Here is a 288358-nt window from a genome sequence, read left to right as displayed (position 1 = left end):
TTTGTGTAGTGGAATGTTAACTAATCACTGGTAAATCAGAGCCTTTCTTTAAAAATGTAAAGGAATATGCTGCTTTAGGATGAAAATGTAACCGCATTTTGTGATATCTCTAAATGTACATACCAAAGCACAATACAATAACTCATACCAAAATGAAAGCCTTACAGAAATATAACATGGTACACAAAAACAAACTAAACAAAACAAAACACAAAAAACAAAACTGTGCACATACCTACATAACCACCACAACAAAATGCATTACTGTCACTCAGGTCAAAAACACACCACAACAACAATTGAGCAATAGAACCTGAACACACAACACAACAATGCACATAAGAACACCACATTTGCACAACACAAAACATGTTAAGGCATTTAAACAGAATACTGACAGCACAGCACATCAATACAATAAATACACCAACAAAATATTACATATAACACAATGGCGTACATTCGCAAAAGTAGAGCAATGTGCCCCAAAGCAACACAACAAATCACAAACAAAGCACAAATACAACCCTTCACAATAACACCACAACTACAGAATGCAAAATGCAACACTACCTATCACAATCAATTCAATTCAATAGACTTTATTCAGGAGCATTACTGCAACCATTAAAGCATCATACACAGCAGTCAGCATAAAATATACAGTACAATGAACAGGTATAAGAATATCCAATGTTCAAATAGCAGCTAGTAATGTTAGTCTGAACCTCACGTAATGTGAAACAAACGCAAAGTGCAAGTCGTGCTTAGATAGTTATGTATAAAATACAATAAAAGATGGTCATTATAATGGGGATCTCCTAACACAACACAGTTGCAAATGTGTGGTGTGGTATTTTGTGTTTGTGTTTTATTGTGTTGTGCTGGTATAGTGTTTTATAGTGGTGTGCACTGCTATTGAGTTGTTATTATGTTGGTTTTTGTGTTTTTTCATGCATTTTGTTGGTGTGAATTACTGTGCTTTATATCTGTGGTTCTGTTATTGTTGCACTGTTGTATTGTCTTGCTGTGCCTTTTACTGTTATTGGGGTGTGTTAATTTAAATGATGTTAGTTCGTTGTCGTGTAGCTGTACATCAACCTCAGTCTCTGAAACATAATACAGTGGTAAGATATGTTTACACCAAACACTGCCTTTCCACCAAAGTTGTGGATGAGCACCAGCCGAAATCTTCTGTGATCTAGTCCCAGAAATGCAATATGGCTGGTTTACCAGGGTAGAATCTATGGCACGCATTCTGTGACTCAAAGCCACAGCTGCTCTCTCATGGTTGATAAAGCCAATGTGGTGCAGAAGAATTTCGTAACATGGACAGAATACTTTCACAGAGTTTGCTAATGAATGCATATCTTTTGCTGCTCTTTTGCAATACTGTGTACACATTGTGTAACAGAAATCCAGCTAATTATCTGTGTAGAAAGGCAAACTTAATCACAATTCGTTATTGCTATTACTGGCAGTATCGTGAGATACCTAAAGAGGAAAGGGAGGCTCAGAGTCTGATTTGCATTGCATGGAAATGTTCACCATTTATTGTCATCATACTGGCTCTCCCTTGCCATATGCTGTGGAGCTGAATAGTCAAGTGTTGAAAAAATGTCAGTAGCAATTTAAGGCAGATGTGGTGGTTGTTCTGCTCCTGCTTAACCCTAAACTACATGAAGAACGGGCAGAAGACAATGACCTTCCTGCCAGCCGATATGCCCAAGTCGTTTCTCTGGTCTGCCTCACTTTGCAAAAGCTTCTGCTACATTCTTCACGCAAGAAGCAAATCCTATTCAGTGGGACCTCCTGGGAAAGGTATCCGGTCTCATGGAGCCCTTTTAGGCTACAGCCTTCATCTTCATCCTATTAGAGATTTTCGACTTCCAAAAAGTTGGCTAAGTCCAAAATGAAAAATCTTGACCGGGCTCGACCAGCTTCCCATCGACAGTGACAACCGTCTTGACCTGGAATGCCAGATTTCCATGCACATAGCTATTTCCCACCATTATTGACAGCTTCATCAAGACTTTTTCCAGCGGCTTCCTGGGGTCGACAACTCCTCCTCGGACAAAGCCCGCTGCCTTGCCCCACTGAACTCTACCTTCTCCAAGACTTTTCTTCAGTAATGTTTCTAAGTCAGAAGATATGCAGAGACCAGGCCATATCCACTTTTCGTATCTGACCTTCTGCCCATCGCTGTCAGTCTTAACTTTGAACTTTGACCAGGTATCACACAACTAGATACCCTTGATGAATGTCTGACATAATATCGACAGACAAAATATCTACATACAAAAATATTGACACAAAAATATCGAAATCAAAAATATCGGAGTTGTATCTTTATAAAGGTAAGTACAAAAATATCGGAAAAATAATATCGTAGTACTAAAATATCGAAATTAAAAATATTGTTTTTTTAAATGTATTAATAATAATGTAAAAATAATTTTAAAAGACATATAATTTAACAAATATTATATAAAAACATTAAAACATATTTAAACAATAATAAGTTATACATATACATTTAAAATACATTAAAAAGTCTACATATAAATTAATATACATACTTACTCCACATATTGCAACAGTAGGGAAAGCGTTGGATAGCGTAGGGGTTTAAATTACTATTCCCACTCCAGAGGGTGCAACAGTAGGGAAAGCGTTGGATAGCGTAGGGGTTAAAATTACTATTCCCACTCCAGAAGGTGCAACAGTAGGGAAAGCGTTGGATAGCGTAGGGGTTTAAATTACTATTCCCACTCCAAAGGGTGCAACAGTAGGGCAAGCGTTGGACAGCGTAGGGGTTTAAATTACTATTCCTACTCCAGAGGGTGCAACAGTAGGGAAAGCGTTGGATAGCGTAGGGGTAAAAATTACTATTCCCACTCCAGAGGGTGCAACAGTAGGGAAAGCATTGGATAGCGTAGGGGTTTAAATTACTATTCCCACTCCAGAGGGTGCAACAGTAGGGAAAGCGTTGGATAGCGTAGGGGTTAAAATTACTATTCCCACTCCAGAAGGTGCAACAGTAGGGAAAGCGTTGGATAGCGTAGGGGTTTAAATTACTATTCCCACTCCAAAGGGTGCAACAGTAGGGCAAGCGTTGGACAGCGTAGGGGTTTAAATTACTATTCCTACTCCAGAGGGTGCAACAGTAGGGAAAGCGTTGGATAGCGTAGGGGTAAAAATTACTATTCCCACTCCAGAGGGTGCAACAGTAGGGAAAACGTTTAATAGTGTAGGGGTTTAAATTACTATTCCCACTCCAGAGGGTGCAACAGTAGGGAAAGCGTTGGATAGCGTAGGGGTTAAAATTAGTATTCCCACTCCAGAGGGTGCAACAGTAGGGAAAGCGTTGGATAGCGTAGGGGTATAAATTACTATTCCCACTCCAGAGGGTGCAACAGTAGGGAAAATGTTGGATAGCGTAGGGGGTTAAAATTACTATTCCCACTCCAGAGGGTGCAAGAGTAGGGAAAGCGTTGGATAGCGTAGGGGTTAAAATTACTATTCCCACTCCAGAGGGTGCAACAGTAGGGAAAGCGTTGGATAGGGTAGGGGTTTAAATTACTATTCCCACTCCAGAGGGTGCAACTGTAGGGAAAGCGTTGGATAGCATAGGGGTTAAAATTATTATTCCCACTCCAGAGGGTGCAACAGTAGGGAAAGTGTTGGATAGCGTAGGGGTTTAAATTACTATTCCCACTCCAGAGGGTGCAACAGTAGGGAAAGCGTTGGATAGCAGGGGTTAAAATTACTATACCCCCTCCAAAGGGTGCAACAGTAGGGAAAGCGTTGGATAGCGTAGGGGTTTAAATTACTTTTCCCACTCCCGAGGGTGCAACAGTAGGGAAAGCGTTGGATAGCGTAGGGGTTAAAATTACTATTCCCACTCCAGGGGGTGCAACAGTAGGGAAAGCGTTGGATAGCGTAGGAGTTTAAATTACTATTCCCACTCCAAAGGGTGCAACAGTAGGGAAAGCGTTGGATAGCGTAGGGGTTTAAATTACTATTCCCACTCCAGAGGGTGCAACAGTAGGGAAAGCATTGAATAGCATGGGGGTAAAAACTACTTCACACACTACTCTCCCTTTAACACACAACACAGTACACATACAAAAAAACACAATTAATATAAATATCAATTAATCAATTAATAACAATTATTATTATTACATTGATGTAATTTTATTTGAACTAATTAACACATATTAATTACCAATTAATTAACAATAAATACCAATAAGGAAATACAATCCCTTTAATTAATTACATTTAATTATATGACACCCTATTACCCTATAAACACACAACCAACTACACATAAAAAATTCATATAATTTAATCACTTAATTATTAATTGCCAATTAATTATTACTTAACAATAACAAAAAAATAAATATATTAGCACATCAACTCCAATTAATTTAATTAAATAATTAATAATATTTTATTACTAATTAATTATTAATTAACAATAACAAAAAAATACTTATATTAGCACATTAACTCTAATTATTGTAATTAACTAATAATATTAATTAATTACCAATTAATTATTATTTACCAATAACAAAAAAATCAATATATTTGCACAATAACTCTAATTAATGTAATTAACTAATTAATATTAAATAATTACCAATTAATTATTAATTAACAATAACAAAAAATTACATATATTAGCACATTAACTCTAATTAATTTAATTAACTAATTAATAATAATTATTACCAATTAATTATTATTTAAAAATATTTAAATAAATATATAAATTAATTAATTATTATTAAATTACTTCCCACCCTATTCCCCTATAAACCCACAACCTGCTCTGATACTAAAACGCAAAATGTAAACTAAATTACTAATTTTCAAACATACATTTAATAACATATTTAACAAACATATAAACAACATAATAAAATACATAACACTAAACATAATTTCGATATTAGTAAATTTCGATATTTGTAACATACATACCAAAAAAACGATATTCTGTCTGTCGATATTTTGGACATCGATATTCTATACCATCGAAATTAAAACATCGATATTATTGTATATCGATATTTAAATTTCAATATTTTGTCTCCCTACCACCCTGGATAGGCGCTTTGATCTTTTAGGTGCTAGATTTCACTAAAAGCCTTAAGAAATCATAATTCCAGTTCTACTGAGTGTGTTTAATTTATATTGAAGAACTTTTAAATAACAGTTTCTCTTCTTTTTTTAAATTGATTTGGATTTTTGTTTTGTTGTTTTTTTAATTTATTTTTGATTGTGTGCTGCATAAATAATTTACACATTGCCTCTAGGTTCAGCCTGACTGCTTTTGTGCCAAGCTACCACAGGGTTAAGGACAGGTTTTTTTTTTTGGTTGTTTTTTTTTTTCAAATTCAAAATAACTTTATTCGATTGTATGCATTACAATCATGAAAGTACATCTCATCAACAAACAGTTAAAAACAGTCCGGATAATTCATTTGACAGGTAAGGGATCCAATACACAGTATAAGGTAGAAAAGAGAGAGCAGCGGGCACCATGAGCATAAGCATTATTAAATGTACATTAAAAACATAAATTATTTCATTATAAAAATTAAAAAGTGCCTAAAACATTTGCAGCATAATTATCCATCCATACTTTTCCTGAAGGTGATGGCTGATTTTAAAAAGTTGCAGACAAATAAAGTGCAATCACAATTCAGTAATTGGAGATAGTAAAGTGCAGGTTTGATTTGTACGAAGTTCAGTTTTTTAAGGCACGGTTTAAGATATAGTTTCCGGGGTAAAGTATAATAAGGGCAAGTGAATAAAAAGTGTTCCAGATCTTGAGGAGACTTCCCGTCGCAGCCACAAGCTGGCAACACTTCACCCCGATGAGCCCCACTTGGAACCGCCAGTAGGAGATGGAATAGGTCAAAGCGGAACCTTGTTAGCAAAAAACGTTCATAGCCAGTCATGTGCCATGACAAATAAGGTTCCATTTGTGGACAGGTTTTGAGAAGTAGGTGTTTCCTAACACTGTCCTTCTGTAGCTCAACCTCTTCTCTGTCTGTGCATCTTAGTATTAACATAGCATTTTTTACAAAGATAACATCAGGTTTTGTGATCAAGTTGGGACAAAAAACAAATCAGGCCGGCCAATTGCCGTCAGACAGTCCTTTATATACTTCAACCACGGAACATTAAACCTCCCGTCAAGTGTTAAGGCTTCTTTTAATAAAGCTTGAGTGAGAGGAATATCAGTATTAAGCCAACAATTCAACCAGCACAGTACCGGGTTCACTGCTATTCTGTCACGTAAATAGGGGACACCCAACTCCTCGTGTACCGAAAATTTCCCAGTACCCCTTGGCAGCCTCAATATCTTTTTCAGAACATTATTTTCTGTGACCTCTAGGACCTTTATCTTGCAGTAGCCCCAAAGCTCGCTTCCATAGCAGGCGACAGCAACACTTTTTGCCTGGTATAGTTTGAGCAAAGCGGCCGTTGGGCAATTTCCAATTTTTTTCGCAAAGCCAAGAATGGCCGCATTAACACGTGCTGCCTCACCCTTCTTTTTGGTGACTGCGGGTCCCCAAGATAATTTGTGATCTAAGAGGACTCCAAGGTATGAAAAGGTATTGGTAGTGGGGATTTTCTCCCCGTTTATGCAGAAAGAGTTAGTTTTCCGTGTACCCTGACCTATTTTCATGACGTAGGACTTAGAATTGTTAATGCTTAGGCCACGGGACTCCATGAACTTAAAGAAGGAATTTAGTAGTTTCTGAAGGCCATTTGCTGTTCTAGAAATAAGTACAGCATCATCTGCATAAAGCAGCACAGGAACCCCTTTGTGCTCTACAAAGGGGTAGTCTGCTTCAGTCTTTAGAAGAGATTCCTCCAATTCATTGATGTACAGATTGAAGAGGAATGGAGCCAGGATGCATCCCTGTCGTACACCCCGATTTATTCTAAATTCACCCGTTACTTTAAGGTCTTGGGTGTAACGAACATTGGCTCTTGTGTCCGAATGCAGATCGGCCAAGAAGTTGACAAGATTCCTCTCTACGCCCATTTTTATCAGAGTAGCCCATAGTATGCCTCTGTCCACACAGTCGAAAGCGGACGACAAGTCCATAAATGCCATATAAACAGTTCCTTGTTTGGCCAGGGTATATTTACTTAAAATCAGGTACAGGTTCAGACACTGTGTAATTGTCGAGTGACCAGGTCTGAATCCATATTGTATAGGTGATAAAATATTGTTTTCTTTGGCCCATGTAGATAGCCTGTTTAAAATTATGCCACCTACCACTTTAACTACTGAATTTATTAAAGATATCGGCCTGTAACATAATGGGCTACTACAGTCGTCGTTTTTAAAAACAGGGACTATAGTCGATAACCCCCACGCATTTGGGCACCCCGAGATCACTGCTGCATTCACTACCGCCGTGAGGACGGGAGCCCAAAAGGAAATACTAGACTTAAAAAGGTCCGGTGGTAAACCATCCGGGCCCGGGGCCTTATTGCTAGTTAGTCCCTGGATACCCCTTACAACCTCATTAACTGAAAAGCATAAAGAGTTTACGGATGGGGTTACTCGTTACTTGCTCGTTACTCTTAAAGATTATACTAAAGTGGGTCACCCACTCCTCCTCTGAGATGTTAGTACCAAGGGCTATATCATTAGGATTATTAAACAAAGGTTTGTTGATAATTTGCCAGAACTTACTACTGTTCCCCAACACTGAAGGGTCAAGGAGGGATTCTATGGTATTGGCCTTGATTTCCTTTTTCCTAACGGTTAATGCCTTCTTGTAAATCGAGCGGAGATTTCTTATTTGATCAGAATCTCTGGGTTTGATTTTTAAAGCATTCTTCAAATCTCTACTTGCCTTTGAGCAGTTATGGTCAAACCATTTAGAGTTATTTTCGCTTTGTCCTTTAGTTGGTGCTGTTAGCATAGGGCCGATTTTTGAAACTATCGCCTCAAACCCAGACAGGATGTTCTCAGGGGGTGAGTCGGAAGATGTACATGCTGACAGTTCCTCCTCACATGCATTATTTATTTTAGTGTATAAAGTATCTTGATTTACCATTGTCCATTTTATGCGGCGTCTGCCATTTATACAGCTCAACGTTCCCCGGTCATTGCGGGACATTCGTTGTTTAAATAAAGTCCCACCCATTCTGATAGCTAGGGGATTGTGATCACTGTGAACACTCAAAAGAATGGTGAAATTCGAGACCCAAATTGCAAGATCTATGGAAACTAAAATATGATCTATAAAGGATCCCTGCCCATGTCCTTTAAAGGTTGAAACATCATAGACTTTTGTGTCGGGAACCATAGACATGGCTACAATTAAATTATTTTCATTCACTAGATCATTTAAGTTCTTGCCTCCCCTAGTGTGGGCGAAATGGAAACCTTCTACATTGTTACATCCCAAAGAGCCCATTGGGGTAGAGCCTGGATTGCCACATGGGTGTACATTAAAATCACCTACAATCAACAACTTCCGTAACACGGTGCATGCAGTTTTTCTCAACATCTCTGTTAAGGACACAATATTACAATCACCATTACCGTTGTTAGCATTGTAAAAATTAATCAGGGTCAAAACACTTTTGCCACTCTTTAGTTCAAGCATCTGAATGTTCCGATTGTCATTATAACAGACGCTTATTTTACAACACAAACCTAAATTAATGAAGATGGCCAAGGCCCCCTTTGCTCTGCCCCTAGTTGATGCAGCAGCTGGTATGACAAAGCTTTGAAAACCCTCAATATGGGCATTTTTATCCTCCATCCATGTCTCCTGAAGACATATAATTGTATATTTTTTGATAAATATTAACCAGGCGAAAATCACATAATTTATCAGCCAAGCCGGCTATGTTCCAGGAGATTAAGCTCATACAATCACCAGGTACTGTTTCTACAAGAGTTTCTCTGATAGTTGGAGCAATCATTGGGTTAGGTATCTCTGTATGTGTAGCCCCCAGGTTCACACTGCTGGCCACGTCTGGTACTAAGTTGGCCAAGATGGGATTATGGGCCTCAGGCAAGAAAGGAGGTTTGTTGTTGGATGGGAGGTCCATGGTTGTCAATGACTTACTGGAGTTATCTACATTATATCTTACTATACATGAGTCGTTTTCAATTCTTCTTACATCATCTCTACTTTCTAGCCTTATAGCAGGTATAAGCAATGGACAGGTTAATTTAGTGACATTTGTAGTTCACCCTGGTTGGGGTTGTTGCCTAAGTGGGACTTCCACCCCCTCAACCAATACCCAATTGCTTACCATTGGTTTCCAGATATCCTGAAAGTTGACCAGTTTTTTCAGAATTTTGGAAGTTGCAGGAAGGAGGGACGTTGGCCTGCAGTTGTCCAGCATAGAATGTTTAACGGAGGTTTTTTAAAGAATGGGAATGACCTGTGCTTGTTGCCACATGATGGGACAATAACTGTAGTGAGAGAGGAGTTAAATATATGACAAGGGGATGGTGTGATAGCGTCAAGGGCCAACCTTTGGATGTGGAGAGGGCAGGGGTCTGTAGGAGACCCTAGCTTACAAGGCTTCCTGTATTGCCTTAATAGAGATGGAGGAAAAGCTAGGAAGGAAAGAGCCCAAGGGTGAACATCGACCTAACATGAAGACGGGGCAGGGCCCCAATAGATCACTTTTCCCAAGAAATTGGAATACATTTTAATGATTTGGAGAAATAGTGCAAATGTTCACAGAGAGACTGTGAAGGTTAAATCATTTGCAGGCAAGCAGGGGAGAGAGTAATGATTTAACAGTGGTAAATATTTCTCTGGGCATGTTATTGCCTTGTTGGCAAAAATGCACTTGGTTGATCAAATCAGGTATTGACAGTTGTTGATACCTGCCCTAATATTTGTTAGGAATCAGAATCACCTGATTCTCAATTTCCTTTCCAGTTCTCTGCAGTGGCGCTTAGCCATTTGTAAGGTATCAGTGAACCAAGATGCAGGCGTTTCCTACGGAAGAATCTGCTGGTTTTTAGTTATTGAATTATTCTGGGACTGATCTGTGTCTGTAGCACAGATCAGTCTGTCTCTATGGTACCGCGGAGATACTCCTGCAGGGATGATTCCAGCGCTTCGCAAATCCCTTACATACATACATACATACATACATACATACATACAGTGGAGTATTTTGGTCAAGGGATTACAAAAGCCAAGAGGTAGCCTTAGGGACATCAGAGGAGATCTGCCCGCTCAATGATAAAGAGGAAGAATTGAGTGCAGCCTCAAAACGGGCTTGAGATGTTTTATGCCAGGCATATGAGGTTTTTCAGTCAGGTGCAGTTGGTAGGTGTGATTTAGCAACAAGAAGTTAGAATGGTATTGCAAAATGGTCAGACCAGTTGAGAAAGCTGGGACAAGAAAGGCAATGTTAGAGAAAATCAAATCCAGTATATTGCCTACCAACTGAGTACAGGGGGATATCACTTGGGGAAGGGTGACTGCTGGAAGAGATTGTAGAAACAACATCATCTGTTGGTCACTTAAGCTGTTCACATGAATATTAAAATCACCAAGTATGGAACACTGGCATATTTTTTCATATGTGTGTTTTGATTAGGGAGGAGCTAAAAGTAGGAGAATAACCAGGTGGAATATAGTCGAGAGTGCCTGAGAAGGATGAGGACAGCCCTGATGGATGATGGCGTAACCATCAGGAATCTCCAGTGTCATTTCAGACAGAGAGGCTTTTCTAAGCCATGTTTCCATCAGAAAGACAGCATTGGCATTATTAGTAGATATAAATTTGAAAATATCAAGACAATACATGGGAAGAGATTCTATGTTAATTAGAAAGAAGTTTAGATAAAATGTATTATGTAAGCTGAGGACTTTCTGGTATGTATTGTAGAATTGTAGAGTGCACTATCAACCAGTAGGGTACACTGACGCTGAGCAGGTGTGAGTCTAGCAAGACGTCGGACCTAGTTGGACTACTTGAAAAGCCAGGTCTTGAGGAACTGAGAAAGTGAGGAGTAGGCTCATATGTGTAGCCACAGTTCATTCCATGTTTTAGGAGTGATGTTGGAGAAGGCTTGATCGTCGGATATGGTTTTCCATATGCGTGGGATGTATGTGAATAGGAGCGTGGTTTAGTGAGATGTCTAAAAGGTTTGTGAATACAGATGCAATTGTTGAGGTATACTGGCCAGTGTTATGTAGTACCTTGTGTGGGTGAGGAGTTTAAATTGTGTTTGCTTGTGTATGGTGAGCCAGTGGAGTTCCTTCAGGTGTGGTGTGATGTGAGTGCAGTGTTGGAGGTTGTGAGTGATTTTGGCCACCAAGTTCTAAATTGTCTGCAGCCTTTGGGCACGTTTTTCGTTTATCCCGGAATAGAGAGTGTTCCTATTGTCCAGCTAACATATGATGAGGGTGTGTGATGTTTTTCCGCATGCCAATTCGGAGTCACTTGAAAATTTTCATCTTCAGGCAATAGAATCATGAGACTGTGACAGCATTGGGTGTGATGTTGATGATGATCCCTAGGTTCATAGCGTGGGTGGTGGGTGTCGGCCTGGATCTATTGTACACCAGGTGTTGTCCAATAGCTAAGTGTTTTTACCAAAGATTATGATTTTGGTCTGGTCAGTCTGTCACTGTTCAGACAGCTGGTCTTCATCCAGTGGGCGATCTCAGTAATGCAAGCATTGAACTTGATCTGGGTCATTGATGTAGGAGTGGACGTTGAAATCGTGAGTGCCCATGATGCTGGCTAGAGGGATCATGTATGCATTGAAGAGGGTTCAACTCAAGGAGGATCCTTGCAGATCTCCCCATATTAAGTTGTGGGCATCCGAGGTGTGCAGTGTCAGGCTGACAGACTGGGTCCTGCAGTCAGGAAGGAGCAAATCCATGTGAGTGCTTCTCCTTGGATTCCAATGACGTGCAGGCAATGGATGAGGATGGGGTAGGAGAAAGGTGGGCATATGGGAGGGGTGTATAGGAGAGAAACTCATGCCCTTTGGGGAAATCGAGTGAGAGCAATGAAGGCAGCTTGCGGGACCCCAGAGAGACTGAGGTGCAATGAAAAAGTGATCTTACTTTCAGTGATGCAAGATAAATTAGAAAAGGCCAATCATTTAGGATAGAAGAACCAAGGGTTGTGGTGCCGACAGGTGTATATGAGCTTGCCTTTGACACAGCTTTGGCAAGCTCGCTGAGCAGAGGTGCAGCAGTGATGGACTTGTATGCCATGATAATTAGAGGGATGTGGACAACAGGAAGACCAGGCCGCATCGCACTCGAGGCAGAGGGGGTGCCTTTAAACAGGGGGGGCAAAACAAAGCTAGAGCCCATCAACTACTCTTTCTGAAGACAACCTCCCTTACCTTGGACATGTTGTGGGGAAGTAAAAATTGTTAAAACAGAAATGAAAAAGAAATAATAAAACTAAATGTAAGACGTAAATGCCAGGCAATGACTATAAATATCTTAAAAGGAAAGTAAAATGATATCCCGGAGAAGTCCCCTGTCAACCAAAATGGGCCTAAACTATAATATTATCATGTAAATTCTATAAGGTTTGTAATGGACCTGCCCCATTAAAAAAATACAGCTCTTTACAACAGAGGTCGATAATCACAGTCATTTATGACTACCATGCATGTGACTATTCATGGCTACGGGAGAGCAAGGTAAGGGTGGCAGGAGAGAGGGCTTCTCGATAACAACATGCACACAGGATGATGGTTAGCTGCCTCATGCTGATAAATTGCCAGTGAAGAGCATGTTCTGGCACCTCTGCAGAAGGCTTGGACGTTTCACCAAAGTGTGTTTGTCTAAGGCAACGCACCTAGGTCCTGGATCAAGAGCACCAAGAGCAAGGGCTGCAAGGAACATCTCCAGTGGTCTTCTTTGAATGTACATCTATGCTTGCCACCTGTGTGTGGATCTGTAGTGAAATGTGTGTCTGGAAAATGGACCGAAATATGAGGGTAACCTGCAGGAATCCATAAAAACTGTGTCGCATAGTCTGTTCCCTAGCACTCGGGTACCTCATAATAAATGGTAATTCCATACCCAAGAATTACCAGTTTCCACAGTTTTGGTAATTCAGTGCTTTCCTCCACACCACCCTAGTGCTCTTGGGCTTTAAAGTGGGAGGAAGAGTTTTCCCTCCTATATTTACAGGTCTGCAGCGTGGACGCGCTAGCTGAGGCATAGACCAGGACAGCTGAGGAGGGCCCGGTTAGTGTCTCTCAATCGTTTTATAGGCTCTTAAAAAACTGATTGCATTTAAAAAATGTAATGAATCTGTGATGAATTTGAGTATGTCACGTTGTTGAATTTTAATTACGAAGCACTTCGTTTTACCTTTTACAAAGGCTTTTATTGTATCTTTCTTTGCACTAAAGCACCTCTTTGCTGCTTTGTAATATTTTATTCTGTGTGGGGAAGAAAATTTAGGCAGGACAAACTTACCATGGACTGAAGGTGGGGAGATTTGAGTCACAGAGCTGCGCCATTTCTGAAGGATGTGCTCTAGTGCTCTTGGGCTTTAAAGAGAGGAGGAGGAGTTTTCAGTCCTACATCTACATGCCTACAGGGCAGGTGCACATTTGATGGGCTGCTGGCACGCCTAAGGCAAGTCCGTTTGGGCATTTCCACGAGCCGACTGCTGCCAGCACCCGCCATTATGCCTGTGTAGCCTTCGATGACCACTCCAGAGTCATGTACTCCGCTTCTGAATTGAGAGCTATGAAGGGGGAAATTCTGAAACATGCTCCCCTTTCCCCCCAGACTATGCAGGCCCATTTTCCTGTGCTCGCTGCAAATATAGGTTTCACCCTCCCAACAGGATGGGTAAAAGGTTGTCAGGCCTAGCATCTAACATGATTCAGAAAAGGGGGTGGTGATGAACAGAGTGTCTGAATTAAGCAGACCACTCTTACCCAGTCCAAAGATCAGGGCTTGATCCATCACCGTTATTTATCTCACTGCACCATCCCAGCTCAGAACCTGGCTATATGCAAATCAGTCTGTCCCTGGCCCAGTGCATCATGGGAACAGGGCAGACTAAACTACCAAGCCAATTCTTCACCAGAAAGGAGACAAGCTACCGGGGACCGGTTTCTGGCATTTCAGCCTTCTTCGGCCCGGCTTGCTTGAATCCTGATGGTGCAGTGAGAAAGGGACTCATGTCTGAGTATACCCTGCCACACCTATAGTGGCCAAAAACGATTCAGAAAAGGGGGTGGTGATGAACAGAGTGTCTGAATTAAGCAGACCACTCTTACCCAGTCCAAAGATCAGGGCTTGATCCATCACCGTTATTTATCTCACTGCACCATCCCAGCTCAGAACCTGGCTATATGCAAATCAGTCTGTCCCTGGCCCAGTGCATCATGGGAACAGGGCAGACTAAACTACCAAGCCAATTCTTCACCAGAAAGGAGACAAGCTACCGGGGACCGGTTTCTGGCATTTCAGCCTTCTTCGGCCCGGCTTGCTTGAATCCTGATGGTGCAGTGAGAAAGGGACTCATGTCTGAGTATACCCTGCCACACCTATAGTGGCCAAAAACGATTCAGAAAAGGGGGTGGTGATGAACAGAGTGTCTGAATTAAGCAGACCACTCTTACCCAGTCCAAAGATCAGGGCTTGATCCATCACCGTTATTTATCTCACTGCACCATCCCAGCTCAGAACCTGGCTATATGCAAATCAAGCGTGGAAGGGTATTCTCACATGTGAGACCCTTGCTCATTGCACCATCAAGATTCAAGCAAACCGGGCCGAAGACGGCTGTAATGCCAGAAACCGGTCCCCGGGAGCTTGTTTCCTTCCCAGTGTAAGAATTGGCTTTTGTAGTTTGGTTTGCCCTGTTCCCATCATGCACTGGGACAGAAACAGACTAATTTGCATACAGCCAGGTTCTGAAACTGGGATGGTGCAGTGAGCTAAAAAACGGTGTTGGATCTAGCCCTGATCTCTTGACTGGGTGAGAGCTTTCTGCTTAATTCAGAGACTCTGTCCCTCACCACCCCTTGTTGTAAATATTTTTGTCCACCCTAAGCGTGGAAGGGTATTCTCAGATGTGAGACCCTTGCTCATTGCACCATCAGGATTCAAGCAAACCGGGCCGAAGACGGCTGTAATGCCAGAAACCGGTCCCCGGGAGCTTGTTTCCTTCCCAGTGTAAGAATTGGCTTTTGTAGTTTGGTTTGCCCTGTTCCCATCATGCACTGGGACAGGAACAGACTAATTTGCATACAGCCAGGTTCTGAAACTGGGATGGTGCAGTGAGCTAAAAAACGGTGTTGGATCTAGCCCTGATCTCTTGACTGGGTGAGAGCTTTCTGCTTAATTCAGAGACTCTGTCCCTCACCACCCCTTGTTGTAAATATTTTTGTCCACCCTAAGCGTGGAAGGGTATTCTCAGATGTGAGACCCTTGCTCATTGCACCATCAGGATTCAAGCAAACCGGGCCGAAGACGGCTGTAATGCCAAAAACCGGTCCCCGGGAGCTTGTTTCCTTCCCAGTGTAAGAATTGGCTTTTGTAGTTTGGTTTGCCCTGTTCCCATCATGCACTGGGACAGGAACAGACTAATTTGCATACAGCCAGGTTCTGAAACTGGGATGGTGCAGTGAGCTAAAAAACGGTGTTGGATCTAGCCCTGATCTCTTGACTGGGTGAGAGCTTTCTGCTTAATTCAGAGACTCTGTCCCTCACCACCCCTTGTTGTAAATAGCATCTAACATGGGCAGCTTTAAGGCAGCCCTGATCAATGCCCTTTCAAACACAAACATGCTTTATACATCTACAGTAAAGTAAGATGGTAGCACAGACCATCGCGGCTGATGTATATATCTCTTCTCTTCCTTCTCCCCTCTTGCAGATATCCCTCTCCTCCCACATTCAGAAGACTTTCAGTGTAATTAACCCAAAATCTTAAAGAACCATAGGAAATGAAGCAGAAACTACAAAAACATACCAATTCCAATGGCACCTGTAGAGAAATGTTTAACCGCCAATTAACTACAACCATAAATTCAACCAAGAATTGCTCATCTATCTCTAATACTTCTTCATCCATCAGACCACTTGACCCAAAACAAGATAAGAGCACATTTCTGGTCAACATGCAAAACACCAAAATGCTTCCTATATAGGTTAGGAACAACAAGTACAACATTAATTCAACCATGCACTCCTCCACAGTGCAGCATGCTACCCCTCTGATAATTTGCTTTTCAACCACCCAGTTGGCTATGACGTGCTATATACATGCAACAAAGCAATACAATATATCGATAACTGGGAAGGGAAAAACCAGCAGGGAGCAAACACAACCAGTGTATCCTGAGCTATCTTTCGAGTGTCAAATAATCACTATGGTTCTAAACTGAACTTCTCACCTCATACAAGTAACCATTCCACTCTGTCTATAATCAATTACTGTAAATGATACTCAATACGTATTTTTGCTAATAGACTGTGCTGAATACCCTGATGTATGTCTGAGCATTATTACTTGCTCTTAGCAGTGACCAAATATTGCAGTATGAATTCTGCCTTCTCTGTCTGGTCTTCCATTAGTTTTATCTTTTTGATGGTTTTAGAACTCTGCTAACCAGGTGTAAAGTGCCCGTATTCACCCTTCAAACATGGTTCATTTGGCTTATTCCTGATTGGCTCATTTAGCTTGCATGTAAGTCCCTAGTATATGGTGTAAAAAGTGCACACAGGGCCTGGAAGTTAAAGTGACTGGTGGACTGCAGCACATATTATACTATCCACTACAATAGCGGTTTAAACATGACTATATGCATACCCTGTGTAGCCTGATGGCCTCTGTTTAAAACCTGCAGTGTGACCAGTCAAAATAGCTCTTTTTGACAAGTAAAGAAATCCCTTTAAACTATTATTAAGTCATCTCTAAGTAGGCCTTGTAGCCCCCAAGGTAGGTTGCATAGTACCTAAATGTGGGACAAGTAGAAACTTAATATTACCATGTCCCTACGGTGACAAGGCCCTCAAAGCTATTTTCAATGTGAGAGGCCTATGTAGAAAATCAGTACAGAATAAAATACTAAAACTGTATCTCGGAAAATGAACTAGCTAAAAAAAATAATTAAAATGTTATTTTTAATAGTTATTAAAAATCGAATTCAATGGAATCCAAGTATATGGTGTAAAAAGTGCACCCAGGCCCTGGACGTTAAATGCAACTGGTGGACTGCAGCACCTATAGTACTATCCATTTCGATGGCAGTGCAATAAAGACTACAGGCCTACCCTTTGTAGCCTGACAGCTACTGTATCTCTGAAATTGGGCCAGCTAGTAAAATAATTTAACAATTATGTTTAATAGTATTTATAGTTCAAGTCTGAATTTTAATAAATATTGTAGAAAAGTAACTTGTAAAAGTTTTTTTTTAATGCTTCAAGTTGTTGGAGACTAATTTGTATCAACTGGGGAGAGGTGTGACATTTCTCCATGGAACACACATTCAATAGGCTGGCCAAAATGAACAGAGAGGACTCCTCTGAGCTCAATAAAATATACAGGGTAAGGTCTGAGGGCAGTCTGATGACACCACAGTGTCAAATCCTGCATGACAGTTCCATAGGTCACATGTAACACTTTGGCGCACTTGAAAGGGAGAGAACAGGATTGCTGTGAATCCCCTGTCTGGTTACTGAAGGACCCTGCTTTTGTCCTATCAGATATCTGTCTAAGCGTTTGCTGTTGATACAGTGCCTGCTTCAAACTGTACTTTAGTATTAGAGGTGGGAGGACACTAGTGATAAGAATAGTTTACTCCCCTACACTCCAAACACAGTCAGAGTTTAGTGTGGCCCAAGATTTTCACCAACTTGAACATGCCCTGACACATGGCATTTTAGGCATGTTTGCAGTAAGGCAAACAAGAACTACTTAAAAAGTGGCTAGGGTTGTCCCCAAAACATTTACTCCATTGGTAAGGTAGTGCGCAGGAGTCATCTTAACCCACTAGATAGTTACAGAAATTAGTGGGGCACTCCAAGGCACCATGGGAGAACACTTTCTGGACCAGCAGAAGAACTGAAGAGGGTTGTACCTGTTGTCTGTGATCTATGATGGTTCGAAAGGACTGGATCTGCTCCCACTTGTACCCAGTGAAAAGAAGTGGACACCAAGGTACAGTTAGCTGAGTTCTTGTGTGGCTGGAGGGGTACAAAACATGGCAGGACTGGATTTTGCTGGTGGCACCTGCCTGGCACCTTCAGTGTCTTTGTGTGACCCCCTGACGGCCCATGGAGGCTTAGAAGTGTACTCCTTTGTTTATTTGGGCAGCAGGAAAAAGTTTAGAAACTTTTGTTCCAGAGCCAGAGAGACCTATAGGGAAAAGCACTCACCCAGTGGTTTCACAGCATTGCAGTGAATTTTAGTTCATCAACCTGAAAGGCTCAAGCATCTGTGGAAAAACTACACATAGTCCCTTTATGTTTTAGGACGTAGAAACGCTTTCAAGCACAAATCACAAAAGGTCCAGGGCCTTAGCGGTACCAACTTGTAGCAGGTATCCGATCAGCAGCTCAACTTTCACATTTGTTTGGCGGAAAGACCATTTTTTCTTCAAAATAAATGAAAAAGTACTTTTGTGGGATAGGAAATTGAAATTTGTGACTTACAGACTTTCACCAATCCAATTGATGTATCTGACCAGGGCTCCATTGTTATTGGCCTCGAATCACACCCAGTCACCAGTCTACTGTGACCACTGACTACCATTGGCACTTTGCGCTTTTAGGTGTTATTTTAACGTATTTCTTTAGAAATGAATATCTCTGTTTCAAATTATTTGATTTTTGTCATTCATTCATTAGATTTTTGCCTATTTTTCTAATTTGGTTTGGTACTACATAAATATTTTACATATTGCCCAAGATTATACCTGTTTGCCTTATGCTGCTGGGGGTTGACCTCAGGGTAATTTAGTGGCTTTGAGGATTCACCCTGACAGGAGCTTTGATGATGCCTTTCTGTAGATGGGCAGTGGCCCACCACAAAGAGTAGTGGGATTTCTTATATTGCATTTCCGTCAGGATGCCACAATTCTGTATGAAACGCTACATGAAGGCTATGCAAAACAATGCATTGATAACTGTGAAGCACTGTACATGACACTGCACAGAAACCACATCATTGGGTGTGATGTAGAGTGTAACATGACCCAGATGATGTTAAAAAGTAAATAGATTCTCCTTCAAAGAAATATTACTACATTGTTTGACTGTATGCATTACTAAAAGAATAAAAATACAGTCAAGAAAAGACAAATCAGCACTTGTACTTCCTTTCAAAATAAATGTTTGCTACTAGGCAGTGCCAGAACACTCCAGCATGTGTCTGAACATTTGTACATGCTCTTATCAGAGAACAAATAGAATGGAGCTTCCATGTCACCTTTCTGAATCTGGTTGCAGTTCAGTAGAGGCCAATAGGTGTGTGCTCACTGATCTACGTGTGATTATACTGGTGATCTCAGCATAGATGTTGATGCATGTATAGGCATGCAAAAGTCAAAACAAATCAATCTTAATTTACTGCAAAGGCCCAGATCTTTCTCATTTGCACACAAAACACAATTGTAATGTGGTACTACCCAAAATCGTACATTAGCCGATGCACAATTTGCCCACAATTGTTGTGGCCAAAATTGTGTGTGTGTATATATATATATATATATATATATATATATATATATATATATATATATATATATATATATATATATACATATTACCTACTGGCGGTAGCCAGTAGGTATATATAGTTAGGATTTTTTTTAATAGGGATTTCTGAAAATTCTATGTTGAATAACTTTTAGCGTTGATGGACGGAATTGGCTGAAATTTTCAGGAAAATGGCACATTTTGTTTCTGAGCGTCCCCTGAAAGTTTGGGGGGATTTCGTTAAGCGGGGGCCGAGAAAAAAGGGGGGTCCCAAAATGTGTTTTTAACATTGAGTTTTCCATAGGGCGGTTGGACTCACTTTTAGCCCGAACTGCCGAATGGATTTCCATCACACTTGGCAACATTGTAGGGACTGGTACCCCGATGTGCCTTTGCTATGTCTCAAGATATATGCTCCAGTGGTTTTTCCAAAAATTTACTTTGAAAAATATATATTGGGCTACATTGGGCTATATATATATGTTAGAGCCCAAATGTAGCCCAATGTAGCCCAATGTAGCCCAAAGATGGCCACCAGAGACAAAAAAAACAAATGTAGCCCAAATATCAGCCAGATGTAGCCCAACTGTAGCCCAATGACAGAATGTCCCAGAGTGTCCTAAAGAACAACTAGAGCGCTAACAGTCTTACTTATGACAAAAGTATGGCACACCTAAAGTCATCTTGATTGGAATAAAGTGTTAACACTTAAAACATTTAATTTGCAAAGGAACAAAATGAGGGGGTTCATTTTGCCATAGAAATTATGATTATTGCTGAAGAAAGAAAAATTAGGGCACATTTTGAGTGACTTCTCAAATCCTCTTATATTTCATTAAAAAAATTCTGATATGCAGTCTCCCAAGATGGCCACCAGAGACAAAAGAGCCCAAATGTAACCCAAATATCAGCCAGATGTAGCCCAACTATAGCCCAATGACAGAATGTCCCAGAGTGTTCTAAAGAACAACTAGAACGCTAACAGTCTTACTTATGGCAAAAGTATGGCACACCTGAAGTCATCTTGATTGGAATAAAGTGGTAACACTTAATACATTTAATTTGAAAAGGAACAAAATGAGGGGTTTCATTTTGCCATAGAAATTATATATATATATATATATATATATATATATATATATATATATATATATATATATATATATATATATATATATATATATATATATATATATACATATATATACATATACATATATATACATATATATACATATATATATATATATATATATATATATATATATATATATATATATATATATTAACTACTGGCGGTCGCCAGTAGGTATATATAGTTAGGATTTTTTTTATTAGGGATTTCTGAAAATTCTATGTTGAATAACTTTGGCGTTGATGGACGGAATTGGCTGAAATTTTCAGGAAAATGGCACATTATGTTTCTGAGCGTCCCCTGGAAGTTTGGGGGGATTTCGTTAAGTGGGGGCCGAGAAAAAAGGGGGGTCCCAAAACGTGTTTTTAACATTGAGTTTTCCATAGGGCGGTTGGACTCACTTTTAGCCCGAACGGCTGAATGGATTTCCACCAAACTTGGCAAAATTGTAGGGACTGGTACCCCGATGTGCCTTTGCTATGTCTCAAGATATATGCTCCAGTGGTTTTTCCAAAAATTAACTTTGAAAAATATATATTGGGCTACATTGGGCTATATATATATGTTAGAGCCCAAATGTAGCCCAATGTAGCCCAATGTAGCCCCATGTAGCCCAAAGATGGCCACCAGAGACAAAAAAAAACAAATGTAGCCCAAATATCAGCCAGATGTAGCCCAACTATAGCCCAATGACAGAATGTCCCAGAGTGTCCTAAACAACAACTAGAGCGCTAACAGTCTTACTTATGACAAAAGTATGGCACACCTGAAGTCATCTTGATTGGAATAAAGTGTTAACACTTAAAACATTTAATTTGCAAAGGAACAAAATGAGGGGGTTCATTTTGCCATAGAAATTATGATTATTGCTGAAGAAAGAAAAATTAGGGCACATTTTGAGTGACTTCTCAAATCCTCTTATATTTCATTAAAAAAATTCTGAGATGCAGTCTCCCAAGATGGCCACCAGAGACAAAAGAGCCCAAATGTAGCCCAAATATCAGCCAGATGTAGCCCAACTATAGCCCAATGACAGAATGTCCCAGAGTGTTCTAAAGAACAACTAGAACGCTAACAGTCTTACTTATGACAAAAGTATGGCACACCTGAAGTCATCTTGATTGGAATAAAGTGGTAACACTTAATACATTTAATTTGAAAAGGAACAAAACGAGGGGTTTCATTATGCCATCAGTGATGTCATCAGTGATGTCACTGACCATGTCATAAATGATGTAATATGTGACATCAGCAGCAGTGGATTGCGGGTGCGCGATATATAGTTAGTGCAACTAACTATATATGCGAATTTCAATGGTTTTGTGTGAGTAAAATAAGGTTTTGTAAATGCTAGTTCCTAACTATATATGGTCTATAACCTATGGTTTTTTCAGTGAATATATATATATATATATATATATATATATATATATATATATATATATATATATATATATATATGAAAGCTCCAACTTGCCAAAAGCAGTGAGTGGCACTCCAGCATCGTTTTTCAATGATTTATTCAGGTCAGAATGGCGTGTAGTTACAGATTACTTAAGCAGCTGCAAACCTCGGGATACTGCCTGACGCGTTTCGAAGGACACAGCCTTCTTCCTCAGAGGCTCCCTCTTGCAGTCCGTGCCGCTTTCCGTTACTGTTCCACAGTTACTGCCAATTACCACGCCCTTTATGGGCTGCTCCATCGAGACTGCGGGGCATTATGGAACAGAGAGTCCGGACCGCGTTACTGCACAATGTCACTGCCGGTGTTTTAAAGCCCTGAATGGGCCTCCATACACATGACGCCATCCAAAATCCTTAACGATGCTTCCCACTGCAGGGCGAAGAAATGTTCAACCCGGGCCTCCTTGTTAAGGGGTGGTGCCTGCTCGGCATGCGTGGCGCGCCGCCAGTAAATGAAAGCTCCAACTTGCCAAAAGCAGTGAGTGGCACTCCAGCATCGTTTTTCAATGATTTATTCAGGTCAGAATGGCGTGTAGTTACAGATTCCTTAAGCAGCTGCAAACCTCGGGATACTGCCTGACGCGTTTCGAAGGACACAGCCTTCTTCCTCAGAGGCTCCCTCTTGCAGTCCGTGCCGCTTTCCGTTACTGTTCCACAGTTACTGCCAATTACCACGCCCTTTATGGGCTGCTCCATCGAGGCTGCGGGGCATTATGGAACAGAGAGTCCGGACCGCGTTACTGCACAATGTCACTGCCGGTGTTTTAAAGCCCTGAATGGGCCTCCATACACATGACGCCATCCAAAATCCTTAACGATGCTTCCCACTGCAGGGCGAAGAAATGTTCAACCCCGGGCCTCCTTGTTAAGGGGTGGTGCCTGCTCGGCAGCGTGGGGCGCCGCCAGTAAATGAAAGCTCCAACTTGCCAAAAGCAGTGAGTGGCACTCCAGCATCGTTTTTCAATGATTTATTCAGGTCAGAATGGCGTGTAGTTACAGATTCCTTAAGCAGCTGCAAACCTCGGGATACTGCCTGGCGCGTTTCGAAGGACACAGCCTTCTTCCTCAGAGGCTCCCTCTTGCAGTCCGTGCCGCTTTCCGTTACTGTTCCACAGTTACTGCCAATTACCACGCCCTTTATGGGCTGCTCCATCGAGACTGCGGGCATTATGGAACAGAGAGTCCGGACCGCGTTACTGCACAATGTCACTGCCGGTGTTTTAAAGCCCTGAATGGGCCTCCATACACATGACGCCATCCAAAATCCTTAACGATGCTTCCCACTGCAGGGCGAAGAAATGTTCAACCCCGGGCCTCCTTGTTAAGGGGTGGTGCCTGCTCGGCAGCGTGGCGCGCCGCCAGTAAATGAAAGCTCCAACTTGCCAAAAGCAGTGAGTGGCACTCCAGCATCGTTTTTCAAGTTGGAGCTTTCATTTACTGGCGGCGCGCCACGCTGCCGAGCAGGCACCACCCCTTAACAAGGAGGCCCGGGGTTGAACATTTCTTCGCCCTGCAGTGGGAAGCATCGTTAAGGATTTTGGATGGCGTCATGTGTATGGAGGCCCATTCAGGGCTTTAAAACACCGGCAGTGACATTGTGCAGTAACGCGGTCCGGACTCTCTGTTCCATAATGCCCCGCAGTCTCGATGGAGCAGCCCATAAAGGGCGTGGTAATTGGCAGTAACTGTGGAACAGTAACGGAAAGCGGCACGGACTGCAAGAGGGAGCCTCTGAGGAAGAAGGCTGTGTCCTTCGAAACGCATCAGGCAGTATCCCGAGGTTTGCAGCTGCTTAAGGAATCTGTAACTACACGCCATTCTGACCTGAATAAATCATTGAAAAACGATGCTGGAGTGCCACTCACTGCTTTTGGCAAGTTGGAGCTTTCATATATATATCTCATTTGTATCAGACTGCAATAACAACACCCTTAACCTGAAATTCACTGCTAACCTTAGCAGTACTGAAGCTGAATTTTTGGATGTACAACTGTTCATCAGTGATAATACCCTCATGTCCAAACTACATCGTAAGAGCACGGCGGGAAATTCCATCCTGCACGCACATAGCTCCCATCCTGCTCATACCATCCGCAGTATTCCATTCGGCGAATTCATTCGCATTCGCAGAATCTGCAGTGACCCTGATTCTTCTGCAACATGCCTCGAAGAATCCAAACAACGTTTCCTGCAAAGAGGTTACTCAAGAGCCATACTAGATCAAGCTTTGGCCAAAGCTTCATCACTAGATAGGGCCACACTGCTTAAGCGCAGGGAGCACCGCACAAATGGCACAAATGATAACCAGGATGATTCCCAACGCACTGTCAGGCTCATAACTACTTTTAGCTCACAAGAGCGCAAAATCAGGCGCATCATAGGCACTGAATGGCCAATTATTTTGACTGACCCAGTCTTAGGCCCAATACTTAGTGAAACACCGACCATCACTTTCCGACGTGCACCATCCATGCGTGATGCGCTCGATAGAACTGCACCTGAAAATCCTCCAAAACCTAATAAAACCACCAAAATGGGCTTTTTTAAATGTACCTCCTGCCGTGCTTGCAATTTTGCCACTAATGCCACTCACTACGTTACTTCTTTCAGTAACACTCCCATTCCCATCAAGGAGCACCTCACGTGCAGATCAGAGTTCGTGGTCTATAAACTCAAGTGCACATGCAACTTAGAATACATTGGCAGTACCAAACTGCCGGTCCATCAAAGAATACTGCAGCACATAAGGGCCATTGTCAACAGTGACAGCAGTTACCCGGTTGCCCGACACTTTGGAGCGGTCCATAACAAGAAACTTAAGGACCTCCAATACACGGTTCTCTGTTCAGTGCCCCCACCTAGCCGAGGAGGTGACCGTGAAAAAATGCTCAGGCAGCGTGAAACCCAACTCATTCTGTCCCTCGACACCAAAGCCCCTAACGGCCTTAACTTGACTGAAGATTTGAAAAGCTTCCTGTAATGCTTCTTCTTCCCAACAATTTGGTGGTCTGGTCTTTGTAGATCTGTTCTAGTTTTTAGCTTTTCTCCCTCTCGCTTAGTCTAGGCGTCATTGTTTGTCTGTTGGCCCATCTGTCCAAATGTTTAGCATGGCGCCCCCTTAGAATCAAGATTCTTGTTCTATTTCAATTTGACTAGGTTTGGTTGCCATGTTTTCTATTTTTACATGACGCCGCCAATTTTGGCTTATTTGTTCTGTTGTCTTTCCCTCTCCTCTCACTTATTATTTCTCACATCTGTGGTTGGGCTCTTATACCTCTTTTTACTTTTTTCACTTATTTTTTAACGTATTGTATTCTCCTCTTTTGCCCTTATTTTGGCTCACATGTCTTTTGCAGTATGTTATCTTGTGCCACTTTTATCCTTATTCATGTAATAATTCATTGTTTTGTGATGATTTCCCTCTATGTTCCAATGATTAACTTGTGCAGATAACTCTTTTTGGCACTATGCCGTAATTGTCTTCAGCGCCTCTCCTATTTTGTGGTTGATTAATGTTGTTCCCATGAAACATCAATATTGGCACCATGCCGTGACCTTTATGTTACATAACATGTTTCTCCACTCAACCGCAACTAGCTTTTATTCGGTAGCGCTGTTTCTGGTTTTGTTTGACATTCTACTTCATATATTTTATTTCTTATTTCTATCACATTGCACTGATCTGCCTTCAGCATGTAATTTCATGTGATACATGTTGCTTCTCATGTGAACTGAACATGTAGGATAATGTAGACACTGTTGCTTTATTTTTTCTGTTTCTTTACTCTTTTTGGGCGTTTCTTTTTCCCAATCAAGCCCCTCCCACACCCTGTATATATATCCTCACTTTTATGAGTGCTTTTGTGTGATCAAGCTCCCTAGTGGAGTGAAACGCGTTACCTCATAATAAACGTTTTGAACCTGCTACTCACTTGAGTCTGGATTATTGGAGAGCTTTACTTTCGACTGTCTGCTATATATATATATATATATATATATATATATATATATATATATATATATATATATATATACACTTCAAAAGTATTTGTCTAATGGGGTGAGAAACCAAGTTTACATCTGTAAGACAACTGGTGGTCATGACAGCAGTTACGACACCCAAACAGAGTTCGTCAGTGGTGTGTTCTCTGGGAAATGAGGAGCATGCTGTTACGATGCATCTAATTTTGCGAGGCACTCCAGTAGCACATCACATACAAAACAACAAAAAGTATTTCAACCATTGGGAGATAGTTGTGCCATAACAAAATAGGCCTGGAAAGCAAAACAACACAGACAGCAGATAGAGTTAATGATGTTATAATATAGGTGCCCAAAAGCTGGTGTGATTCTAAATTAATGCTGTTGTGCTGAGGCATCCTCTAAATAATAATAACAGGCTTCCTATGCCAATGGTTATGAGGTTATGACAATTGTTTTAGAGAATACGATACCACCTTTCACTTTATCACAGAAACATCTTCGAATGCACACCATCATAGTCATAGTCCTGGGTAGCTAATCACAACTTGAAATTTTGAATTAGTTCGACTCTATCCTGCATAATGGGATTTGGCTTGGGGGTTTTGAACCACCCTGGCAAAGCTATAGATAAATGAGCGGTACAAAAGGGGGTGGTGATGGACGGATAGATAAATGAGCAGCGGCTGGCGCCTTAGTAGGTAGACATGTGAAGCTGCTGCAAGAGTATGTATATATTTTGGGTCTAACTCAGCCATGCACCCCAGCAATTGTTTTTTTCAGTGGGAGTGAATGAATTGGTGCAGAAGGTGTATTCTTCCCTGACCAGTTATTTTTTATATGAATGCCTAGGGCATGGTGTTCTAGTGTTTCGAGCAATACCCATTTCTTGCATACGCCTTAGCTGTGTATATATTGAAGTGGGAAGACGTGAGTGTTCACATTGCATTTGCACAGTATTTTCTCTGTGGTTTGGGGGTTGCCACCTAGCCATTCGCCTATTGGACTGTAACAATACAATACAAACATGTAGTTACATTTGACTGACAATAATGCGATTCTTATGAGGATGTAAGTATTGGGGCGGTGGCCAGACAGGAGGAAAAGCAACGTTGTTTAGGTGAGAGGTCGAGCTAGTTCTTTTGTGTGGAAGGGAGCCAGAATGCCTGAATTGGGGAACACATGTTGAGGGCCGCCATCACCTACACATTTTATTTATTTATTTATTTATTTATTCGTGGTTTTTGTAGAGAGCGACACTCATCCCGGGGGATATCACGGCGCTTATACCAAGTAGAGACTACTGATGACTAATACTGAAGGGAGTTTAGAGGTTGGGGAAGAGTTGGGTTTTCAGTTTTTTTCGGAACAAGAGATAATTTGAGGTGTGTCTTAAGTCGACGGGAAGCTCATTCCACCTCTTTGCTGCCAGATAAGAAAAGGAACGGCCACCTGTTCTAACTTTATAAATCCGTTAAGTCCTAACCAATGCTGATTGGAGTGATCGTAGGTTCCTGGTAGGGACATAAAATTCGATCTTCCCTTGAAGAATAGTGGGACCAGTCTTATGCAGAGCCCTATGGGCATGGCAAAGCAATTTAAAGGCAGCCCTCTGGGGCATCGGGAGCCAATTAAGTTTTTTCAAACAATCCGATGCCGAGTCTAACTTACCGTTGCTGCTAATAAGTTTGGCCGCCGAATTCTGCAGTACCTGTAGGCGAGAGAACAGATGTTCACTCATTCCTACAAACAGCGCATTGCCATAGTCTAAACGCCTAACCAATAGGGCTTGTGTGACGGAACGTCTACAGTCCAGGGGTATCCAAGGAAATAGTCTGGCAAGAAGTTTTAGGATGGCAAAGCCCTTGCCACAGAGGGATCGCACATGGTCCTTCATGGACAAGGCGTCATCCATGATGATCCCCAAGTTCCTGGCATGTTGTTTTGGAGTGGGGGCCAAACCCAATGAGGGTGGCCACCACGATGCATCCCACACACGTTTGGCACCACCAAACAGAAGAATCTCGGATTTTCCTGCATTTAACTTTAGACAGTGTGAATGCATCCACTGGGCCATTTCAGAGAGGCAGTCGTGTAATTTGTTTTTCGTGATATCAGGTTTCTCATCCAAGGCCACCATCAGTTGCGTGTCATCCGCATAAGAGCAGATGCCAATGCCCCACTTTCTTCCAATGTCGGCGAGAGAAGACATATAGACATTGAAAAGAGTGGGGCTCAGCGAGGCACCCTGAGGGACCCCGCAGCCGATGGAGTTAGGCCTGGAATGGAACTGACCCATATGAACTGCCTGAGTGCGGCTGCTCAGGAAAGAGTGCAGCCAGCTCAGTGCTGGTTGTGGCTGTTCCACTCCAAGGCTGACCTGGTCTGTATGTTTCGCATGAAATCTGATGCCATTTGTTGTCTGGAGGTGCATGTTGCAGCATCTTTATGTGATTGTCACCATATTTGTGCCTGTTATCACATTGCACTTGAGATAGCTATCACTAGGATTTGGTTCTTTATTAATGCTTTCAAGATATGTATTTCAAACTGTTTTTGAGGCTTGAGGCTGTTTTGATAGCATTGAATATGAGAGCTCTCTGCACCCTGCCTTTGGGAAATAGATTACCAGCGTCAGAAATTAAGGTAGGAGAAGATAGATGCTGAAGGACTTGAGTATAAGAAATCATGCCCACAGGCCTCATCCTACTTATTCTGTAAAGTACAGAGGAGGCATTGCTGCCCCTTCATGTCAGCCTATTGTTAGTCTTCTGACAGTTCAGGCAGTTAAAGGGTAACGTTTGAAAAGGAACTTTTTGTTATTATGTTTTAAAAATCCAACTTCACCGCGGAATTAGATTTTTAACAATTATTTAACGTATCGGTTTATTTATTTTTCTAGCTGGTCCCATTCCAGAGATACAGTATTAAGAGTTTAATCTGTACTTTCCACATAGGACAGCTACGCCCGCCACAGTGAAAATAGCTTTCAGGGCCTTGTTACTGTGGGGAAATTGTAATATTAATCTTCTACATGTCCCACTTTCAAATATCATGCACCCCACCTTGAGGGTTAACAAGGCTTACAAAGGAGATTACGAGGCTTACACAGGAGCGACTTACTAATACATAAAGGGGAGTTTTTACCTGTCAAAAAAGTTATTTTTACTGGTCACACTGCAGCGGTCATGGTACAATAGGGAGGCCTGAAGCCATGTTTTCTTTGCCAATGCATTGGACCTGCAGTCTACTAGTGGTACTTGACGTCCATGGCCACGGTTCACTTTGTACATCATATACCAGGAACATTTAGGGAAGTTGAATACATCAATTAAAAATAATCCAATTCAACATGCTTAAAGGGGGAGTGTGGGAGCTTTACTACTGGTTAGCATAAATAATGCGCTCAGTCCTAAAGCCAGCAAAAATATAGGGTCCAGCAAAATCCAAAAATTCTGTGGTGAGCACGTAGAAAAGGCGGATTTCCTACATTGACCTTAGAAACGAGCATGGGACTGACTAGATGTTTTTGCCGGTCTTGCCTCAAAACAGAATCAACTGTCAGCCAGAAGTAATGACCATTTCCAGGTTAAGGCACAGCCTGCGAATCTACTAGCCATCGCCTTTGCAAGGATGACGTTAATTTGCTTAATGCATGTTTTGCCAATGTTGTCCGAAAAGGGCTCAGCATATGCCATTTCAGCGGGCGCCTCCTTAATAATTAGGAGTTACTGTTAAGATTTTCCATTCTTTTTTAATTTAAGTACATTTAGTTAATCTGGGGGCCCAGGTTGGTGCTCCTTATTTAAAATAGATGGACATGGTGCTGGAGAAAAAAAAATCTATTCCGATGATAGTCGTTCATGTTTTTGATTAAAAACTAAACTCAGACCGTGTTTTTCACTCTTATTGGCTCTTGTTAGAAGAGTTTTGCTGGTCCCTGGATGTCAATCACATCTGTTTTGCAGAGATTTTCAAGGACACAATATTTACATTTAAGCGTTATCCCTGTAGAAATAGAATAATTCAATAAAATGCAAAAAAAGACATTGAATAGAAACTTACCATTTGCATCTTGCGTTGTACACAAAATTGACTTTTCCTTACATAAACTGCCAGACAGAGGTCAGCTAAATCATGTTTCCTGGTCCACAGAGTATTCGATTTTTAATTGTAGATTTAATACAAATTGTAAATTGGATACAAACACAAAGTAAAATTCAGCACAAAAGTTAAAATTATAACACACAAGGACACAAGAATTAGTAAAATCAACAGGTCTGGCTCAGGTCAACCGGCGTGGGGTTTTGTCAATTCTTGCTTTGTTTTTTCATGGTCTAAATATAATTTTTGGGGACGCTGCCTGGCCTTCATCAATCTAAAACAAATATTGGCTAAAAGCTAAAATATTTATTGGTGTCAAAAATTAACCTTGACAAACCAAGCACTTAAGGCATCTACTTGGAGCATGAATGTGCTCCTTTATAAAGGGCATAATAATGCCGCATTTCCATTGAAACCAGCCGTTGGCTCAAATGCACTGTCCTATGCTTAGTTCTGTGGTGGGCCGGAGAAAAATTTAAATGAAACAATAAGAGATCAAAGAATGAAGAGGGTTCCCTGAAAGTAAATATAATATACATCGAACTTTAGTAAAATCAAAAGGTCTAGGCTAAACCTAAAGAAAGGGCAGGAAAATACTATAATTATAAATGTTTAAAAAAAGTTGTACTCTATTAAGAAAGCAATGGAATTGCATTTAAGAACATACAGAAGTTGTGAAAATGGCCATTGCCTAATAGAAACACTATTGCAAAAATTTACTTGTACCTAAATACCAAACAACCAGAACACAAAGTTATTGCGAAGTACACATAAAGGTCTCAAAAATACAATAAGGTCCTAGTGTTCACTTCTCATTTAATGGGCACCATAGCTCCCCTCAGAATAAATTACAAATAAGAAAGCCCATCCACACCACACAGTATCTAGGCATTGTGTCAACATCAAGAATACTCATGGAGAGAACAGAATTACATCAAACAGCAAACTGCAAATCACAAACACAATTTGCAGATGCTGTGACAGAAACAATGTCCTTATACTAATGATAGCGCAGAGATATAATCTTATTTGTAGGGGTGCATCATAATCACACTGAGAGCGCATCCGCATGTAATATTTGTTGTATTAATGTAAAGTGTTAGATTTGGGAAATGTGCTGAAAAGAAAATGTGATGTCTTTTAGGTCATTGAAAGTAACAAATTTAACAAGGAAAGCAAATGCAAATAGCAGAAAACATTAACGTGAAGAATTCATGATGTGCAACTGACCATCATTCGTGTACTAAATCTGTTTATTAATCATGACATTTTACATGTAGGTAAATGCATTAATTGAAAGTGCATTATTTTCATGCACATTTGTAAGGCTTACCTGATGCTTTCTTATGTTAGCTGAATTTTGTATGCCTGAAATGCAAATTCCTGGAAACTCGTGCATTATAATTAACAGTTTGAATTTCATGCTTGCAGTGAAATTTGTTCTATCTCAAATCTTGTGTTGCAGGTGAAAGAAGTGCTCCTGTTAGGTAGAATAATGTCTTTGATATTTAGAAGTCAGGCAAAGGAGAAGAAGTTACAATGGAGTGACTTGTGTTGATAAGGAAATGCTGTTGTGATTCACACAGGAGAAGGTCTGGGATCCAGGGACAAAATGTAGCAAGGAAAGAACACTGTTGTCTCTTGGAAAAGCGCTTTCAGGTTTGTACTCAGAGCAGATGGCGTGACCCGCAATGGATTCTTGGAATTTTACCTATCAATAATGTGTTGTTGGGAGTAGGGAAGGCTCTCACTTCTCTTTTGTTTTAGCAGAGTAACCATCTCAGAGCAAGCTCTGTCTCAGTAGCTTTCTGCTACCTGATCAATTGATCGTGGAGAGACTTCTTAGGAAGACTCCATGTGCTGACACCTTTTATCTTTCTTCAGGAAGATGCTTAAGTACCGATGTTTCTTTAGTGTTAGACTAGGGATAGATTTAATGCTTTTCACTCACCAACCCTTGATGCATGGACTCATGCTTACTGATTTTCTGCATTCTGCTTCTTGAACTAATTGTATTATGTGTAGCATCATCTAAACTGGATACACAGATTTGGCTACATGTTAATTCCGTTGTATTGCTACACCGTCGTATTGAGGTGTCAGTATTTTCAGTTATTCTTGGCTTTGTAATAAACCAACTAACCTCTTGTAGTTGTATGTAGTTATTGTGAGTCCAAGAGGATTAATAATTTGTTGATTGGTCACCTAAAGACTTTGCTCCCCTTTACACTTTCATGCTGCAAAAAAGAACCTTTGAATTGTGAATCAAGAACAGCTTATGGGTCCAACCTTTCACTAATCATACTCAAAAGATACTCATTCAGCACCATTACTTTAGAACAAACTAAAATCTCATTTACTACCTTGTGTTTGCATGACCACGTGCACATACCTCAAAAAAGCTACTGAATTAGGAGTTGCATCCCACAAAAACAGCTCTTGAAATTGACCAGCATTGCAAATAGTTTCTTCCGTTGGGTATCCTTAACCCAAAGTGCACCATGGGGTTGTTTGTAGTATTTTACCTTACTAAATATAAAACAATAAAACAATGGCATGCCAGTAGGCAAAGCCAATAATAACTTCCCAACACACCCAAACATAGTAATACCATCCAGAGCAATCCAGTGTGAACACAGATCAGAGGGTAATCACCTTGCACCAATAATTATTCTAGCAACAATATTAATTCCTATAGCGTGCATCAGTCAAACAGATCTTGTACTTTTCCAGTCACATAATCTCAATAAACAGCGATACCCATTTTGCACCAATCCCTACCAGCTGTGGAGCCCACAGTGACACCCTCAGTGACACCAACTATACATACATGGACCACAAGGTCACTGTACTCACAAAGGCTTTAGAAAGGTGTCAGCTGGAAAATTGCCCAACTTCATTTAAAGGTAACTGATTTACCATTTTTGTAAAAGGCAAATAGCCCTCCAGAAATCTATATAGGCACCACATGCAGACAATTATGAACCCAAATGCATTGCAGTCATATCGTTGCTCAGTTATTAATCAAAGATGCACCTACTACAAATGCAAAATCACATGATGGCTATTGGAACTGCACCATAAACCCTTGACAGTATAAGCAAGCAACATAAGGACACATATCCTAGATTTCTGAGGGAGTCACTGGCAGAGATGGCCAACAAGGTGATATCAGTCACACATTACAAAATAAAGTGGTATGCCATTCCTATTGTGTGGTGCAGGTAGATGTGTGTATAGAGAGCTCTGATGTGCTCACTTCGGGCAGGAAAAAGATATCCTCCTTTCGGAAAAAGACCCTCACACACCTAGTCAGCTAGGTGTCTTGCTTCATCATTGGGTCTGCACCTCATCAGGTTGGCGCTGCAATACCCGATCGGCACCCATGATGGGGCCTTTTGGCGGAGATCTTTTGTCCTGGCTGTTGGGTGCAGTGCGTGTGAGGGCCCTAGTGAGTGTAGATGTGAGGATTTTGAGGCTAAAACAGGAGTTAGAGGTCCACTCAGAGCAATTTTAATGAATGTGCCCACTTTCCTGATCAAAAACAACAATGCGCACACTCCTTCTCTAAGGTTGCAGGGTTGTATGTTTTGAAATCAGGCCAACATGTTTCTTGCCCTCGGTCAAGTAAACGGCAATTCTTCAGGGCCGGTGTATGATCTATCTACACTTTTTGGCGGTGGCCTAAAATAGTAACAAAAAGTGACCACTTATATACTTACCATTTACACATTGGGTCACAGTGCCCTAGACGAAACGAGTTATTATACCAATTGACACTGGATACCATTTGAAACAACTTTACTTGGCCCATTGAATGAGCTGCTCTAATACTCGTACCAATCGATACTAGATACCATTTGTAACAACTTTACTTAGCCCATTGAATGAGCTGCTCTAATACTCGTAATAATCCTGACTTCCCACATAATTCGAATATTGGTTGTGACTTAACAATCATTAATTAAAAAATCCACATTTAATGTTGAACACTCCACCCTAACACCAACTTTAAGATATTGGGTGTTTGAGACAGAGAGCGCGGATTTCCAATATGGTGCTGAAATGCCAGAAACCGGTCCTTGGAAGCTTGTTTCCGGTCCAGGGAAGGCATGGCTTGGCAGTTCGGGCTGGCCTTTTCCCATGAGGCACAGGGTCAGACTGATTTGCATATGGTCATGTCTGAACTGGGGTGGCAGAGTGGGCTAAAGAACGGAGATGGATTAAACCCTGATCTGTTGACTGGGTGTGAGTGTTTGATTGGTTCAGATGCTCCGTCCATCACCACCCCCTTTTGTACCACTTTGTTCACCATAAGTTGGCAGGGTATGCTCAGACCTGAGTCCATTGCTCACTTTGCCACTAGATTCAAGCAAGCCGGGCTGAAGACGGCTGAAATGCCATAAACCAGTCCTTGGAAGCTTGTTTCCGGTCCAGGGAAGGCATGGCTTGGCAGTTCGGGCTGGACTGTTCCCATGATGCTCAGGGTCAGACTGATTTGCATATGGCCATGTCTGAACTGGGGTGGCAGAGAGGGCTAACGAACGGTGATGGATTAAACCCTGATCTGTTGATTGGGTGTGAGTGTTTGATTGGTCCAGATGCTCCGTCCATCACCACCCTCTTTTGTACCACTTTGTTCGCCATAAGTTGGCAGGGTATGCTCAGACGTGAGTACCTTGCTCACTTTGCCACTGGATTCAAGCAAGCCGGGCTGAAGACAGCTGAAATGCCAAAAACCGGTCCTTGGAAGCTTGTTTCCGGTCCAGGGAAGGCATGGCTTGGCAGTTTGGGCTGGACTGTTCCCATGAGGCACAGGGTCAGACTGATTTGCATATGGCCATGTCTGAACTGAGGGTGGCAGAGTGGGCTAAAGAATAGTGATGGATAAAACCCTTATCTGTGGACTGGGTGTGAGTGTTTGATTGGTTCAGATGCTCCGCCCATCACCACCCCATTTTGTACCGCTTTGTTCGCCATAAGTTGGCAGGGTATGCTCAGACATGAGTCCCTTGCTCACTTTGCCACTGGATTCAAGCAAGCTGGGCTGAAGACGGCTGAAATGCCAGAAACCGGTCCTTGGAAGCTTGTTTCTGGTCCAGGGAAGGCATGGTTTGGCAGTTCCGGCTGGAATGTTCCCATGAGGCACAGTGTCAGACTGATTCGCATACGGCCATGTCTGAACTGGGGTGGCAGAGTGGGCTAAAGAACGGGGATGGATTAAACCCTGATCTGTTGACTATGTGTGAGTGTTTGATTGGTTCAGATGCTCCGTCCATCACCACCCTCTTTTGTACCACTTTGGTCGCCATACGTTGGCAGGGTATGCTCAGACGTGAGTCCCTTGCTCACTTTGCCACTAGATTCAAGCAAGCCAGGCTGAAGACGGCTGAAATGCCAGAAACCGGTCATTGGAAGCTTGTTTCCGGTCCAGGGAAGGCATGGCTTGGCAGTTCGGGCTGGACTGTTCCCATGAGGCACAGGGTCAGACTGATTTGCATATGGCCATGTCTGAACTGGTGTGGCAGAGTGAGCTAAAGAACGGTGATGGATTAAACCCTGATCTGTTGGCTGGGTGTGCCTGTTTGATTGGGTCATATCCTCCGCCCATCACCTCCCCCTTTTGTACCACTTTGTTCGTCTTAAGTTGGCAGGGTATGCTCAGACGTGAGTTCCTTGCTCACTTTGCCACTGGATTCAAGCAAGCCGGGCTGAAGACGGCTGAATTGCCAGAAACCGGTCCTTGGTAGCTTGTTTCCGGTCCAGGGAAGGCATGGCTTGGCAGTTCGGGCTGGACTGTTCCCATGAGGCACAGGGTCAGACTGATTTGCACATGGCCATGTCTGAACTGAGGTGGCCGAGTAGGTTAACGAACGGTGACGGATTAAACCCCGATCTGTTGATTGGGTGTAGGTCTTTGATTGGTTCAGATGCTCCGTCCATCACCACCCTCTTTTGTACCACTTTGTTCACCATAAGTTGGCAGGGTATGCTCAGACATGAGTCCCTTGCTCACTTTGCCACTGGATTCAAGAAAGCCGGGCTGAAGACGGCTGAAATGCCAGAAACCGGTTCTTGGAAGCATGTTTCAGGTCCAGGGAAGGCATGGCTTAGCAGTTCGGGCTGGACTGTTCCCATGAGGCACAGGGTCAGACTGATTTGCATATGGCCATGTCTGAACTGGGGTGGCCGAGTAGGTTAACGAACGGTGATGGATTAAACCCTGATCTGTTGAACGGGTGTAGGTCTTTGATTGGTTCAGATGCTCCGTCCATCACCACCCTCTTTTGTACCACTTTGGTCGCCATAAGTTGGCAGGGTATGCTCAGACGTGAGTCCCTTGCTCACTTTGCCACTAGATTCAAGCAAGCCGGGCTGAAGACGGCTGAAATGCCAGAAACCGGTCCTCGGAAGCTTGTTTCTGGTCCAGGGAAGGCATGGCTTGGCAGTTCGGGCTGGACTGTTCCCATGAGGCACAGGGTCAGACTGATTTGCATATGGCCATGTCTGAACTGGGGTGGCAGAGTGAGCTAAAGAACGGTGATGGATTAAACCTTGATCTGTTGGCTGGGTGTGCGTGTTTGATTGGGTCATATCCTCCACCCATCACCACCCCCTTTTGTACCACTTTGTTCGCCTTAAGTTGGCAGGGTATGCTCAGATGTGAGTCCCTTGCTCACTTTGCCACTGGATTCAAGCAAGCCGAGATGAAGACGGCTGTATTGCCAGAAACCGGTCCTTGGTAGCTTGTTTCCGGTCCAGGGAAGGCATGGCTTGGCAGTTCGGGCTGGACTGTTCCCATGAGGCACAGGGTCAGACTGATTTGCATATGGCCATGTCTGAACTGGGGTGGCCGAGTAGGTTAACGAACGGTGATGGATTAAACCCTGATCTGTTGACTGGGTGTAGGTCTTTGATTGGTTCATATGCTCCGTCCATCACCACCCTCTTTTGTACCACTTTGTTCACCATAAGTTGGCAGGGTATGCTCAGACATGAGTCCCTTGCACACTTTGCCACTGGATTCAAGAAAGCCGGGCTGAAGACGGCTGAAATGCCAGAAACCGGTCCTTGGAAGCATGTTTCCGGTCCAGGGAAGGCATGGCTTGGCAGTTCGGGCTGGACTGGTCCCATGAGGCACAGGGTCAGACTGATTTGCATATGGCCATGTCTGAACTGGGGTGGCAGAGTGGGCTAAAGAACGGTGATGGATTAAACCCTGATCAGTTGACTGGGTATGAGTGTTTGATTGGTTCAGATGCTCCGTCCATCACGACCCCCGGTTTTACCAATGATACAGGCGCACAAAATTGAATTCCCAGTTATGAGTTAAATATGATTCATAATTAAATATATATCCTTTGTGCCATCCCAATCCCTTCACGCTTCGTAGTTGTCTGGTACACCACAATCATTGAACTGTCGTCCTCGAAGCAACATCCATACCTGTGAGCACTACCTAGAGTAGAGACCCAGGAACAGTGGCCTCCTGCACTGCACTGCAATCTAATTTCATTTGACATGGTCACCGACACTGCTGCTCGATGTTCCAGCCCCCACTGTTCACGCAAGCTGGATTTGAAGATCATTCTGAGTTAGCCTCCGTAGCCCAATCTGCGTGCGTTGCCGCCATATCCCTCTATGCCCCTGACGTGTGGCTCTCTGTACCATGCTAAAACAAGAAATAATAGCCGCTGTGGTTATGTGTCTCACCATTACCATTCATTAGAGCCACATGCATTGCCTTCTTGCTTAACAAATATACCCAGTGAAATCTAGTTCAATGTGCCTCTCCGGCAAACGTTCTGACTAAGTGGCAGGTATTAACTCGCTGCTATGTGTGAACCAATCTAGGGATGGATGCTTCCCGGTAAAGTAGTCCCACTGATCCATCGCTCACTCTAATGCCAAGTTTTGTACAGGCAGCCCCCGACCCCCTCTGCTGACCGGAAGCTGCATTGCTCCAAAAGCTTTTAAGTAACATTAAATAACTGATGTCAGCATGTAACCATGCTGTCCTATGAAGCACACCACTATGAGCTATGCAGTACTGCTAATCACGAACCATTACAAGGGCTGCTTCGTGCATAACACAGTATCTGTGAGTGGGAGCCACTGATGCTGTGCAGCACTTGTGTGATCCTGCTCTAAAAGAAAAACATTTGTAACTAACAAGGGACTGTCAGTGATGGCCATGTAACGCAGATCAGTGTGCCTGACAAATTGGGTGAACCTCCAAAAAGACACTTTGTTTCCAAACATGAGCAACAGGGTATTGTGTGAAATTAAAACCAACAACTATTTATCACTGTTGTATAGTTCCTACTAATCCATAGGAATTACGAGTTTGTTGGTCAACATAAACTAGTGACTTGGTGCTAGACTGATTCGAGACACCCCCGAAGGATGTTAGTCTATAGACCAGCTAGCACAATGTGGCACCGTAAGCCCCCTAACTTTATCAGGTAGTGAATGGTTTCTGGCAACCACTGAACATGACAACCCTGACCCCTCAGGAATCGTGGAAACAGATCAGAACCTTTTGCTTAGTCACTCATGCTTACTTGTTCTCAGACAAATATACACAATACACAGTGGGAGGTTTTCAATATATTTATTGTACCAACATTATTCTTGTATAGAATACATGTGCTGTGATGATCAGTAAACAGAAGCAGATGAAAGTGATTACAAGCACCAAAACCGAAAATAGTACTTATAGTTCTACCATGGTGCTAAAACAGATTATGCAGGCATATATAACAAGCCAGTAATCTGGCGTACTCCTACTATGCAGAACCCTACTCTGAGTGTATAGTTGTGAAGCCAAAAATCCCCCATCGAGTGAGCCAACCCTATTACCTGGTGAGAAAGAATGTAGGAGCCCCTCTTAGCCACAAACTGGACACCCCCCTCACGGAGATGTCAGACTGCTGCATGGTGAAGTCCCACCATCCAGGGACCCTCGGAGTCAGCTGAAGTGCCTCCTCTACTATCTATCAGGATGCTCATTATTTATAATAAAAAGCAGCCTTGTGATGTACATGTAGATTATATGGATATGTATATTGCTCTGTCGCCCCGTGGATGAAGATAGAATGACATTTATATATAGTGCGAAAAGAGGCCTAGTACATGATGTTTGAGGCATCATGATAATGTTGTGCGAAGCTGGATGTGTAAACAAGTAGTTTTAGAGAACCTAATCCAACATTGTCATTCATGCAAATATGTGCAAAAGTTCACGGCTGAAAAGTTATTGTGAGGACAGTGTAAGAAATGAGCTGCTTTGCTACATGGGCATAACCCGCGTATATAACACCCACTCCTAATACTACGGGTCGTTATATGTAAGTATCTAAATAGCCAACAGAAATAACATTTCTGAAAGGCTAAAAACCTACTCTTGAAAGCATCTAAAAGCTAAGTTCCCTTTAAAATATTCATATAAAAGCCTTTACACCATTTGAAATCCCAAGCACTCAGAAAACCATGGTGCCTGGAAAAAGAAAGCAACAAGCTGGTTTAGTTTATTTCGTTTAAAAAACAGGCTAATTTGTTCCCACACAGAAAAAGGCAATTGTTATGTGTTCTGAGTGGTAGACGCAGCATTGTTGTTGCTCATAACTATGGACGACGTTCACAGAGGCCCACCTCATAGCATATTTATCCAGCAAAAATGAATCCATCTAGTTCCCACAGCAGCCACTGAGGGAGGGACTGCATCTTGTAAGCGTATCGTACAGCCGGTGTCCAGTTTACTAGGTGTCAAAGCATCCCATGGTGGCTCGAAGAACACATCAGCAATGGAATACGCTGGGGACAACAATACCCATGGGCCTTTAAGGAGTCCATCAGTACCTCGATATCCAGTGGCGCAACCGATTCTGAGCCTAAGCGTAGGTCAAATACGCATTTGTAGCTGCAAGGTATACATCAAAATACAGGTCATATGCAGTGAAGCCAAACTGGCCTGAAGTACAAGAACCAGTTCTCGAAGCGGAGGTGTGCCGAGGCAGTGTACTATGCACTCACAGCATTGCAGAACAAGAAGTGCAGTCTACATTACGGGTTGAACTGGGACACCCATTGTGGAGCAGAAAAATCAGAACCAGGAATCCTGCCACAAGTAGCAAGACCAACGGGAGCCCTTCAAAAACACATCCCAACACTGTATGAAACATGGCATAACTCCAAAAATCGTCTGAATGGTGCTAACCAGTCCAGAGCAGATACATTTAAAATAGTGCACTTTTTTCTTTGTATCAGACATATTAAAGATACGGTGAACAGCTCCCCAAAATGCAGCAGGACATTAGTGTGGAGTGTATCTGTATCTCCGATGAGGACTTTGCAACCTAGAGATCAAACATCTCTTTAGCTGAGTTAAGGTCACATTCTTTTGAAGAACAAAAGGTCCGGACAAGTATGCGTTATCGTTTATATTCAGGAAAAAATTCCAGTATTCTGGTTCCGTGGTGTGAAATCTTTATATGAGGGTGATTTAAAATTCTGAGTAGAATTGGCATACGTGACAAACAGCCAACACGTGTTTCGCCCCCTTACACGGCCATCCAGCCTGGGGCTTCTTCAGGGCATCGTACATATTAAGGCGCTTTAGTCTTCTTAAGGCAATGCGCCTGGTGATCCTAAGTCGATCAACTGAATCTCGGGCAAAATTCCCACGGATGCATCTTCAGCATAAATCAAGCATGGCTTTCAATTCGCTCAAAAAATCTAACAGTATGTCAGAAACATTTATTCTAAGGCCAAAGCGTTGCCTTCCTAACTGTACGGGCAGATGGAAACAGTACTTGTGTGCAATAAGTCACTATGGAATTAACCATCACTTATCTAGTGATGGTTAATTCCATAGTGACTTATTGCACACAAGTACTGTTTCCATCTACCCGTACAGTTAGGGAGGCAACACTATGGGTTTCGAATAAATGTTTCTGACATACTGTTAGTACTAATCAGCAGCAACCTTGATCATTCAGCGTCAAATAGCTCTCATTCGAGAGCAGCTAGAAAACCGGATGAATAATGGCAGCTGGAGAACCCTTCAGATAACAAGATAACAAGACAAATTCATTACCGAAGTATTGCATACCCCGTGAAGAGAAATGTCTTTGCAAATAAATGACCCCCTTATATATCCCCTTATATCCTCACAGTCAGAACCACTGAGGAAAACTTCAGTGTCCCCATTCCTGGATCTAAACTTGAACGGTAATTCCAAGTACTCATGCACATAACCTTCCCTTAGCGCTTCATATCTGCCTACATGTTGGTATTGGAGACAATTTTGGAAATGGAAAGTCATGACCTGTAGGGTGATGTAACCATGGATTATCCAGTCTGTGGATGGTGTATCAGCCACGGTGAAAGGTAATTGGTAATTGGTCTAATTTTTCAATGTGCAACATGGAATATTTTGCCCCTCTGTGTGCCATTAATATCTGTTTATCTGTTAGAGCATATTCAGAAAACAGACCAGCACTGTTGATCTAACAACACGGCAAGTGGCCAGAACGTAATGTATGTAACGTCCAGCCCAGTATTACACTGGACGGTAATTGTGACTGTCCGTGTTGTAAAATAGACATGTCTTGATAAATTATGTCAATTGCAGAAGACACTATGTTACCCAGTGAATAACTTTTGGATGATATGATGTGGTCATACCTTTGTCAACCACAGCCAAAGGTTTTTAGCCAATCTAGAAACCTTCCCAACACTATTTGACATCACCACCAGGGTGTTTTGTGTGTACATATCTCTGATCAGGCCCATTGATCCTAAATCCTTGGTGTTACCCAGGAATCTAGGTTGACACCTATTTGTGCCTGTCGATCAAACCAATCATCCCTTCCAATTGGGATCTGAAGAATTGAAACCATTACGCATCATGGTATCCGGTGTATCCTCACGGAAATGTGTTAAGCGTTGCCAATTTTCGAAGCATGAGAATGCAGGAATACGCAGTGTGTTCAATTCCTTAATTGTGGCTATACCAAGACAAGACGTTTGCTTCATCGTTTTATTCATGAAAATCATTTAATGTGGTATGAGGCAAACTCTAAATAAGGCCTCAGTTCCCTGAACCTGCCAATCCTTCGTCCCCCAGACAGATTTTGTGTCTTTGGTGTCTTTCCAAAAGTTGAAACCCTGTATAGACAGTTGGGAAATAAAGAAAGCAGAGTATATCAGCTTGTTGTTTGCTTGCATATTTTTCTTTTCAGGTTTACATACAAGCCTATAATAATACAAGGCTGGGTCTGATGTATCAAAGCCTGAAAAATAAGCAAACTTTTGTACAAATGTCTTTGAACTACCTTTCTGCTGTGTTGGGCAGTGTTATTATAAACAGCATGTGGGATACTAAGTTTGTGTAAAAAAATGGTGACCATAATGTTGATAACAGAGCATGTCTCTATAATTAGATGTACCATCATACAATTCATCACGAGAAAATGCAGGCGATTGCTCTAGATCTGCAAGCAAATTGTGCACAGTTTCAATGCCCCAATCATCAGAGAATGTACTAGAGGTGATAATATAATTTAAAGAAATGTTAAACAAAAAAGCAATTTGCTAAAGTTCAGTAGCACCATACACATCATATGATACCCTGTCACCACACTATTCCTTCAGGAACTGAAGCTGCTGTAATGTTCACCAGGGGCAGGTCCCTTTCTTCACCTCATGATGATGCATATGGTTTAAAAACCAAGTTCACAAGATGTACTGCGGAGCATTCTGTGAGATAGTGTCCATTCAGAAGTAGGAAAAAGACAGCTACCAAACCAATCTAGAGGAACAGGAAAAGTAATCCAATTGTAATCCAGAGATGTGTATATGGAACAACAATTTTCAGCTAAAGATAGAGAGTAGAAACTCACAGCTTGAAAGAGAGAGGTGGGGGTGGCAGCTCAGGTTCACTGGAATCCGATAAGAAGTCGTCATAATGTACAAAGTAGCCAGATATCATCCGGTCTATTTTTGGCAGCTCAACAGGTTTTGCAGAACCAAGAGATGACTTGATCTGTGGCATTTTCAAATAGACTTCGTAAATTTTTCAAATTGAGATTTCTGTACTTGTTAATTGTACAGTTGTAGTTGTTTCAACAGGGAGAAGTATCGTTTTCTTGTTGTTTACCCCTTCTCCTTGGAAAGTGGAATCTTCTGTTATTAAAGGTTCCATCTGAACTTCCTGTTTGGTAGCAAGAGGAGTGCAGTAGCTACCCAGGATCCTACTGTTGAGAATCGGCCACAGAGAGTGGTTTGATCGGATCAATAAAGACAAACCTTTTGTCTCTGTGACCAGCAAGGGGTAGAGGAAGTACGGTTGTAGTGCCTTCGGCAGCCAGGACAGGCACAGGCATTCTATTTGATGGTCCAGATACTTTCTTGTCCACTATTTTTCATCTGCTCATGTCCCCAATCTTCAGGACCTAGGCAGGTTGTGCCAGGACTACCTTCACTTCCCCAGTGGAGGTGCGCTTTACTTGCTTTGTAAAGCCAGGAATTCATTGAGTTACTGTAAAACTGCCAAACGTTCATTGATGTTAAATGGTGTTTCTGCTGCCACTGCGCCACCACTATCAAGGTCTGGTACCCACATTCTCACCCCTAACAGGACTTCATATGGAGTAAACCCTCAGGGATTTTCTTAGCATGTTATCAGGTGTTCTCTGGACTCTGTATAGATGATTGACTCAACTGCCACCCGAGCCTAATAACCTTGCTGTTAAGGACTGTTTGAAGTCACAGTTTTTCCTCTCAACTACAGAAATTCCCTCAGGATGGTAGGAGGAGCAGTACCACAAGGCCACATCCAAACTTCCCACGGCTTCTTTGTAAGACAGAGAGCTAAATGACGATCTCTGGTCAGAATGTAGTGTGGCAATTGCGTATGTCCTGATTAACCCTGGGTGTAGTGGGCATAGTGGGGTTACGTGGAGGTCCACGGAGTTGCGAAGAAACTCCATGGAACTCCGCTACAATACGCCACCTGGCTCCACCCCCTGATATTAACAAGGCAATCTACATTACTTACTAGTAAATTAAAACCACTTACCTGGCATGCAGTGTCCCCGGGCTGCCCTCCTCCTCTTCCTCGCCATCTGGGTAATCCTTGCAGAAGCAGTTGAAAGTGATTACAAGCACCAAAAGCGTAAATAGTAGCTATATACCATGGTGCTAAAATAATGTATATAAGCAGGCATTTAACAAAGCAGTGATCTAGTGTACTTCTGATATGCAGGATCCTACTCTGAGTGTACCTAGAGTGTGTGTAGGTGTGAAGCCAAGAATCTCCCTTAGGGACGAGCCAACCCCATTGCCTGGTTAGAGAGAATGTAGGAGCCAGTCTTGGTCATGAACTGGCTAGCCCCTCACGGAGATGTCAGACCGCTGCGTGGAGAAATCTCAACATGCAGGGACCCTCAGTGCCAGCTAAAGTACTTCCTCTACTAATCTATCAGGATGCTCATTGTTTAAAATAGAAAGCAGCATTGAGATGTACATGTAGATTACTGATGGTATGGGTATGTAGATAGCTCTGTCCCCCGTGGATTAAGATAGGTCTACATTTGTACATAGTGCGTAAAGAGGACTAGTACATAAGCGGCATGCTGTAGATCATTCAACCTGTTGCTCAAAGGCTGCTCCCTCAGGTCAGCTTCTACAGGGACTAAGGGTGCGCCTTGGTCCTGGACACAAGAATCACCCAAAGGAACTATTCTACCTCTGTATACTTTCACTCCCTGAACTGATTCTGGCAAGCTGATCTCAGCAGCAGGCGCACAGCCCACTGAGCTATCTTAGCTCTCTACTAGACAGACTTCCAATAGACTTTCCATAAACATATGTACGATCCTGCGTGGCCTGCTGGGGGGAGGTCCCGCTCCCGCTAGGGGACTGGCCATGAAATTGCTTTGAAATAGGAGTGCTGACTCAGGCCGGTGAATCGATGCTGCTTTCCACCCAAAGGATAATGCTGGATTGTGTTCTGAAACTGACCCACAACAACTAAAGGGGTCCACACTCGATCAAAGAGTGAAAGCGCTATACCTGAATAAAGAGTTAGAGAACTTGACATAAATCACCATACATAGCCATGGGAGCACTGTAAGCAAAGACATGTCAGGTCACGCACACAACAGCAAAGAACTCTTCAACATCGTCAAAGAGCTCTCCAACCCCAACGCCGGAAACAACGACATCACCCCTTCGCAAGACCTCTGCAACTCCCTCGCCTCCTACTTCCACAACAAGATCACGGACATACACAACAGTTCAGCACTCAACCGACGAGCACCACGACCGAACCACCGCCCCCCACCACCACCCTCCGCTCCTGGGCTCCGGTCAGCATCGAAGACACCGTCCGCACGATGAACTCCATCCACTCCGGATCCCCAACCGACTCCTGCCCTCACCACGTCTTCAACAAGGCCGACGCTATCATCGCACCCCACCTGCGGGACATCATCAACACCTCCTTCGACACCGCTACCTTCCCGGAGAGCTGGAAACACGCCGAACTCAGCGCTCTACTCAAGAAGCCATCGGCTGACCCCACCGACCTCAAGAACTACCGCCCCATCTCGCTGCTCCCGTTTCCTGCAAAAGTCATCGAGAAGACCGTCAACAAGCAGCTGGCCACCTTCCTCGAGACGAACGGCTCCCTCGACCCCTCGCAGTCTGGATTCCGGGCCAACCACAGCACCGAGACCGCCCTGATCGCAGTCACCGATGACATCCGAGCACTGCTCGACAACGGAGAAACAGCGGCCCTCATCCTCCTCGACCTCTCCGCGGCCATCGACACTGTCTGCCACCGCACCCTAGTACAAAGCCTCAGCAACGTCGGAGTCCAGGAGAAGGCACTGGAGTGGATCATCTCCTTCCTCGCTGGAAGGACACAGAGAGTCCGCCTCCCCCCGTTCAGATCCGAAGCCACCGAAGTCATCTGCGGCGTCCCTCAAGGCTCCTCGCTCAGTCCAACCCTCTTCAACATCTACATGAGCCCCCTCGCAGACATCGCACGCCAGCACAACCTCAACATCATCTCCTACGCCGACGACACCCAGCTGATCCTCTCCCTTACCAACGACCCCGCCACCGCCAGAGCCAACCTTCACGAAGGGATGAAAGAGGTAGCCGAATGGATGAAGAACAGCCACCTGAAACTGAACTCGGACAAAACGGAAGTCCTCATCCTGGGATCCTCACCCTCCGCCTGGGACGACTCCTGGTGGCCCCCCGCCCTAGGCAGCGCACCCAAACCAACAGACCACGCACGCAACCTGGGCTTCATCCTGGACTCCTCCCTCTCCATGACCAGACAAGTCAACGCCGTCTCCCCGTCGTGCTTCAATATCCTGCGCATGCTACGTAAGATCTTCCGGTGGATCCCCACCGAGACCAGGAAGACGGTCACCCAGGCCCTCGTCACCAGCCGTCTGGACTACGGCAACACCCTCTACGCCGGAACCACCGCCAAACTCCAGAAGAGACTCCAGCGGATCCAGAACGCCTCAGCATGACTCATCCTGGACATCCCCCGTCGCAGCCACATCTCCGGACACCTGAGAGATCTGCATTGGCTCCCGGTCAACAAGAGAATCACCTTCCGTCTCCTCACCCACGCACACAAAGCCCTACACAGCCAAGGCCCAGGATACCTCAATGGCGCCTCAACTTCTACGCTCCCAAACGCCAGCTCTGTTCGACCAGCCACGCCCTCGCCGCCATCCCCCGCATCCACAGAGCCACCACAGGGGGACGGTCCTTCTCCTACCTCGCCGCCAAGACATGGAACTCCCTCCCCACCCACATCCGCCTGACCCAGGACCACCTCGCCTTCAGGAGGCAACTCAAGACCTGGCTGTTCGAGCAGTAGCGGATCCCCGCCCCACCCCCCCAGCGCCTTGAGACCCTCTGGGTAAGTAGCGCGCTATATAAATACGATGATTGATTGATTGATTGAGGTTCTGCCTCATGGCTCTATGGTCTAATTATAACAGCACTGCCTCTTCCTGCTATAGCCCCCTGCACGGAGGCCACAGCCCACAGAGATATTTAGTTACTGATGAGATGAATTGCCCAGAATCGAAGGCAGGCTGAGTATTCCAGGACCGACATGGGATGCAACAGCTCTTGCCTCTGCTGTTGCCGACGGGGCTGCAGGCAGCCAGTATATTTACAACACATTTCCCCACGCTTCTGGCCCTGAGATACTGGACATAGAAGTAGAAACTTTGGGGGCGGCTCTGCACAGCTAGAAGACTTTCCCACTATAGACGCAGCTACTCTATCCCAACTTTTCACTAAAATGAAATCAGGATCCCCCCCTTGATGCAGCACCTGTACAAGTATTGCGCAAGGGTGAGTATGTCATACTACCTGTGCTATTGGAACTGCTAAACTCTTCCATAATCTCAAGCCAAGTGCCTGGGTCATGGTAAGAGCACTATAAAAAAAACACAATCTTAACCCTGAACTGTGGAGCAACTATCGGCAGGTCTCGCTCCTCCCCATGACCAACAAAATCTTAGAGAAACATTTAAACAGAATCCTCTCTGAGTACCTTGAATTACACTCGATTTTAAATACTTCCCAGACAGGCTTCTACCTAACCACAGCACAGAAACTGCCTAGTTGGCAGTAGTGGGGGAATCACGGAAAATCCTTGATCAGGGAGGCACAGTGGTGGTTATCTTGCTTGACCTGAACTCCGCATTCGATACAGTCAACGACACCATCCTTTTTGACTGACTCAAAAGGTGGAAGTGTCAGGCAAAGCCCTCACCTGGATCAAATCCTTTTTAAAAGATAGATCGTATCAGGTCTTTGAAGGCAACAACACCTCAAGAAGGGTACCATTTACATGTGGAGTCCCACAAGGCTCCTCATTGAGCCCCACCCTTTTTAATGTTTATTTAAGGCCCCTTGCTGATATAGTCCTGCCATATGAGATCCAGATTGTGATCTATGCAGACGTCACACATAGATACTGGTAGCTTTAAGCCACACAAAGAAGTCACCAGCCAATTTGGAATCTTGCTTGGGAACGGTGGCCACTTGGATGGACCAGTCGTGTCTCAAACTCAATGGTGACAAGACGGAGTTAATGATCCTTGGTAATTATTCCATCACTACTCCCACGCTGAGTTGGACCAAATGTCTTGGCCCTTCTCCAAAACCCAAAGAAAGGATCAAAAGCTTGGAAGTATACCTGGATAGGTCACTTAAATGTGACCACAAAGCAGTACAATTAGCAGCTTCCTGTTACGGCATCATCAGACAAATGCGGAAAATTCTCCAGCTGCAACAGAGGATCATGGTACAGGCATTGGTATTGTCCCGGCTAGACTATGGAAACTCTCTCTACCTGGGCACCCCGGAGGCCACCACAAGAAACTGCAGGAACAGTAAATGTTGCAAGGACCCAACGCTGGATGGCAGCTACGGCTCTTCCTGCTAGCGGGTAGGTGTGGTGATGCTCCTCCCCTTCATTCAGATGGCGTCTCGAGGATCAGGTGTGTGGAAACGCCGAGGTCCGGCGTAGCAGGTAGGCATGGGCGGAAAATCCGTTCCGCTCGCGGATTTTGCGGATTTTCGGGAAATCCGCAATCCGCGAGATTCGCGAATCTCCCGCAAAATCCGCAAATCCGCGAGCAGCGGATTTTGCTCGCACTGCTCGCACTGTTCGCGTGAGTTCGCGTGAGTTCGCGCCCCGCGAATAAGTGCAAAATTGCAGAAATACGATCTTAGCAAAACTGAAAGTAACTACTTACCAGGTTCAAAAGTTCAGGCTCATCATTAGTAGCCATTTCCTGTAGTGCTTCCTGAGGGGCCCCTCCAGAGTTCAGTTGCCAGTTGAAACTATTATGTGACCCTGCTCTGAACCTCAGAATAGTTACACATATGCCACAAAGGTCCTGAATTACAGCTAAGGGAGACAAGCAGGAGCCAGGCTGGAAGTTAAAATCCATTAATCAGCCCCTAATTCATTATTGTCAGTTGGGGCAGGGCAGGTGTTGTAACTAATTTTGCAACAATGAAAGCACTTAGCAAGTGCAAAAGATCACTAATCAGGGCGCACTAAGGAAGCAGGTGCCAGCTAAAAAAATATTCTGTGACACATTAATCAGCCCCAAATTAATTCAGGTCACTTGAGGCAGGGAAGGTGTGCTTTGCTTTGCCGAAAATAATGTACACTGGACAACCAGAGGGTGTGGTGATGAAACAGAGGGTGGCATGGGTGGGCCAGAGGGTGGCATGAATAGTCAGAGAGTGGCAGTGGTGACAGAGAGTGGCAGTGATGAAGAAGAGTGTCCCAAACAGGCTGGACACGTAGAAACAACAAGTTCGCGAAACTTGCGACCCAACAGGTAAGTTCGCAATTTGCGAAAGTGTACAAAACCCTCGCGAACTGGCAGAAACACGGGCGAACACAAAAAAAAAAAATCCGCAAATTCGCGGGAATTCGCGGATTTTGCGGATTGCGAATCCGCAAATCCGCAAAATTCGCGAACGCGAGATCTGCAAAATTCGCTCATGCTTAGTAGCAGGCAGCTCCTGTCTCGTTCCTGGTTTCTTGTCTTCGCCGTTTCTGCTGTGTAGCCAGCTACCAGTTTCAACTAAAGGGGAGAATTAAGAGCTCGAGTTCCTTGGTGGCATTGGCGGTTCCGCTGGTGCCAGCAATTTCGTTGTGGCTCCTGCTTTCACTCTGGTTTGGTTTCTGCTGGCCCCGGTGATTTGAGTGGCGGCCCCGGTGATTTGAGTGGCGGCTTGGGTCTGCGGGAGGATTTCATCTCTGCTCTGTTGGCTTATGGGCTCTGAGTCTGCTACCTCAGCGTGGACTCGACTGGACCAGGCTGTTTAACGGAACGTTAAAGAAGCACTATTATAAGAACATGGACATGTGAGTATGACGGGGGAGTCTGCTGGCAATTGGTGGTGATTCAAAATGTATTCAGGAGGGAGAACTGGGCGAGTGTTATAATTTTGATAGAGTGCCTTTCTGGGACTTGGGACTGCTGGTTAAGGACCCATCAAGGAAAAGTACAAAAACTTCTTGAACTATATAGGAGAATTTGGGAGGCAAAAAAAAAAAGAGAGAGAAAAAAAGGTGCTATTATTAAAAACAACCTTTAAGACAATAAAAAATTGTTACAGAAGTAATAGGAGGAGGCACAATGTGGAAACAGCTTAAGTTGGTGGCTGCAACAGCGAAAGCAAACGCCGTTATTGCTGCAAAAAATAAAGCGCGCTCTGCGAAAGCCAAACTGAATCATTTCAAAGGGAGTAATAAATTACAGCATGCTGAGTCCTCCTTCAGCTCGCAAAGTTCAGGAATTGAGGATTCCCCTTTAAAAGCGATAAGAGTGGTGGCACCTATAGAAGTTGTTCCTAGGGATCAAAATCTTCAGTCAGGGATCTCTGATGTTCGCCTGAATCAAGAGTTGAAAAATGCCAGAGACTTCCCTCTTTTTGTGAAAAAGATGGCACCCCCATTACTTCTACTGGTAATTCGAGAAACACTGTTCTCGTGCAGGACACTGTGCAGGCTATTGTGGGGGGTACAGGGGATGCAACAGCAGGAGCCTCTGTGACGGAATCAGTATCCTCTTTGGAGGCTATCTCCTCTTCTTCAGGTCCGTCTTCTTCAGGGGCATCCACCATTGATACAGGTACAGGACCCAGCCCCAGGCCTCTCGATTCCGATCCTACTTAATGTGGCGACTATGGCAATGGCTATTGCGACCCCGTTCGCTCAGTCTCCGCCCTCTCTTCTCCAAACCAGCTCAAATGGTCTTCAAACGCAATCAAATGGCATCAAGGTGGCCCAGGCTCAGGGTCAGTCAGGTAAGCAAGGCCAGCAGCCCTCGGCAGAACAATCAATGCTCTCAGGTCGTCCAGGTCCCCAAATCCTACTGGAAAGTAGCTCTACTACAGTAAACGCTGGGGCCGATTTAGATAAAAGCGGACATCAACAAGGAACCAGGGAGCCTGTCTTTATATTTCAGGACAAGAAGGAAGTCTCATGCCAGATGGTTATCAAAGCCAGGTTAAATATTATTCTTGAGGAAATCAGAGATATGAAGAAAACACAGCAGTTAGAAATTCAATCGATTCAGCAACGCTTGGGGAAGCAGTTGCGAGTCTTCCGGGTCGTCTCCATGAGACTGAGTCAAAGATTTCCATCCTAGCGGACCAAATGATTGGTGTTCTTCAACAAGTAGACTCAGTAGTACGTGAAAAATCAGTCATGGAGACCAAAACTTGAGGAACTTGAGAATTTTTCCCGCCGCTCTAATCTTCGGATAGTTGGTGTTCCGGAACCGCTTGAAGTGGGTGACACCCTCAAGTGGCTGGAAACATTCATAAAAAAGGCTGTGTTACCTGACTTCGCGGGAGACTTAACACTAACTAGGGCTCATCGGGTCCCAGCTCATCTTCCTCCAAATGATAAGTTCCCCCGCACGATACTTGTCAATTTCGCGGATTATTGTGTAAAGGAAAAAGTCAATTCAGTTGAGACAGTTTGAAACTGATAATGGAGTAAGGTGCAGAATTTTTTTGATATGTCGGCAGCAGCGGCTAGAAGACGGAAAGAGTTGGTTAAGTTACTATATTTGTTTAAAGTTCAAGGGGCCCATGCTTCGATTGCACAACAATCAAAACTTAAAGTTATTGTCCATGGAAAGTTTCATTTATTTACTCATCTAGAAGAAGCACATGAGCTGCTCAAGACAATCTCTGCTGGAAGATAATGGACTGGTTGCTTTCTTCATTGTTTTATTTCTGCTTTCTTAAAAAAAAATTCCTTATTTTCGAAGAAATAAATAGTTCCCAGACTTACTCTCAGAAGGTCTATGAAGAAAGTCAAATGGTGGGTAAGATGCTCGCCTGGTCAACTCGAGCTCGACAAGAATCCGCCTGCATTGTAGAAAAAATAGATCCCCAATCTAATGCAGTAGGCACTGATAGAAATATTCAAGGAATATCAGCTCTAAATCACTTTCAACAAATTTATATCAGTAATCATTCGGTTAATTTCGAGTTGATGAGTATTTTGCCTCACTTCAAGTTCCTAAAATATCGCAGAATGTACTGACGATGCTGCAGATGAAAATTATAGAAGCCGAGATAGTGGCAGCTATTAAATCTTCTATTGCTGTTTGATGTGGAGGGAGGCAAGCAGCACTACTTCCTGGTTGCTCCATTGGAGGCGGCCATACTTGGTGGGTTGACGCGCTAGTCTCCCACTCCGCCTAACCTACTTAGTCCCTCGCTCAATCGCGCAGCGGTGACGCGCAGCGGTAGCGCCGCAGACGCGCCGGAGAGGCGCCAGAGAGAAGCCAGTCTGCGCCAGTCCGCGTCCAGACGCTTCCTGCTACCTGCGGTAAGATCTGCCTATCATGGCTGGGGCTGCGCCTACGATGGTGTATGACTGTTCCACACTCCATGCCCTACGTCATGCTACTAGTCCGGCTTGTGATCACCTGGTTCTGCCGACTCTCTCTGATTTTTTCTGTAAAAACTGTAATTGGAGTCCCTCAATTCGCGTCAACCGACGCCCATTTTCTGTTCAGGAGTGGAGAATGTTCCTACTAAACTGTAGGTCTTTTAATAAACACCACACCGAATTACGTTTATTGATTGAGGAGCTCAATCCCCACGCCCTTTTCCTAACAGAAACCTGGCTTCAGGCAGACAACGACCCGGCCATTGTTGGATCCATCCCACCAGGAGTCACTCTTAAGAGATTGGATCGCCAAATTGGGAGAGGCGGTGGATTGGCTATTGTTTATCGGAACAATTATAAGTGCCGAATCACCCCATTTACTTCATCGACTTGCGAAAGTCTTCAATTTTTGCTAGAACTCTCCCCTACTACCACCTTCTCTGGCATTCTGATCTACCGTCCTCCCGGCGCCCTTAGTGATTTTATTACTAAGATCACTGAGTTGGCCGCCAGTGTCGTCTTATCCTCACCTAATCTTACCCTGTTGGGGGACCTCAACCTGCACTTTGATGATCCTCTCGACACCGCCGCTAATTCGCTCCGTGCTAATCTTCAAGCATTGGACCTCTATCAAAAGGGATTCCATGTAACGCACAATAGAGGTCATCTTCTCGACACTGTCTTTAGTAACATCAACGACATCACAGTGGAGCCCCCCATCCCTTTACCTTGGACGGATCATTTTGTGATACCTTTCATCTGGCGCACTAATACCCTCCCCTCTGCCTACTGTCTCGCCAAACACCAAGCTAGGAAATGGTCTTCTCTCTCCCTCCCTGCATGGGAAGCTGCTTTGGCTAGAGACCCCCCCGGGAAGGTGATGCATGCCAACATAGCAGCTAACAATTTTGACGGCTGGATCACCTCTACACTTGATATGGTTCTTCCTGCTCAAAACAACAATCTTACCAAAAAACCAAAAGCTGCTCCATGGTATACTCCCGCACTTAGGAGTATGAAATTAGCCTGCCGTAAGCAGGAGAGAGCCTGGAGACAGGACTATTCCCAAACTAAGAAGGATGAATATAGAGCCAATATTAGGCTCTACAAACAGGAGCTAAAACTAGCGCAAACCTCCTTCTACGACAGCAGAATTCAAGCAGCCGCCAATGCCCCTAGGGAAATTTTTAAAATTGTGAAATCCCTCGTTTCCCCCCCAGTTGAATGCCCCGATACTGAGGGCGCTCAAAACCGCTGCAACGATCTGGCTAACTTTTTCTCTCAAAAAATTCTCACAATCTACTCCTCATTTGAGGACTCAAATAACGAGCTGGAACCCTCCACTCTCCCAACCTCCGATGCCTTGGCTTCTTGTAGGCTAGACACTATTCCTCCCTTGGACGCCCCAGCACTAGATAAACTGACTGCTAAAGTCACCTCTGGATCTCCCAATGATCCAGCACCCCCACACATTCTCAAACTGGCGATGGATACGATCCGCCCCATTATATTGGATGTTCTTAACACCTCCATCTCCTCCAAATCCGTTCCCCCGCCATGGAAGTGCGCAATGGTAAGAGCGCTGCTGAAAAAGCCCAATCTTGACCAAAGTAACTTGGCAAACTACCGTCCCATCTCCCTGCTCCCTTGGTTGAGCAAACTGCTTGAGAGGCACGTAAACAACACCCTAACGAACTATCTGGAGTCAAACAGTCTCCTGCGTGCCTCTCAGACAGGGTTCCGTCCGCGACATGGGACAGAAACTGCGCTTCTAGCGGTCACGGAAGAAGCAAGAGCTGTGTTGGATCAGGGTGGGAAAGTCGCCATTATTTTATTGGACCTGAGTGCCGCGTTCGACACGGTGAACCATGTCACGTTGTTGCAACGACTGACGGACATGGGCGTGTCGGGCGTGGCCCTGGAATGGCTGACATCCTTCTTGACCGACCGGTTTTTCCAGGTCTTTGAGGGAGAGGCAGTATCACCTAAACATTCTCTCAGGTGTGGGGTTCCTCAGGGCTCCTCCCTGAGCCCCACCCTGTTTAATGTTTATATGGAGCCTCTAGACAGGATAGTCCAACCCTTCGGTGTGCGTATTGTCACCTACGCGGACGATACCCAACTGGTGGTCTCTTTAGACCACGCGGAGGGTTCGTCCCACACCTTAGGTCCCTGTCTGGAGGCGGTCGCCAGATGGATGCATTCCTCCTGTTTAAAACTCAATGGGGAGAAAACGGATGTCATTCTGTTGGGGAATTCTTCCCCCTCCGCTTTTACATCCATCTGGCCACCATGTCTGGGTGAGCCCCCGACTCCCAAGCCCCAGATAAAGAGCCTAGGGATCTGGCTTGACCCAGCCTTGAATTTCTCAGTACAAGCCACTAAGATTGCAGCCACCTGTTTTGGGTTGATGAGGATGCTGCGGAAGGTGCTCCCCCTGCTTCCTTTTCAGGCCAGGAGGATACTGGTCCAGGCCCTGATACTATCGCGCCTGGACTACGGGAATGCTCTTTTTTTTGGGAGCCCCTTCCTTTGTCATCCAAAAGCTCCAAGTCACCCAAAACAGTGCGGCCCGCCTCCTCTACAATCTTCCTCGCCGACAGTCAGCCAGGGATGCCTTAAGAGAACTCCATTGGCTCCCTATTGCGGCGAGAGTGCAATTCAAATCTATGTGCATTTTACACAAGGCCTTCCATCACACTGGTCCCGCAATTCTGCAGACCTTGGTCACCCCCTACGTTCCTGTGCGTTCCCTCCGTTCTGGCTCCCTTCAGCTGGCCACCTCCGTCAGAGTCAAGAAGGCTCGATGGGGTGGTCGCTCCTTTTCACATACCGCGGCCAGGCTCTGGAACGCCCTCCCCCTATGTCTTCGGGAAACCACTAACCATCTTGCTTTCAGGAAAACCCTTAAAACACACTTGTATGCAAAAGCACACTGATCTGCCCTGCGCCCGCGCTAATAAAGTGTCAGTCATGAGCGCTACGAGGCCTCCGGGTAGATAGCGCTATACAAGTGTAATTTAATAATAATAATAATAATCTTTTGCGGGAACAAAAGCTTGTGGCGAGGACGGTTCTCGAGTGAACTCTATAAATGTTTTATGAAGGAGTTGATCCCTTTTTTGGCAAAGTTATTTGATTATATCAAAATTGGTTGGGCGGTGTCTTCAGAATTTAAAAAAGCAACAGCAGTTAGCTTTGTAAAAAAGGGCAAACCCTCCAATAATTTGAATTCTTACCGTCCAATCAGTTTATTGAATACTGATTATAACACTTTCATGAAGATTTGGGCACAGAGTTTTACTTCTGCAGCTAAGGAAGTGATTCATGGCGATCAAACCGGGTTTATTGTGGGCCGAATGATATCGATCAATACCCGCTTTTTGATTCCAGCTCTTGATTTTTTTAATATCAATAAGACTCCTACTTGTATCATGATGGTAGACGCAGAAAAGGCTTTGGATTTCGTTAATTGGGATTATGCACTTTGTAGGTTTGGTTTTCCATCATCTGTAATAACTATGATTAAAAATATTTACCAGGTGGCACAGGCCCAGATTATATTCAATGGGGATCAAGCGGGTTAATAAAGATAAACCGTGGGACTAGGCTGGGCTGTCCCTTATCACCTCTTTTGTTTACTTTTTATATTGAACCTTTTGCTATTATGTTACGAGTCAATAGGAACATTAGAGTCCCAATCGAAGGAATGGCAAAACTGAAACTTTTTGCTGACGACGCTATTCTATATCAAGATCCAGAAAAGTTAAATTTACAGTCAACATTGGCGGAATTCAGGAAATTCGAACAAATAGTGGACTATAAAATTAATCCTTCCAAAACTGAAATTTTAATGCTTATTTCTGGGCAGGCATTCCTTCCAGAAGAATTAAAACAACAAGTAAGAAAAACTGATCCTATTAGGTATTTGGAAATATACGTCACAGGTCATTATGGGGAATTGGCTAAGAATACTTATGAAGCCACCAGTATCAAGATTCAGAATTTATTGAATAAATGGTCTAATATTCCTTTGACTGTGATAGGACGAGTGGCATTATTAAGATGTCTATTTTACCTCTTTTGATTTTTTGTTCACAAATATTCCAGTGAAGGTCAACGTTTGCTTTTTTAAAGGGATCGATGCTATGAGTAGATCATTTGTGTGGAATAAAAAGACTGCTAGAGTTAAGCTACCAATTCTGCAATTAGATACTGTGTTGGGCGGGTTGGCACTCCCAAATATTTGTTTATATCATGATGCATCACTTTTTGATTATGTAGCATGTTTGTTCTCTAAACCTTATCAGGTTGATAATTTTTTCATCAGCAAGATGATCCAAGAGGCCGGAACTCAACTCCTTACTTTTTAAAAAACTTTGAAAGTCCCAAAGAGAACTCTATATAAAACATTATTAGATCTTTAAAATCGACTGCGCATGGTTTTTAAACAAAAGGATCTCTCGGGGTTCTTTTCTTTAAAATTATCGAGTGTCGAGATTTAGGTTTATATATTCATTCTACTCAATTGAAAAAAATTGAACGATTCTGGTTTAGGGGTTTTGAATCAATTGGGCGTTCAGGGCAGGCTGATTACCTGGTTAGAAGTTCAACTAGAAGTTTGGGTCCCAATAAACCCTCTTTTTTTTTATTCATTCAAATTATTAATTTCTTGAAAAAGTATAATTTTATTTTTAACATCCCCCCCTGGTAAAATTGCTTCTGCACTATATGTCTCGAGATAATCTGGAGTGGGCAATTGGTACCATTTATTGAATTATCAAGATGAATCTCCCTTGGTATTACAGATGTTGGAGAAAGTCGACGCTCATACACAATGCGTTTTTTCTTATCATGAATGGCAAAAGATCTCATCTTTAGGTAATAAGGCTTTGAGAGCTGCTAATTATAAAAGGATGACATTTTTTGCCAACTGGATGGTATATTACACTCCAGAAGCACTAAATAAAATATATCCAGAGGTGATAAATAGCTGCTTTCGCTGTGGTACTTTAGCAGAAGGGGTATGGCGACATGTTTTTTTTTCCTGCCCTAAGTTAAAAGTTTTTGTTTGAGAAATGGTTGAGTAAATTGAAACGTACAAAATATTCTGAAGAAGCTTATGCTAAGCGGGCGGAGGCAACTAAGAAATTTTCGCGGGTCTGGGATTATTTTTCTGATTGTTAATTTGATAATGGTGTCTTTTTGTTTGTATTATGTGCTGAATCAAGATGCGATTTGTTTACAGTGCAAAATGTTTGTGATGTTTAAATAATGGCTGTTTCTTTTTGGCTCTGCTCAATAAAAAAAATTGAAAAAATAGAAGAAAACTGCAGGTTGTGCAGCACTGTACAGCCAGGCTGCTGTGCAACATCCCCGGATCAGTCTGCTAAGCCGGCTCTGAAATCATTGCACTGGCTACCAATAAAGGAACGCATGATGTTCAAATTGTTATGCATAGCACACAAAACCTTATGGGGGATTGGCCCTATAATTAATCTCGCCCTGATGGCCTTTCACTATCCTCAAGATGCTTACGATCAGCTAATTTGTTCCTGGCAACAGTACCTAAAATCAAAAGAGCACGAGCAGGAGGCCCTATGTTTGCCTACAATGTGACAAGACTATGGAACATGCTTCCGACCTCTCTCCGTTCATTGACCCATCATCTCTCATTTCGGAAGCATCTAAAACCATGGCTCTCTCAGAAGCTGCCTTGAGATTGTTCTCCTTCACTTGCGGCCGTTAGCGCTGGGATGCCTAAGGGTAGCCATGCGCTCTGTCAAATGTGAATTAATATTAATAATAATATGAGATTGTTCTCCTTCCCTTGCGGCCGCTAGCGCTAGGATGCCTAAGGGTAGCCATGCGCTCCATCAAATGTGAATTAATAGTAATAATAATCAGCATGTGCACACTTCCATCGCTCGGACCCTGACCCCTGGCTGCAAGATTCTGGCCTTGGTAAAGTGTAATCAGCCCCTGCTCTGAGGAAGCTCCTCTTATCATGCTTGCAATTTTTTATCTTAGCCCCAACTCAAGTTACGGGGGCACTACAACCCAGTGAAATGTACCGACTTCCGGATGTCATGGAGTGGCGTGCAACCCATGCGAACCCAATGCACACAACACCAAATAACAATAATAAACATGCAAAGGACAAGTGACTCTTAATAAAAAACGAAAATATGCTGCACCCGGCGAGACTCACGACCTCCTGGTTGTGCACAAGACAAACTTAACTCACAAGAAATGATGGAAAAAGCATGCACACAATTCCATATTAATCTACAACTAAGAATGGCTATGCAATGGCGGTCCCCTCTTCTGCTTCCCGCATTCATCCTCCGCTGAACTCACTCTTCAAAAATTTGATGACGACCATAAAGCCAGTGATGACCAATTCAGGTGACGCCAGGATGCGGTGCAGGGGAAAGAGGTCTCTTCTCTTCCCCCCCTAAATGTGCATGCCGCCCCTAAATGTGCCTTGATCCGCTGCACCCTTCAAAGACATTACACCCCCAGTACCAAAACCAATGATGGGTTCCCAGAGCAGAATGGAAGCCTAGATGATACTGGACTTCAGATCTTGGAAGGTGTACTCAGCTGAATCCGACCACTCAAAGTATACCCCTTTCTTCAACAAGTGGGTGAGGGGCTGAACGATTTTAGAGAAATCCTTAACGAATCTCCTGTAGAAGTTGGCAGAGCCAATGGAACTTTGCAGGGCCTTTAGGCTGGTAGGAGACTTCCACTGAGTGATTGCAGCCACCTTCCTCCTATTCATCCTGATGCCGCTGGTTCTGATAATATAGCCCAAGAATTTCACTTCAGAGGCATGAAACATACATTTCTCAAGTTTGGCATATGGAGAAATAATTTGTAGCCTGTCCAAAACAATATTGTTCTCACATGTGTATATGATTGGTTACATTAGAAGAGTATATCAGTATGTCATTGATGTGGACCATACACATCACATCCGGAAGACCCCTTAAAACTTCCTCCATGAAGTATTGGAACGTCGCAGGAGCACTACACAGGCAGAAAGGCATGCCATGGTACTCGAAGAGTCTGAATTTTGTTCAGAAGACCATCTTCCACTCGTCTTCCTGCTTCATTCTCACAAGATGATAGGCACCACGGAGCTCCAGCTTCGTAAAGATGGTAGACCTCTTCAGCTGATCCAAAAACATGGGAATAAGTGGCAAGGGGTACCGGTTACGTACTGTGACTCTATTGATCGCTCTATAGTCAATGCAGGTCCTTAAATCACCTTCCTTCTTAAGAATGAAGAAATGGGGAGATGGTGCAGGAGAGGAAGGGAGTCTATGAATCCGTTGACTAAAGTCTCATCCAAGTATTCTCTGAGATGTTTTGTCTCTGGTTCAGAACGGGCATAGACTCCACTACACAGAATCGTTGCTCCTGGAACCAGGTCAATTCTGCAATCATACTCCCTGTGAAGAGGGAGTTGATTCACCTTTTGTTTATCAAATACTGAGCTATACATATGATACTCAGGAGGGACCGTAGTCATACAAGCAGCTATCTGATCCGCACATCCTATGGAAAGGTGCTGAGCTTGGGAACAAAAGGTGTTTGGCTGTAGTGCTTGATCCTTGGTAAAATGCTCCTTGAAGAACGGGGTAGTCATTGTTACCGAACGCGTTGCCCATTGCACCGTGGGGTCGTGCAGCGTCAACCAGGGTATTCGCAAAATCAGCCGGAACTGCGGAGCATCTATCAAATCGAGTTGTATGCTGTCGAAATGGTCCTTTCCAAACTGCATGATGATAGGTTTGGTGTGATACCTGACATGTCCAGATGTCAATGCTGTTCTGTCTAACGCTTTCACTGGTTCGGGCACTGACTTCCATTGGCAGGGTACTCTGATGTCCTGGGCGTAAGTTCTATAAATGAAATTTCCAGTCACCCCGGAATCCAATAATGCAAGTACCTGCAACAAGTTTTCATTCTTCCACCATAAAGACACACACACATTTAGATGGGGAACCGAATGCTGAACTGTATTCGCGATAATGTTAGAAACCTCTTGTTCCTTTTGCCCTGTGCTAGGGGTCTAATGCTGGCTTGGGTTTGCTAGTTTTCTGACGTCTCACCTCTGTCCCATGGCCCTTGTACCACAGCTTGTGCCTTGAACAAAGACACCTTACCCCCAGGCATATTCATGGCCCTGCACTCCTTTAGGAAATGGCCACTCCTGCCACAATAGAGACAGTGTTACTGCAAACAAATGATGGACGGAATGCTGACAATGCAAACATTCTCCTCCAGTCAGAAGATCTGAGTTAAATCCATTGTTCTTTTGCCCACTACGCCACCCCAGTTTGGGCCCAGCCATATGCAAATCAGTATTGACCCTGTGCCCCAAGGGAACAGCCCAGACCGAACTACCAGGCCAGGTCCTCCATGGACCGGAAACAAGCATCTTGGGACCGGTTTCAGGGTATGTCATCCTTCTTCAGCCAGGCTAACTTGAATCCAGTGGCACAGTGAGCAAGGGATCCGCTTTGGGGAATACCCGTCCCAGCAAAAAAAAGATGGATTTAGGCCCTGATCTCTATACTGGGGTGAATGTATGCCATTGTTCTGCATTCTGTCCATCAACTGTTGTTTTTGCATTTGTCACCCCGAGTGGGATGGGTATGCCCAGACGTTGGTCCCATGCTCTCCATTCCACTGGAATCAAGCTATCCTGGCTGAAGAGGGGTGAAACCCCGAAACCGGTCCTCGGGTGCTTGTTTCCAGTCCAAGGAGGACCTGGCTTAGCAGTTCAGGCTGGACTGTTCCCATGAGGCACAGGGTCAAGACTGATTTGCATATGGCTGGGTTCAAGATGGAATGGCATGGTGAGCAAAAAACTATGGATTTAGGCCCAGATCTCTGTACTGGTGTGAATGTATGACATTGTTCTGCATTCTGTTCATCAACTGTTGTTTTTACAATAGAGACAGGACTGTTGCTTCTGTCTCCTTTCTCGTTCCTCTGATGTGATAGGTCCACGGATCCCATTAATCTGCATAGGCTCGATTCCATCATGGGGTTTTGGGGTTTCTCCAGATGTCTGCTTCAAATGAGGAACAAAGTACTTCAGATCACCTTGGTTCTTGTCCGTCTTCCTTCCTGAATCCGGTAATTCAACTGGACAGTAAGATCGAGTAATTCTTCACATGTCTGTGGCAAATGGACCACTTGTGCCACTACATCCTTCGCCTCTCCTAGTAGGCCTTGATAGAAAAGAGAAGTACGTTTTTCTTGTGGCCAATCTGTTTAATATTGAATCTATTATGGGCGTACGACAAATATTGAAGTTTAAGTATTCTGAAATTTTAAATGAATTTCTTCACTTTTATAAAGCATTATATACACCAGAAAAATCTCCCTCAAAGCCTCACATTTCTCAGTACCTCTCTTATATTCATCACTCTTCTCATACTCAAATTGATTTTGCCTCCTTAGAATCATATCTTAGCACAGAAAAAACTCCTTACTGCCTTGCACTCACTTAAGAAAGCCCGGATGGCATCACCGTTGAATTTTTCACGCATTTCGCACAGCTACTTCTTCATAAATTATACTATATTTTACTTTTTTTTTTACAACCAGGTGATTCTTCTGGTTACTTTTCGGATGCCCTGATATGTCTTATTCCTAAAGAAGGAAAATATTTAAAATATTGCAAAAATTATAGACCTATGTCATTAGTCAATATTGATTATAGGATTTTTTCTAAAGACCTGGCTCTTCGCTTAGAATCATACCATCCCCAATTACTAGGCAAAGAGCAGTCCAGATTTGTTAAAGGCCGTCTTATTTCTGACAATATTCGCTTCTATTTTGACATCTTGGCAAACTCCTCCCACTTGCCTCACTCTCTAGCAGCAGTGGCCTTAGACGCAGAAAAAGTCATTTGATCAAGTTGATTGGCCTTATGTTATTCAAAAGCTTAAATGGTTTGGTTATGGCCCCAAAATTGTTTCTTTTATCTATATTTTTTACTCAAATCCACGTGCAGCTGTTTCTGTTAACAGCCTCACTTCTCTCTATTTTAATTTGGACATGGGTTTGATTTGAAAAATAAGCAAAGTAAACTAGCAGCATATGCAGATGATGTATTAATATTTATTTCACAACGTCATTCATCTCTCCCTGCATTTTTACAAGACGTTGATTCCTTTGCTTCAGTTTCCGGTTATAAATTAAACAATGATAAATGCAAAATCTTGCCTCTGACTAAGTATACTTTTAAAGATGATTTTACCTTCTCAAACTTTACTTGGAACTTTACACCACATAAAATATTTAGGTTTATATTTCAATCCTTCACTTTCGGCAACACGTTCCTTGTGTATGGATAAATGTATACAAAAATTCTCCACACTAACTAATAAATGTCATCCCTTATATCTATCATGGTGGGGTCGTCTGGACACAATTAAGATGATGTTAACTTCCATAATACTCTATACAGTTTCTAATATTCCAATACTTATTCCCTTCAATTTTTTAACAAAGATTAACTTTATATTATCTTCATTTTTGTAGAATAATAAAAAATCTTGCATGTCATTGTCAAAGTTAATACGTCCAAAATCAGAAGGTGGGGTTAATTTTCCTGATTTTTCTACGTATCAAAAATGAAGATGGCTCTCCAAGTCTTTTTTTGGATTGCCTGTTGTGGGTTGAGATTGAATGCCCCTACCTCTCTCATTTTCCATTTCAAGAATATTTATCTTTTACCCGCAAGCCACAAACCATATCTACTCCTATCCTTAAACATACATATCAAATTTTAGTGTCTGAAATATCACTATTCCCCAAGGATCTAAACTCCTTACTTAAATTTACTTTATGGCCTAATAAGTTTATATTGATGCGCGGAAAACCCTTCTATTGGAAATCTTGGAGACATAGAGGCCTAATCTGGCTTCATGAACTTTATGAACAAGATGAGGTTATTCCTTTCCTACTAGCCAGACGTCTCTTTGACCTCCCCCCATCTTTTCAGTCCAAATATACTCTCTTGAAGAATGCCCTTCAACTCAGTTCCTTTCTCCTAATCTTCCTACTTCGTCTCCAACCAACAGGATCCACAGTCTTCTTCGCACTTATTCCAGAGTATACACTATTTATTCTCATCTTCATATATAACTTATTCCTAGAGTTGTCTTGGGAATGCGACTTAGGGGTAGATTGGTAGACTTTCTTATGCAATAAAATGTGGACCAAAATTAGGAAATCCTCTAGAGCTGCAAATACTACACAAACACTTTTTTCCATTTATAATAGGCTCATTCTATGCCCTGTAGCTTTACATACTAGACACACTGCGCTCCTGGACAATTGTTGAACTTGTTCCAACGCTTTCACGGACTTAAAACACTTACTTTTCACCTGTCCTCATGCACACAACTTTTGGAAAAGTGTTTGGTCTCAAATTAACGTCGTTTTTGCTTCCACAATTCCCTCCTCCATCACGAACATATTTTTAGGAAGTATAGCTCCTGCTTGGAGTACTTGTAATTCCAATACAAAGATCTTAGACCTATTATTAGCAATTGCTTTTCAGCAAATTACTAAGTATTGGAAAGATTTCACCAAATCATCTTTTCAAGCTTGGTGGTACGCAATTTGTCATATTCATAGATTAGATACAGCCTTTGTACATCCTATTCAAATTGCTACAAAACGTTTGAGTTTATGGTTACCTGTCACTAAGATCCTGGATGCTAATGCTAAGGTCTTCTTTTCTTTAATCCCTATTCAACAAGAAGTTTTTAAACCTCCATGACTTTCCTTACTGTAGTATTATATTAACTTGCTTGTGTTTATTATTATTATTTGTATTTATTAGTAATGTAACACTTCTTTGGCCATATACATGTACTCTCTTTTCTTTTATTCCCATGCCATGTTAACTATTCCTGTGAATGTTTTTTATCATGTTATGTGACAATTTACTGCTCTATCATATTATGTAATTTGATTATAATTCCATTTAATATAATAAACTTATTTCTGATTAAAAAAAACCTTGGTGTGATCTTTGATCCAAATCTCCCATTGAAAGATCAGATACATCATCTGAACTCATCTTGTTTGTTCTTGTTGAAAACTTTAAGAAAATGTTTACCTTTCATCCTGAACGAGCTGCAAACTATAGTGGTAGTCTCCCTGGTATTATCACATTTGGAGCATTGCAATGCCACTTACTTAGCGGCTGACCAAGGTCGTTTAAATAAGCTCCAGAAGCTGCAATTTGCTGCTGTTTGGCTCTTGAAAAAACTAAAAAACACACACATTTGAAAAATATGGGCTCAAAGAGCTTCATTGGCTGCCAGTCAAGAGCAGAATTGCCTTTACCTCTCTTTGTGTGTCACATAATGCCCTTCACGGAACTGGCACTGAGGACATCTAAAAAAAAATGAGATGGTATTCTCCCTATAGATGTCTACGCTCATCTTCATTTAAGACCATGGGAATGCCCATGATTTATAAATCTTCTTGTGGTGGCAGAATCTTTGTACATGCCACAGCCAAGCTCTGTAACCAAATGCCACATTACCTCACATTTTAAGGCAAACTTGCTCACATTTAGGAAACAGTTAAAAAACTGGGGCCATATTTACAAGCCCCTTGCGTCACTTTTAAGCTGCTGTTGCATCACTGTTTGTGACGCAGAGGCGGCATAAACAATGTGCCACGTTGCAGCCCACTTACAACGTGACATATCTAGGGAGATGCGTCACTTGTAAAGCCCTGCGCCACATTATACCTGTGTCAGGTATAATGTATGCAGTGTGGGCGTGCCCACTCAGGAAAGCCTTGTAAAAGTAATGCAGTGAAATCTACAAGATTTCACTGCGCCCCTTCTAGGACGCCATTGCGTCAAAACCTTGCGCCTGCTTGGAGCAGGTGTAAGGAGTGACGCAGCACAACAAGTATAGACCTCCCCATGCATTGCTGAAGTTGCGTCGTGCTTGCAACACAACTCCAGCAATGCATGACCTTTGCATTGATCCTTCACCTACGGTGCACCGTATTGTAAATACGACGCATCCATGGTGGCACAAGGGCTTCGAAAGCAGGTGCAGGGAAACTGACACATCTCTGCTCTAACACAGAGATGCATCAGTTTCTTGTAAACCTGCCTCCTGGACTTTTTCTCATCCTTACTAGCTGTTGTTTCTTGCTCGTCCCTGTGTTTTCTATTTTCAACCTCTGCAGTTCTTGCCGCCAGCGCCAAGACGCCCTTCTGGGCAATCGTTTGAGCCTCACAAATGTTATCTTATCTTCCCTTATCGCCTTACTCCTCACTGAGCTATTTCTATGAGCACTTACCTATTTGTAACTGCACGTGTAATTGCTAACAGACCAACCAGGGGGCTTATTTATGAGCCCTTGCATCACTTTTGCCCCGCTGGTGCGTCACTTTTTGTGACGCACCAGCAAGGTAAAAAAATGTGCCATGGTGCGTCATATTTACAAAGTGACGCATCTAGGTAGAATCGTCACTTTGTAAACCCCTGCGCCACATTATACCTGAGCTAGGTATAATGTATGCAGGGTGGGCGTTTTGACGCAAGTTATGTTATGTTATGTTATCATCCATACTAATAATATAAAGAGACAGCCTAAACCTTTGAGGCTGGTAAACTCAAAAAGTACAGCACCAATCACAACACCCAATACAGCGTTGGAAAGGGCTGTTGCAGCAGAAGGACATAGGTTATGCAGATGCCCACCATATACATTGAAAAGGTAAAACAACCGTGCCAGCAAAGTAGTCCCTTGTGGGCGTGTCTGCGTTGTGCTGTGGGCGTGTGCTGGGGGCGTGACAAATGCTGGGGGCGTGTGGTACGTTCCGCCCTTCATGCCATGTCTTTTATCGTGTGCTAATCCCACCCTGCTCCCTTTAAATACCCCTGCACCCCATAATCATAGCCCACCCTTACTCCTTAAAATACCCCAACACCCTTAAACACTAACCCATCTTAACCCTATAAATATACCCTGTAACCCAAAACCCAAACCTATCCCTAAACCCTAAAAATACCCTGTACCCCAAAACCAAAACCTAGCTCTGAACCCTATAAATACCCCTGTACCTCAAAATCCAAACCTACCCCTGAACCCTAAAAATACCCCTGTACCCCAAAACCCAAACCTAGCCCTGAACCCTAAAAATACCCCTGTACCTCATAACCCAAATCTACCCCTGGACCCTAAATACCCATGTACCCCAAAACCCAAACCTAGCCCTGAACCCTCAAAATACCCCTGTACCGCAAAACCCAAACCTACCTCTGAACCCTAAAATTACCCCTGTACCCCAAACCTAGCCCTGAACCCTTAAAATACCCCTGTACCCCAAAACCCAAACCTACCACTGAACCCTAAAAATACCCCTGTACCCCAAAACCCAAACCTAGCCCAGAACCATAAAAATAACCCTTTACCCCAAAACCCAAACCTACCCCTGAACCCTAAAATACCCCGGTACCCTAAAACCCAAACCTAGCCCTGAACCCTAAAAATACCCCTGTACCCCAAAACCCAAACCTAGCCCTGAACCCTTAAAATACCCCTGTACCCCAAAGCCCAAACCTAGCCCTGAACCCTAAAAATACCCCTGTACCTAAAACCCATACCTATCCCTAAACCCTAAAACTACCCCTGTACCCCATAACCCAAAACTATATCTGAACCCTTAAAATACCCAAACACCCCAAAATATATACCTCAGTACCCCAAAACATATACCCCTGTACCCATACTTACCTTAGCCAAACATTAAAGAAAAAAACATGCTTTTACCATTCATGCATTTACAGCGCATTTCGTTGTAAATGTATGCGTGGCAAAAGCATATAAAATGTAATGCCATGCGTTATAATGGCATTGCGGAGTCATGGTACTTTCGTAATGAAAGTATGTGGAGTGATGGTATGCGGAAAGAAAGTTGCGGAATAATGGGTGTTTACCCTCCCCCGGTAAGTACATTGGTTGCACGGCGGCCCACATCTCCAGCAACATGCTCGTATTTTTTCACCACCGATTTGAAAAATGCACAGGTCATTCTCATTGATGGCCAGCACCGACATACACTTTTAGACACACCTCCCACCACAAGTTCTAGAATTGCGAACTTTAGAGCTGGGGAGCTACGTTCGAATCTCGGCATCAGCTCAACATCCTGGATTCCAGGCAAATCGCTTTGTCTCCCCGTGCCTCCACAAATGAATGTGTTCTTCTGTAATGTAAATTGTGCTCATGCCATGTTGTCGAGTTCGCGCTGTATAATATTGCAAGGAAAAATAAAGTAGGGAAACTCGAGTTCACACACTACTGAACGCGCACTCTTAAGTGCATCAGCAGTGCACTGTGAATCGAAGCGTTTCACAGGCCTGTCACAGATTAAATGCTATCAAAACGAAATCCTACAAAACCATATACTACTGGCCGGCAGCAATTCATACCCGGACAACGTCGGGACGGGCTGCTAGTAAGCTTATAAAGCGCCTTATCACTCAGGGGTATCTAAGCGCTATCAGCGGACACACAACACCAGTGAAGCACACAGCTACCCAATCAGAGAGGCCCCCAAGCCTCCAGGAAAAGCACAGTTTTCAGATTCTTCCTGAAAGGGAGAAGATTGGTTTCTTTCCTGAGGCTAGCTGGAAGGTGATTCCATGCCTGAGGAACAGTATTAGAGAAGGCTCTACCACCCTTGGACGTGAGGTTAAACCGGGGGCAAACCAGATTACATGCCTCAGCGGATCGCAAGGTCCTACTTGGCACGTAGGTAGTAAGTCGTTCCTTGATATAGCTTGGAGCTGAGCCATACATGGCCTTATGTACAATACAGAGGCTCTTAAATTTCGCTCTTTGGGCAATTGGCAACCAATGAAGCTCCTGTAGTAGGGGCGTGGCCCGAGTTCGACTGGGTTTGTTGAAAATAAGTCTGGCTGCATCGTTCATTACAACTTGTATCCTATGTAAGAGATGTTTTGGTAGGCCATAGTATAGAGAGTTCCCGTAGTCCAGGCGTGCCAGTATCAGGGCAGAGACCGCCAGCATAAGGGTAGAGAATAATAACAAAAAGGATAGTTTCCGAAGCTGGCGCAATAGGCTGACGCATGTGCCCACCACCGCCGACACCTGCTGAGTCATGGACAGTAGGGCATCAATTCTGATGCCCAAACTTTTTACTGCCACTGCTGGTTCTGGGAAAGGTCCCAGTTCCGCCGGCCAGAACAGATCACTCCATGGGCTTGCAGCTGTCGTGACTGCCAAGATTCGGTTTTCTCCGGATTGATTTTCAAAAAATTATCTGACATTCGAGGCAAGTAAGCCTCATAGAAATGACGCAGTGAAATCTATGAGATTCCACTGCGTCACTTTCAGGATGCAAATGCGTCATTATCTTACGCCTGCCTCACAGCAGGCGTAAGACTGACGCAGGCACATTGAAATGGGACTTGCCCATGTTAAATGGCCCATGGCTGAAGTTGCGTCACTTTTGTGACACACTCCAGCAATGCGTCATTTTTGCGCCCACAGATACGTCAGAAATACTGACGTATCTGTAACTCCTTGTGACATGATGCGTCATATTGTAAATATGACGCATCCACCATGTCGCAAGGATGGCGGAATGAAAAGTGACGCATTGCTGTTTTCATGCAGCGATGCCTCACATTGCATAAATGAGGCTCCAGAAGTCTTCGGGGCAGATTTATGATGCCCTTGCGCCTCTTTGCGCCGCAATTGCATCACTTTATTTGACGCAACGGCGGCGCAAACAATGCACCCTATTTACAACGTGACGCATCTAGGAGATGCGTCACGTTGTAAAGCACTGCGCCATAAGGAGGCGTTCCTGCGCAGGGGGGGGGCGTTCCTGCGCAGGAACGCCTCCTGAAAGTGGCTGAGTGAAATCTATGAGATTTCACTCTGTCACTTTCAGGCCAATACTGCGTCAAAACCCTGCGCCTGCTTGAAGCAGGCGTAGGTCTTGACGCAGCATAGTGAAGATGGGGCACCCCCGAGCCTTGCTGGAGCTGCGTCGCGCTTGTGACGCAACTCCAGCAATGCGCCACCTTTCCGGCACAGATGCGTCACGCATCTGTGCCGTTTTTGCACCATGGTGCGCCGCATTATAAATGTTAACATAAATCTGCCCCTTCATATTTAGAGAGCTTACCGTGTGGAGGAAGCGGCTGAAACAAATGGTGCTTTTCACTTAAGCCGTCGTCCTTCCAGGCGCTCAACGGCCCTTCTGCTTTAGCCAATGTGGACTGCACAAAGAGACAGGCACCTCACCGAGCGGTTTCTCAAGAGGGGCGAGAGCAGGAGGTTCTAGACACGATATGACCCCTTCTACCTTTTTCTGTACTTCTGACACACTCGATGCGCTACAAAAATGAATTTAAGTGGACGCCTACGACCCATTCAGCTCTATATTACGACAGTGGCCACATTCAACTTTACACAATAATCATGGATTGCTTGGTCGCGATCAATAGCAACATTGACTCCAATATTGATTGATGAGTCTCATCACACTTGTGATGCTCTTCGTTCTTCCAGGTGCGTCTTCCAAGAATCAGTGAGCCATCTGGCTGTCACGAGGAATTGGTTTGAGCCATTAAATAGTGATCGATTGGTTCGAGCCCTGTAAACGTGCTCATCTATTGCATACGGTGCATTTTTCTGCACAGGATCTTGGTTTGCTATTAGGCATTGCATTCCTTGCCTCTTAATTTATCCTCCTAAAATACCAGCTAAAACTTTTTTATGTGAGAAAATATTCGCCTTGTTTGCATAACTGGCAATTTATGGTGCATTATTTTATACGAACAGCGTTGTTGTCGAAACCGATGTGTCCCAACCCATTCAAACCACACAATGCGCTCAGCAAAATGGCTCATTGATCAGTTATTAATGGAGGGGCGTTGCACGAGCCCCTGAGACCTCTGCACTCCATCAAGACTGATACACGCAATCGATTCTTTCCAATCTGCGGGTATTAACACGGAACAGATTAGGACGGCCGAGTGGTGCAGGGGGAGTGTCCAAATCGGCATTCAATATGCACTTTGCCAGGCACCAGCACTTAGGACCACCTGTTTCATATTGTTAATCTTGTCTGTCATCAGCTGTGCATAATCCTCACGGAGTGGATCGATACGGGACAAAGGTGTTACATTAGAACGGTAATCCCTCTGCTAAGTGTCTCTACTGAAGCTTTCTTGGAAAGCGTAGCGTTAAGTGGATGTGATGACGCGTGTTGTTATGCGAACCGACAGCGCTTCCCACAGAGAATGAGGTATATACATTCTGAGACCGCTGCGCACCGCTGGAGAGGGGCTGTCAGACAGAGCCTGTCGCTTAGCCTCGCGCGGCAGTGATCTGCACATGTACATTTTGTAGATTTCATAGTAAAGTGGCGGAGTAAAATAGATGTTTTTAACAAGCTTGCATTCAGGCAACATATTTGTTGTGAATAGGTACCCAAAGGTTCCCACCCCAGAGAGATTGTTTCAAAGTGCGCACAGTAAAAAAAAAAACACGTGTTGAGGTTCAATGTTTGTTTTCGGGAGTTTTATATGGCGCAAACTTGTCCTGAAGGTATTGCGTTACAGATGGATACATTCATTTTGTTAGACACGGAGACATTAAGTGATTTGCCCTGAATCTCAGGATGTTGAGCGTCATTATCCAGACTTGAACCCACATCTGGAATTGACCGCCGGAGCCCTTAGGTCACATCCTGTCGCCAGTAAACGCTCTAAAAATACTAAAACCAAATTCACTGGGGCAGCTTTACAAACCCCTTGCGCCACTTATGCGTCACTTTTCCCATGTTAAAAGTGTCGCAAAAGTGGCGCAAGGGGCTTGTAAATCTTCCCCACTGTTTTTTAAACAATTAATGAAGATGAAATGCAAAAGGTGTTTTACGTCACCAGTTTTCTATTGATTTCTCTCTTTACTCAAGCTACAGTACAATAAATCAACTACATAAAAGTGAATACTATTTATGTGCACATACCACAAGCAGAATTGCCACAAATAAGTGATTACCCAAATCCGTGCACAGATATAAAAGGTGAGCGTCTCATTCGGGGGACCGAGGTAATGCTGAACCACGGTGAAAACATGTCATGGTGGGATACTGCAGGCTTTTGCTGACAATGAGATTTTAACCAGAAACGTCCTTCAACAGTTCTTCAAAGTCAGTCACTGGACTTCACCTCAAAAGTCTGGTGGCAAGGAAGGGGGAACTTGTTTGACACTTTCAGCAAGAACCATTTTACTGCAAGTTATTTCCCATATAATTTACCAGGTGTCTAAATCAAGTGATAATACCGAACGGTTAATTAATTACCATTGCTGGACATTACCTTCAGACTTATCAACCCCTTAATTCGGCCCAACCTGGATGCAATGAATGTGTATGCTGGTGTAGGGCACAATTGTATTCCTTTTCTAATATTGATAGATTTTATAGAGCGCTCAGCTACTCAAGAGTGTCTCGGCGCTATATGGTCTATGTGAAAATCACAAGAAAATGACAATTACTGTGAGAAGAGCCAGGTCTAAAGCTTTTTCCTAAATACAGCTTCAGTCTTTGTTTGACGCAGGTCTAAAGGGAGCTTGTTCCGGCCAACACGGGCCCAAAAAAGAAAAAGAGCACCCACCTGCTTCAGCCAGAAAAATTCTAGCTATTTTGGCCAGAAGATTATTGGATGAACGTAACACCCTCTCTGGGCTGTAGTAGGCAATCCTGGCAGAGAGAGGACCAGGTACAGACTGATGGCGATCTCTGTGCATTAAAAGACCAGATTTAAAAAGATTGTTTTTCAATTGGGAGCCAGTGAAGAATCCGCAAATGCTTAGAGATATGTTCTCGTCTTGGGAGACCAAGAACCAGCCAAGCTGTGGTGTTCTGAACAGTCTGGTGTTGCGTGTGCGTGCTTATCTAGGATCCTGATCGATACTGTGACCTTATGCCCCTATTCGGCTATAAATCCATTTATTCCCTATATTGGCATAACCGTTCAAGTGCGATATTCAGAAAGTCATCTCTGGCCTCACACGAACAGAGCCACATTCCAGAATAGTTTTCTCTGCCACTTCCTTTGCAACCAATTAGTGCAATGACAGAGCAGAAGTCACTATCTGAAGATTCCTAGATTAACACTCCGAGTTCTTCAACAAGATAAAAACTCAGCAAACCTGGAAATTCCCGCTTGCTGTGTTTTGATTAGTAATAGAACTCTAATGAGCAACCGATAGCGATCACTTCCTAGTGACATCTTTATTGACGTCTTATGTCCAGCAAACTTACGTCAAACATGGCACCTTTCAGGTATAAATATTACCAACGTTGCCTTAAGCAATTGCCTGTTGCCTGTTGTTAGCTGTGGTTCGCTGAAGCTGATACTGCCAGCTATCTCGCTGCTGCTGAAGAAGCTGTCATGCTGATGACACCATAGCTGCTATCGCTACTACTATCGCTGCCAACTAGCGAACGATGGTGTGGTGAAACTAGGAGCTGAACAGCCGTCCCTCTGCGAAGAGCCCAGCAGATGCCAGCTGCCCGCGGACGCTGTCCCCCCTCCTTCTCCTCCTCGACGCGCTGAAGAAGAGACGTTGTCTTTCTCCTGCAGAGAAATCCAGCTCCAGCGTTTCTGGTCTACCCTTGCGGGTGACTGGGATACCGAGTTTCCCTGAAGGAGATACCAGACCTCCATCATTCTAATCAGAGGTATGGTGTTGACTAAACCCTTAGTGAGAATTCTTGAAGCAAACCTTGGCAAAACCAACTTAACTTAAAGCTACTTACTTACTCCCCTCCCAAGTATTAGGCTTAGGTCAGGTACACTGGGGTAGGCGTAGTTAGAAGCACCAGTTGAGTATTTTAGCCTAATGTATATATGAATGTATATATGTTTTATTACTTTTAAACCATTGTATGGCTAAGAAACCATATCAATGCTTTTACAGTATTATTTCGCAATACTTATCTTACTGTACGTACTTTTTATCATAACAAGTCTTGCAATTGTGGCAATACATTTCTCTTTTACGAGAAGAAAGACTGTTCAATAAATGTTAACCCTTTATTGACAAACGCCCGTCTCTCTATTCTCTACATATTGTGAAAGTAAACTGCACCAACCTGACTGAGTAAAATAACTGTCTATTGTTTCACACGACCCTAGAGATTGACTCTTGATCTGAGGAGCAAAGTTGTCATGTTGCACGGTTGTTGGAAAACTGAATCCCTTCTTGTCTGTGCCAGGGAAGCTGATCACTTCCTATTCAGTCAAGAAAGTTTCCAGTGACCTCTGAGCTAGTTAGTAACAAACCCAATTAAGTTTAGCATAGTCAGTGGAGGCCTGGAAGATCCGCACTTCTACGTCGATACTACTGTTTATGTTATTCCAATGCGCAGGGCCTAGTGGGAAACTAGGAACTACACTACATGGCGCCCAAACGTTTGGTAAGGCGATAAACTAACGCAAGACGCTAGAGTAACTCAGTCGTGCATATTTCACACACACCCCTTTCTCCCGTAAATACTCCAATAGATGTCTGGAGTGGGTGAAAGGTTAAAATCCGCCCGAACTCAGTAGGAAGAGATTCCTATGTAAAGCTCTGGTTTATTCAACGTTGAAGGATACAGTGTTCCAAAATATTGTGCACCTAATCTTTGTCTCCTTGGAGACCTACTCTGAAAAACCTGCATTAAAAAAATGTCAGACTTAGAAAACGGAACCACTGGGGGCGCAGCAGATGCGACTCAGCAGGGTCCTGAAGACACTGACCCGGATGCAATTATCATCCCGGTCCACTTAAAATCTATAACTTTAAAACTTATAGAGAACGGACTGACACCACAAGGTGGTACAGTAATTTTCGTGATAGAGGCTCACGAATATCGGCAGACAGAGGTATTCTATTCATGGATAAATTTTCCAGCGGCAAACGCTACAACAAAAGAGTTTCACTATTACAAAATAGAGGAACCTCCGGAAGAGTACGCTCCTTTCGAGGAGACTGAAATCCCACTAAAATTCCAAGAGCACCTGCTCTGGTTTAATGGCGCCCTAAAACATAATGATCATATTACCAGGCTCGGTCCACTAGGTAGACCAGGAGCAACGTGGCCGGTTCTAGCCAGCTACACACCACATCCGGACATTGAAAAAATGTCAAAGGAAGAGCTGTTAGTACAGCTAAAAACACTTATAAAAATACATAGACAATTAGTCCAATATGTAATGCGGACTGCAACAGTCCAACCAGCTGGTAATGTACCACAGCTGACCCCTCATCAGGGGAACACTAATAAAATTACACCACAGAACATACAGTCGTGTCTTGGTAAAACACCCGTAAAACGGGAACAAATTCCTTTCTGGTTAACACAGAAAATCACTCAAATAGAGGCAGTATTTCCTGATACTACCCCTATAGAGAAACACAGAATCTTGACAATCTGCCTTCCTATGGGAATCGCACCACACGTGGAGGACTGCGACACTTGGGGTACAGTCTTTGCTTCCATTTACACAAAAACACACGGTGTTCCGTCTATGGCGGTAATACCAGAAGTGCTAAAACAGATTCAGAATGAATACGGTCCAGAGCCCGCTTTAAATCTAGGTATGAAATTACTGAAGGACTTCAAGCAGGTCTCGGCTATATTATTAGCCAACATAAAAGGAGAAGCAGCATCTGTGGCGATCCGCCAGAAGTTGAAGGAAACAGATATAAAAGATCAGCCAGTTGAGCTTGCCAAAATCATAGAAAAATGCTATGAAGAATTAGGTAGAGACAGCTTGGGTGGGAAACCAGTAAAGCCCCAACTGCTCGAAAATCCTGAAAAATTATTTATTAAAAATAATTCAAACACTCCTAAAAAGAGCTGGGATGGAAATAAACAATCCACTCCCAAGGAAAAAGTTTGCCAGTCCAGAGGAAGGTCTCCTCGACGGAGGGAAAGAACTCCGACTCGAGAACACCAGTCTCCCCAGAGGGAGCCCTCTGAGAAAAGATATAACCTTAGAAACAGGGATAATCTGAAAAAAACCTGATAGATATCAAAGTATTGATACACGTCCCTCTCGATCTTTTTCGCAGAAATCGAAAAGAAGAGGACGGTCAGACCCAGGAGAGCACACCAAGTCCAAAGACAAGGAACCTGCTCAGAGTAAAAAATCTCAATTTTCAAAAAAGAAGGTAGCCAGTATTAGAGTAATCAACCATGCCAAGAATACTGAGGACACAGTTGAAAAACGGGGAGTGGGCATTGACAATGTTGGACAGTGCAGCGGAAATCAGTATAGCGCGCAAGATCTTGATGAGTCATCTGGAGACAGTGGACACGAATGAATACATTCAGGTTGAAACTGCCGACACCAGACTTAGCGAGCCCCATAAAATATACGAAATAACATTGCGTATAGAGTGTGATAAGACTAGGAAAATAAGAGGTCTATTTTGGGATAAACTCTCAAAAGGCTATGATATTCTGTTAGCTGAAAAAGATTGGCCCCCAGAGTTTGTCAGGGAGTGCCCTCGTGGCGAAGAAATGATTATGCCTGCCTTCTCGAATCACATTCCGATTCACAAAAAATATACATATGCAAGGAAATGGGCAGTAGCCCAGGCACCGGCATTATATAAAAATCATGTAGGATGGGATGAGGACTCACCTCCCCACAAAATACAGTTAAAAAGTGAACCAACTGCCCAACGGCAGTATCCCATTAAGCAAGAAGCTAAAAAACAAGTCAGGGAGATTTTAGATCAACTTGAATACCAGGGGGTGATTGAAACATGCACCTCTCAAATGAACAATCCTTTGTTTCCTGTCTCCAAGCCAGACAATTCATATCATCTAGTTTTGGACTACAGACACCTTAATACATGTTGCAAAACTTTTGCAGTACAAAACTCGCATAGTGCAGCCCTAATGAATAACATAGTTAGGAAAAAATATAAAACGACATTAGACATATCTAATGGTTTCTTTTGTCAAAACATTGCACCAGAAAGCAGATATTTGACCTCTTTCTCATTATTTGGGTCGCAGAAAAAATTCTGTCGACTCCCACAGGGGTTTAAGAACAGCCCAGGACTATTCTCAGCTAGAGTAACAGAGTTACTACAAATATATGATGATGAGGCATTATCTTACGTAGATGATATCTATCTCACAGACGACGACTTGGATACTCACTTGAAAAGAGTGAACACCATTATACTTGGGTTCGCAGCAGAGGGTTACAAATTCAACTTTAAAAAGTCTCGAATTGCCCATCTGACAGTACTATTCTTAGGGTACGAATTATCAAGTGAAGGAAAAAGCCTAGCAGACAACTTCTTAGAGAAGTGCGCTGTACTCCAAGCTCCAAAAACGCTGAAGAATTTACAATCCATACTAGGTTTTCTGAATTTCGGAAGAACCTACATTCTAAATTACGCAGAGAGGGTTAAACCTCTCTACGAACTAATTAAACCTGATTTTAAACAAATCAATTGGACTCAAAAACACACAGAAATTTTGAGATCACTGCAAACAGACATGTTAGCTAAAACAAAATTAGATACACGTGACAACACACGAGATCTTGTAATCCGAGTCATCCCAGGAAGATGCGGATTCACGTACCTAACCTCTAATGAGGGAGAAAAGGCACCAATTTCAATTAAATCTCACTTGTACACACAAGCAGAAAAAACATTCAGTCACACAGAAAGAACTGTGAAAGCAGTGCAAATTGCATTAGCAAATGAACGAGAACTAGCACACGGCAAAAGGATTAATATCCTCACAGCGGAATCCGCCTTCGAGGCGCTATTCAGCCCAGTAAACCTGCCAACAGTGTCACTGGATCCGAAATGGATACAGTATGTAGATTCTCTAGGAGCGGAAGATGTGAAATACTATTTCGAACCGCAATTCGAAGAACTGAATGATTTAGAATATGAAGAAGAATATCCTCTGCCATTCGAACTTCTGCCTCTCCCACAATACGCCTGTATAATCTATACAGATAGATTTGTACAGCATTTCAACGTAGAGAGCAAATCCTACGATGCAGCGTGTGCGATTGTTAAAGGTCGTTGGCTGTGCGGTAAATTCAGACCGAAAGTAACAAAAACTGAATCAGTAAGAAACTGTTCGGCTCAGAGAGCTGAAATCAGATCTTTAAAGATGGCGCTCAAAAATGCAGAACGTGAATTCCCGACACTTATCGTGTGCGATTCTCATTTTTGCGTCAACTCTTACAATAATAAACTGCAGAGTTGGATTGAAAACGATTACAAAGATGACACAGGTGCCACAATGAAGCATAAATTGCTCTGGAAACAGGTAGCTCTTTTACACAAAGAACTACAAAAGACTCACGTGGTACACGCACAGAGTCTTCAACGTGATGGCGTTCACGTTGCAGGGAATTCATTGGCTGATGAAGCCGCGAAGGCAGCTGTGCAAACGGCTTCCGTAGCTGCGATAACTCAGTCACAAACAAAAATAGACAGCGATATTCTACAAGTTGTCAGTACGTCAGTAAAAAATGATAAGAAAACACTCCCAAAAGGCTTTCCAGAAAAGTACTTATATTCAACAGATACGAATAATGTTCCTTTTGCTCGAATTCCTGGAGTGGGGGATAGGGTAATTCCAAACTGGGAACACAGGTTAGGACTAATCAAAGCGGCACACGAAGGGATTGCCTCTGCACACGCTGGCGTTTCAGCAACAATATCGCTATTAAAACAGAGATATTGGTGGCCTCGCTTGAGAATACAAACTAAAAAGTATGTATTGGAATGCGATATATGCCAAAGGATAAAAGTATCAACAGTAAAACGACCAGCGCAGACATCCCTTCTCATCTCGGATAAACCATTTGCATGTGTTTACCTGGACCACTGTGGTCCCCTACAAAGGGATGGCAACTATAGATATATCATGGTAGCAGTGGATTCCTGTACGAGGTTCATATGGATGTGGCCCCAGCGCTCGGCTGACGCCAGAACGGTTATAAAAGATTTGCGAGTCTTTATCGGCACATACGCAATTACCACGTTCCATTCTGACCAGGGTCCTGCTTTTAGCTCTCGAGCTTATAAGGAGGCCATGGCCAGCATGGGAATTGGGTTGCGGTATTCTTGTCCGTCGCACCCCGAAGGGAATAGTGTGGTAGAAAGAAAAAACCGGGACATAAAGCGATATATAACAGCGAAGGTATTAGGTTCAGGCGCTGGGTGGGTCAAACATCTAATAAGTGTCCAGACCAGTCTTAATAACTTGCCAAGAAATTCTCTAAAAGGTTTCAGCCCATACAAACTATTGTTCGGAATTAGAATGAACATTCAGGACCTCGATAGTCAGATATCAGTGGTACAAGAAAAAACAACAGACATTGACATCAAAGATCGTTTGGCTGTTTTACAGGAACTGAATGAAACAAGAAAATCCTTAAGCAACATAAAGTTAAAGCAACAGCCATCTACCACATTGACGAGGCACCACAAGCAACAGCCCCAGCAAGGCCTGTCTGGATTCCAAAGATTGGGGATCTAGTCAGAGAAAAAATCGCGGTGAAGAAGGAATTTGGGCCTTCTAACAGAAAAGCAGTACCTGTCTTGGCAGTCACTGGAACAAGATCAGTTGTACTACCGCCCCTTGCTGGTAAAAAGGAGAACAGAGTCGTGTCTATCAACCTGGTAAAACCACAAGCATGTGGCCTATAATCAACAGTAGGCCCAGTGGACTCCCAAGAAACAACAGAATACCCAAACTTGCAACAATCCAAGAGGTTCAAACTGAAAGACTAATCACATTCGATCAGCCTGCAGTGCACAGAGAAGGACTATGCAATAATGCCATGGAACTCGTGCCTCTTGAGACACAGATTGAAACAGTTCGTCAAGAAACACCAGTCTACAATAATGTGGCATCAGAAAATGCTATCGAAAGACAGATTGAAAGAACAATCCCAACAATTGACAGAACTGCCGCTGGTTATTTCATCAACTTCGACAACTTCTCTGAAGATCAAAATGACTCCGAAGTGATGCCAGAGACAAAAAAGTATTCTAAAGAAAATACAACAGGACTCCTTCAACAAATCAAAGAATTATATCTGGATTCACCGTTGATTGAGCATTGGATTATTTCAGGGGTATTCATACTCCTACTATGCCTAATTTTAGTTTTAATTTTAGGAAAGTTTATTACAATTGAATGGACACAGCAAGTCAGAACATCAACCTAGTCCTCAAACCACACAGATCATCCCACGTGAAGAAAAGAGAACTGTCAACAGTAAATGTCACAGCAATTCCAATACCTGGTGGGGTAGTATGGGAGAAAACAGACTATGAGATCTATGGTCCGGTCGAGATCCTGAAGTATCCTCATCAACTGAAGGTTTCCTTAAGTGACTTTGTAAAACCTAGTACATTCTCTGATGATTGGGACTTTAACAGTATTAATGACATGATGTCTGATTTAGTAATGTCAGCTAGATTCACAAAACATGATTATTTACAAGGTTCATCTAGTTATGAGCAATTATTCTGCTACACACATTATGGTGATCATTACTTGCATAAATCTGCACAGCCTAGAAATGTTTTTATGTATAATCAATGGGAACATTGTGCTACACCACCTAAAAGCAGTTCTAAAGCATTTTTTGAGAAATTCAAATACTTTTCAGGGTTTAACACCAGTAATGCAGAAACGTTTTATTACAAACTGTTAGATAAAACAGGAATGAAAACAATGCTGACAAATTCTAAATTGATATATTCAGAAGCATTTTATGAAAAAATTATGACATTTGGTTTTGATTATTGGAAAAATAACATTGAAACGAAAACCATTTGGGGTACAAAAGACTGGCAGGTACAAGGCCTTGAAGCACTATTCAGAACCTGCATGATACCTGAACAAATTATGTTTTTAAATGACACAATACACCAAACATCCTGTCTTGGCCTAGCTAAGATCAAAGACCTTAAAACACCGTCTATTCCAAAGCCAATACCTGAGAATACAACTACAGATATTGAGTTAGACGTCTCAAAAATTTTATATTTTAACAGAACACATCCTGATTGGAAAAAGTGGTTAATCTGGCCTACTGACACAAACAACTGTCAAGATAGATTCCTGAATAAAACACAGGGGTTAAAAATGACAAGACAAGACCCTAGATACTCCCAGAGACAACATCCAGGGATAGTAACAACATACAGTGTAGGGAAACTCTGCCTCGAATGGCTAACATCATCCACATTGGCTGAAATTAAGCAACACTTGTCTTTACTAAAAGATGGTGCTGATTTGCGCGATTTCATTCTTGGACCACGCAAACAGCGTCAAAAGCCTTTCATGCCACCAGCTTGTCACACCTGCAACTCAGATAGAGCCCTTCTTTATGCAACTTGCAAACGGGAGTTACATTCTTAGAACGGATCACAGATGTTGTGGCCTAGTGCCAGGGAAAAGTTATCTAGTAAGAGTAACATCCATGGTCAAATGCTGTATGCAGGCATTGTTCCCGAGTGGGCCTGCAGACACAGTGACTCCCATCTGGCCTCGTCTGAATCTCTATTCTATACGAATTGATACTTTAAGCAAAATGAAGTCTGTGCTTTTGCAGACAATAGTGCCCATAACGTCATCAAAAGAGACGTATGATCTTCTAGTTGCAAGGACAGCTACTGAAGTTCATGAACTTTTATCAACAAATTGCCCCGTGCATTTCGTAGAAATGCTTAGCCAACTCCTTAACATGTCTAGTGCCACAGGCATCCCAGGCATATTTAAGACGATTTTTACGGGACTGCTAACACATTTTCAAGCAATTTTGGGAATCGTTCCTAATTTTGTCCACTCTGTTTTTGGCGGCATACCCTTATTTTTGGGACTTGTAGCAGGGATTTTATTTTTAACCCTTCTGCTTCATTATGGCAAGCCAAAGCTCAGACATAGCTCCCATGGGAATGGAAGAGACAATCCTAGCAATGCGCTACCGGGACAGGATAACTAACGTCCTTGGATTGGCCAGGCTGAGAGATCTAAACATGACCTGGTTCCTTTCATTCAGACCTATATGGCAGAACTGTATCTTACCGGTACTTCGATGTATGCTATGCGGAGATGAGTGCGTGTTGGACATCTGTCTTTCACTTCCATCAGCAGTACCAATGGACGTCGATACTTTGCTCAGTCCGATAACGGCTCACGCATTGTGTTGTCCCCAGCGGCTACCAATCCTGATGACGGCATTCGTTGAGACTCCTGTGCTACGACTAGGTGGTAACAGTGGAGCGAGTGACAAAAGCAACATCACCCAGGTACGACCTTCTGTGAGGATTGCTGATCCCGACTATGATGACAGCAATCATTCTCACACCTGTCAAGTTACAGCACTATCGAATTTGGTTGAACTGTCACCTGATTTTGTAGACCAATTCTTTGAGAGCCTGTCTGATATGATGTTCTCACCCGAACAGAAATAATAACTTTGGAGAAGCTTTCCGACACACAGCTTTCCCATGAACTCTGAATTCGGCCTTCAGTTTTGAACAACAAAAACTGCTAAAAGCGTTGGAACTCTATTTCCCCGTTCAAGCAATAATTCTTTTGAATTGAACACTTTTTTAATATTCACCCTTTTTTAGCACGAAAAATTCTTTTCTTAAAGTAAAACTATTCTTAGAGAACAGAAGCTTCACACTTCTATTTCTAAACACATCTAGAGACATAACAACCTTACATCAGCCTCTAGCACATTTATTGCAATGCATTTATATGTGATGATTTATCTCGCCCTTCTTCTGTTTCAGAGATATTTCATGTGTAATTCTTTTTGCATAATCGTTCATTGATTCCATATGCAATAATTTTTGAATGATTTCTATGCTTCGAAAATGTACAGTACCTATAATTTTCACGTATTACAATATACGCCTATTTCAAATGCATATATGTATTTTGGGGTGGGCAATGTTACACATGCATCTTATTGCTCTAGTTTTAGTAATTTGATGGACATGAACCCGTGGAGTGGGTGTTGCGTGCTTATCTAGGATCCTGATCGATACTGTGACCTTATGCCCCTATTCGGCTATAAATCCATTTATTCCCTATATTGGCATAACCGTTCAAGTGCGATATTCAGAAAGTCATCTCTGGCCTCGCACGAACAGAGCCACATTTCAGAATAGTTTTCTCTGCCACTTCCTTTGCAACCAATTAGTGCAATGACAGAGCAGAAGTCACTATCTGAAGATTCCTAGATTAACACTCCGAGTTCTTCAACAAGATAAAAACTCAGCAAACCTGGAAATCCCCGCTTGCTGTGTTTTGATTAGTAATAGAACTCTAATGAGCAACCGATAGCGATCACTTCCTAGTGACATCTTTATTGACGTCTTATGTCCAGCAAACTTACGTCAAACATGGCACCTTTCAGGTATAAATATTACCAACGTTGCCTTAAGCAATTGCCTGTTGCCTGTTGTTAGCTGTGGTTCGCTGAAGCTGATACTGCCAGCTATCTCGCTGCTGCTGAAGAAGCTGTCATGCTGATGACATCATAGCTGCTATCGCTACTACTATCGCTGCCAACTAGCGAACGATGGTGTTGTGAAACTAGGAGCTGAACAGCCGTCCCTCTGCGAAGAGCCCAGCAGATGCCAGCTGCCCGCGGACGCTGTCCCCCCTCCTTCTCCTCCTCGACGCGCTGAAGAAGAGACGCTGTCTTTCTCCTGCAGAGAAATCCAGCTCCAGCGTTTCTGGTCTACCCTTGCGGGTGACTGGGATACCGAGTTTCCCTGAAGGAGATACCAGACCTCCATCATTCTATTCAGAGGTATGGTGTTGACTAAACCCTTAGTGAGAATTCTTGAAGCAAACCTTGGCAAAACCAACTTAACTTAAAGCTACTTACTTACTCCCCTCCCAAGTATTAGGCTTAGGTCAGGTACACTGGGGTAGGCATAGTTAGAAGCACCAGTTGAGTATTTTAGCCTAATGTATATATGAATGTATATATGTTTTATTACTTTTAAACCATTGTATGGCTAAGAAACCATATCAATGCTTTTACAGTATTATTTCGCAATACTTATCTTACTGTACGTACTTTTTATCATAACAAGTCTTGCAATTGTGGCAATACATTTCTCTTGTACGAGAAGAAAGACTGTTCAATAAATGTTAACCCTTTATTGACAAACGCCCGTCTCTCTATTCTCTACATATTGTGAAAGTAAACTGCACCAACCTGACTGAGTAAAATAACTGTCTATTGTTTCACACGACCCTAGAGATTGACTCTTGATCTGAGGAGCAAAGTTGTCATGTTGCACGGTTGTTGGAAAACTGAATCCCTTCTTGTCTGTGCCAGGGAAGCTGATCACTTCCTATTCAGTCAAGAAAGTTTCCAGTGACCTCTGAGCTAGTTGGTAACAAACCCAATTAAGTTTAGCATAGTCAGTGGAGGCCTGGAAGATCCGCACTTCTACGTCGATACTACTGTTTATGTTATTCCAATGCGCAGGGCCTAGTGGGAAACTAGGAACTACACTACACTGGAGTCTATTTCTAAGATACTTTGGGAGGCCTGCATACAATGCATGGCTGTAGCCAATCTGACCATAACCAGGGCCAATACCACTGTAATCTTAGTAGGAACTGAGAGGAAGTGAAGAATTGTTTTGCCATGCGTAAGATGCCGGGCACACACCAAACGCCGAGATCATTTTATTGTAGAATGACATTTTATTATCATGTGTAATCCCTAATTTTTTTACAGAATCTACTTGGGTAACTGGGGGTGGCACCCCTACAGGCCAGTGGACATCTAAATATAGAGCAACGTTATGTCCAAAGATGAGCACCTCAGTCTTCTCGGTGTTAAACTTCAAATGCAGAATGTATTCAAGTTAGTGTATGAGCTACAGACAGTGCAGCTCGGGAACAGGAAACATTGGTTGCTTCTGACTGTTAATGTCCATGCTTTAGACAAATTAATGTCTTTATTCCAGTGCAGTAGTTTTTTTATATGCCTCAGGATTCCAAACTGTTCCCTGTGGGTGGCTGAGGTGCATGCCTTTTCGTTTAACTCAGATTACCACTGAGTTTTGTTTTTTTGTAGTTACCAGATTATCAGTTTACATCTGTCCCATCTGAGGATCTATATCTCTTTTTACAATTTTGTCTCTCTTTTATGTCACAGTTCTAATAATTGGAGTATGATTCCAGGAGAATGCAATCAAGCCTAAAAAATATTTTAGGCACTCTCCTTGCTTTGAGAACATTAATATCCAAACTCTCTTCTGAAAGTCCTGCTTGGCTTTCTCTAACCTTGTTTTATTTTGTGAATTTCCGTTTTTTTTAATATCATACATTTTATCCAGGTTGTTACAATATACGGATAAGAAATGAAATACCTGAACTCCATTGTGGAAATATCACCCAAAACTTCGGGCAAATGTTCTGGGCAAATGTTCTGAACTGTGTAGGTCCTACTCCAGAAGAAACACAATATCCTAAGTAATGATGCAAAATCCCACAAAATAATGTTACAAGATTATTCCTAAAACGTAGAGACTCCAATGGAATTCTCCAAAGTACCAACATGAATGTGCATTATTTATACTTTATTGGGTGAATTTTATAAAAGCGATTTGGCGCTCTATAGACCAGTGTGATATTATTGGAGTTCTCTAAGAGTGCTGTGGTGCTTTAGAGGTTGGGAGATCATCACGCTCCTCCCTAATGGGTGACCTAAGTCAACAATTGAAATATGTCTGCCCTCCAGCACAGTCTAGTAGCCAGATATAATTGTTTAACAGTAATGTCACAAGATTGCCCAACTTGCTCACCTGTTCTTTATTTTGTTGTTATGTTCTTAGCCTTTGCCAGCACATGTTTCGTCGCTGCGGGGAATCAATCCTGTGACTTCATCAGGGCTGTAGAAGTGTATCTTGGTAATGTTTATTTTCTCGCCGATTATAATTCTGTCCCGGCCTCTGTTTATTAGTGTATTTCCTTAAGAAACAAAAATCTTGTGCTCCCATAGTAGAAATCCCGAACTGTATCAAATTCTTTTACTCGTGTTCACTGCATATCCACAGTCTATGCCAATGTTATCCTCCCGCCTTCCGTGTTCGCTCTTTTGTAGCCCTGATGAAGTCGTGGGATTGATTCCCCAAAGCGACAAAACATGTGTTGACTAAGGCTAAGAACAAAACAAGAAAATAATGAACAAAAGAATTTGGCCAATCTTGTGAAATTACTGTTAAACAATGATATGTCAACATAATTGTGCATTACACAACTTGGTACCAAGCTCTTCAGAAGGCCGACAAATGGCCCTGTCATTCCTATCCTCACCACACCTTTGAAGAAGAAGTCTTCAGAAAGGCATCAAAAAGAGCGAGAGTTCAGCCAACTGCAACAAATGAATGGGGCGCAGCAAAATTCTCCTTCCGGATGTTTAAATATTCAGTCGCTGCTACACCACCAACAACAACCAGTCTGCACATCCAGAAGGTCCTTCAAAATGGTTCACATCCACCTGCCTCAAGCATGCTATACAGACACCACAAATCCACTGGAATACTCGTAATGATATTTTTATTACTCAAATTCCATCTAAACCCTGCACATATTCTGCAATTTCATCCCTAACTGCAGTCTCAGATCGGGAATCACATGAATATCATTCAGTTAAGGAATTCAATTTACACTTCGTAATTTTGCAGACATACTGTCGCACAACACATGCAATATATTTGTAAATTGTGTACGTGACACAAGCCCCTTCTCAATGTCTTGTCCGATGGCCTAGTCTCAAGGCAAATCTTTTATAAATCATTTTTTAACTATTGAGGAGCATGAATCTGTACAAGCTGCAATTCTCTTGATTGTTCCTCTTGACTTGAACCCACTCATCCTCCAAATACTTTTTATTTACCTCGAACCTTACTTATCTCATACTCAGGTTAGATATTTGCAATTTCCAGTGGTGAAGCTGGATTCCATTTTGCCCTTTGATTAGAGGTTTCAGAAATAAACATGACAATCAGGATGGGCTCTTAATGTAGGAAGATGCAACAATTTCATGGTTACTGGCCAAATGTGCCTCTCGGTAATGCAGCAATTATTCATTTTCATGCAAAAGGAGTTGCTTTGGAGAAATCCAAAAGTTTTGATCCTGCTACAAATTGTAAAGCCGTTATTCTTTTCATAGATTCATATTTTCATAGAAACCTTCAGCTCTGTCGATTTTTGATCTAATGATTTTGCACTCCTGTTGGGAATTTTCAATGTTTTCAGAAACAGATGGATTATTGATTGATTGAATAGCTTTATTTCGATATAAAAACATATCATAAAAGCATTCATTGCATTACATCAATTTGATAAAAAACAGTTTGACAATACACAATATGAAAAGCCTACGGAATCAACAGTGGCATTAAGAGAGTGAATTATTAGCCAGATCATAAGGGCAGGAACAGGCAAAAGCACATTTACTGGATCAACAGTTTCTTTGCAGATCTTATCCGCCAAGCCCAGCCCAGAAATGTTGCCATACAGCAGGCAAAGAAGGGACGGGCATCTGAACGTAATATGCGTAAGGCTTCCAGGTGTGATCTAGTGCCCAAGCTCCTACATAATGGCTTCAGCCATCTCGACCTGGGCACCGCATATGCATAACACTCAAACAACAGATGGGCAATGGACTCAACCCTCGAGTCACAGAAGGGGCAATATGGTATGGTTTGTAATGGTGGTTTCCAAGTAGAAGTTAACAACCCTAAGGGAAGTACTCCTACCCTAAATTTGAAGTACAATGATCTGTCGCCCGGGTTATGAATTAAATCCAGATAAGGTTCTCTATAGGGGAGCTCCTTAATTAAAAGAAACTGGACAACAGATTTACAATGCTTAGAATTGCACATTCTCTCGTTAGCCACCCATAACCAGTAAGCCTTCTTCAGCATTTGTTTAGAAGGTGCTGTTCTGTTGCCCCAAGCATCTCCTAAACCCAATTCATGGAGAAGCCGCTTAACCTCCCTGAGCCAGCTTGCCTTATGCCAGCCCGGTAAGGATAGAAGTTCTCTTAGGGCATCGGCATAGCTGCACAGTTCTGGGACATTCCATATCCTGGCCCATAATAAAAGGGGGCGTAGCCTGGCTTGCTCACATATTGGGCGTGTACCTGCATCCAGTAAGAGGGGGAGTGTAGGGGTGCTGTGGGGTAACTTCATGAGATCTTTATGGAAGTTGTTTTCGAGGTGGGTTAAGGTGTCGACTCTCTGTACGCCCCATAGTTCCGCGCCATACAATGCTGCACTCACCACCCTTGCCCTGTAGATGTCTAATAGTGCCCCAATGGGTTTAAGAGATGAGACACGCTGTTCTTTGAGCAGGGCCCCTGCAACCCTCTTATGGGTCAGAAACACCTTTTGGTGGTGTGCCTTCCAACTCATAGTGTCACAGAGTCGAATGCCCAGGTAGTCAAACTCTTTGACTCTTTCAAGTGGGACAGAGTCTAGAGCAGGAGGGACAACAGATTTCCTAGGGGGGTTAAGGACAAGGAACTTGGTTTTGCTTATATTTATAGACAGGCCCTTGATGTCACAGAAGGCCTTAAAACTAGAAAGCAACTTTTGAATGCCTGCTGGCGATTTTGAGATTAGAAGGGTGTCATCCGCAAATAGGAGCGTCGGTACTTTTCTACCAGCCAGGGAAGGTGCATCTGATGGTTGTTGAAGAAGATGCTCCACCACTCCGTTAACGTAAAGTGAGAACAGAGTGGGGGCAAGCACACAACCCTGGCGGACGCCCCTATCTACAGGGATGCGAGATGTTTTTTCCCCCTGGACACCCCATCTAATCTGGGCAAAGTTGCTTTCATGGAACTTAATAAGCAAAGCCAACAAGTAAGGGGGGATACCCAACCCGTCTAGGACATTCCACAATTGGGCACGTGGGACCAGGTCGAAGGCAGTTCGCAAGTCTATAAAGACTAAATACAAACTGCCCCTACCCAGTACAACCACTTTCCAATATAGCATTAGAAGGCGAAATGTCTGCTCGATGGTGCCTGTCCCTGTTCTAAAACCTGCCTGGAAATCTGACAAAACGTGGTTTTCTTCGGCCCACTGCAAGATCCTACCTAGTACCACTTTGCCCGCAACCTTTTGAGTCGAGTCAAGCAGACTAATTGGGCGATAATTAGCTGGGTCGTCCCGACAGCCTTTCTTAAAAATAGGGACGACCTCAGCACCCCTCCAGGAATCAGGAAGAGAACCTCCCAGTACAGCCTCGTTCAGAAGTGAAGCAATTAGTCTACTCCACAAAGATGGATTTTTCTTCAACAGGTCACCCGGAATTCCATCTGGGCCTGCAGCCTTATTGGAAACAATACACCTGATTGCCCTTTCCACTTCCTTACTACTGAAGGGGCAGTCATTAATTGTAGTGACAACTGGGGATCTGGCCAGAAAACCCATGCTTGGTTGAGGTACACCTAGTGGGACAGAATAAAGCTTGGAAAAGTGGGCAAACCAGACGTCACCAGGAATGTTACAGGTAAATTGTAAATCAAGGGGCTTATCCCTGGCTCTAAGCAAATCCCAAAACCCCTTAGAATCTTTCCTAGTGCTTGCCTCCATTAACTCCCTCCAGAAACTGTGATCATGAACCTCCTTAGCCATGGCTACAGTTTTTTTGTAAAGTTTCCTCGCAAGTCTGATATTGCCTGGGTCCTTGGTCTTTACTGCGGAAATGAGTTCCCCTTTAACAACCCGGCATTTGGAGGAATACCACTTGTCTCTTGCCTTAGAAGCACCTTTCACTACAACCCTCGCACTAGATTGGGGAATGATAAACAGTTCACTTAATGCCGCAATAGTTTCTGTGAATGTTGTTAAAACAGCTTGACTGGTAATACCTAAGGCATCAAGACGCGGCCCCACCACTGTCATTATAGTCCCTGCTTGTGCCATCCTTTCCTCATCCGCTGCTGCTTTAGCCCACTTTGGACGCCTGCCACAGTTTGAGGGTACAAGTTCATGGGATGTTTTCCACATGTGGGCAGACTTGGCTGGGGGGAATGAGGGTTAAGGATAGAGGATTGTGGTCACTATCACAAGACACTATGACTTCCATGTCTTGATGAAATGACCAAAGATTGTAATTCAACATGATATAGTCTATTCTGGAGGTGCGTCCCGTCCTGTTGTAGGTATGCGCACCCATAAGGTCCGATTTGGATCGTCCATTAGTTGGTCTCAGGTCGTGTTCCATGCAGAGTGCGTTGATGTCTATTGCACTCTGCGACCATTTTTGAATCGGATCTAGGGTCAGGGTGGGGATACCTCTCCTTGTGTCCTCATCCCAAGTGTCCAGAATGTCCTCCCTAGCCAGTGGCTCAAAGCAGCAGTTGAAGTCGCCTGCGAGGAGAACATAGGAGTCGATACTGCAAGCGACTAGTTCGCTATTTAGTCCTGTAGAGGATAGCGATGATGTCCCTCCCCTGGCCCCCCTTAGATAGAGGTTAAACACTTCTAGCTTCCTTCCCCCTTGGCAGCGTATAGTTATCCAATGGAGGTCAGGAGATTGAGTAGTCCTTTGGCTTACACTTAAACCTAGTGCAATGCTAACCCATATAAGAAGGCCGCCAGACGGGCGACCTTTGCATCCATGTTGTTGGGAAGCTGGAACGAAGTAGGTTGTGAAGCCTACTCTGTGCCTGGGTTCTAGGCACCAGTTTTCTTGCAAGAGGCAGATGTTAAAAGGGTCCAAAAAAGCATTCCATTCTGGAATGTCGAAATTGCGGGCGAGCCCTGCCACATTCCAGCTTAGAATCTTTAACAGAGGTTCGCCTAGGGTAGTCCGCCTTGATGGATTGACAGGAACAGCCGAATTAGACTCAAGATCTGCCACCACTGCAGCTGCTCTGTTTGACCTTTGCGGTGGCTCATTCTGCTGTAGGTTAAGAGTCCTTGCTACACCGGTCAGCTTCCCATCTATTGGAACATTCTGAATAGATGACAAGGGAATCATAAGAGGTGAGACCAGCATTTGCACTACCTCTTGAAATTCTAAAATGCTTAAGGTGTTCAATCCCTCCTCTATTGGCAGAGCATATAACATTTCTTTTGGAACTTGGGGGCTGGCGACAGTAGGTTCTGTCGACAAGGAAAAAGCTTCTATAATCCCTTGGGCCAGGGGTGAAGGGGCTTTTTTTGCTGCTTGAAGAGCAGGTTGCCTTGGAAGTCAGTCTACCTCCTCAAGACCACCAAACATATTCGAGGTTGGAAGGCCATTCCAATATATAGGGCGATCTTGGTGATTGTTAGGGTGGCTCCTCCATGTGTGGTGGCGTACCAGTGACCAGTCATCTTCCCGGGTATGTCTGGGGCGTGGTGGATAAAAGAAGGACAGTGGCCTAGGTGTGACAAGAGAACCTTCACCGGTGGGCCAAGAGCAAATGTGGTATGCCGTATGTGGGTCCTCAAAGGTCACCATTATACAGTCCCCGGGACTGGTTTTCCTTGTGGGGCCCACCCAGGGAACTCGACGTACCATCAGAACTCTGCTTCTCCGACCATTCGGAATTGGTCTGTTCACATTTAGCCAGTGCATTATCTTGTTCTTCAGAGACCAGTGGTTCTCGTATTGACCATTTCCGATATGGGGGACGCCCGTCAATACAACCACGTAATCATTGGCCTCTGGAGGAAGATCAATATAACCCCCTCTAAAATTATTCTTAACAGGAGGGCCCTGGGTCAATTGATAAGCAGCTTCACTGGGAGGAGGTCTAAGGGAAACACCTGTATTAGGATTTACTGATGGTTGAGAAATGGGGCGCTTGGGAGCCTTAGGTTTGGGAGCGGTGGTAATGTGATCCACACCCACGGTCCGCGGTTTGGGAACTGGCCGTGCAAAAGCAGGTGCTGGAGGGGGAAGTTGTGGGGCTTGTGATGTTGGGTCTTGTGATATTGGGTCATCTACAGGAAGGCCCTGGTTTTCTAGACTTCTCAGACCAAGAGTGGCCAAGGCAATAATGCTCTTTTCCATCTCTAGTAAGTTATTTTCAATACGTGAGAGTCTGAGATCGAGGGGAGAAAGAAGTTTCTTAAGAGTTTCCCAAACTAAACCTATGAATTCCCCATCCTTCCCTTCCAGACCCTCTACATGTAAGCCCTCATCCTCTGCAGTTGTGGTGGTAAAGGCAGAGGCTATCCCATCTTTGGCTCCCTCTCGTTGTGGCTGCTCCCTAGGGATGCACCCTCCTAATACATTGGGTACCGGAACACTTGCCAATTTCAGCTGTTGTGCTACCGCAATTTTAGCCTTCTTACGAGAGTAAGCAGACCGGGAATTGCGTTTCCTTTTGGGTAGTTTACCATTAGTATTATTGCTCTTAGGTGTGTTTGGAATTACCGGGGTAGGGGAATTAGGACTAACATACTGCTTGGGAGTAACCACGGGTAGGTTCAGTTCGCCTGATTGAGTTGAAGGGCCTAGGACTGGGCAAAGGGAGGTTAGAATCGGGGTCTGATGAACATCTACCTGCGTAACTACACAATGGGGAATGGCTGGGCGCTCCGGGCTAACCACAGTAGCTATGTGGCCCAGGGAGGATTTTTTTGAGAGGGCAATGACCTGGGACAATCTTCTGGCGGCTGCCAATTCCAGGGAGACACGAGTCTGAAGTTTGGAAATTTCTTGGTCTATGGCTAGGTTGGTCCGAGTAATGAAGTCATCCATGGGGCCATTAATTGGTGGGCCACCCTTAACGGCCTTACTCCGAGTTAACTTGGTGCACATAACTTAACAACAACAAGGGCAATCCACCTAGCCTGACACCACAATAAGGAAAGTAGAATGGATTGCCTATTTAGACCCAATAGATCAATTGTCGGGAAAAGGGCGAAAGAGAGTGGGCCAGTCCAGTCCTCGCAGACCTCGAACGGCCTCAAACGGCCCGCTCTTTGCCCCGAGCTGCGTCCCGCACTGCGGGAGTTCGAGGTTGTAAAATAGGGGGCGGGGTAGGCGGGGGGGGCGGGCCAGCAGGGAGAGCGGATGCTGATACACGGTCTGGCAGGGACTCCTGGTTCTTGGAGTCCCCTGCTCGCTCGCAGCCCCGCCGAGCCTCTCACCAACTCCGCCTTACAAGACCTCCCCTTCAGGTGCTCCACACACCCGGACGATGCGGCACCCGCGGAGCGGGTGCGGCGAGGTTTGGGGTTGATCCGCTGGTGTCCTGCAGTTAGAACGCTGCCAAATCCGAATGCCTCCGTGTGAGATAACCGTATCCCGCAGAGGCAAGGTAGAGAGTGCCTTAAGTGTCCAAAGAGGGGCGGGTGGCGGGCCGGCAGGGAGAGCGGACCGGATGCTGATACACGGTCTGGCAGGGACTCCTGGTTCTTGGAGTCCCCTGCTCGCTCGCAGCCCCGCCAAGCCTCTCACCAACTCCGCCTTACAAGACCTCCCCTTCAGGTGCTCCACACACCCGGACGATGCGGCACCCGCGGAGCGGGTGCGGCGAGGTATGGGGTTGATCCGCTGGTGTCCTGCAGTTAGAACGCTGCCAAATCCGAATGCCTCCGTGTGAGATAACTGTGTCCCGCAGAGGCAAGGTAGAGAGTGCCTTAAGTGTCCAAAGAGGGGCGGGGGGCGGGCCGGCAGGGAGAGCGGACCGGATGCTGATACACGGTCTGGAAGGGACTCCTGGTTCTTGGAGTCCCCTGCTCGCTCGCAGCCCCGCCGAGCCTCTCACCAACTCCGCCTTACAAGACCTCCCCTTCAGGTGCTCCACACACACGGACGATGCGGCACCCGCGGAGCGGGTGCGGCGAGGTATGGGGTTGATCCGCTGGTGTCCTGCAGTTAGAACGCTGCCAAATCCGAATGCCTCCGTGTGAGATAACTGTGTCCCCAGAAGGATTATTAGAAACAATATGTTTCTGCAGATTTGGATGGTAACTTCCTAGACTAACAATAGGTCTATTACTTGACACAAACAGGGACCAAACAGTGGCCATACACAGACCATATTGATAGTACTTCATATGGTAATAGTTTTCATCTATTCCTGCCATGGGTGATAGGCCTAGTCACACAAGTGAGGTTCCATTTCTACCAAGAAAAGTGAGAGAATGCAGAGTGGTAGGATTTTGTGTGTCGCCTCAAAATCTGAAACTTTCCTTCAGAAAAATGTGAGGAAAATATTTGCAGGGCATTCTAGGTAAGAGAATATTGTGGGTTCCAAGCAAGTCACACTTCTAGACTCCTATAGGTGCCTAGGTTACGCAAATATCTGGGATTGGTAGGTTTCCATGTGGGGTGCCAAACCCTGGCCCAAATACTGCAGCTACCCGCATCACCAAAATGGGCCAATTTTCAAGGTGATACCTTTTTTATTGATGAAGAGTGGGAACACCTAATAGTAGAACATTTACTATTGTACATTTAATTTCTCTCCATATTTGGCTTCCAAATGTAATCTAGTGTGAAAGAAAGAACACATTTTGCACAATGTCTTCTAAACCATTTGGTATTTGGAGTTGTTCATATAGACACTATTGCTAAACTCACTATCTAGGGCCGATTTAAAACATGGCTAGATTTCTGAGTTTGGGACAAAATGAAATATCATTATAAGCTACAGCTCATTTGTTGGCTCTGGGTATGTCTGTTTTTGGACCATCAAAAGCACAATAAGGGTTATTTGAAAAGGTATCTTAATCTTATGTGTAATTTACACATGTAATTTACTCCTACTTTTTTGAGTAACTTTACTACTTTGGGCTTTTCACAAAACCTGAGTGTAAAGATACTCAAAAGTGCAGATTTACATGACTTTGCCTCAAGAAAGAGGGTTGAGCCAAATTTGCAAGTGTATTTTACTGCTGCCAAAAAAAAAATATGGTTCAGGAGCAGCCTGTTATTGAGGCAAGTCCAAGGGAAGAAGGCAGAGTCTATGGTGTGGGTTGTAGTTAGTTGATTGCAGCATACCTCTACGTCAGTTTTGCAAGACTTGGGTCAGGTGTATGGTTTTCCCCCATCCTCCTGTTCTGTCAGATAATATGGGATCTCCAGAGTAGAATCAACTCAGCTAACTTTTAGCTATGGACAGGCTTCACTTTTTCTCTGGAAAATTCAGAGATTTTTCCATACAAGCATCCATGCTTTTTACATTATTCCGGTGCTCAAGAGGGCATCAATGTAAGGCTCTCTTGTTGTGAGAGAGGAGGGCACTTTTCAGGATTCTGACAATCATTTGAACGAATGGATTTGCACTATATTCATTTATATCCCACATAAAGGGGATTATTATAGCCTCTCAGGGCTCTCATTATAACGATAATTGTGGAACCCATACCATGTGTGAGAGTAAAAGTAAGGGCAGAATCAAATTTAAAACCCAGTTTTCTCTCTCATCTGATTTCAACAGACAACTACCCCTTCAGGTGACAAAATTAATAACCATCAACTATGGTTGGCATTCGCCACCAAGAACATTGTGTTATCATTTTGAGCCAATAGTCTCATACCTCAAATAGGCAGGGTTAAGATTCTATTGTAATGGCGCCCACATCACCACCCAAACTGAGCAGTATCTGGTTGCATGTGTGCATATATTTAAATAAAAGCTATAACCAGAAATTGAAGCCAAAAACTGAACAATAATGTTTAACAAGATGTGCTACAAAACAGTCCTATTCGCGAAAGTCTGAAGAGGGGGATTACCTAGAAATGACGCGCAATGTAGGGTTGAATGGAAGCCTGCCAACTTCCATTATGCAGATCTTAAAATCTAAACCAATGTTAGTATTTTCAAAAGCTTCTCTGACCCACTTCCTTCCTTAAACAATTACAAAATGACCTCTTTTTTTTTCTGTCCTCATCTCCACCATGGTTGTAATCTGTCGAATCTCTGGACTAGGAAGAAAGAAAGACAGGCAGTGAATGTGACACGCAAACTCAGTATGACCCGGTAGGGGTACGACCGATTTGTGGAGTTGCCAAAACCCAGATCCTGTGTCAATCACTCTGCACATTCTACCCCCAGCAATTTATTGGACGGATGCTCAACCATCAGCCAGTTTCCTTATTGCTTAAATCAACCTTTATACCCAACAAAGAAGGCGAGGTTGCACAGCAGAGTAAGTATATCATGGCTTCGTAATCATCAGACGTGGGGAAAAAAAAAAAAAACAAAAAAAAAAAACCCACACCTTTAGCGGGATTAATCGAGTAAGTGCCAAAAAGCTCTTTTTTCTGGTTTCCCAGCTCTGGCGAGATCTAATTTAGATATTTGTAGCATTGAAGTGCGCCAGTCGTGTATGAACGGGGGAGATACCTCTTTCCATCGCTTGCACATTTCACTGCGGGCAACCAGGATGGAAAAAAATAAAAGATTTTTGGTTGCACTTCGCTTTTGATCTACTACTCCGAAGATTACTAACGGAAGATCGATGGACACCGTGGAACCGATGGACGATGTAAGTTTGTTGCTGATTTGATCCCAAAAAGACCTAAGTTGAGGGCAATCAAAAAACATATGTGCATTAGAGGCTGCCCCTAGACCGCACCGCGCACATGCGACTGAACCCCCTGAGGAATATTTGGAAAGCCTCTGAGGCGAATAGTAGGCCCTGTGGATAGTGAAAAGATGGTTTCTGCTGAGCCAAGCTGGTTTGACCAGGTCCCACAGAACGTTACATGATGTTGACCATAAGTCGTTCAAATTCGAGGATGGCATCAGGGACCCCCATAATTTTACGGGGAGATGAAAATCCCTGTCAATCTCCTCCAAGATTAAATTATACCATAGGGAGACTTCCTTTGCTGCTGTTGGTTTGTCTAGCATGAGGGATTCCAGATGATTGCCTTCACCTAGAGGTCTATTGTGAAGCCGAGCGGGTCTGCCTGGCTGTGGTTGGGCTTGGGCCCAACTTGAGATTTGCAGATACTTCAGTCTAGACAGGCCTGGACCTGTCTTTCTTGCTAGATGTTCCCATGGCAGCAAGACTCCATCCACGAATAGGTCACCCCAAGTTAGAATTCCAGCATCTTTTAGTGGGATTACCAATGCATCAGTTGTCCAGCCAGGAGGTACGGGAAGATCCCATATTGGAGATCTATTTGAATAGTATCCTAATTTAGTTACAAATCTTATATTGTACCAAGTTCTTGAAAGACCCTGCAGCACCTTTAGTTTGATCTTCTTAAAAAATTTGGGGTCGCCGAACTTGAATAGGAAGCCTAACTGCCTGACTTCTTCCCCCTGCAACAATGCCTTAAACATCAACCCTATACCTTGGTCTGGTGGAGTTTTTAACAGCATTCGTGCATGTGTCATCTGAAAGGCCCAGGCGTATATCTGAAGGTCGGGACCGGCTAAGCCACCTTTCTCCCTACGTCGCCTTAATTTCTTCCACGCGATTCTTACAGTTTTATTTCTCCATATAAATGAAGAAATACTGCTCTGCATCTTCGCCACTAATTATGTGTCAAATAATAATGGTATAGTGTGAAAAATAAAAGTTAAATTAGGTAAAATGGACATTTTCACCAAGTTTGCACGTCCCAGAACCGTCAAAGGTAGGTGCATCCAAGACTCCATTAGTTTCCGGCATTCTTTCGAAACTATTGTAAAATTTGTAGATGCAATCAGGTTAATGTCTTTAATGATTCTTAATCCGAGATAATTGTGATTACTACTAAGTTGGCAATTGAAACCTGTTAGATCACTGTTCCAAGCCATTGTTTCCGTCTTAGATGCGTTAACCTCGTACCCTGAGATTTCCCCGAACTCGAGGGCCAAGTTTATAGCTGCTGGAAATGCGGTGCTGATATCCGACGTCATGATCATAACATCATCGGCATACAGTGACACTTTTTTTTCCCAATCTCTATACTTAAAAGTCGTGATGTTATTAGCCTGGCGGATTTTCTGCGCAAAGGGCTCAATATAGAGATCGAAAAGTAGAGGAGATAAGGGGCACCCCTGTCGTGTGCCCCTTGCGATGGTAAATGACTCGGATAGTCCACCGTTAACCAAAACGGAGGCAGTTGGATTATGGTATAAAAGATCCACTGCTCTACGAAAAGAGCATCCCATGCCGAACTTTTCCAAGACCCCCGACAGGTATAACCAATTGACCCTGTCGAAGGCCTTGGTGGCGTCCAGAGTGAGAATTGCCAATGGCGCAGAAGAAGTTGTCGCCATATCGATTGCTCCTATAAGGTCATACGTCAGCTCAAAGAGCTGGCGACCCTTCACGAAGACCTTCTGATTGGAATGTAGGACTTCTGGAGCAACCTAGCTCAATCTCTTGGCTAAAAGGGATGTAAAGATTTTATAGTCCGCATTAAGTAGAAATGGGACGGTATGAACCACAGTCGGAAGCGACCTTGCCTGGTTTCAGGATGAGTGTAATGAAAGCATTGTTCCAGGAGGTAGGGGGTAAGATTTCTTCTTGCAAAATTTGGTTAAATATATGTACGAGAAGAGGAGAAATTTCAGTTATTAGGTGTTTATATATTTCAGATGGCAAGCCGTCGGGCCCCGCCGCTTTACCTCCCTTGCTGTTTTTTATTACATTTATCACCTCTTCTTCCGTGATCCTCTTATCCAAAGATAAGCTTTGTTCTACGGTTAGAGATGGTAAAGAAATGCCTTCCAGCCACTCCTTTATTCTATCAGATGAGGTATTCATGTCCTCCTTATATATATTCTGAAAAAAATCCTTGAAGGCAGATCTTATTTCAGTGTCTGATGATACGGTCCCAGCCCTGGTTTTAATAAAATCTACGTTGTTCCAACTCCGATCAGTTCTGGACTTCCAGGCTAGTAATTTACCAGCCCCTTCTCCGAATTCAAAATTGGCTAACTTGCTGGCTTCCCATATCTGGAGGATACGCTGATTAAGGATAAAAGCCAACTGCCCCTTAAGCTCTAGTAGTTTTACCTGCTTATCCGATGTAATTGGGTCGGAGACAATATTACAGGCCTCTAGCTCAGATTGGATCCGTGACAAGTTGGCTTCTATAGATTCAACTTCTTGGGTGTATTGCTTTCTCCGGAATGTAGTTTTGCTCTTAATAACACCCCGCAGGAAGCACTTAAAAGCGTCCCAGACAATACTGGGATTAGCAGAACCAATATTGAGACAAAAGAATTCCTGTATCTCTGCCTTAATACATGCGAGATCGTCTGGAGATGAAAAAAGGGAGCGATCGCACGTCCATGTCCTGTTCGGAGATCTGATCAAGCCAACAAGTTCTAGAGAGACAGCACTGTGATCTGACAAATGTGACGGTAGATAAGCAATATTTTTTACCGAGTCAAGCAAAGTTTTGCTTATTAGGATAAAATCGATCCTAGATTGATGGTGATATTTAAAATTATGAAATGAGTAGACTGGTTTTTGATCTGCTCTTACTCTCCAGATATCTAGAAATCCATATTGATTCATTGATTTAAGTAAAACGGCTCTGGATTTAGAGAATGTTTGTTGCCGGCTGGACGTCTTGTCGATCAGAGGATTAAGCACGATATTAAAATCCCCTGCCATTATGACAGGTTCTGGGAAGTGCAATAATTCAGAGAATAATGTCTCTAGGACTGATGGGTCGTCCCGGTTAGGTCCATAGTACCCTACGATGGTGAAATGTGATCCATTTATGACTACTGCAGCGACGACCCATCTGCCTGCGGATTCAACCTTCTGCTTTACGATTTTTGTGGTGATTGATTTTTTAAAGAAAATTGAGACCCCTCTAGTAGTACTTGTTTGCGAAGTTGAAACAGACAGATCTATCCACTTGTTCTTTTTTATTACTTCTAACAAGTCGACTTCAACCAGGTGTGTCTCCTGGAGTATTATGACGTGCGCATCCGAGTCCCGTAAATATTGAATGATCCTGTTAGACCTAGGTTTGGTGCGCAGGCCATTAATATTCCAGGAGAGAATCCTAAGCATACTCATGACAAGTAAGATTAATTTGACCCATCATGCGGTCATTAGCTGACACCTGAAATACTACGCCTAAGAATATTAAACCTGCCCATACTGAAAAGCAAGAAAAGAGACAGTCCACAACTAAATTGGAAATGAGGAATTTTTTATTTTTTACTCCCACCCCCCCCAACACCCAAGTGAAACCCCCCAACCTCCCTTGAGGAACCCTTGTTCTATCTAACCCGAACGTGTCTGGTTTTTCGGTACCCCTAAAATGATCTCTTGTCAAACGTAGAAGTAAGGTCCTATCCAGGCTGTGAAATGTATCAGAAGCACCCCAAAGCTGGTGGGGTTTTAGGGTAGGGGGCTCATCAACAGAAAAATATTTCCTCCTATGGATAAACGCCTTTGCACAAATGTGGTAACATTCCCCATGTACAAGTGTGCCTACAGACATGCCTCCTCATAATTGCACTTTCAAATTCACAAACATTTTCATTGAATATGTTTATAAACTGTGTTTGTCATAAGTTTCTGTGTGCATCTTGGGAATCCGTTGTAAATGTAAAAAACGAGGAAGACCACTCTTGTGATGTTGCATAGGGATTATCCTCTTATCTCTCAGCGGATTTGAGCTGTGCTTAAGCATGGAGGGAACCAAACAGAAGTAAGAGGTACTGATGGAAATGCTGATATCTACCTCTTCTTTTGGTGTTTGGCATGTTCTAAGTGGATGCAGTCAGGGTGCAAAACTCGTTTGGTGGTCTTTAAGGTTAGCGAGCCACTGACATTTTTTCTCGTCTGAATTACAGTGACAACAGATATTTTTTATCTTTTCTACAATGAGTTAGTAAATTTAGCTTTGTAAAGTGAATGATGTGCCACTACCACATTTGGGTGAAGGTGGAAAGGAGAGTATGCATGCCTTGAGCACAGTATACTATTTTGTGTATGAGAGAGCGCAAAACTGTGTTAGAAGTTGTAGGGGTGCATCATATTCACAAGTAATCCACACCCGCATATATAGTGGTCTATAATCATGTTTGAATATGACACCGAGCTATGAAACCATGTATCAGAATTTTCATAGGCCGTATGTAAAGTGTTTTTAATACTAATGTCATGTTAACTTAGAAGTAGTGTAATACTAATTCAGTTAAAGGATGCTCAAATAGGCATTGATGTATGCATGTTTAGAAATTCACTATTGAAGTCATGTAACGACATAGAAGTGTTTAGTTAGAAAATGTATTCTTTCTTTTGCTATAATGATGTAGGCCTAATGAACGAAACTGTTTGCCAATGTTAGGGGGTGACATCTCGAAAACGTGCAGAGGCCCAGGTGTGGAGAGAGGATTGTGTAGGCCGAGCTAGGAATGTTTCTCTTAACATTAAATCATGAAACTGCCTTTTCCTAGAAGGTTGCCTTAGAGAATTAATTGCAAGTAGCATGTTAATGTGAATTGATTTATGTTCGTTCCTTTGCAGGTGCAAGGTTAACCAAAGATAGTAGAGAAGGGCCCATTGTGTATGAGAGTTAGGATGGTAGTTCCAGACCTGGAGGAGTGGCTGTGGAATTTTAGGGAAGCAACTTCAAGAGGAGACGACTGTGGGACCCAAGGTCGTTTTTCAACGAACAAGGATGAAGACATCGTAATGAAGCCATTTTGAAAACGAATACTTTGAGAGGGGCGTCCCTTAGGGCGTGTCATCTGAATTGTGGGTTTCGTATTAGGGACAGCACCCCGGGAAGAGAGCAGAGCAGAAGCGCACGAGGGCGAAGAAAGATGCTGGGTAGGCAGAGAGCTTTACTATGCGAGATGAGTTCGATAGGCTAAGTCCGAATTAAGTGAGTGAACTTCTTCGGAAGTCACCTCGGCTGACACCTTTGTTAGGAGAAAACCTGGTTATAGGGATGTCATTTAGTATAGTGTAGGGACAGATTTATCTGGATCTATTTCTTCTTTTCTTCCATGCCTACCAAGACCCAAATCATAGCAATTCTTGCAAGCCTGGTGGTCTTGGAAATCATACTGGTGTTGTTTCTTAGTCGACTGAGACTTTTCCGTAGGATTATGTTTGTATTAGTACCCGTATATTTACTGAATCTCTTACTGAGGTGTTTATATACACAATTGCTTTTGGCTTTATAATAAATAGTTCTCTCCTGACCTGTGGGAGTACAGCAGAGGTTTTCTCCTTCCTGTTTTCGGCCGCTGCGCCACACCACGCCTCGCGGCCCCCGCTTCGCGGGGGCCGCTCGTAGGCGCAAGACTCTGCAGCAACTGACCACCGGGTCTCTGGGAAGTGCATAGGAGCACCAACGCGGCATCCCTGAAAGCGGACACTGTCACTGAGGCTTGAGGCGGGACTGCGAGGACCAGCGTGCAGAGCGGCGATCATCGGCCGCAGCTGGTCCTCTTCCCGCCCCTCCACCCGATAAAATCCTGCTGGAGCAAAGCTACGTGGGTTCTCTCCTGACCTGTGGGAGTACAGCAGAGGTTTTCTCCTTCCTGTTTTCGGCCGCTGCGCCACACCACGCCTCGCGGCCCCCGCTTCGTGGGTGCCGCTCGTAGGCGCAAGACTCTGCAGCAACTGACTACCGGGTCTCTGGGAAGTGCATAGGAGCACCAACGCGGCATCCCTGAAAGCGGACACTGTCACTGAGGCTTGAGGCGGGACTGCGAGGACCAGCGTGCAGAGCGGCGATCATCGGCCGCAGCTGGTCCTCTTCCCGCCCCCTCCACCAGCCCTTCCCCTAGATAAACAGTGCCTGGAACGCGAACGCGGGACGCGCGCGGGGCAAAGGCCGGGGCTAAGACCGGGCAAAAAGCGGGCCGTTTTAGGCCGTTAGAGGCAGTTAGAGACAGGGCTGGGCCACCCCAATTGATTTTTAAGTACACATCCTATCTTATTTTTTAATCCAGTATGGCAACCCGTGAGTTTAGAGATAGAGTAGCCAAATCCAAACTTAAAAATGGCACCCTGGACGATTTCATCACCAGGACCCACACTGCCATTGACAACGAAATATCCAAGATGCAAAATAGGGTTTCTTTAGAACTCGAAGCTGCCAGAAGACTGTCAGTCGAGTTAACTGCCGCCAAAAAATCCTCCCTTGGTCCCATTGCCTGGGCAAAAACACCAGAACGGTCGATAGGCTCTACACCCTCTCTGATTGCTATAAAGGCAGAAATCCACGCCAAACTAGAAGATAGTACACCCCCCTTACAGGAGAAACTTTCACAAAACCCCATTCTCCCTCCAAATTCCTACTTGGGGGTGAATGTAGAACAAAAGAAGGGAACAGAGGAGGGCTTATCCTCCACTAAAATTGAACCCACCCCTGTTCCACAAGAAAAAGGGGGTAGTTTACCTAAAGCACAAAAGCCTACACACAATAAAAGGAAACGCAACCCTACCACGGCATACTCAAGAAAAAAAAGGCCAAAGTGGCGAAGGCGCAGCTACCAATAAAAGTATCTCCCCTTCCTAAATTGCCAACACCAATATCTCCTACCCTGGCAACATGCCCAGAAATCACCCCCCATCACACAGTAGTCATTCAAGAGAATAACGATCTTACCATAGAAAGTGACACTGCAGGAACCCCCCTATGTACTATTAAAGGGAAGGATGTTGAATTTCTCACTATCGTCTGGGAAACATTAAAAAAACTACTTTCCCCACTAGAAAAGAGATTCACGCATATTGAAACGCAGCTATTAGAAATAGAAAAAAGTATACTAAATCTGGCAACCATTATTATGCAGAACCCTAAAACTACATGCACAAATGGACCCTTACTGCCAGCAGCAATTTCTGATTCTACTGCTAAAGCTGCCGCGAATCCGCGGCCCCTTCCCAAGGTCAAATTATCAGGAACTGTTAACACACTCCCACCAGCTGCAATCTCCTCCCTTACTACCCCAATTGTACAACCTAAGGTAAAACCAACACCTAAACCCCGAACCAAGGTAGAAACACATATTCCTATTAGCAGGGTAATGTCAAATTCCATGCAACCGGGGGCTGCATCCACTCTTCCACCCCCCTTAGCTGTACCTGGTCAAAGAGCACCTGCCCCGACCGACCCTCCCAACCCGAGGAAAAATGGCCAGAACTCAAATCCCCCAACATCGCAGAGAGCCAGCACCAGTTTTATACGATCAAGGGGATTTGTAGATCTTCCCCCTGAGGTTAGCCCCTATGTTGTGGTGCTGACTGGAGTAACCAAACTGATGTACAACCAGCAGGAAAACTTTGCTTCTCTAAAGAACAAGGTGATCCACTGGTTAGACGTCAACAAACCAATACCCAACCACCTAAGGAGCAAAATCCTTATGGTACGGAGAGTACCTTGGGTAGGGACTACACAAAAATCTATTTGCGGTGACTGTGTGATTATCTCGTTTGAGGATTCCAACACTGCACATGCCATTTACTCATGGATTAACCATACTTCAACTGCATCAATAACAGCAAGACCCCTCACTTTCTTCTATCCACCTTGTGCCCCTCTAACCCAGGGAGGGAATAGGAGTATGTTGCAGGTAAGGAACCACACATGGGGTGTACAAAGTAACTGGTGGGCAGACACATTTGGAGGATGGAATGGGGTCCCAACTTCCAATAGATATGGATGTCTGGAGGAAGTGGACTGACTTCCACACTCAATAACCACTGCATCCCCCTCACCCTCCCCAGTCTGTGCCTGTACTCAGCCCACGGACATTGCACCAATAACCAGTATTCAAAAAATACATATGGTTGGTCAATCTCTCTTACCAACATCAGCCCACAGAGTGCTAAATGAACCTAGAGTAGGGGCAGGTAGGCAAACCACATGCTCACCCAAGGGCGAAACTATCGATTCTAACCAGAGGCTGAAACATAATTCCCTTACATCACACAGCCTCAAATTACATAGTGCCTCACTGGATGCTTCACAATCCAACCAGTGTGGGAAATCTGTAGCTCTTGAGCGCCTCGCAACACTAGACACTAGAAGCATACCAGAGGCCCACGGCATAATTTCTATTTTGTCCTGGAATGTGGCAGGGCTAGCTAACAAAATAGACACCCCGGACTGGACAGATCTAGTGGAGGGCTATGACATATGTCTCTTACAAGAGACATGGGCAAGAGAACAACTTAGCCGCCAGGGATTCGCTATCTTTAGCACTGAAGCAAAATGGGGAGGAAAGGGCCGCCCTTCTGGAGGACTTTCGACCTGGATTGGGTCCCATCTGGCCTGCAGGGCCACACACCTGGAAACTAATTCCTGTGACTTCCAGTGTGTCACCCTGGAATGGCCATGTGGAGGGAAGCTGGTACTGATTAACTTCTATTCAAGGCCAGTCGGGGTAGCTGCAACATCAGGCCCAGTGGAAGAGTTAGCACAGTTCCTAGATATACACAATTTTTCCTCCCCCTTAATCATAGGTGGTGACTTTAATCAACAATATAAACCACTCCCTGTCTACATGGAAGGTATATCCGCCGAGGAGGATGACCTATGGGACATTCCTACCTTGATAGATCCAGTGACCAAGGCATGTTCCCCTCTCGCCATCCAGATAATGTCCCTCACTCTTAGTCACTCCTTGAGGGCGTGCAACGGACGGATGGAGGGTGATATCCCGCCTAAAAATACTTTTAACAGGCCGGGTCACGAGTCAAGGATCGATTATATAATGGTATCAACCAGGGACTGGAGGAGGGTGAAAGATTTTAAAGTTATCAATAGATACGATAGTGACCACAACCTGCTTTCATTAAAATTTGAGATCCCCTATCGACAATTAGATAAGGTAGATCTTAATGCACCATCACAGCCCGACTTAGTGCTAACCAGCAATAGGCGTAGAATAAAATGGACCAAATTGCTGGAAAATCACACTAATATTGAAAGAATCTATGCACTAGTTACCCCTGTCCTGGAAAAAGTAGAGTGCTGCATGAACCACCCAACTAGCGAATCAGAGATTAAAATTACGGGTAGTTCGGGCCCTCAGGCACAACTGGCTGTTCTTGTTAATATCCACTCGGAGCTATGTACTAATCTTGCAGAGGTATTGAACCCAGTTACTAAGCCACGTAAGCCAAAAAAGAGAAGAGTAACCTGGTTCAACGCCTCTTGCAGGGATGCAAAAACCCTACTGTTAGAATCACTGAAAGCACGAGATACTCCGAACACAATTAGGGAGAGACGAGTAGCCTACAAATCTGTCCTCCACAATGCAAAAATAGAACGGGACGAGGAGAACTGGACAAAAATATTAGCTGCCCTCGCTTGCCAAGATTCACGGACTTTTTGGCAAATCGTCAGGCATGGCTCGGCCGAACCACTTGCAGCAGTCGAGGCCTGTATAGCGCCATCCGTCTGGGAGGAACACTTCAAAAACTTATACCTTCCACATAGCAGTGATAGCGGAAGAAGTGAAGATGTCGGAGAGTCCCCCAAAATCAAAAATACCCTAATCGATATGGATGTTTTTAGTATAGAAGAAGTCACCCTGGCAATTTCCTCCCTGTCTGCTGGGAAGGCGCCGGGCCTAGACAGACTCCCAGGCGACCTTTACAAGCATGAACCTAAGGTTTGGGCTCCGTACTTTGGGGTATTATTTAATTCCATTTTGAAAGGTCTGCCAATCCCTTCCACCTGGCTAGGGGCAGAAATAGTGCCAATTTTCAAAAAGGGGTCTCCCCTCCTCCCTGTAAACTAAAGGCCTATAAGCCTAATCGATGTTTCCCAGAAACTCTTCTCCAAGCTTTTGTTGAACCGTCTTCATGAGTGGATCAGGGACTTTAACATCCTTAGCCCCTTTCAAGCAGGCTTCAGGGAGAAGGTCTCCACAGTGGACCAGGTCTTTCGCCTCGCCATGATATATTGGAAAACAGTACAGCTGGAGGGTGGCAGCCTCTATACTGTATTTGTGGACCTGAGGGCAGCGTTCGACCTGGTCCCGAGGAATAAGCTGTGGGAGGTCCTTGATAAACTGGGGGTCCCTGAAGGTCTCTTGAATATGATAATACGTCTCCACACCAGTAATTATGCCCAAGTTAGATGCGGCAGGATGGGAGAATTGTCTGAGAAGTTCCCCGTTGGCAGGGGGGTAAGGCAGGGTTGTGTGCTTGCACCAACCCTGTTTTGCCTCTATGTCAACGGGGTAATCTCCCACCTAGCGGGCATACCCAACTCTGATGCCCCGAAATTGGCCGCTGAGAGGGTATCAGCCATCATGTTTGCCGACGACACACTGCTTTTATCCAAGTCGGCAAACGGCATTCAGCGTACCTTGGATGGCTTTGTGGACTTCTGTGAGGCCCATGGATTGGAAATCAACACCACCAAGACGAAATTCATGGTCCTTAACCCCCCACAGAAATTTCACTTCAGTCCTAGTATCACACATACCAAGCTGGAAAGGGTAAAAACATTTGAATATCTGGGAATTGTACTAAATGATAAATTTACCTGGATCTCCCACCTGGAGAAAGCTGCATTGAAATTGACCCAGCACTCGGGAGGAATAATGAAGCTCTTGGCAAACAACAAATCCTCAGTCAGGCCGATCGGCCCCCCAATACAGATTTACAAATCTCAGGCCAAGGGGGCTGTAATCTATGGATCTGAACTTTGGGGCCATGAAAATACTTCAAAATTGCTGAAGGTGGAAAATAAATTTATTCGCAATCTTGTTGGCCTACCACCGAGCACCCCCATTATCCCCCTGAGGATGGACCTTGGCCTATGCCCGCTTGATGAGGACTTGGCTCTACGCCCACTGGCCTTCTGGCGTAGAATATGGATAACTCCTGAGTTGGCCAGCTACAGGGAAGGACTAAGGGAGATTCTTGCCACTCCAGGTGCCGGAAAAATCAAATGGCTCAAATCTATCAAATTAGAACTGGAGGCTTTAGGTCTCTCAACTATGTGGTCTGACCCTCAGAACATGTGCCACACCCTCTCTAAAAAAGATCTAGCCAGGTCATACCGTGAACTCAAATTATCCCTGATACTCAACCATCAACATCCCGGGTCCTTGACAGCTTCCTTTTTCTCTCACAAGGTTAATTACAACATGGAACCTACTCTAGATAAAATTTATCCTACTGTATTGAGAAAATTATATCTCCAGTGGAGACATGGCACTCTCCCCATTAGAACTTTCACAGCAAAATGGAGCCATGATTCGAGTAGTTCCTGTCCAGCATGTAGAAATTCGGAGGAAAGTGAGCTCCACATTCTTTTTTTCTGTCCAGTCTATTGTGGGATTCGTAGACACTGGATTGTTCCCCTATGTAGGAATCTGGGATTCAAGAAGTGCCTACCTGCCTTCAGAGTCCTAAAAACTGACTTGTCAGATCTCATTGTGTTCGCTATGGCCAAATATTTGGGCGCCTTCTTGTCCATCAGAAGGAAATACCTCAAAATATAGACTGAGTATGGACCTGTTTTTATTATATAAAGATTCCTTCCAGTATAGTTTTTATGAATTTTACAAATTCACTGTACAAATCATTTAAATGAATTGTTTTATATGATTGTCTTTTATGGTAAACTTTTACCGAAATAAAGGTTTTTGAAATAGTTCAAACTTGACTTTTTGTCAGTGGTTCTTTGGGGAAGGAGATGGAGGTAGTTCGAATTGACTTGTTGAAAAAGATTACCTTCTACACTCTATGACAGGTAAAAAGGTCTAATCGACCTGTGACGGGATTCTAGAGTTCGGATTCTGATTCTAGATTAAAATGTTCCCGCCTTTCCATGTATATTGTGGCGACTAGGTACCCTGTATAGCCCTCTGGGTAAAATAGAGTGGCCCTGAATCACAAAGAGCCTATGCACTTGTAGTAGGCTCTCAGCACTCATGGTGGGATCTCTGCACTGCAGTTTCCCTCTGCAGAGATCCTGCCACGAGTGTGAAGATCCCACCCTGACTGTGAAGCCTCCACCCCAAGTGCTGAGACTCTGTGAATCAGGGCTAGTGTTTGTAGGGCTGGGATGGTGCATCTGCATAGGTATGAGTGGAACCACACACTCAAAAAAGGGTATACACCTGTTACAACGCAATTTTTACTCCGCACTACCACTACAACGCAGGCATTACAACGCATACCGTTACAACGCATTGCGCTGGGGGGCGCTCTAGGATAAGAGGTAAGTTTAATTTACTATCCAACACCTTCCCTAGGGTCCACGGGGACTGGAGTTAGAATAGTAAATTATACTTACCACTATCCAGCACCCCAAAGCGCTATGCGTTGTAGCGGTATGCGTTGTAAATACCGCGTTGTAATGGTATGCGGAGTAAAAGTATGCGTTGTAACGTCATACATCCTCAAAAAAGGGGTCACAGTGATCAAGAAACAAAAACTCACGCCAGGAAGGTTATTGGTGAGGATGTTAAAAGAAGGAGAATCTCACAATAGTGGTGTGGCAGCCTGTCGTCTGAGATAAGAGAAACATATGCTTTTTTAAAAATTTGTAGGTATGGCCTCATAAACCCACCCGGGTGTCATACTTAGTTATCAGCCAACCTACACTCGCCCAGTTGTTGTTATAAGGGAGGTAATTGGTCTCTTCAGCATAAAGCGAGAAATCTTTCTGAAAAAAGTGTATGGTGCAAAGTAAATTTCTTGGGGAATACATATAAAAATTGAGTGAGGTTTAAAAAGCCTCACTCAATTTCATTAGGACACATCTGGGTTGGGATATTAAAATAGTGTGGGTAACTCAAGGTTGATAATGAACCCAGTTCCCACCAGGTTAACATGTTTCTGCCGCTATTCTGCCCTAATAAAGGTGTCCGACTTTTGTCAGGCCCACAACAATAAAAGTCACTGATAGGTACTCACACCTTTCTCAACAGCTGAACATGCAAACACACTCTGAGGTGATCAAAATATTTAAGATAAAAGAAACAGGAAAAGGTGGGTTCTCGCTTTAAGCTGATGAACCCACTCGTGCCCTTATAACAACAATCATGCGATTGTAGGATGATCGATGATGAAGCATGACACTCAGTGGGTGTAGGAGGCCATACCTTCAAATAAAACAAGCATTTGCAATGCAATAGGTCTCGCATTTACGTAAATTTTAGCTATTGGCATTGTAAATGACAATTACTTTTATTTATGTTTTTGTTTTTAAAATGTAAATAAAAGGCATTGTCATTTACAATGCCAATGGCTTAAACTCGCGTAAATGTGTGACCTATTGCATTGCAAATGCTTGTTTTGTTTATCCAGAAAAAAGCTGCTTGTTTTGGACTTTTTTCAAAGCCTGGCTCCCAACATTGACATCTGCTGTTACTGATAGCTCCTGCCGGAAGCTGGTGGCCCAGCCAAGCAATAAGAAGCCTGCTTTGAAGGATCCTAACCATGGCAGGCAGAGCATGTGGGAAGGGGCAGGGCGAACGAAACTACCCAACCCTGAGCTTCTAATAGGAACAGCGACAAAACAAAGCACTCTGCTAAACTACTTCTCATCGCCGCCACTGGCCCCCCATCCTGCACATAGAAGCACTTCACGTCCACGGGCATCAGAATGTGACTCCTTCCCTCCCATGCCCTAAACACCACCTTACATCAAACACAGAGGACACCGCTGCACGCCCTCTCCAAGAGACAACAACCCTCTTACCCACTTGTTTCAATACTCCCAACAAGTCCATGTGTATAAAGTGAGAAAATCAACAAGGGACAGGGAAGGGGGGGGGGAGAGGAACAGAGGGATGAGGAATAATGATGAGGGAAGGCAGAAGGAGGGTGAGAACAAGAGGCAGGGAAGAACGAAAGAAAACGATGAAGGAAAGGGAGGAATGGGGCAGGGAAGGGGACTAGGAGGGAGGATAGATACCAACGTGGATAGGATAGCAAGCCAGATTTTAAAGTACATAAGTAGAAGGAGAGAAAGATACAGACGTGGCAGCCCGGGGTAGAGATGTACAAAGGCAGTAAAAAGAAAAAGCGGTTGGGGGATGAAATAAAGACTAAGAGGCAATGAGGGGGATTGAGATGAAGAGTAAGTCGAGATAAAAAGAAGAAAATGTGTTAATGGACGGGTGAGTCTGCAAGTTATAAGTATAAGGGCCAAGAAAAATATGGGTGCAGAGGTTATAGAAACGAGTGGTGCACATCCGAACTTCCGGGAATGTAAAGAATGTAGATGGCACACGGCCGTGCTGCTACATCTTGAATGAATAAAGTGCACAGCTTGGTTCGTTCTGAAATGTACTTTAATATTATGGGGACTATTTACCAATCGATGCCTATGAAAGACCGTACTCACTGCTGAACTTTCATCATACAAACGTAATTTACAGCAGTATAAAAATGCCCACGACTGCTGGGAAAAGCGCCGCACTAACATAAGCCTGGAGTGGCTAGCGCCTAGTAAGGCGTACTGGCTGCACATGGTAGACTCCTTGTCATCATTCGCTGCCGGCACAAGCTGCTCTCTGCTGACGTGTCCCGAGCCCGGCGCACATGCGGAAGAGCCCGCGGCGGCCTCTGATTGGCCACCTCTGATTGGTCGCCCCTCATGTAAGCACACACTACTTCTTCAAAAAACAGGCAGATAGCATTGCCGCCTCCACGGAAGTGTGTTCTTAATCAGGGCTTTGAGTCTATAGCTGCGGTTACTCTACTCTTAAGTAGTTTGTACAGGGGTTCTCAACGAAAACACACACCATAAACCTTAGCGATGCCTATGCAATGCATCCCATGAGGAAACATTATGCAGTACGTTGTATCGAAAAGGTTGGCGTTTCTGAAAGCTTTAATGTTGCAGTTAGAAAACAAATATAATACACAGTTGTGTTCCGAAAAAACACCATGTCGACTAAAGTGCTTTACTGCCAGTGGGAAGTCTTTGTTCTTAACTTAAACATCGAAACCTGCCACATTAACCAGAAGAAGCTAGAAATCAATGCAGAGGACCACGGACTGCTTGCAAGGTCCACATAAATAGGCCAAGCACTGAAACACAAGCGCAGCCCCGCGGCCGCAAAAGTAAATTCGCCTGCAAGTGGTGCGCTCGCGCATTGGGGAGAGCAGTCTCCTCTTTTTGGAAGCACATACTCGTGCTTGTGGCACGCCCCTGAGCGCTCCCGCAAGGTGTATGCAGAGACAAGCATGAGGATGTGCTTCGAAAAAGAGCTGAACGACGGCTTAAGGTCTCCTACGCGGCGCATGCTCGTTGCGTAGTCGAGACCTAAAAACTATGTTGCTCTTAACTCAAAAGACAGGCAACACACCACTATTGTGAGATTCTCTTTCTTTTGACATCCTCACTGGTGTGGGTGTTTGTCGTTTCTTAAGCACAGCACCCTCTTTTTTGTGTGTATGGTTACTGTTATAGGGAGACCGGCACCAGGGTTGTATAGTCTCTCATTCCCTCTCTCTGTATCTTATATATATGTGTAGTAATTGGCTGGCTGGTGCATTCTTCATTCTTTGTAGTCATAATATTAGCTACAGTGGCACTTTATGGTAAAGTTCATTTACAAAGTCCAAAAGCAACAGTTTTAGAGTGATGATGACCTGGCCTTTCCATTGAAAGCCTAGATGGGAGACAATTCAGCACAGGATTCCGCTAGTAAAGCAAAAACGTCTAGTGAAGTGATTCAAGTGTAACACTAAGAATGAGTTAGAGTCCATATTCATCCATGGGTTTCTGACGGTTTCTGACATCAGTTGATATCCTTGGAGGTGGTCCAAGTTCATTTAACCAGATGGTTATAAGGTGATAATCCTTGTACTTACTGTAACTGAGGATCTTACCTTGCATTTTATAAATCTTTATTTAAAGAATTTGTTTTCAATTCCCAACAATGCAAGATACGAAACTTGGAAAAAAATATGTTCCAGCTTCTGCCCCTGTCTAACAAAGTTCTCATTGAAACTTCAATATTCACCAATTTTGCTTCCTGAAATTATAAAGTGATGACAACTATCCCTCCCCTCTATGTTTCTATTTCGTGGCACTTCAAGAGTGATGATACCTTTCCAAACAACCATATGTGCTGTGGCAGCATGCTTTGCACCTACTTCTATTCCCATCAGTTGTTCAACTGGAATGGTTTACTCAGCTGCAAAAGTTGTCTAAAAATTAAGGGTCCCTCTGCTCATGCCTTTTTTCAGAAACCAGACCATTTTCATATGATGTAGTTTCAAACAGGAGATAACCCCATTCATTGTACATGAACTTGAGGATTTGCTTGCTATTTCTCATGAATATTCTTCTGGTAAACATCAGTGCAGCCCTTATTCATTTGTAGGAGTTTTGTGACAATTGCTTGTAACCTTCTTCACACCCCAAGAAAGCTAATCTTGCCAACCTACTCAACAGAACTCGAGGTATTGTGTCCAATGTGTCAAATGTCTAGGACCAGAAATTCTGCAATGCAAAGCAGTGCCATTGTTTGTGTATTTAGGGAACTATCCATTCTTTGTTCTACTGCATTTAGGGCATTGTAAGGTAATAATCTGCTTGGCCTTCATTATATACTAGTAGGTGTGGTGTACATTATTGTAAGAGATTATTTTCATGTTTGTGTCTCTAGAGCTCTCATGCCATTTGTCTAGAATGTCTCTTAATTCCTCATCTAAAAACTGGAAAACCAAGTCATTATCCCATTTCTTTCTTAAGAGTGTCATCGGATTGTTGCTGAATCACCTGTCTGTGGGGGATTCATTTTGTTTGCTACTCTTTAAATTATGTACTAGGGAGACAGTGCCGCAACTGCAGATATGTCCTGAAATTACTGTTCAGCATGTTTTTTCTTGTATGAATATATGTACAGTATGTATTGACTAAATGTCAAACTGATTATTAAATTTGAGAGAATCCCAGTATAAATTGAAATATTTTCATATCCTGTGATTTGAGTGATCAATAGAATACATAGATCTGTGTTTTAATTTAAAAAAATCAATGTTGTAGTAATACTGTTGAGTGCCGGGGTACCTCTGTCTGTCTAAAGGTCGAGGAAATCTATAACATCTTTAATGAAAATAGTAAGTAGTTTCTTCACTCTCACAAGGACCTCTCTCCTGAGTCCAATACAGAAATATGAGCTTCTTCTTCTGACTACCATAACAATTCCTCCTGTCTCACTAGCTTAGCAACACTGTCCTCCTTCTGACCACTCAATGACTATCAGATATTGGACATACTTAGATCAATAAGGTCTGGTGCTCCTCTGGACCCATTTCCCTCAAAAATATTTCATTTGGCCGCCTAGATCATATCGAGACATCTGGCTAAACATTTTAATGAAATGTTTTGCCTTGGATATCACCCTAAGGCATGGGAAAAAGCTTCAATCCTGCCTTTACTGAAAAAACTCAATCTTAGCTCTTTGGATCCTAGTAAATACCAGCCTATATCACTCCTCTCCCTTTCTTGGCAAAATAGTGGAAAAGGTCATTTACAGATAATTGGCCTCTTTAATTAACACAAACCATCTTCGTTATCCATCTCACTTTTGGTTCAAAGGAGAACACAGCACCAAATCAGCCCTGATTGTTGCATCCAAAGAGCTACTTTGGACAAAGGAGGTAATGCTGCCTTGATACTTTTAGATCTCGCGGCAGCATTTGATACTGTCAAAAACCATCTATTGATTGACTGTCTCCACTCCTTTGGAATCAAGGGTGCAGCGTTTGCCCTCCTGAAATCCTTTCTGTTAGAGCCTTGAACTAATTCACCTCTAACCTTTTTTCAGTACTATGCTGTGTGCCTCAAGGCTCCTCCTTTAGCCCCACTCTTTTGAATCTTTTCGTCACTCCTCTGGCTCGGCTAATATCATAATTTGGCTTTTCTGTAGTGTCCTACGCTAATGACACCCAGATCGTTGTCTCAGTGTCTGGCAATCCAGATGACACTGCAGCCAGATTTCATAACTGCATGCTATACATAGGCAAATAGATGACCATCATCTGCCTTAAACTGAACTCACGAAAAAACAGGGTCTTTCTTCTGGGTAATAACACATCCTTCTAGTCTCCAAAATGGTGGCCCCAGGAACTAACGTCTCTCCCAATACCTGTCACAAAAGTTAGGAATCTAGGGTTCTTTTCGATGACAAATTGTCCTTGGAAAATCAAATTAATGCGGTGACCACATTGTCCTTTTTTACGCTGAACATTCTCAGAACAGTGCTCATGTTTAACCTTCTGGAGAGCACAAGTTCAGTCACAACGGTCTTCTGCAACTCCTAACTGGATTATTGTAATGCTCTCTACACCAACATGCAGCAAACACTTTTAACCCCTTCGATGCTCATGACGGAGCGGTTCCGTCATGAGCATCGGTTGGGCTGTGCTCATAACGGAACCGCTCCGTCATGAGCACAGTTAATGGGGGAAGCGCTGGCGCTCCCCCCATGGCTTACCGATCTTGCCCCCACAGAGGGGTATGGCAGAAGTCCGCTGCCACCCCAACCCCCCGCATTCCTATGACGTCAGTGCACACAGCATGCGCCATCGTCATCAGGAAGCCCTGGATGCGCTGGAAACCATTTGTTTCCAGCGCGTCCAGGAGGAGGGTACATTTCTGCTGCTCCGGTGTGCCAGGGGGGCACATTGCGGCACATTGAGGCATGGGGGAGAGCAAACAGTATATCCTCTCCCCTGATGTCTCAATACAGCGCATTCCTGCTGCACGATCGCGCATAGCATCGCAATCATGCAGCAGGAATGCCCCACTAGGCACCAGGGATTTCTTCTGTAGTTAAAGGAAGCGACCTCTTGGGCAAGGGTTGTTTCCTCAAAGAGCCAGGGATCTTTTATTTATATTTTATTTCAGGAAAGGAAGTGACCCCTTAGGGAAGGGTCGCTTCCGGGAGCCTAATTTTTTTTAATGGGTATTCTGCTCCCCTCGGGCAGATCAGGCCATGTATTTGGCCTTTCTGTCCCCAGGGGGGCAGAATATCCCACTAGACACCACGGAGTCCTTTAATTATTTAAAGGAAGTGGCCTTCCTTAGGGGGGCCCATTTTTTTAAAGACTTTTCTGCCCCCCCTGGGGACAGATTGCCTGGATTTTTTTGTTTTTCTGGCCCCAGGGGGGCAGAAAAGCCCACTAAAGCCAGGGATCTTTTTTTCGACCCCTTGAGGAAGGGTCACTTTCAGGGGCTTCATTTAAAAAAAAATGTTATTCTTCCCCCCTGGGGGCAGATTGGGCCGTGTATTTGGTGGGCAGAATACCCCACTAATTGAAGGGGTCACTTCCAGTGGGGGAAATTTTAAATGTGCATTCTGCCCCCCTTGGGGACAGATCAGCCCTTTTTTTGGCCTTTCTGCCCCCGGGGGGTTGTGGGGGCAGAAAACGCCAGTAGACACCGGGGACTTATTTGAAATTAAATTGGAAGCGACCCCTTGGGCAAGGGTAGCTTCCAGGGGGAAGATTTCTTTTATATGTGTATTCTGCCCCCCCCCGGGGGCAGATGGGCCTGTTATTTTGGCCTTGCTGCCCCCGGAGGGGGGGGGGACAGAAAACCCACTAGTCACCAGGGATTTTGTTTTGTGTGTAATGGAAGCGACATGGTTGCTTCCAAGGGGGTAAAATTAGGTTAATGTTTTTTCTGCCCCTCCTGGGGACAGATCTGCCCCTTTTTGTGGCCTTTTTGCCCTGTTTGGGAGGGGGAGGCAGAAACCCCTACTGGGCACCAGGGATTTATTTCTTTTGCAAGGTGGGCACATTTCTGTCTGCTGTTTTCTACCCCACCCTCAGACAAGATCGCCCGATCCCTTATGCAAGTTCATCCTCCATTTGTCACAGCGATATTTGAAGGCCCATCTGGCAGATTGACCATTTGCGTAGCGACATAGCGTGTTATAATGTTAATTGTTTTATTTCTTGTGATTTGCAATTGTAATGCTTTATTTTTAGTTTTAGGTGAAAGCTTTTGCTCTTCAGACTGTTGCAGGTTGCGATTTCGTTACTTTTGGTTCTGCTGTTTGTGTAGTTGCTTGTGTTTGGTAATAGACTTTTTTTGTACAATGAAAATTACTTTCATTTCTCTGCATGAATGTGTTTTTTGCAAATGGTGTAATAATAGCAGCATGTTTAGCTTCTGTTTTTTGAATGTCAAATACTTTTTGCCTTTTTGCTCGATGTGTATTTTGTTGTTTTGTGAGTAATTGGTTTTGTTTTTCTCTTTCTAGTGGGATATCAGTGGTTTTTGCTGTCTCTATGCAGAGTAGGTGCTGGTGAGTGTAGCTGTCTTTTGCAAGTGAATTGTATAGTTTGAGTATATAGATCTTTGTGATAAAGGCACACATTTTATTTTACTTACTTATTTTGCACAGTGTTGGTTGTGCAGTCTCCTTTCATAGTAAGGATAATGGTTAGCCGCAGGATTACTGCTCAGCAGGTTGTTGGTATGCTCTTTGAGTCTTCCTCTAACCATGGTTCAGAGACTGACTCTGCATCTGAGGCAGAGGAGGGAGGGGAAGATTCAGGCAGGGAGTTTTCTCTCCACATGGAATCATCGGATGATGAAGCTACTGTCAGTGCGGATGAAGCTACTCTTAGTGTGGATGAAGGGCCTGTGTTAGAGGAGGACATTGATGTGTCGATAGTGTGCCAAGAGGCACCTGGGCTGCAGCCTGGGGCTGAAAGACTTCCCGTTGGTATAGTGCGACAAGAGGCATCTGGGTTGCAGCCTGGGGCTGTAGGGCTTCCAGTTGGAAGTGATTACATCTGGGTTACCCAAGGCATGGTGCAGCCGGCATTGCCAGACATTAGTGGTGTTCCAGGGTGTAGAGTGAACACAGAAAATCTTTGCCAATACATTTTTTTCAGTTGTTTATGGATGATGTGTTTTTGGCAGCGATTGTTGAGCAGACTAATTTGTATGCCGAACAGTTTTTTAGGAACAACAGTGCCAGCCTTAAGCCCCTTCCTAGAGCTATCCGGTGGACTCCACAAATCTGGAAGAGATGAAGAAGTTCTTGGGTTTAACTTTTTGATGGGCTTTCAAAGGAAGCCATCAATGTCTTCATATTGGTCTACTAGTCCCTTGATGGCAACAGCTATATTTCCAGCAGTCATGCATCATGATAGGTATTGGCTTCTGCTTCAGATGCTGCATTTTGTCAATAATGGTTTAGCGTTGCCATAAGATCACCCTGAGTGTGACCGTCTTTTTAAGATTCGGACTGTCATTAATTACTTTGTTGATCGATTTTCTGAGATCTATGCTCCAGGCAAAGAAATAGCTATTGATTAGTCTTTGGTCCTGTTCAAGGGCCGCTTGGTTTTTAGGCAATACATTCCTAGTATGAGGGCACACTATGGAATTAGGCTGTATATGCTGTGTGACAGTAGGACCGGTTATGTCTCTAATTTCAGGGTGTACACCGGAAAGGAATCCAGGATTAATCCCCCTACTTGTCTTTGCACTTTATGAAGTGACTGAGAAAATTGTGTGGGAACTTGTTAGAGGACTTTTTAACAAAGGTCACCTTTTATTTGTAGATAACTTCTACACTGGTGTGCAGTTGTTCAGGGAATTGGCCTTAGTGGACACTGTTGCTTGTGGCACAATCCGCTCTAACTGTAAAGGTTTCCCTAAAGAACTAGTTTGTCAAAAGCTTGTGCGGGGACAGTGCAGTGCGTTGCGAGGAGCTTCTAGCTGTGAAGTTTTCAGACAGGAGAGATGTCTTCATGCTGACTACCATCCATGATGAAAGCACTTCACCTGTGACTGTTTGGGGTCAGGTTGCTGATGCGCGCAAACCTGTGTGCATTTTAGACTATAATAGGCACATGGGTGGTGTTGACAGAGTAGATCAGAGGTTGGAACCTTACGTTGCTCTTCGCAAGGTTTACATTTGGTATAAGAAGTCGGCTATCCATCTTTTCAACTTGGCAACCTTTAATGCTTTTGTTGATTTCAAGGATTCTTGTCCTGAGTCAAAGATGACTTTTGCTACATTTCAGGAGTCTGTAATAGGCAGCCTTGTTTTAGTGGAGCAGGCAAGTGTTCCTAGAGTTGGAGTGGTGGAGGATGTTGCTAGATTGAAAGATCCCCACTTTCCTGATCACATTCCTCCCACACCCTTAAAAGACTTTCCCAGTAGGACTTGTAGAGTCTGTTGGCGAAGAGGTACGCGGAAGGAGACTCGTATGTACTGCCCTGAGTGTCCTTCTAACCCTGGGCTGGTGTGCCTGCTTGTTTTAGAATGTACAGCACGCAAAATAATTTTGGGGAGCATCCAAGAGTGGTAAAGTCAACTGCCTGGTCTCTATTGTTTCATATTTTTTGTTCAGTTTCAAGGTTGGCATTTGTGCAGTGTATTTCGTTTCAGATTTTGTGTTAGTAGATTTGTATCTATTTGCAATTTGCTTGTGTTTTCTTATTTGTATAAAAAAATCCTAAATGTGATGGTGGTGTGTGTAGAGTGGCACTTGGCTGGTGGTGTGCGTGGACTGGTGCTTGGCTGGTGGTGTGTTTGAACTGGCGCTTGGCTGGTGGTGTGTTTGGACTGGCGCTTGGCTGGTGGTGTGCATGGACTGGCGCTTGGCTGGTGGAGTGCTTGGACTGGCACTTGGCTGGCAACGTGTTTGGACTGGCGCTTGGCTGGCAGTGTGTTTGGACTGGCGCTTGGCTGATGGTGTGTGTGGACTGGCGCCTGGCTGGCTGTGTGTTTGGACTGGCAGTTGGCTGGTGCTGTGTTTGGACTGGCGCTTGGCTGGTGGTGTGCATGGACTGGAGCTTGGCTGTTGGTGTGTATGGACTGGTGCTTGGCTGGTGTGTGCGTGGACTGGCACTCAGACGGCGGTGTACGTGGACTGGTGCTTGGCTGGCGGTGTGTGAGTAGTGATTAGCTGCTGTTCATTACACACACTGCTAGCCAAACGCCACTCCACACAATCTGTGAGCTGGTGCGGTTGCTGTGTCAGGAATGTGGGCATGTGAAAGTGATGGGCCCTTGAATGGCGCTGTCTGCTGGTGTGAGTGTTGTAATGTGCTAGGCCTGTGGCTTGCGGTGTGAATGGTTTTGTATCTGTCACACATATTAAAGGTGTATGAATGGCCTGTAAAGAGGTTGGTGCCTTGTCGTGGCATTACAGCTCACTAGCTGTGAGTCCTTGGTTCAGTTTTTTGTCCTTTTAATTATTGACAGTGCATTTCATTTTTGTGATATCTCTTGTTAATACAATTTTATATATTCTGAACCATCTCTAGCCCTCATTCCAAATCCAACCAGTATGTGTGTGTGCTTGAGGAGTAGATGGCTGTGCAGTAATCTTTGTCTTTTTTGTCTCTCTGCCAAGGGGTACATTTCATCTAAGATTAACCTACCATCTGTAGATTTTGCCTTAAACTAAACACCAATGGGAGTACATGGTGATGTCTCTTTTGTGGATCCCAACAGGTTATCTTACCCACAATGTCCTGAAAACCTCAAAATGTGGCTGTGACATTTTCCTTGCATTATTGTGCTCAAATGTTCACGCTGCAGAAAATAACACCAAATTTCCAACACCTCAACATTTCTCCAAGTATCCCAATAGAAATGGTACCTCACTTGTATGGGTGGGCAAAAGTACCCGCGGCAGGGAAGGGCCCAAAATCTATTGATGCGACATCAAATTTACCTATCACAAACCAACCTAGTTTTGCAAAGGGGGTCCCATGAGTTTTTGGCCGTTGGCACGGCGGCCATCTAGGGAAACCTACCAAACCCACACACTTCTGGAAACTAGATACCCGGGGAAATCCAGCGAGGTATGGCCTGCATGGATCTCCCAACATTCTCCTACCCAGAATGGCATACAAACCTCAAATTTAGCTGAAAAAAACAAATTTTTCACATATTTTTGTGTTGAATCACCATGTCAACCATCAAATGGCCTACCCCACAGCGTTCTCCTTAGTGTCCAGAGTAAAATGATACCTCACTTATTGGGCTGTCCAATGCAGAATTCTCGGTGCTATACCCTTATTCCCTATGTTTTGGGTTCTTCCCAGTCCCGGGCCCTTGCCCCACCGACACAAGTGAGGTATCATTTTACTCAGGAGACTCAAGAGAACGCTGAACTTTCCCACATAGAAATTTGAGAAAAAAGGGATTTTTTCAGCAAAATTTGAGGTTTGTAGGGGATTCTGGGTAGTAGAATGTTAGGGGACCCACGCAAGCCATACCTCGCTGGACTCCCCCAGGTGTCTAGTTTCCAGACACGTGTAGGTTTGGTAGGTTTCCCTAGATGGCCGCCGAGCCCAGGGGCAAAAACTCATGGGACCCCCCTTGCAAAACCAGGTTGGTTTGTGATAGGTAATTTTGATGTCGCCTCAATAGGTTTTAGGCCCTTGCCTGTTGCGGGTCCATGACCCACCCACACAAGTGAGGTACCAAATTTGTCAAGAGACCTGGGGGAACACTGGGTGGAAGGAAATTTGTGGATCCACGCAGATTCCAGAACTTTCCCTCAAAGAAATTTGAGAAAAAAAGAGATTTCTTCAGCACAATTTAAGGTTTGGAGGGGATTCTGGGTAGGAGAATGTTGCGGTACCCACGCAATCCATACTTCGCTGGACTCCCCCGGGTGTATAGTTTCCAGAAATGTGTGGGTTTGGTAGGTTTCCTGTTAGACCTGGCATCTTTGGCGTGGTTCCCCCCTATCTTTTTACCTCTACCTCCTGTATTTTTGATGCTGTGCTGGATTTCGTTTTGCTGGTTTAGATGCTTTGGACACTCTGCCACTGCTGATCAGTGCCAGAGTGTAAGTGCTCCCTATGTAAATTGTTATCATGATTGGATATACATGATTGGCATATTTGTATCACCACGAAGTCCCTGGTAAAGTGCACTGGGTGTGCCAGGGCTGGTGATGACAAATGCTACTAGTGGGCCTGCAGCACTGATTGTGCCACCCACATGAGTAGCCCTAAAATGGTGTCTCGGGCCTGCCACTGCAGTGCCTGTGTGCAGTCTAGGAACTGCCGTGTCCTCCTGGCCAGTGTCCCCACTGATCAGGCCTAACCCTTCCTTTGTTGTGCACATTAGTCACCCTTATGGAAGGTCCAAGGTACCCCCCTGGGCAGGGTGCAGTGTATGTGAAAGGTAGAGCATGTACTGGTGCAGGTGACATGCTCTGGTAGTGAAAGGCAGCCATTTTCATTTTTCACTATTGTAAGGATATCTTGCTCTATAGGTTAACATGGGGGATGATGGCTACAGTGGCTACCAGCATTTCTTCCCCTAGGAACAAGATAGGACATACGAGTCTAGTATCCCTGAACTCAGAATTTAATAACACATATTTTAGGAAAGGTTGTTTTTGAATCCTGTGTTTGAGAACCGCACTTTTAGAAAGTTGCTGTTCTCTTGTCTGACCCTTCTGTGTGCCTTGGCCTGTTTGTGTATTGACTGTCTGGTTTGAGAGTGACAGGGGCTGGGGATTCCCCAGGAGGCTGGCTGAGTCAGCCCTAGGCTGAATGACTGCATTTGCAACCTGAGTGGTGGGAGGAGTTAGCACCTGGGCCTGAATAGGGCTGTGCATGCCTGCCACAATGCTGGCTCCACCTCCTGCTGGGCAGCTGACGACCCTGCCCCTCACTCTGAAAGGAAAGGAGAAGCCAGGCAAACAAAGGGCTTAAGCAACACCCAGAACTGGTTCAGACCGGGCTCAGGGCCCACTTGCACAAAGAGAACAAAGACATTTAGGGGTATAAATACAGGACCCCTGACAACTGAAAAGTAGATCATCCTGGAATCAAGAAGGAACCTCTGCCAAGGAGAAAGCTGAATCTGAAGAAGGAAGACTGTCCTGCTGTTGCTCTGCTGGACTGACCTGTTGCTTTGCTGCCAAGGAGAGGGAAAGGACTTTGCTGTTGTGCTGTGTCCCCTGTCTTGAAGGAATCTCCAAGCGCCTGAGAAGAGCTGGCTCCCTGTTCTGAAGTCCCAGGAACAAAAGGACTTCACCCCCAACTACCCTGAACTCTGCTGAGAGAGTTCTGTCCTTCCTAGAGTGCTTGATCCAGGTGTGGGGCCTCTGGAAGTTGTACCTGTGCTAGGAAGCTTGAAACTAAGCTTGAGAGACTTTTTGCAATTGAAAAGTTATCGCATCGCTCGCGGCGGAGCGCATCCCTGATGGTGCGAGAAGTTTCCCGCCGCTACGAAGGTCAAGATCGTCACAGCGCCTGTTGCCGCTGTCAGAGCCGTCGCATCTTTCGTTTGCGGGACGCACCCGATCGGTGCGGGAAGCCTAACATCGCTGCGAGTGTCGTCGCAGAGCCTGTCGTCGCTGGGTGAGATCGCCGCACTGCTTGCTTGCGGACCGCATCACGTCGCTGCGAGTGTCGTCGCAGAAGCCATCGCATCGAGGAGCTGCGAGAGAGAGAAGATCACTGCTGGTTCGCGCATCGTCGCTCCGGAGATCGTCGCAACTCCAGAGATCGTGGCATCGTGCCTTTGCGAGAACAAACTTCCTACGGAACCTACGCACCAGAATCCATACAAGTGGCCTTCCTCCCCATACAGACCGGATTCGTCGCAACACGTCCGCTGCTGCAGCGGGGCTGTCGCATCGCCTCCCCAGGGTCTCAGGAGCAATGCATCGCTTGTTTTTCACTGCACCAGATTCTGCTTTTGGAACTTTGTCGCAGCTAAAGGTACTGTGTCTAAAGCGTGACGCAACTGTGAACTTTTCACGCAACTGTGGATTATTTTATCGCAACCTAAAGAACTTTTATTACAACCTTAAGACCCCTTTTGAAACCATATTCTTGAACTGTCTATGTTGGATTTTTGTCGTTTTGGTCTTGTGTAGTTTAGATTAAATACCTTTATTTTTCTAAACTGTTGTGGAGTCAGTTTGTGGTGTTTTCACTGTGTTACTGTGAGTGTTGGTACAAATACTTTACATATTGCCTCCTGAATAGCCTTGACTGCTCGTGCCAAGCTATCTAGAGGGTGAGCAGGGGTTATCTCAGAGGGTTTCCTCCTTACCCTGACTAGAATCAAGGGTCCCTATTTGGACAGTGGTACCTACCTCTGCCAACTGGAAACCCCCAGTTCTAACATTTCCCTAGATGGCCGCCGAGCCCAGGGCCAAAAACTCATGGGACTACCCTTGCAAAACCAGGTTGGTATGTGATTGGTTATTTTGATGTCGCCTCAATAGGTTTTAGGCCCTTGCCTGTTGCGGGTCCTTGACCCACCCACACAAGTGAGGTACCATATTTGTCAAGAGACCTGGGGGAACACTGGGTAGAAGGAAATTTGTGGATCCACGCAGATTCCCGAACTTTCACTCAAAGAAATTTGAGAAAAAAAGAGATTTTTCAGCAAAATTTAAGGTTTGGGAAGGAGCATGTTGGGGTACCCACGCAAGCCATACTTCGCTGGACTCCCCCGGATGTCTAGTTTCCAGAAATGTGTGGGTTTGGTAGGTTTCCCTAGATGGCCGCCGAGCCCAGGGCCAAAAACTCATGGGACCACCCTTGCAAAACCAGGTTGGTATGTGATTGGTAATTTTGATGTCGCCTCAATAGGTTTTGGGCCCTTGCCTGTCAAGGGTCCTTGATCCACTCACGCAAGTGAGGTACCATTTTTGTCAGGAGACCTGGGGGAACGCTGGGTGGGAGGAAATTTGTGACCTGGGGGAACCCTGGGTGGAAGGACATTTTTGGATCCGCCCCGATTCCAGAACTTTCCAACACAGAAATTTGAGAAAAAAGTGATTTTTCCGTGAAATTTGAGGTTTGCAGGGGATTCTGGGTAGAAGAATATTGGGGCACCCATGCAGGCCATACCTTGATGGACTCTCCCAGGTCTAGTTCCCTGAAATGTGTGGGTTTGGTAGGTTTCCCTAGATGGCTGCCGAGCCCAGGGCCTAAAACCTCATGGGACTCCCCTTGCAAAACCAGGTTCGTTTGTGATAGGTAATTATGATGTCGCCTCAATAGGTTTTGGGCCCTTGCTTGTCGCGGGTTCTTGACTCACCCACGCAAGTGAGGTACCATGTTTATCAGGAGACCTTGGGAAACGCTGGGTCCGAGGAAATTTGTGGATCTACTCAGATTCCAGAACTTTCCCACACATAAATTTGGGGAAAAAATAGATTTTTTTCAGCAAAATTTAAGGATTGGAGGGGATTTTGGGTGGGAGAATGTTGGGGGACCCACGCAAGCGATACCTCGCTGGACTCCCCTGGGTGTCTAGTTTCAATAAATGTGTGGGTTTGGTAGGTTTTCCTAGATGGCCGCCGAGCCCAGGGCCAAAAACTCATTGGACCCCCCTTGCAAAACCAGTTTGGTTTGTGATAGGTAATTTTGATGTCCCCTCAATAGGTTTTGGGCCCTTGCCTGTCGCAAGTCCTTGACCCACCCACGCAAGTGAGGTACCATTTTTGTCAGGAGACCTGGAGGAACGCTGGGTGGGAGGAAATTTGTGGATCCATCCAGATTCCAGAACTTTCCCACTCAGAAATTTGAGAAAAAAGTGATTTTTTTCAGCAAAATTTGAGGTTTGCAGGGGATTCTGGGTAGGAGAATGTTGGGGGACCCAAGCAAGCTATACCTCGCTAGACTTCCTGGGGTGTCTAGTTGCCAGAAATGTATGGGTTTTGTATATTTCCTTAGATGGCCGCCGAGCCCAGGCCCAAAAACTAATTGGACCCCCCTTGCAAAACCGGGTTGGTTTGTGATAGGTAATTTTGATGTCGCCTCACTAGGTTTTGGGCCCTTGCCTGTCGCGGGTCCTTGACCCACCCACACAAGTGATGTACCAATTTTCTCAGAAGACTTTGGGGAACACGGGGTGGGTGGAAATTTGTGGATCCACGCAGATTCCAGAACTTTCCACCACAGAAATTTGAGGAAAATGTGTTTTTTAAGCAATATTTTAGGTTTGCAAGGGATTCTGGGTATTAGAACCTGGTGAAAGCCAGTCAAGTCACCCTATCCTGGATTTCCCTGGGTGTCTAGTTTTCGGAAATGTATAGGTTTGCTAGGTTTCCCTAGGTGCCGGCAGAGCTAGGGTTCAATAACTACAGCTAGGCACTTTGGCAACAAAGGGTCATATTTCGCTGTGAAATTGTGGTGTGTCCATGTTGCGTTTTGCACCGTTTCATGTCGTGGGCACTAGTCCTACCCACGCAAGTGAGGTACCATTTTTCTTGGAAGACTTTGGGTAACGTGGAGTGGGTGATAATATGTGGATCCACACAGATTCCAGAACTTTCTACCACAGAAATGTGAGGAAAATGTGTTTTTTTACCATTTTGTAGGTTTGCAAGGGATTCTGGGTAACAGAACCTAGAGGGAGACAGTCAAGTCACCCCATCCTGGATTTCCCTGGGTGTCTAGTTTTCAAAAATGTATAGGTTTGCTAGGTTTGCTTAGGTGCCAGCAGAGCTAGGGTTCAAAAACTACAGCTAGTCACATTGCCAAAAAAGAGTAATTTTTCGCTGTGAAATTGTGGTATGTCCATGTTGCGTTTTGCGCCATTTGATGTCACAGGCACTAGGCCTACCCATGCAAGTGAGGTACCATTTTTCCTGAAAGACTTTGGGGAACGCGGGGTGGGTGGAAATTTGTGGATCTAAGCAGATTCCAGAACTTTCCACCACAGAAATGTGAGGAAAATGTATTTTTTTACCATTTTTTAGGTTTGCAAGGGATTCTGGGTAACAGAACCTGGTGGGAGCCAGTATAGTCACCCTATCCTTGATTTCCCTGGGTGTCTAGTTTTAAAAAATGTATTGGTTTGCTAGGTTTCCCTAGGTGCCGGCAGAGCTAGGACGAAAAAACTACAGCTAGGCACATTGCCAAAAAAGAGTAATTTTTCGCTGTGAAATTGTGGCGTGTCCATGTTGCGTTTTGCGCCATTTGATGTCACAGGCACTAGGCCTACCCATGCAAGTGAGGTACCATTTATCTCGGAAGACTTTGGGGAACGCGGGGTGGGTGGGAATTTTCGGATCCACGCAGATTCCAGAAAATTCCACCACAGAAATTTAAGGAAAATGAGTTTTCTTGACATTTTTTAGGTTTGCACAAATTCTAGGTAACAGAACCTGGTGCCAGTCAAGTCACCCCATCCTGGATTTCCCTGGGTGTCTATATTTTTAAATTGTATAGGTTTGCTAGGTTTCACTAGGTCCTGGCAGAGTTAGGGCTCAAAAACGACAGCTAGGCACTTTGCAAAAAAAGGGACAATTTGCATTGTGAAAATGTGGTGTGTTCACGTTGCGTTTTGAGCCGTTTCCTGTTGTGGGCACTGTGCCTTTCCACACAAGTGAGGTACCATTTTTATCAGGAAACTTAGGCTAATTCAGATTTGTAAAGCAACTGTTATTAAGTATTGACTTTCAATGCATTACTGCCTTCAAAATTAAAGACAATGTGTAAAAAAGAAGTCATTTTGAAAATTGACCGATAATTCTCATGCTAGTATCAGTATTCCCAATTTTGGGACTGTGCAAATATCTACTGTTTCTAAACTCTTATATTTTGTTCCCATTTCAGAAATACATAGGTGTCTTTCATACCGATTTTTCCATGTACATTTTCCCAGAATAATTGCTATATACCCGGTACATAATAAAAAAAACAATGCAAGTCGCTGCTCAGTAGTTTTTGGCTCTGGTTTCACCGTGTTCTTGGTGAACCTACAAGTCCTATATATCCCCACAACCAGTAAAGTACTGCAGATGTAACGCTATATTGCTTTCAAAGAGCTATCATAATTAGAAGAAGTTACATGTGAAAACGTTGACACAAAAGGCTGTTTTTTTCAACTAATTTTCAACTTTTTCTGTATTTAACTGTTAGTTTCTATAAAGAAACCTTGAAGGATATACACATATGACCCCTTTCTGAATGCAGAATTGTGTATACTTTACTAAAATGAATAGCTTTCCAGGATACATTATTGCTTTTATACCCATTTCTACCATTAACTGGAAGGAGATTGAAAGCACAAAAAATAGCAAAAATAGGCTATGTCCACCGAAAATTGCAAAAACTGTGTAAAAAATGTTGATTTTTCTGACAAAAGTTTGTCATTCCCTAAAAGCTGAAATAATATTGATTTCAGTCCCACAAACCCTTTTTTTATACCATTTGCAGGGAAAAACCCAGACGCTTTAATTTGCAGCACTTTTTTCCCATTTATCCGAAAATAAACAAAATTTAGCTGTATTTTGGCTCATTTCTGGGACCCCTCCAGGGGAATACACAAACCCTGTGTACCTTTAGAATCGCTATGATGTTGGAAGAAAAGGACGCAAATTTGGGCTAGATACCTTATGTGGTCAAAAAGTTACAGGGGCCTAAGCGCGAACTACCCCAAAAAGCCAAAAAAGCCTTAGCAAAGGGGGGAAAGGCCTAGCAGCGAAGGGGTTAAACAAACTACAAGTCCTGCCAAATGCTGCTGCTTGTTTGTTGTTTGGTGATTGGCAGGTACCAGCCTGTTTCACAAGCCCTACTTCAGTTTCACTGGCTTCCCATAAGGAATCGTATTGATTTCAATTCTCTGTGTATTGCTTTTAAAACTCTCCATGATTACCTCAAACACAATTTTTCTTGGTGCACTCCATCTAGGTCTTTGCCCTCTTCCACAGCTAACAATGTGGTCGTTCCCAAATTTAAAAGGTCAGACTGGGCGGTAGAAGCTTTTTTTAGGGACTGCCACACTCTGGAACACTCTTCCTCTCCACTCAAAGAAAATCACAGGCCCTCTTCCATTCAGAAAAGATTACAAACATAGCTTTTTAGTGAGTAGATTCATGTTCTGTTATCCTGTATTTTTGATGTTCATAAGCATCCGTTTCTTTTCTCTTTTCCATTTGTTAGTGGCAACGCAAAAATTGCCTCTGGGCAGTAGCACTTTATAAAACACATTTAAATTTCATTTTTCATTTCATTGCAACATACAACAGCTAAATAAACCTTTCCAGCCCTGTGCCTCATATGTATGGTCTAAATTCAAATAGCCTCTCATCTGCTCTAGCCAAATCTCCCCCACCTTTTAATCCGACATCTCCTTGAAAGCCATCATTTTAATGACTGAATATCAGCTGTTTAAATGTTATAAAGCCTTTCCGCCCCTTTGTATATGGAGGAGCCCCGAATGTCCAAATGCAATTGCAAGGCATACTTCGAACAATGCGAACCCCATTGCCAGTTTTAGGGCAGCAATCTAAATCTACCAACTCCAAACTTGTACAGCTCACACAAAATATTTCTCTTCACGAATAGAAAGAGTCACGTTCTTCTTGCAAACATATCTCTGTTATCAATACCTTCATGAACCCTGTCACCTGTAGCAACATTACTACTTCCTCCCAGAAGCTCTGTGACAACCTCAGAACCATCTTCTTTGATACAATTTCCAAAATCCAGGTGGTAGAGTTTGATTGTCATAACTTGCTTTGCTTGCACTGGAGACGAAGTGCACCATGCAGTTTATGCTGCCCCCATTGCTCAACGCACTCTTGCCATATCGTTTGAGTCCTTAAATTGTGCCTCCGAATCTGCCTCAATGTGGGCCTCATTTCTGCCCCACCATCACATTTGAAGTCCTCCCAATTGCCTTCTTTGGGGCCATGGTCTTTCCACTAGAAAAAAAAACTGTGCACTCGAGATCTCACAAGATTTCAAATGCATCATGTGTTAGGGATGCCACCTTGGGGAGTGGAGTGGTACTGTATATTTATTTATTTTATTTTTGAAATGTATAAAGCGCACAAATGCCCTGGGGCCTCTCGGTGCTGCGGACTGCACGCAAGATCTATGGGCAGAATTACTAATTGAACAACCAAGTCTTTAGCTTCTTCCTAAAAAGAAGCAAGGACTAGCACTCTCTTATCTCCAAAGGGAGAGAGTTCCAGAGTTTGGCTGCCATGACGACAAAGCGTCTGTCACCCCAGGATACGGTTTTTGTGTGTGGTACTGTGAGCTGATGTGCCATGGTGGAGCGAAGCAATCTATTTGGACGGTAGGAGGTGAGCTGATTTAGAAGAAACTGAGGGCCTGTTTTACGTGAGGTTTTTTAGTCAATGCATAATGTCTTAAATTTTACACGATTCCTGACTGAAAGCCAGTGATATCTTTTGATTATGTGGGAGATCGATTTGAACCTGGGTGTTCTGGACAGCAATCTGGCAGCCGCATTTTGAACGGTCTGCAGTTTTTGTATCACCCTGCTTTGCGCGTTAGCAAACAGCCCATTGCAGTAGTCTAAGGATGACATCACTAGTGTGCTGACCAGAGTTTTCCCAGCGTTTTCAGGGAGAAATGGAAGAATCTTTTTAATCAGTCGAAGTTTATAGAACGCTGCTGATGCCATCAGATTTGCTTGAGGTGCAAATGTCAAACGGTCATCGAACAGAATGCCTAAGTTTCTCACCTTGGGAATTGGGTTGGGTGGAGAGCCTAGCGAAGAGGGCCACCAGCAGCTGGACCAGGCAGGGATTAGTTTGCCAAATATGAGGACCTCCGTTTTTTCGGAGTTCAGTTTGAGGCAATTGCTGGCCATCCAGGCGCTGATGGCCAGCATGCCCTGTTGACACCACACCCTCTTCCCAGAGTCCTCGATGGCTTTGAGAATCCATGCAGTTTAGACCTGTGGTCCTTGTCTCCTGCAAATTTGAATACTGCATGAAGAAATAAGACCTGAAACTCAAAGATTTGCTTAAGTTTGGCTCTTCTCACTAAACAGGTCTTTGGCTCCCGCTCCACTTAGCATCTCCATGAATGTTGCTCTTGACAATGCCCTATCTTGAATCTTCTCAGCAGTCTTTTTTGCCAATGCCAGGTATAGAACAGCAGCCTGTGTGCGGAAAAGACAAGAAAGAAGGACACAGGTTAGTGCACTATCTCAAGAACAAAAGCAATAGCCATTGCTGCATTGAGTTATTTAAAGAACTAATTGAGAACATTCTTGAAAAGAACTCTGAGCTTTAACACATTTTAAAACATCGCAATGTGGAGCACTCCATTGAGTGTTCTGTGCTTCTACGGGCCAGTAAAGGCCCACAAAGCAACATTCCAATGTTGTTTTCACAAAGGCCTCTCGGAGCCCGAGGGGATTTAAAACCTCTTGAACTCCGAGAGGCCTTTGTTTCATTTGTTAGAACATTCTGCCCTCTAGCGGCAGAATGTTCTAATAGCCTTATAGCCCTTTGTAGCTGGACTATACCGGCTATTAAAGTCCCGCTCCCTTGTTAAAGTCCCTCGCCTTTGGCTCGGGCCTTTAACCGCATCGCTGCTGCAGTGATTTTTGCGCTGTGCAGCTTTTTTCGCAAAACCGCGTTACATGACGAGCTCAGCTCGTCATCAGCACACGCCACCCGTGGCTGATGACGAGCTGAGCTCGTCATCAGCATCGAAGGGGTTAATGCTGAGTGAGTCTTTAAAGCCCTCTACGGCGGCTATAAGGCTATAATAGAACTGAGCAAACAGATGTGAAAGGCGCCTCTTAAGGAGTTAAAATCAGGGAAGAGTCTTTTAAAGGGATACTAGAAACAGTAGACAGACTTTTGAAATATTATCCTGACAATAGTACTGAAGAATTTGTTGGCGTTTGAAACTCAAAGTTAAGCAAAGTTTAAGAAAGGTGAGCAAAGAGACTAGAATGAAAAATTGTCAGAAGTTGTTAGTTCATGCCTATAAGTCTTTCAAGAGTTTCATTGTGTACCGTCAGCTTTGTTTTGCTTGTGACGAAGTTTGCCAAGAAGAATTTTGGCGACCTCGCTGAGAAGGCCTAGAAAACTGGTTCAACCATCCTGAAGTTAGCATGGCATGATCCTTGAACAACAATTTGGCACTCCAAACTTAAACCCACAAACTCTTCTCCTGGAGAGTAATTACCAGAATACTTTATTTATAGTAATGCTGAGGGTTGCTCTCCAAGGGCTTGGCCAGACCATCGACGCTCCTGCAGAAGTCCTGCTCTTCATGTGAGTGGCCTTGACTTTGAGGCTCAATTTGATAGCGAATCTCTTGATATCTTGGATCTTCCATCTACCTCAAAAGTTGGTTCCTCAATGTCAAATCTCTCACTGCTGTCTTGGGATACCACCCACATCTTATTAGCTGGAATTAAATCAGGCTCGCCAATCGATCCACCTCACATTTTAGAGGCTGTCTCCAACTTGGCCACACAAGTCATTTCAGAACTCTGCAACTTGTCTTCAAATAATGCTCTTTCCTACTATCTAGAAATATGCAGTTATAATCCCTCATTTGAAAAAGTCGACGGTAGATCCTAGATCACTATCTAACTACCTTCCCATTTCACTCTTTCCATTTAGATCCAAATCTTGTAGAAAGAGATTAAATTGACAGCTTTCTTCTTTCATCTTACATTGAGCCCACACTTTAGCATGGAATGCTTTAACTGCTGTTGAAGATGATATCAGGCCCATTTTAGATAAGGGCGTATGTTCTTTTCTGGTCATTTTGGACCTTTCTGTGGCATTTAACATTGTTTCCCATTCCATACTGACCAACCGCTTGTTGGAGTGCAGAATCTGCATCAAGGCTCTCAAATGGTGGACCTCCTTTACCTCTGACACATTTCAACCTGTATTCTAAACCCCAATTTAATTGTCTTCTAAATGCTCCTCACTTAGCCTCACCCCTTAATTCTTATCGTTGTACACTGATGATAGACAAATTATTATCACCCTCTAACACTCTGCCACAGACACACCTGAGTATTTCTCAGATGGGATGTCTGCAGTATTTGCCTTGGTGTGTAACAACTGCTTAATGTGTAATGGCAATAGAACTTTGATTCTCCTTGTTGGCTACCACTTCTCCAGATGTTCTTCCCCATGGTGGCCCGCTGACCTAAGGTATGCACTTTAATCTGCAAAAACTGTCAAAATTGAAGGCTTTTTCTTTGACTCCAATTTATTTTCAATCAGATTGCCTAATCCTGCTTCTTGAGCCAGAGAGTGCACAGGAAAATCATCCCTTTTCTTCCGGTGTCATCCCATAAATCAACTCTTTCTTCCTGATTAGACTGCGGCAATTCAATGTATTTGGGTATATCAGAGTATTAACTACTGTTGCTTCAGGTCATTTAGAAAGCAGTTGCCTGCCTTATCCTTAGTCTCTCCCTAGGTCAATCGGTCTCCTATTTCTTACACAACCTCCACTGGCTCCCTATTAAGAAGAGGGTGGTCCTTAAATCACTATGTCTTACAAGACCTTCTGTCATATCTTCTCCTGTTATCTTAGCCTAAGATTCACACCACATACCCCCCTTCATTCTCTTCAATTAGTTACTGCCTTGCTCCTTAAGACCCCTGATTCAGAAGAAACCAATCCAGGGGACTTTCCTTCCCCGGTATAGCTGCTAAAGCCTAGAATTCTCTATCTTACTCCATTTGCGCTTCCCCCACCTTAACTATGTTCAAACAATTTCTTAAGCCCTGGCTCTTCTAACAATTCTTGTTCTTTTTGCTCCACTCTGGGATGTTTCTTTTCTGAGTGCCAGGATGCCCCATGAGTAATAGTGTGCTTTACAAATGTAATTCTGTGATTCATTGTGTTTCTGTGTTAGAACTTTACAGAATGTGAAGTGTACCACCTTCCATACTTCCCTTGAGTACTCTAGGAATGGGTTATAATTTGACAGGGGAGAGGTCAGTCTTACCCAGTCCAGGGATGTTAAAGGTTTTCAAGAGAAAGTTTTCATACTCTATCCACATTGGTGTTTCAATTCAAATCCTTTAATCTGCAGTCTGCCTAGTTGCATCAATCTAATAGCCCAGATGAACACACTAAGGTTCTGATCTCACATTCCTTCATTTTTCTTGTACTTGTAGAGAGTAGCTAGTTTCTGTCTGCCCTAGAATGTTGTCACAGATGTTCATTGTGCCAAGTTTCCACCTTTTAAAGTAACTCCTATGCAGTGCGAAAGGTAAGCAGCTAATCAAGTAGTTGGCTGTTTTGTCCAAGAGTAAAAAGGGCAAGCTCCCCATTTCTTAAAGTCAGAATCAAACTGCACCCAGAGCATAGTACCATTATCATTGACCGGTACTTTCAGGTCTCTTCTGAGGTCCACTCTGAGGTACTCAAGGAAGTTGACTTGTTTTAGTCTCAGTTCTTCTAGATTCAGGCCTTGTGGTCTTTTGTTGGTCAAGGCAGCAGTTCAGTCATGTTCTACTTTATCGTATATTGTGATAGTTATCCAAACTTGCGGGTGAAGTCTAAGATTAAAAGTAGATCCATATTTGGATTGGCTAAAGTGGATAGGATGTCATTTGATTATAGCAGTATTTGGCAACATTGCATGCCCATCTTTTCAGGAAAGCGTCAGCCCATCTTCACATTCCAAATGATATACATACTCAGAGGTCATCACATACAGGGCCGGACTGGCCATGGCGGGCACCGGGAGTTTCCCCAGTGGGCCACCAGGGTGGGGCTAGTTTTAGACCCTTGGGGGTGTCTTTGTTACCAGGGGCCGGTTTTGCAGTGTCGCTGTAATATCGGCCCCCAGCAACAAAAGCGTCACAAACCTTTTGTTCAGCTAGTGCCCCCATTGGGGCCGGCTGGGCTTTTTGCCAAGACCAGTTTCGGTTCTCAGCCTGGCCCTGATCACATAACTTCCTGATCAATCCACTGAAAGTGTAGGTGAAGTCAGACACCTCTAAAACTTTCAGAAGAATTGCCCTCTTTCATATGCTTTATCAGTATCGATTGAGATTAATGCTTGTGTCAGCCAGTTTGCTACTCTTATATTTATCAGCCCTGATTCACATGGGCCTCTGCACTGGTGGCAGAAGCCCAGCAGTCCTGAGGGAGTCTACGTCCTCAAGGCAGAATCTCAGCTGTGAGAATTCTCTTTGCAGAGATTCTGCCATGACTGTGGAGTTTCTGCCACGACTGCGGGCCTCAACACGAGTGTAGAGACCATTTGTGAATCAGGCCTGATATCCATAGTTGTCATGTAGTTGAAGGTGTTTCTGTTCAATATGAATCCGACTTGGTCTGTGTGGATGATGTACCAGATTGACCTCTTAAACTTAATCAAAATGTTCAAGTCCATATTTGACAGTGAAATGTGTCAATATGTAGAACATTTTAGGGAATGTTGATAGGCTTTGGGATCAGCGATATGTAGGCTTGCTGGAAGTTCACCGTTGGACTTCCCCTCTCTGTAGGGTCCTCCCCAAACTTTTTGCCTTAACCCTCCTGTTTTTTGAACCAGTTTTTCTTGACTTTTTGGACTCAGTACACTTTACCACTGCTAACCAGTTCTAAGGTGTTTGTGCTCTCTTGTTTAAACATGGTGAAATTGGCTTACACCCAATTGGCACATTTAATTTACTTGTAAGTCTCTATAAAGTGTCACTATAGATACTTAGTGCTGGTAAGTAAAATGTAACCAGTGGTCCTGCAGCACTGATTGTGCCACTCACTTAAATAGGCTTTAAAATATGTTCCAGGCCTGCAATTGCAGTCTATTTGTACAGATTAAAGCAGCCATTTTGACCTGGCAAAATAAGCCTTTGCTAGGCCTAACCTCCCTTTTTAATGCATATGCCACCCCTAGGTTAGGCCCTAAACAACCCCTAGGTCAGGCCTGCAGTGCATTTATAAGGTTAGACATCTCCCTTTAAGTTTTACATGTCCTGGTAGTGAAAAACTCCTAAATTAGTTTTTCACTAATGTGAGTCCTACCTCTGCTAGAGGACAACCTTTGGTTGGAAGTAGGTAGGAATATCATGTTTGGTGTCTGAGGAATTGTAATTTAAGACTCCCTTTAATGGTAAAGTTGGACTTTGTCACTATTCTGAAAATGGCACTTTTAGAAAGTTGGCATTTTCATTTCTTAACCATTTGGTGCCTGCAGCCTGTTCCTTGATCACATGACTAGGCGTAGTTGGCAGTTGGCCATTGTGTATTCCTCCCAGACAACATCACAATGGAATATCTGGGTGTTGACAGGGTGGGCCATCTCTGACTTGATGGGGGGGCAGAGATGTCACCTACACACTTGCACTTTAAAGGCAATGACCCAGCTCACACACAAAGGACACCTCTGGTGGGGGAAACTCCAGACGTTTCTCCCACTTCAAAGTGGGCACCAGGTATAACACGGGGACTTTCAGACCTACTCTTGGGTACACTTCTGGATCTGTGGATAGTACAGAAGAAGAAAGCCCTGCTGCTTGATGACCACCCTGCTTGCTGAGAAGGAAAATTAGACCTGCACCGTTCATCCAAGGCTGAAGTGATTCAAGTGGTCACCTAACTGACCTCCTCCGACTGTGAATGGGCCAGTTCACGCCAAGCTCTTGCTGTCTGTGCCAATCACCAATGTGAAGCTAAAGTGAAGCTTTGCACTGCAGCAACTGCCAGCGACAACCGGCAAAGCAAGATCTGCAAGGCATCAACAACCAGTAGTGACCACCAAAGCGAATGTCCAGCAATGAATGTCTGCAATGCCAGACAGGATCTTCGAGCTACATTGACAACCATCTGCAATGCCCGGCCAGCTCTTCACCCTACAGCTATCACCTTCAGCAATGCCCTGCCTGCTCCAAGCGGCCTCCCACTCCATGAACGGAACTCTTTGCGCTGGACTTTAGAACTTAACTTTTTCAGTGGGATTAACCTTGTGCCTGAACCCGCCCTGTACTCCATTGTGAACAACCTGAACTTGTGACTTTCATCCGATCTTGCACGAAAAGATAACTGTAAGTGGCACGTTGTGCTTTTAGGCACTATACTTACATCAAATCTTGAAATTTCACATCTCCAGTTCTACTGATTGCATTTTTGTTGTTTTGGCGTCAAATAATTTACTATATTTTATTTTATTTCTCTCAATTGGTGTGGGATTTTTCCTATGTTGTGTTTTTTCTTTATCACTGTTTGTGTGCTGCATAAATACTTTACATTGTCTCTAAGTTAGGCTTCACTGCATTTTTTCCAAGCTACCAGAGGGTTGAGCACAGGTTATTTTAGGAGTTTACTTGTGTTTCACTGTGACAAGGCTTGTGGTTGCTTCCTGAATAGGAATTCATCCCTCACAACCAGTAACCCAATTCCTCACACTCACCTTGAGAGAGCACACAGATGCACAACTTTGTAGGTTTTGGGACAAGGATCTCTATACATTTTTTGAGTATTCTATGTGAAGTTGTCTGGTCCTGGGGCCTAATTTCCTTTCAGGGTCTTGATTGTTGACTTCATTTGGTCTCATGTGATGGGTTTTGACACTGTGGACACTTTCTGGGCAGGCTTTCTGGAACCTCAGTGTTTTGGAAGTATGTGTCTAGCTAGTCGTTTGTTGCATAGACCTTTGTAATGCCAAACAGATGACAGGAAGAGCTTTTCCAGCATTCAGCTTAGCATTCCCGTAACAGACTCCTTTGTAGCGCAGCATAGGGAAAGGCCAGCACACACTGGTGGGGACACGCTGGCTCCCACAGTAACTTTGTGTTGTGGCTTTCATTGTGTCCTTCAATCGTGGGATGCCCCAGACCATACCAAAACTCACGGCTAGCAGGTCCAGGTCACTTGGAAATATTTCACCTGCTGCTATCTCGGTTTTCTGGAGTGGTTCTCGCCCCCAGCTCCGGGCTCTATTGAACCCACCCTGTTTGTATGGTGAAGATAGGGTTCTCGCACTGTTCTGGGCTTGGCGGTGTGTCAGATCACTGGTGCTTCAGGTTCAGGCTGGGCTGCCATCTTGCAAGGGTTCGAATGTCTTTTTAGGAACAGTCATATATTTAACCGTTTAAAATATCTTAGTGAATAAAAGCTCTTAAAAGAGCCACCTGAATCGGTGCTTTGGAAAAGCTAATTCTTCTGACTGGCCTAGTTCTTCCATCAAACACAATCATGGCGCCCCAGGAAAACCATCATTTGAGTAATGCAGTGTGGCAAATGCGATAATAATGCGTTAACAGTAAAGGAAAAATATGCCAATTGCAACCAGCTTTTTTATTGATGATAACTGTGCAGAGATAAACAACAAAAGTTGAAATGAACTATTCAGTGTGTACATGTATAATGTTTAAAATGCGTGTAATACCACATGTCCCAGGTGGAGTGACATAATTAACGCATCAGCAGTAGTAGCACGCGCCTATGAATTCATTGTAAAGGAGGTCTTGTGTACTGTCGATGTGAACTTTCCTATTGCTTCCTGATCAGTTTGTTCACACCAATACATCGTTTTTTGTAACATTTATTACACATCGAGGTCGTTTCTTGAATGCTGACTCTGAAGATGCAAACTGTCTGTACGCATCTACACAGCTGAGATATTTCAAAAAGTAGTGAGATTTTAAAATGTTGTTTGGCAGTGACAGGGTTTAGGGCCTTCAAGCCGATGCCGCTGCTCTCTGCTTCCCGAGTGGCACAACACTGCGAGAGTCCCGTTGGCTCAATCCAAGCGTGAGTGTAAAGCACGCTTCGGACTGCCATCTTCCTGTGTGCCCGCTCAGAGGGCCTGCAGGGCTCCTCGGTTGGCAGAACGCGCAACTACCATTCTGTCAACATGGCTGCCAAATTGTCACATTAGCCGGCAGGGCCTAGCAGGCAGACAGATCTTTTCGGCTGCAATGCCTCTTTTCCTGTTCGTCGGGGTGTGACGTCAGTTCTTTTGAGGTGTTCTGCGGATGCAAATATGGATGGATGAAAACAACACGGAGAAGCTATTTTGCGGATCGCACTAAAAAAAGATTGGTCCCCTTTTATTGCATGAGCACTAATTTAATAGTAGCTGGGGGTGATTTCTACATTTCCACTTCGACCGTTTTTTTTTAACGATTTGTTATTGCCTTGTCCTTCTTGTCACCTTACGCAAGAGTGGAATGAGCCATTAACAATATTTCTGATATTGCTGCATTATTATGCATTAATTACACCTGTGAACGTACAGTGCTGTGGCTTTATTTTCTATTTATCTTTCTTTTTATTACTGACGTTCCTGTGACCATAAACCCTTCGCCTTATTTACAAAGCATAATTGGCTTAACGGGGTCTTGTAAATAAGGCCCCCTTTCACACTGTACTTAGCGTGAAAGAGGCATGCAATGAGTGTTGTGGTGGGTGTTCAGCTGCAACTCCCATTGATTCTATTTAGAAAGGGTCGCATAAATAGGAGGTAACGTCAAAATAAAAAAACCTGGGGCATATTATCAAGGGGGTTTATCTCCGCTTTTTTGGCTTTAAAAGCCAAGAAAGCGTAGATAAAATTATCTCCCTATTACCAAGCTGTCGCTAACACCAGTTAGCGACAGCTAGTAGGAGATAGCGACCGTCTTGGGCCCCACTTTGCATGTCAGTGATATTTATCACTAATGAGATGCAAAGTGGGCGTGCCAAGATGTTAGCGACTGAAAACAGTCGCTAACATCGCTATCTCCTATTACCAACTTTTGGAGATATTCGCGCTAAGCGGGAATATCTCCAAAAGCTAACACCTGCCCTGAGCAGTTCTTAGCCATGTTATCCAATGGGAGGTGGATAACATGGCTAAGAGCATTTGCTCGATAATGCATGAATATCGCTGACTTTTCAGCGATATTCATGCATTTCGGCCGTTTTTTATCGCATTTGCGATAAACCTTGTTAATAGCAAGGTTTATCTGCGATAAAAATCGCCGATGTGCGGCGATAATTTTTGTCTCTAAACAAGTTAGAGACAAAAATTATCGCTAGTTGTTGGTAATATGCCCCCCTGTTCTTAACATGGCGAGAATAGGAGAAATGATTAATTTCTCCTCGTTTTTGCTGTTTCTAACAGCAAATCGCCATGAATGATTGTGTATTTGCAGGAAGGTGTCCCTCCCTGCACATAAACAATCATTAAAAAATATGACGATTTGCGACTTTTATGTGTGGTGCACAATGTAGCACACAGAGGAGTTTCAAATCGGCATTCTGGATCGTTTATGTGCAGGAAGGGACACCTTCCTGCACATACCCAAACATTCCCCCCCAACGCAGACACTTTTGCACTATGGTGCAAGGGTGCCTGCATTGGTGTAAGGCAGCTAGATTTAGCGCTCGGGGAAACAAAGGGCTGCGTCCCATTCTTGTGAATACAGCACATCCCTACTTTTTCAGAAAGGCAAAGCAAGGCGTTAGCAATTATGAGCGTCGTGCATGTGTCATGTTCTCTTCTTACCATGCCATGTGGGGAAATCCTTCCCACAGGAGAGGGGAGCTGCACTTATGTGCCTCCTCTTCCAGATCGCTTGTGCGGTCAGGGAAATGTCCAAATTGATCAGTAGACGCATTAAAGGGTCTCTTTACTAAATTCTCACTTAATGCAGCAGCCAAAATTCTATGTTGAGTGAGAAAGCGAGAGCAGGACAAGACCATATCGACAGAGATATGGCACTCTCCTCCTCTCTCGCTAGTGCCAGCACACAATCAGGTTGCCACGCAAACACCTTTGCACCATTGTGCAAAGGTGTCTGTATGACTCTAGTATAGGTTTTGTACTGGAAGGGTACCCTTCCAGTAAATAATACCATGGGTATATTTTCGAATGTTTCACGCAATGCAGGGCAGCAAGCAAAGTTGCCGAGCAGCGTTGCGTGAAAGGGAGACAGCAGAAATGTGCCACATCAATCATGCACATTGGCACACTGTGAGCTGGTGCAAGAGTTACAGGTAAGATTGTTTTTGTGCAGGAAGGGATTCTTCTTTGTGTGTACTACAGAATGCAGCATGCATAGAAAGAAGAAGTAACAAGACAGAATAAGGCTATTTCTCCTGGTTACGCCAAGTTAATAGAGGCATAGCATTTTGGCGCAACTTGATTTACTCACAAAAATTACATTTTGGCACTACTTAGTTTACTGCTTTAGTAAATCTGAGACAGTTGATGTTGAGAATTTGCTGTCTCAGATGGGGCGTAAACCTAAGGTGAAAATGTATCAAACCTCAGGCCGCCACCGGTGCAGGAAGAAACACACCATATGCAAACTGACTTTCAGCTCCTGGCTTCTGAGGGCCAGGAGCTAAGGGGAGCGATGCAAAGGGTGGGCGAAGTTGAGAAGGGGATGGTGTGGGCGAGGTCAATGAAGGGGGATGTTGGCTTAATTGGAGGTGTCACTACATGGGAAAAAACTTGCTTGGGAATATTAGGTAAGATTTGTCAAGATGTGACAAACTGAAGCTTTGGCTCCAAGTATGAGAGAATGAATTTGCAGACTCTGAGGCTCGAGTTAGCAGCACAAAGGGGTTCTGGAACTTTTTCTTAAAAAAAGAAATAATATTGACAGCGAGAAGTGAAATGGATTTTACAATAGTTTGCCACAATGCAAATGGGCTAAACGTCATTCATAAGAGGGATGCTGTCTTTTTGGGTTTGTTGCAGTACAATTCCTCTATCATTCTTTTAAAAGAAACACATTTATTCTCGTGGAAGGAATGCAATAAACTGCAATATTCATGGATTAGACAATTCTTCTTCTCATCCGCAAAATCATCTAATAGAGGAACCGTGGTGTTGATTTACAAAAAGCTTTTAGAAATGGGATTCCTGATTGGTTGAGGTATGCAGCCCGGCAGGAACCACTACTCTAGTCAGGGTAAGCTACATAATCACTAAATATTAACCTGTGCTCACCCTCTGGTACCTTGGCACAGAGCAGGCAGGCTATTCCAAAGAGGTAATGTGAAAAGTATTTTGTGCAATAAACACACAGAGTACCGTAATGAATACATAAAAAAAGACTCCACACAGGTTGAGCAAGACCAAAACAACAAAAATTCAATCAGTAGAAGTCGAGATATGACTTTTTAAAGATTAAAAGCAAAAACAGTGCTTAGAAGTCACTAGAGGTTTAAAGGTTACTTGAGGGTGCGAGGGACCGGTGCAAATCCAAAGTACAGGCTGACCGCAATAGAGGGCAGGCCAGCTACAGGACCCATGCAAGGCCCACTGAGAAAGTACCTTGGATGGAGCAAAGTATCAACGCTGAGGGCACAATGTGTCGATCTTTTCCATGTCGTCGGGCTGAGCAGGATGTAGGACCACTGTCGTCAAACAGCCTCTGTGTAGGCTTCAAAGAGTGACTCATGGGTTCTCATCAGCGCAGTGGTGATCATGGGTTGGTTTTGAATCAAAACAGCTGCAGAACCCACGTCTGAGGCCCAGAACTTGGAAAGTGCACTTCAGGCAAGGATAGGACTCACAGAAGGCAGAGCCCAGCAGCAGAAGTTTATGAAAACAGGAGGCAATCTAGCAAGCCCTTAGGATCACTTGGAGGAAGGGCAGCATCCAGCCCTCCTTCAGCAGAGTCAGGGAGCAGCAGGACAACAAGTAAGTAAGCAGTCCTTCCAGAAAAGCAATTAATTTTAGTACTTTCAGCAGCACAGCAGTCCTTCTGACAGAGGCTCAGTTCAAGGTCCAGAAGTGTCAGATTTTTGGGTTAGAGACCCAGTACTTATGCCTAAAAATGTCTTTGATGTAGGGGGTGACTTCAAAGCATCTCCCTGAAGTGCACAACAATCCCTTTCAACCCAGTCCTGTCTGCCAGGCCAACTGTGGGGATACACCAGTGCTTTGTGTGTGGCCAGGACACTACCTCTTGAAGTGTAAATGTTATCCCCTTTCATTCCTCTCTGACCAGGATGACCCATCAGAATACAGATGAATGCAGATGAGTTCTCAGAATGCAGGTGAGCTTCAGCTTCTTGTCTTTGAGACTGTATGGAGGAAATGCTCAAAGTGTAGCTGTCCCCAACCGATACGTGTATTGGAGACACAAAAGTGCTAAGAGCTGCAAAATGTCCACTTTTTAAAAGTATTTACAACAAGGGGTGGTGAGGGACAGAGTCTCTGAATTAAGCAGAAAGCTCTCACCCAGTCAAGAGATCAGGGCTAGATCCAACACCGTTTTTTAGCTCACTGCACCATCCCAGTTTCAGAACCTGGCTGTATGCAAATTAGTCTGTTCCTGTCCCAGTGCATGATGGGAACAGGGCAAACCAAACTACAAAAGCCAATTCTTACACTGGGAAGGAAACAAGCTCCCGGGGACCGGTTTCTGGCATTACAGCCGTCTTCGGCCCGGTTTGCTTGAATCCTGATGGTGCAATGAGCAAGGGTCTCACATCTGAGAATACCCTTCCACGCTTAGGGTGGACAAAAATATTTACAACAAGGGGTGGTGAGGGACAGAGTCTCTGAATTAAGCAGAAAGCTCTCACCCAGTCAAGAGATCAGGGCTAGATCCAACACCGTTTTTTAGCTCACTGCACCATCCCAGTTTCAGAACCTGGCTGTATGCAAATTAGTCTGTTCCTGTCCCAGTGCATGATGGGAACAGGGCAAACCAAACTGCAAAAGCCAATTCTTACACTGGGAAGGAAACAAGCTCCCGGGGACCGGTTTCTGGCATTACAGCCGTCTTCGGCCCGGTTTGCTTGAATCCTGATGGTGCAATAAGCAAGGGTCTCACATCTGAGAATACCCTTCCACGCTTAGGGTGGACAAAAATATTTACAACAAGGGGTGGTGAGGGACAGAGTCTCTGAATTAAGCAGAAAGCTCTCACCCAGTCAAGAGATCAGGGCTAGATCCAACACCGTTTTTTAGCTCACTGCACCATGATGAATCAAGCCCTGATCTTTGGACTGGGTAAGAGTGGTCTGCTTAATTCAGACACTCTGTTCATTACCACCCCCTTTTCTAAATCGTTTTTGGCCACTATAGGTGCGGCAGGGTATACTCAGACATGAGTCCCTTTCTCACTGCACCATCAGGATTCAAGCAAGCCGGGCCGATGAGGCTGAAATGCCAGAAACCGGTCCCCGGTAGCTTGTCTCCTTTCTGGTGAAGAATTGGCTTGGTAGTTTAGTCTGCCCTGTTCCCATGATGCACTGGGCCAGGGACAGACTGATTTGCATATAGCCAGATTCTGAACTGGGATGGTGCAGTGAGATAAATAACGGTGATGGATCAAGCCCTGATCTTTGGACTGGGTAAGAGTGGTCTGCTTAATTCAGACACTCTGTTCATTACCACCCCTTTTCTAAATCACTTTTTAAAAGTGGCATTTCTATATCAGTGATTTAAAGTCCAACTTTACTCGTAAGGAAGCGTTATCAACACATATGGAACATGAAAAAGCTACTCTTTCTTAAAAGTGTAATAAGGAATTCCCAATGCTAGCCTATGAGAGGAAAAGGCCTCACATCAGTGCAAAACAAATAGGCTTTTTGTCACTACCAGGACATGCAAAACATAACGGTACAGGTCCTACCTTTCACTTGCATAGCATTTTGCCTTTAGGGTTACTTAGGGCCCACCTTGGGGGTGACTTAAATGCAATAAAATCGAAGTGGCAGTAAACTGCACACACAGACCCTGCAGTGGCAGGCCTGAGACAGGTTTGAAAGGCTACTGATGTAAGTAGCACAAATAGTGCTGTAGGCCCACTAGTAGCATCTGAAGCACAGCCTCTTTTTATATGTTATATATGGCACAACAGTTAATAAGGGACTTATCAGTGCATCAAATATGCCAATCAGGTATACACCATTGTCATCATGTGTAGGGGAGAAGCACATGAACCTTAGCACTGGTAAGGAGTGGTAAAGTGCTGGGAGTCCTAAGGCCGACAAAAAGAATCAGCAAAACCAGGAGGTAAAAGGCAATGGGGCTAATTTATGAGCCCATGCGTCACTTTTACGCTGCTGGTGTGTCACTTTTTGTGATGCACCAGTGGCGTAAAATTCGCCATGTTACATCATATTTACAAAGTGATGCATTTAGGTAGATGCGTCACTTTGTAAACCCCTGCGCCACATTATACCTGCACCAGGTATAATGTATGCAGGGTGGGCGTTCTGATGCAAGTAAGCCTCGTAGAAGTGACGCAGTGAAATCTACGAAATTTCACGGCATCACTTCCAGGACACAAGTGCGTCAATTTCTTACGCCTGCCTTACAGCAGGCGTAAGACTGACGCAGGCACATTTGAAATGGGACTTGCCCATTTGAAATAAGCCATTGATGGAGCTGCGTCACTTTCGCGACACACTCCAACAATGCATCATTTTTACGCCTACAGATACGTCAGAAATACTGGAGTATCTGTCACTCCTTGCGACATGATGCATCATACTGTAAATATGACGCATCCAGCAGGTCGCAAGGAGGGCGCAATGAAAAGTGACGCATCGCTGTTTTTACGCAGCGATGCTTCACTTTTCATAAATGAGGCCCAAAAAGTCTAGGTGAAGAGCAACCTAGTGATGACAGATCTAACAAAAGCACAGGCAGTTGTCTCCCTCCAGTAACTGATGACGGAGGGTTTTGGGGTATGACTCCTATTCTAGCTTCCAACGTGAAATATAATATAATGTCTTTCTATGGCCCTAATCATGACAACATCAAAACCACTTCCTTCAATATTATGGGAGTTATGCAACCTATCTGGGATACCAATATTGGGAGGTGATTTTATTTATCTTTCTACCAGGATTTGAATTTAAAATATTTCTATAGCGCGGCGTTCACCCAACGGTTTCTTGGCGCTTTAGGAACATGGAAGGCAGAAGCAGAGAGATAACAGGAGACGGATTCACTGTGGAAAGGCTTGGCTAAACAGAAAGGTCTTCAAGCCCTTGCGGAAGAGAGAGTAGTCTTTGACCAATCGTAAATGGGCGGGGAGGGAATTCCAAAATGTAGGTGCCAGGAATGAAAAATTTGACCCACCCCATTTTTTTCTCTTAAAACGGGGTACCTGTAGGAGGGCTTGGGACGATGACCGGAGCTCCCTAGTGGGGACATATTCCTTTATCAGGGAGGAGATAAAAGCAGGGGCAGATCCCTGGCGTGCCTGAAAGACCATGCAGCCGATTTTAAAAAGAGAGCCTTGCCGAACAGGCAGCCAGTGTAAGGCCTTTAGAAGTGGCGTAGAATTATGCAAGCGGGAAAGGCCGTACACTAACCGAGCCGCCTGATTTTGCACTAGCTGGAGTCTCCGTAGACTGTAGGCCGGAATGCCGTTGTACAGGGCATTGGCATAGTCCAGCCGGGAGATCACAAGGGCAGACATAATCAATTTTAGTGCCAGAGGGGAAAAAAAACGGGAGACAGTGCGAATAGTGCGAAGAGTGAAAAAGCAGGAAGAGACGACAGAACTAACTTGTGAGTGAAGGGTGAGGTGGTTATTCATTTTTATGCCTAGGGTCTTGACTGTAGGAGAGGGAGTGGGAGAGGGACCAAAGGAAGAGGGCCAAAAGGAGGAAGTCCAGGGACTAGAGAAGCCACGCGTGAGAACCAGCTCGGTTTTATCCGGGTTCAACTTCAGATGGTTGTGGCTCATCCAGTCCCTGATGAAAATCATAATAGTTTGAAAATTAGAGATAGAGTGGGGAGAAGAGGAAAGATTGAAGACGAGCTGGAGGTCATCTGCATAATTATATACAGTGACCTCCAGCTGCTGGAGTGCGAAAATAAGAGGGTAGATATAAAGATTGAACAAGAGAGGGGAAAGAGAGGAACCCTGGGGGACACCACAGGTGATCTTGAGGGAAGTTGACGTGAAATCCCCCAGCCGGACCGCCTGGGTGCGGTCCCGCAGGAAGGACGAGAGCCAGACCAGGGCTGAGCCCCCGATTCCCGCCGCTCTGATACGTGAAAGCAAGATGGAGTGGTCCACCGTATCAAAAGCGGCGGAAAAATCGAGGAGCACCAGAGCCTGGTGTTTGCCCTGGTCCAAGCCCTCCCTGAGTTTGTCCTGGACCGACACCACAACGGACTCAGTCGAGTGCCTGGGCCGAAATCCCGCTTGACAAGATGCCAAGCCGCCGGTTGCTTCCACGTGAGCACTGAGTACCGAGGTGGTATATCGCTCAAGCACCTTGCCTAAATAGGGTAGCAAGGAGTTGGGCCGATAGTTGATTGGGGTGGATGGGTCGGCACCAGGTTTTTTTAAGATAGGCACAATAGAAGCCGATTTTAGGGCAGGAATTACAACCCCTTGTGCAAGAGAGCTATTGAGGAAGGTAATCGGGGGCTGAGTGCAGACGGAATAAATCCGTTGGAGAATATGGGCCGGACAAATGTCGCCCGGGGAACCCGACTTTACCTTGGGGAGTAGTCCCAGAAAAACTTCTTCCGTTAGAGGGGGAATCGAAAGTAAGCAGGATTGGACAGTGGGGGGAAGGGGATCAACATAATTCGAGGAGGGGGGGGATATTAGTCTTGATCTTAGAGATTTTATCCAAAAAGTAATGATTCAAAGAATCACACAGGGATTGGGTAGGAGGGAGTTTGGAGCTGGTCCTGTCTGAAAAGGCCAACTCATTAACAATAGTAAAAATTTCTTTCGATTTGTTCTCTGACGCTAAGATTTTGGAATAAAAGTGGGCAGTTTTGGCTTCTAGGATGGATTTTTTATACTCCTGCAATAGTGTGAGGTAGCGAGTTTTCTGTAAGGGGCAATACTCCCTTCTCCACAGTCTCTCAGCTCGCCGGAGGGACAACTTTTTTCCCTTTAAATCTTCGTTGAACCACCGGTTCGCCTCCTTGGGTCTTTTGGTTGATATCCGGCGTAAGGGGGCTATTGTATTACAGCCTCCCGTAAGCCAGGTATCAATCGCAATAGCTTGTGAAGATGAGGGTAGGCCTGCCAGGTCAGGAGAGGAATTTATCAGGGAGGATGATAGGGAGACAAGATCGGCACGATTCCAACTCCTTGCCCAGGTGTTTTTTACTAGCAGAGTCTTAATGGCAGGGTTGAGGTGGAGGGAGAAAGAGATAATGGCATGATCCGACCATGGGCATGGGGACACTGATAAAGAAGAGATGGCATAGTTAATACAGAAAGGATATTTACTGCTCTTTGCACTCGGCTGGGGGTCCAAGATGTATGGCGTAAATGGCAACAGTCAGGGTGTATTGTTTCTATTCTAAGAAATGTCAGTCCGCTTTGTGGATAGATTTATTCTTAGCCTCCTTAACTGTTCCTAAAATACCCCCAATATCATGAAGGGGTATTTTTGGATCATTGGTGATTTTTAAAAAAATTACCCTTATCACATTTGAGAGTAATCAAAAAGGTAGGTTATGGATAAACTATTGCTGGGCCAGGAATCCTACATTCAGTCCCTGTGTACAAAGATGGATTTTTTTTTCAATTAATGAAAATCCAGTGTTTCCCAGCAGAGGAAATTGCCACGGCAGCCCATTATCATTTTATTCACCTTATTCATAGAACCCTTGACCCAGTGTATTTGTTCGCATTAAGGCATCTGCCTCCCTTTCGCCTGGAGCCGCCAAAATAAAATTAAACACAGACGATGTTGCCGTGGCTTTTCCTGTCCTTGTAAATATGGCCCCTTTCCATGCAGCATTTTGCGTGAAATGAGAGTTCCATGGGTGTTGCTGTGGGTGTTCTCACAAAACACCCATGGAACCAGACACATTTCCAGAGGAATCGTAAATCTGGAAATGCTTGAGAATGCTACGCCTCCCCAGGGGAGGCATAACGAGGAGCAATGTTTTCATTTCTCTTTGTTAGGTGTCGCTGATCCAGCGCGCATGCGCTGTCAGCGAGACATTTAGTAAAGCCGCTTTTTTAAATACTTCCAAAGCGGCGACCAGTTTACCTGCACGCGCACACGCATGCGCACAATGTGCACAGCACTTTTTTCGGCGCGCGCGTGCGCACAACTCACATTAAAAAAATATATATTTTATTTCACGCAAACTTCTGGGCAATTCTGATAAGCATGCATTGCTGCTGATCTCTTCATTTTGCGCGCGCGAGAACACTACTCCTGTGATCACTTTTACTTTCGTGCCGCGCGGCCGTGTCACTTTCACTGCCGTGCGGCATTGCTTATTATGCAGAGTCAACATCTAGCTAGAGGCTGACATGAGTGAAGGGCTGATGATCGGTGCAAAGTGACAGGGCCAGATCAAGAGTTCTGATAAGCGTTAATCACACCTTCCCTAAAGAGTCAGAAGGAATCTGTCACATTCTGTTTACACAAGGTAAGAAAGTGCGTCAGAGTTAGTGGTAAATCGCCTTTCATGTTCACACTAATAGAACAGACCTAAGACAAACGCAGCCCATGCAGTGCGATTCTCGTCACTTGCAAACTTGTGATTTTTACACACATCCCTATTAAGAGATGCTGCAAAGATTTCAACAGACCTCCGTAAGGATATTTAAAAAAAGCTTTTTAAGACTCCAAAATCCAATCAAGAGCTTCGAAATGACCAGTGCAAAATACCTGTAATACGTCTGCATATATCTTAACCCAAAACACACCAGTACTACAGATGGACTGCACAGATGCAATTTTTAAGTTTTTTACTTAAACTGCGATTCGGTTGACAGGACTTAAGAAAGAAAAAATTACGATTATACTTCGAAAGTGACAAATTGTCTGTGACAATTACCCATTACCTTATGGATACATACACACTTTACCTACATTAAGCTGTAACATCAAACGCCTTCAAACTACTATGAGGAGTAATTAATGGAATATCCCTTCCAAACTGTTGCAATCGCCCTGGAAAAACCTGGTCTCTCTAGTCAGAATGTAAGATTCTTGCATGCACTCTATGCAGCAAGGCTAGAACCCATACGGCAGAACCCCTCAGCCCCAAAACTTGTATAGGTGCAAAAAGAATTCCAATATATAGGTCTAATTTACGAATGGGGGGGAAATATACATGCGCTTTTCTATTTATATGTGTGAATTATCTATTTCACTATGCAGGTGTGTCTACGTATAGTATTTAGGAGTGCGACATCAGATATGCAATTACATGTCTAAGCTACCCTCCCCGCCTCCCCCGTTTGCACTCAATATTGTTACTGTAAACATGTTTTTTTCTGCAACGTTTAAGCGCAGACTATTAAGTGTGGGAATCCGTTGCAAAATTCTTTACAAATCCCAGTTAAGTAGTATTGTGACTATGTGGGTGTTCACCGCGAGTGCAACTCTATCTATGTATCGCCCTCACTCTATCTATCGCCCTATCTATCTATCTATCTATCTATCTATCTATCTATCTATCTATCTATCTATCTATCTATCTATCTATCTATCTATCTATCTATCTATCTATCTATCTATCTATCTATCTATCTATCTATCTATCTATCTATCTATCTATCTATCTATCTATCTATCTGTCTGTCTATCTATCTATCTATCTATCTGTTTGTCTGTCTGTCTGTCTGTCTGTCTATCTGTCTGTCTGTCTGTCTGTCTGTCTGTCTGTCTATCTATCTATCTATCTATCTATCTATCTATCTATCTATCTATCTATCTATCTATCTATCTATCTATCTATCTCCCTCACTCTATCTATCTATCTCCCACCCTCACTCCATCTATCGCCCTCACTCTATCTATCTATCTATCTATCTATCTATCTATCTATCTATCTATCTATCTATCTATCTATCTATCTTCTGTCTGTCTGTCTGTCTGTCTGTCTGTCTGTCTGTCTGTCTATCTATCTATCTATCTATCTATCTATCTATCTATCTATCTATCTATCTATCTATCTATCTATCTATCTATCTATCTATCTATCTGTCTATCTGTCTATCTATCTATCTATCTATCTATCTATCTATCTATCTATCTATCTATCTATCTATCGCCCTCACGCTATCTATCTATCTATCGCACTCACTCTATCTATCACATCACCACAGCATCACTCAGCACCACCACAGCATCACTCAGGGGCACCCCAACATCATTATGCGCTACCACAGCATCACTGAACGCCACAGCATCACTCGTCGCCACCACAACATCACTCAGCGCCACCACAGCATCAGTCTTTGCAGCCATTCAACAACAACTGGTTCAAATATGTTCTCTCAATGTTTCAAGCTTTATTACAAATGTCACAAAAAATGTTAATATTTCACTTCTGTTCTTGGATTTTCGTCACAATAAAATACATTGAACATAATCTTCACAAAAGTTATTCACAAAAGTTTAAGCTATTGCCATTATAAATTACAATAACTTTTATTTAAGTATTAATTATTAAAAAAATTAAAAGCCATTGTTATTTGTAATATCAATACATCTAAGTCATGTAAATACAACACATATTGCATTACAAATGCTATAGGTGTCCCATTTGCAAAAGTTAAAACTATTGGCATTGTAAATGACAAAGCTATTAATTTAGCTATTTGTAAAACCAACACATTAATAGAAAATGTGTCATTTACAATATCAATAGCTCAAACTTTCCTAATGCAAGACCTATTGCATTGCAAATGCTTGTTTTTCTCTTTCAATGCATGCTGCATTCTACAGCACACACTGAAAGAGGAAAATGCCTGTAGTGATTGTTTTTGTGCAGGAAGGTACCCCTTCCTGCACAGTGCGGCGCAGCCAAATGGCTTGCGGAATGCACGGAGTCACTTTCTTGTAAATTTGCCCCTTATTATTTAGCATCCATCGCTTTACATATTTGCCTCTTTTCTATGTAAGAGTCTCTGTTTGATAATTTATTATTTCATATTTGCTGCACAGCTATGGTATAACCAGTTTGACGAGAGTAATGATTCAAAAGTATAAAAAAAAGTGAGGTATAAGACCATGCAGAATGTTTGGGCTGTCATGTGACAATTCTTTGTAAATTTAAAAATTTCCAGAAATTTACACTAAAACTCCCCTGGCATGCTGTTCTCATCTTTCTCCCTGTCTTTCATTGACTGCTATCAAGAAGTGGGAAAAGAGCAACATTTATAAAATTGGAGATATTTTAGACCTGAACAGAATCAAATCTGTAGCAGGGATTGGTTCAGGTAATGCCCAATATGACGGTTCCCTCAGATTTTCTTTCAGACAGAGGTCTTTGGAGCATATTACCAACAACTAGCGATAATTATCGCTATGTTGGTTTAGCGGGGACATTTTTATCGCCGAGCTGCGGCGATTTTTATCGCTTAGGAACCTTGCTATTATCAAGGTTTATCTCCTAAGCGATAAAAATCGGCTGAAATGCATGAATATCGCTGAAAAGTCCGCGATATTCATGCATTACCGAGCTAATGCTCTTAACCATGTTATCCACCTACCATTGGATAACATGGCTAAGAACTGCTCAGGGGCAGGTGTTAGCTTTTGGAGATATTCGCGCTTAGCGCGAATATCTCCAAAAGTTGGTAATAGGAGATAGCGATGTTAGCGACTGTTTCCAGTCGATAACATCTTGGCACGCCCACTTTGCATGTCATTAGTGATAAATATCACTGACATGCAAAGCGGGGCCCAAGATGGTCGCTATCTCCTACCAGCTGTCGCTAACTGGTGTTAGCGACAGCTAGGTAATAGGGAGATAATTTTATCTCCGCTTTCTTGGCTTTTAAAGCCAAAAAAGCGGAGATAAACCCCCTTGATAATATGCCCCTTTGTTCTTTTTTTTTTTAAGTTCAAGTTTATTGAAACCAAACAGAAAATACAAAGTGAAATGCAATATGAGAAAATACAATACAAGGAATACTGGAATAATTAACGCAAAAATAATTGAAAATTGGAATCAATAAACGATACACTCTTGTTCATGAAAAAAGGAATGAGAGAGGGAAAAAATAAAAAAGGGGAATGAAAGTAAATAAGAAGATCAAATTCAATTATAACAGCAAATGCACAGATTACATTGAATGCAAAATAGCAAACAAGCAAATAATCACATAAATAACAGTTGATATACTGAAAAAACGGTCTAGGAGTAGGCAAAAAGACAACGATATAATGTTCAAGGGGGTTTACGAACTGCATCTGGTATGGTAAGAGGGGCAGCAGTGACCGGAGGGGGAGAAGGGAAAGAAGTGGAGGAAAGGTAATCAGAGAGTGGAATCCAAAGGAGGTCACGTTTGATGGCAAGGGAAACAGGGGATACATAGTTGGTATCTAAACGATGATTAAAGCAAATAGCATTCCACCAGGCAGAATAAGTAAGTTTTGAGGAATCTTTCCAATTGGAAGTAATTAAGTGAAAGGCTACAGCAAGAAAAAGGTCAAACAACTTGTAATGAGAAGGGGATTAAGGCAATTCTAGAGAGAGGGAACCAAGGAAAGCGACGGATGGAGTGAAGGGGATTTGAAAATGGAAAATAGCGGAAATACGTGACCAAATTCCATGCCAAAAGGAGGCAACGTTAGGACAATGGAATAACATATGGGATAAATCAGCTGAAGAGGAGGAGCAGGACCAACACGCCGGAGAAAGGTCAGGGGAGAAGGAAGCCAATTTAGATGGAGAGAACAATAACCTTTGGTAAATAAAATAAAGGGTTTGTGTTGTATTGGCAGCACGGGAGGTTTTGTGAATCTTAATCCACAACTTAACCCATAAAGAAACAGACCACGTGGCTGATAAATCTTGTTCCCAGGCCAGTTCAGTGCGAGATTTAGAACACTCCGAAGGTGTTAGGAGGCAGGAGTAGATACGAGGAGCAGAAGGAGAAGCAGTTAGGAGTGGAGACAAAAGAGGATAAAGTGGGGGAAATTCAGAAGAAGCTGGAAGGGAGTGAAGGAAGGAAAGAAGTGCAGAGAGGAGTAGAGTATACTGCTTGTGAAAGGAGTTGGGAAGAAGATAACGGGATTGCAATTCAGAGAAGGATAAGGGAACTCCATCACAAAGCAACTGCGAAACCCATTTTATGCCTTTAGAGTGCCAGGATTTCCAGCAGAAGGAGCGGTTTTTAATGCAGAGCTGCAAATGGGTTGATGAGATAAAGAAACAGAGGACGGATAAGTAGAGGGGAGGAGAGGGGTAAGAACATGACACGAGTGCGCAATGATAGGAGAACGTAAAGAAGAAGTGTGAGCTGAAAAAGCAAGGAGTTCTGAAAAGTCAAAAGGAGAAATGAAGGACTTTTCCAAGGATAACCAAGTTGGTGGGTAGGTAGGGGGATCTGTAGAAATCCAACGAAGATTTTGCCTCAGGGAAAAGGAATGATGATAAGTTTTGATACTTGGGAATTTCAATCCTCCTTGAGACTTGTCTTTTTTAAGCGAGGAGAGCGCAATTCGAGGAAGTTTGCTCTGCCAAAGAAATTTAGATAGAAGAGAGTCTAATCGTTTAAAATAGTAATTAGGAATGCGAACAGGAATCATAGAGAGGGAGTATAAGATAATAGGAGCTAGCATCATCTTAATCGAATCTAGTCTCCCCCACCAAGAAAGAAATAGTGGATTCCATTTAGTGATAGAATCTGAAAGCTTCTTGGTGATAGAATCAAAGTTGAATTTTAGAGTGTCTGAAATGGAAGAGGAAAACCAAAGGCCTAGATATTTAATTTTTGAGGGTTGCCAGGAAAATCCGGTTTGATCAAAGTAATGCCGTAGGCAAGAGACATTAAGGGGAAGGATCTCGCATTTATCACGGTTAAGATGATATCCAGAAACTAAGGAGAAAGCTTCAACTTGACAAAGAAAGGAGGGGATAGTAGATTCAGGATTAGAACAGTAAAAAAGAATATCGTCAGCGTAGACTGATAATTTGACTTGGGCAGGGCCAGGGTTGAAACCAGTAATAAGATTATCTTGTCTAATCTTTGTTAAAAAGGGTTCGAGTGCAACAATAAACAATAAGGGGGAAAGAGGACAGCCTTGGCGAACCCCTCTGGAGAGGGAAAAATAATCAGAAATCTTACCATTGGCGAAAATAGAAGCTTTGGGGCCAGAATATAGGAGAGCAATGAGGGAAATTAATTTTGGGGGAAAGCCAATCCAGGAAAGAGCATGGAACATAAAATCCCAGCTAATACGATCAAAGGCCTTCTCGGCGTCAAGAGCAATGGCAGCTAAGGGGTATTGAATAGTGGAGGCTTTACTAAGGACATTAAAGAAAACTCTCGAGTTATCAGATGATAAGCGACCTTTGACAAAGCCAGATTGTTCAGGACCAATGAGTTCAGGTAAAACGGGATCTATCCGGAGGGCAAGTAGTTTGGCAAAAATCTTGTAATCCGTATTTACAAGGGAAATGGGTCTATAATTCTTGCATAGGGTAGGGTCCTTGTTGTCTTTAGGAATAGGGCAGATCATTGCTTCCTGAAAAGTACCTTGAGAAGAGCCATCAGAGATAAAGGAATTGAAAAGAGAAAGCAAATGGGGTAAGAGATGCTTGGAGAAATGATTATAAAATTCAATAGTAAACCCATCAGGGCCAGGGGCTTTGCCACGACGGAGGACCGAAACTGCGTGAGCAAGTTCTGCTAAAGTGACAGTCGATTCAAGTGGTGAAAAATCAACATGGGAAGAAGGAGGGGGGGTGAGAGAGTGAAAATAAGAAGTCAAATCATCAGGAAGAGAAGGGGATTCAGGGGTATAAAGTTGTTTATAAAACGAAACAAAATTGTTTAGAATGTCTTCATCTTTGAAGTGTGAGATTCCACTCGAATCGTTGATGGAGGTAATCCGAGTTCTATCTCAACGCGTTTTTAAATAATTGGCTAAAAGTTTACCCATCTTGTTTTGACCACCATAATAGCGGGCACTGCATTTTAAAAGATAGGAGGATGCGGCATCAGTGGAGGATTTATTGAAAGCAACCTTCGCAGAGATAAGATCCTTAAGGGAAGAATCAGAGGGGGATTGATAATAGGAATATTCTAATTTTTTGATTTTTGCTAAAAGAAGGGAGGATTGACGTTCAAAGCCTTTCCGTTTTTTAGAGACAAAATTAATTATAAAACCTCTAGCCGTTACCTTGAAGGAGTCCCAAATCATGACAGGGGAGGAATCAGGGGTAGAATTAGTATGAAAAAAGTCAGTAATAAAAGCACCGAACTGGTCTGTGAACTTGGAGTCAGCCAAGAGAGAATTATTGAAACGCCATCTGCCAGGTGAAAGTGAGAAGGGTATCAGGTCAAAGTCTACAAGGACAGGGGCATGATCAGATATGAGAATGGAGCCAATTTCAGAAGCAAGGACACATTGGGTAAGGGATTTACTAAGGAAAAGGTAATCGATACGAGATTGAGTTTTGTGAGGAGGGGAAAAATAACTGTATTCTTGGAGATCAGGATGACAGAGTCTCCAAATATCAGTGAGGGAATTACGACGAATAGTGGAGGTAAATTGGTTATGCATTTTGGATCGGATGAAAGTAACTGGGGAATGTCTGTCAAGGAAGGGATCATGAATCTGGTTGCCGTCACCACCAAAAATAATATAATTATCAGTTAGGGAAATCAATTTATCTGAGATGAGGGGCCAAAAGGTATGGTCAACATTGACTGGAGCATAAACATTAAAAATAACAATAGGCACATTATCAATCTTCATTCTTAATAGGACAAAACGACCATCAGTATCAATTTCAAAATGAGAATCAGTAACAGCAATTTTTTTATGAACAAGTATAACTACGCCATTCTTTTTCCCCAAAGAGGGAGAAGAAAAAACATGGCCAACCCAAAGTCTTTTTAGTTTAGACGATTCAGTATCACTAAGGTGAGTCTCTTGTAACATGGCGACATCAGTTTTTAACTTAGCTAAATGAGCTAAAACACGCTGTCTTTTAATTGGACTATTTAAACCTTTAATATTCCAAGATGTAACTCTGAATGATATAAAGTAAAAGCATTAATAAAGAAAAGAATGCAAACAATGCAATAAAAAGTGCAAAAGGGAGAACCGTAGTGAAAGGAAAAAATGAGGCAAAGAAAGAGAAGGAAATGATGAAATAGGGAATAAAAGAGATTAAAAAAGGTGGAGAAAAAAGATAGGGAAGAAGTGGAGGGAAAAGGAAAACGAAGAGGAAGTACTGAGAAAATGAATGGAATAACAACTGACGAGATAGTAGGAAAAAATGCGGAGTAGAAGAGAGAACAGAGAGAAAAAGAGAGAAAAAGAGAACAAAACAACCGAATAATAACATGAAATCATGACATACCTACAAATGACGGATTTAAAAGGAACAAGGGGGAAGGAGGAACCAGACGGAGTGACGGTAGAACCGGGGTGAAACAGGACGGAGGGCTGGGAGGCATCGCAGCAAGGGGAGGGATAAACTGTGGAGAAAAATAAGAAAACAATTGTCACAAACACGACAACAGGGGAAAAACATGTGTCAGCAATAAAACTAGGAAACGCAACAGGACGAAAAGGTCAAACAGTGAGGGGTAAGGAACATAAATTCAGCCAGCAGTCGAGGAGGAGGATTCCATAGGATCAGCATGATGAGCGTTGATGAAACTTCGAAGGCGAAGAGGGTCTTCAAACGTTGTAGTCTTATTATTGTAAGTAACTTTGAATAGGCACGGGTGAAAAAGACCATAACGAGCACCCATGTCCCGAAGAGCAGGTCTTAAATCCAAGAAGGCCTTTCTCCTGTTAGCAGTGGCCTTGGCGTAATCCTGAGCAAAGAATAAAGTAGATCCGGACCAGGTAATTCGCTGAGAGGATTTTGCTGCTGAGAGAACCTTCAAAAGGTCCGTGTATTCCAGGAAATACAGGATCACCCCTCTAGGCTTCTGAGAAGGGGAGGTCGTGGATGGAGGGCGACCTAATCTATGTGCTCTTTGAATGTTCAGCAGGGTGCCTTCTGGCATAGTAGGACTTTGGGGATGAAGGATTTGAAGAAACCAATGGGGTCCGTCCCCTCTTGTCCTTCCTCAAGGCCGTAGATACGGAGGTTGTTGCGCCTGGTACGGTTTTCAAGCTCCTCCACTTGACGTTGAAGGGTAGAGACCTGAGACTGAAGAGGAGATATCTTCGCACAGTCATTCGCTAGAGATGAAAGAGATTGCTCCACAGTCGTAACCCTGCCGTCGAGCTGTGACCAAGAGTCGGTGAGAACTTGGAGTTTCGCATTAGTGTCTTCCATAAACGGGTGCAGAGCCCGAATTTCCTTCAATAATAACTCCATCGAAACAGGAGATGATGGTTTCGGAGGTGAAGGGGGATTTTGCCTGAGGCGTTTTGTGAGAGATTTCCCAGTAGGCACTGTAGGAGTCTCAGACGCCGCCATCTTGTCTTCCGAAAGAGAAGATAAAATAGATTGAGTTCGAGAAAACTCAGTAAAAATCTTCGAGTTTTTAATGAAAATATGCTTGGTAGGTGTTGCAGTCGTATTGCCTTTAGATCTACCCATAAATAGCTGCGATGCAATTGAAGCTGAAGCTGATAAGTGTCGGAGGTCGCGGCAGAGGCAAAATGGCCGCCGAGTGAAAGTCAGTCAGAAAAGGCAGATAAAAATTACTCAAAAATGTGCGCAGAATGTATCATACCTCCAAGGAAGAAAGGAAAATGAGGGTGAAGGAAAAATCACCACAGAGTTCCAAGAAAATCATTGATACGGTGACTTAGCTCAGCCGGAGAAAAAACAAAATGGCGGTCGCAGCGCGACAATGCAGTTGCGGAACTTACATAGTTCGTAAATCCAAAATGCCGCACTCCAGCGAAGCCACAAGTATCAGGATAGGAGAAGTAGATGTTCCGACGTCCTCACATCCCTATATTAGGTCTGAGCAAGGTCTGAGCGAGTCAGTAGAGATGCCGTACACCGGGCAATCCGAGGAGCCTCACCCGGACACCGCCATTCACGCCGGGGGCCAAGCCATGCCCCCGCCCCTTTGTTCTTAATAGTGTCTCTTTACCTGAAGTTCATCGAACATCCGGGATGGTCAGGAAACTATTTAGGTTTGAGAAGGTGAACAATTCCCTGAGAATTTGGTGTAAAGAACTTCAGCAAGATAGTCTCAAGTCGTCGCTAATATGCGAATGAAACGGAGGGAGCGCACAGAGCTGGAGATTGACAGGGACACTTGGTCAAAATATTTTAAATACGGGTTTTTGCTGTTGAAAGTGCAAACTTTCAGAAATTGATGCTTTGTAACTCCTGGATGCTTTATTACACCCATCAGACACTTACCAAAAGGTTTCTAACTACTATTAGAAAATGACCTAGATGTAAAGAAGTAGGAGAATGGGAACATATGTTTGTGTCATGCAAAGAAGTTTCCACATTTTGGGCATAAAGTTAGACCCTCACCCTCCACCACTTTCTTAGGTCTGGTTATTCCGCCACAGTTTGGTAAAAGATGTGCACAATATATGTCTGCATTGGCATTAGGCACCACTGGAATTCACCAGTGAATCCCATATTTTAGGAGTGGCTAAGCAAAGTGAGGAAAGACAGCACAAGGGAATACAGGTACTACGCATGGGTGAATACCATATGGCGATCTAAATTCTTTCATTTAGCCATAGAAGGAATCTAGTACTAGTACTCTATTTGCATTGTCCCTTTCTTGACTTAGTTAAGCAATCAGCTAACTGGCCATCAAAGTAGCGTATTTGCACTGCCACTTTATTGAGTTAGTTTTTTAGTTCAGATCATGCATTTTCCGATTTTATATTTGATAGAGAGGAAAGTTAGCACTTTACTGCTTTAGCCTGGGATCAAATATGTTGATTAAATGAGTACTGTACCTGCACTGTACCTATATAGTGTTGTTTATCTGGTTAACTTTAGGCCATCTCCTATTTGATATCGAGGGAAGCCCACATTTTGCTTGTACTTTTTTTAACTGCAGTTAACATGGTGGCTATTTAAGCAAGGTATTTACATAGTCATCTTACTGAGTCAGTTTTTGGGTTAGTACATACATAATGGTCTGGAATTATACATTGTCCATGGAATACCGAGTTGCACATATAAGAAATCAGACAACCGGTATAGCTAGATCAATGTAACGGTGCCATATTGATTAAGTGAAATGAATGACATTTGTGTCCTTTCAAACTTCTAAACATGAGCACTTTCCATGTTTAAGAGCTATGTACTCTATGTTGTTTTTTTTTTTAAACATGTTAATGTGTTGATCTCTGAAACATTATGAAATGATTGAAATGAAAGGAGCTACCACCTTTCATTTCAATCATTTCATGTTATCCTAACCAAACAATAAAAAAAATACATACATAAAATCAAATAAGCGGGATACAGCTTCACCCAGGGAATTTAACTAAATCACCCACCAGCCCAGGGGTCTGTAAATTAAGACACCAGTACCAACTGCTGAGGGGGCAGTGAGAGACAGACTCAAATGTGTCTGCTACCAAATGATCAGTCCCAAAAATCGAACAACTATAGGCTTGTTTGTACACTATGCCAATTCCGCCTCCCCTCCCGCTGGGTTAATCTAAATGGTAGAGTATGCACCCTGTAGGGATGGCCATTTCAATTGCAGGGAGGGCGGAACTAGAAAGGCGGGTCTTGGTTATGAAGAGGGCACTGGGTTGTTCCTCACTTAAAAAGTCAAAGATAAATGTTGCATGCTTATGGAGAAAGTGCACATTAGGAAGAAAAGCTGAAAAAGGTAATGCTTCTGACGTTTTCACCAAGGGTAAGGTTTAGGGCTCCCTGAAGGGTAATGGCTCTACATTGAGGTGACTGGTAGGACAGAAAATGGGCCCTTAGCATTAAGTAAGTTAAAGTGCAGAGTGCATGAGTCACTAGGGTGTAGAATAAAAAGCTCTGAAGCAGAATAACAAATAGGTGCACCTAGAACATACTTACCCTAACATAGTGGCTGGGGTTGGATGGTATGTTGACACTGGAAGCAACAAACCCAATCAGCACACAACTCACCAGCATCCTCAACACTTCCATCTCCACAGCAACCTTCCTTCCCGGACAGATGGAAATATGTAGACGTTAGACTCCTCCTAAAGAAAGCCTCAGCTGACCCCAGTGATCTCATAGATTATGGTCCATTCTCCTTGCTCCCCTACTCAGCCAAATCACCAGAGAAAGCCATCAAACAACAGTTGACCAAATTCCTGGAACAAAACCACCCATTGGACGCCTCACAATCAGGATTCTGTGCTAACCACAGTACTGAGACCGCGCTGATCGCCACCAGAGATGACATCAAAACACTCCTTGACCGTGGAGAAACAGTGGCCCTGATGTTCTTCGACCTCACCACGGCGTTCAACACCGTCTCCCACAACACTCTCATCAGCAGCCCTACAAAATAGGCAAACAACAAAACGCCCACAAGTGGATCGCCTTATTCCTTACAGGACGCATACAGAGCATCCGACTGCCTCTCTTTACCTCACCACCCAAAAGCATCATATACAGCGTACCACAAGGGTCACCCCTCAGTCCCACCCTAATGAGCATCTACATGACCTCCCTCGCAGATGGCGTCAGATTCCACACACTCAATTTATTCTCCTACACAGATCACAGCCAACTGATTTTCTCGATCACTGTGGACCCCTCCAATGCCAAAACCAACTTCCGCAACGCCATGACCAATTTAGCTGAATGGATGAGAGACAACTGCTTCCAACTCAACTTTGACAAAACTGAAGTACTGATCTTTGGGAATTACACTTTCACATTTGACCACAGTTGGTGGCCTGCAGAACACTCACACTGACCGACCATGCATGCCACCTCAGCACCATCCTCGAGAGCCAACTGACCATGAAACAACAAGTCCAAGCAGTCTCCTCCTCCTTCTTCCACACACTTCGCATGCTCTGCAATATCCTCAGATGGATCCCATCCAACACCAGAAAGGCTGTCACTCAGGCCCTTGTCACCAGCTGCCTTGACTATGGCAAAGAAATCTACTCCGACATCTCCACCCAGCTCCTCAGAAGACTCCAGACCATACAGAACACTACAGCCAGACTCGTCCTGGACCTCCCCAAATAAACCCACATCACCCCCACCTGAGAGAACTCTACTGGCTCCCCATGCAGAAGAGATACCAGTTCAAGATCCTCACGCATGCCTACAAAGCCCTCCATGACCTAGGACCTGTCTACGTTAACCATCAACTGAACTTTCGTCAATAGGCTAAACACCTGCACTCCTCTTCAATTGCCCTCACACAGACACACAGCATCTGTCGCAACCACTCTTTCTATATCTCTGCAATGACCTGGAACGACCTTCCCCTTCAGCTCAGTACAGTCCCCTTGCTGGCAGGCTTCAGAAAGAGACTCAAGACCTGGCTCTTCGATGGAGACAGAGTGCTGAAATGAGGTAATATGAATTTTTATGGTCAATTGTGTCCCCTAACGTAGACCCCAACGGCTCCATGTACGTGCTTCAAGTACATGTATGTTCCCTCCACTTCCAGCTATGAAGACGCAAATACATTTGCGTCCAACGTTAACATGTCCTCTTTCAGATCCACCATGAATGGGTCGGATATTCAGTTCCTAAGTGTGCCTTGCCAACGTCTTTACATGGTGCACTTTCATGTTTTACTAGCTCTGGTGAGTTAGGCCCTGATTCCTGCCATCGAGCCCTTTCTGCCTTCTGTTTCTGAAAACTGCAGTCTGCTGCTTCCTGACCCTTGCCTTACTCCCTGTGCGGCGAGCGGTGCCTGGCTCGGCCTGCTTGCCTGCCAAGACTGTATTCAGCCTTCAAGTTATCTGCTCCGCTCCTCGAAAATACATTCCTGTCTAGTGATTTAGGAAAACATCCTTCCCAGCTGCAGAGCAAAGGGCCCGGCCTTTCTGTCTCCGTGCAAGTAATTCCCTGCTCCTGTTACCATGGTAGGCCCATGACCCCTTTCTTTACACGTAGACACGTAGTCACGTATGCGCGCACTAGCAGTCAGTATAGAATAGCCTCTGCCCGAGAGACCTTTCCTTCTAGATAATACAGTTCTTCAAACACAAGATATTAGATATGATTTGGGATTAGGTTGTTCTGACACCCCAGACTTCTGTCTCCTCATGTAGGGCTAAATGTCAAGTCCCCTTCACCCTCCAGTTCCACGTCACTCACACGTCATGCTGCTGCGCGCGCATCTCTGCCATGTATTTCTGCTGACACTGCAGGATTCTTCTATGGATCCACCCACCTGTGATACGTTTCATGTGACGTTGTCTATCACACACCTCCGTGTACGCCCTCATGCACGCCCTCTATTACGTACATGTGTTCTTATCTCGTTTCTCTCAGCTGTTACGCCTTCTGCATTCATCACTACTATGTGTATTGACTATATATATGATATCCTGTTAATAAAGCATTGTACATGTTCATGTCCATTCCCTTCCTGAACCCTTGTGGTGATGGAACATGATACCTGGTTCGAACCAATTCCTTTTTAAGGAATAAAACCTTCATAAACTCAGATGCCACGGACTCTGCCTCTTATTTTTGACTGAGTTATTCTTATTGAACTTTACCGCATAAATTAAGTATAGGTAATTTAAATTTACCACATAATTGGCGCCCGAATAGGGACCCCTCCCCCACCTTACGCGCCGGCGGTGCGTTGCAGGCCTAGCCCCCTGCCACAGCCGGACGGACAACTACGCGTACCCGCAGGATTTCCTGTATCTCCCTCAGGCCAACGGAGGTGACTGAGGCTGCGATCGACACCCAGACGAGGCGGTGAGGAGTGCGGAGGATCCCGACCAGAGCCTAGCTGAGAGAGCAAGGTCCGAGGTATTCAGAGGCCCACCAGTTCCGAAGTGCCTACGTCACGAGTCGAGTCGAGTTCAGTCCGGTCCAGTCCAGTATCGAGTTTCCGAGGCCTTCCGTTCCGTGCTTCCCGGTGAGTACCGTTGCTGGGGACGCATCTAGACGGGTGCATTAATTTGTGCCCGGTCAAGACGGGTTTGGGTACACAGACCCGGTCTGCACTGTTTAGCGGTGTATCTGTACTGTTTAGCAGTATATCGAGTATGCAGGTAGCTAGTTTTATTCTAGTTATTGTTGTTCGTTTTCAAAATGTTTAAATGTGTTTTAATGTCGTGGTATGAGTGATTGTTCGATCTACATTATCGTGTTTATTGTATAGTTGTGTCTAAGTCCGAGTAAGTATCAAGTACCAAGTAGCACGGCTGAAACATGCCGCTGTTTTCCAAACTGAAACAGATAGGAACTAGAAAAGGGATACTCGAGGAAGCTGTTCCCATCCCACCCAGGGACACTCCAGGGTATTTTATGTACCACAAACACGGCTTAGATGCTTTATTATTTCTCGATTTGTGGGTGGACTACACCAAAGATCTAGCAGAGAATCAGAGATGGCCCGTTACAGGGACATGGGATGCCGAGTGCATCTTGAGAGTAGAAGAAGCGTTATGGAAAAAGAAAGCCAGACAGTCACAAAAAGCTGCCATTGAATTATGGCGTAAAGAATCGCACAGACGGACAGAGAAAGCACTCAGAAAAGCAGAGAGAAGTAAAGAGGATTCTGAAAAGGCCAAAGAAAAAGAACTACTAGAAGAAGGAGAACGAGTTAGGATAGAACAACACGATAGACGTAGTAATGCTATTATGACAGGATTGTATCCAGTCCTGGCCGAGGGCCTGCCCAAGGCGACCCCGGAAGTACCGAAAGATCTGCCCCCTCCATTGCTCCCGACTAAATTACGTCACAAGACTACAAAAGACATTTTCCTTTCTTCCTATTTAGACGATGTAGCTCCCGAATATATCAATGTTCCGCCTGCACGCATACCACCCCCTGACCGTCATCCCCAACGACAGGACACTCCTCCACCTCTTCCTGCAAACCCCATTAACCCTATTGATACGCTTAATCCTTTTGGGCCTGACACGGCCCTACCGACAGATCATGCTCAAGCTTCCGCTTCAGGAGGTGCGTCAGGAGGTTTCCAGACCCCGCCACCAGTACATCGATTAAATACTAAAGAAATAGCAATGCAACGTACCCCGAGACCGATTAGCAATGAAAAAGCGAAAGAACTTATCACATACTGTAGATATGACCCCATACCAGGCAAAGATGGTTGCATGTTATTAGCCTCAATACGTATAAGACGTGCTGCAGACTTCTTAGTTCTGTTTCCAGGAATAAAAGCTAATCTAGACAGGATATATCATTTTGTTCAGACGGGGGAGGGTCAGGAATGTATTCAGGAGGCCATGGCGCATCAGAAAGTAGACATTCAGAGCCTACTATTAAGATTCTTCATAAACTGTTTCATAAGAGAACGAGACCGGCCTGGTGTAAATGAGGAAGAGATGAAGGTACTAACTGCATGGAGTCAGAATATTTCAGACGGAAAACATGATAGACAAAGTTGTATAGAAAGCATGTACAGAAAAATTCGTAAAGAAGTAGTAGTATTCCATGCAAAAGCGAAAGCCGAAAGGGAAGCAGAATCAGATGCAAATAAATCCTCAGATGATGAGCCAGAGACAGAGACAGAAGGTAGAGGAACGATAGCATATGTAGGAAGGGGTAGACCCTTTAATAAACCGATACGCCCAGAAAGCAAGAGACTTTTTCACTCGGCTATGTCAAATCCGAAGACTCCTGAACATCTATTCCAGGCTACCGATAAAATACTTCAAGAACGAATGGGGTACCATGTACTCAATTCCATGGACGAACAAGAATTAGCCAGGTCAGCCGTACAATGGGCTGACAATTCTGATAAATATAGTGATGACGCATTAGCGCAGACCTTTTTGAATCTTTCCCCAGACGAACAGCGAGTAGCTGGTATGTACATGATACAGCACCTCCTTATATTGTATAAAAGCCAACATTCTGATCCTGGTCCCCTACCTGATATATTAATAGAGCTACTAATGAATAAATGGAGAGGCCTGGGTACCGATTTAATTAAAGTAATTTTAGAACATCGGCACAGATATAGTACTTTCCTGAATCCACAGTTTGTTCCAGCTCCACCAGTAGAAAGAAAAATGTATTACATAGACAGACAGAATCCCTTACGAGAAGTGCATCCAATCAGGAATGATGATAATACCTTTAGACGTGTGTTTGTGTACACGCCCATAACAAAAATGGAATTGTTAGAAATGAAGAAATTAGTGCCCAGTCACGATAAAGACCCTGCAGGTTTCCACCGTGAAATAAAAGACATGTTACTCATGGGTGATTATACCTATCCCGACATTATGAAAATACTGAAAGTATTATTGCCTGCCGGTATTTACGAGAAACTCAAAGAAAAAGAATGGGAGGTGGGAGAGCAAAAGATTGATTGGGCTGCATTAGAGAACGAAGAAAATACTCGAACCCCAGGCCTAGGGCTTGGGGACAAAACTAAAGCATTACCAGGATTGTTAGTGCAAGTGTTGCCACGTTTACTAGCAACGAAAAAGGAGGACTGGGATGCAATCTCAGCCTGCAAACAGAAACCCGATGAAGACACTAGTGATTTTTATTCCCGATTTGAGAAATGTTTTGTTATTAATAGTGGCCTGAAAGCAAGTAGCGAGTCATATCCACACCTTTTTGTATCCAAATTGGTCGAGAATTCCCTGCCCCAAGTTAAGAATCGTGTACTAAAAGTCGAGAGCACATGGCAGGCAAACACGCCTTCCCAAATGTTACAAATGTTACAGTACCACCAGAACAGAATTAGCGAAGAACATGATCACGAACAAAGACGTATGAAAGACACGAAAATGAAAATGTTAGTTGCTCAGTCAGTTCCAGCTGACGGTCAGAAAAAGGGCATGACACAGTCCAACAATTCAGCAGCTCCTGTTAAAGGGACATGCAACTATTGTAAACAGCCAGGTCACTATATAAACGATTGTGCAGTTTTGAAACATAATATAGCTACAGGTAAAACTAAAGAAAGACCGCGTCCTCCTAGACAGGACCAGGCCCAACAACAAGTATCACAGAATATCCAGCCTATGCAAGCTTCACAACAGACAGTACAGACCGTAGCAGTACCACAGCCACAGCCCATTGCCGCAACACAACATGCAACGCAACAGATGTACCAGTATGCACAAACAGATTATCCCGATTATCAGCGATACACATGAAACAGCCTAGAGAGGGAAGTTGGCTTGCCTCTTATTGAGGTTCCTGTAGATCAAGAGGGTCCTTATGTACATAGCCAAGTGTTAGGAAAAGATAGAAAGTTTTTGATTGATACAGGGGCAAGCAGAACAACAATAAGTCATGACGAGGTTCCAGGGGCACCCCTCTCAGGCTCCCAGAATGTTTCCCTTGGATTTTCAGGCAAACCTATTGTGAATGAAGTATCGAAACCAGTACCTCTTTTAGTTGGTCCGTTGTCTCGCACTACAGATTTGTTATTAACGAAATCATGTCCAGAAAACTTGTTAGGTATCAAGACACTGAAAGCTCTAGAAGCTGTTATTTGCTGTTCTCCGGAAGGAGTAAGATTGTTCTTACGTGACTTTAAGGGTCACTATGTGTTGAGAGATATTGATCCCAGATTACAGAATGTTCCTGCACATTTATGGGCACAAGGCCCCACTGATGTAGGTTGTATGCACATTACACCATATCGAGTCACACTCAGGCCAGGAGTAGTCTTACCACGAATCCGACAATACAAGTTACCTCCAGATGCTGTAGCGGCTTTACTGAAAATCATTGACGAGCTCATTGCACAAGGAGTGGTTGTAGAAACCGACTCGAATCTATGTAACTCCCCCATCATTCCAATTCTTAAACGTACTGATCCAAATGCACCTCCAGTTTATCGATTAGTTATCGATTTGTGCGAATTGAATAAATGCATCGTACCACAGTATCCCGTGGTCCCAGACATCTCGTCTCTATTGACTGCCATTGATTCCGAAGCAACGTTCTTTACTGTAATTGATCTGAAGAACGCCTTCTTTAGTGTCCCAATTGATCCAGAAAGCCAATATCTTTTCGGATTCTGTTTAAATGGTCGAAGCTTCAAATTTGCACGCGCACCTCAAGGATTCACAGAAAGCCCCAGCATCTATAGCCAAGCACTGAAAAGACAACTAGACAGTATACACATGCCTGACAACACTGCCCTGTTACAGTATGTCGATGATCTACTGATCACCGCCCACAGCGAACCTGAATGTGAGCAAGCGTCACTGACGGTTTTGCATTTCCTGGCTGACAAGGGACACAAGGTGTCCCCTTCGAAGCTGCAATTCTGTGTTCAGCAAGTGGTTTACCTTGGGCACTTGCTGTCCAAAGGGGGGAGACAGCTAACACCTGACCGCATCCAGTTAATTGTAAACATGTCACAACCCAAGACACAAAAGGAGGTAGGAGCCTTTATAGGCCTCACTTCTTACTGTAGGCAATGGATCCCTCAGTATGCATTTCTAGCGAAACCACTCATACAGTTGACAACCCAGGAGGCAGCGACATCGACTGCCCTCCCTTGGACTCAGGAACATACACAAGCTTTTGACGACTTAAAGAAAGCCTTATGTCAAGCACCAGTTTTAGCGACACCATGTTACAGCAAGCCTTTTACACTTTTTGTCACAGAACGTGAAGGTACCGCATTGTCAGTACTCACCCAGGATCAAGCAGGTTCACACAAACCGTGTGCTTATTTTTCTAGTACATTAGATCCAGTAGCCCAGGCTCTGCCTGCGTGCTTGAAATCTGTAGCAGCAACAGCTCTAGCAATCAGACAAAGTGATTCCATAGTGTTAGGACATCAATTGACAGTACAAGTTCCACACTCTGTGGAAGTTCTTTTAAACCGAACACAGACCCAGCACTTGACGATAGCGCGACTGACAGGTTATGAATTGACATTGTTTCAGCCACACATAGAAATCAGACGTTGCAACACATTGAACCCTGCTACACTTCTGCCATTAAGTGAGACAGACCCATTGGCACATGATTGTATTGAAATCATTACCATTACGACGAAACCAAGACAAGACTTGACAGACACCGCATTACCAGATCCAGACCTGACACTTTATGTGGATGGTTCATGCATGAGAGCAAGTACAGGAGAATTAGTGGCCGCCTACGCAGTCACGACAGAAACTGAAGTCATAGAAACGAATTGTATTGACACCCTGTCAGCTCAAGCAGCAGAGCTCATCGCTCTGACTCAAGCCTGTATTCAAGCAAAGAACAAGAGAGTTAACATATACACAGATTCACGTTATGCATTCGGAGTCGTACACGACTTCGGTGTCCTCTGGCGAGAGAGAGGTTTTTTGACTTCTCACGGAGCCAAAATTCAGCACGGTCCCCTCATTCAAGCTCTGTTAGATGCATTACATCTGCCTACAGCGATATCCATCATGAAGTGCAAAGCACATACGAAAGTCACAGATACAATTTCCCAGGGTAACGACCTGGCAGACCGAACAGCAAAGCATACAGCTCAGACTCAGACTCACGTAACTGATCTGACAAAGACAATAGTCCAGACACCGACACATTGTATGACAGTTAAGGATCCCGCCCTAGATGTAATTGACATACAGACACATGCTACACCAGACGAAATCAAGAAATGGATTGAACTAGGAGGGATCCAGACAGAACAGGGATGGATGACGAAGGGAAAATCTACATGGTTTCTCCCTGACTCTATGGTCCAAGTTATCATTAACACAGTACACAGTCCTGCACATTTAGGAGAAAAAGCCATGTTAGACAGTATTCAAAACCTCTGGTTCAATAAACATTTACGAGCAGCAGCCAAACAGAAAGTGCGTACTTGCATGATCTGTTGTCAGTTCAACCCAGGTAAAAGCATTCCTGTAGAGCAAGGTGGATTTCATCCTCCCGATCACCCTTTTCAAGTCCTCCAGATGGATTATATCCAGATGGAACGTTGTCGAGGATTTAAATATGTCCTTGTAGTTGTATGTGCACTCTCCCGTTGGGCAGAAGCATATCCAGTCTCAGATTACACTGCTCCGACCACTGCCAAGCAGCTGGTTCGTGAATTCTTCCCCAGATATGGTTTGCCCCGCATCGTATACTCAGATAACGGTCAGCCATTCTCGTCCGAGCTTATGAAGCAGGTATCTCTCCTGCTCGGCTATCAATGGAAATTTCACTGTGTCCGACATCCCGAGGCAGCAGGTCTCGTGGAACGTCATAATCAGACTCTGAAAATTCGTCTTGCCAAGATCTGTAGAGAGAAAGGTGTCGATTGGATAGTAGCTTTACCAGTTGCACTCTTTTACATGAGAATGGTCGCACACTCAAGAACAGGGCTATCCCCGTACGAGGTGGTCTTTGGTAGGCCACCGAATATGTGGGGGACGCCTCTGCCTCGCAAAATTACTGATGTTGACTGTAACATGCTGACAGATTACCTTGCTTCCTTGATGTCTGCACTACAATCATGTCTTTCACAGGTTGCTGCAGCCTTTCCCGACAACACCGAGGTGAAGCCACATGAGGTTGTTCCGGGGGACCTCGTCTTCGTGAGGAACTTTGACAGGAGAAGTCCGCTGGAGCCCCGTTAGCAAGCGCCGAAGCTAGTACTTTTGACTACAAGGACTGCGATTAAAGTCGAGGGCCGCAAGGGCTGGCTTCACTCGAGTCATATTAAAAAATACCATGGACTGCCGCCAGATCTAGACTCCCAGCCCTGCCCTCCTCCACAGACTGACTCGAAACTCCCCCTGGTCGAGAAAACTTCTTCTCAAGAATATAAATTAAAATTGAGGTCTAGCAAGTCAGACAGTTTAATTGTTTAAGTCCTCCCCTAGGTGAATCGGTTAGACGAGTTTCTGACATGTATCCCCTAGTCCCCAACAGAGAGAGAGATAGACAGAAACAGCTCAAGAAACGTGAATATTGTAAATCACTTCGTAGTCACTGTATCGTGACACTATTGATTATGTTTTTTCTGAGTCTTTTGATTATTGCTGCAAGTATACTGTTGCATATATACTATCCTATTTTCAAGCGTGCACATTCTTCCTTAAATGTCACTGCCGAGCACTCTTTCAGTGAACTGCCCCCGCATGAGTTATCTTACCGACTTGCGCTGCGCAACAACACATTCATTAGTATGTTACATCATTCCCATCAGACCAGCAATGCTACCAATTGTTGGATATGTGGGCGACTCCCTCCCTATCAGAAATACAAGGGAGTTCTGCCCCTCTTCCCGTACCCGTTCACACACAATGGTTCCTGTGGTGCATGGTTTAGTTTAATTAATTCCTTAGATTCTGATTCCGTAGTTTACCAGGGCAATTGGGTATGGGGAAATCTGAACACAGTTCTGCATAAAGTATGTTTCCCTGACAAGGAGGGTCTTCCAAAAAGGACAGGGACTGATCTAGAAAATGAAGTATATGGATTAGGTAACTTTACACTTAATCTCATGATTCTGAATGTTGAATCCGAAACCGAACCAGTCTTGCCCGCTATGTCCGTACTACCAGTCAAAGGTGAATTATGTGTCAGAAAGAATGGTTCAGTACACCTGGGTCATAGTAAATGTACTACTGTGATCGAATTCAGTGATAAAGGCAAGTCTACATTTAAAGCTTCCCGTCATTCCTACTTCATTTGTGGTCATACCGCATATATACGCTTACCTCTAGATTGGGATGGCACCTGTTACATTGCATTCCTTCTGCCACCTGTTTTCCTAGCTCCTCCTGATTATCATAGGGACTCCCATCTAGTACACGTCAGACCCAAGAGAGATCTCCCGATTGTTGACTACACTGAAACGGCATGGGAACAATACACAGACTTCAATAAAGGCTTCTTTCCCTACTTAGGTGCTGTCTTTAATAGTAAACTGATACAAAAATTAACCAGAACCCTCGAAGCAGTAGTGAATGAAACTACTTCCGCCCTAGGTAACTTAACAGAGGAGCAGTCTGCTATGCGGATTGTTGTTCTTCAAAATCGTCTTGTCCTTGACGTCATCCTGGCCGATAGGGGCGGAGCTTGTAGAGTCATCGGATCGAGCTGCTGTGTTTTCATTCCAGAAAACGCGCCATCAGTATACAGAGCCATAACCCGTCTTCACAAAATTGCAAGTCAGATACACCAGAATCCAGGCACCTGGACTTGGTCCGGTTGGTTCTGGAGCGTGTTATCAGCCTGGGGATGGAAAGTCCTATCCTTCCTAGGAATAGCCCTTCTCATAGTATTCAGTTGTTGCCTATGTCTGCAATGTGGGCCAGCGATTTGCGGCTTGTGCGCCACATCATGTATTCCTCATTCCAGTCCACGTTCAAAACACCGTAAGAAGAAAGAAGAGCAAATGATGTTTCATGAACAGATTGATAGATTAATGAGAATTGATATCTCATGAAGGGTCCGTAGGGGACAAGGAGGGAATGAGGTAATATGAATTTTTATGGTCAATTGTGTCCCCTAACGTAGACCCCAACGGCTCCATGTACGTGCTTCAAGTACATGTATGTTCCCTCCACTTCCAGCTATGAAGGCGCAAATACATTTGCGTCCAACGTTAACATGTCCTCTTTCAGATCCACCATGAATGGGTCGGATATTCAGTTCCTAAGTGTGCCTTGCCAACGTCTTTACATGGTGCACTTTCATGTTTTACTAGCTCTGGTGAGTTAGGCCCTGATTCCTGCCATCGAGCCCTTTCTGCCTTCTGTTTCTGAAAACTGCAGTCTGCTGCTTCCTGACCCTTGCCTTACTCCCTGTGCGGCGAGCGGTGCCTGGCTCGGCCTGCTTGCCTGCCAAGACTGTATTCAGCCTTCAAGTTATCTGCTCCGCTCCTCGAAAATAAATTCCTGTCTAGTGATTTAGGAAAACATCCTTCCCAGCTGCAGAGCAAAGGGCCCGGCCTTTCTGTCTCCGTGCAAGTAATTCCCTGCTCCTGTTACCATGGTAGGCCCATGACCCATTTCTTTACACGTAGACACGTAGTCACGTATGCACGCACTAGCAGTCAGTATAGAATAGCCTCTGCCCGAGAGACCTTTCCTTCTAGATAATACAGTTCTTCAAACACAAGATATTAGATATGATTTGGGATTAGGTTGTTCTGACACCCCAGACTTCTGTCTCCTCATGTAGGGCTAAATGTCAAGTCCCCTTCACCCTCCAGTTCCACGTCACTCACACGTCATGCTGCTGCGCGCGCATCTCTGCCATGTATTTCTGCTGACACTGCAGGATTCTTCTATGGATCCACCCACCTGTGATACGTTTCATGTGACGTTGTCTATCACACACCTCCGTGTACGCCCTCATGCACGCCCTCTGTTACGTACATGTGTTCTTATCTCGTTTCTCTCAGCTGTTACGCCTTCTGCATTCATCACTACTATGTGTATTGACTATATATATGATATCCTGTTAATAAAGCATTGTACATGTTCATGTCCATTCCCTTCCTGAACCCTTGTGGTGATGGAACATGATACCTGGTTCGAACCAATTCCTTTTTAAGGAATAAAACCTTCATAAACTCAGATGCCACGACTCTGCCTCTTATTTTTGACTGAGTTATTCTTATTGAACTTTACCGCATAAATTAAGTATAGGTAATTTAAATTTACCACAGAAATACACCTAGGAGTGACAGTGTTGAGCTATACAAATACTGTTTGATTTATTGATTGGGTTTGATTGATGTAGATAGGCACAGGCTTGCCTTAAGTGCATTTTGGCACCCCAGCGGCACGTCCACACCATGGCCCTGAATTTATTTATCTGGTACCGTAATCTCAATCTGCAGCTAGAGAGCGCTACCACTAAATAGTCCCTCTAGCTGTTCCTGGAGGAAAACTGTCCACCTGAGTGGGCTCAGTGTGTAGTGCAGTTCACAAGTGTTAAAACACTCTCCCACCTTCCCAATACATAAAAATAAGGCTCCCAGAGTGAAAGGACAACAAACAAATTACAAAACCAGGACCAGATAAAAACACAGCTCGTGCAAGAGTAAGCGACAATTAAAATTACCCTGAGAAAAATATGAAAGATTAAGACAGCCCTACCGGGATGCAACATTTCTTCAGGCTATGTGGGTATGTCTGTTTATGGCTTAATAATGATCTATCAGCCCGATTCATCAAGCGAAATTGCGCTCGCAAAGGGCCAGATTCTGAGAATCTGGCCCTTTGCAAGTGCATTTTTTGCATTTGGGATTCATCATCCCAAATGCAAAAATCGCTAGTAGCGAAATCGCATATTTGCGAGGAATTAGATTTAAGGAACCTCTAATAGAGATTCCTTAAATGCAATTAATCAACCAATTTGAAATTGCGATTTCGCAATAATTGGTCGCAATTTACCACGAAGTCTGACTTCGTGGTAAATTGTGAAAAAAGAGAAAAAAGCACTTTAGTGCATTTTTTTCTTTTGCATGTTACACACACACATGTGTGTGCGCACCACCTGTTTAAATTTGCATTTAAGGGGTGCCACAGGGTGTCCTTTGGACACCCCTGGCACCCTTGAAATCGCTATCTTATTTGCCTTTTGGCCCATAGGAATGAATGGGGAGTTATTCCTTATTTGCGATTAGCAATTTGCTAATCGCAAATAAGGTTTGTGTAGGAATCGCATCTTATTTTGCGATTCCTACATGAATCCCGTTTTGCGAGTCTGTAATAGCGATTCCTTATGAATCGCTATTAAAGACTCGCAAAAGGGGTCTTTGATGAATCTGGCTGTATATTACTACCGATATACAGTTGACTATAATGTGCATTAAACAGAATAGAGCCTGCTTTTTTCCTGGATGTCGAAATGCAATATTTCCTTTGAGCGCTTTATGAGTAAATAGCTTTGCACATCAATAGCTTCACAGCACCAAGAAACATAATACAAAACACTTTTAAAATGTATACTATACTTTAATACACTAGGCTAGCTTTATAGATTTTTTTGGAAGGCAAAATTGTTCTATCATAATATTGTCTATCTTTTTATTGCCATTTGATGGATACTTTTTCTAGCTCTTTGTTTGGAGTGAAAGAGTTGCTTGTTACCTCTGCTGTTATTTGTTGGTGGCAGTAGGATGCGATAATTGCTGCTTTGACCCATTTCACCTCCCCACATTCAATAGGTTACTCACAAATCTTTATTATGGTCATGAAACAATCAAGGCATATAATGATGACATGGATTTGTAGTATTTATGAGACAGGAAGGCATTAGCGATTGTGGAAACCAATAAAGTCACACAAAGGACTGAGAGGGCTGCAACTTTCCTTGCAGGAATTGTTGTGGCTCAAAGTCAGGCAACTGGCCAGGCCAGCCCAGCCCAGGGAACCTGTCTTTCTTACCTGCACTCCTAAGCCTGGAGCATGCACACCTAAAAACTGCAGAAAGTGCAGGAATGTAGGGGCATATTATCAAGAACAGGCGCTAACATTATCGCCGCTTTATCGACAGCAAACTGCCACTAAAGCGGCGATAATGGGCTTGATAATATGCCCTTGTGAATTCCCATAGCAGCCCAGGTTAACACCAGACCCTGGGCTGCTATGGGAATTCACAAGGACATATTACAAGCCCATTATCGCCGCTTTAGCAGCAGTTTCCTGCCAATAAAGAGGCGATAATTTTATCGCCTGTTCTTGATAATATGCCCCGTAAAGTCCTATTCTCCCTTATTAACAGGGAGTGTGTAGGAGGGAAAGACACATATTTTCCTTGATGAAAGATGAGAATATTTTTTAAATTACACTCATCTCCTGGGCCTCACATGCAGAATCTAAGCTGTTTCTATCCAGGTAAAAATGAGCCATCGCCCCCTCATTTGTTATTCATCTGAATCTAAGCGGGATATCAGAGTGCTTGCATTTACTGAGGACAAAAGCCACGGTAATTGTTCCCAGAAATTTCCAATTATGCTAGAAGGACCGGTAACTTGTAAGCATTGCCGGTTCCATACGGTCATACAATCAGCGGTTCCTGCCCCTACAAGTAACACCTTAAACTCTGCTATCAGCGGATTAAAAAATATACTTTGCAATGTAAGGTCCCTTGCAAAACACCGGTTTGAAATCTGGGACATGTTGGTTTCTAACTCCCCTTCACTATGTTTTTTTACAGAAACATGGTTGAACCCTTCCAACCACGCAATGATCAATCTAGCGATCCCAGAAAACTATAAACTCATCCACCTGTACAGAGTGGGGAAAACAGGGGCTGGTATTGCGATTGCATTCCAAAATCACCTCACATTGAATTGGGTGTTTACAGAAATCAAAGAAAGTCTGGAAATAGGAATTTTTAAGGTCATCACATACAGACAGCTGGCATTGTGCCTTAATCTATGGGCCTCCGGGATCGAAAGTTAATTTCCCTGAACTTCTGGCAGAACACATAGCCCTACACGCTCCCCCAAAAACTAAGTTTTTTTTGCTTAGGGATTTCGGGGAAAACACCTCGGTATCCGAGGTTAACAAACTCTTGTCCTCGCTAGAACAAATGGGACTCACTCAAAGAGTGGAAGGCCCCACCCACCGATCAGGTCACATATTAGACCTAGTATTCTCCAATCACGACCAGTTGAGGTTTGACCTCCCTAAACCCTTGACATGGACAGATCATTCGATGATCACCTTTTTTATCCACCAGGCGGGACTAAGAAAGGGAGAATTACAAATAAGGAAACCGCCTGAACTGCGCAGTTCATGGCGCAATCTTACCGTAGAAGTTTTTAATGAGGCCTACCAGCTAGAATCAGCAAACAACTCAAGGGAGACTCCCAAAACTTTGGAGGCTTTCAATGTGATACTAGACTCCATTCTAAACAAGACTATACCCAAAAAACTTGCCCCCACCCAACGGAGAGCATCGACTCCCTGGTATACAGAGGAGCTCAGGTTAGAAAAAGCCAAATGCAGGCGACTGGAAAGAACTTGGCGGGCAACCAAGACCCAGGATGATAAGATACTGTATAGAGTGTTACTAGCCAGATATCATTTGAACTTGAAGATAACAAGTAAGCATGGGCGAATTTTGCGAATCTGGCGTTCACGAATTTGCGTATTTGCGAACTCGCAATCAGAAAAATCCACGAATTCTCGCGAATTTGCGGATTTTTTGTTTTTATAGTGTTCGCAAGGGTTTCTGCCAGTTCACGAGGATTTTGTACCAGTTCGCAATTGCGAACTTACTTGTCGGCACGCAACGGTCGTGACTATGTTGTTTCTACGTCTGGTTCATCATCACAGGTTCACAGCACCCTCTGTTTCAACACTGCCACCCTCTGTTTCACCCATGCCACCCTCTGGTACATCAATGCCACCCTCTGGTTCATCATCATCACTGTAGATTATGGGGGAAAAAGCAAGCACACCTTCCCTGCTTCAACTGACATGAATTAATTTGGGGTTGATTTACTAATGTGTCACTGTTTTAAAATTCCAGTCTGGCACATGCTTCCTTATCTGTAATTTGCTTTCTGTTGCAGTGCAATTTTTTTTTCCAGGACCTTTGTGATCCGGCTGTGAGGGTCAGAGCAGGGGCATACAATTGTTGCAACTAGCAACTGAACTCTGGAGGGGCCCCAATCAGGAAGCACTACAGGGAATGGTTACTAATGATGAATTTGAACTTCTGCACCTGCTGAGTGCTTTCAGTTTAGCAAAACTCGTTTTACTGCAGAACAGCAAATGTAATGCCCCAAACAAACTTACTTGTGAAAGTTGATTTCTAATCCAAAAGTGATCCAAAGAAAGTCAAAAGGCCTCAAATCAAAAAAAGGGTAGGCAAATGTCAACCTGAGGAGTTATTCTGATAAAAATCATCATTTTCAGAAGGTCTATGCTGCTTGCTAGTGAATTTCTTGTGCAGAATTGCAAATTTCTTAATTTCACGAGTGCAACATTGTTGCTGCCCGCCGCACCTACATGTTCGCAATTGCGAACTTACGCCGCACGCCGCAATATTGTATCACCAAGAAAAAAAAATCCGCTGCGTGCGAATTTGCAGATTTTCGGTAAATTCGCGAGCGTTCGCGGATCGTGAATTTACCAAATATCCGCAAAATCCGCGAGCGGAACAGATTTCCCGCCCATGCTTAGTAGCAAGGAGCACCTTTATTATCAAAAAGATAGAACAAGCTAGTAACTCCACGAAAACCCTGTTCAGCATAGTAAAAGACTTCTCCTCACCTAAAGCTTGTAACCACCCGAATCCCAGGACGTATGCAACTTACTGGCAACTTATTTTCAGGACAAAATTTCTAGAATCTACGATAATTTTCCCCAGCTAACCCCTGCCGCCTCTAAAATTCTGTTCAATCTTGAGGTCAGGGGAAGGGAAATAAATAGTTCCTTGGAAAGTTTTGACAAACTACCATAGAAGAAGTCCTAAAAGGCCTCTCAAATGCAAAATCTGGTTCACCAAAAGACCTGTGCTCTCCAAAAATCATGAGTCTCCTAGCTACAAGCTGTGCTCCTGCAATTTGCAATATTTTTAACAACTCTATAACAACGGGCCTAATCCCCCGTGCATGGAAAGAGGCGTCTGTTCGACCTATATTAAAGAAGCCTACAGCCGACCCCTCAATTCTTAGTAACTACCGGCCTATCTCCCTGCTGTCATTCTTGGGTAAATTGCTGGAAAGCATCCTCAACAGACAGCTAAGCTCTTATTTGGAAAGAAAAGAAATCCTGGACCCATCTCAATCAGGTTTCCGGCAGAGTTTCAGCACGGAAACCGCCATTCTGGCAGTGACAGATTCCCTCAGACAGACAATAGATGCAGGAGGCTCATCGATACTGATCCTCCTAGATCTCTCCGTGGCTTTTGATACCATCTCTCACACAAAGCTAGTGGAGAGATTATCCGATTGTGGAGTCGGGGGTACAGCCCTGAAGTGGTTACAGCACTTTCTGTCTGAGAGAATCCAAACTGTCAGTCTTGGCCCTTATTCCTCAGAAAAAATGTCTCTGGAGAAAGGTGTCCCGCAGGGCTCATGTCTCAGCCCTACCCTTTTCAATATATACATGGCTCCTCTGGCAAGGGTAGTGGAGCAGTTGGGCTTCGAGATCATCTCATATGCAGATGACACGCCGCTCATGTTTACCATCGGGAAAAACCCAGAGCTAGAAAACATCAGTTTCTCCACTGGTATGAAGGCGATCTCTGACTGGATGACTGGAAACTGCCTTCAACTAAATCCAGAAAAAACAGAGATCATGTTGATGGGTAAAACCTTGGACTTCTGGACAGATGAATGATGGCCTACTCAACTTGGCCCGGCTCCTATCCCCAGTTTGCCAGTGAAAGATTTGGGCATAAAAATCGACCGACAGCTATCTATGAAGGATCAAATTGCGGCCACAACCAGCGCATGCTATTACAGCATACGACTCTTGCGGAAAATTCTTCCATTTATTCCTACCCTGCACAGAAAGACACTAGTGCAGGCGATGGTAACCAGCTGCCTGGACTATGGCAACGCTCTGCTGGCTGAAGCAGGACAGTCTCATCTGGCCAAACTGCAAGTAGTGCAAATTACAGCAGCTAGAATGATTCTAGACCGCCCGGCAGGTACCCCTTCTACTCTGTTGCTCAGAGAATTACACTGGCTATCGTTAAAAAATAAAGGTCGGTTTTGAAAATCTGTTGTTTAACCTTTAAAGCCTTGAACAACATAGGCCCCCTCTACCCACAAAGAAAATTACTCAAATAATACCCCTCAAGGAGACTTAGATCCAGCTCGCGGTGTCTCCTCCAAGTCCCCCGTATTCGCCTTAACCAGACTGGTGGAAGAGCTTTTTCATTTCTTGCTCCAAAATATTGGAACTAGCTCCCCAAAGCCCTACGAGAAATCCCCAGTTATGGTCTTTTTAGAAAACAACTGAAAGCCTTTTTGTTTTAAATCACTTTCATCTACCGTGTTTCCTCTCTCAGTATCCTATTCGTCTAGTTAGTGCCGAGATGCCCCAGGGCGAGTTGAGCACTTTACAAATCACTTAACATAACATAACATTAACATAACATAACATAAGCACAGTGGCGGTGCGTCCATTGGGGGCGTTGGGGCGTTGCCCCACTAGCCATGGACGACCGCACTGCCAACATGATGCACAAATAACTTTTTTTAAATTAATCTGAGCCGAGCGCACTTACTCAGGCACCCGAGCGCTAGTGGCCCCGGGAGAAGCCCGACAGGATCGGTCATCCATAAGGAAGTGGGCCGTGGGGGGCGGGGCTGCGGTAGAGAGTGACAGGCAGGCAGCGGACAGGCAGGGGGGTGACTGCGCATGTAAAATCCCGGAGTAGACCATATTTCGACTGGCCCGCGCATGCACACAGTTTAGACCTCCCCCCCCCCAACCCCTCTAGCACTACTGGACATAGGCAGGGACCCGGGGCCCCGGTCTCAAAATGAGCAGATAGTATCCTGCTCTTAGCCAATCCTGGCGCAGTGGCGCTGTTAACGCTGCGCCAGGATTGGCTGCTGCAGAAGGATGGTGCCGCACGTGGGTGTTGGCTACTCTGCTGAGGGCCGCACAGTATGGCCAATCACATAGGGCTATATCCAGCCATGTCGTCGGTGATTGGCCATTTCTATGCTGTCGGGACGTCACCGCGCATGCTGCAATGCCACAACAACAACTGAACTTAAGTAAGTGAAAGTAGAAGTAGTCGAGGTCGAGGATGAGTCATAGTGAGAGAGTCAGAGGACCACGTGACTGACTACTCATCGTCGGACTCGTCGTGACCAGTCGTGTGTGTGCCTAGGTCGGATCTCCTGCCTAGACCTGCTTAAGAAACCTGCTTTGCTTTGTGTGCAGTCAGTGTGAGTGAGCAGTGAGTGCTGCATCGGTCGGAAGACATCGAGTAGCACGACCGCGTCCCCCCACGTAAGTTACTGGTTGAACTTGACCAATCCATTTCCATCGTGTAACGATCAAACCTAGACTAGTTAGAAGATGCATGTTTGTGACTGGCTTCCAGGCTGCCTGGCTGTGGCTGTGTAAATGGAGGGTCACGACTCACGCATGTATAAGCATGTGCAATTAAATGTCATGACACATGGTCTACTACATTGCATATATGGGTGTACCTGTTTTTTATGCATGAGGACCATGACAGACTGTAAAATGTAGTGCTTGGTTTTCTAGAAAGGAAATTATTGTAATGAAACTTTCCTGACATAGAAGAATGGCTTGTGGGGGCGTTGCCAGCCAAGATGGCCGAGTGGTTGTGATCCATCGAAGCACCGCATATTGCAGTTTCATAATTTAGGAAAAACTATGCAAGGTGTCAAGTTTCCTCACCACAACGCTCATGGTCCCTCTGAGGAACAAAGTGGGTGCACATTGGGGTGATTTCTGCTTCCCTAAAACAATGAACTGCTGTGGATGCCCCAGGGCACAGGGGCCTGAAAATATGAGTTAGAGGAGTGCAGGCCTGAATGGGTACATCTGCACCGAGGCTTGCGCTGACGCCATGCGTCGTGTCTAGGGAGGAGCCCCCGCATGTTGCCAAGAGGGGGCGCTTGCTGTCACAGCATTGGAGTGACCCCCTCTACCCAGCTAGGTCCCTGGTGAGGTGGTGCAAGCCTGGGTGTCCCGCGTGCAAAACGGTGCGGGCTGGCAGCTTAGATAGGGGAGTAGTTGGATTGCTTGTCTGCCCACCGGGACTTGAGATTGACAGGGCAGGGGGAGGCGGGGGTGGATGCCCCTGGGCCTCCGAGCGCTGTTAATACACGCTTTGTGTTTGTGTGCGCTGTGCATCTGATTTCAAGATTGCAGCCAGCGCAGAGGGATTAGGAAAGGGCACCCTCTAATTGGAAGCCCCTGCAGCCCCTACACTGACGTCCTAGCTAGATAGGGGCATCTCTCACCCGATGTGGGGCCCGGGGACCTTTCCTCTACATGGCATCAGACTACAATGCATGCCTCATGAGGCCCTTCTCTTGATGTCTGACCTTAAGATGGTGGTCGGAAAAAATGATTGGAAAGCACTTAGGCAGTGAAGTCCCAGTGCAGCTCCTGATTTCTGTGAATGGTGGCACGCATCGTAACAAGCATAATCACCCTGAGCCAGGGAGCGACCCCTGTTTGCAATAAAGACGCTGAGGCATGATTTGGGGTATACACATCACACAGTCCTCAGACAGGGCTTCGCATCAGACCCGATACAGCAGAGTCTGTTAGGAAGAGCTCTGCTGTATTAGCAACAAACGGAGTAGAAGGACTCCCTTCGTGATGGAGACATTGCTTTCCATTACACACGTCAAATAGCAGCCACCTAATGCTGAACTCCCTGATGGTGCCACTTCTGGCTGGTCGGGGGATTCACGTGCATTTAAGAAGTGCCTCAGGGGTGTCTAAACATGACCTTTAGGCCATAGATATCTCCTTGGTGTCACTGCTGCCCCCATATGTACCTACAGATGGATGTCCTGGACTTTGCATGAACGGTTCAGTGCCCTCTGGTTCATACCCACGGCTGGGGATTACTACTGCTATGCCTCCGAAGAGGCAGCAATTCAATAGGGTCTTCAGCTACTTTACACCAGCAGAGGCAAGAGGCTCGTCGCCGGAGATGCTTGAGACCACTGTAGGAGAGTAGGGTCTGCTATCCTATGGTCACCCCAAATTTTTGCTTTTTGCTTCACTGGTTTATGACTTAATGTGGCTGTGGGCCTGCTAATCAGACCAACAGCCTGCTGTTCTCTCTCTAAATTAATGCCAATGTACTATGGGTGCATTACAAATTGGAACTGGTTCACCTTATAGGCCCCTGTAACAGTGTACTCCAGGTACCCAGGGCATAGGTGTATCCAAGGCCTACCAGGGGCTGCAGAATGTATTGTGCCACCCCTGGCCTGGCCTCCATATTTGGCACAACTGGCTGATCCCTCAGCTGGGGTAAGTTGGTGTAATCACCTCTTACTTAGATATAGTATCCCTATATCTAACCTTAACTGGACACATGTTTACCTATAAGCCACTCCTATGGAAGGCCTCTGCAATCCTGGAGGCAGAGTGCGTGGTTACATGTGAGACGGTGCTCTAGCATGAGCTGAGCCCATCTGCAGCTGTCGGGAACAACTCCCTTAGCTGTTCCGGGATATTGCCATACCATATACTCTTAAGTGCATTATAATCCTCACGGTTATATGCTAACTTTGGTTTGGCTTTATCATAACATGTCGAGTTAGGTGTCGTACGATTTGGAATACTATCCCCTAGACAGTTCTGTCAACGGGGATAGCATTCCACCCTTCTAGAGAGACACAACATGTATATAACCTGAACCCCGGTTAAAGTTAACCAGAGCCTCAGCATCACAAAATGAATGCTAGCACCACAGACACAAGTCTGACCTCCTGCTGCTGGGAGTCCTTCCAGCGAGGGAGGCTTGGACAAAGGGTTTCCTGCCTTGGGAGGTGCGACAGGATTTTGTGTATTGGGTAGGACAGGGCTGAATAGAATCAGACATGCCCGGGGCACACAAGGTGTCCTCGTGCATAAGCCAGTCCAAACCGGTCCTGGGGCTTTCCAGCCCCAGCCCTGGCGCGGAGCTGGACAAAGGAAAGGGGGTGTAACCGCCCCACTTCCTGGTCCCACCCAGAGGGGGGACCTAGCAGGTGATCCACCCCTCAGATTGGGAATAAGAGTGGGAGCAGTGCCATGGCACCTCAGATCATCCTGAATCAACTTGAAACTAAGAAGACGACTGGACTTCGACATTCTGCATCTGGACCATTACTGCAAGAATTTAGAAAATATGTGACCGAACAGTATCAAAGATAAAGTCATGCAGGGTAGAAGCAGGGGTAGGGCCAGGGCCTGAGGCAGGGTCAGATTGAGAGATAGGTAAGGAGGTGACAGAACAGGGACAAAACAAGGACTTATTTCAATTGTTAAAGCAGCTACCTATGTTATATGACAGCTCTTTAATAATGTAATACCTGCACTTTCACAATTGCTTTATTAACCTTCCTGCTTTCTCAAATTTGCTTGAAAATGCACAATTTTTCCACTATTTTTACCCCCAAACCCTCCTTAGGGGGTTCGGGCTCGCTCGCTAAGCTCGCTTGCTACGGTGCAGTATGATTATCAGTTTACGCCTCACCACTTTCAAATGTCACCAGCCGCCAATGCATAGGCAAATCAATCACAGCATAGGCCTGGAAAGGCAAAACTTGCATATAGATGCCAGGAATATGTGGTACATAGTTTTGGTCTTTGTCATTGTCTTTAGTTTAAGTTAGATAATTTCCCTCCACGAAATCAGTCACGAATGAAATAGGAGGTCTTTTCACAAATTAGCTAAATGTATGAGCTCCATTACTTCGGAGTAAAGAAGCTACTGATCAACATCATTTAAGGAAGGAAAAGAGATTTCACACATTAACTAGTTGTTTTAATCACTTCACGAGGGGCAGAAAATAAAGTGCGCCAGAGGCTGGGAGTGCTATTTTCGACTGAACATGCCAGGGCCGTGACATTCGCTTTGAGCCAACACATAACAAATTTCTCTAATTGTCCTTTAAATTAGAGATTTCAGCGTTCCGCAACTAATGCAGAACTATTAATGGTGTTTTTCCTTGGATTTGAAGAGCGACCAGGTTCGTTTTTCGAAGAAAAGAGAACATAAAATGAAGGGAAATATCCCTATTTCAGGCTCTTTAATGGGTCTAAAGTTCTCAGCTGTGATGCATGTGCCCGACAGGAGGATGTTAGAGTGCGCAATTGGTGTTCATCAGATTTAATGAAGATGAAGCGGTCCACTTAAGATGTCCAGTTGGGCTCTCCAAAGTGACTGAAGTGTTCAAACGCTCTCGGAGCTGAATATGTTGACTCATAAAGACGCTTTTATTCTTTGACGTGTAATCCTCGCAGCAGAAACATTGCCTAAGGGCTATGCAGCCTGATAGATGAATTGACACCACTGATCTCATTCCTAGAATTTCTTGATTTCGTGTATAAATGTATGTATTTACCTTACATCTTATATAGTTTCTTCCTGTGGAAGCTGCAAAATAAGAAATTAATAATTTTAGTGATACGTCAGAGCTTGCTTTGTGGGTTATTTATTCTTTAGTAATGCGGACACCAGCCTTTACTGAGAGAAAAAAATTATTATAGAACTGAGATGAAATCACTCTATAACAGATGCACTCTGAATTTTTTCCAAATGTTTCAAAAGAGTTATCAGAAAGTTTGTCAGTTGTGACTGTATGATATAATTGCATACTGTTTTTTTGATGTAATGGTTTTTATTAACTATACAATAAACTTACATACTCACTCACTCTACAACAGGTCTATGCATCAGTTGAAACAATAACGTTGTTCAAAGGGAAAATATTGATACAAGTCAAACAATAAAAAGAGAACATTGTCACATGTTTTTAAAGTGTCTAACAATCAGACCCAGTTCCGGTGCCATATTCATGAATCCGTGCACCTAACTGAGGAATGTTTTGCTAAAAAGAAAACATTGATAAAGAAAGTAGGTGTGTGTGAGAAATTCAAGAACAAAGTGAGGGATGGAATGCTTTAAATAATCTCGGCCACTGGCAGTCACTGGACCCCAAATGCAACAATTGGGGTATTGCACCTGTGGAGTCCTGAGGCATCCGTACAGCAGACCCCCAAACAGGGAACCTATGGCCTTATGTAGCAATGCATTTTCCCCATAGACACAGAATGGGCAAAACCCTCTCATACCTAAGGACCCAAGTCCTGTTTAGCACTTAACTCCTAGGGTACTGAGACAAAGCAATTCAATAAATATTTAGGGGGAGGTGTTGCGGGCTAGAAACTTAGAACTTAGTAAGGCAACAAGGAATGCTTAATGAATTGAATTAAAAAATATATACAAAATGACAAGTATCTATGATTACATCTTGTAAAAGGTTTTACAACCCCTCGAGCCGTGGTACTCATTGTACGGCCCGCGGGCCGCCAGCGGCCCGGCAGGCCTTCCTTGGCGGCCTGCGGACCTTACAGGTAATATACCCAAGGCCCTCCACACAGAGAGAGAGAGTGGGGAGAGAGAGAAAATGGAGAGAGAGAGAGTAGAGAGAGAGGGGTGAGCGGGTGGAGAGAGAGACTGACTGAAAGACTGAGATACTGACTAACTGAGAGACTGACTTAGACAGAGACCGAGACTGGCTGACTCAGAGAGAGACTGACTGACTGAGGGAGAGAGAATGACTGACTGACCGACAGAGAGAGAGAGACTGACTGACTGAGAGAGAGAGATTCTGACGGACTGACCGACAGAAAGAGAGACTGCCTGACTGAGACTGACTGAGAGAGTGACTGACTGACAGAGAGAGACTGACTAACTGAGAGACTGACAGAGAGAGAGAGAGAGACTAACTGACGACAGAGAGAGACTCACTGACAGAGAGAGAGAGAGAGAGAGAGAGATTGACTGAGTGAGAGAGAGAGAGACTGGTTGACAGAGAGAGACTGACTGACTGAGAGAGAAAGAGAGAGAGAGAGAAACTGAGTGGCAGAGAGAGAGACTGACTTAGAGAGAGACTGACTGACAGAGAGAGAGAGAGAGACTGGCTGACTGAGAGAGAGCCTGACTGATTGAGAGACTGACTGACTCAGAGAGAGACTGACTGACAGGGAGAGAGAGAGACTGATTGAGAGGGAGACAGACTTAGAGACTGACTGACTGAGAGAGAGACTGACTGAGAGAGTGACTGACTAAGGGAGAGACTGACTGATAGAACGAGAGAGACTGACTGACAGAGAGAGACTGACTGACAGAGAGAGAGACTTAGAGAGAGACTGACTGACAGAGAGAGAGAGAGACTGACTGACTAAAAGCTGACGGACTGAGAGACTGACTGACTGAGAGAGACTGACTGACAGAGAGACTGACTGACAGAGAGATTGACTGACAGAGAGAGACTGACTGACAGAAAGAGAGAGACTGACTTAGACTGACTAAGAGAGACTGACTGATTGAGACTGACTGAGAGAGAGACTGACTGACTAGGAGAGAGACTGATTGACTGAGGGAGAGACTGACAGAGAGAGAGAGAGAGAGACTGACTGACTGACTGAGAGACTGACTGACTGATTGCCTGAGAGAGAGACTTACTGACAGACTGACTGAGAAAGACACTGACTGAGAGACTGACCGACAGAGAGAGACTGACTGAGAGAGAGAGACTGACTGAGAGAGAGACTGACAGAGAGAGACTGACTGACAGAAAGAGAGAGACTGACTTAGACTGACTGAGAGAGACTGACTGATTGAGACTGACTGAGAGAGAGACTGACTGACTGAGAGAGAGACTGATTGACTGAGGGAGAGACTGACAGAGAGAGAGAGAGAGACTGACTGACTGACTGAGAGACTGACTGACTGATTGCCTGAGAGAGAGACTTACTGACAGACTGACTGAGAAAGACACTGACTGAGAGACTGACCGACAGAGAGAGACTGACTGAGAGAGAGAGACTGACTGAGAGAGAGACTGACTGAGAGAGACTGACTGGCTTAGAGAGGGATCGAGAGAGAGAGAGAGAGAGAGAGAGAGAGAGAGAAAGAGAGAAAGAGAGAGAGAGACTGATAGAGAGAGACTGACTGACTGAGAGAGGATTGACTGACAGAGAGAGAGAGACTGGCTGACAGAGACAGACTGACTGACTAAGAGAGACTGACTGAGAGAGAGAGAGAGAGAGAGAGAGAGAGAGACAGACTGACTGACTGACTGAGAGATAGAGAGATTGTGGTGAAATTGTGGTCAAAGCTAAGCAATGCCTCTTAAGATTGCTATTGTGTGATATTAAAAATGTATTATCAAAATGTGCTCTTTGTAGTTACATCTGCTTTTGAAAACCAGCATTGTCGCATTGTCTAATCTTCTGAAACAGGTTTGATTTTTTTTACTTTAGCCCTGCCCCCCCACGAACCCTCACCCGTACCGGTGCAGCCCTCGGCCACAAACCACACTGTAATTTTGGTCCCCGACAGAAAGTTTGTGAGTAACCGTGCCCTAGAGGGTACACACTAAATTAATGTAACATATGTCAAGATTCCTCCAAAATGAACTAAGGACCTCTTGTGCTTGAGGCACGTTTGTTGTAGGGGTGGGTGTAATCCATGTAAATTGCTGTAGCACACAAGAATAGCAGAATCCAGCATGTAGCCCATGGGTACTCACAAGTCACAAACATTTTCCCAGGGGCCAAAAAGTTGGCCCGTTGGTGTGAACAAGAGCCACACTGATTCCAGCAGGATGGCGGCTGTGGGTTTGTGGGTAGGGTGGTGTTGGCAGTAAGGTGGCTGTAGGGGAAGCAAAGCCTTTACATTTAATGGCTAAATTGCACAATGTAAATAAACTATAGTGTTGTTAGTGTATAATAGGAACTCAGGACACACAAAGAGTGCACATAACAACTGACCTGCCTCCTAGTTCACTATTGGCATTGTTCTCAGTGTGGGGGGAAGAATGAATGTTTCTAAACTCCTAATTAAAAACTATCACTTAAAAAAAAATACTGCTCAATGCACTTGACAATCCAGAGTACTAAGGTGAAAGGTTCTGCGTGTTAATTACATACACTTGTGAATTAGTGCGCTTTACAAGTACAAATTACATATACATTACATTTACAATTATGAAGAGACTTTATCATATTTTTATACTTTTGCGGCAAGATGTATTTAAATATGAAGGTGTATTTTAAAGTTAAGTGGTGCAGGACACCCCACTTACTTCTTCTCTTTCACTTCAATTGACCTTTAAACCAATGTTTGCCTGTTAGTTTAGCATATTTTTGATATTAGTGCTGAGTCAAGTAAACAGAAGCCCAGTGCTGTTGTTGACCAGGGGTCTGCATCTAACTGTTAGAAGGGCCGTATGCCGCCCCAAAGCCGTACATTGAGTATCACTGATTTAGCAATGTTTCATTATTGCAAAATGCAGCTTTGTATCCAAAATGGACCCAATGATGCATTCTGTGACAACTAAATAGTGCTAAATGCCACACATTATGAATCACAGCAACCAACAGCCACTCACACCTGCTAAGTGTGTTGCTCCTCTGCTCTAGTAATAGCATTTTTGTGACCAATTATATGTATTTAGCGAACGGGCGTAATCAGAGTTTTCAGTATTTTAGTGTAAAAAGAGTAACGCAAAATTACTTCTATTAATCTGCCGGAATTAAAGTTAGCCGAGGCCTAGTCTATTGGTGTGTGCACCAGCAAGGCTCAAGTCAATACCTGAAAACATGCTAAGTCCTTTATGCCTAGCACAATGTGAGAGGTATATTAGAAAACTTTTAGGGTTCCTGGCATTGTCAGGGTGTCACCATAAAAGTAAGATGCCGTATAGGCCTGTCAACCATAATACAATTCAATTATTGAAAATCTTTTAAGATTGTCCGATTACAATTTACATTATATTTTATCTTCCTTACCACTAAAAAATATACGGTGATTTTAATTTTCAGATTCCAACAGATACTTCCAGTGCTGTATATAGAGTGTCAGAGTTTTTGTTTACCTTAAACAAAAGGCCCAAAATACCAGAACACACTTCTCCTGGGGTGGCACCCCAAAGACTTAAGGCAAGCATTGAAAACTGCCGTGGAACTTCTGCTATGGGGCTTGCAACTCCTCTGGTAGCCAGCCCGAGCAAAGAGGACATTTCAGTGGTACCCTGCTCCTCTTGAGGCCCACCAAAAGCAAAATCCTAATAATAACCCTGTGGGTGTGCTGTAGAGCCTGTAGCAAATTCTTATTGTTACACACCACTGGCCAGTAGACCTTTCCATTTTACTTGGTGTTTTAAATTTAAAACACTCACCCAGAGCCACTAATTTTCAGTGAGTGCTTCTGCCCTTCTGTGTGACACTATTCAATTTGCTCCGAAGTTCGTGTTACTAGGCTGCCTCCCACACGCTGAGCATATTCTTCTTTGTTGGCAAGGAAGCTGGCCTATGTAATCTCCATCCTAGGTACATCCTGTTGAAGCACCATTTAGAAGGCTGATAGGTCCACTTTTCCCCTGGTTTTTTTCCACAGTCTTCCCAGTTACTAATGCCCAACCTGCTCCTCCGAACATGTGCACTGAAAGCATTGGCACAGGACAACTTAGATAAATTGGCCTGGAAACCTGGTTCTACCCAGGGCACTGGGTAGAACCAGGCACTAGGGATGAGTTAAAAGTCCTGCCTGGGACCAGATCGCAGGCACTGGTACGCCCAAGCCCTTAGGGCACTGCTGTAGTTAACAGAAATGCCATACACAGGGAGCAAGAACAACTTATGTTATCTCCGGTGTTGATGGGCCATTTTCTATGGAGTTTGTTTCTTCTGACTCCTAGTGGTACACTAAACCCACACAGGGGCATATTCACAAGGACTTACCTTCGATTTAACTCCACCTTAGAGCATCAAAAGTGGAGATAGAACTAACACCCCATTCACAAGCTGGTGCAAACAGCAGACAGTGTCAGCATTCCTGCTATAACTGCCCCAAAACCGAACCCCACGGCTGACACCACCAACTAACCCTAATGAGATGCAGAGTAGGCGTTCCCGTGCAAAAACACGCCAAAAAACAATGAACTGACATCCGCAAAGCGAACCAAAAACAGGCGATAAGCTGTGGTAGCCGCCGGTATTAAACACCTGCCTCAAGCAGGTGTAAAGACGGATGACTACCTGCAGTAGGCAACAGAGCCCTGCACACAGCCATACCCAAAGAACAAACAATGCCATGGAGCTACTCATCATGCAGCTCGAAGCCCCAACAGGCCCACAACACCAACCACCACCACCCCCAGGACCGGACCCGCACCCCCCCCCCCCCCGGACCACCACAGAGGCAGCGCAGAGTAAGACTGCGGACCTACCGAAAACGCACCACTCTGACAGACCTAACACTTGAGGAAGTCATTGCCCACTACAGGCTCAAAAGGACAACCATTCTCCGCATCAAGACCCACATCGCCCACAGGCTGATGGTCCAAACACAGCGGAAAACCAACATCCCTACGCAGACGAAGCTGCACCTGTTGGCCTATGATACCTTCCAGCCAACAACTGCCAGAGTCGGAGGGGTCTCACAGCTAGCCCTATAGAGCTCATCACACCTGTCCTGGATGCCATCCTCAGCTTCATACTCCAGTACCTTCACTTCCCCAACACTGCGCAGGAACAGCTGGAGACAAATCAAGGCTTCTACGTCATAGCCGGATTCCTGGCCATGTTGGGGGCAATCAACTCTACATGTTTCCCAATTGTGCCCCCTGCGAATACAGCACACCACTACCGCAACAGAAGCACACGCATTCCATCAATTTGCAGGCAATAGTGGACCACTGGGCCTCTTCACCAATGTCGTTGCCAACTACCCAGGCAGTGTACATGATTCCTTCATCTTCTGACAGTCCATCATCAACCAGCGCTTCCAGGATGACACATATGGAACGGGACTGCTCGTTGGTAAGTACCAAATCAACACACCACACATCCCAAAGCCTCCAAAGCACAAAGCACAACTGTGGGGAGGCACACTTGACCAAACCACATTCAACATGTCAAATTACACAACCACCTACCAGACACGACCACACCACTCCATGGTCATTCTGTGTTACCCCTGCACCTAATACAGACATTTCATGGCACCACAGCCACACAACAGCTGAACGTGTGGAGATGCGGAATGCAGCCATAACACATTTGAAGCACCGCTCTGCCAACATGACCCTACCCCAGTGTCCCAAAGGTCAGCGTTCCGTGGCGGTGGGCCCGTGTCGGCCGCTGTGCATCCGGGGCCACTTGCCCTGTGCGACTCGAGTCATCCTCCCTTGTAGTTCCAACATTGCATTTCTGAGTGTCTGATGACTGATGGTGTAGTTGTCAGCACCAGCTACTAACTGAGGGCTGGCTTACACTTATCCCACACACAGCCAGCACAGGCATCACTGGATTGGTGGACCTGCCATCACAACTTGCTGAACCAAGTAGTGACTCTTTTCTCCCTGCATTGTCACAGGTGATCAAGGATGTGCACTCTGCCCTTGGATGATGACACCCCTCCGAGACCCGGCCATACCCGCCCAGAGGCAGTACAATGCGGCCCACATTCGCACCAGGGGCATCGTTGAACGCACATTTGGTGTGTTGAAGTCACGTTTTAAATACCTGGACGGCACAGGTGGGAAGCTCCTGTATAGCCCAGACATCGTGTGCAAGATGATCGTTGCATGTTGTGTGTTGCACCACATTTGTATTCACACCAGGGACCCATGAATCCCAGTTCCAGAGGTACCGGATGATGATGGTGGGGATGGGGCAGGTGGCCCACATCCCACTGCAGGGCACTTCTCATGAGCACGTCATTTTGCCACTGCATTCAAGCTAGCCTCGCTGAAAAGGGCTGGTAGCCCGAAACTGGTCCCAGGATGCTTGTTTCCGGTCCAGGGAAGACATGGCTTGACAGTTCGGGCTGGACTGTTCCCATGAGGCACAGGGTCGAGACTGATTTGCATATAGCTGTGTCTGAACGGGGGTGGCAAAGTGAGCTAAAGAATGATGATGTTTGAAAAGATTCAGCACTCTGTCCATCATCACCTTGTGTTTGCTATGGTCTCCCAACATCAGTGCTCCATTGACTTGAACACAAGTTATGCCACCTGCTTGCACTCCCCAGGTCTCAAGGCCTCTTGGCCATTTGCACGGCAACTGTGAGCTTTTCCAGGGTGCAGGTATCTGTTTGTGTGGCATTTTCAGCCAGAATTGACCACAGAAGTCCATGGGTAACCCTCCTATCCAGGGCTCCCATCAAGTCTGACATCTATAGTCCCGCAGAAAGAATGGGGAGGCCAGTGCCACTGGCTCTTGATACACGGTCCAACAGAGCCCCATAAAGTAAAAGTCTAGAATGTCTAATTAATACATGCACGGCTGTGTCCTTCCTTTCTGTTCTGTTGTTTTCTCGTCTTTCGCAGTTTAATTCTTGTTCAGGGTTTTTCAAATCCAGGAGGTGGGTATTTCTGTCTAATAAGGAGATGGCACATCACTCCTCTCCTCCTTTGCACAAGTGGGTGTCTAAAAGAGTTCTCCTGGGCCTTTGCCCCACCCTTTAGTGAAACTGCAAATCTGTTTCTTTTCCTCCAAGACTTTAAACAGAGCCCCTTGTCTGCCTGGTGCCAGAGGTCTGCCAGCTACCCTTTGTCTCCGTGAGAAGGGCATGCCCTTCTAAGAAAGTAAAAAGCATGAAATACAATATACCAATGCCTGAACAAGTTAGCCATAAGCTAACAATGAAATGTTGACATTTAAAAATATATCAACAATTGCTTCTAATCTTATTAGAATACTATCAGAGCTTCCTAACATGCAGGTGTATTTTGAACAGGTAGGAAAATCTTCTTAATTGCAGATCACTGAAAACATCCTGAAGTTCTTACTGATGTAAAGAAAATGAACTATTAATGTTGGTATTATTGACTTTTGGTAACCCTAAGACAAACTTTAAACACACAATGACCACTTGAACATTTTTACAATGGACAAAGAATGCAAAGAAAAAAAGCAAAGGCATAGGGAATTATTGGCCCACCGGTTCTGAAATTGAAATGTACTTCTTTTTAGATGGCTATGCGTGTGTGATCAGGCAAAATGACATCACCCATAGTGCAAGAGAGCCAACGGCTGAAATTGGCTTGCCAAATGTTCTTCTATGTATGCATATAGTTATGCACTTTTATTTATGATTTCCTATTGCAGGAGGCTGATGACACAAACAAAGCCGTCTGTAGGCCAGGTTAATGAGAATCGAGGCAAATAGGTGATATATCGCATCCCTCGATAAGTCTCGGTTAATTTGTTACCGAAGCCCACGTTGTCATTTATTAGACCACTGCTTTCACAAATCATCAATGGCGCCATTTTCACTGTCTCTTAAAACTGCCCCTTTATTTCTTGCTGTGTCCTAATCCACATTGCGCCTTGTTCCACTGCTGTCGTTAGGTTTACAAATTAATGGCCATCCCGAGACAGCAGCATCTGCCCCAACACCACAGAGCACCACACCTTTTTCAAACTTATTATGTTTTATATGGTTAGATTCCGGTGCTACTTTAGAGCTGACTAGAAACACGGCATCTGCAAAAGAATCTGCGGATGCCCCAACGCCCAATTCTCGGTTTCACTGTCTCCTATAGATATGGGAGAACTGCTGTCTTTCCAACAGTGGAGCCGCAGCACACTCCTGTCTGCTGCCAGAAACACTCTTTCTGGAACTGGTCGGTTAGTAGCTTACCCTATCTAGAGTGGGACTTTCAATGTCATGTGTGCCATGGTTTTTTAATGTCTCACGTGTACTCAGAGAAACTTCCAAGGTTGTCAGGGCATTGATTAATATGTTTTAATATAAAAAGGAAGCAATTTTAGTGTTTGTTTTGGAGAAAAAAAAATGACTGGTCTGCTATGATGCTATGTTATGGGGGGTGGCAAGCATTTTCTTTTTTTAGTCTTAATGTTCCCACCTTGATGGGAGAAGAAAATGTAACCCCCCCAACGTACAGGTAGGGAAGTCTTAATTAGGCTTACTGACAGTTGTACCTTCACCACCCCAGCTCCTTAGCAATTGACCCACCCAAATTCAAATGGGAGGCCTCATTTATCCAGGTGGAAAACAGGCTACTTAATATATGGGCAAGGACTCTGCATTCCCAGATGAAACAGATATGATCTACTCCTCCCCCTTCAGGCCTGCCCTACTCGATGCCTGGACACAATCATGGGCGATTAGCCACGATCTACAATTTCACATAACATGATCTGTACAAGGAGTCAACACTGAAGAAACTGCACTTTCCACAAAGTTAGTGCCAATCCTTTAGCCAGTGGGTGAGATGGCATTTTGCCACAGTGTCTTTTACAAATGGGACTGTTTTTGTTAAGTCTATGAGCTTTATTGCACTTCCTTGCTAGTCATGCTGGAGGCGGGTACTTATTGTTCCCTCAGAGTAGCAACAACCATCACCTTCTCTAAAACCTTAACCTCACATACAATGACACTTCAGGCAGAACTAAAACCTTCTCTCCGCCAACACTATTATCCATTATATCATCCTTTCTTCGATTGTGTTTGCTCTTAAATTAAATTCTGCCCCTCAAAACCAACTGGTTTATCTTTGCTTTGGGTTCTTAACATTTTCTCAGTTGTCGCGGTTTGTGGAATGGCGAAGTTCAAGATATGTTTTCCTGTAAAACATAGATTGTTAGACAATGGCAGCATCTTCTATTGGTGATCCTTCTATATCCATAGTACACATACAGGATCATGCTTTGCTCTTATATAGTGCCTCCTTCACATGCAAATGTACACCTTGCGAGGTTTTGCTATTCACCTGCACATGTGGGGTGTGGGTTGTATGAGCATCAATGCACTCTTGTTTGTGTGGTCAATGGGTTTCATGAACTGGACACTATATCATCTGTTGAAGAAGACTAATGAGGGACTAAAAGGGTTAAATGTGTATGTGACTGGAGTGAAGGGTACAAGTGAGCAGATTTCCTTACTGTCTGATACTAGTCATTTATGTTCTCTTCCGCATAAATATTGTTGGTTTAGTGGACAACATGTGCAGTGGAGATAGCAGAAACAGCATTTATGTTTTTTCTAGTTTGGAGACCCACGCCCCATCCTATAGGTTCATAACTTACCTACACGACTATTTGTCATTAAGAGTCACCAACCAAAAAAGGAGACAGACGAGAGGGTCCATATGGAGAAAAAAAAGCCGGATGAGCCGAGGGGATTATTTAGTGTATCCACAGACTTCTGAAAGCTAACTTTATGCCAATTCTACAACTATGTCCATTTGTTTTGTGAGTGTATCTGGCTTCTGGTTTCGCAAAGATGGTGATAAAAATAATGAAAGAAATATTGCCACTAGTCTTTTTTCGTGGCTAAGTAGTATAGAAAGAGAAGATATACTTCTGCACAGCTTGGAGGTATTTTCACCGTAGAAAATCGGAAGAAGTGGGGCATAAAGTGAATACACTTTCGAATCAAATCCTGTGCGAGACTGACCTTTCAAAGTCATGTAAGAATTTTCCTGCTCTGTGGCACATTGGTGTACTAATGCTATGAGACTCACTGTCATCAATGTTTTTCATTTCCACAATCACTTTATGTGCTTCACATAGTCAGATAGAAATGAATGAGGTAAGCAGTCTTTCTCTTTAAACAGTTGCAGCCAAAATAGGCGACCCCGTCGAGTCTTTCTGTACATATTTGGCACCATACGCGTTCCTATTACACTTTTCATCGGTTGGATGAGCATGTGTTTTTCTCTCCGAATATAACCATATTGTGAATTTGTCTGTGTGTATATGATGCGATTCATCACATGCAAGAACATGTTTGACTTGTGCACTGCCAGCCGGCACATGCAAATGTGCACCTTGCAAGGACTTGCTGCTAACTTGCACATGTTAGGTATTGACTGGGTAAGTGTGGTATCCTGCACATTAGCAACCAAGCTTTATGAACATGGCAGCCATCTCATATTTTGGACGAGCTTACTGTTTCGCAAGTGCATCCCCAGGTTAGCAGTTCCAAGGCTCCCTAGTGTATTATGGAAGCATTCATATCATAGCATGAAAAATATAGGCTAGAGCAGCGCTTCTTAACCTTTTCTCTTCTATAGATCCCACTGAATCACTACATGAAGTTAGGGACACCCGCCTAAGCAATTCCTGTGATTTGATTCTCCAAACAATGCATCTAACAAGTGCACAAACTATAAAATACTTTAATTAATTCACAAATAAAAAAAAAGGTGCAAAAATCGACATTTTAATCAGTAAGCTGAAGTGTTTCAAAAGTGTGTTTTATTTCCGAAAGACAAGGCAGTGCTTCAAACTGGATTCTTTTTGATGTACTTGTGCTGATCTCACGAATCAAATAAGGATATCAACTAGTTTCAGCATCCAATTTTAAATATTTTCACATTTGCAGAAAGATTTACATATTAAAATGTTGCTTTTAAAGTATATATACTTTAATTATCTCTAATGTAATTTGATTCCCTACACAGTCTCGGACCACATCAGTAGGTTTTACGGACCCCCCAGGAATTTGTAGCCCAGCAGTTAAGACACCATGCTCTAAAGATCACCCAACACAACACTACCTATTCTACTAGAGTGTTTAAAAGTTATCCTTAAGTGTGTCCTACATCTGGAAGTACATAAAGGCTAGCATTCTGTTAGAAGCTATGTTTGTAGCATCAATTATTATCAATTTTATTGACTACCGGAATTGCTTCCTTGCAATTTTTAGCAAATGTAGGTTGTTACTGTGCTTAGCATGCACTAATAGTGGGAGATAACCACACTCCACTTCTGTTTGAAACAGCCAGGTCTGATTGTGAAGTCAAAATTCAGGACAAGGTGCACACAATTTTTGTGTAAGTAGGCGGATATTACATGAGTGAAGTACTATTTCTGAGATTTTACATTGTGACATAAGCAATTGCTATGCACATGATGAATACGGTAACTAGTCATAATATCGAAACCAAAATATCGAATGGACAAAATGTTGTGTAAAAAATATCGAGTATAGGTAAATATCGACAGTAAGAATATCGAGGTAGAAAACATCGTAATATATAATGGTAAAAAAATATCGAGTACAAAAATATTGTGTCAAAAATATCGAGTAGCATTAATATCGTTTTTTAGTAATAGGAAAAAATATCGAAAATGTAGAGATAAAATGTAAATAATAATTAATTAAAAAAAAATTATATAAATATAGTAATTTATGTTAATGTTTAGGAGCGGGATGTTTGGTTAATAGGGGATAAGGGTGGGGAATAATTTAAAAATATGATATAAAAATATAGAATATTTTGTTAATAATTATATATTTGCAGAATTTTTTTTATTTATTAATTATATAAATATTGTAATTTATGTTAATGTTTAGGAGTGGGATGTTGGTTTAATAGGGGATAAGGGTGGGGAGTAATTTAAAAAAATGAAATTAAAATATAAAAATTTAGATAATATCTAGATATTTCCACCCCAAAAAAAATTTAAATTTTAAATTTTGAAATAAATTTGTAAAAAATATTACGCAAATTAAAACAAAACATTTGGTATAAATTAAAAAAAAAAATTATTTAGAAAAATATTCAATAAAAATAAAATAAATTTAACATAATTTTAAATTATTAATAAATTATAAAAAATAAAATATATATAAAATAATGATACATTTTATAATGAATTTAAAATATTAAAACATTAAAAAATAAATTAAACAAATTAATTTATATGTAAATATACCAAAAATTGTTTAAATTAATTTTAGAATTTCTAATATAGAACTATATACAAAAAAATAATAAAAAATGAATACCTAAATTATTTTTAAAATCAAAAAGGAACAAAATATTATAAATAAATATTATTAAATATTTATCATGATAAATAAAATGTAAACATTTACGTTTTTAATTAAAAAAAATTATAACATTTGAAAAAAGTCTTTAATAATTTTGAAATTTTAAAATCAAATTATATGTTATTAAATACATACACATTAAAATGTATAATTAAAAAAAAAGAAATTGATATACAAATATATAAAAAAACAAATGCATTTTTAAAAAAACATTACACAAATTATTATGTGGTAACATTTATATAGGATCAGTGTCCACCACATACCTTGATATATGCCTGACTGGAGTTGGAATACTGAATTATAATTGGTTAGTGTCCCGCACCTTCCCTGATATTTGCTTGACTGGAGTTGGAATAGTAAATTATAATTTGTCAGTGTCCACCACCTTCCCTGATATTTGCCTGACTGGAGTTGGAATAGTAAATTATAATTGGTCAGTGTCCAACACCCTCCCAGAAATGTTAACATAACTGTGTTATAATCTTAGAAAAATAAGTACACATGGATGTTTTTTAAATGTTTACTGTCAATTTGTATTTATAAGATGTACAGTACAATATTAGAAAAAAATAACATTTCATATAAGTACATTGGAAATTAGGATGTATTGAATTACATTTATTTTTATTTATAAATGTAGTACATTTTCAAAATACACATTTTTACAGTATTTATACAAAAAATATGAAAACTTTTCATAATTATATTTGGGTAACAAGTAGTATTATTTATTAAAAATTATAATCAAATTTTTTAACAGTTTATCAAATGTATATTTAATAATGTTAATATATATTATATTAATATTATTAAATATACATGTTTAATATATACATTATTATAAACTAACAAGAAAGTAAATATATGTTTTAAAGATTTAATACAAAAAACACTTTGATAGATATTAAATACAATGTTCTTAATAAAGAATACATATACATTAATTATTGTTATATGTAGACAATTGTTTTGGCAACAAACATTATTCCTAATAATATATCAAATTGTAAAATAATGACTTAGTTGGATATCATGTTTCTGATTAAATTTTCATTTTTTACATATATGGTTAGAATAATTCATAATAATAATTCATATTTTACATTAATTATTAAAATTAATTTACAATTGTTAACTAATTATAACATTGTTTTTCAAATTAAAAATAATACATTCTGCATATACTAACTAAATGTGATAGTTGTAATTGTATTTATTTCCTATTGACATATTAAAATTATATTAATAATAAAAATAAATAATAATTATTATTTATTTATATTATTAATTTACAAATGCAATAATTATCTATATTCACTTAAATAAAGGAAAAATTATTTATAAAAAAATAAATGAACATTAAATTTTTTATATATCTTTATTACAATGTTTACAATTTTTTAAAATATTATTATTAAATAATATTCAAAAAATATTATTTAATATTAATTAAGAAAGGATATTTAAGCTAATTAAATTGTAATTTGTCTTACAAAATTTAATTATAAATTATAAGTATGGGTATGTATTTTATTTCTTATTAGAACATTGTATTTAGTATGTTTAAGTTTCTAATATGGTTTAAGAGGACTACTTTTTTACCGCGTAAGGTTATTTTGCTTCATTCAGGACTGGAGAAGCTCGCAGTTGGGAGCTGCTTTGCGTAGAGAAAGGTAAGGTGATTTTTAACTAATATTTCTTAGAGAGTAGTAGTGCTTGAGGGTATATTCGAAGTGTGTAGTGTTATTGTGTGCATGTAGTCGTGGTTTTGGTATGTTTTTGGTGAAAGTTCGTTGTTATGGAGGCGTCGTGTATGTTTGAGACCTAGTGTTATTTTATGCTTAGTATATGTGTTTTTACATGTTTTAATTTAATTTTAATGTTTATTTTGAAATCTTTGGGGGTTTCTGTGGGTGGGTTTCTTTATGTATGCTTTTTTACAGGTTCTGGTACTTCGCAGTATAATTCCATGGAAGGATGCGTTTTTTTTGGGGGAGAAAACGAGTGTATTACTCAGAAATGTAATATTGTGACATTTCTCTCCTTTTTTCCTGATTTCCTGGAGCGATTTTTATTCTTTTTTACTATTTTTCGGGTTCTTATGGTTGTTCGTTTGGAATGCATTAGGAGAACATAGTATTTTTTTTTTTAAACTAAGTGTGTGTATGTTCATATTTTAAATGAATTCAATACACTTAGTTTACTCCGCGTTTCTTGGAGCGAAAATAGTAATATTTTACTACTTTCCGGGTTTTTGTAGGGTGTCGCATTGGATTGGGAGAAGAATATGCGTTACAGAATTTTTTATAAGGTGTGTGTATATCACTTTCAATTAAAAAGTGTCCACACTTGTTTTATCGGGATTTCCTGGTGCGTTTTTAACCAATTTAAATGATTTTCGGGTTTTTGAGGGTTTCTAAAATTGGATTTGTACTGGATTGTAAGGGTTTGTATGGATTATATGTGGCTGGATTACGTCTTCTTCTTCTACATAAATTGTAAGTATTTTTAATTTATTTTATTTGGGTGGGAAAGGTCGATTTTTATGTCATTGGCATGTTTGATGTTATTATAAATATTGCATATTTGTCAAACAAATGTTTTAAAAAATGTTATTTATATGTTAAACAAATATGTATTATTTATTAATAAATCCAAATGGTAATTTTTTTTACATTGAACATGATTATCATAAGCTATTGTTATTTTTGTCTGATACTTTATAGTAGGCTTTTAGCTATTACTGATAGGTACTCTAGTCCTCTGGTTGAAGGATATAGTGTCACTTGGCTTTGCAGGAGTCTGAACATTTGCTTGGTTTGTTTTGTGAGTTTAGGTCCTATTTGTGTAACAGATTGTTCTATCCTTAGCTCCTGGTAGCTTTGTTCTTTTTGTAAAGCTTCTATTAGGTTTTGGAAGGTGGGTTTGGCTCTGCTAGTGGTAGCTTGGAATGCATTGTGCCACCCTTCAACACTGTTATTAGTTTTTGCCTCTTGGTTTAATGTACTTAGATATACATTCCACCAAGGTATGTGGAATTTTGGTTGGCGTCGGTGCCCAGATCTATGTAACCTTCCCACCAAAGTATCTTCAAAATAGTCTATTAGTGGGGCCAGTTTTTCTTCATACTTTTTGTAGTATGTGCTGTCAATTAGTAAGTTATAGTGTTCCGCTACATCAGTAACTGGAACATAGGCTAGTGCTATTAATTTTTTTATTTGGTATGCAAAGTTGCTATCAGTTGTGTATTGAATGCTTAAGGTGGATTTCTGGAGATGTCTCCATATACTTTGATTGAAGTGATAGTAGCAACCTTGGATTGCTGTGTGGGGAAATGTTTTCAAAATGCTATTTATCATAGCTAGCTCGAAATCAATAATTATTTTTTGGGGAAAATAATTATTGATTTCATTTTTGATTACATTTAATATTTCAGTATATGTATTTTATTGTTTGTTCGGTAACAAACAGTAAATAAAAGGGATATTTTAGTGATGGTATAATCCATGTATGGAATATAGTTGATAAAATGGTTTGGGACATGGTTTAAAAGTCCCATCCATCATTCATTGTTCACATTGTTGTATTTTTCTTAAATTTGTTGCTGTTGCAAACATTATTATTCTGTTGGTGGTGCTTTCATTGTCAAAAAGTATAACATTTTCATTACTGTGTGTTACGCTGATTTCTAGGGAAATTACAATTTCTTCAAAGGTTGTAGGGTTAGGTTGTGTTGTGGTAGTTAGTCTTTTAGTGCGTGCTATTTTGCGTTTAAGGGAGTCAATTGAGGGTAGCTGACCTGAAGCATGGGCTGGAATTTTTAACAGTTCTTCTTTTAGGATTTGTGTGGTAGGTTTGTCACTCTGTGTGCTAGCAGTTTTTATACTTTCCAAAGCATCCCTTATCTCTATCTCTGTGACATTGGGGGGGGTGATTGTGTTCCCTGGTAAATAATACATTTGTCTCTTCAGTAGTAGCCCTCCCATAGCATTTGTTTGAGTAGTATTTGGTACATTTCCAGAATACTTTTCTTCCACTTTGTCTTTCCTGATTATAAACATACCCCATATAACATAACGACAATTTATTTTTCTGTGACATTACAAATTCTGCACCTTCAGTCATTATGTATTACTTGTTCTAGGAAAGAGTAGAAAGAAACAGATTTAAATGTAAAATATTTATGTTTGTGTTTTACACATTTATATTTCAGTATTTATACTTACAGTTGGTAAATCTTGTTATGAAAAATGCAGAAACTTTGTTTTCAATTTATTTCTTGTATGTTCTTCTTGTTTTCCTGTTGGTAGGAAAAGTAAAAAATTATAAGCGCTTTTTAAAAAATGATTTCAGTTTTTTCTAGGACAAAGCTGTATTATATTTTGATTTTTAGGGTATTGTAGGAAATTAGTAGATATACTTACTTGTTTAAATAGTTGAGTGTTTGTCTTTGGTGGAGTAGATGAAGGGTGTAATGTGAATATCTGTAGAGAAGATAGAATAAACAATAAAAGTTTATTAGTAAATTGATTTATAATTTTAGGGACTTTAAGGAATTAAATACATATACTTACTTGTTTAAATTCTGTAGTGTTTGCTGTAGGTAGAGTAGATGTACGATGTATTCAGAATATCTGTAGAAAAGATAGAATAAATAATAAATGGTATTTAGAAGATAGCTTTAGCATTTTAGGGCCTTTTAGGAATTCTAAAAATATACTTACATTTTTAAAATGTGTAGTCTTTGGCTTTGGTATAGTAGATGTAGGATGTCTTTAGAATATCTGTAAGGAAGATAGAATACGCAAGAAATGGTGCTTAGAAAATTGCTTCAGTATTTTAGGGCCTTTTAGGAAAAGTACATATATACTTACTTGTTTAACTTGTGTAGTCTTTAAATTTAGTAGAGTAGAATTAGGATGTTTTCTGATTATCTGTTAAGAAGATAGAGTAAATAATGAATGGCTATTAGAAAATAGTTTTTAACAACTGCAGTTGGTGTATTAGAGAACATTTACATATACTTACAATCAGTAATTAGTGGTGAAGAAATAGGAGCAGGTTTTTTGATGTGTTTAGGAGATGTCTATATAAGAAATGTTGCATGAGAGAAATAAATGTTATTTAAACAGTTAGGAGATATAGTTACATTTTTAGCCTGGTAGTTGTCTATTATAAAAATAAATATTAACTTACTTGATTAATTTGGTAGCAATCTGGATTTGTTATGTAGATTAATCAGGAACCATTTCGTCAAAGTGTTGCCTTCTTTTTTCTATAGAGTTAGGAGCAACAAATGGTAGTAGGCATGTACTCCTTTTATAGTGTGTATTTTTTGTGTTCTTTCATTTTATTGGATGTTTTAAGAAAGGGAGCATTTTATTGGCTAGTTTCAATTTTCTTACAATTAATTGGTTTGTTTGTTGATGTGGGAATGGTGATCTGTGAAGAGTTCTGCATTAAAGCTGGTTAGTTATATAATTGTTTTTAAATATAAGTAATACTAATGTGATAATATATGTCGAATGTTTTAGAAATATTTATATATTAATTGCAATGTTTTCATGATATGTTGGAAAAATGTTAACACATATAAATGTATTAAAAAAATGTTATTTTACATGTTATATTTATTTAGGATTGTGTAATGTATTTCACAAGAAGAATTACATTGGATTTAACATATTTAATGTTTATAATCCTAAGTCGATATTCATCAAAAGACGATATTTTTGTACTCAATATTTTTTCTGACGATATTTTTATAGTGTTAGGTTTATTTTGCTTAAAAACGATATATTTGTAGTCAATATATTGGTTGTCTATATTAGTGATTACGATATTTTATATCATCAATATTTTAAACTCAATATTTTTGTAGTTTGTTAAATAAGTATAGGAACTCGATATTATTGCTGGTGATAATTTCTCAACGATATTTTGGGTAGTCGATATATTGTCCGTCAATAATATTTCAGTGATCTGATGAATACCATGATCTATGATGTTTCATAAATATGTTTTGACATTTAGTTGTAAGAAAAGGGTTTCAAAGTAACTTTTTACATGTGTCACAAGGTGAATTGATGAATATATATATATATTCACAGAAAAAACCATAGGTTATAGACCATATATAGTTAGGAATTTGCATTTACAAAACCTTGAAAATTCACTGAAAAAACCATAGGTTATAGACCATATATAGTTAGGGATTAGCATTTAAAAAACCTTATTTTATTTGCACAAAACCATTGAAATTCCATATATAGTTAGTTGCACTAACTATATATCGCGGACCCGCAATCCACTGCTAATGATGTCACATATTACATCATTCATGACATGGTCAGTGACATCACTGATGACATCACTGATGACATCTCAAATGACATCACTGATGACATCACTGATGACATCACTGATGACAACACCCAGTGACTGTATGTTTCTGTAAAGTTAAAATATGTCTTACATATTGAAGAATGAGTGGATGTATAAGTGTCTGGATGAAGGATTTAGTAGGTGCATGACTGACTGTATGAGAGAATGATTAAATGTGTCTCACTGAGTGTATGGGTTAGTGATTAAAGTGTCTTAATTTGGCAATCATTATTTATGTTGTTCTGTAAATTGCTGCATGTTTAAATCAGTAGCTATATCAGTAACTATATGGGTTATTGAATGGTTGCCCAAGTATTTGTATGGGAGACTGAGTATGTGTGTGGGTGGCTGGGAGGTGTATAACTCTGTGCATAGATGTGTGAGCAGTTGATTCCCTAGGTGTATGGGTTCAAAAGTGCATGTAGAAACAGCTGTATGGACAGTTGACTGTGTGCATGAGTATATTGGTGAGTGAATGGATATCTCAGTGCTACATGTCAAAGTAAGTACATATGTAAAACACACTCCATGTGAGAGTTGACATATATAAATAACTGAACATAAGAGCCAGTGAATGTGTGAGTGGCTGTATGAATCATTGTGAACTTGTATCAAGGATTGTATAAGAGAGTAAATATGTGTTACTATATGTTTGAATAAGTAAGGTGTGTATAACTGTATAGTTGAGGAAATGGAGATGTGATTGATTCTTTGCATGACTGACTAGGTGTGTGAGTAACTCCATGGATGTGTGACAGTCTGTGAGTGCCTGTTTACACTGAGTGTATCTAAGGTTATATTAGAGTCTGAAGATGTATTATCACATGAATGATATCATCAGTGATGTAATCAGTAATGTCAAATGAGATGTCAGTGATGTTATCAGTGATGTCATTTGAGATGTCATCAGTGATGTCATTTGAGATGTCATCAGTGATGTCATCAGTGATGTCACTGACCATGTCATGAATGATGTAATATGTGACATCATTAGCAGTGGATTGCGGGTCCGCGATATATAGTTAGGGCAACTAACTATATATGGAATTTCAATGGTTTTGTACAAATAAAATAAGGTTTTTTAAATGCTAATCCCTAACTATATATGGTCTATAACCTATGTTTTTTTCAGTGAATTTTCAAGGTTTTGTAAATGCAAATTCCTAACTATATATGGTCTATAACCTATGGTTTTTTCTGTGAATTTCATTGGTTTTTTAAAAGCTAATATCTATAGCTGTAAAATATATTCTTTATTAAGTGACGTATCACGTAGCCCGTGAGACGCCTCATGATGCATCGCATCACCGTGACGTATCGTCTCTGCAGCGCAAACCAAACCCAAAACGTAAGCGCGCCAGAACACGCTTAAAGATATATATATTTTTTTTTACCTTAATTAGACAAAATCCACACGTGCACATATCACAAACGTTCAAAAAACACAATATGTCGGACTCCCATTACGCTGCCGGTTAGCTGCCCGGTTAACGTACCAGGAAGCACCTTTACCGCGAAAAATCGCAATTTCTTTTTTCTTTTGCCCCGCAGGGAACTTTAATAGCCCCCTCATCAATCCTAGGGGTTCAGGAGGGGTCTGCCTTACCCCTTTCATTCATTGACACCTTTTTTTTTCCACCTCTTGTCTCTCGATCCCACAGAGAGACAAGATGGCGGCCGCTCCAGACTGTTTACAATGATAACAGCCAATCAGCTTCTCCTCAGACTCCCGTTACACTGCCGGTTAGCTTCCCGGTTAGCTGCCCGGTTCGCGTACCAAGACGCGTCTCTACGGCGAAAAAATCGTTTTTTTTTTTTTTTTTTTTGGGCCCCGCGTGGCTTTATAATATCCCCCTCATCAATCCTATGGGGTCAGAAGGGGTCTACCTTGCCCTCTTTCCTTCATTTGCCCCTTTGTTTTGGTCTCCTCTTGTCTCTCGATCCTACGGAGAGACAAGATGGCGGCCGCTCCGGACTGTTTACAATGTTGACAGCCAATCAGCTACTCCTCAGACTCCCGTTACACTGCCGGTTAGCTTCCCGGTTAGCTGCCCGGTTAGCTGCCCGGTTCGCGTACCAAGACGCGTCTCTACGGCGAAAAAATCTGATTTTTTTTTTTTTTTGGGCCCCGCGTGGCTCTATAATATCCCCCTCATCAATCCTAGGGGGTCAGAAGGGGTCTACCTTGCCCCCTTTCCTTCATTTCCCCCTTTGTTTTGGCCTCCTCTTGTCTCTCGATCCTACCGAGAGACAAGATGGCGGCCGCTCCGGACTGTTTAGAATGTTGACAGACACCGGAGAGCCAATCAGCTTCGCTTCGCAAAGTTCCGATACGCGAAAAGTTCGCGAACCGGAGCGCTACCCGGAGCGCTGTTACAGATATATATCTTGTTTTAAACGTTAATTTCTCAAAATCCACTGAAGCACATATATTGAGACCTAGCAAAGGCACATCGGGCTAACAGTCCCTACAATTTTGCCAAGTTTCGTGGAAATCCATTCAGCCGTTCGGGCTAAAAGTGAGGCCAACCGCCCTATGGAAATTAACATGGGAAAAACGCGTTTTGGGACCCCCCTTTTTTCTCGGCCCCCCCTTGACGAACCCCCCCCCCAAATTTCCAGGAGCTGCTCAGAAACAAAATGTGCCATTTTCCTGAAAATTTCAGCCAATTCCGTCCACAAACGCCAAAGTTATTAGGCATAGAATTTTCAAAAGTTCCATAGAGAAAAAATCCTAACTATATATACCTACTGGCTATCGCCAGTAGTTAATATATATATATATATATATATTAATCGATTTATTTTCCGCAAGCGCTGAAACGCCGCCTTGACACGACCTCTTACGATGTGGGCTCGTGCTGGGTGGCGAGCCCTGCAATTCCTTCGTGATTCCACAGGCTCCTCTCCGTATGAAAAAACACGAGCCCAAGTGCATCCAGAAGTGTTTATTTTAGCAAAAAGACAACAGAAAACTCAACGCGTTTCGGGATAGTCTCCCTTGCTCACGAGTCAAGTAGTGTGAGTTTGGTTCGAGAATTATAAACACCATGTGACCTATAAACATAAACAAAAGACTGCCGTGATTTTTGTCAACAAAGCGGTAGCTGGGGAATGTTTTCTTCTTAATACAAATGCTTAATATCTAGACATTGGTGAATTTAACAAATGGTATTTCACTGTGAATAAACTAATTATAATTAAATCCAAAACAAGGTTGCAACTTTGTAAAACAATGTGCTGATAAATGCTGCGCTGCTTTCTAAACATGGCTCAACCCATCACTATATATATATATAGTGATGGGTTAGAAATATGAGCCATGTTTATAAAGCAGCGTATATATTACACTGAAAAAATGTTTAATCTAGCTCTAGCTAAATCTCAGAGTAGAACCCGGGCGAGTTTGTTAATGCAAGCCTCTGACAATACAGAATTACCTGACGAAACACTAGATATTGCCAAACAAGAATGTCCCAGGTTTATCACAAACTATAGCAGCCAACACAACAAAATAAGACAAATGTTCAACCATCACTGGCCCACGGTATTAACTGACAATGTTTTGGGCAACATGCTTCCTGACAAACCTTTGGTTACCTTTCGCCGGGCTCTGAATATGGGAGCTACACTAGATCAAAGCAGCCCAGAGCTCAAACTGAAACCCAACTGGCTAATCAAGGAGGGATTCCGAAAATGCTCTACGTGTAGAGCTTGTAATTTTGGAATAAATAAAACACACTATAAAACTCCCTTCAGCGACACTGAGTTTCCCATCAAGGGCCAATTTACATGTAAAACAGAATATGCTGTGTATGTACTGACATGCACCTGTGGCCTCAATTATGTAGGCAGCACTATACAACCGGTGCATGTCAGAATCTTGCAGCATATTCGGGCCATTCTTCACTCAGATCCTGCGTATCCTGTCGCCCGCCATTTTTTGAGCTCACACAACAAAGACATCAATTGTCTATCATATTATGTTGTGGCTTCAGTTCCCAAATCTAGAAGAGGGGGTAATCGAGAACTAAAACTCCGACAATTGGAGTCACGTATGATTCTCGAATATGATAGTAAGTGGCCAAATGGGCTCAATATCACAGAGGATCTTCGTCACTTTATATAAAAAGGTTTTTGATGTAAACATGGAGTCCTTGTAAACAAAGTATCAGCTCTGGATGTAACTTCCCCTAGGTAGTCAGGTTCCCTGTTACCTAGTGGACCATATGAATATATAGGAGTCTGTATGTGTCTGTATATGTATAAACTTATAACATGAACTAGGATATGACTTTTCTGATAGGTAAGATAGGTGGCCAGTCAAGTTCCTTGTTGGCCTCCTTTTCATAAGAACAGATAGCTCCTTACCTCCTCCTATTTTGTAAATATACACTAATTACTATTTAAAAATTTTGTATACACTTTTTTACTACCTATTGTTATTTAATCAGCACGTATTTTACACTGGGTGTTTTTAGTCATAATGAATTTTACATATTGTAGTTTTAATACCAGTATCAAATGTTTTTACAGTTTTTAATATGAGATATAGTAAAGGACAATGTCCTATCTCTAACTGTTAAACTGCATTTATGCATTGAATACACATGGTACTTTTGTGCAATATGTTGGCTCAGCACTTTATTCCCATCCTCCTTATTCCCTCATGCACTTTAATATACTCCACTTGACGCAGGCTCAGAACCGGTCTAATTTAAATACATTCACACTTATACATTAGTCCGCTAGTCACTTTAAAGATTTTATACATATGAAATAATTGGTCCTTTTTAAGGGATTTATCCTGAAAATATGAAATTCCTATCAACTATGTGTGTGGGATCATATGACATTATTTTTGCATTGATATATATTTCATGGTATGTTGTTTTAAAGAATGTCTTTTTACACATACTCTTTTTGCAATAATGTACAAAGGCCATATGTAACAACTGATTCGATATATATGTAAAAGTATGTCTTTTATGTCTATCAGACCTCAACATCACGTGTCTGGGCGGGCTAATTGTGTCACACTGCATTATAAAATTAGAAAAATCTAACTGGTTCACTTGCATGTGAACAAGGGCTCTTGAAGCCCGAAACGCGTAGTGCCCTCTTGCTACCGACTGGAATGCAAATAAAGAACCTGGGTAGCGCATCAGCTGGTCCGTCTCCTCTGTTCCTGCGCCGACCTGACCTCTGGTCTGACTCGGAAGTGGTGTGTGGAGTTCTGTGTATATATATATATATATATATATATATATTTATTTATTCATCAATTCACCTTGTGACACATGTATAAATATTCACCTACAAATCGCTTCTGCTGCTTGAAGAAGCACTCGACAGTCAGGTAAGTGAACAACCCCTTTATTGCGATATTGAAGATGGTCTCTCCACCTGTTATTGCAATCCTGAAGCCTACGCATTTCGGAGCTCTGTGCTCCTTCTTCTTGGGCTTGGTGATGAAATGCGGGATCAGCTGGCATCGATGAAGTCCGTTATTCGTTTGGCCTTTAGTAGTGAGCGAATCCATTTCCGCTTTAGTAGCGCAGTGTACCATGGTATTTGTAGTCCTCATCTGCCACATTCACACCCACAGTGGGTCCCACAACTCTTCAACAGTGTAAAAGGATTTAGAGGTTCTGTACAAATCCTCTAAATTAAAGGCACTCTGGTGTGCCCCAGATTAGAGATAACATTTCCATTAGTAGAATGCCCCTGCTGCGCCGGTTAAAACAAGGGAAGTTCCTGTCTTCACGGCCCCTTACTCCAATTGGCTCCTGCCTTTTGTTTCTGGTGGTGCTACTTCCACGACCAAAGCCGTCATGTTGACATTCTCCTGCAAATCGGCTCTGATGCTTGAAGAAGCACTCGACAGTCAGGTAAGTGAATAGCCACTTTATTGCGAGATTGAAGATGGTCTCTCCACCCGTTATTGCAATCCTGAAGCCTACGTGTTTCGGAGCTGTGCGCTCCTTCTTCTTGGGCTTGGTGATGAAATGCTCAAACTGCACCTTTGGACAGCGCACTCCGGGACAGGTGCTTTGAAAGCGACGGTGCATTCGCATTATCACATCAGCTCAATCCTACTCCATTACTGATTCCAGGAAAGCACTCACAGGGCCTGCTGCAGTTTTTAAAGGTATTTTAATTCATAAGTGGAAAGCATGAAAAAACAGACGCGTTTTGGCGATGCCTTAGTGTTAGAACTGGGGTCTCTATTTGGCAGTGGTAGGTACCACTGTCCAAATAGGGATCCTTGCTTCTAGTCAGGGTAAGGAGGAAACACTCTTTAGATAACCCCTGCTCACCTCCCTTGGTAGCTTGGGACGAGCAGTCCGGCTTATCAAAGGCAATGTGTAAAGTATTTGTACCAACACTCACAGTAACACAGTGAAAACACTATAAACTGACTCCACAACAGTTTAGAAAAAAAGGTATTTTAATCTAAGCTCCTCAAGACAAAAACAACAAAAATCCAACATACACAGTTCAAGAATATGGTTTCAAAAGAGTTCTTAAGGTTGCGTTAGAATTGTTCACAGTTGCGTCAAGTTTTAGCCAACAGTACTTTTAAATGCGGCAAAGTTCCAAGTGAAAAGCTGTAGTGATGAAAAGCAAGCGATGCGTCACTCCTGAGACCCTGGGGACGCGATGTGACAACCCCACTCGATGTAGAGGGCGTGTTGAGGTGACTCCATTCTGTGCGGGGAGGGATGCGATACCTTGCGTGGATTCCGGTGCACAGGTTTTTGTGGAAGCGGCTCGCAAAAGGGACGATGCAACGATCTTTGGGGCAGCAACGATCTACTGTGCGTCGACGATGCGCGGCTCAGCGACGATCTTCTACTCTTGTGGCCCTCAATGCGATGGCTTTATGACGACTCTCGCAGCGACGTGATGCAGTCCGCAAGCAAGCGGTGCGACGGTATCCCCAGTGACGGCAGGCTCTACGACCATACTCGCAGCGATGGTAATCTTCCCACGCCAGTCTGGTTCGTCCCGCAAATGATGGATGCACCGGCTCTGGCAGCGGCAACAGGTGCTGCGACGATCTTCGCCTTCGTAGCGGCGGGAATTTCCTCGCACTGATGGGGATGTGCTCCGCAAGCGAGCGATGCGTTAAAACTTGCAGAAAGTCTTCAAAATCTTGGTTTCCAGCTTCCCAACACAGGTACAACTTCCAGAGGCACCACAACTGGCCCAAGCACCCCAGGAAGGACAGAACTCTCTCAGCAGAGTTCAGGGAATCTGGGGGTGAAGTTCTTTTTTTCCTGGGACTTCTTAACAGGGAACCAGATCTCTTCTTCAGGCCCTTGGAGATTCCTTCAAGCAAGGGGACACAGCACAAAGCAAAGTCCTTTCCCTCTCCTTGGCAGCAAAGCAACTGCAGGTCAGTCCAGCAAAGCAACAGCAGGACAGTCTTCCTTCCTCAGTCTTTCAGCTTTCTCCTTGGCAGAGGTTCCTTCTTGATTCCAGGATGATCTAATTTTCTGTAGTCTGGGGTCCTATACTTATACCCCTAAAAGTCTTTGTTCCCTTTGTGCAGGAGGGCTCTGAGCCCGGTCTGAAGCAGTTCTGGGTGTTCCTTGAGCACTTTGTTTTCCTGGCTTCTCCTTTCCTTTCAGAGAGAGGGGCAGGGTCGTTAGCCGTACAGCAGGAGGTGGAGCCAGCACTTTGGAAGGCAGGCAGAGCCCTATTCAGGCCCAGGTGCTATCCCCTCCCACCACTCAAGATGCAGATGCAGTCATTCAGCCTAGGGCTGACTCAGCCAGCCTCCTGGGGGCTCCCCAGCCCCTGTCACTCTCAAACCAGATAGTCAATTCACAAACAGGCCAAGGCTCACAGAAAGGTTAGACAAGAGAACAGCAACTTTCTAAAAGTGCTGTTCTCAAAAACAGGATTTAAAAACAACCTTTCCTAAAAGATGTGCTATTAAATTCTGAGTTATGGGATACCAGACTTTTATGTCCTACCTTGCCACTATGAGAAGATATGCTGGTAGCCACTGTAGCCAGCATTCCCCATGATAGCCTAGGGGCAAGGTAGCCTTAGAATAGTGAAAAACGAAAATGGCTGTAATTCACTACCAGAGAATGTCACCTGCACTAGTACATGCTCTACCTTTCACATACATTGCACCCTGCCCAAGGGGGTACCTTGGACCTTCCATAGGGGTGACCAATGTATACAGAAAGGGAAGGGTTAGGCCCGGTCAGTGGGGACACTGACCAGGAGGACATGGCAGTTCACAGACTGCACACAGGCACTTTGTTTCTTAGATGCCTCAACCCTGTGGTCCCCACTTTTTATCATATCCCTAAGAGCCACAAAAATAGGGACAATCCACCTGGGAGACCAATTGTTTCCTCTCAGGGAGGCCTCACAGAACATTTTTCCACTTTTATTGATTCTTTTCTTTTTCCTTTGGTTAAGACATTACCAGCGTATATCAAAGACTCACAGGACTTTATGATGCATGTAGAAAACCAACAATGGAATCCTGATTATAAGCTAATTGTGTTGAACATCACTAGCATATATACCAAGATCAGAAAGGAGCATGGCTTGGAAGCTGCAGCACAAGTCCTGCGGAAGAAACCTTTGAAGTTTATGGAACATAATTCTATGATTCTTCAGTTCACCAAATTTTGTCTAAAGAATAATATCTTTGTGTTTGATGACAATTATTACCATCAAGTATCTGGTACAGCGATGGGCACCTGCTTCGCCCCCAGCTACGCGTACTTGTTCGTGGGCTGGTGGGAGGAGCAGGTTTCCAAAGCACCAGGGGATATTAAGATGAGCAGGGTTATCTCCTAGTACCGATACATTGATCTTTGTATAATTTGGAATGGATAGCTGGAATCAGCCTCCAATGTTATCAATTGTCTAAACAAGAATGTGGTTAACTTGGAATTTAGTGGTAACATCAGTTCTGAGACTGTTAGCTATTTAGATTTTAAGGTTAGCATGTCTGACAATCTTCTGCATGTGTCCCTCTACCGCAAACCAAAGGCGGCAATTCTATATTGCACGCGGCTAGCAATCATCCCACCGGACTAGTTAGAAGTATCCCGCATGGGGAATTCCTTAGATTAAAATGCAATAGTACCAGGGCGATTGATTTTGAGATAGCAGCCAAAGAGAGTGTCAATAGATTTGCCAATAGAAGGTATAACAGAGAAATTCTTAGGGGAGGCCCTAGACGAGGTCAGAAAGATATCCAGAGGCACTCTGCTGAGCCAAGAGAAAAAGAAAAGGGAGTCGAATGACATAAGTAAAAATAGTTTTAGAATGATTACTACTTTCTCTAAGAATGCCAATGAACTAAGGCAGATTATGAGACGCAATTGGCACATTCTTAAATCTGATAGTCATCGGCTCCGACATCCCTTCTACCCCTCAGATTACATTCAGAAAGGCCAGATCATTGAAAGACAGTTTGGTACTTATCCATCTACATGCAGAGAGTAGGAAACCGGGAACCCTAAGGGAGCTTAGGGGTTTCTATCCTTGCGGTAAATGCAAGGTGTGTGTAAATAGCAGGAGAACACTGTCCTTTACGGTAACTGGTCTTTCCAAACCCAAACCCATAACTAAGTTTCTAACATGTCATACCAGTTATGTGGTACACTGTCTTCAATGCCCATGTGGCTCACGCTACATAGGCAGCACTATCCATTCTGTAAAGATAAGAATCTAAGATAAGAATCTTAGAACATATGCGGGCCATAGCAAAGGGTGATGTGAACTACCCTGTTGCGAGGCATTTCGCGGAGAAACATAACAGTAATAGGGAGTTATTACGGTATTATGGTTTGGATCATGTCCCTCTGAGTGTAAGTGGAGGAGATAAAGTCAGGAAACTTCCTAGGCTGGAGTCACGATACATAATAGATCTGGGTACCAAAGCCCCAATGGAATGAATATGAGTGAAGAGATGACAGTTCATCTGGGGGACTAAAGATTCAGTTGTTGTTTGTATTTTCTTTATGATATCTGTCAAATACATGAAATTGTGGATCTATTGATTAGTTTGTTATTTATAATGTGTTTTTATGAGGACCAGCCAATACACAGCTTAATTATCAAATCTGGAGCACAGATACTAGTCATTTGCCGATACACGGCGTGATTCTAATGGGGACATCTTTGTCACTAATGAAATAATTGTTTGCCATTGAAATGGTGGGATGCTAAGTTGGTTTTAAATCATGTAATCACTGACAGCGATAAAGGCAACCCATTTTTAGGTATAACCAATGGACTCAGAAGTCAGCTGATAAAAAGCAGCTTGGGGTGTTGGTTGGATGCACTTTTTACTTGTAATATGACAAGGATGGAAAAATGCCATGCCTGAATGTTTATTGTCATTTACCAGGTGCTTTGATAAAGCTTTAAATGCACCATTCAAATATGGGGACGGTATGCAGACTCCAGCAGTCCTCTGTTGATTATCATACATTTTCTAATCATGTGACCCACGCAATGTAAACTTTAAAATGTCTGCTTTGTAGGCGCAAACTATGAAAAACATAAGACTATGGCATTGCCGAAACGCGTCTATTTTTTCATGCTTTCCCCATATGAATGAAAATACCTTTAAAAACTGCAGCAGTCCCCTTGAGTGCTTTCCTGGAACCAGTAGTGGAGTAGGATTGAGCATATATATATATATATATATATATATATATATATATATATATATATATATATATATATATATATATATATATATATATATATATATATATATATATATATATATATATATATATATATATATATATATATATATATATATATATATATATATATATATATATATATATATATATATATATATATATATATATATATATATATATTCAGGTCCACATCCTTCGCAACGCCAGGACACCAAGACAGCGGTGCAGTTCAGGGGCAAAGGTAACCCTGTGTAAATATTCAGGTCCACAATGCGTAGCAACGCTACGTTCCTGCACTCTCCTCGAGAAACCAGGGATCACAATTCAATATGAACTCCACTCCAAGATGGCCGCGACATTTAAGCTATGTTGTTTATTTTGTCACTTAATCACGTGAAACTTTATTTATTGTTTGCTCATTGTTTTTGGAATCACCCGTGACCAAGGCGAGTTTCCTCGCCGAAACGCGTTGGGTTTTTTCCGTGTTTCATCACGATGCTGCATTTGAATGAATAAATAGATTTGGAAAAGCGCACTTCGTATTGAATTGTGATCCCTGGTTTCTCGAGGAGAGTGCAGGAACGTAGCGTTGCTACGCATTGTGGACCTGAATATATATGTATATATATATATATGTATATTCCAAACTTCTTTTCACAAGAATGACGAAGCTGTGTGTGGTTCCATTAGATTTTATTAGCAGCAGCTACCAGACGCGTTTCAACTGCGTATATATATATATTTATATATCCTACTGGCAGTCACCAGTAGGTAGATATAGTTAGGATGTATTTTCCATAGGAAGAGCATTTTTTCATTTGCCAATAACTTTGGCTTAGTTTAATGAATCCTGGCGCAATTTTCAAAACTAGGTTGACGCTCAATTCAGCTTCTGGCTTGAAAGTTTCGAGGTTATCCGTCAAGCAGGGGCTGTGAAAAAGGGGAGCCCAAATTGCGTTTTCCTCATGTTAATTTCCATATGAACTTTAGATGCGGCTACGGCCTGAAGAGCCGAATTACACCAATTTGGTAGACAGGTAGATGTTTGTTCAGGGAAGTGCCTATTTGTGTTTTGGTGAAAATCCCTTCAGTGGTTGTGAAGTAATTTAAAGAAATCTCCAGTTGTATATATATGGAAGCAGAGGATCTGCGACTGCTCTCGATCTTGTGCTGAGATCTGATTGGCTGCCAACACTTCAAACCAGGAGGTGTTGGCAGCCATCTTTTGACTCGACTTGAACCAAGTCACAGAAAAAAGTTTACAAAAAAAAAAGAGGGCAGTGTAGAAATAACCTGACCCCCTAGGCCTCTTTAAGGGGGGGTTCCACAGAAACCCCACAGGTCAAAAAAAGCATGCTTTTTTAATAACAGTTTGGCCGTATCTGCTGATCTTGCCGAAAATTAAAAAACAAAACAAAGCGCAGGCCCCCACGCATCGTTAATGATCAGCCCCCAAGTGGGCCAGGTCCCGTGGTCATTTTGCAAATAAAGGAGGGGGCGCACACCCCCCTCATGGGATTTATTTTGCCCCAGGGCCCATCACCTCCCAAGGGCTCCTTTACAAATTGATGCCAGGGAGGTCCATACGACATCTCCTGCGACTCCGGATACCACCACCTCTCTTGTGGCTTATTCATTTTTAAATGTGGGGCCTCTCAGACCCCCCCATCCCCATGGACTGCCATCTCCCTGGGGCATTGTGTTAAAAAAAGTTGGTGGTGTGTGAACCCCGAAGCCCTGGGGGCCACCACCTCCGCTGGTTTTAAGTTGAGTAAGTGCGGGGATCTGTGCGAACCTACTAGCTCCCTTGTGGACTGCCACCTCCCTGGGTATTTCTTAAATTGAATGCGGGGGGCAGTGTGGCCCCTGCATCATGGGGACCCTCACCTCCATGAGACAAAACCAAATAAGGAGGGGGCCACTTCGCCCCCCTCCTGGAGCCATAGATGGCCCTAGGGACTGCCAGCCCCCCGGGCCGCCTCCTGCTTTATCCCAGGATGCCCACCCTTGGGACATAGCTGTTTGCTATGGCTTGCCTGGATCTTTACTGCTCCTGCCAAGCCACACACCAAAACTAAAAAATAACCGAAGAGATATTTGTACTCTAATGGTATTAACATTCTTGTGTGCTGGCTCCTTTTGCTAAATAGAAAATGTTATTTTTCTGTCAAAGGACAAGACCTCTAACTGTTTTCTAGTGAACAGCAGGCCTAATTATATGAAAGATAGAGATACCTTACACTCATAATTAAGTTACAGATAAGAACACACATATAAACGTTTTATCACGTTTATTATGTGAAAAACAACTTTATTTTTGTAGAAGTCAAGTGCAGTGTTCCTAACTGGTTGGTCTCTACCTCGTGTGGAACTCAGTAAAGGACGAAGGGAGTGAAAGCTGGCGTTCTGTAAATGTATCTTTGAAACAAACAAATATTTTCCATGTGCTTCATTTCGAGCTGAGCTACGTTTCTAAACCAGCAGTGGAATGTTAAATGAGGCATTTATTTCTTTTGGAGAAATGGGTGTCCAGGGTGTGCTATGAGTTCATTAATTAACTCTAGTTCTTTTCAAAGTGGCACAGGGCTGAGATTTCTATTCTGAGGACTTTGTTGTGCAGAGCTAGTATGTGTTGTGCCACCATTCACATATTTGAATGAATATTTCAGATAGATGTGACATATGTATTTCTGTGCCATCTATGGAAGTCTTTTAGAATGAATTTGCAATGTTGCTTAAGTTGACATTTTATATAAGGTTTCAACATTATTTCATTTGACTACAAATACGCATAGTGTTAAATACATATACAAAATATTTTAAGCTGGCTTTTTAGTGAGAGGTATCTCTGGTTAACCATAGCTTTCTGATGATTAGAAGGTTGTCACAAGTGTTTCTACCTGAAGATTGTACCCAGACCCATGTAGCAACCACTATTAGGCGGGTTGCCGCACACCTTCCTTCCCAGGGACTGATTGAAATAGAAGGGAATATATTTAATAAATTACTCCCTAACCCAGGCTTCTCCAACGAGTACCTCGTGAGCTACTGGTAGCTCTCGAGCTACCTGTGAGTAGCTCTCCTGTGTGTTGTCAAGCCTACGAACTTAGAAGCTTTTGTTTGGTTGAATTAATGTCATACGTGCCAGCTTACAACATATTTTAAGTGTGTGAGGAGGCTGGGCCTTGGAGGGGGCAGGGACTGGTGCTGGGAGTGCAGAGGCACTCTGACCCTCGTCAAATCCCCTACCCACTTCCCTTTAAACAAAACAAAAAACAAAGGGTCATCAAGGCTGTCCCTGTTGTTCTTGGGTGTTTTCACACCTTTTAGGGACATTGGCTGGTTACTGCCTCCAAAAATGAGCTGGAAATACACTGTTTGAAGTGGTTTTCAGCTAGTTTTCCCTACCACCGTGAGATTTCAGCTCCTCCCTGGGGGACGTGTGAAGGGAGTCGAAATTGTGTGACACACTATGGCACTGTGTGAGTTGGCAGGTCTGTAATATTTGTATCAAATCCAAAACAATTGCCCTTTTGTGCCTCCTATCAATGTTCAGGATCTCTTGTTAATCAATCAGTATGCACTTAAATAAAGATCTTAAACCATCTTATCTCTTCCAGAAATGATAACTGTTTCCTATAGTGACAAATATATTTATTTAAATTAATTACATGAAATGTATTCACAGTGTATGAATCAAAGAAAAACATCTAAAACCATGAAGCGTTTCCTAAACAAACATCACCTATACATGAACATTTTAAAAGGTCTCTAAAAAAACGCCTATATCGAATGGGCACCTCTTATAATTCATACATTCTCAACATTTTGACTATATACAGCAAAAAGTAGCTCAGGTTGCACAATATTGCTTCTGAGCAAGTCGTTTATAGAAATACTGTCAAATCCTTTATAGAGATACTGTCATCGAGGCTGTCCCTGATGTTCTGGTGTGTTTTCACACCTTTTGTGCACATCGGCTGGTTACTGCCTCCAAGAACAAGCTGGAAATACACTGCTTACAGTGGTTTTTAGCTTGTTTTCCCAACCACAGTGTAATTTCAAGTCCTCCCTAGGGGACTGTGTGGATGGAGCCTAACTTGTGTGACACACAGTGGCACCATTTGAGTTGGCAATATATGTATACCAAAGTTGAAAAGTGTGTATTTGATATGAAAATGTATGTATTTTTAAAGCCCATAATTTCCAAAATCTATTTAATTCTGGTATCTGAATGATAAATATGAGATATAAAATGATAGACTCATTACTAATGTTATTAGCTTGGTGCCAGGGGGCATTGCATCTGTGGCTGTTATGTAATACCCTTGTAGAGGCTTTCCAAATTGTATTACTCCTGGCAATCCTACACTAATGAGATCGTGACTGGTAAACGTGCATAGGGAGACCACTAATATACTCTTATCTGTTGTGTTCTAAACTAATATTATTAGTAGCTCAAGAGGATTTTCATTGAGCATAAGTATCTCTTGTAAGTGGAAGGGTTGGAGACCCCTGCCCTAACCCCTAATTGACTTGTGTAAAGACTAACTCATATGTTGCATGGACTTGCACATCTGGGTGCAAATCTTAGACAAAAGCTCCCTCCAGTGGCAAGAATTTAGGGGCCCGATGAACCAGAGTGATTTACCCTTTCTATGTCTATGGAAAAATGTGTTTGTACATATGACTCTTGATAAACCTAAATGTAAATGTTTTAAATATCAGTGAACCTGGATTTATATAACCTATAGATCGCTTATAAAAAAAATCTGAACTTCAACAAATATCCATGTAGATGCTTGTCTGCCCTCAATATATAGATATAGGCTCTGCAAGTCTATCTATAAATAGACAGAACAGAAAGAATGGAATGAATGATAACATGCCAACAGACAAAATATGATGTTTAGCAAATACGACAGATACAAAAAACAGCTGTTATCATTCATTTTTGAATTATGTAGCCTTATAGCCTGCCATAGCGGGCAATACCGGTCATTGAAAGGCCCGCACCGGTGTTAAAGGCCCAAGCTAAGGCCATTAACAAGGGAGCAGTCCTTTAATGGCCGGTATAGCCCAGCTACGGAGGGCTATAAGGTTATCAGAACATTCTGCCACTAGATGGAAGAATGTTCTAGCAAATAAAACAAATTCCTCCATGAGGCCTTTGTTCACAACAAAACGTGTGAACTACAAACATTGGAATGTTGGAGCTCCGGGCTTTTACCAGCCATTAGAAGTCCAGAGGACTCCATTGTTGTCAATTGAGCTCCCAATATTCAATTGTTCTAATGTATATTATGGCATAAAAGTTTAAAAATACTTAAGAAGTAGACTAAATCTAGGCGGCATACACATTATAGCTTATTTGATGTCAGTCAGGTTGTATGTCAGACAGAAAATAAGACAAGCAAGGAGATATTGATCACTGTAGCAAGTGATTATTTTTAAATGTTGGAAGTAGAGACTGCATTACAGGCAGAAATAAATAAAGGGCAGTTTCATTTAAAGTCATACCTTGGCACTCAGTGACAAGCTAGAGGAAGTGCAAAACTGACTTAGCAGAAATATTAAAGATTGGTCAGATTGAAATGTGAACTGAATGTGCATGATCAAGTGCAATGGGAAATTAGGGCAGATTGTACACAGATAATAAATAATATGAACACGAATTTGTGGCTTTGAAATTTCACTGGGAAACTATCACACATGAACACCAATTGTGAAGCAAATAAACAATTACAGCAGACATATGTTAAGGCAAGCTAGGAACTACTCTTTCTGAAAACAAAAAACCTTTGATGTAACAGATGATCACATCAAAACATCTCGTAATCAAAAGTTAGCAAAGTACAAGCTAAGCAGCTTATGCAAAAGTTGCAAGAACATAATGAGGATAGGTGAAATGTTAAAGATAGATTATGCCAGCTGCTACAAACCAGAGACCAGGATCATTTGATTCTTAGCATTTACATACAGCTAAAAATATGTAGAAAATATATTAAAAAGCTGATAAAACGATGTCAAGAGATAAGCAGGAAAGAACGCCGATTGAAGAAAAGCAACACATAACAACAGTAACCACATAAGAATTGCAAGGACAACTGGCATAGAAACATGCTGATGCATGTGATTCTTTTCCCTGCACCCACAGATAAAAAAGACACACCGATGTTGAATGAGAGTATGACGAGGTTAGGCCTCTGGTGAAAGAGCTCTTTGCTATTAACATTGGACTTATGCAGATACATTGGCTTATGCACCCAAGGATCACAGGCAAATTCAAACAGGAGCTAAGTTTTAGAGGGAAGTTACTATTAACTTGTAGATCTGAATGTTGATGCAGGAACTATGTGAAAACCACCAGTTTCCTTCAATATTGACAGTGCTGACCATGTCCAAAACTGTGCTCAACACTGATTGCAAAGAGAAGTAGGGAGAATAGGAACACGAGAGAAGGCACACAAGAGACTTCATTGGGTTGTAGTCACACAGCCCATCTCAGCAAATCGAGACCATCCAGAGGTTTTGCAGTCTCGCAAGAGCTCTTTTATACTGAACAGAACATAAGACTAGTGTTACTCTCTGCTCTTACATCATCTTCAATTGCATGCAGTTGGGTCTTTTAGATGGATTTCGCACGATGATGACATTCATCAGAAAGTGCAAAATACCCAGAAATGCCTATTTTATGTTATGTTATGTTTTAAGGTACTTGTAGCGCACAGCTATTCAAAAGAGTGTCCCGGCGCTAATCAGACCCTAGGCTAGCTTAATAACAGTTGTAACAGAAAGAAAAAAGGAATCTCGAGTTGTTGCTGGAACATCCAGGTTTTAAGTTGTCTTCTGAAGGTCATTAAGTCAGGCACCTGTCTGAGTAACATCGGCAAAAGGTTCCAGACATGAGAAACCTGTACTTGAAATGAGCGGTCACTGCAGCGGGAGAATTTGGGAACAGCTATCAGATGTTGGTGAGATGATCTTAGAATTCTCCCTTGTTCATATTGTAGAACTCTTTTCCTGATGTAGTGGGCCCCCATACCATATAGAGCCTTGAAAGCCAGGACTAAGGTTTTGAAATGAATTCTGTCACAGACAGGTAGCCAGTGTAAGGCCATCAGATGGGGGGAGATCCGGGTTCTGGGACCTAGCATGAGAGCCACCCTGACAACCGCATTTCGGATGACCTGTAGTTTGTTTATTAAAAACCCAGGAAGCCCTAGATACAGAACATTTACATAATTCAGCCTGGAGGTAATGAGGGCTTGGACCACAGTCTTTCTGTGCCAAAGAGATAGCAGGGGAAGGAATTTACTGAGCATTCTCATGAGGCCGAAACAGGATCCTGCCACAGTCTGATTCACCCCCAAATTCTGGACTGCCCTTACCGAAGATTAAGGGGGTGACATGTCAGCAGGCCACCATTGTTTCCATTCGTCTTGAGAGGGAGATCCAAAAAAGATAATTTTGGATTTCTCTGGGTTGCATTTCAATTGGTTGAGTCTGAGCCAGGTGAAATCTTTCCTCAGACAATTTTTTATCTTCTCACCATTGAAGTCATTGCCCTTCTCACATGTGAACAACAGCTGAGTATTGCCAGTGTAAGAAATTATTGTTGTGTCACAAGCTTCAACCAAGGGGGCGAGAGGGGCCATAAACAGATTAAACAATATCGGGCTCAGGATGGAACCCTGCGAAACACCCACTTTCAGAGGAGGAATGCGAGCAGCAAAAGGGGGGGACCAAGCCTCTTGGGTTCTGTCCTCTAAAAATGAAGAGAACCACTTCAACACTGTGTCCCATAGGCTGCATTACTGCAGCCTCTGCAGTAGTCGATAATGGGGCACAGTGTTGAAAGCTGCAGATAGATCCAAAAGGATAAGTACCACTTTACCTCCTATGTCAAGTTTCTACTTTATTGACTCAGAGACTTCTAACAAAGTATTCTCTCTGCGCTAAAGTTGGATCAGAACCCAGACTGGCTCGGGTGAAGAAGTTTGTTTGATTCTACATAGTCGGTGATCACTGCATTTACATATTTCTCTATGGTTTTCACAAAAAAGAAAGGAGCGAGATTGGTCTGTAGTTGGATACTACTAAGGGATCGATAGAGGGCTTTAACAACAATGGGAGTATTTTTGCACACTTCAAATTAAGAAGAGCCTGCCCATTACTAAGTGACGAATTCAGTACAATGGTAACCGTCGTATTAATGATCTCAGCCACAGATGCCAGTATTTTTGCAGGACCTGGGTCTGAAGGTGAACCTGACTTTAGGCCCTTCAGTATCTTCAAGGATGTCTCTGGTAAAATGGTAGGGAACTGAGTGAGGGAGGGACCCTTTTCCAAGGCATTGGGGGGGTAGGGGAACAATGGTCATTTCCTCATCAGGATGATGAAAGAAGGTCGCTAGCTCATTAGTCCATTTTGAAGTAGGGGTGAAGTGTCTGGCAGTGACACTGGGAGCGAAGAATTCTTTAACAATTAAAAAAATGTCCTTGCTTTTGTTTTCAGAGGACTCAAGTTTAGATGAGAACAAGAAACAATATAGAGAAACAAGTATGTTATAGTAAACCCTTAACATATAAATTGCACAGTACCTTTATCTCTGCTAGAGCCAAGGGAATTGTCATGAGAATGGTCTTGTTCCAATGCATTATATACACAGTTGTTAAAGCTCCACAACTTGAGGCATTGAATAGAAAATGTTCACTCAACATTTGTAAATAACTTTGAGAAGGCCTAAAAGGCAGTTGTTACAGCTGAACTTGGAAGGAGAAATACAGTTCCAGTATGTCATTGCAACAGGCAGTTCAGGCATCCAAAAGTAGTTTATACAAACAGTTATATCTGACTCTTGAAAGAGGCTTTTTTTAATCGTTCTGGAACGTTTTTTAGAGACACACTCCAATTAAACATTTTAGCAGCATGGAAGTGTGAAGGGGAGAATATCATTAGAATAAGTCAAATTAATACACTGTTTTCTGGTACATAATAACCAAAGAACAATTATGGAAGGTTAGTTAAGTTTATTACAAAACCAAAATAAATTGAACATGAACACACCTCAACACAAGGTTGTAGAAATCCAAAGGTAACAGCATAAAGCCAAATATGTTCGCCCAGTTCAGACAGTGCAACAGGAACAAAACTATTAGCTTGAGAAGAAGTATGCAAAGGATCAAAAAGTAAGAGTCTAAATTTCCCTGCATCGAGGGTTGGTGAATGCTCCATGCATTTGCCTCGCCATTTGGCGCATCAAACAATACTGCCCTAGCATCAGGTGACACCCAAATGTCTTAATTTCTTTCCTCGCAGCCTGCTCTGACGCAAACCGCTTGTTTTTCTTCTGTAACTTCCATCTCCAAATGCCTCACTTCTTCCCAAGTGTCTGCAGCTGCTAGCATCATATTGAGCTCGGTCTTCTCTGCGCAATTTCCAGTATATTAAAGACACATGCATTATAGGCACAGTAATGTGTGACTTCATCAGCATATCGATTTCCAGTTAGAAAATCATTCCCCTTTCCATGGGCAGCTCACTTGAAGACAACCACTTCCCTTGACAATTGTAATGCTTCCAGCAGTTGTCTCAAACACTCCCCATTTCTAATAGTGGAACCTGGTAATGTCAAGAACCCTCTCTGCGAATATAGCTGTCTGAAATCATGAACCACACGGAGCCCATATTGGCTAGCGGTATAGATCGGTACTAGTTCAGAGACCGGACATGCGTGTTTCAAGGCAATGATTTGGCCACTTGTATGGAATGTACTTCCTGTAACCAAGTGGTTTCCACCACTCCAAAGATGGTACAGACAGCAGACGCTGCTCTCAGATTTCCTTCATTGTCTCTCAAGCATCAGCCATTAACAAAAATGACTTAATTGAGATTCGAAAAGGGCTCATCGACAATGTCAGATATTGGTTTTGTATATAGTTCAATGTCATCCAGACAGTCATGGTATTCATATTCTTCCACATCAGCACTTGGAATGGGTAACAAGGCAAAAAAAGTTAACACAGAACACTGCATCAGGGTTACATTTTCAGTGGCAAGAAGCACCTGTTTGTACTATATCAATCTGTTATTTGTCAAGTGCTGTGTCTTGGTTCTCATCATCAGAAGCTCCACTGGGTGTAGTATGACCACCCTAACAGGATGATCCATCACAATGCTCTCACTTCATTTAATACGGACACTTCTTGCAGCAATGGGTTTGAGACATCAAGGGCAATGCTGAATCTACAGGATCTAGAGTAGCTGAGAAATAGGCCACTGGTCTGCGGGTACCTCCATGTGTCTGAGTGAGTTCAGATAGAGAACAACCTTCCCTCTCATGGCATAACAGTGAAAATGCTTTGTTGTAATCAGGCATTCTTAAAGCTGGAGAGTGACAAAGGCATTCTCTCAACTCCAGGAAGGCCAGTACACAATCGTTATGCCAAGGCACTGGATCACAAACACCCTTGTGAGTTAGCATTTGCAAAGGTTTAGCCATCAATGAACAGTTGGAAATCCAAGTCAAGTCAAGTCGATCTTTATTACGGCCAACATGGCCCAGTAAGTGCAAAAATGAGTAACAGCAATATTAAAGTGACATGTTAAAAAACACGGTGATAAAAGTAATGATAAAAATCCTGTACAAAAGTTAAAAAATTTATATTAAATAAATTCAATCTTTCATCGTTAGTTGTATGCCAAATTTTTCGAGATCACAAACTATTTCATTCTCCCCATTGTAGTAGGCCACAGAATCTCATTAAAAAATAAAGTGCATAATGCATTAACCAGCCTATCTTTAGACTCCTACAACAATCCTTTCTACTTTTCCCATCCATAATTATAATGTACATGTTGGAGCAGCCTGGAATACGGTATATCATAACTTTTAAACGCATGGGGGAATCTAATAGCACATACATTTGTGTAAGTTAACGGCTAGTTCTTATCTGTTGTTAGCATGCAAGGGCCCTTCTTGTACACCACATTGAGTAAAGAAACCCCGCTACACAGTAAACAATTGGGGTCCTGGAATCAGTTTTCAGGATCCTGAAAGTTTCTACACATCTTCTACTACCTAGATTCCTGCAAATCTGGACAAGCCCTCTCTTTCTTGCTTTGTTATAACCCGGACACTCAAAGAAAACATGGAGTTCAGTTTCACCAGGATGATTACAGACAGGGCACCTGACTTCATTCTGTGCTTTCCATTTAGCAGTCACGCAGCGTAAGGGCAGGACTCCAAATCTAAACCGTAGAAACAGTTTCCTGGCTGCCGGGGGCTTAATGAGATCAATGGCCCTTTCAAAGGCTGGGGTGGCCTTCATTTCCAGAAAGGTTAGAGAAGAATTGCACAGATTAGGATTAGAGTAGAGCAAGGACATTCTATAATCCATGTAAATGGTCTTTAGGTGATTTTTTGTAACACAGGCCATGATACCTCCGGGTCAGACCAACAGTCCCCCATCCTCATACTAATTAGCAGATACTTGACATGAGCAAACCAAGGGAGCTTTACTGCGTCACTAATAGCTAAAACTTCTGACAATTCCTCTGTATATATTAGAAGCTCCGGGTTCGACCATAAGCGTCACCAATATAAAAGTGGTCTGAGGCATAAACCGGCTTCCATCTCCGTCAACCCCAGGTCTAAAAGGAGGGGAACTAAGGGAGTACCGAAAAGATTCCTTATGAAGTCGTTCTCGGACTGGATTAGAGTTTTAGGCTTGCAGCGGCCCCAGAGTTCTGCTCCATAAAGGGCACCCCCACATGCCTGAACTTTATACATTTCCAGTGCCAGGCTGACAGCACTCCTACTTGTATTGTTAAATACCTTCATTATTTCCCTCGGTTGATTGGGCTAGCTTTAGAGATGCTTTCCTTATGTGAGCCCCCCAGTCCATGGTGTCTGTAATTGTGATTCCTAGATACACAAAAGATCTTACTCTTTCTAGGGATTCCTTTTTTAGTATAGGGTTTGGCCGTGTACCCTTTGGCTTACTGAAAACCATAAATTTCGTTTTCTGGAGGTAGATCTCAAGCCCTCTCTCCTCATAGAACAACTGAATCTGTCCAACACCCTTTAGATCCCCATGGGAGATTTCGATACCAGAAGCGTATCGTCAGCGAACATCATTGCTGAAATTCTTCTCCCTGCTAATTTGGGGGCATCTAGGTCTTTCTCTTTTAACAGGGAATTTATAAAATCATTTATGTAGAGGCTAAACAAAGTTGGGGCGAGTATACAACCCTGGCGCACACCTCGTTTAATTGGAATAGGGGCCGAGAGACCACCGTCTTTACCAAATCTTATTTGTGCTAAGTTGTTTTCATGCAATCGCTGGATGAGGTAGATAAGATACGCCGGGGCCCTTAGGTCGTGTAGAACGGACCATAGTTTAGCCCTTGGGTCCAGTCAAAGGCTGACCTGAGATCAACAAATATCAGGTACAAACTGCCCCTCTTGAGACGAACCGTCTTCCAGTGGAGTAGTTGCAGTCTTAGGACCTGGTCCAGGGTTGATAGTTTCTCCCTAAACCCAGCCTGGAACGGGGAGAGAATGCTTTTGTTGTCCATCCAGGCTTGGAGTCTTAATAATAGGATGTGTGCAAAGATTTTTTGTGAGATGTCAATCAAACTAATGGGTCTGTAATTACCCAGCAATAAGGGGGAACCCTTTTTAAAAATGGGGATTATTTCTGCCCCTGTCCAGCTTGTGGGGATCTTCATCCCTGTCATGATTGCATTGAAAGCAACCCAGAGATACGGGGCCCAAACACTTGGCTTGCTCCTTTAGAGGTCCCCAGGGATTTTATCTAAACTGGGTGCTTTGCCTGTGGCTACTCTCTCTATTGCAGCTTTTACTTCCTGCAAAGATACAGTGGGCATACAAGCAGCCTCCAAGTGATGAACAGGTAGAAAAAGCTTGTTGCTCTCTGGGTCTTTGTACAGTGATTCAAAATTATCCCGCCAGACCTCTTCTCCCAAAGTGGGTTCTAATGCTTTCCTTGGTACAGTAGTCCCCAAGTTTACAATACCCCAAAAGGATCTCAAATCCCTATCCCCAAGATATGTTTTTAGCGATTCCCATTTTTCCAGCTCCCAACTTTGTTTAGCTGCATAAACTGCCTCTTTATATACCCTTCTTCGCACTTTGATATCGGGGCGATTATCTGATTTGATAGCGGCCAACAGTAAACTTTTGGCCTTACGGCAGGTAGAGTTAAACCAAGGATGGGGTATAGGTCTAGAAATTTTACTAGATTTAATAGAGAAAAGGAATTCTGTTACTGTTTTCTGTAGTTTTTTCAAGGTTTGACCCAATCACCTCTTTGTCCATACAATCCTTATTTAAGTTGTATAAATTGGATGCTTCCAAAAAGACAGGTAAGAGAGCATCGTAAAGGAAGCCCAAATTTTCCTGCTTAGTAACAAAATTAGCCCACCGGACACGCCCCCGACAGTTGGTTAAAGTTAATTCTTGTGCACTTTGGGCAACAGCACCCTGCTCGGTTTTAGGGGTGAATGGGTGAATCTCAACTGTTAAAGCGTCATGGTCACTATCAATGCGGGGAGTAATTTTAAAGTCAACCATCCTATCCCAGTAATTTGAGTTTAGTAAAATGTAATCCAGTATGGACCCTCTATCTTTACCATGAAACGTAGGGGCAGATGAAGTAGCAGAGGAGGATCTCCCGTTACATGCTCTCATTGAAAAATTTAAAATGAGGCGGTTCATCTGGATTACCAGAGGTGTCCATTTGGTTACAAAAGGGCAGCCAGACTCGGGGATTACAAGAATGGTATCTTCCTCACAGATCACATCACAATCCAGCCCTTCTAAGAGCTCATATTGGCAATTGAAATCCCCACCCAATATGACCATATTTTTGGGGGGAATGGAGGTCAATACAGAGCCAAGCTCCTCAAGGGTGGCCGACTCATTGCCCTTAGGAGTGGGCCTTGAATAGATGTTAATTATCTTGATGGGACTGTGTTGTGGAAACTCGAACTGTACACATAGAATGTCCCTAAATAATGTTTCTATTTGTGTTACTTTGCATCCAAGGTGTATACCAACCCAATTGATCAGTCCCCCTGAATGTCTTCCAACACCTGCATGAGTGGCCAATATATGGTATGAGGAAAATCCTTGCACACTGACTTCACTCCTGGCCCAGGTCTCCTGGAACATACATATGATGTGTTCTGCTATCAACACTCTCCAATCGGGGTTGTCTAATTTGCTATTTATCCCTGCTACGTTCCAGGATAGTATTCTAGTAACTTCTGTACTAGAGATGATTACCTTGGGTTCCTCTATAGTCTGTGGATACCAGTTCCCTGGGTCAACACTTTTATTATACTGTGCCAGGTCAGCATTCCTCATGCCTGGGGGGCTATTTGGGTCCACTAACAAAGTCAGCTCATCTCCTGCTGGGCTACTGGGATGGGAGCTGCACAAGTGCTCTCCGCCCAGAGTTTCCTGTCTAGGGAGATGAAGCTCAGTGGAACACACCCTAGCTTCAAAGTCACATAAGTTTGCCCGTGTCGCCTCCTGTGTTGCTTCTGGAGATGGTAGCTGTCAATCTACCCATTCTAGGGGGCTGAACTTATTACCTGTCGATATGTTGAAATGCTTGTTTCTCCAGCCTTGGCCGTTAAATGGCATATGTCGATTATGCTTGTCAAATTTCCACCCAAAAACATTACACTGTTGATGTCCCTGCTGGGCTCTTGGGGGGGTAGAAAAAACCCAAGGGCAGTAAATAAATTCCACCTGGGAGCATGCTTCTCACAGATCCGAGAGTTCTTTCAGCTACATCTGGGTTTCTAAAATTAATAACAATACAGTTACCGTTTATGCCTTTTCTGGTCCGTCCCATTCAGCCCACCCTTCTAGTGGTTAATACTTCATCTGGACTTTCATAACAAAAGCCGTTGTGGTTAGCTAGCCAGAAAAAGCTTTTGTTTTTTAGCTCTCCATGGTGCTCGGTTTGACCCCTTCTTAGTTCAGGTACCCCTGCCAAGACCAGCACATATGGAGCTGCCGCTGGTGGCAGATTTATATTTGGGGGTTTACAAGCTAGATCGGTTTGATCATGCGGCGATCGTATGCCTGTTTCATAGCTCCCTACCAGCTTATTGATTTCTGCATTAGTGCCTGTTAAAGTTGGTTGTACCCTTTTCCCCTGCAATAAATTTAAGTTAGGATTATCTTGGACTTTTTCCTTAGTAGCCTTCGCCTGTAGTTGTGCTCCCGGGACCATGTTGATAACTGGTGATAACACTCTTCTATTTTCGCTAATTTAGGGTTTACCGCTCACTGGTTTATTTGCAGGGTGTGGTGTTTGGGGTTGACTGCTGCCTTGGATTGGATGTTTGAAAGTGTCCACAGCCAATGCTGGACTTCAGCAGCGGTGGTTGCGGACCAACTTTACTCAGGTTGTTAAGCATGGATACAACTTTGTCAACTCGGCTCATAAGATTTTTAAACTGTGAGCTGATGAGTTGTTCCATGTGGGTTTGCAAATCAATCAGTAGTTGGGAAACCCAAAGTGGGGCGTTAGTGTAGAGGGAGTGGGCCCCACAATCACCTTGGGAATATCTGTAGTATGTCTATTTTTCCCAACAACTTTTTTACTTTTGAGTTGGGGCTTCCTTTTTTTAGGGCGGTACTTGGGTGCCATAGTGACCCCCCGACACCCCATGGGAGATGGAGAATCAGCGGTAGAGTCAACATCCAACCCCGTTTGTGCGTTGGGTGGCTCCACAGTGGGGGGAAAAAAGCAACGGATCAAGAGTTGGTACGCAGGGGAGTTCCGCAAAGGAAGACACTAGCAGCGAGTCCCTGGATTTCTCTACTACCAGGGAATCGTTCACAGATATCGTGGGATCAAACACAGTAGCCACCGGGGAAAAGTGCAAAGTTGGGGTCAGGGATAGGCGTCTCTCCGTTTTCTCGATGGCATTAGCTCCAACCCCAATTGTCTTTTGTACCATTTTGTCTATGGCAGTGAGGGTCGGGATTTTGGCAGTTGATGCTGCCGTTAAACAGGTATTAGGGCGGGTTGTGGGGGGATTGCTCTTGCCCATAGTTTTCGTCCAAGTGATACCACTAGAAAATAATTAAATAATATATTCCTATATGGGGGTAAGAGGTAAAAGGCAAGTATAAATTAAAAGCACTTACTTTAAAAAAGGAGAAAATAATCTGGGGTGCAGTAAATTTAAAATCTAGCGAGTCGACTATACAGACTGACTTGTCTACAGGTTAAAATAAAATAAAATAAAATAAAGGAAAGGGGTATCAAGACAGGGAGTACCGCAGTCCTTTGAAGTCACCAAGAGATGTGGCCAGGCCCGGCCTCCTTCGGCCCCGGATGGCCACAGATGGCCCCGCCCTTGTCCCAGGCTTCTCCCGTGGTGTGGGAGGCGTTCCTAGTTCTTAAAGCGCCCCCAGGCGGGTGGAGAGCGTCAGGGTTGTGCGTCACCCCCGGAGCATTGTGGGATGTGTAGTTCGCCTCGTTGAACTACACCATGGCGAGTCCTGTCAAGACCTGCCGTTCACCTCAAGGCGCTGGCGGTGAAGGGATGATGCCGCTGCCCTCACGGCGTGCAGTGAGCCCATGCAGAAGATGCCCCCAGGAGCGTTCGGCGCTCCGAGTTCTTAAAGCGCCTCAGGGCGCGTGGAAAGTGTCAGGGTTGTGCGTCACCCCCGGAGCTTGTGGGAAGTGTAGTTCGCCTGGTTGTACTACACCGTGGTGAGTCCTGGCAAGACCTGCCGTTCCCCTCACGGCGCTGGCGGTGAAGGGCTGATGCCGTTGCCCTCACGGCGTGCAGTGAGCCCGTGCAGAAGATGCCCCCAGGAGCGTTCGGATCTCCGAGTTCTTAAAGTGCCTCCGGGCACGTGGAGAGCGTCAGGGTTGTGCGTCACCCCCGGGGCTTGTGGGAAGTGTAGTTCACCTGGTTGAACTACACCGTGGCGAGTCCTGGCAAGACCTGCCGTTCCCCTCACGGCGCTGGCGGTGAAGGGCTGATGCCGTTGCCCTCACGGCGTGCAGTGAGCCCGTGCAGAAGATGCCCCACTGGAAATCCACTGTTGGCAGTAGCCAACCATTGCCAAAAACATTCTGACCTCTTTCAGGGTACTAGGTGGATTATCTTCCACCTCCATTCTTTCTGGTGACACCTTCCTCGTGCCCTTTTCGATCCGATGGTCCAAGTACTGTACTTCATTCAGACTACTGAAGGACACCTTATGCCTGTTTTCAGCCAGGTGATTAAGTACGGCAATGGTATCATCTCTGCAAGTATCACTCATCTCAGACGCAATGACAAGTTCATCAATGTGTTGGACCAGCACTGAGTTTCAGAATCAGACACAGACTTTCAAGGGTCATTTTCAAGATCTGATAAAATATAGATGGACTTTCAGTATACCCTTGGGGATACAACACCATGTTAAGACATGAATTTCCAGATGGAAAGCAAACAAAAATTGTCCCTCCTCGTGAAATGGGACAGAGAAAAATGCCTGACAAAGGTCAATCACTGTAAACCATTGAGCTTCACAAGGAATCTGGAATAGAACCACAGATGGATTCGGTACCACGGGACAACATGGAATCACAATGCTGTTGATTTTCCTAATGTCTTGGACAATGCAATATTTCCCAGCAGGTTTCAGCAAACACATAATAGGAGACTTGCACTGACTTATCATGATCTTTTTTAGGATGTCCTTTGCGATCATAGACTGAAATTGAAATTACAGGTGTAATTTCCGCCACTGTTTCTGGGGTCGGATTGTATTGATGCATTTTCAGAAATTCTGCATTTGTCTGACTTGTATGCAGACTGGCTTGACTCCTCGAATCAGTCCGATCTCCTCTCCTGTAAACTTTCACACTACTGCCAAAACATTGTCTCTGAGATCTAGCACGTCTTCCACTGGCAGTAAGGGAAACAGTAGTGCAAAATGTTCTGCTTTGCCAATTTGAAAACAATATCCTCATCATTGATCTACAACTCAATTCCCTTTGGTGTGCAGTAGATGGTACAACTCAGTTTGCACAACAGACCATGCCCTAACAAACACACTGAACTGGAATCATACATCATGAACTTATGGTGATCCTGGAAGGTTCCTATTTTCTCCGGCACTTGTCAAAGGGTCTGTAATCCTTTTGTTAGCAATTCCTACAACTTGAATCAATTTTTCCGAGAGGGGTAGGTTTGGGACTACTGCAGATCTCACAGTAGAATGGGTAGCACTAGAATCAATCAACAATATGACCATTCACATCTGCTTTTACGTATGGTCTATTCTGGTCTACTATTAAGGCTATGCTAATTGTACAGTGTTCCTCCTTCCAGAGGCACTCTCCTAAGGACGGTCCAGACCAAATCCATCCACAGATTCCATCAAAGGCATCTGGTGATATGTCCGTTTGCCCTGTGGAATTCTCAAAGGCCGAGGCACTTGCACTCATTGGTTCTGATTCCCTTCTGTATTAAATGATCTTGGCCTGGTCACAGTTGGCAACTGATTTACCCCATCTGCCAACTACAAGAGTTCTCCTCCCAGCTCTTGTTTTTCAGGATTGAGGTGACACTCGTGTTTCCAATGCTCAGTCTTGTGACAACAATGACATGCACTGGACTTTCAGGGTGGCTACATCTATTCCTTACTTCGTATCTATAGGGACACCTCTCTCTCTTCCCTGACCCGTAAAGCAGTTTCTAGCATATTGTAAGATTTTGGCCACTGATTTTTTTTGCCAGTAGATTAGATGCTGTTGGATCATGAGGCTGATCTCAGGCCTCAGTCCAGTCATAAATTTGGACACAAATTGTCCCATATCTTTGGGGCAAGGGTATCTAACCCACTGTAGTGCTTGAAGGCTTGTAACAGCCTTTCATGATAGGCGTTTACTGACTCTTTAGGCTTCTGGGTCGTTCGATCTATCTTAATACAATGTCCTGTGCTGCTATTTTGGAGTGCAGCCATGTGATCTGCTGATCGTACTTTTTCATGACCAACGGTGAAGGATCATGAGTTACTGAGTCCCTCTCTGGCTCTACATTAAGCCACTCTACAGCTATTTTACAAGCAGACCACAGAACACTAGGAACCACAATTTTGAACAAGGTTTTTAATCATTCCACAACTCTTTGAGATCTTAACAAGGCGATCAACTTGTTTATACCACTCAGCAGGTTTCTCTCTTAACCTTGGGAAATCGTTTGTGAATGCAGCAAGATCACCCCAACTCCAAGGGACATGCACATACCCTTCAGTAGGCACCTCCCGCAACGGGAATGTCTCTAATCCCTATGTTCCCCCACCCACCTGGAGGAGTCGTCTCTCCTGTCATCTTTCTTGAGCTCTTCTTTCTCAACCTTCTCTCTTCCCACTTATCCAGCATACTCCAAGTCCTCATCCCTATTAGCAATTCCCATCACTCTTTTGTCCTCTAACTCTTGATCACTATAGGTAAGCCTGTGATTTCCCTGCAATGCATTTGTTCGAGACAACTCTACTCCATGACTCTGAGCTTAATCTGACAACTTCTCATGTGCTTGTCTTGCCTTCAGGGTAACATATTTAGCCACAAACAACAACTCATCAGGCTAATAGGTCTCTATTCTATCTAGAGGTAGACTCCCACCAATGATCTCCTCTAATTCCGCCTTTTATCTATCTTACCACATTCACTAGCTTCACCTTCATTGTGGCCTTGATGGTATCCTGACTTGGCTTACCATTCTGACACACTGTTATTATGACCCCTATACCATGACACTAAGTCTGCGACGTCTAAGACATGTTGGTTCTCATATGTTCTCTGACTTGTGCTAGCTTCTTGAGACATACCACTTGGTCCTCTCACAGGAGATTCACAGATCTAAACTATTGCTTACCATGGGTACAGATCTTTTGGTTCTGGAACTAATCCACGCTCTGGAATAATCAGCAGTAGCTGCTAGAAGGATACTAGATTTAATAGGCACTAAAGAACGGAAACCCGTATTCATGCTCCCTCTTCTTCCAAAAGGTGTCCGTTCTGATTGCATGGACTGTCTCTGGTTAAGGATTCCTATTGAGCCTGAGTCATAAACAGGAACAACAGGTCCAATGGTAACCTGTACGGTAAAAGCATATGTGGAAAAAGGTAGGGCTAGGACCTTTCTCAAGATTTGCCCGGCGCTAACCGCCCTTGTACCATTCAAGTTTACCAAGCAATGAGGCAGGCGCCGGAGACCAGAAGGCAGGAAACAGAAGTTTTATTCCGACAGAGCAGAACACATCAGATCAGACAACAAGGTATCGTCTCGAGGTGCTCTAACAGCCTCTCGGAGGCCTGGCCTCTTATACACTGGTTTATGGCATGTGACCTTTCTTTATTACAATCAGAACTTTGTAAAGCAAGGAAAAGACATCCCCGTAATCCTCGTGTCAATCCCACCCCCATATACCTTCACAATAGAGGTCCTCAACCTGCTGATAAGAGGAGGGGGTCATCACGCAGCTGAGTGTTCCGTCGAGTCTTAGGATGTGTGCGCCTGATCATATCACAGGGGGTGGGGAGGCCTGGATCAATAGAGGGTCCTTTGAAGGAGAGCGACCTCATACAATAAGGGGCAGTAAATGATATCTCCCGGCTTAGGCGATGGCCTCGGACCTGCGTGGACAGCTGGACACGGGGTGAGGGGTCATCAAAGGAGTGGTATTCATGCCGCGTGGACAATCCAGTGCGGAGGGAAGGTTTATCAACAGAGGGGCATTCATGGGAGGAGAGGAGGTGTTGGTCAGGCGCTGGCGTGACTCCCAAGGACAGGGTCATGCAGAAGGGTTATGCTCATGAGGGGGAGGGAGGGGGAGCCAGGGTGCGCGGAGGATGCTTGCTGGGTCAGAGGGGCGCGCTGGCGATCGATCGTGGACAGGGAGACCATGATACCTAAAATGGCTGCCGTGCACGTAGTACATAGGTGACAAGCTGGCGCAGATGATGTTTAGATCGCAAGCTAAAGTTCCACAGTCCTCCCTTTTAACATGTATCGCCAACTTGTCAGTTCGGATTTATCCCCATAAGGCCACGTATTTCTACTTCATAGAGGGGACTCATGTGCTCATTTCGGAAGTCCAAAGTCTTTGGGCACATACAGTTAGAAACAAGGCCGCACAAAGGTGGCAGACATTGGATACCTAAGCAACACCCACATAATATCACAATAGGTATCAGCACGAAGGAAAACAACTTCCAACCCCAGTTCTTCAAAGCGCCCCAAAACCAGCTCCCAAGCGACCATCCTTCCTGTTCTTGGTGAACCTCTGAGGAAAGTCTGTGGAGGTGTTCAATGGCTTTGTAGACTGAAGGCGAGTTGTCTGGCACGTAGGTGCAGCAGCTGGATCCGATGATGCGGCATGCTCCTCCTCGGTCGGCTAGGACCACGTCTAGGACAAGACGGTTTTGAAGGGTCACAAGGCGGACCGCCTGAAGCTCCGCAGTGTTGTTGGCGAGGATGCCAGCCGTGATGTTGATCGTTGTTTCTACTGCCTGGGTCAGGTGTCGGATAGCACAGCTGTTTGCCATTGGGCCCCACAGGGGAACAAGTCCCTTTGCTGTATCAAGGAACTGTGCTCCGGTGGAGTCGGCTTGTCCAATGTCATCTGCACGCCTCTGCCGGTGGTGGTTGGCAGGGGCTACATATGTGGGTGGAAGAACGAAGGCAATGTCACAGGCGCCTTTCCAACCTCTCGGGAGCCAGGTGTAAGCTTTGGTGCCACACACAAAGTACATATTCGGAGAAGCAACAAAGGAAGGGGGGTCAGCTGAGTCCAATGTTCTGGTGATTCGGCAGGCGCTGTGACCCACCAGCTGCGTTCCATGGCCTTCGAGACACACGAGACCTGTGACATTGACAACAGACAGGGCCACAGTCAGAGTAGCGGTAGTTTGTTTTTGCAGATGAGAGAAGGTGGTCCTGGCTGGATTGTGGAGCACCTGTACTTCGACTCGTTCTTTGGCAGGAATGTCTTTAAGGAAGGTGGCGCCCGTGAGCGCAGGACACAGAGCAACAGAGGTCTTTTCGGTTTTGTTCAGCCAGAACCCGGAGTAGAAGTGCGACACTGTCCGGCTGGAGGTGGCGTTGTCCTTGTGGCTCTCTTGCATGAGTATCAACCAGGCGAGGCAAGAGCCGTGAACTGAGAAGGGTGAAGGGATGAAGGGGATGGAGTGTCCAGTGGCATGCGGGAGCAACCCGCAGATCCAACAGTTCGTAGCATTTGCAGCAAGGTTGTGTTGGTGCAACAGTTGCACGAAGGAATTGTTCCAGAATTCCCTGCGCCTTTCTCGGAGCTGAGGCGACAGGGAGATTAGGTGATGCTCTTTCAGGGGTGTCGGTTGTGCAGTAGGTAGTAGTGCCTTGTGGGCCGGTGTGCTTTCCTCCAGAATCCAGAAGGAGGTCATGAGGAGGAGGCAGAAGAGGAAGACAATGAAGAGTGCGATTGTCTTTGATTTGTGCAAGTTGTCAGTCTTTGGATTTCTATACTGGGTATTTCCTGTTGCTTCCATCATCTTCTTATCTGGCGCTTCCATCATCTTCTTATCTGGCGCTTCCATCACCTTCAAGGGGCTCGGTAGTGGGCAGAACCACAGACTTCGTTTAGCTTCTCTCCCGGTAACCCTTGATTGTGTTTAGGTCACCGTTCTGAGATTTAACTTAATCCGTGGCCTACTTAGCCGAAACTCCCTCCTTTCGACGCAGGAAATACCCTTCTCTGGATGGCACAGTGGGATCAGAGAATTTTGCAAGTTCGAGTGCCTCAGTATCGGGATAACAGTCCAATATCGGTCGGTCTTTGCTCAGGAGCTCTTCTTGGGCGCTGACGTTTTCTGTCGTGGCCAGGTTTGCAGAGACCTTCCGGCAATGATGTGCGTGCAGCCAGTGCTTCTTCCCCTCCACTCGAAGCGCCGTTCGGGTGGTAATCAGCACTTGCCAGGGGCCCGTCCACCGCGGTTCCAGACTCTTGGTCCGCTGGAAATTTCGTATCAACACGAAATCTCCCGGTTTGATGTCATGGCCGGGGCCCCTGGAGGCATCGGGGATGGCCTGCTGCACCTGTTGATGAATGACAGACAATGTTTTAGTTAACTTGCACAAATAATCAGATAGTAGGACGTCTGGGACGTCATGAATGGAGGTCGGTTTGGGAGCAGTCCAGAGATTCATCGGTCGCCCAAACACGACCTCGTAAGGGGTCAAATGGTGCTTGGTGGGAGTGGAGCGCATCGATAACAAAGCCAGTGGGAGGGCATCCGGCCAGTTAAGTCCAGTGGTGGCCACTATTTTTGCCAATTTCAGCTTCAGTGTGGCATTATGGCGTTCCACTAGACCGGCGGATTGGGGGTGGAAGACCGCATGAAACCTTTGCTTCACCCCCAACCCCTTTAGGATTAGTTGGATAACCTCAGCTATGAAGTGGGGGCCATTGTCGCTCCATAAAATTCGACAAAGGCCATAGCGAGGGAAGAATTCCTTCAGTAGTACTTTGGCAGTAGTCATGGCAGTGTTGTCACGGGTTGGATAGGCCTCTACCCATTTGCTGAAGGCACACACGATGACTAGTACATACTTCAGGCTTTGGCATCTCTCTAGTTGGATGTAGTCCATCTGAAGGACCTCAAAGGGGTGATTGGGGGTCCCAAACCCTCCCCGGGGTACTACAGTTCCTTTCCCGGGGTTGTGTTGCAGACAGATAAGGCACTGCTGAACTAGGCGTCTGGCTGAGTCAGGGATTTTGTCGTTGTGCCAGACTTTGGAAATGAGTTCGATCATGGGTGCAGATCCTATGTGTGCGGGGGAGTGTGCCATCGTCAGTATGGGGATCAGATATGAGTCGGGCAGCAACCACTTGTTTGCATCCTTCGTTCGCCAGCAGCCCTCTTCATCCTTCAAACCCACCCTTGCCCACTTGGTCAGCTCGTGAGGGGTGCTGGCCGACTGTATGTCTCTGATCATTACCCTTGTGTCACTCCATGTTTCTGCTTGTGACCTGGTCACATACATGCGTGTCACCGTCCTATTCTCAGCAGTGGTTCGTGCAGTAACGTCGGCTAATGCATTCCCTTGTCCGACTAAGTCTGTCACCCTTTTGTGTGCCTGACATTTGATCACCGCTAATCGTTTGGGGAGGAGAACTGCTTCAATCAGAGCGGAAACTAGATCTCCGTGGAGGATTGGGGTGCCGTGGGACGTCAGGAATCCCCTCTCCCTCCACAGGAGCCCAAAATGGTGGACCACTCCGAAGGCATACTGGCTGTCCGTATATACGTTCGCGGTGGTCCCTGCGGCTATGATACATGCTCGTGTGAGGGCTATCAGCTCTGCTGCCTGGGCAGATCGTTGTGTGATGCAGGCTGTCTCGACTACTGTTCGGGCTGTCGTTACTGCATAGGCAGCTGAAGTGGTGCCATCTGGGAGTTTGATGCATGAGCCGTCTACCCATAGCTCTCCATCGGGGTCAGTAAAAGCAGTGTCTCGGAGGTCAACCCTACTCCTAGTTTGTTCGTCCGTGAGGGTCACACAGTCATGGATAGGAGGAATGTCGGGGTCATTTTCAGGCAGGGGTAACAATGTGGCAGGATTCAAAGTCGTGCATCTCTTTAGTGTGATGTGGGGTGCAAGCAGAGTCAACTCGTACCCTGTCAGTCGTGCGCTAGTCAGGTGTTGGGTCTTTGTCTGGTTCAAAAGGGTGTCGACTGCATGGGGTACTAGCACAGTGAGGGAGTTTGAAAGTACGATTCCTTCGCTCTGGCGGATAGAGACAGCAGCGGCAGCTACCGCTCGAAGGCAGGCAGGTAAGGCTCTGGCTACAGGATCAAGAGTGGCGGAGAAGTAGGCACAAGGGCGCTGCTTAGGACCAATTGATTGAGTTAGGACAGACAATGCACACCCCTCCCTTTCGTGGGTGAAGAGGGAGAAGGGTTTGGAGTAATCCGGGGTTCCTAGGACAGGCGCTGAGCAGAGTGCATCCCGTAATTCCTTAAAGGAGGCTTGACACTCAGTGGTCCAAGGAAGCGGGGAGGGGACATCTTTGGTCAGCAGGGCAAGTAATGGTTTCACAATGAGGCTGTAATTAGGCAACCACTGTCTGCAAAAAGAGGTTAGGCCAACCAAAGAGCGGACCTGCTTTTGTGTTTTTGGGATGGGGGTGTCTAGGATGGTTTGGATTCGGTCGGGTGTAAGTTTCCTCCCTTCTTTGGACAGGAGATGGCCCAGGTAAGTCACTTGTGGCTGGCAGAATTGCAACTTCTTTTTGGAGACTTTATGGCCATTTTCTGCAAGAAAGTGTAGGAGTTGGACGGTGGCTGTCGTTGCAAGTGGGGTGGTGTCGGCCCCCAAAAGGATATCATCAACATATTGGATCAACACCACTCCCTCTGGTAGCTGGAAGGCATCTAGCTGTCTTTTGAGGGCCTGGCTGTAAATGCTGGGACTTTCAGTGTACCCCTGGGGAGCTCTACAAAATCGGTACGAGCGGGATTTTAAAGTGAAGCCGAAGAGATAACGGCTGTCTGGATGGATGGGGATAGAGAAAAACGCGTTCTTAAGGTCGATAACAGTGAAGGTGGTGGCAGTGGACGGGATGAGGGTCAAAATGGTAGTGATATCCGAGACTACGGGGTATTGGGGTATAACCACTTTGTTAATCTCTCGTAGGTCGATGATGAAGCGGTATGCTTTCTCATCTCCTTCACCTTGTTTCTTAACAATAGGTAGGATTGGACTGTTGCAGACGTTGCTAACCACCTCTTCAACCACTCCTGCATCCACCAGAGATTGAATGATCGCTACCAATGCCTTCTCACCCTCTGGCGAGATCCGATATTGCGGGAGTTTCGGGAGCATAGCGTCCTGTCGTACAGTTATGTGAATAGGATCAATCATCATTCGCCCCACATCAGAGTCATTTTTGGCCCACAGGTACGGAGGCAGGGTGTCAAGAAGGGACAGGTCAGCGTCAGTTATGGAGCGCATGTGTCGTGGGGGACGGGATCTGGGCATGTCTGGGTTGTCGTACAGGATGACTCGTATTCCATCTGGAGAACACCTAATGGTAGCTCGGAAATGTTTCAGTAAGTCAATGCCCATAATGGCATCAGGGGAGTTGGAGGAGAGCAGAAATGTCGCGTCAGTGGTGTTGTTTTCTAGGTCAAAGGTAATAGGTACGGACAGGGGGTTAGTGGAGGGCGTTCCATCGAAACCTATCGACGTTATGTGTGAGCCAGACAAGGGTGCCCTTGGAATCAGTCATTTTGATAACACACTACGTGTCGCCCCAGTGTCTACCAAGAATGGAGACTCTGTACCCAGGACCTTAGCGGTGACATAAGGACCTTGCTGGTCAACACAGAGCTCGACTGGATCCCTCCCTTGCCCCTGGCAGTCCTATGCAAAGTCGGGGGTATTTTCACCTTCGGACAGCTGATATTGGTTTTGTCGGGGACGGTCAAATGTGTTCAGTCTCCCTGATCTGTCATTGTTGGTGTCGTTGGTGTGCCCTCGTCCTTGTACTCTATTTCTCGGCCCTCCTGCCACATCCCTGGAGTCCCTATTTCTATTCATCTCTAGTAGAACCGGACACTGGGATTTCCAATGGCCGAACCCTTTGCAGAAGGCGCATTGGTCATTGCTAATGTCTCTTCGTCCAGTGTGGGGTGTTGGGGTGTGATCTTTAGAAGGTAGATCTTTGGGGGTGGTTGATTGGTAGTTCCCCCTTTGGTGTTCCCGTCCTACCGCTATACCCTGTATCTGGGCTATCATTACCCTTTCCTTTAAATCTTTCTTCTTTTTCTCGGACGCCCTATCATTCTCATTCTTTTGGTGCTCGTAATACTGAGCCATCTGAAGGATAGCTGCGGGTTTGGAGCCCCCCAACTACTCTCGCTCGTCTGCAGCTTTTGGGAGACTTCTTGTGTTAGGCCCTTTACGTAATTTTGTACAAACAGGTGTTGTCCGGTTGCGGTGGTCATGTCTTGGCCACTGTAGTCGGAGAACACTGTCTCGAATCGGGAGAAGTATTCTGACACATCTTCCTGCGGTTTCTGTCGACAGGCCGTGACTATCGACCAATCTACCTTTCTTTCTGGAATCAGTGTCTTTAATTTCTGGACTAGTTTGTCTGGGAGTTCCAGTATGTCTTTTACTGGTTTCCTTCCTGGCTCTCGCTGTCTATCTAGTTTACCGAGTTGGTCCCAGGTATGTCCAAACAGATCCGTGTGGTCAGCCTTCCGGATTTGCTTCCACACATCAGCTGGCAGGCATAACCCAAAGAACAAGTCAATGTCCGCTAAAGTCATTATTGTCGAACCCAAGGCTGTGCCTAATTCGGTATAAAATGCCGTCGGGTTCTTTCTTAAATCGGGCAGGGTTTGTTTGAAGGTTAGGATATCTTGTCGGTCCCATGGTTGGTAAACCCAATTGTACACAACCCTCCCTTTTGCATTTTCATTATTAATATCATCGCTTGTTCCCTGGCCCCGTGGCGGGATCCAGTAAGGGGCCGCTTCTCTGATAGGCATCATAGTATTGGCTACTTCTACCGAGGTCGTTTCAGGGACTGTAACCTTGGCTTCTGGTTTTTGTTCCGTGAGGTGGCGGAAGACCTCAAGCATCTGCATGAAGAGCTCCGTCGCCTCACGTTCAGTCCCATCTCCAACATCAATTTTTCTATACAGCGTTGTTAGTTTAGCAGGACCCTTACTTTGATACCTATCTTCATATGCGTTCAGGGTGTAGTAGCTGAATCGCAAGATGAAATGCCGTCTGTGGCTGTCGGCATGTGAATTATATACGCTCATTGCATAATCTTCGCTCTCCCTTCGTTCTACTAATGTCTTTGCTATTTTGTCGATCCCATCCCGCTCATCTTTGCTCAACCTATTTGGTCTGGCTGGTGGTTGTTTGCTAGCCTCGGGATCGTCTGACGAAGTTGTTAATGTAGCTGGTGCGGAGGCCGTGAGGGCTGGTGCACTAGCGCTAAGGTCATTTTCGCTTGCACTCGGGGCTTGCAAGCTTTGTTGGCTGGGAGCATATGGAGGGGGCATGTAGATGATTGGGGGACCTAGCAGTAACTCATCGTTTGCCCGTTGTTTGGAGGGCAATTCAGGGTAGAGCGCAGAGGGGGTCCTAACAGGACATTGGCCTGTCGACCCTGATTCTTGGTTTTGTGTAGCTTCTTTTCTTTCTTTTATTTCCTCTTCTAGTTGCTTTGCGGCTAGGTGGGCTGCCTTTCGTAATTCTTTCCCTATTTTTGCTTCTTCTCTTTTCTTTCGTTGTTCCGTTTCTTTGCGCCACATGCCAATACTGTCGAGCATAGTGGGCGTGGTCTTATTCTTCTGGAGCGCTATTTCTAATGTTTTTATTTTATTTTCATTAAAGGAACCTATCAGTGGCCACTGACTTTCAGGGTTCTTTTTTGTATATTTATGCCATAGTTTAGTGTAAGCTATAGCGACTAGTCCATACTTAGTGAACATGTCCTTATTAGGGGTGCCCTCCAGTGGAGCCGGATGGTTCATCTCTAATAAGCGGTCCGGGCTAAACAGGCTACCAACCAGTGGGGAGAAGATAGGCATGACGGATTACAACGGGGACAAAAGTCTGCACTACCTATCTTATCACGGCGGGCAAAGATTAGACAGAATATTTCTATTCTCCGTTGTTTGCCGGCGGTGAATACCTCAAACGAACCAATACCGAACAATCGGTCAATCAAAACAATCAGTGGGGAGAATAAGTGGGCACGAAAAGTTATCGTTACCCACTCTTTCTCTACCTGCAAAGAGAGACCTTGTTCTTCCCTGTTTGCAGAAAAAGAATCTCCAGACAATAATCCACGAACGACAGTTCGGGAAACAGTGGGGGAGGAAGATAGGCACGACGGGTTACAACGGGGACAAAAGTCTGCGTTACCTATCCTTCACTGTTTGCAAAGAGAGAGCCTGTTGTTTTCTCCGTTTGCAGACAGCGAATCTCCAGAGGTTTCAACAAAGCGTAATACTAGTATTATCCAAACAAAACAATCTTTTCTCAATTCGTCGTGTTTACACGACCTTACCCGGACCGCATGGACGGTTTCCTGTCCTCTGGATCCAGCGCCCGATCGTCCTCTCTCCTTCGTGATTTCGTGATGCCCGTGGCACTCCTGATGGTTCCCAGTCAGGACCGTAGATCACTCGAGAGAGGTCTGTTCAGAACTAGTGAAGGTCGGATGATCGGCTGTCAGACGAGGGTCTATCGGACACGAGCTCTTCCCGATCGTTGCAGTCGTTCACTCTGCCGTCGGGACCTCTCCCACTGGATCCACGTGTCGCTGATGGGCCCCACGCTTTGGGACGCCAATTGTGGAAAAAGGTAGGGCTAGGACCTTTCTCAAGATTTGCCCGGCGCTAACCGCCCTTGTACCATTCAAGTTTACCAAGCAATGAGGCAGGCGCCGGAGACCAGAAGGCAGGAAACAGAAGTTTTATTCCGACGGAGCAGAACACATCAGATCAGACAACAAGGTATCGTCTCGAGGTGCTCTAACAGCCTCTCGGAGGCCTGGCCTCTTATACACTGGTTTATGGCATGTGACCTTTCTTTATTACAATCAGAACTTTGTAAAGCAAGGAAAAGACATCCCCGTAATCCTCGTGTCAATCCCACCCCCATATACCTTCACAATAGAGGTCCTCAACCTGCTGATAAGAGGAGGGGGTCATCACGCAGCTGAGTGTTCCGTCGAGTCTTAGGATGTGTGCGCCTGATCATATCACAGGGGGTGGGGAGGCCTGGATCAATAGAGGGTCCTTTGAAGGAGAGCGACCTCATACAATAAGGGGCAGTAAATGATATCTCCCGGCTTAGGCGATGGCCTCGGACCTGCGTGGACAGCTGGACACGGGGTGAGGGGTCATCAAAGGAGTGGTATTCATGCCGCGTGGACAATCCAGTGCGGAGGGAAGGTTTATCAACAGAGGGGCATTCATGGGAGGAGAGGAGGTGTTGGTCAGGCGCTGGCGTGACTCCCAAGGACAGGGTCATGCAGAAGGGTTATGCTCATGAGGGGGAGGGAGGGGGAGCCAGGGTGCGCGGAGGATGCTTGCTGGGTCAGAGGGGCGCGCTGGCGATCGATCGTGGACAGGGAGACCATGATACCTAAAATGGCTGCCGTGCACGTAGTACATAGGTGACAAGCTGGCGCAGATGATGTTTAGATCGCAAGCTAAAGTTCCACACATACGTCCACCAGGAAGCAGTGTAATCACCAATCGATTCTCCACCTCCCAAGACCGACAATCCTTTCCCCCTTGTACCTGTTGATATCATTCCCACAACCACTGGACCATGAGCCACTGGGGTTGATACACCTCCCACGTTATCAGTGGCATCCGGACATCATCCCACTTCTCCTTACTGCAAACTGTACAGTGGTGGATGCTCAGCTAAAAACCCATCCAACAATCTGGCTTCATTAACACTATTGTCACTCCCATTTGCCCTTCTCCCTGTTTCTCTTTATTGCAAATCTCCATCATTAAAAACTGGGTATGACCTTTCTCCTTCAATGGTATCCATTATCCGCACCTCGAGTCTAGCATCCCACTGTGCATCCTGATAAGCCTTCATGGCTTTCTTCATTCTCCCTTAATATTTCTCCCACTGCTTCGCAGGTGCTGCCCGCATCCATACATCTAACGCCTCAAACTGAATGGGTCTGGACAAAGGTCGCATTGCAAACATTGTCCCTCTATTTTGGTTCAATATATCTGGCCTAAATGTGCCAAAGCATTGGAATGACAATTCACCCTCCTTTTTAGTGATTTTGTGCCAATTGGGGAGCCATGTAATGAGCTGGGGTATCCTCGGGTGATGCTTCTTTGTCCATTCGAGTAACAACCCCTTCATCGACTTTGAAAAGATCCAGCAACACCCTAAAGCATGGCATGATTTCTGACCTTTTCTGAAACTCTTCCCAACAAGAATGCACTTTTGTTCAATTGATACAGAGAAATGATATTGCCAGTCACAGAGTATTCCCGCTGACTGCCAACCAATCCGAGTGTGGCGTTACACCAACCGACTTATCACAGCGTGGCACAATCTTATGTCACTCACACTCCTCACAGCACTCATCCTCCTTCACAATTTCTCCGTATGCCTTTACTCACACATCATCTTAAGTCCGTAATTGTCTTTCATCACAAGGAGGGAGCAAGTGGTCCGGTCCATCGGCCTGCAGAGACAACTACTTTTATTCATATTGACTTATTGCTGGTACCGAAGGGACTAACATTTGATATCTGTTAACTGCCCATCCCGCTCATCTTTGCTCAACCTATTTGGTCTGGCTGGTGGTTGTTTGCTAGCCTCGGGATCGTCTGACGAAGTTGTTAATGTAGCTGGTGCGGAGGCCGTGAGGGCTGGTGCACTAGCGCTAAGGTCATTTTCGCTTGCACTCGGGGCTTGCAAGCTTTGTTGGCTGGGAGCATATGGAGGGGGCATGTAGATGATTGGGGGACCTAGCAGAAACTCATCGTTTGCCCGTTGTTTGGAGGGCAATTCAGGGTAGAGCGCAGAGGGGGTCCTAACAGGACATTGGCCTGTCGACCCTGATTCTTGGTTTTGTGTAGCTTCTTTTCTTTCTTTTATTTCCTCTTCTAGTTGCTTTGCGGCTAGGTGGGCTGCCTTTCGTAATTCTTTCCCTATTTTTGCTTCTTCTCTTTTCTTTCGTTGTTCCGTTTCTTTGCGCCACATGCCAATACTGTCGAGCATAGTGGGCGTGGTCTTATTCTTCTGGAGCGCTATTTCTAATGTTTTTATTTTATTTTCATTAAAGGAACCTATCAGTGGCCACTGACTTTCAGGGTTCTTTTTTGTATATTTATGCCATAGTTTAGTGTAAGCTATAGCGACTAGTCCATACTTAGTGAACATGTCCTTATTAGGGGTGCCCTCCAGTGGAGCCGGATGGTTCATCTCTAATAAGCGGTCCGGGCTAAACAGGCTACCAACCAGTGGGGAGAAGATAGGCATGACGGATTACAACGGGGACAAAAGTCTGCACTACCTATCTTATCACGGCGGGCAAAGATTAGACAGAATATTTCTATTCTCCGTTGTTTGCCGGCGGTGAATACCTCAAACGAACCAATACCGAACAATCGGTCAATCAAAACAATCAGTGGGGAGAATAAGTGGGCACGAAAAGTTATCGTTACCCACTCTTTCTCTACCTGCAAAGAGAGACCTTGTTCTTCCCTGTTTGCAGAAAAAGAATCTCCAGACAATAATCCACGAACGACAGTTCGGGAAACAGTGGGGGAGGAAGATAGGCACGACGGGTTACAACGGGGACAAAAGTCTGCGTTACCTATCCTTCACTGTTTGCAAAGAGAGAGCCTGTTGTTTTCTCCGTTTGCAGACAGCGAATCTCCAGAGGTTTCAACAAAGCGTAATACTAGTATTATCCAAACAAAACAATCTTTTCTCAATTCGTCGTGTTTACACGACCTTACCCGGACCGCATGGACGGTTTCCTGTCCTCTGGATCCAGCGCCCGATCGTCCTCTCTCCTTCGTGATTTCGTGATGCCCGTGGCACTCCTGATGGTTCCCAGTCAGGACCGTAGATCACTCGAGAGAGGTCTGTTCAGAACTAGTGAAGGTCGGATGATCGGCTGTCAGACGAGGGTCTATCGGACACGAGCTCTTCCCGATCGTTGCAGTCGTTCACTCTGTCGTCGGGACCTCTCCCACTGGATCCACGTGTCGCTGATGGGCCCCACGCTTTGGGACGCCAATTGTGGAAAAAGGTAGGGCTAGGACCTTTCTCAAGATTTGCCCGGCGCTAACCGCCCTTGTACCATTCAAGTTTACCAAGCAATGAGGCAGGCGCCGGAGACCAGAAGGCAGGAAACAGAAGTTTTATTCCGACGGAGCAGAACACATCAGATCAGACAACAAGGTATCGTCTCGAGGTGCTCTAACAGCCTCTCGGAGGCCTGGCCTCTTATACACTGGTTTATGGCATGTGACCTTTCTTTATTACAATCAGAACTTTGTAAAGCAAGGAAAAGACATCCCCGTAATCCTCGTGTCAATCCCACCCCCATATACCTTCACAATAGAGGTCCTCAACCTGCTGATAAGAGGAGGGGGTCATCACGCAGCTGAGTGTTCCGTCGAGTCTTAGGATGTGTGCGCCTGATCATATCACAGGGGGTGGGGAGGCCTGGATCAATAGAGGGTCCTTTGAAGGAGAGCGACCTCATACAATAAGGGGCAGTAAATGATATCTCCCGGCTTAGGCGATGGCCTCGGACCTGCGTGGACAGCTGGACACGGGGTGAGGGGTCATCAAAGGAGTGGTATTCATGCCGCGTGGACAATCCAGTGCGGAGGGAAGGTTTATCAACAGAGGGGCATTCATGGGAGGAGAGGAGGTGTTGGTCAGGCGCTGGCGTGACTCCCAAGGACAGGGTCATGCAGAAGGGTTATGCTCATGAGGGGGAGGGAGGGGGAGCCAGGGTGCGCGGAGGATGCTTGCTGGGTCAGAGGGGCGCGCTGGCGATCGATCGTGGACAGGGAGACCATGATACCTAAAATGGCAGCCGTGCACGTAGTACATAGGTGACAAGCTGGCGCAGATGATGTTTAGATCGCAAGCTAAAGTTCCACACATACGTCCACCAGGAAGCAGTGTAATCACCAATCGATTCTCCACCTCCCAAGACCGACAATCCTTTCCCCCTTGTACCTGTTGATATCATTCCCACAACCACTGGACCATGAGCCACTGGGGTTGATACACCTCCCACGTTATCAGTGGCATCCGGACATCATCCCACTTCTCCTTACTGCAAACTGTACAGTGGTGGATGCTCAGCTAAAAACCCATCCAACAATCTGGCTTCATTAACACTATTGTCACTCCCATTTGCCCTTCTCCCTGTTTCTCTTTATTGCAAATCTCCATCATTAAAAACTGGGTATGACCTTTCTCCTTCAATGGTATCCATTATCCGCACCTCGAGTCTAGCATCCCACTGTGCATCCTGATAAGCCTTCATGGCTTTCTTCATTCTCCCTTAATATTTCTCCCACTGCTTCGCAGGTGCTGCCCGCATCCATACATCTAACGCCTCAAACTGAATGGGTCTGGACAAAGGTCGCATTGCAAACATTGTCCCTCTATTTTGGTTCAATATATCTGGCCTAAATGTGCCAAAGCATTGGAATGACAATTCACCCTCCTTTTTAGTGATTTTGTGCCAATTGGGGAGCCATGTAATGAGCTGGGGTATCCTCGGGTGATGCTTCTTTGTCCATTCGAGTAACAACCCCTTCATCGACTTTGAAAAGATCCAGCAACACCCTAAAGCATGGCATGATTTCTGACCTTTTCTGAAACTCTTCCCAACAAGAATGCACTTTTGTTCAATTGATACAGAGAAATGATATTGCCAGTCACAGAGTATTCCCGCTGACTGCCAACCAATCCGAGTGTGGCGTTACACCAACCGACTTATCACAGCGTGGCACAATCTTATGTCACTCACACTCCTCACAGCACTCATCCTCCTTCACAATTTCTCCGTATGCCTTTACTCACACATCATCTTAAGTCCGTAATTGTCTTTCATCACAAGGAGGGAGCAAGTGGTCCGGTCCATCGGCCTGCAGAGACAACTACTTTTATTCATATTGACTTATTGCTGGTACCGAAGGGACTAACATTTGATATCTGTTAACTGTAATCCATGTAGAAAAAGTAGAGTACAGGCATTATTTCATCAAATTTTAGAATGTAATTATGATTTAACAGTGATTTTATTCTGTAAGTCTCTTTTTGGTGCAACTGACGGTTGAATGATTTTAAATCTTGTTAATTCTTGGCTGCTATCAACAGGGAAGAAAATTCTAATGGTTGTAATTAACAAAACAATAAAAATCTTACTTACTGACTTGTCTGTCATTCTAAAAGATTGATAGAGTGCAAGCTCTCAAGAGCATTCGCACACAATAACCCTCGACCAGCATGGATCACCCGAATCAGTATACTTAACCCCTGCACACACGGTCCCCATGACGATTCCCATACGTTCCATTCAAACAAAGTTCCCTATCTTGGTTGGAACTGCAGATGACATCTCACGACAGCTTCTCAATTCTCTGGTCAGACAATTGTGGTGTCTTCTACACCTTTCAATAACCCAGGATCTTAGGCCACTTTGGGACCCGCAACTCAAATCTCAATCCTTGGGCTACGTAAGAACCAAAACCACATTCACTCGACTCTCACTCTAACTCCTCAAGACATCACACAATCCAACTATTCTGCCATCTAACATTCTACACACATCCTGTCAATACTCACTCCTGCACTAATCTTGCCACACCGTCAAACTCGGTCAGTCTCCACCAGATTTGTCGCCGTTCGTTCTCGATTACTGGGCTCTTGTTCGGGCGTTTGCGGTTCTAGACTCCACCTATGCTAAGCCAATTCTAGATTCTCCCCTTACTTCATGTGAAAACCATCCTACTCTGCTAGCAACTGAACGGGGCTACATCTAATCATTCTGGAACTCTTCTAGAGACACACCCATGATGAATATTTTTAGCAGCAGGGAAGTGTGAAGGGGAGAAAATCATTAGAATACAGTCACATTAATACACTGTTTTCTGGTACATAATAAACAAATAACAATTAAGGAAGGCTAGTTAAGTTTATGACAAAGCCAAAAATAACTGAACATAAACACACCTCAACACAAGGGTATAGATATACAAAGGAAACAGCATAAAACCAAATCTGAGAGCATAATTCAGATAGTACAACATAAATAGAACTATTAGCTCGAGAAGAAGTATGCAAAACATCAAAAAGTAAGAGTCCAAATTTCACTGCATCCAGGGTTGGTGAATGAAAAGCAATTAAATCTATCCCTACTCTATCACTAAGATGACACCCATATGTTAATGAGTATGCATTTCTAATCAAAAGGAAAGACCAAAATGAATGAAGACATAGAAAGTGGGGCGCACACATAGCATGGTGCACCTTGAATAGCAGAACAGTGTGTTAAAAGAAAAAATAATCGTTTTGAAAGGCATTTTGCTAACAGGGTGAGATCTGAGGAAGAGCCTAAGCCCCACAACTCCTAGGCCGTTAATGAACTAACCACACTGTTTGAAAGGATAAACACAAGCGGAATGTGTGCAATTAAGTTTATATTCCATAGATATGGAATCTGAACATGTCCTTGGAAAATTTGGAGGAGAAAGCTGTGTATACTTAACCCAACACTGACCTTGCTAATTTATTGAAAATCTTTCTCTTTAAAAATGCAGTATAATGTTGTGGCCCATTTATAGTTTCCCTTTTGTTTTGGGTGAGGAATACAGGCTATCTCTCTAATTTAAATGCCCCAAGATTGCACAATTAGGCTGAAGTGAAGAGAATTTGTGATTCACAAAACAAAGGGGTATTTTAATACTCTGCAGGTGATAGGGGCTATGTATTTGATATATTGTTCATCAGAGTCATTGAGAATTCCTATTATCTCATAGAAAGGCATTTGAACTGATCGGCTAGTGGGTACATTGGGACAGTCCCAAGTATGGATAGTATGGTCAAGGTGATAACCAGCTGCTTGCATCGGCACCAGGGCTAGTTGCATCAATTGGCAAGCTCCCATGTCCCTGAGAAAATTGCAGACGCCAGGAGTATCTTGTAATTTTAGGTGTAGATTGAGGTCCCCATAAATGTTAAAATGTGCAGCCTCTAAGACCAACATAGAGGCAGCGTTAACTAAGGCTTCTCGGAAAGCTTTTGATCCAGTGGGCCAAAGGAAATTCTGTCTCATATGCACATCCCTACACCAAGATACTCACCATTATTCAAAAATTCAACACCACTTGGCCCATAAATGACTGAGACATGAATTGAGCAACTGAATCGTGTGACTGCACAGTTCAGTTCCGCGTAATTGTTTTTTGAAGATTATGAACAAAACGCTTTTGATTCATTCTTTGCTGTGCATGGCCCATCTCGACAGGACTTTGGGGACATCCATTTTGAACAGGCCACAGGCCTCTTTTACCGAGACTCTAGTATGCAAGGAAACACAAGACATCAATTAATTTGAGTAATGATAATTATTCTGTTACCCACTCCCTTCACTAATGTTAACCCATTAGTTTATGTTACCTAGCTTTAAGCACAAGAAATGAACAAAACTCTGTCACATAAAAGACACGACATAAACTAGAGCACATTTAAAAATAAGGACATGCTATTATTTAAATCAGCCGCAGTTAATGTTTGACAAAACGAAAAGACAAAGTTAATATATTATTCAAAGGTACTGACAAATGCAACAAGAGCACATAATATTAATCCCGCGTGTTTATGAAGGTGCACATTATTATAGGTTGAATTAATACAAAAACATGCAACACTCATTAATATTTTTATTAATGATGGGAGTTCAAGTCAGCAAACGAAAACTTGATAAATTTTAAAAGTTCGCTTCATCAACTCCCTCATCTGGTGATTTTTAAATCACCAAACAAAACCCAAACATTTTATCAACAATTTTAACTTTTAGAAATGCCATATTATGAACACTCTCTGTGTTAGTATATCTAAACTCCTGTCTCAGCAGTTTGTCTGGAACTCTCATATTGAGCCCTATGAAATTCTTCCTTTTCTATCTCCTTCTCCTGAGCTTTTCTGAGTTTGTAAATCCCTCTTTTTTCCCTCACATGCTTCTTTCTCTTGTGAATCATGCAACTGATTTTTAACAAAAGTGTTACTATAACAATGATTATTACAGGATAAAGTACTTTGCCAATGATTGAACTGCCAATTTCAGCAAACCATTTCCTAATTGCCTCAAATCTTTTGCTCAAATGTTCTGAGAAATTGTCACTCTCAATGGGTTCTATTTCTGAATGAAATTCAGTGATATTCTTTATAAGCAACTCTATGTTTTGGCTTTTGTCTGGGATATAAGTACAGCAATGCTGAACATGCAAAATCCCACAGACTCCTCCCTCTTTTGCTAGCAGAATGTCTAAAGCAAGACAGTTCTGCATAACCATGCTTCTGGTGGCAATAAGTTCAGTATTACCTAATTGGAAACCACTTGCAGTATCAGTGGACAATCTGTCAACAATTGTGGAAACCTTTCTAATTTTAATTGCATTCTGGGTTATTCCCATCATAGGAATTATTGCACCAAATATATCTCCCATTATCTCAGAGAAGCTTTCTCTCTTGTACCTGCTCAGGTGTTTGCCAATTTCAAATGAACCTTCTCCATTTCTGTCCACATGAAAAATTTTGGGAAAAACTAGACCAAGATAGCATGTCCAATACCAATGATCTGGGAGACTAAAGTATGCTTTGTTCCCCCAAACAAAATAAATTCCAGGGAAAATCGGATCCTTACCACCTTTAAATCCCCATCCCCCTACAATACGATAAGTGTCCTCACATTGGCTAGCACCGACGAAATAATTGTCATAAAGCGTGTTGTCTCTTCTAATACAGAATTTCCCACTAACAGGATCATCTATGTGAATAGCAGCATATCTATTTTCACCATTGAGCTTCTCGTCCTCAAGCTGCCAAAACTTGGATTTAGTCTGTTTCAGCATCTCATTTCTTTTGTGAATCACCCTTCTCTCCTCCACCAACTTGAGAAAAGACCTTTCTTCATCTCTCATTTTGCAGGTTAAATTGTTTTTGAAAGCATATTCGTAGGTGAGTTCATTAGTTACCAAAAAGAATTCCCTCATCTGTTTAGCAGGTCTAACTTTGTTTAGGCTATGTACAACTTTCAGATCTGCAAAAATGTCATCAAAGTCTGAGTAATAGTACTCCAGACGACCTGTTTGATAGGACAAGCTAGCTATAGCACTACATGTTATTCCATAAGTAAGGGGAAGCATGTTATATTTGACCCCTTCTGAAACTGAAGTAGGAAGCTTTACACACACATAACAGTCCTTCACATCCATGACCCTTACATACTCTGACAAACGTCTTGAAAAAGAATTAGTAGAAAAATCACCAACAGATCTATCTTGGTGGATCTCTGGCTTGTGCTCAATAACCCTGTTAGTTTTGCCTGCAACATCATGAGCAGCTTGTTTAGATTCAGCTTTGCTTGTCATGTTTACTTTATAATCCTCCTTGTCTATGCCAAGAGGAAAAATAACTGCCAAAATTAACCAAACCAAAATGATTAGAATCACACAAATAGAAGACATTTTACAACATCTCCTAAGGATAGCACACCTTGAATTGTCAGTATTAGGCATTCTTTTTTTTTTTTTACTCAAACAAAAATTTAATAATAGTAGTAATACTATAAACACCTCCCCTTTAAAAAAAATTTTTAGTAACCCTCTAACAGCTTTTCTTCGACCTTGCGTCTTACATAAATGTGTTTTTCCAGCTAACACAATTTCTTCGACCTTGTGTCACCTAACCCAATTTCTTCAGCCTAATGCCAAAAATAAACCTCAACTTAAAGAAAATTATTTCTAATAATTGTCACTGTTTTCTTCCAGATCTTCCTGATTACTACTACTAATCACCACTACTGGTGCGATTATAATGTAGGCCCACTCAGGAGACTTGTACTTTTGATTTGGCCTCAATGGTCTTTTGCCCCTTCTGCTAATTACTTCAATTTTCTTTTCTGCTTGACCTTTTTTATCTGAGTCACTTTTCTGACTTGATATCTCATTAATCTGCTCCTTTCGTTTGTTCACCAATTTGAACTTTAGATTTTCTTTCGGCCAGATATCACCTTTTCTCAAGAGTTTCTTCTTAGGCTCCGTTTCGTTATATTCAGCTTTCCAAGCCCTTTTTCGGAATTTTCTTATTTCAGACTCTTCATCACTCTTGTCAGAGTCAGTTTCAGAGATTTCAATTCTATATCTAGGAACTTCTTTACTCGGCAGCTTCACTCCGAGAGGAACAACACCCCTGTAGCTGGTACTTGGTAATTCGTCCTCCTCCTCTTCTGGAATTACTTCTAACTTCCCAGTTTCAGAATTTTCATTCCTGCTTTCAGAGCTTTCAATCTGCTTTTCAATACTCTCCTGATCTTGAATCTCTTCTGTCACAGTTTCTTTTTAAGTTCCTTTTTCTAGAACATTTTCATCATTTTCTGAATCTAGAATCACAATCTCTAGATCTTTTTCATTCGATGCCTGATTCGTATCAGAATCTTCCAGATGTCGACTTTCTTGTCGATCTTCAGAATCTGGATTTTCAGGTTCTTCTTCAGAGTCTGAATCAGTTGTTGTGTCGTCACTATCCTTATCAGGATTATCAGGAGGTGGTACACGAATGGTATGACTCGCATGCACCCACCTTTTCAGTCCTTTGCATTTAACTGCATTTGTTGTGACTAGTATCACCTGCCTTGCTTTTTGCCACCTGGGTACTAAACAGTTTCTTCTCCAATTAACTTTTGTTCTGGCCCAGTCTCCTGGCAACAGATCATGAGCCTGCTCCTTTTCTTTTGAAATCACATCTGTTCCCACCTGATGGAATACAGAAGTTACCACGTCAGATAATTGTTTGCAATACTTTATAATTGCACTTTCATTTATGGTTAACAATTTTTCAACTGGTATGAAAGCCTGTCTCATTACTCTTCCCATGAGAATATCATGAGGGCTAAGACCTATCTTTTTATCTGGTGTGCTCCTCAAAGACATCAAAACAAGTGGAAGTGCATCTGTCCACTTCATCCCTGTAGCTAGGCACATTTTTCCAATTCTATTTTTAATTGTGCCATTAATTTGTTAACCACACCTGATGCTTCTGGTCTGTATGCACAATGTAACTTTTGCTTTATGCTGAAGGCCTCACAAATTAATTTTAGCAATCTGTTTTCAAAGTGTGTGCCACGATCACTTTCAATAGTTACTGGAAATCCATACCTTGGTATGATCTCCCTTAAGAGTAATTTTGCCACAGTAACTGAGTCATTGTGACGAGTTGGGAACGCCTCCACCCAACTTGAAAACAGACAGACAATAACAAGGACATATCTCAACTTGTTATGGGGCGGCATGTCAATGAAATCCATTTGCAACCTGGTAAAAGGACCACCCTCCCGACCTATGGTTCCCATGCTCACAACTGTTTTTCTGTTTGGATTGATTTGCTGGCAGATCAAACATCTTTGGCAAAGTGACTCCGCAATAATCCTAAATTTTGGATTATACCAAGTCTCCCTGAACATTCGAATCATTGAATCTCTACCTAAATGACCAGGACCATGGTACATCCGTGCCATGTCAGCAATCATGCAATTTGGCAAACAGGTCTGCCATCTTTGTAAACCCAAATCTCATCTTCCTCCCTCTGTCTGCAACCTTCTTTCAGCCATGTGGTTTTCTCCTCATCATTTGCCTCATGTTGTAAATCTTTTACTCCCTGTCATGTTTCAACTACAGATATTAGCATGAGAGAGTTCATAACATGATCATTGTCTTTTTCTCGATTAATTGAAAGATTGTTTTTCGCACAGTAACGTGCAGTTTCATCAGCAAAGGAATTGCCTTTAGTAATATAGTCCTCACCCTTTTTGTGTGCTCCGCATTTGACAACAGCTATTTTCTCAAATAACCTCTTTGAGACCAGAGCTGGCCATAGTCATGGACTACGCCATATCCATACTGACTATCAGTCACTATGGTAACCTTTTTCCCTTTTGCTCTTTCACATGCACGAATTAAGCCAATTAATTCTGCCACCTGAGCTGAACGAATTCCTTCAAGAGTTGAACCTTCAACTATTTCTGCAACTGTGTAAACTGAATATGCTGCTCTCAGAATGCCCTCATCTGTTCTTAGACAGGAGCCATCAACAAAGTAAACAATGTCTGACTCTGGTAAAGGCACATCCTTAATGTCTCCTCTAGGTTTAGTACAGTATTCCAAAACATCCAAACACTCATGATCAACATCAGCTTCATTTCCGATCTCAGTAACCACACCATCCGGCAAAAGTGTGGAGGGGTTAAGATTAATACACCTCGCAATAGATACATTATCTGATCCCATAATAACCTTTTCATATTTGGTCAATCTGTTACTCGACAGGTGCTGTATTTTACTTCTGGTAAGAAGAGTTTCAACTGAATAAGGTACATACACTTTTACAGGAAACCCCATTATGATTCCTTCACTTTGCTCGAGGCTTACACTTGTTGCAGCCACTGCTTTTAAGCAACCTGGCAATGCTTTTGCAACAGGATCAACAACAGCTGAAAAGTAAGCTATTGGCTTTCTCATTTTTCCATGTCTCTGAATTAGAACTGATAATAGACAACCTTCCCTTTCACTGCAGTACAGCTCAAATTCTTTATCATAGTCTGGCATCCCCAAAGCTGGAGCTTCACACAGACTTTTCTTCAGTTTTTCAAAAGCCTCTAATTCTGTTTTTGTCAAAGTAATTGGGTCTTTTATGTCTGCTTTTGTCAGCCTTTGTAGTGGTTTCGCAATTACTGAAAATCCACAAATCCTTTGGCGACAATAACCAACCATTCCTAGAAACATTCTGATCTGTCTTTGTGTTGTTGGAGGTTGTATTGCTCAAATCATTTTTATTCTTTCAATTGTCACTTGTCAGATTCCTTTTGCAATTCTGTGGCCAAGGTATTTTACCTCTTGTTTGCAAAACTGTAGTTTCGCAGGTGACACTTTTTGTCCCTCATCTGCTAATCGATTCAAAAGTATAATGGTGTCTGTTACACAATTTTCTCTAGTGTTTGCAGCCACAAGAAGGTCATCAATATACTGGACCAATGTTGACTTTCCGGGCAACTCTAAATCTTCCAGGGATTTCTTTAACAACTGATTAAAGATAGATGGACTCTCAGTATACCCTTGAGGGATACGACACCATGCTAAAATGCAATCCTGGAATCTGAACGCAAAAATTTGTTGGCTTTCTGGATGCAGTGGAACTGTAAAGAAGGCATTACATAGGTCAATGACCGTATACCATTCTGCATCATGCGGAATCTGATATAGAATTATCGCTGGGTTTGGTACAACTGGACAGCAAGGAACAACAATTTGGTTAACCTTTCTCAGGTCCTGAACTATTCTGTAAGTTCCATTTGGCTTTTTGATTCCCATAATCGGTGAATTACATGGGCTGCTCTCAATTTCTTTTAAAACACCTTGCTTAATGAATTTTTCAATCACAGGAATGACACCCTCAATAGTTTCAGCTTTCATTTTGTACTGGGGAATGTTTGGAAAATCTATCCCTTGCTTTACAGTAATTTTTACTGGTTCCACATATTTCATTAAACCCATTTCATCACCAGTTAGATCCCAAATTTTCGGATTAACTGCTTCTTTCAATTCTTTAGGTAAATTGTTTTTATCAAAAGCAGGAAACATTTTTTTTTCTTCTTCACCCATTAGCATTGTTAATTTATACAGACCATGTTCTTCTAAGGTCTGATGCTCAATACCATCCGGTGAGCAATATAATTTACAGTTCATTTTACAAAACAAATCCCGACCTAATAGGTTAACGGGACTGCTGTTACAGACAACAAATCTGTGTTTGTCTTTGTAATTTCCAATTTCTATATTAACTGGTTCTGTCAAATCTGTCTTTATTTGTTGATTAGCTACACCTACAACCTGGATTGTTTCACCCGAGAGAGGAAGATTTTCAATTTCCACTGATCTAACAGTAGAACGGGTAGCACCAGTGTCCACAAGAAAAGTGACATCTACATCATTCACTTTACCATTTACAAATGGACCTGACTGATCTACCTCAAGAGTGGCTCAAAGCACACAGTCTTCCTCTTCTCTCAGGCACCATCATGAGTAATCTTCTGAGTCACTGCTCTCATTTTCTTTAAGCCAAAATTGTTGAGAGACATTCGACACATTCACTCTTTGCGATCTGTTTACCTGCTCAGCTCCGCAGAATCCCATCTCAGGACTGAATCTCTGTGCATTCATACAATTTGGTAGAGGTGGCTGTGGAATTTCCCTCTGCTGATTCAATTGGCTCTGCTGATTCACTAACTGTCGCTGTAGCTGTTGTTGCTGACTTATTTAATTTAACTGTCGCTGTAGCTGTTGTTGCTGATTTATCTCACTCTGCATCTGTGGATTTAATGATGAATTTTAAAACTTTCTGGGCGGATTCTTACACTCTCGCTCCCAGTGTCCAATCTCACCGCAATTAAAACATGGGAGCTTTTGTTTAAGCTCTTCAATATTTACATTAAATTTTGGTTTATTCACAAAGTTGCCCTTGAATTTACCTTGATTCTGCTGGACATTTTTTTTTTCTAAGGTTGCTATTTGCTGTTCAGCTACCTTCACTTGTGCCCACATTGCCTTTTCCTTAAGCTTTTTCTGTTTAGCATCTATCTCATCACTGCAGTATTTTGCTTTTCTCAGGATATCATCAACTGAAAGTGATTGCCAGCTGACAATTCCATTTCTAATCATTTCTCCAATGTCAGGTCTTAAGCCATAAAGAAATCTGTAAATGAAGTGGCTCATGTCCTTTTCACTTAATTTTTCATAGCCACTGTATTGTTTAAATACCAGGAGTAATCTTTCATAAAAGGAATGAACTGATTCTTTTGGTTCTTGATTTGTTCTGTCTATTTTAACCCAATCCACTTCTTTTGGAGGAATCTTGCTTTTCAGCCACACAATTACTTTTTCATAGAAATCCATGAAGGAGCACCTGTTATTTTATTTCGAGCTGGTTCTTCTCTGGGCCAACCTACAGAAATTTTACATTCTTTCCAAAGATCTGATGGGACAACAATGTCAAAGAAACCATCAAGATCAATCCACAGAACTTTTGAACTTTTATAAATCTGTCTACCTGATGATACCATTCTACTTGCTTTTCTCTCAGCTGAGGAAAATCATTCGTAAAGAGTAAAATGTCCTGTCTTGTCCATGGAACATGAACATAACCTCCGCCAGCTATTTCCCTCATAGGAAATTTATTTATGATCTCTCCTCTTTCTCTTTTTTCTTCCTCTCTTTTCTTTGTCCATTTAACTCTCCATTTACTTAATTCACCTAATCTTTTTAGAAATTGATCATATTTATTTTTTGTTTTCCATTGAATACTTCTGCAGATAAATAACAGTTCATCATCCTGATGTTGCTTTAAACAGTCAGTTCCAATTGTGCCAATAATTAATTCTTCTAAATCTGCTTTTAATTTTGCAACATCAAGTTGTTTAGACTCAGGAACTTGTGGAATTAGTGGAATCTGTGTTAAATCTGTTTTATTCGTGGTCTTTTCTAGAGACCCAGAATCAGAACCTGCAGCTGATGGTGTTAGACCATTTGATAAGCTTTGATTAAAAGTTAAATTTGGCATTGTTTTATCTCGATGAATTTCAGTTTTTTCCGAATAAAAATTTTCAGCCACTTTCTAAATTTCTGCATTTAATGGAATAGTCAGAGCTGAATGTCTGTTTTCACCTTGCTCAAAAACTGGTACAACAGGACCAATTGTTACTGGTACCGTTACTGCTTCCATCCTTTTTGTTAATTGCTGAATTAATTCTCCCTTCGCTTTTAAATAGTCTGACATGTTTGGTATATTTTCAGGTACCTCTGCTGTTTTATCATTTTTCGGGAAATTATTTCTCAGTTCTAGAATTTCTGGATAATTTCTGCTTTCTCTTGGGGTATTTGATTTACTTCTTGACATTACCCTTTCAGGTAATCTCAAAAATCTGGGTGAATTTTCATCAACATCTCTAGGAAGTGCACTAGGAGAAATTCCTGAAGAACCTCTCGGGGTAGACAGTGAACAGCTTGGCTGATAAGGTGGTGGATTAGTAAGAATTTCTTCTGAAACTGCATCATCTAATTCTTCATCAAGATGACCTTTCTTTCGGGTATTCTTTTGACCTGATGTTTCAACAACCATGTCTCTAACTGGGTACAAACCCTCATACATGTCTGCTTTTCTCCAACGACGCACTGTATGTTGACGAGTTTCCCTATTTATATCTAATTTTGGGCCTCTTGATATTCCCCTGCTTTCTCGTTCGAGTTCCATCATTTCAATTTCCCATTCAACTAATGCTTCAAATTGAGTGGGTCTGGGCTTTGGCGTGAGAGCCATAATTCTTTCTCTTAAGTTTTTCAAAACTTTAACATTAAATGATCCGTCTTCCGGCCACGCTAATACACCATCATTTTTGGTATATTGCATACAATTTTCAAACCAGAGAACAGTATGATAACCATATTCTCCTTCCATGTATGCTGCGGGTGTTTTGTACTTATGAAGTAATTTTCCACCACCCGTTTCAATTTTCTTGTCAGGGTTGAATAAATTCTTAAATTTCTGAAACCATGAAGGCTTCTTTTCCTCTTTATCATACCAATAACTCATGATTAAAAAGTATTCCATATAATTTAGAAAAGATCGTAAGTATTTCCTTAATGTTCCGCTACTCTAGCCAATCCGTGTGCGAAACTCACCAACAAGCCAATCAGGTTAAGCCATGTCACTACCTTGCTCAACCAATGAAAATACTGTTTTCAGAAAGAACCAACCAGCTAACAGCTCGTTTTGGTCACGTGAACCAATCAGTGCACTTGCTGTGACGTATGTCGACCAACCGCAGCGCGAACCCTGTGACGTATACTGCCGCTGCAGCTTTGCTGTCTCCGCTCCGCAAACTCACCCCTCCTTCACAAAATATTTTTACAGCGCCATTTTAAAACAATTCTTTTCAATGAATTTCAGTTAATAACTACGGAAAAACAAACCATTTGTCTGTTTCGCTAAACAAAGTGATAATTTTACCAGACATTCAAGTTTTCACTCTCGTGAAATAGACGACGCTACTTTCACAAAATCAATTTTACGCATTCAAACGGAAAACCCTGTCCATGTATTCATGAAATCTTTGGCAGGACTCTAACCAACCAATAGAATTCCACAATCGCCAGTAAGAATAGACGACACTACCTTACCCTTCACTCAAGCTCGGAAAAATCCTACTACTCTTTTCGCAACGAGTTTTAAAATTGGCTCCTAGTCCCTATACTCAGAGCTACAATTTCATAGGCAAACCTCACTATTCATACAACCTGTCATACCTAAAAATCCCTAAACTTGTGCTGTAAGTCCACAACACTAGTGATACATTCAATATCACCAATTTGAAACAGAACAAATGAACTGTGTAACTTCACCTGTCACACTACTCTGCCGGCACTTAACCAGGAATTTTCTCACTGCTGGAAAAAACCTTTCGACAACATATAACAACTAGACAAACCTTAACATGTGTTAAACATGTATCCTATGTAATTACCATGTAACATGTCAGTTACCATAGTAACCATCCTCTGCTACCAGAGAATTGATCCAGCGGGCCAAAGGAAATTCTGTCTCATATGCACATCCCTACACCACGATACTCACCATTATTAAAAAATTCAACACTTGGCCCATAAATGACTGAGACATGAATTGACCAACTGAATCGTGTGACCTAATTAATTAAACTATTCACAAAGCTATTTATATTTATGTACAACTGCAGTTTATCTTTGACATTCTTATTAATGTACATTTAATTAAGTCAAAAACTAGGCAATGGATTAACTAATGGTACCTTGATACGAAATAACTAAGACCAGCTTGTCATTTCAAAAATCTATTTTATTAACTATATTATCAAATAAAGAGCATTTTCAAAATTTTAATTCTTTTATTTGCATTTAATAAGCATCATTTTATTTAGAAAGGCACATTAGACAGTCAATTCAAATCAAATCAGCACGAGAAGTATTTAAGCAAAATGAGTCTCATCCCCTAAACCCTAATCCCCTGTCTAGACTAAATGAAACCTAAAGGGAAAATATAAAGTTCAAAGTTGTCTTACGTGAGTCAGAAGTCCGACAGCATCTCACAAACACAGGAACGAGCCAACAAAGCTCCTCCCAAGGGGCCAAGTTTTATACCTTTTCTCTATCTATAACTAGCTAAAAGAATACAATTAACAGACCATCTCGCAAAATGATTGGTTGTCAAGCATCAGTCCATGAAGTCATCGCCTTCTCATTCAAAATCATATTTTTTAAAAAGCGGCCTTGTCCATTGTCTACGTGTGACACTAGCTCTTCCGAAGAGCTTCGCAACATTTTATTAAATACCAGTTCGTTGCTTCCTCAGCTCAAGCTTTTCCGCCGCTATGTCCTGTCCTTGGCAAAGAAAGTTATACAACGCCAGGCACATCCTAATTGTTTTTCGAAGATTATGAACAAAACGCTTTTTATTCATTCTTTGCTGTGCATGGCCCATCTCGACAGGACTTCGGGGACATCTATTTTAGAACAGGCCACAGGCCTCTTTTACCGAGACTCTAATGTCATGCCCAGGTGGCACTAGGACCCTGCAAGATGAGGGTCAGGGACGAGGGACACCGGACACCACATCCGGTCAGGGGAGGGATCGGGGACACAGAGCAGGACCGGACCTCAGGGTGAGAGGTCGCAGGGCGAGAGGCGCCACATGACCAAACATGATGCAAAACTAATAAAGGTTACCTGGTAACACCACGACGTCTGGCGTGTGTTCTGTGGGTCCAGGGAACACGACATCAGGTGACAAGGACGGGATTTGAACCCAGTGCGCAAGAATCACGATTTGGAAACCAGGAGCCCACCCTGGATCGCGTCGTGGTCAAAAGGAAGAGGGAAGAGTGAAGCGCCATCAAGAAGCAAGCGGCAACGTGGGAGCCCACCCCGACAGTCGCGAACGAAGAAGCAACAATTCCGGTAAGCGTCAGCCAAAGAGCGCAAGATTCGAAGAATAAGAAAAAGCCAGCGCGAGCTCTTGCGAGAGTCTCGGCGGCCATATTGGGGCCAGGCGCGAGGGCCAATAGGAACAAAGAACAAGCGCGGCGGCCATCTTGAAGTCAGGCTGCATCGCGATTGGCCGCGAAGTCCCGCGAGAAGACGGCGGCCATCTTAGAATCAGGCTGTACAAGCCAATAGAAACAGAGAACTAGCGCGGCGGCCATTTTGAGGCCAGGCAAAGCACGAAGAAGACAACAATTGCCAGAAAAGTGTAAAAAAGCATTGGCAAACAGAAGGAAAGTGGATATAAGAACTGAATTCAATGGAAAATAAGGAACAAAGTTAAAATAAAGAACATTAAAGGGAGAAGGAAAGGTGAAACAACATTTAGAGAACACCACCCCAAATAAAAGAGGGAAGACAAAAAAAACCAAAGGGAGTGCAAATGGCAGACCCAAAACCAAGTGCTCAACACAGGAGGCCACTACCATTCAGTTTATCTGAACCCCAGACTTGGCTCAGATGGGTGAGACGCTTTGAAAACTACATCGATGCCACTGATGTGACAGAGGCCAAGAAGCGAGGACTGTTCATAAATTTAGTTGGAGACGAAATAGAGGATTTGCTAGTGACCCTGCCAAAAGGCGACATTGACACATATGACAAGCGAATAACGTGTCTAACAGCAAAATTCGACCCGCAAAGAAATGTGGACTTTGAGAGATATAGTTTCATGATCGCGTTCCAACAGGCGGAGGAATCCCTGGATGAATTCGCAACGAGGTTGCGGAAATTGGTCACCCACTGCGAATTCGACAAGTTCGACAATGAACAGGCAATAAGACTGCGCATCATCGAGGGATGCCGCGACATAGAATTCAGAGCAAGGGTACTAAAAGAACCAATCTCCCTAGAGAACATCCTTGCACTAGGAAGGGTGGAAGCAAGAGCGACTGCACACGCAAAAGAGATGGAACGAGGTAAGACAAGAGGAGGAGAACAGATACAACGAATGACCACCAACAATCGGCCAGGAAATTGGAAGAAAGACAGAGGAGACCAGGCAAACAAAAAGCAACCGGAGGGAACCTGCTACAGATGCGGACTGGAGTTTCCACACAGATGGCAGTGCCCAGCATTCGGCCAGACATGCCGCAAATGCAACGGGCGGAATCATTACGCCAGCGTGTGCCAAGGGACACAATTTAGAAATGACCGGGGAAGACCTGGAAGAGCACGGATACCAACTAGCAGACACATCGGGCACGTGGAAGCGGGAGCGAGAAATTTGTCTGCAGAGTCAGGGGAAGAAAGTGAGGAAGATAGACCAGAACGGCTATACCTCATGACAAATGTCACCACAGAATCAGAAGAAGAAGAAGAAGAAGAAGAAAGTGAAGAGAGAATATGCCTGGTGGACAAAAGAAAATAAAAAAGACTGAATCGGTAACCATCAATGTAGGGTCACACGAAACGAAGTTCGTCTTGGACAGCGGAGCGACGTGCAACATCATGTGCGTCTCCGAATACAAAAGAATGAAGGTGCAACCAACCCTGAAGCCATCCAGAGTACAAGTATTCACGTGGGGGGCAAAGACACCAGCAATAAATTTGGGAAAGTTCAAAGAAGAACTACAATATAAGGATCAAAGACTGAGAGAAGTAATTCATGTGCTAAAAGGGGACACTCCTGCGCCATGCCTTTTGAGCAATGTCACGGCCCAAACAATGGGTCTGATGGAGATGACATACAACATGGTAGGCAGGGAAAGCATTCTGAAAGAATACCCCAAACTGCTAAAAGGACTAGGAAAACTAAAGGGACGGCAGATAACACTGCACATTGATGAGACAATAAGGCCAGTTGCACAACACCATAGGAGAGTACCCATACACCTGCAGCCACAAGTGGACGAAGAACTGGAAGAGCTGCTAAAACAGGACATAATAGAGCCCGCAGATGGTCCGACACCATGGGTATTGCCAATAGTAGCGGTCCCAAAGAAAGACAAATCAAAAATAAGAATCTGTGTGGACATGAGAATCCCAAATAAAGCAATTGAGCGAGAGCGTCATCCAGGACCACATTTAAACGACATGATCAGCTGTCCCACAGGCACTAGAAGATTCTCGAAACTAGATTTATGCAAAGGGTACCACCAACTGGAACTAGACCCTCAGTCGCGATACATCACGACGTTCTCCACTCATCTAGGCCTGTTCAGGTACAAGCCCCTGAGCTTCAAAATCTCATCCGCAGCAAAAAAATTTCAAGAGACAATACGACAAATAATATGACTGGTCAAGAACAGCCTAAATTACAGCGACGATATCCTAGTGTTCGGAAAATCAGATGAGGAGCACGACCAAGCGCTCAGAGAAGTGTGCTCGCAACTAGAGAATGAGGGTTTGACACTCAACGAAGAGAAATGCGAACTGGGGCGGAGCGAATGTGTATTCTTCGGCCCATCTTTTCCAAAAGAGGAATGAGGCCGGATCACAGCAAGGTGGAGACCTTAGAAAAGGCGAGGAAACCCACCGATGTGGCGGATGTAAGGTCATTTCTAGGGCTAGCAAGCTACTGCGAGCGCTACATCAAAGACTTTGCCACTGTAAGCGCCCCACTACGAGAGCTGACAAAGCAAGGACAGAGCTTTGTGTGGACAAAAGAGTGTGACAAAGGGTTTGAAGAAATAAGGAGAGCTGTGACGGCGGTGGATCACCTAGCATACTTTGACCCCAAACTGTGCACAGAACTAACTGTAGATGCGAGTCCAGTCGGACTAGGGGCAATATTGGCACAGCACCAACCAGGAAAGGACTCCCCAAGAAACATAGTAGCCTATGGGAGCAAGAGCCTGTCAGACATTGAGAAGGGATATTCCCAGCCCGAGAAGGAGAGCTTGGCAGTGGTATGGGCCTGCGAACACTACCACATGTTCATCTACGGGAAGCCCTTCACAATCATAACGGATCACCAGGCGCTAATAACGATATACGGCAACCCGAATGCAAAAATACCGCCAAGGATAGAAAGATGGGGGATCAGACTGATGGACTACAACTTCAAGATAGTCCACAAGCCCGGAAAGGAGCAAAATCCAGCTGACTATGTTTCAAGGCACCCTTTACCAAAGAAGTCAGAATCAACAACAATAGCGGAAGAATACCTCATTTTCGCACTGAAGTTAAGCATGCCTGCAACAATAACGCTAGAAGAACTAGAACATGAAACGAAAAAAGACGATACCATGCAGGAGATCATGAAGATCACCAAAACACAACGATGGAGACACGTAAACGCCAACACCAGTGTGGAGAGGGGAGTAGACAAAGAGGAGCTGCTGGCCTTCAAAAGAGTCAATGAAGAATTATCTGAAAGTGAAAAAGGGATAATAATGAGAGGCACAAGGATTGTAATGCCCAGGACCCTGAGAAGAAGAACCATGGAGCTAGCACACGAATCACACCGGGGCATGGTAGCAACAAAAAGGATGCTGCGGGAAAAGGTATGGTTCCCAGGACTAGACAATATGGTGGAAGAGACAGTGACCCACTGTCATGTCTGCCAAATAACGGGGCCAACGTCCAAACCAGAACTGCTGCAAATGTCTCCGCTACCAACAGCAGTGTGGACGGAGATAGCAGCAGATTTCTACAGCCCGCTGGAGACAGGAAGCTACCTGTTGGTGATCATAGACGAGTATTCAAGGTTCCCCATAGTGAGACCGGTATCATCAACATCAGCGAGCACAACACTACCAGTGTTAGATGACATTCTTGCAGCATGGGGCTCACCGCACACACTTAAAACAGACAATGGCTTACCATTCTCAGGGGAAGAGTTCAAGAAATTCATGGCATACCTGGGAATAAATCACCGGCAAATAACACCACTGTGGCCTCTAGCGGGATGGCAGAGCGGTTCATGGGGACCATCAAAAAGACAGTACAAAGGGCAAAGCTGACACAGATATCGATTTGCCAGGCCCTATGTCAAGTACTAAGAGACTATCGAGATACCCCGCACAGCTCCACAGGAAGGTGTCCCGCTGAGCTGCTGTTTGGGCGAGCGAGTAAAACAAAATTGCCACAGCTCAAAGAAGGAGAGAAGGCAGAACATAAAGACATTGCCAGAAGAGACCAGGAACAGAAAGAGAAGATGAAGAAATATGCCGATCAAAGAAGGCACACGACAACTGGCAAAATAAAAGAAGGAGACATGGTGCTCGTGAGGCAACGGAAAACAAGGAAGTCAGACATCGGGTTCTCCAAAGACCCGCTAAAAGTAACAAAAATAACTCGACCAATGATCACCGCATCGGCAGGTCAACACCATGTCACACGGAACAGTTCTCACTTCAAAGAACTGAGAACCAAAGAAGAAGAGGGACCAAAGCAAAAGCAGACGGGGGATGCGTCACAGGCGGAGCTACCAACAGACGCCCGGGACCAGCGACCAAAGAGAGAATGCAAAAAGACAAAAAGACTGATTGAAGAGATGTAAGGAGGCGGAGATGCAGGAACGGACGTGTGAGAGAATTTTCTCTCTCTCTCTCTCTCTCTCTGTCTCTCTCTCTCTCTCTCTCTCTCTCTCTCTCTCTCTCCGTCAAGAGACATGGAGCAAAGGACAATCAAAGTTGTTTAACAAGAAAGGGGGAGATGTCATGCCCAGGTGGCACTAGGACCCTGCAAGATGAGAGTCAGGGACGAGGGACACCGGACACCACATCCGGTCAGGGGAGGGATCGGGACACAGAGCAGGACCGGACCTCAGGGCGAGAGGTCGCAGGGCGAGGGGTCGCCACATGACCAAACATGATGCAAAACTAATAAAGGTTACCTAGTAACACCACGACGTCTGGCGTTTGTTCTGTGGGTCCAGGGAACACGACGTCTAGTATGCAAGGAAACACAAGACATCAATTAATTAGAGTAATGATAATTATTCTGTTACCCACCCCCTTCACTAATGTTAACCCATTAGTTTATGTTACCTAGCTTTAAGCACAAGAAATGAACAAAACTCTGTCACATAAAAGACACAACATAAACTAATAAACTAGAGCACATTTAAAAATAAGCACATGCTATTATCTAAATCAGCCACAGTTAATGTTTGACAAAACGAAAAGACAAAGTTAATATATTATTCAAACGTACTGACAAATGCAACAAGAGCACATAATATTAATCCCACGTGTTTATGAAGGTGCACATTATTCTAGGTTGAATTAATACAAAAACATGCAACACTCATTAATATTTTTATTAACTATGGGAGTTCAATCAGCAAACGAAAACTTGATAAATTTTAAAAGTTCGCTTCATCACTTTCCATGGGCCTGGTGGGCGGTAAATGAGTAGCCCAGGGAATGAGATATTGTCTGTCAGTGCAATTTTAAAAGTGCACTTTCAGAATCAGGGATATCCTTCGGAACAAGCCTACAGGTATGCACAGATTTAAATGTGACAGCTATCCCCTCCCTCCCCACCACTCTGTTCCTAATGTTCATGGCGTAGCCTGCGATAAGGCTCAAGGTCGTTATGGCTACCAAATTCTCGGAGAGGCGGAGAGCCACGTCTCCGTAAGGAATAAAATATCCGTGGAAATCTCTTTAAGGAGTCCGATACCTCCTCATGGTGTTTAACTAAGAAACAGCAGTTTAAACTGCAAATAGTATATTTCTTCAGCGCAGAGGCTGGAAGCTCCCCTCGGAGGCAGGGGCTCCCCTTGAAGTTGCATAGATTACAATGAGAGGAACAGGGATCGGCGTGGCAACTGTGAAACTCCATGTGGCTGAGGATTGCAAATCATATAGGGCTTCTTGTGTGTAGACTAACCAGAGGGGTGGGCATGAGGCAGGGTCCCTGGCGCCTGGTGACATTCAGGCATGGACGGGGGCAGGCGGGCTTGCCTTTGGTGCTCCTTAGGGGTGCCAGCGGCGCTTCCCCACTGCAGCGTGCATTTAGTACCAGGGGTGCAAAACTGGCTTTTCCCAGGCTGGAACGGATTGGTTGAAACTGGCCAATCGGGTCGTGGTACAACCGGAATTTAAAATACAACAAGCAAAGCGCAAAACAACAGGTTAAAGTGAAGTTTTGCTTTGTACGAGAGTAACAGATTAGGCTGAAAAAACAACCAGCAGTTCCCTCACTAGAACCACTCATGCTAAAAGTGCGTCCATGCAGCGGCGTGCAATTAGTACCGAGGAGGCACAACTTGCACTTGGTTGTGTTGTGTATCAAGAAGAAGAAATGTCAAGGGTTTACAATGGATGAAAATAAATTTAAATGTGATCATTCTGGGGGATTGAGTATCAGAGATGGCTGATGCAGAGCTAGCCAGAGAGCTCTGAAGCCTGAAGTGGAAATTGATGTTTCAGAAAGAGCTGCAGAGGGTAGATTTTTGGAAGAGGCACAGACCCACTTAAATATCTCAATTTAAAGGCTTAAGAAGGGATGGTGTGGGAGATTGGTAGGAGGCTAAGAAAAGATGGGGGCCTGCTAAGTAATCTGGCACTTCAACTGTGCTTAACTATTCTTAACTGCTTGACAGTTGGGGCCAGCTATACTAAAATTGGTAACACTGGGGTGAGCTATACTAACATTTGGGATTACGTTTCCCAAATTGCGATTTTCTCAAAATCACACTTAGGAAATCGCTATTCCGAATGTATGAAAGTTTTTTATTTTAAACTATTGATTCCTAGTGGCTCACGAATCGACCTACCTCATGAATAATAATGAAGAAGTTGCAATGTGTTACCCAAAAGGATTCAGCGCCATCACAGGGATAAAGGCCTGATAGGGTCAGCAGACCACCATGTCTGTTATTGCTTTTCAATAAAGCAATCATTTTTTTTTAATGCAGCTCATTTCCCTTTAAGGAAACAGGACTGCGGTTAAAATGAAAAGTTTCCTTCCTTTTTTTTGGTTTGTTAAAGAAGCAGTGATCCTGTGAACCCCATGGGACCTCTTCCCATTTGCAAATGGGTAACCACTATGTTTGTAGTTGAGAAATTATTAATGTTTTGAGACTGGAATTTGGTTGCAAAACATTAATACATGGTATTTGAAAAGGACTCCCCTTCCAAATATCGAATCGGTATTTGGTCGCAAACACAAATTGCGATTCTGTAATGTGTACATCTGAAATGGTTTTTTTGTGATCATAAAAATCCCAAGTATACTTAGTACACCTGGCCCTTAGTTCAACTGTGCTTAACTATTCTAAATTGATGAGGGGCGTGGCAACCGGTCGAACATGGCGGACGCGAGTTAGAGCTGCTCCGTCTCCAGCCCTAAATGCAAGCTAAATATCCTGTGTCAACCAGCGCTGAATCCCCCACAAACACACCCACGCATGAGGCGAAGGACCCGAGCTGCGATCGGCGGAGACTGAGAGCATGCAGAACTGTGGCCGCTATCTAACGGAGTCACGGAAAGAGAGGTCTAACATCCTATGTGCAGCCGGGGCCCACAGTGAATGGTGAGCCGGGAGCTGCTAACTTCCGGGCGGCCGCGGCCGACTTCAGGACGCCGCTCGAGACGGTGAGAGAGACGGCCGCGGAGTGAACTTGTGGGGGTCCCGTCAATTGCCGGCCCTGGACAGACTCCCCAGATATTGTAAAGTGAACCGCCGGATCGCGGACCGTTACGGGACGGGTCCGGGGGTCGGCGGATGTGCTCGCAGAGGGAAGTGAAACGAGCTGGGGGAGTAACACAGAAACGGAGAGAGAGGCACCCTGGACACCTACAATACAGCGGTTGGTGAGCAAAAATAATACTGGGGACCCGGCAGGAAAGGCGCCATTTACTTGCGGCACGACAGCACACAGCAGCCAGATTGCAAGCGCTGCATGTGCACGAGAGTGGGACCACTGGCAGATTGGGGCTAAGATCGGCGCTGAGAGGCACGGACTAAAACCGATTAAGGAATGCTACTGCAGTAGCCCTCTCCGGCTGGGGTCGGGATTGGGGAGTGAATACCTGAAGGGCCACACAAGCACTGTGGACAGCCCAGGTGCGAGTCTCCTCATAGCTGACGCACAGTAACGCCACGGAATTGTGAGGAGGCACAAGGGGTACTGCGGAAACGAGACCAAGTAGCGGTACACGGCACCGCTCCGGTAGGAACCACCGAGAACAACGCAGAGAGGCGAGACATGGGGAGGAAAAACCGGCAACCGGACGCGACGGTACACGCTACATTACACTCAGCCAGCTCCGATGACCCACTGGCATCCTCAAACAACTAAGTTATCCCGCCAACGGGTATGGAGTCGCAGGAAGCCAAACTGGACTTAATCCTGACTGAAATTAGGTCCTCGAGGGAAGCACTGGAGACCAGAGTGGGCACGATGTCAACTGGTTTATCTCTGTTGAAGGCCGATCTCAAAAAGCTGTCAGACAAAGTCACGGAGCACAAGTTGGCTTCAGGGATTAAGGGACAGAGTGGATGATGCGGAAGGACGCTTGCTCCGCAATAATGTGCGCATTCTTGGAATTCCGGAGCGACGTGAGGGGGCTAACCCGATGCAATTTGTGGAGGACTGGCTAAAGACGGTAGTGGCTCCAGGGGATCTCACCCCGATGTTCAGTGTGGAACGGGCGCATAGAATACCACCGAGGCCACCAAAACCGGAGGCCCCACCACGCCCACTAATAGCCCGTCTCTTGCACTACAAGGACAGGGACACAGTCCTGAAGGCAGCGAGGGAGAAAGCACCGATAAGGTACGAAAACAAAACGATCTCGATATACCCGGACTTCACCTTGGCAGTACAGAAAGCAAGGTCCTCCTTCCTGGGCGTGAAACGTACCCTCCGGGAACGCAACTTAAAATATGCCCTGTTCTTCCCGGCACGCCTCAAGGTCATACACGGGCACAAGTCTTATTTTTTTCGACACACCGGAGGAAGCGTCGGAATGGATTGAAGTGGCGCTCTCACCGGACGCATCTCAAGATTCTATGGAAAATGCGATGAGAGAGGGGGAGATGGCCAATTTGCAGACGAGGGCAGAAACAAGGGAACCGAAGGACACGGAGTCTGGCGTGCCTGGAACACGTACACCGAATGGAAGAGAAGGAGAGACGGAGACAGTGCCACTGACAACGGACGCTCTAGCAGCACACAATGCCAGGAATGAAGCAGAAACACTTAGCAAAGGAAGCTCACGCACACTGGCTTCCGAATCAGACACTAGCCTCCAGCTGTTTCCTCGCATCACAGCGCAGATGACTCATGGCTTCTGATCAACTACTCGAGAGCAGTGAGGTGGTAATGTATGCCTACGCCTAAAACACTTCCCTTTTTTCTGACGTGGGGGAGTAAAGCATGGGATTCATGTAGCTATCAGGGCGAAAAATAGAGAGACCTTTGACCAAGACTCTGAGACGGCACGGAGGGGCACGGAAGGGCACGTCCCCCAGGCGAAGGCAAGCTGAAGAAGTGGTTCTACCCCTGTTGGTTTTTTTTGTTCGGTCCTAGACTGTTAGAAGGAAGGGACCTTATAGTTGGGAAATTACGCACCAAGATAGCATACAAAATGTACCACACAACTACACACAAGCTGGTAACACTGGCAAGACAGCAAGAACTGCATGAACAATGTAATGGCGAAAACTAACATATATAAACTCTGCACGTAGAATGTAAGGGGTATGGGTCGGTACATAAACGACATAGGATATTGGCTCAACTGCACAGAAGGCAGGTGGTAATTGCATGCCTGCAGGAAACACACTTAAACAGCGCGGAAGGCGCCAAGGTGGCAAAGAAATGGAAGGGGCAATTTTATGCTACTGAATACTCTGCATTTTCCCGGGGGGCGGCTATCTGGATTAAAAATACGGTCCCGTTTAAAGAACTGGAACATAGAACAGACAGGGAGGGGAGATACGTATTTGTTAAGGGATTGCTGGACGGAACTATGGTAGTTCTGGGCTGTATCTACGCCCCTAATACAGAACAGTCGAAATTCTTTGATACAGTCAGTGGGGTGTTATCTGAATGGGCTGAGCATGTCTGGGTGCTGGGTGGTGACTGTAATGCAGTACTGGATCTGAATCTTGACAGGTCTCACCCCCTGGTGCACGCAGCAGAGAGCAAGAAACAAGCAGAAGCGCTAGCACGTTCGGAGTCCGGATGGGAATTAGTGAATGCATGGCGCATCAAAAACACGCATCATAGGGAATACACGTTCTACTCCCCATCACATAAGCTACACACAAGAATTGATTGTTTCCTATGCTCTGATACGTTGTCAGGGTCAATTGAGCTGGTTACACACATGGGCAAAACACTGTCGGACCACACCTCAGTAGAGCTATCACTACTTTGGGAAAAAATCCCTACTCCGATCCCGACCTGGCGATTACCCCCTGAACTACTAGAAAACTCTGTTTTCAAGGAAGACATTGCGGGACGCCATTTCCAGATATTTCGCTGAGAACCACAACACAGCAGGGTCCCGTCAGATAGAATGGGATGCCTTTAAGGCGACCATATGGGGTGTGGCGATGAGCACGAAACTGGGTATCAAATACTCGGTACTGGAAAAGCTGAAGGAAGTGGAAGGCACATTAGCTATGCTTGAAAATGAGGCAGCAGGGGCACGTGGCAGTCTGACGCAACTGCAGGAAGCTCGCATACGACACGCGGAGCTGCCAGAGGAGTTGCGCGTAATTGATTATAGAGAATACACATGCAGGCAACACACACAGGCGGATAGATCCGGTCCCTTACTGGCCAGACTGATACGCAATGTCCCGCTGGCAGCCCCAATAGTAGAAGTGAAAGACAGGATGGGGTATATAGTTCAGACAAAAATAGACATCAACGACACGTTCAGGGAATACTATACAGAGTTGTATAGCTCACACACACCAATGTCAGACACAGACCTGGAGTCCTTCCTGACGGACGTACCCATCCCACAAATCACGGACGCCCAACGGGAATCACTAGCGGGCAAAATAACCCTGGCCAAAATAAGGCAGGCAATCAAGGCGCTACCTAGGAACAAGGCCCCAGGGACTGACGGCCTACCGACTGAGTTCTACATGACATACATTGACATATCGGGCCCACGCCTACATACGCTATACACCATATCGATGGACTCACACACATTACCTTCTACCACATTACAGGCGCTAATAGTCTCCCTCCTCAAACCTGGTAGGAATGCCCTGCAACTGGAAAACTATAGGCCCTTGTCCCTGTTAAACAATGACTACAAAATCGTTAGCAAGATTTTGGCATCAAGATTGTCCCAGTATAATCCCGGAATTGATACATTCAGACCAATGTGGTTTTGTGCCAGGTAGAAGTACTGCCCTGAACCTGCGGAGATTGAGCCAGTTAATGTCTGTGGAGGGTACCAGAAATAATAATGAAGGGTGCATCTCCCTGGACCTCAAGCAGGCCTTTGATTCCCTGAGTTGGGATTACGTGTTTATGATACTGGGCAAATTTGGCATACCGCAGGAAAACATTGATTGGGTAACACTACTGTACACACACCCCATGGCGCGTGGTCGAACAAACCGGTGCATCTCAGCGCAAATAGAAATACAGAAAGGGACGAGACAGGGATGCCCGTTATCGCCGTTACTGTTCATAATCGCCCTGGAACCTTTGTTGAGTAAGGTGCGTTCATTAGCGCACGCAAAAGGGGTATTGAGGCACTCCACACCTCACATAGTTTCGGCCTATGCTGATGATATTATCTTATACATTAAGGACATGACGAAAGGACTAGATCCACTCCCAGTAATATTTGAAGACTTCCGGATAATATCAGGACAAATGATTAATGAATCGAAGTCATACGGTTACGGCTTTAACACCTCCTTAGACACCACACATATTGGGTTTGAACCGCACTCATTTAAGGTGGCGCCTACGACTTTTAAATACTTAGGCGTACAGGTGTATAGGAACGCCCGAGACCTTTTGGATGGTAACTTGGGCAAAGCGATTACTGCACTTAAAACGCAAATACAATTCTGGAACACACTACCCCTGTCGGTAGCTGGAAAGGTGGCAATTACCAAGATGGTGGTGTTGCCTAGACTACTGTACTTCTTCACTAATCTGCCTCTCATAGTTCCATTGTCCTGTTTCAAAGCCCTGAACACACTCATAACAGAGTTGATTTGGGGAAAGGGTAGGCGCCGGGTCAGCCTGGCTAAACTGCAGCTACCCACAGACAGGGGCGGTTTGGGAGTACCAGACCTGATTGCCTACGGTTACGCCTGTCAACTCCAATGGCTGGCCTACTGGCTAGCGGGACGTAACCTACACGAAATAGGCATGACTGACATAGACAGGAACAGGGGCACTATACACAGACTGCTGTTGCCAGACGCCAGGACACCTGTCACGGCACCATACCTACTGACACTTGCTCTTAAGTACTGGAAGAAAGCGGTCAAATACACTTATGCAGTGACATCCTATGCTCCCTCTATCCCACTGCTGGGACTACCAAGGGGCAACGGTATCCTAACGGAATGAACGCTGCAAGGCTGGCAGCAGGCGGGAGTCAGACAGGTAGGGGACTTCTTCGCGGAGAACATTATAATGACACATACAGACTTTACTCACCTACATCATACCCCCGATAAGTTCTTCCTGTTGCACGCACAGGTAACACGATACATAACCTCGACATGGGCACGGGCTGGGGCGGGACCGCCAATGGACTCACTTATTACAATGCAGTATCTGATGGGTACAGGCAGCCACTTGACAAGGTGGTTGTCGGCTGGCATCAGAGATGGAAGGGCGATCACATTGCAACCCACTCGAGCACGATGGGAGGAGGATATAGGGCATACAATAGGAGACAAAGACTGGGAAAGAATACTTAAGTTCCCCAAAAAAGTATCCCGCAATCCAAAATTCAAATTTATTCAATTGATGATAGTGCACAGGGCGTACCTCACCCCCCATGCTATACATGCCATGTTCCCGGAAGCAGAGGATACCTGCCCCCGGTGCAAGAGGAATGATGTAGGACTGCTCCACATGTTATGAGATTGCCCCAAGTTAGGGTATTACTGGACAACTATCCACACAATTCTGGTGAAGGTGGCCCCGGGAAGACCTTACACAACGCCATCATACAGCCTGCTAGGTGTAGGTCACAGGGAAAACAAGAGAAGCACAGCCTCCCGCTTTGCTGAGCTAGCGCTACTACTAGGGAAAAGATTGATAACAATGCGATGAAAATCGCCCAGGCCTCCGGATCCTGAGGGATGGCACAACGAGGTACTGAGATGGAGCAAGGCAGAGGGCATGGAACTAAGAAGGGAAGAACATAGAGGACTAAGGAAAACTTGTATATCATTAGAATGGGAGTCGATATTAACAGAATTTGAGGCTTGTGCGGACTCGCTAGTAGAATAGGGATGTGGGGTGTAGATCCAGGTATACGGACCTACTGGATTCCTAATATGATAGAAGAAATGTGTTAGCGGCCTGGAATGGAGGAGGCGTAGGGAAGTGGTATGACACATATATTGAAGGGAGTACACATGTGAACAGAGAGAAATGATGATAATGAGCAAAATATACATCGCAAATGCTTGATTATGCTGGAATTGTAATAAAGAAATGGAGTTGTGTGAATAACGAAATGCTAAGAGTGCAAGAGGGGGAGGGGGAGTTCGAGTCTATGTTATGTGGAGTTTTGCAACAAAAATTAGAAAATCGTAAAATGTTATAATAAATGCACAGAGGACGCAGAGATGTAAATGTGATAACTATGTACGTGAGAACTATCAGCTTATCTGTACTATTATTAGCACAATAAAGAAATTTTCAAAAAAAACTATTCTAAACTGATTTACACTTGGGGCCAGATGTATTAACAATGGGGAAAGCGTTTCCCAAATAGCGTTTTTCTCTGAATCACAATTAAGAAATCACTACTCCTAATGTATGAAAGTTTACATTTTAAATTAGCGATTCCTAGTGGGTCAAAAATCGACCTACCTCATGAATAATAATGAGGTAGGTTGCAATTTGCGACCCACTAGGAATGGGCGTCATCACAGGGATGGTGGCCTCTTAGGTTCAACAGACCACCATGTCAGTGATTGCTTTTCAATAAGAGGGTGTGTGAGGGCATTAAAATCCAACAAATGGATTCCCAACTGTAGACCATACATGGGCTCAGTTGGTCCCAGCCTTTTGTTGACTCTACAACTTTCCCCCCTTTGAGGAACAGCATAACTTCACTTCATTAATACTTTGAGAGGAGCTCCTGTTTATGCTGGACCTCCCACTTTTCTGTAAGTGGAAAAAGCCCCACAATCCTTCTATTTTGAATACAGCTCTCTGCATGGCTAACCCCCGTGGGATTGTTTCTGGCGGGTAAGAACTGTTCTATCCCCCACTTTGTTTTCCACCCCACACCACCACACCGGAGTGGCCAACCCTCATCTGAGGGTCGACTTTACTAACTCAGACTTGACCCTGTCAGCCAGGCCATGGAGGGCCAGGGTTTAAGTTATGGTGAGGACGAAGCAGCAGAAATACTTAGGACTCCTTCCATCCTAGGCATTGAAAATGATGGTGCAACTGGAAGCCAATCAGCAGACAAGCAATATTTATCTGATATGAAGAGAGAATGGGTCAAGATCACCCTAAATGGAGATCTCATGGCAGAATACTTTAGGTCGAATATAGCACCAAGTAGCCTGACAGTAAAAAACTTCCCCAGAATTTTTTGGCAGGATGGCCAGTTCAAGATGGAATGGTCGCAAATTTCGTGGAAATACACCCGAGATCTCCTGAACTTGATTGTAAATACAGCCAAGAGACTAGCCGATGAACTATTGGCTCAGATTGAAATCGCTGAGAGTACCCCAAACAAAAACACACTCCCCACCCGATTTTCAAATCTAAGCTTACCAAGATTAACAACGAACTCACAGAACATAAGGAGTGCCTCATGAAACAGAAAGTTGTGAAATTACAAAAGGACATCACATGCTTTGACAAAGAGAAAGTATACCCTTACCTAAAGGCGGACTATGTCCCACCAGGTACCGGTTACCTAACAGACTCTAGTGCCATTTCCTCTAGGAGAGGCTCCTCTAGCAACAGTGCCTCTAGTACAGAGAATTGGAGACCCAGTCAACAGAGGGGGAGAGGTGGTAGACAAGGCTACAACACTTATCCACCACCCCATTTTCAGGGGCCGGCATTTTGGCAGTACCCAATGTTTCCACAGGTCCCACCCCAGTTTGGACCTCAGTGCCCACCCCAGTTTGGACCCCAAGGCATGAGCCAGCCTTTTTTAGGCAGAGGTTGGGGCAGAGGGTGAGGGTGAAAAAGAGGAAACCAACAGAAGAAAAGAGTGCAATGAGAGGAACCTCAGGCACGGGTGGTGGAAACCAGGAGCCGGACCTCCAAAAAATGAATTTAGTGGTTAATTTGTCACCACGTCAACTTACCGACACTAAAGAAAACGTTCTTCAGAAGGGATTAGGATTTGTCCCTACACCCAAGATTAACAATTTCCTACAGACATGCAAACTACATCAGTTTTATTGCAAGATATGCTTCAAAGCGTTCTTTGAAGTCAAGGTCCGTGAACCTATTGATGACTCAGGTTTACACAACGCCTCCACCTTGGCCCCGCACAGCGGGATGGTCCCACATGAAGTGCTTACCTACGAACAGGCAGTATTAAAAGATGTGAAAGCCCTAACTGGACTCAAACATTTCAACAACATCCCACGGAAAGAGATGCTGGCACTAGAATCCCTGGCCAACAACCCCACCATCACAGTAAAACAAGCAGATAAAGGTGGTGCCACGGTCATTATGGCCACAATGGACTACGAAGCAGAATGTCTCAGACAACTGAGCAATAGAAAGTACTATACATCCATTCCTGTGAACCCCACTGAACGCCTAACTAGAAAAATCACAGGACTAGTAGATTCTGCAGAGAGTCAAGGGTGGGTGAGCAAGAAGGAGGCTGCCGTCCTCATGAAAAAAGAACCCAAGACCCCCTATTTCTACATACTTCCAAAGATTCATAAGGGGGTTTCACCAGTGCCAGGCCGCCCCATCGTTTCTGGAATAGACTCTGTCCTAGAACCGCTATCACAATTTTGTGACCATTTTCTGCAGCCATTGGTTAAGCTTGTTCCTTCATATATACAAGATACCATGGATGTCCTACGACTACTTGACCAGTTCGAAAACACTGACCAGATTAGCTTCCTCATCACCCTTGACATGGTGCCCTCTACACCAACATCCCACAGAGGGCTACTCTAGAAGTGATTGAGGAGGTATTGAATGCCACCTTCTGGGAGTGACCTACCCCAGCAGACTTCATAATGGAATGTGCCTCACTAGCCCTGACCGAGAATTTTTTTGAGTTTAAGGACCAGCTCTACCACCAGACGCAAGGTACTTCCATGGGGAGTACCTTTGCTCCCAGTGTGGCCTGTCTCTACATGGCGGCATTCGAGGGGCAGCACATTTTCCATGACTCCAATCCATACCATGTAAACATCCGGTTGTGGAAGCGCTTCATAGACGACTTCCTGATCTTTTGGGCAGGCGATAGCGAGTCATATGGGGAATTCTTTAGGTGGATCAACAGCCTCGATCCTTACCTAAATTTCACCATAACAGCATCCCCTTCTCAGATAGCCTTCTTGGATTTGACGATCGAAGGCGGCAACTTGGCAACCACTATGTATAGGAAGAACACCGACCGCAATAGCCTTTTACATTTCAATAGCCATCACCCTAAAGCACTCAGAGAAAACTTGCCATTCGGTCAATTTTTAAGGGTGAGGAGAAATTGTAGTACTATCGAGGAATACAAAACTGAGTCTGCAACACTCGCAAGAAATCTAACCACCAGAGATTATCCGATTATCGAACGTGTCACTCGCTTTAAAACGAGCCCGCAATAATCACAGAGAAGGCCTCCTGGCACACAAAGCAGGAGAACAGACTGACACTGAACTGCTGACGTGTGTAACCACCTTCACACCAGCTTCCAACAAACTGAAAAAAGTACTGAAGGAACATTGGAACATCCTTAACACAGGAATTATGAGCTTTGAGCAACCACGCTTTGCTTGCAAATGCTCAAAAAACATTAAAGATATACTGGTCCAAACCAGACCAGAGAAAAAATCTTTGAATCAACAGATGACCCTGTGGTAACTACCAGCGGTAAAAGGACACTACCCATGCTGCATGTGTAGCACGTGTGCCTTTACTGCAGTGCAGAAAACCATCACAATGAATAACGCCTTCATCTGGGAAATGAGAGGACACTCTAATTGTAACACGGCAAACTGTGTTTATCTCCTGATATGCCCCTGTGGTCTCTACTATGTGCGGATGAAGACCCGCCGCATAAAACTATGAATTTCAGAGCACTTCAGCAATTTTCGGTGCAAAAAATCCAACATCAAGATGTGTGTTCACTATCTTGGAAAGAATCATTCTCCAGACTCCATGAAGTGGTTGATTCTAGAAGCTAACCCAAGCACAAACTCCACTAAAACCTCTTCACCAAGGGACAAAGATGGATACATTGTTTATGCTCAGATAGTACTGGCCTCAATGAAGAAATACCTTGGAGTTCGATTAGAACCTGCAACGCACTCCCTATGGTTTTCTAGGTTCCCTTAGTCAGCCCTCATGAGCTGTTTTCCTCAACCCTGGGAGACTTTCCCCTTGCATGTTCCAGACAGTCAAGTTTACCACACAGGGTCATACAAGAGGTACCTAGCACTGTATATGGAATGATATGTCTCATGGGATAAGCTGTAACAACATACATACTCCCTCTCTTGTTAGACATGCAACAACAGAAATAATCATTGTGGCTTCATGGTAACCGAATGACCCAGTTTAAATGATTAACACCAAGTTCTAAGATTCTTTCTATCTGCGACTTTAGCAGAAGCACAAACAACACATATGGACACACTACTGTAAATTATAACGTACATTGTGAACATGAAAACCATTCCATCATGGCCGTCATCCGCGCCATACTAGCCAAGTGGGCGTTTCACCACTGACTCTGCCACCGATCACGTGATGCTGCCGTACGTTCAAATCGATGGTTGCCCCGCCACTCACTACCTCCCAGACCCGGTGGAGTGGGTAGGTCGTGAGTAAGCATGGGCTGAAAATTCGTTCCGCTCGCGGAATTTGCAGATTTTTGACAATTTCGCGGTAGGCGAATTGTGCAAAATTGCCAAACAATCCGCAATTCGCAAGTTTGCAATTTTTTTTGCTTGTTCGCGCTTCAAAAATACAATCTTGCGTGAGCTGCGTTGACTTACTTTGATTCTGAGTTTGTCGAGTTGTTTTCCTCCCGCGAATAAGATGGCCGCGCCCAAAAACGACCGCATGGGTAAGTTTGCGGTAGCCGCGCTGAAAAAAAAAAGCCGCGAACATACAAAGGTAAAAAGATCCGCAAGTTCGCACAAATTCACGGATTTTGCGGACGGCAAATTCGCTTTGGCACAAATTCACGTACCACGAATTTGCAAATTTCGCCCATAGTTAGTCGTGAGGAACCACGCAGGGCAGCTAAACGTGAGTACAATGATAGCATGTTCGCGACTGAGTGGTTTCTGCCTCCGTTTGGTCTTAGCAGACAGCGGCACAGTTTCGCTTTAGAAGAGCCAGTAGAGTTACTCTGACCCAGCCTGAGCCGTTTCCGACCTACTAACTTAAGCAGGTGCATCACCGGGGGTCTAATCACTACGACAGCACTTAGAGTGCGCCAACACTTTGCTGCACACAATCCACGCTATTGAAATTTCAACGCCCATGCGATGCCTAACGTTTTGAATACACTTTGTCGCATCACAGACAAGCTAGATAGATTACATCTGTTGTTAACATTTCTTGGCTATGCAGCTAAATCACTTATTTTAGCTGATATGATTCCGTTCTCGCTGCAACTGGCCCCAACATGCTCGACTCCACCTCTATATATACGGAGCATATCACTCCTTTCACAGTGGAGCTACGAGTTATCATTTTCTGAAATCTCTGGTTCCTTGGCGTTTGCCTGCAGCGGAGATTTGCAGCACCTACCTAATTACATTGCTTAACACAGGGGAGCTGCCGTCTACGTATTAACCAGCAATGTGAGACCGTGCTTGACCTAGGGGATAAGCAAGCATACCACCTTCCCCCTGTCTATGTTGCTACATTGGCTCCGTGACACTACTTTTGATTTGAGGAGGGGGAACCTTCTCTCCTACACGTAGAGTGGGAGAAAAGGCTTGTTTATAAGATAAAAAATGATGCTTGTGATGCCGCCCCCAGCGATACCTGACACCGCCCATCACCACCTCAAACCTTCACCATTATAGTCTTTATAACCAGCTGTTCAGCCGTTTTTACCCACTGAGTGCTAATTGTTTTCATCCTTTCGTAGTCCATACACTTAGGAGCTAAGCCCTATGTATTGACGACCAGGTACTGTTGAAGTGGGGGTACTTGGCACATTTAGGTGAGTCCAGCCCGTTTTTTCTGCTACTTCTTGTATTCTCCACAGGGGCATATAACCACCATAGCTCACGGTGGGAGTTCACCACTTTGTTTTTATTTATTTTATCGTCCTCCAGCGAAATGTCGCTCACCACAAATACTATAGATCTGAGTTTGGAGTCACCGCTTAGACTTTGCCTATAATTGTCTGTTATCTTTCATGCCTGAAATGTGTTCCTTCCTTCTCCCACTACAGGCAGATTTAGGTTATTAAATACTTACTTACATATTAAATACTTACCCTTCTTTGGCTAAAATGGATTGCCAATAGTTTTAAAGTGTAGATAGTTTCTGTTTTCCCGGTCCTGAAGAATCGCGAGTAAATTAACACAACGCGACAAACATGTTGACCTTTATTTCTTAAAAACGGACACACTAATAGGAGTCATTATACTCTGATGAGTGCCGTGTTCACTGTTTTTAATTAGGATAGGAGACCCCCAGAATAATCAACGCAAGTTACTCCCAGCATTATCTTAGCTCACCTACACATCTACACTCTTCCGGCCCTACACCCCCACTTCACCATACGACTGTTGGATAAAAGATCTCCAACAAAGTGCCCCCTTTTAGGTGAGCCTGTTGGGTATTGCACCGCCGACCCAACGAGGAGCAGCCCATATGACAAAGCATGACACCTGAGAGTGTGTGTGAGGGCATTAAAATCCAACAAATGGATTCCCAACTCTAGACCATACATGGGTTCAGTTGGTCCCAGCCTTTGGTTGACTCTACAACTCTCCCCCCTTTGAGGAACAGCATAACATCCCTTAATTGATGCTTTTCAATTAGGCAATATTGTTTTTTTAAATGCAGCCTATTTCCCTTAACCCCTTCCATGCTGATGACGGCCCCCAGCCATCATGCACTACGGTGCTTGTGTGCTGATGACGGCTGGGGGCCGTCATAAATCCGCCCACTCGCGATTCTGCCGCACAGGCGCAGAATCGCGGCTGAGTGAAAGGGGTTAAAGGAAACTGGACTGCGTTTAAAAAGAAACGTTTCTTTCTTTGAATTTGGTTTGTTTAAGAAGATGCAGAGGACCTTTTCCATTTGCAAATGGGTTACCACTACATGTTTGTAGTTGTAAGATTGTTATTGTTTTACGACTGGGATTAATACGCACCATTCTGCTTTGATATTTGGAAGAGACGCCTCTTCCAAATGTCCAATCGCTATTTGGTTACACACAAAAATTGCAATTCGATAACATGTTACTGACTCATAATTTGATGTTTTGTACATCTGAAATGGCTTTTTTGCGATAACAAAAGGCCAGAGTATACTTAGCACTCCTGTCCCTTAGTTCAGCCATCGTAAGTAGAATTTTCCTATAACGTAGTTTAAGTTTGAAACTAGTTTGTGCAACTCCTGGTAGGCCAGTTTTGAAATTAGATGCTGATAGCAGTATTTTGCTCTCCAATTTGACTGCTTAAAAAAATCTGTCATTATCTCATCTATTATTTGAAATTACGTTTCGCTAAAACATTAGGAGAATCTATATTCAGCGAGCTCTGGTAATTTTAATGATTAACTGATGGACTGTTAAAATTTACTTCAATACTTCTCTATCATTATGGAATTACTGTTAACAGCTGCATATTCCGGGAATTCTAATGAGGTTGATAGGACCTGGTGAGCGGAAAATAGAAAATATGAAAATGGACTGGTCATTTTGATCGTAATGTTACATTTGCAAATGAGGACATTAAAATAAATAGAAACATAATGATCAATGTATTATTAACATCTAATGTGCGTTTCCCAGTGAAAAGTAAATGAGGCAAAATATTTTCTGAAACTGTACATTTCACTGACTAGTCAGTACATGATGTCTTGGTTGAGCTTCAACACTGCAACTTTCTTATCAATTATCAATTAATTTCTTAATAAAAGACACACATGTACATTTCCAAGCCAAAAGAGGCAGACTTATCAAGGTTTGGTGCCAATGGAAAGTCACAAAAAGTTATGTAAACCTGCAATTAGTTGTTTATTTTTTTTATGCAAAACGCTATTTGAACTGGAAATTTTCGAAAAGTCGAGCAAAGCAACTCTTTGAACCACATTGTGTTACTTAGCATCAAGGTGATGTCCCATGGGAGGTACATGGGTGTTTCCACACTACCACCCATGGTTTCTGACAGAAAGCCAAATCTATAAATGCTTGTAGACTGAGCTTAGTGCCAAAAATAATGCCCCTTGAGGCAGACGTTAACTTGGATAAGTGTTTAATTTCTCCAAACAGTTCAAACTTTGCATATGAGTTTCACTGTACAGCACACCTACCAAGTTCGAGAAGTTTTAAAATTATTCTAGACGTTATGTTATGTTATGTTATGTTATTTGGGTTCTTCTATAGCGCAACGGCTACTCCAGTAGGAGTGTCCCGGCGCTTTAGCGAAGAGGTCCTTTAAGAAGAGGAAACATAACTGCAGAATAAAAGGAATAGCGAAGTTAACTGGTAAACAGCCAGGTTTTTAATGCCTTTCTGAACGACATCAGACTAGGGGCCTGTCTGAGAGAAATGGGAAGCTCATTCCAGGCGCGCGGGGCCAGGTAGTGAAAAGAGCGCCCCCCTTGTCTGGCTCGCTTGATGGTCGGAACAACCATTTTAGACAAGGAGGCAGATCGCAAAGTTCTGCTCGTCTTGTAAAGAGCAAGGCGCTTCCTAATGTACCTAGGGCCTGAGTCATGAAGGGCCTTGTAGGTCAGCGTCAGGCTTTTAAAGAGAGCCCTCTTGGCTATAGGAAGCCAGTGCAGTTCCTTCAACAAGTCAGAAGCACTAGCTCGTCTAGGGAGTCCATAAATAGCCCTGGCAGCTGAATTTTGGACTACTTGAAGTCTCCTCACGAGATATTTAGGGAGTCCTAGATAGAGGGCGTTTGCATAGTCCAAACGCGACCCGACAAGTGCTTGGACAATGACCCTTCGATGGTTCATAGAAATCAAGGGAAGGAATTTCCTGAGCATCCGCAGGATCCCGAAACATTTCCCCGAAAGACAGGATATTTGAGGCCCAAAGGTTAACTCATTGTCAACAATGATACCTAGATTTTTAGCCTTGGTACTTGCATTAACCGGTGGAAACAGGTCTTGTGGCCACCAACTTTTCCAGTTTGGTTCAGAGACACATCCAAAAAAAAGCAGCTCCGATTTATCGGAGTTGCATTTTAAGCCGTGTCTTTTGAACTAATCAAAGACTGCTTCTAGGCAGCCTCTGATGCGGATCCCATCGAACACCTCATTCTTGTCGTATGTGAACAAGAGCTGGGTGTCGTCAGCGTAAGACACGATCTGAGCGCCGAACGACTCCGCAACCTCTGCAAGGGGGGCCAGAAAGATGTTAAAGAGCAGGGGGCTAAGAATAGACCCCTGAGGGACCCCCACTTCCAGAGTTGCCATAGCTGTGAAGTGAGGTGGCGCCCAGATCGTTTGTCGACGGCTAGCTAGAAATTATTTGAGCCAGTTCCACACCGTCCCCCGGAGACCACAATCCCAGAGTCGAATTAGGAGGGTATCATGGGGAACGGTGTCGAACGCCGCCGACAGGTCCAACATGACCAACATGGCCTTTCCTCCAGTATCCAAGACCTCTCTGATGGCAGTGGTGACTTCAAGTAGCGCGGTCTCTGTGCTGTAATTCGCACGAAACCCAGATTGAGTGGGGTGCAACAGATTGTTATTCTCGATGAAGTCAAGAAAGATCTGTGCACATGTCTTTCCGCCACCTTTGCCAGAGCAGGGAGGAGGGAAATAGGCCTGTAGTTGGCATGTATGATGGGATCCAAAGCTGGTTGTTTTATGAGTGGAAGGATGAGAGCACTCTTCCAAGCCTGAGGGACTACGCCAGAAGACAATGAGGAATTAAGAATGGAATTGATGGGGCCATTTAGCACAGGGGCTATTTTGTTAAGGCAAGAGACCGGGCAAGGATCTAGAGGAGAGCCCGACTTCAAGCTTGTCAGATGGTCTAATGAGGCAGCAAGGCTCAGCTGCGGGAATTCCCAGAGGGTGGGTTGTGAAGAGGAGAGGGCACCAAGAGCAGCATCCTGAGGCTGTTTTGAGTAAATGGCAAGAGAGGCTTGAATAGATGTTATTTTATCTACAAAATAATGTGCCAGTTCAGTCAGCCAAGGTTCTGAGTGAGACTGAGCAGAGATGCCTAGGGACGGAGAAGTAAAATCCTTGTCAATTTTAAAGAGTTCCTTACAGGAGTTTTCAGATTCGTCTATCCGACGTTCAAGATAGGATTTTTTTCCACTCCAAATCATCTTGTGGTAAGATCTAGTTAAGTTTTAAAATTTTTCTTTCTCAAGAGGATTGTAGTCTTTCCTCCAGGCTCTTTCTGCTCTCTTGCAGTTTTGACGGGCTTCTCTAAGCTGAGATGTGAACCAAGGAGCAGAAGGACGTTTGTTTCCGGGTTTAGCGGCTTTCTCAGGCACGAGATCCGCCAGTATAGTCGTGAGCCAGTCAGTGTAATGAGCTAGATCGATTTCCACATTACCTGACAAGGTGCAGGGTGAACATGACATGGCCTGTAGTAGCATCTCATTAGAGAGCAGATGAAAAGGCCTGGAAAGTCGTTTAGCAGAGGTAGTGGGATTTGGTCTAGGGGGAGGGGTACTTAATAGGAAAAAGGAGATTAAGTAATGATCCGACCATAATACTGGCTGAGGAGCAAGTACATTAATAGGGACGGTGGAAAAAACT

This window comes from Lissotriton vulgaris, chromosome 6 (assembly GCF_964263255.1).
Source record: "Lissotriton vulgaris chromosome 6, aLisVul1.2, whole genome shotgun sequence".
NCBI lineage: Eukaryota > Metazoa > Chordata > Amphibia > Caudata > Salamandridae > Lissotriton > Lissotriton vulgaris.
This window is presented reverse-complemented; position numbering follows the sequence as displayed.